Source organism: Orcinus orca, chromosome 3 (genome assembly GCF_937001465.1).
Source record: "Orcinus orca chromosome 3, mOrcOrc1.1, whole genome shotgun sequence".
NCBI lineage: Eukaryota > Metazoa > Chordata > Mammalia > Artiodactyla > Delphinidae > Orcinus > Orcinus orca.
This window is the reverse complement of record NC_064561.1, coordinates 118842688-119086480: the sequence shown is the minus strand read 5'-3', so window position 1 is coordinate 119086480 and position 243793 is coordinate 118842688. Positions and strand designations below refer to the sequence as shown.

Sequence of the window (243793 nt, the reverse complement as noted above, 5' to 3'; positions counted from 1 at the left end):
TGTAGATTGCGCAATGACGTTGGGTTCCCCATTGGGCAGCTCCCGGGGAAAGCAATGGGGAATTCTTACGCTTTCCCTCTAGGTCTCAGAAGGATCTCGTTTTCTCAGTGTCTCTTTCAGGTTGGCAGAAGCCAGGAGCCTGACACTTCCCTCAGATGGGACAGGCAGGCTCGGTGGCCGCGTAAACACCCTGTAACCAAGTTCTTTGCTGATTTTACAGAGTTTCATTTGCTCCCAAGAAGCACTGACGGTACTCAATTGTCTAGTGCTGGCCTGCCCCACAGGAGCCTCGGGGCTCCTTTCCCCTAACCCAGAACTAGCAGCACGGGGGGCGGGGAAGCGGGGGTGGGGAGGGGTGGGAAGGCAGTGGTTTCCTTGCGCACAGCGCGATGTTACTTAGTGAGTCGCTGAATGGGGAGCGCTGCTGTCCCCAAGCCGATTGGTACTTCTTGTCAGGAAGAAACGCCGAGAGGTGGGAGTGCCTGGGGAGGGAGGCAGGCGGTCCCTACCGCAAGCGCGGGGAGCTGCCTTTCCGCTCCTTTGCCTGCTTTCCAAGCCTGGGCTTTTAGGAGTGGCTGAAGCTGCGGAGCGCTCGAGGAGCCTGTGAATGAACCCTCCTCCTCTTCCTCCTCCTCCTCCTCGCTGAGTCTCCTCCTCGGTGCTGACGGTACTGTGATATAATGATGATGGGTGTCACAACCCGCATTTGAACTTGCAGGCGAGCTGCCCCGAGCCTTTCTGGGGAGGAACTCCAGGCGGGCGGGCGCAACAGCCGCGAACATTAGGTGCTGTGGACAGGCGCTGGGACCGGGCTCTGCGGTCAGCCCCGCATCCTCCCGCATCCTCCAGCACCATCCCGCACCCTTCCCCAGGCCACCGCGCTTCCTATGTGACCCGCCCCGGCAACGCCGAGCCCATTCGCGCAGCGCTGAGGTGAATTTTTCCCCTCAACTGCAGTAAAGCCGCCTTTCAAGGTAATCACGTTTCTTTTGTTCCCCCTTAAAAAAAAAAAAAAAGAAAAGAAAAGAAAAAGAAAAACTTATAGGAAAAAAAATCGAGTTTAGAAAAAAAGAAGTACGTTGTAATTGGTAGAAGGCTTTAATTAAAGCTAAGAGAACTAGCTCTGAGAAATTAAGAAAATATGTGCACTGTAAAAAATGCAGGTAACTTTCAGAAGGATGTTTGGAGAGAAGAATACAGGGGAACCTTGGTGCTGAAAAAGATCCAGACAAAAGAAGCCCGGGGTGGGGTGGGAGTAGAAGGACAAATGGAATTGGGGGAAGGGAGGGAAGGGAATGCAGAGAACCCCTAGAAACGTCGTGGGGTCTTGAGCTGGAGAGGAGGGACCCGTGGCACCTTGATCCTTTTTTTTTCTTTTTTTTTTTTTTTAACCTGCTCGAGGCAAAAGTTTGAATGGGGACCACCGAGACTTGCCCACATACAAGTCCCCGAAGCCGCCTTGGTGCAGGCCACCTGGCTCCCGGCCCCTGATGTGTGGTCAGTGCCCGGCGTTCCTGGAAAGCTGTTCCCAAGCAGCTTCTGACAGGGCGATCCGGGACCTGCGCGGACGTGACCCCCTCAGCCCGCGGGCGGTCTGGGAGGAGGTCCGGTCGGGGAGGTGCAGGGTCCCCGGTCCGCGTCTCTTCGGCGACGCGGGGGCTGTCAAGGCTCTCTCCGGTGCCCCTGGGTTCTTTTGTCCTACGCGCGGTGCGCCGGAGCCGGCCGGGAGGGAGCAGGGGATGGGGGTGGGGTGTTTGGAGCGACGCGGAGGTCTGCGAGGCGCCAGGGCGGGAAAAGCTTGCCCCGAACCAGTAGGGATGTGCAAGAATTTTATCTCACCCTGAGGAGCGAAGTGGAGGCTTTTGCTCTGGTCTCAACGAGCAAACCAGCGCTCAGATCGCTCTTCAGACAAAGGTGGCGCGGGGACCCGAATCTGGGGCCTCTAGGACCAGCCCTCTCGCCCGGACTACTGCAGTCCTCCTTTTCCTTCCATTTCCCCACCCCCTCCCAGCCCGCGGCCCTAGTTGAGCAACTTTACTGGCGGGTCTTGCGGCGGCGGAGAGCGAGTGGCGGCAGCTCCGGGGGACGCCCTCGGCTGGAGCGCCCCACCTCCCTGCGGAGGCGTGGGCGCCACCGGTCTACATCCCTGGTGCGTGAGGGCTGGGGGGCATCAGGGTTGTCCAGGCTCACTGTCTGTGTCACTGGGCGTGGAGCAGTCAGTGGGTTAGGCAGCGGAGAGCGAGGTAGAAAACTAGTGTCATAGCTTAAACTATTTGCTCTCGGATCCAGCTGCGCCGTAGCAAGTCCTGCAAGTCCCCGGGAGATGCTACGGGAGGGAGGAGAAATCTACGCGGCGCCTGGAGAGCTGTCCCGCGGTGCGCACACCCACAGGCGGAAGGACAGCCTCGCTATCTGTGTCCGTTTCTCATCTTTGTCTCACCCTCTCTGTCTCCATCTTCTCTGCCTCTCTTCCCCTCTTCCAGCCTCTGCTTGGTCTCTTTCGCTCCTGCGTCCCCTCCCCCCACGGCTGACAAATGAATGGCTAGTGTGAAATCCCTGCCTCCTCTGTCCGCGGAGGCTGGCAAGGAGGGAGGAGCGAGGGAGGCGGTGCGCTCCTTCGGATCTACCCCCACTTGCTGTGCTTCGAGCTTGCAGAACCCAGATGTCTAGGAATAGGGAGTTTCTTGGTGGGTGTGGGCGCCCCCTGATGGAGAAATGCAGCACATGTGGAGGACAACGAGCCCCCCCGCCACCCCAAACCAAATGAGCCGCTTTCACAGCCATGTATTCAAGGATGGAGCACCCTAGCTTCCCCTTTAGTTGTTAGTGTTCTACTTCGGAATCTGCGACGTAAATCTAGGGATTTGGAGGGCCCAGGAAGAAGACTTGTCTTTAAGGGCCGAAGCGCCTTCTCCCGAGTCAGCTGGGACATGCGCGGCACTCTGGGCCAAGCCTGCAGTTTGGTGGACTAACGCACGTGGCCAAGGGAGGATCCAGGTTTCGGGGGGCTTGGCGCTCAATCTTGGACGTCACTTTAAGAAAGATCATACAGAATGCCTTACTTTTGGAAATTTTATTAAGGTCCACGACCACTCGAACCCAAAGCTAGGGTCCCTCCCCAGACCATTGCCTAAGAAGGGACCCTAATCCAACATTTAAATTTCCTCAATTTCACAACACTCGCCGAACGTGGAAATTTGGGAGGAGGGCGCCGCGAGGAAAAAGGAGAAAAGGGAAGGAAAGGGACGGTGGAGAGAAAGGGAAGAAGAAAGGAACAGAGACGGGGCACATGCACGCAAACAGCCGGGAGCGGACCGGCCGGGTTCCTTTCAAGGTTTTGGACTAAATTTCGCGTCTCCTTTTAAGCCATTGTTTAAATCCCCAAAGCGATAACAAACCCTACTGAAGCGGCGTGCTGGGAGGGAAGGCGGAGGAACTAGCCCCTTAGAGAGGCTGGGGCGGGGGGCATCTCTCCACTCCTCAGCCCGCGCGAAGAGAAGAACCGCACCGGGCCCTTCCCGCAGCGCCGGGGCTCATCAGCCGCCGCCACGTGGGCTGGGGCTTCAGCTCCCGGCCCGAGACGGGTGTGACTTCTTGGGCTCGGAGACAGCTGCACTACGGGCCCGGCAGTCGCTCAGCGCAGAGGCTGGCGGGGCGCCGCCTGGGTCCCCGCCCAGAGGCCAGTGGGGGCGTGGCTTTAGTCCTTTCGCGGGACAGGGGCGGGGCGGGGAGAGCGGAGCGGCGGCGCACCCAGCGCTTAGGCTCCGGGAGGCTGCTGGAGCCGACCAGACTTCTATCCTGACGGCGCTAAACACTCTTATTAAATAAAAAACCATTTGAATTTTTTTTTGCCTTGCTTCTTGGGAGTGGTAGGAGGAGTTTTCCCCTTGCGACAGAAAAGAAGTAAAGATTTACTCCAAGCAAACATTTTTGGCAGAAATATGAGACGAGTTTATCCTGTGATCCATATATTGACTTTAAAGATCACTTTTAGTCAATTACAGGATAATCACCTTCCATACGTCCTAAAGAGTTCGTCTAGCGTGGCAAACAATTGCCATTGAAAGGACTGATAGATTCCATGAGCGCAAACCTTAGGGGCTGTGAGTGTAAATCTGGTCCCTTTGCATGAGGAGCTTTAGCTCGGGCCCGACCCATAGTGGGAGCTCAGCTCATATTTATGAAATGACTGAGCTAGTGACTTGGGGGAATGCGGCCCAGAGTTGATGCCGCCACTTAGTGCTACATTTTAGACTCTCCTACTTTTTCGCTTTATCTTGGAAGAACAGAGTTTTAATGATCTATTCCATCTCCAATTCTGACATCTAATTGATCCCCTTTCCCTTCCTTTTTGACTCCTAAAAGCTGTGACCTAAATTCTTTTAAACACTGCTTGGCATTTGTGCCAACCCTACAGTGAAAATATTCCTCTAAAGACCTAAAATGGGATGTTTTGAGTCTAATATAAAAATAGGAAGGCGTCAATGGAAGCAACAACTAGTTTTCTGAGATAAAGTCTGTGCCAGTTTGGGGAGTATGTAACCTGGGATGTGAGGGCATATCAAGCAGAAGGTCTCGGAGGCTGACTTCAGGTTCTGAGTTCTATGTGAAAAAAGGAAGATTTTACAATTGTATGTGCCTGTCCCAACTAAACTGCAAAGGGTTCCACGGATTCCAAAGTGGCTGAGCAATTACTTGCTCCAGCAGGAAGTCCACGGTCCTTCGTCTTGTGGGTGGTGGGAAGAGGGAGGAGAGTCAAGACATTTGCTAAAGATTTGTGTAAGAATTCAAAGTTTCGCTTTGTTTTCCTTAGTAGATAAAAAAATATATATATAAAGTTAGCCCTAAATTGTATCTCCTGCTTTTAATTTCAAGTTTAAAAAGAATTTAAATTTAATTTTAACTTTAATTCAAATTTAAAGTTTGAAAAGAATCCCCCTAGATTTATATATGTTTACAAACATAGGTTTCTTCTTTTTCCCTGTGCCTACAAACTGGAAGGAAATACCTGTGCTATCCTAAGATACCTATATCTGCACCCTTGTAAATTGTTTGGAAAGGACCTAAAAAGTTAATTTAAGGCTGAATATGATTAATGTTAAAGATACAGTCATTGTTCTTTCTTTCCTCACATTATTACTCTTAAATACTTTGTGGTTAATGATTGGTCAGTAATTGAACATCAGAGCCTTTGAGAGCACAAAGATCAACCAGCACTGTCACCCAACAGCCATATAACTAAGCTCTTTTTGCCTAGTGGGATTCAAACATTTTTATTGACTTTATTCATGGACAAACATCACTAGATACTGTATTTAAAATGGGATATTGCCCTGTGACTGAACAGAACTTCTCCAGACCCATGGTTCTTTTGAGGAAGAGAATGAATGACTGTAGTAGGCTATTATTCCACCACCCACCTAGAGAAACCAGTTAGGACTCACAAATACTCATTGTTGGGGGTTACTGGCTCTGGTATGAGAAAACATGCTGATTGTTGCATGGGTCTGTACTTTACCAGAAAACACAAGGCCCGTACTCTCTCTGATTTGGAATCAGAACAAGGAGAAGTAGAGATAAATGTCTTGGCCAAGCTCCACTTCAGTTAGCGAACGTTTGCCAGTTTCCTCTGTTAGCCTAAATGTGGTTAATTACTTATATATACATTTATACATTTATATTATGTATATGTTCTCCAGGGTATTTGACTGCCGTGTTCTTATCACTGAATGTGCCAGGGGTGGTTCTATTTCAGTGGTCAGTGCAAAGCATCTTTATCTAATGTTGTTTGTTTGTTGTGTTTCCCTGAAATGCCTCTGGATAGATCTATCATCTTTAAAAGTGTGTAAATGCAGATCTACACTTAAGTTTACCTTTTTCTCTGTATACCTCCTTCCTTTTTCTGTGTACATCCTACCTCATTCTTCTTAAGAATTTTAAGAGGTGTTTATGTCTATAAACATGAGATTACGTAGTTTATGATAAACACATATATAATATATGTTGTAATGTTTTTATTATTAAATTACTGAGCTGGTATTACCTGTGGTGTAGTGGAAGGAGCACTAGAATCAGAAAGGGCTTAGAATCAGAAAGCTTGAGTTGCATTTCCTAGTTGAGAAAACCAGGTTAGACACAACTTTTAGACATTTGGTATCAAAAATCTATTAAATGGATATGCAGTTATAAACATCAAAAGGGTGAATACCTGTGAAAGGGCTTTGATAAATGAGAACTCCACAAATAAATGGTGTTAAGATATATCCCTGGGGCTCATATTGATCTAATTCTATGATCTTAATAATAACAGCATTACCCAAATCATGTATTTCCTACTAAACCTACAAAATGTGTTAGAGAGGGACATACTGTTTTAAGAATTGTCTAATTTCACACTTGTATGTGGAATCTAAAAAAAACAATACAAATGAACTTATTTACAAAACAGAAGTAGACTCACAGACATAGAAAACAAATTTAGAGTCACCAAAGGGGAAAAGGGGGAAGGGATAAATTAGGAATTTGAGATTAACAGATACACACAACAATATATAAAATAGATGAACAGCAAGGACCTACTGTATAGCACAAGGAACTATATTCAATATCTTGTAATAACCTGTAATGGAAAAGAATCTGAAAGAAGAATATATATATGTGTATATCTATTTCTATATATCTGAATCACTGCTGTGCACCTGAAACTGACACAACATTTTAAATCCACTATACTTCAATTTAAATAGAAAAAGAATTGTCTAGTTTAATTGAACAGAAGACAGAGTCCAGAAACAGGCTCAAACGAACATGGATATTCAGTGGAAATGAAGAATTATTCAATAAATGGATTGGGCACCATGGATTGGTTCACTCAAAATACAAGTCAATCGTTACCTCATCTCTTATCCCAAAATAAAGTTAAGATGGATCTAATATGAAATGTAGGGAATGACATTTAAAAAAATAACTAGAGGAAATTATAAGATTTTTAAAATAATAAGCTAAGAGTAAGGAAACCCGTGCTAAGAAAAGGTGAAACCCATGCTAAGGAAAATGTAAAACCCAGAAGCCATACTAGAAAAGATTAATAAATCTGACCAATAACAATTAAATTATTTACACAAAAACAAATAACACATCTGGAAAATATTAGCAACATATGAGAGACAAAAAACTAACAACTATTTTGATATGCCAGGACCTTTTACAAAAACTAAACCACAATCTATCAAAAAGAAAAAGTGGCAAATGTTTTATGCAGGCTGCTGGCAGAAAGAGAAAAATAAATGTTTTAACATCATCTTAAAAATTGCTCCGTTTCATTCATAGTTAAAGAAATAGTAATTAAAACAACAATGATATTCTGCACCATTTTTTCATCAATCAGAGCCGTAAAGATAAAAATAGTTTAATGAAAGTTTGTGTTGGGTCAAGTTGTGGGGAAACTGGATCTCTCATATATGTAAATAGGTTCATCTTTTTTAGAAAGTGATTTGGTAATAGCTATCAAAAATTTTTTTAACTGTATATACCTTTTGACCCAGCAATTCCTCTTCTAGATATTGTCATATAGACATTGGTATGAATGCCACCCAAAACAAATGGCCAAGGATGCCCTTTGCAGCATTATTTCATAGGAAAAATTTGGAAACACCTTAAAGGCTCATCACAGGAACTGGTAAAATAAACGATGCTACATTTATCTAGGGGAAAACTATGCAGCTGTTAAAAATGACACAGACACACTGTATTAGCTGATTCAGAATATTCTCCGAGATAAACTGTGTTTTAAGTGAAGAAAGTAAGGTACCAAATAGTGTAAAATATGCACCCAATTATGTACAAAATGGGCATATTCATTCATTCAGCAAATATTTACTGGGTGTCCTGGGCATTGTGGATACAGCAGTGAATGAAACATCAAAGGCTACATTCCTGGAGCTTATATTATGGAGGGCAGAGAAAGGCAATTCCCAAATATACATATACAATGGGGAGATGTGCTATGATGTAAATAGAGCATGAGAATGGGAGTGGAGAGTGCAGTGTGTTGTAGATCAAGGAGGAACAGGTTCACCAGGCAGAGAACAGGGCAGTGCTAAGGAGCAATGACATGAAAAAGCTTAGCCAAGTCCAGGTGCAGGAATCCAGTCACATGTTAGCGGTATATCCACATGGTGCCATTATTCCTGTGAAGCAAATTCATGACACTTCATGTTTAAACCATGATATCTCTCTCTGCATTACAGCGTTTCCTCCTTTGAGAAAGCACTCCGTAGCAACATGATAGACAATGCTCTTTACATCTACTTTGTGGCTGAGGTATCCTGGACAATTGGTTGTCTAGGGTAACTAATTCAAAAACTAGAAGACAAACCACTGTGTCTGCATCCTTAAGTCACCCTTTGCTCAGTGGAGCTTCCCCAAGATCAAGGGAGAATGCTAAATATCTGTTTACTAGAACCTTGGCTCTCTCTTTCTCTGAGGCAGCCCATCACCGGCCTGACCGTTATCCCCTCTGCAGACATCTCTTATGGATAGGATTCCTGTTGACCTTGTCTCTTGTGTCTCCCAGGCAATTAAACAGCTTCAGTCAGCTGTGACTTGATTGTTCAATGACTTTTTCCTCTTCTCATTGACTTCACTGGAATAGAAGACTAAATATAGGCACTGGCTGTCATATCTCCCAGGTCTTTCTGTGCAGACAGACTCGTTATCACTAACAAACAATGCTTACAAGACCCACACACATAAGAGCAGAAGAATAGAGATGGGGGTCGGAGTGGTGCTCAAAACAAAGAAGCTCCAGAAAGTTTCTCATTTAGTAAAATCAAAGAAGGCAAATGGTGTGTTTAACAACCATGACCATGAACACAGTCTTATAAAAACTAGAGAAACGGAATGACATCCCTGGACTCTAAGGAAGAGGCAATGGAAATATAGTTCTGAGGTCAGAACTTTGGGCATTTGAGTTATATGGAGTGGAAATGGATGAGAGGCCAAGCGGCGCCAGTGCTAAGCTTGAGTGCACGGAGCCAAGGCCAGAGGCTGCTGCCTGCTTAGTGCTAATGACTGGCCAGCTAGAATATGGACCTTGAGCTGCCAGGTCTGATTTTCCAAAAGAAGTCAGAGATCTGGGACTTAGTGTGAACTCTCCAATTTTTAAATGTTGGCAACTTATTTAAACATATTTTTGCAAATATATTTAAACATGACTGATCTCTCCCTTGCACTTTTAATGCACTGGCTCCTTCCCTAGCCTTGTCTTAGGGACAGTCTTACTTGGGCAAGTGATGAGTATACTTGTTATATAGATGAAGAACTGTTTCCTCCCCTCCCTCAAAAAAAAGCCACTTTTATGAGGATGAAGTATGGCACAAAGTGTTAGACTTTTGAGTATCTGCCTTAGACAGGAGATCAGGATGCAGAAGACCCATTCCTGGTCAGGATTACATCTTCCCCTCTGGTTTTGTTATAAGATCCAACACTCTAGATATTGACAAACATCAGATATTACTGAGTCACAGTACATATTAAATGTATTTCAGGTGTTAATTGGCCCACTCACCCATGTTTAAAGAGATTGTTGACACTTCTCTTCAAAATGTATTTCTGAATAGGAAATGGGGGCTGGTCACACATTTGGTCAACAAACCTACCTCAAGGGTCTACTCTGAAGCTGGCACTCTGGGTGAAATATTGTGGGAATTAGTAAGCTGAATGTGATACTGCCTCTGCCTTCTGGAAGCCTACTGTTCTACACAGGAGATAAAACATGTTTCTAAATAATGATTCAGAGCACATAGAAATAAGTTATAGGACAATTTACTGTGAGCATGAAGTTGTACACAGCTATAGTAGTAACCCAGGTTATAATTTTCAAATCTAAATTTTACTACTAGTGATATGAAACGAGGAAGAGAACACTGGTAGAAAACTTGAATTAGAAATTTTAATAATAAATATTGAGTACTGAATATGCTGTGTATCACTGAGCTATATTTTATATACATTCTTTTATCAATTCTCATTGTACTGCTTTTCACTATTAAATAGCTACTGGAAATGAGAGAGTTAGTAACTTACCCAAAATCACAGAGTATAAGCAGAAGATTTGGAACTTGAATTCAGGGCTATTTGACAATGGAAATAGACTTTTTATTATTATTATTATTTTTAATTTTATTTTGGAAATAGACTTTTAACATTAAGCTTATAAAAGTTTCCTGAAAAAAAGAAAAAAAATTAAGAAAAATTTTTCTTGAAGGACAATGGGAAATTATTGTTTGTAAGCACAATTACAGAAAAGTTTCTTATTTGGATTCAGTTAGTACTCATGGAATACACTGTCTTTAATAGCATTGTATGATACAATCTTAAATTTCATTTTGTTGAAAACTTTAGGGTATGTGAAATTGATATCTTAATTTTTCCCTGAAATATTGTTACAGTATTGAGATATGGGTATATATTTCCTGCTTGCTGTGGTATCTTATTAATAAAAAAGAAATGTAGAAACATAATTTCCCAGTTAGTGTGTAACAACATCTGTTAGCATATCTCAGTAATTATATGATAAATAAACTTAATTATCAAGGTTACTTTAGGATTATCAACTGTATACTTTTCATTGTGAGTTGTCAAATGGCCTATTGATGGAAAATATAAGACATATAATGTATTAGGTTAAAAAAAAATGGTCTTCAGGACATATCTAGAATTTTATAATTTTTTTAAGAAAGGTTCAAACACTTGTTTCAATATATATAAAATAAAGCAATCAGGTAGGGAAGAATATCAAGAGTAAAGGTATAGCTGTCATAAATTATGAAATTGAATTTGAGCCCAAATTGGACTTGGATTCATTCTTACAGCATTTACTTCTTTTTAATCTAGGTTTTCTAAATCATACACAATTTAGATCTTTTCTAAGGCAGTTATGCAGGGCACCAACTCAAATATGTGTCAGTTAGGATGCCTTCAGTGACAAGCAACAAAAATCCTTGATTTTATTGGTTTAAATAATAAAGGAATTTATTATCTACTATAAAGAAAGTTCAAGGTTATGGTTGGCTGTAGGTCTAATGCCTGAGCACTTCAGCCCTGCCTCTTCTGATTCTTTCTCAGCTTCATCCCAGAGGGTATCTTATATACTCATGGGTGCAAGATAGATACAACAGTTTCACGAGGTATATCCTATCTTGATAATGTCCAGTGAAGAAAAGCAACCATCACTTCCTTTTTTCTCTTCTTAAAATGAATATACCTTTCCCAGAAGCAACCCCTTCACGCAAGATCCTCTCACATCTCATTGGCCAAAATTGCATCATATACTCACTCCAAAACCAGTCATTGGCAAAAGAAATGGGAACAATGTAATTGACATAGAATAATCAGGATCATCCCCTTGGGCTGGGGTTTGACCCAGGTTCCACTAAAGTATATGGCTGTGTGAAGGAGGGTAGATACTAGAATGGAATTAGAGTTTTGTTAGAAAAGAGAAGGAGGAATGGCTACAGGATAGCCAATCAACAATGGCTGTTATAGAACAGTCCTAAAGGTAACTGAGAAGGGAATAACTGTGGAGATCAAATAGCCTTCTGCAGTTCTTCTGAGCTTAGCTCTTTGATTTCTAGATGGTCCCCAACAATGGTAGTTATCCTCCTCATAATGATAGCTTCATAGATATTTGAGCTGGAAGGGACCATGCTGAGACCCAGATTTGCTAAATGTCTTCACACAATAAATTAATGGCAAAGCCAGGGCAGGGTTTCTTGACTCTCAGTACAGGGTGTTTTCTTTCATTCTTTACCCTTCAGACAGTTGGAACTGCTTTAAAACTCATGGCAAGCACTGGCCTTTTCTGTAATTAACAGCTTCTTATAATATATGTATTTTGTTTGTTCAGCCTCCTAGAAACTAAATTGAGTTTGTGCTTTAAAAAGCCTACTGAGATCCTTGTTCTCTGTTCTGATACCGTGTGCATGAACCACCAACAGGTTTCCTCCTACCTCACATTTGATGTGAATCCCTTTCTTGCAACATCTCTCTCAATAGCTTCCCCATCTTCTCTTGCTCCATCTATGACCAACTTCCTGTTTCTAAATAGATTTTGTGGTCGCCCCTCCCTCCTTGTGCCAGCTCCTAGCCACTAGTTACTTAGGCTGTGGTCTATATTGTTCTTCCAACAGCCTACCCTGTTGTGGTTGCCCCACACATCCACATTGTTATATGTCCCCAGTTTGGGTTCTGGGATTATTTTGGTAACTACCACATTGGGTGAGAGTCAAACTAATAATTTAAAGTGTTGGGACAACTTCTCCTATTGCAAGTCTCCTCCTGTTTTTACAATCCAAGAGGAGCTGCTTCTTGTACTCTTATTACCTATAATGCACAAATAGAATGTGATGTATGGCCTCCCACAAACCTGAATGCTTATGATTTACTTTGTGTTTTTCTTCTTTTCTTTCTAGGACAAGATGTTGATAAATATAAAGAGCATCTTATGGATGTGCTCTACCTTAATAGCAACCCATGCACTACAGAAAGGTGAGTGTGGTAACAATTTTTTTAGGACTAATTGAAATAAAAATTGAAGTACTGGGGCATGGAATGGGATTATGGAATCATTAAAATAAAGGATGGGGCCTCCCTGGTGGCGCAGTGGTTGAGAGTCCGCCTGCTGATGCAGGGGACACGGGTTCGTGCCCTGGTCCAGGAGGATCCCACATGCCGCGGAGCAGCTGGGCCCGTAAGCCATGGCCGTTGAGCCTGCGAGTCCGGAGCCTGTGCTCTGCAACGGGAGAGGCCACAACAGTGAGAGGCCTGCATACCCAAAAAAAAAAAAAAGATGAATTTTTGATCTATTCATTGCTGAACACTTTTAGCTAAAATCTTATTAGGTTGAAAACAGTGGTTTAAAAGAAATCAATCATAACAAAATAATGAACCAGGTGCTAAAGAAGCAAGTGGGCTTTCAGTAACTTCCCAGATTACTTTCAGACTGTGCAAAAAGGCTCACATGTGGGGCTGGGCATATTTTTAACTTCTGCTTTCTTCAACACTGCTCAAAAATTTTCTATATTAAAAAAAGAAGACTATTAAACATTCAGGAGGACAGAGTTTGAAAAAAGTAAAGAAGATAGAGAGAGGGCTGATAGCCAAGTTTTTCCCCCACCTCTATTTCTTTTTTCCTTCCCTCCCCTCCCCTCCCCTCCCCTCCGCTTCCCTTCCCTTCCCTTCCCTTTCCTCCCCTTCCCTTTCCTCTCCTTCTCTTCCCTTCCCTTCCCTTTCCTCCCCTTCCCTTCCCTTCTCTTCTCCCCACCCCCTTTCTAGTAACTGGATAAGTACACATCCACTGTTTTTGTTAGCTGTAAATTATATATCCATCTAATGAGTGTTCTGTGATTCCAAATTTGTGGACTCTGGTCTATGAAAAAAGATACTGTGCTGAGTTTCAGTGATCTGCTCCCATCAAGGGTCTCTCCAGACTCAGCTTCCACTTCTTTCTCATACTCACTCTATGCTTCTAGTCTCTGCAAGAATTTACAATTGCATTCATAGACCTTCTTATTCCCTTTTATTTACATGCAGTTCCTTCTGCTTGACAGTCCCTTCGCTTGTTCTCTACAGTTCCACTTCAGTTCATTCTTAAGACTCAAAATTTAAGTATCATTCCGTCTATTCATCCATCCATCCTTCCACCTATCCACTCATTTATCCATCCGTTGACAGTATTGTTTGAATACATTCTATGTGCTACATGTTAGTCTCCAGGGATATATCAGTGGATGAGTCATACATTGTCTTGGATTTCATTAAACCTAATCTCCTTAGTTACATGAGGTAAGCGATAAACAAGTAAACAAACAATCCAAGTACTTCCGAATAGATGAATATAAAGCAGAATGACATCATAGGAAATGGCATAGGGTGGGGGGCAGGGGGGGTGATAAAGCGTCTTTGAGAAAGTCATACTTAAACTGATGTGGGAATGATGAGGAAGAGCCAGCCAGCTAAGATTTGGCCCAAGTTAGGTAGTGTGTTTGAACAACAGAAAGTTCACTGTAGTTGGAGAGCAGTGATCAAGAAGAAAGTAGGAGATACAGACAGAGAGATAGTCAGAGGTCAGTTCATATAAATAGTAACAATATCTAATACTTAGAAAAGAGCTTCCTATGAGCCAAGAACAGCTTAACATTAGCTTATTGAAGCATTCATTATCCATAGAGGAAACTGAGAACCTAAGAGACTTGCTCAAAGCCACACAACCAGTAAGTAGCAGAACTGGGAGATAAACCAAGGCTGTCCCAGGTGTGTGTGAGCTTTACCTCTGTTACGTTTCTTATCTATATAGGGCATTGTAGCTTTAGAAATGACTAGATTTTATTTCCAGGAAGCACTGAAGGAAGCGCTGAAGGGTTTCAGCAGGTGAAAGACATGAGTTGATGAATGTTTTCAAAGTTCCATGTTTGCTATTCTATGTAGATTTGATTGTAGGAGAGCAAGAGTGGCAGCCGGGAGATCATTTAGGAGGTTATTGTGGTCACCTGTGTGTGAAATGGGGTGTGGCAGAAGAGCTGGAGAGAAGTGAATTCTCATCTCTCCAACACGGAGATGGAGGATTCAGACCAACAAATGGATTGGATGTGGTATGGTGAGGGCAAAAAAAGGAATCAAGGACGAGCTGACTTCGGACATGGCTCTCATTCCCCTTTCCAGCCAATTTAAAAGCCCTTTCTCTATGTTCCCATTGTCCCCTGTGCTGTGACATCTGTTATAGCCCATACCACTCGCTATGATAAGTTATGCTTCATTTTTCTTCCCAAGGGGAGTGTAGCTTCAAGAGAGCTGTTTTTTATTTTCTAGCAGAGTTCCTGACACACTGCTAGCACTTAATCAATTTATGTGTCGAGTGAATAAGTGAATGAATAAATAAACAATGTGTGAATACCACAGTGAATGACCTGGATGGCCGTCAGAGTCTAGGCTCCACCAATCCAAGAGCCCAGGAGCTGTCCTTTTCAGCATTTTCAGGAAGTAAAGGTTGAAGGTCACAGAGAGGAAAGGACAACGGCATCCAGTGAAGAGGGAAGACATAGAAAGGAGATAGAGAAAAGGAGTTGGTTTGGGTGGGAAGTAATAGGAGGGAATTATAGAGAAAGTAGTGGGAGAACCTTGAGGAACAGGGACACTCACCCTCCACTTAAAACAAAGAAAGAACTCATACAAACAGTAGGGAAACAAACAAACACTTACGGTATAGCTCCTTGATGGTATTTTAAAATAGTAATAATAGCTAACAGTATTGAGTGATTTCTACGTTACGCCTTGTTCTAAGTATTTTACTTTGTTATCCCTTTTTAATCTTAGCTCTCTGATGAGACACATGCTCTTATTTTCCCCATTTGGCAAATGAGGAAACTGCAATATACCAAAAGATTTAGAGACATAGCTAATGTAGAAGATTATACATCAGTTTAGTGATTGAGCCTGTAGGTGAACCCAGGCAGTCTGGCTCCACAGTCCATGCTCTCAACCACTGTATTGTACTTTATCCCAAGCATCAAGTTCTTTGCAAATCTGTAATCACTGTTAAGAGATGTCATTAGTTTGGGGCTAATTTCAGAAGAATTTTTACTTTTTCATGTGAGGGGTAAAAATTGAAAATGTAAGATCCATATGAAACAGACTTGCCAAGTTCATAGTGAATCACAGAGCAGTAACTAGTTGAATCAACACAAGTACTCTTATCTTAAGGTTTTGTCTGTTTATGTCTACGCACGCAAAAGGTCAATAACTAATGAACACTGTCTATTGGTTTCTGGATTTATTTTAATGCCTGAAGAACTCTTTGCTTTAAAAATACCCTTTATATTGATTATCTAGCATTGACCCAGTTATTTGGATATTCCTCTAATATTAATAAATGCAGCCATGCACAGTTATTAGTAAATGAATGAACAAGAGGGTGACATTAATACTTGAGAGGGTGATAAATTCCCCTATACTCACTCTGACAATTATTTGGCCAAGGTCTGTGTGTGTGTTTGTTCAAATTGTGTAGATAGATTTTGCATCATCCTTGCTCTGCAGAATTTATTGGCAGAGAATGAAACATAACTGATCATTCATTGTTCAGAGATTTCTCCCTTACTGTATTCATTTAGACCACAAACTATCTGGTGGGAATAGTGAATTTTTTTTAAAGCAATTTTTTTGAGTTTTATTTTATTTATTTTTTTATACAGCAGGTTCTTATTAGTCATCAATTTTATACACATCAGTGTATACATGTCAATCCCAATCTCCCAATTAATCACACCCCCACCCCCACCCAACATTGCTTTCCCCCCTTAGTGTCCATATGTTTGTTCTCTACATCTGTGTCTCTATTTCTGCCCTGAAAACTGGTTCAACTGTACCATTTTTCTAGATTCCAACATATATGCGTTAATATACGGTATTTGTTTTTCTCTTTCTGACTTACTTCACTCTGTATGACAGTCTCTAGATTCATCCATGTCTCTACAAATGACCCAGTTTCATTCCTTTTTATGGTTGAGTAATATTCCATTGCATATATGTACCACATTTTCTTTATCCATCCATCCATTGACGGGCATTAAGGTTGCTTCCATGACCTGGCTATTGTAAATAGCGCAGCAATGAACATTGGAGTGCATGTGTCTTTTTGAATTATGGTTTTCTCTGGGTATATGCCCAGTAGTGGAATTGTTGGGTCATATAGTAATTCTATTTTTAGTTTTTTAAGGAACCTCCATACTGTTCTCCATAGTGGCTGTGTCAATTTACATTCCCACCAACAGTGCAAGAGGGTTCCCTTTTCTCCACACCCTCTCCAGCATTTGTTGTTTGTAGATTTTCTGATGATGCCCGTTCTAACTGGTGTGAAGTGATACCTCAGTGTAGTTTTGATTTGCATTTCTCTAATAATTAGTGATGTTGAGCAGCTTTTCATGTGTCTCTTGGCCATCTGTATGTCCTCTTTGGAAAAATGTCTATTTAGGTCTTCTGCCCATTTTTTGTCTTTTAAATATTGAGCTGCATGAGCTGTTTATATATTTTGGAGATTAATCCTTTGTCCGTTGATTCGTTGGCAAATATTTTCTCCCATTCTGAGGGTTGTCTTTTCGTCTTGTTTATAGTTTCCTTTGCTTTGCAAAACCTTTGAAGTTTCATTAGGTCCCATTTATTTATTTTTGTTTTTATTTCCATTACTCTAGGAGGGGGGATCAAAAAAGATCTTGCTGAGATTATGTCAAAGAGTGTTCTTCCTATGTTTTCCTCTAAGAGTTTTATAGTGTCCGGTCTTACATTTACATCTCTAATCCATTTTGAGTTTATTTTTGTGTATGGTGTTAGGGAGTGTTCTAATTTCATTCTTTTACATGTTGCTGACCAGTTTTCCCAGCACCACTTATTGAAGAGGCTGTCTTTTCTCCATTGTATATCCCTGTCTCCTTTGTCATAGATTAGTTGACCATAGGTGTGTGGGTTTATCTCTGGGATTTATATTCTGCTCCATTGATCTATATTTCTGTTGTTGTGCCAGTACCATATTGTCTTGATTACTGTAGCTTTGTGGTATAGTCTGAGGTCAGAGAGTCTGAGTCCTCCAGCTCCGTTTTTTTCCATCAAGATTGCTTTGGCTATTTCGGGTCTTTTGTGTCTCCATACAAATTTTAAGATTTTCTGTTCTAGTTCTGTAAAAAATGCCACTGATAATTTAATAGGGATTGCATTGAATCTGTAGTTTGCTTTGGGTAGTATAGTCATTTTCACAATATTGATTCTTCCAATCCAAGAACATGGAATATCTCTCCATCTGTTGGTATCATCTTTAATTTCTTTCAGCAGTGTCTTATAGTTTTCTTCATACAGGTCTTTTCTCTCCCTAGGTAGGTTTATTCCTAGGTATTTTATTCTTTTTGTTGCAATGGTAAATGGGAGTGTTTCCTTAATTTCTCTTTCAGATTTTTCATCATTCGTGTATAGGAATGCAAGAGATTTCTGTGCATTAATTTTATATCCTGCAACTTTACCAAATTCATTGATTAGCTCTAGTAGTTTTCTGGTGGCATCCTTAGGATTCTCTACGTATAATATCATGTCATCTGCAAACAATGACAGTTTTACTTCTTCTTTTCCAATTTGTATTCCATTTATTTCTACTTCTTCTCTGATTGCCATGGCTAGGACTTCCAAAACTATGTTGAATAATAGTGGAGAGAGTGGACATCCTTGTCTTGTTCCTGATCTTAGAGGAAATGCTTTCAGTTTTTCACCATTGAGAATGATGTTTGCTGTGGGTTTGTTGTATATGGCCTTTATTATGTTGAGGTAATTCCCTCTATGCCCACTTTCTGGAGAGTTTTTATCATAAATGGGTGTTAAATTTTGTCAAAAGCTTTTTCTGCATCTATTGAGATGATCATATGGTTTTTCTTCTTCAATTTGTTAACGTGGTGTATCACATTGATTGATTTGCATATACTGAAGAATCCTTGCATCCCTGGGATAAATCCCACTTGATCATGGTGTATGATCCTTTTAATGTGTTGTTGGATTTTGTTTGCTAGTATTTTGTTGAGGATTTTTACATCTATATTCATCAATGATATTGGTCTGTAATTTTCTTTTTTTGTGTTATCTTTGTCTGGTTTTGGTATCAGGGTGATGGTGGCCTCATAGAATGAGTTTGGGAGTGTTCCTTCCTCTGCAATTTTTTGGAAGAGTTTGAGAAGGATGGGTGTTAGCTTTTCTCTAAATGTTTGATAGAATTCACCTGTGAAGCCATCTGGTCCTGGACTTTTGTTTGTTGGAAGATTTTTAACCACAGTTTCAATTTCATTACTTGTGATTGGTCTGTTCATATTTTCTATTTCTTCCTGTTTCAGTCGTGGAAGGTTATACCTTTCTAAGAATTTGTCCATTTCTTCCAGGTTGTCCATTTTATTGGCATAGAGTTGCTTGTAGTAGTCTCTTAGGATGCTTTGAATTTCTGTGGTGTCTGTTGTAACTTCTCCTTTTTCATTTCTAATTTTATTGATTTGAGTCCTCTCCCTCTTTTTCTTGATGAGTCTGGGTAAAGGTTTATCAATTTTGTTTATCTTCTCAAAGAACCAGCTTTTAGTTTTATTGATCTTTGCTATTGTTTTCTTTGTTTCTATTTCATTTATTTCTGCTCTGATCTTTATTATTTCTTTCCTTCTGCTAACTTCAGGTTTTGTTTGTTCTTCTTTCTCTACTTCTTTTAGGTGTAAGGTTAGATTGTTTATTTGGGATTTTTCTTCTTTCTTGAGGTAGGCTTGTATAGCTATAAACTTCCCTCTTAGAACTGCTTTTGCTGCATCCCATAGGTTTTAGGTTGTCGTGTTTTCATTGTCATTTTTCTCTAGGTATTTTCTGATTTCCTCTTTGATATCTTAAGTGATCTCTTGGTTATTTAGTAACGTCCTCCATGTGTTTGTGTTTTTTTATGGTTTTTTCCCTGTAATTCATTTCTCTTCTCATAGTGTTGTGGTCAGAAAAGATGCTTGATAGGATTTTAATTTTCTTAAATTTACTGAGGCTTGATTTGTGACCCAAGATGTGATCTATCCTGGAGAATGTTCCGTGTGCCCTTGAGAAGAAAGTGTAAACTGCTTTTTTTGGATGGAATGTCATATAAATATCAATTAAATCTATCTGGCCTATTGTGTCATTCAAAGCTTGTGTTTCTGATTAATTTTCTGTTTGGATGATCTGTCCATTGGTGTAAGTGAGGTGTTAAAGTCCCCCACTATTATTGTGTTACTGTCAATTTCCTCTTTTAGAGCTCTTAGCAGTTGCCTTATGTATTGAGGTGCTCCTATGTTGTGTGCATGTATATTTATAATTGTTGTATCTTCTTCTTGGATTGATCCCTTGATCATTATGTAGTGTCCTTCCTTGTCTCTTGTAACATTCTTTATTTTAAAGTCTATTTTATTGGATATGAGTATTGCTACTCCAGGTTTCCTTTGGTTTCCATTTGCATGGAATATCTTTTTCCATCCCCTCACTTTCAGTCTGTATGTGTCCCTAGGTCTGAAATGGATCTCTTGTAGACAGCATATGTATGGGTCTTGTTTTTGTATCCATTCAGCAAGCCTGTGTCTTTTGGTTGGAGCATTTAATCCATTCACGTTTAAGGTAATTATCGATATGTATGTTCTTATTACCATTTTCTTAATTGTTTTGGGTTTGTTTTTGTAGGTTCTTTTCTTCTCTTGTGTTTCCCACTTAGAAAAGTTCCTTTAACATTTTTTGTAGAGCTGGTTTGGTGGTGCTGAATTCTCTTAGCTTTTGCTTGTCTGTAAAGCTTTTGATTTCTCCATCGAATCTGAATGAGATCCTTGCCGGCCAGAGTAATCTTGGTTGTAAGTGCTTCCCTTTCATTACTCTAGGTTTATCATGCCACTCCCTTCCTGCTTGTAGAGCTTCTGCTGAGAAATCAGCTGTTAACCTTATGGGAGTTCCCTTGTATGTTATTTGTCATTTTTCCCTTGCTGCTTTCAATAATTTTTGTTTGTCTTTAATTTTTGCCAATTTGATTACTATGTGTCTTGGCATGTTTCTCCTTGGGTTTATCCTGTATGGGACTGTCTGCACTTCCTGGACTTGGATGGCTATTTCCTTTCCCATGTTAGGGAAGTTTTCGACTATAATCTCTTCAAATATTTTCTCGGGCCCTTTCTCTCTCTCTACTCCTTCTGGGACCCCTATAATGAGAATGTTGTTGTGTTTAATGTTGTCCCAGAGGTCTCTTAGGCTGTCTCCATTTCTTTTCATTTTTTTTTTTCTTTAATCTGTTCCACAGCAGTGGATTCCACCATTCTGTCTTCCAGGTCACTTATCCATTCTTCTGCCTTAGTTATTCTGCTATTGATTCCTTGTAGTGTATTTTTCATCTCAGTTGTGTTGTTCATCTCTGTTCGTTTCTTCTTTAATTCTTCAGATCTTTTTTAAACATTTCTTGCATCTTCTCGATCTTTGCCTACATTCTTTTCCCGAGGTCCTGGATCATCTCCACTATCATTATTCTGAATTCTTTTTCTGGAAGGTTGCCCATCTCCACTTCATTTAGTTGTTTTTCCTGGGTTTTATCTTTTTCCTTCATCCAGTACATAGCCCTCTGCCTTTTCATCTTGTCTGTCTTTCTGTGAATGTGGTTTTTGTTCCACAGGCTGCAGGATTGTAGTTCTTCTTGCTTCTGCTGTCTGCCCTCTGGTGGATGAAGCCATCTAAGAGGCTTGTGCAAGTTTTCCTGATGGGAGGGACTGGTGGTGGCTAGAGCTGGCTGTTGCTTTGGTGGGCAGAGCTCAGTAAAACTTTAATCCACTCGTCTGCTGATGGGTAAGGCCTGGCTCCCTCCCTGTTGGTTGTTTGGCCTGAGGCGACCTAACACTGGATCCTACCCAGGCTCTTTGGTGGGGCTAATGGTGGACTCTGGGAGGGCTCACGCCAAGGAGTACTTCCCAGAACTTCTGCTGCCAGTGTCCTTGTCCCCACAGTGAGCCACAGCCACCCCCCCACCTCTGCAGGAGACCCTCCAACACTAGCAGGTATGTCTGGTTCAGACTCCTATGGGGTCACTGCTCCTTCCCCTGGGTCCCAGTGAGCACACTACTTTGTGTGTGCCCTCCAAGAGTGGAGTCTCTGTTTCCCCCTGTCCTGTCACAGTCCTGCAAACAAATCCCACTAGCCTTCAAAGTCTGATTCTCTAAGAATTCCTCCTCCCGTTGCTGGCTCCCCAGATTGGGAAGCCTGACTTGGAGCTCAGAACCTTCACTCCAGTGGGTGGACTTCTGTGGTATAAGTGTTCTCCAGTTTGTGAGTCACCCACCCAGCAGTTATGGGATTTGATTTTATTGTGATTGCTCTCCTCCTACCGTCTCATTGTGTCTTCTCCTTTGTGTTTGGAGTGGGGTATATTTTTTGGTGAGTTCCAGTATCTTCCTGTCGATAATTGTTCAGCAGTTAGTTGTGATTCTGGTGTTCTTGTAAGAGGGAGTGAGAGCACGTCCTTCTACTCCGCCATCTTGAACCAATCTCTCCAGGAATAGTGAATTTTTGTTAGCATTCATTTTTATTTCTTGCATTATCAGAGTTTCAGACAAGTTCTTGCAGGTAGCAGGTTTTTTTTGTTTTGTTTTGGTTTTTAGCATGCATAGTCAGTAAACATTATCCTCTGAACTACTAAATTTCTCTCTTAAAATATTTAGATTTGGTAAACTTAGTTCTTGTTACCCCCCAGTGCCTTACGACCCAAGGTTTCATACACAAAAGACTTGGCCACACAGCTTCTTGTTCATCCTGTTGTTAAGACTGGATTCTACATGAATATTTATTTACATCCAACCGAAGCTTTTAATTTTCTTGTATCTGTAAACACCCAGAACAATAAATAACCCCTGGGAAATTGCCTGTTGGTGTAAGTTTGTTCTAATATATTTTTTCATTACAGCACAGTTATTGAGTAATGCTCTAAGTGTCAGAAACCTCCCAATCAGATAGATAGAGGTGAATCTCATATCTGCCCCTATACCTCTAAAATTGTGAAAAGAACTGTAATTTAGTGATAAATATTAAGGAATTGAAAGTCATTTATCTTAAACTCATTTTAAAGGAAATCATAAAGGGTCTTATAATTTGTTGTTGTTGTTGTTGTTGTTGTTTTACCGGTACGCGGGCCTCTCACTGTTGTGACCTCTCCCATTGCGGAGCACAGGCTCCGGACGCGCAGGCTCATCGGCCATGGCTCACGGGCCCAGCCGCTCTGCGGCATGTGGGATCTTCCCGGACCGGGGCACGAACCCGTTTCCCCTGCATCAGCAGGTGGACTCTCAACCACCGTGCCACGTGGGAAGCCCAAGGGTCTTATAATTCATATCATAATTGATGCTGATGGTAAAGATGTTTATTCTCCATTTAAAAAGCAATCTTTTATTTGTGAAGTTAATGATCTATAATTCTTCAGGAAGGAAGATGGGATTTCCTAGAACATATGATGAATATAAATTAGGAGATTTTTAGTTCATAAAATTTTCACCCCTTCCCTTCTCAGGACCCCTTTTCTTGGCAAAAAAGTACAAAATATCTTTTTGTTGTCTTCATCTCCCTAATGGGATCTAATCTTTTTGAAGTTAAGTTTCATTCCTTAGCATCTGTATCATTTCTAATGCATGTCCATTTTGAGATGTGTGTTACTAATGCCTTTAAGCCCTAATACACCAAGTGTTAGATACATATCATTTTGTTGATTAACATTATTTCACTCCACCTAGAGGCTACTATTACTATTCATCATATTTGCATGAACTGGGAGTTCCTTGTGCACTAATGATAATTTCTATTCTTATTACCAACACATTGTCTACCCAACTAGTAGAGACTGGAAGATGGGGGAAAAAGGGAGAGGAGAGGTATAGATTCCTATAAGCGTGAAAGAATGTGGGTTTTTTGCATGTAATAGTATTAAATTGTGGTCAATGTATTCTTTCTCATTAAAAGTTTAAGGGCTTAAACAGAAAGGCATTCTGTAGATTAATACTTTAGAAGGTTAGGTGAACAGATGCTAACTCCCCCTCCCCACCCCCCACCCGCCCCCAGGATATAATCTAGAGGTAATGTTTCACTGCAAAGTGATTGCAGCTGGATTTCTCATTACAATGAAAGTCTTTGGTTCAAACACTGAACCAAAGAGCATTCTTCAAGTGCTGGGCTTCCCCCTGTTCCAGTCTACTGAAGTATGTTTTAAAGTTTTCACTTCGCCTTTGAGTTGTTTTCATTTCCTCTAAGGTAATGTGGCAGTTATCTTAATCATTTTTCTTCTTCTGACCTGTAGACTTAAATTTGTTTTTTAACTATTCTTCCTAACATTGGTCCAGTCTTTTAAACCTGCATTGCTTAAGTCTAGTCTTCTCTTGCCCTTGATTGCTTGTCTTCCTACACTTGCCTTATTTTATCACTTATTTTGTTCATGTTAAACACTAAGTTACAAATACTTTAAAATGAATGCCATATTTTTAGCACATAAAAAAATAAGCATTATTAATCCCTGTCTTTGTTATAAAACATTACTGAAATTGTGTACTATTCTCTGTATATAAAATCATTCTAATTATTTCACATATTGAGGATATAAGCAACCCCCTGTAATGGTTCTTATCCATTCACATATTTAATAGACTCAGTTTGTTAATTTAGTATTTTCTCTTTCCTCTAGTCAAAGTGGAAAAAAGCCCACCTGTTAAGGGCTCCCTCTCTGGAAAAGTCAACCTACCTTGTCATTTTTCAACCATGCCTACCTTACCACCCACTTACAACACCACCAGCGAATTTCTCCGAATCAAATGGTCTAAGATTGAATTGGACAAGAATGGAAAAGATTTAAAGGAGACTACTGTTCTCGTGGCCCAAAATGGGAATATCAAGATTGGTCAGGGCTACAAAGGGAGAGTGTCGGTGCCTACACATCCCGAGGACGTGGGCGATGCCTCACTCACCATGGTCAAACTGCTGGCCAGTGATGCAGGCCTCTACCGCTGCGACGTCATGTATGGGATTGAAGACACACAGGACACAGTGTCTTTGGCTGTGGAGGGTAAGGCTTTGGGAATCTAGAAGAAGGTAGTATAACATGATACCTGGTTCAGAAATGTGGTGAAACAATATTCAAAAGTAGCCATTGCTCAGGGTTTGGACAAGGGGAAAAACATTAATCAACACAACAGTCTATGTCTTTCACCAAAAATGAACTGTTATTTGTTCAGGAATCAAGGAAGGTGACTTTATATTAGGTATAATGAATACTTCAAGACATGGTTTATAGCTCAAGAATCATTACTTCATTATTGAGACCTATCAGTGGTTATTTTTTAATACTGTAAAGGCTGTTCTACATTTTGTTTTAATTTTAACATATGTGCATATACATGCATACATATACACACATATAGATATATACATACACACACAGAGGAAAAAAAACCCTTTCCTTCTTTTTCTCACTCTCCTAGAATGATTATTAAAATCTTTGAATTTGCTTTTAAGAAATATAAATTATATCTTAACTTACATTGAAGAAATAAGGCACCTAATAAGTACCATGGTATATATCACAGTGCTTTGAAAAAGCTAGGACTCAATCAACATTTGAATTGGATCAAAACAAGAACTCAGTGAATTTTTTTTAAGGTCAATGCACTGGTTGTTGTCCACTGTCTTGCAATGAGACATTTTAGTTTTAGCCCACGTTGAGCGGTGGTTTGTATGTCATTTGAATTTAAGTTAGGAGACAAAGCAAAGAAAAATTGCTTTAATTGGGTACACACATAATGCCATAGCTCTTGGAAGAAAAATATTTTGGCAAGTTATTAAGCAAAATTCTAATACCCAGACATGATGGAACAGATTTTTCTTCCAACCCTCCACTTCCCTATAAAATATTTACCTTTTAGAAATATATACAAAGGGTTTTATTAAAACTCTTTCTTGTGTAGCCAAAAGGAAATATTTTGAATTTCAGATGTGACAGATTAATTTTCTGAACATCCTTTTCCATTCAGATTCTATTGCTCCCTTCTATAAATCTATTTTTATGTTTTCCAGGCATCCACTAAACACCCTGGGCTCTTTGCTCTTTTAACCTTTTTATCATTTACTTTGGTTTGTCTAGTATTGTTTTTTCTACTGATCTCTCTCTTCCTCTTTTTGTATAATGTAACATACACTATATATATATATATATATATATATATATATATATATGGTGTTAGATACACATTGCATATAAATTTATATATACATATATGTTTTTAAAATCCCACAAGAAGCTTACAACTTCTTACAATTTTCATCATTAAAGAATTAGCAGTGGATTTGCCCCTTGCGCCCTTTGAAACAATGAAAATCCTCCACTTAATCTCCTTAGCCCCATGAGGTCTTCAAATTATCCCAGCAATTGCAGATCCTTATACAGCCTGGTATTCCCAAGGAGGCCCCTTTGTGCCCCCTTACTGCCAATCTTCAGGGCACATGGAAGATTTTTAATTACCAAGAAGGCTATTTGAAGCTTTGATCAACATAAGACTAATTTAAAACCATTCAAAGTCTGGCTTAAGCCTTAGAGATCATTATAAACTATCTTTCATACTTACTAGATAGCACCATATATACTTCCTGGTACTTTTAGAGTCATTCTACAAAGCTACAGATTTTATGAAACGCATTTGATCAGTTTTTTCTTTGCAATATCAGAAATGGGAAAATGAATGTTAGTTGTCAATGCATCTACTTGGTGCCTCTGCAGATCTTTCTGTATTGACACTGATCAGAGGTGCTTATTTATGACATGGCTAGTCTGTTCCCTGTAGATACTTTATTGGCACATACCTATTTTGGAAGAGAGAGACAATCTAAGGATAGGCATGTGGGAGACAGTCTTATAGCTAGAAGTCAGGCTGTAAGAGAGAGAGAGAAAGAGAGAGAGAGAGAGAGAGAGAGAGACTTGTTGTCAACTCCAGGAAATTACTAGGAATAAAAGGAGAGTGGAAGATATCTTGGAAACCAAAATTAATTCCGCCTAACAAAACAGTGGTCTTAAATGATATGACTCAATAAAATCTCATCCGTAAGACCCAATTACCCCAATTTCTATTTTCCAGTGACTTCCTAGGCACATTTGCTTGACTCACTTTGCTCTTTTATGAAAATGAGTCATCATATTTACTCCAGTTATAAATGGAGATGCTCTTGCTAAAGTAGGAGAAGAGGACCAAAGCTCCACCCCCTCAGCTGCTCTTTCTTCAGGCCTTTGACAATTCTTTGAGCCCTGAAACACAGTTCAAAAACCACAAGTTTATGTAACTCCTAAAATACAATGAAGTGGAATTTGAGGCACATATCAGGATGCCTGGCTTCTGCCCATGGGAGTCTGGAGAATTTTATTTCAGGCCTCCTTTGGGATAAAAATCATACATCTTACCTGTCAAAGTGGAGACCCTAAATTATGAATATGATAAACTTTTATCACAGCAGTCTATCCGACATTTTAAAATTCTTTATCTAATTTGACCTTCCTATCAATCAAATAACCTAAGCAATATTAGTTATACTTTATGAAGGGGAAAATTAAGACTTATATATGATTAAGGAGCAAATTAGGGATTGGAACAGGCCTTCTCACTCATACCTACTCCAGCATCTTTTCCATTTTAGTATATTGTCTCTGGAAGTAAATATTACAATGTTTCATGTTTGTAGGAAGTGGTACTGGTGAAGGCTCCATGTGCTTCTATTGAGTTGGCCCTGAGTAAAAACATGAAGTAGGAGAAGTTGATCTTGTGGCCCCCTTAACTCTTTGTATCTCTTGCAGCACCTACTCCATTTAATTGTCCACGGTTCCCATAATAGCCTGAATACTACCTGCAATTAGGACAACTAGTCACCATTTGGGATTTAGTGGCTTAAATCTTTTTTTTTAGATTGTTTACATGGGAACAGAAAATTCTTGAAACTCTCTAATGGAGCAGAATAGGACACCTAAGTGAACAACATTTCTGGGGCTCCTCAGATCACCATAATTTTGTATAATGCTACATAAAATAAAGTAAACATAAAGAAGTATCATGATGTTATTACCGAGTTAGCAAGTAATTTGACAAATTACTCCAATGAGAAACTGCACAGTATGGTGGGAGACTTGAACTTGCCCATAATTGTTTGCTGCTATCTTTGCAGGGGTTGTGTTTCACTACAGGGCAGCGACCAGCAGGTACACTCTGAATTTTGAGATGGCACGGAAGGCTTGTTTGGATGTTGGGGCTGTCATAGCAACCCCAGAGCAGCTATATGCCGCCTATGAAGATGGATTTGAGCAATGTGACGCAGGCTGGCTCTCTGATCAGAGTGTTAGGTGAGCGGTCTGGGGGCCACCAGGTTTAATTCATCTATTTGGAGCGAGAATAAAGTGCTACCTACTAGTCCTTTATTTCCCCAGGTATCCCATCCGGACTCCCCGAGAAGGCTGTTATGGAGATAAGATGGGGAAGGAAGGAGTCAGGACCTATGGGCTCCGTGCTACTCATGAAACTTATGATGTGTATTGTTACGTGGACCATCTGGACGGTAAGATGTTCAAATTTCTATAGCTTCATTTGACCTAAGAAAATTGAGGAAAGACTGGGAGCACGTGGGGATAGAGCAAGTCTTCATGCTTGTTTGGATTCCAAACAGCAACATTTAGTTTAAATAACCGTATGATTCTGTGGTGAAATAAGCTTAAATTAAAGTGGAAAGAGAACGAGGGCTGTGTAAATGGTTATGTAGGTTTGAAATGTCTTTAGTTAATGGCAGGTTTGCTTTCAGTCATGCTGCCATTGGACTGTTTCCAATACACTTTTAGAGCATTAAGAATAGAAACCTGTAAGGGTGGTACCTATTCTTGTAAGAACTTCAGGTAAAATCCTGTGATGACAAACCACTGTGAATCCAAGTGCTGATAAACACCCCGAAGTGCAGCTGAGTCAGGCAAACTAGCCCGGGAAGGATTTTCATGGTTTGCTTCTCCTTGTGTTCACTTTGCTACACTAATATTTAGAGCAATCATTCATTCATTCAACCAATGAACACATTAAAAGAAAACACCTACTGTGTGATAGGTACTCTGCTCGTAGTTAGGACTATGAAGCCAAGTAAGATATAAGCCTCGCTTTAGAGATGCTTAGAGTCTGATTGATTCTGGCACTATCATTTCTCACTTAGCATGAGTTAGATTCTTAGAGACAAGTTTGAGTTCTCTTGTGGCGATATTATCTAAGGACACAATGCAGTTTTACTATAAGAATAGAAATTTCAGTGACTTTTGAAGTGGAATTTCATTTGTAGCAACAGGTATCTTAGAAGCCTAAATATATAAATAGAAGTATTGCATTGAGTTATACTTTTAATTTTGGCTGGCTCCCCAAGAAAAGAATGATCTCAATTTTCTTATGTGTAAAATAAGGAAGTAGGACTAGATAACTTCCATAGTCCCTTCCAACATTAAAATTCTATGATTCTATGAATTGAAAAAATAACCTCAGAGACTGAAAGCTAGAAAATAAGCAGCTTATATTTGCCTAATGCCCTAAATTTGAATAGGATGGCCTGCTTCCAAGAAAGCTGCTAAGTGTGGTTCTCTAGCATCTTAACATTCTTATTATAACTATTATTTAAGACTGATAAATGTGTTTTCTAAACCATAACTTTGATACTAACAATTTCCATTTTTTACAAAGACAAAGGGAAAAGATATGTAAAATCCATGCTATGAGATATAAATAGATAGATATAGCTTAGCTCCTTCCTTTAAATTTAATTTTATTTTAAATTTAGTTAACTTTTTTCATAGAATAGGAGATGGTCGGTAGGGGATTCTGGTTCTAGGAAATAAATTTGGTTATTGCTATCTCAGTAAGATGGAAATTTGTATTCAAATTCACTAAGGTGGAATTTGTTTTATCACTGTGGTTCTCCTTTGGAATAATATCTATTAGAGTGATAGTTATAAAAATTTCTGGAACACTGATAATGCTGGAACTAAACCAGAGATAGTTTTTGAAAAAGTATACATAACTTCTAATTACCTAAAAGATCTTTACTAAATATAATTGAAATGTGGTTTTCAAGTATAAATCCGTGGCCAATTTGATCCCAATGTGAATAAGCATCATAAGCCAGACTCCTTGATGGAAAGACAGGCTTAAGTATTTACAATGCTCCTGGAAGGAGCACCTAGGGGCCCCTCTGCATGTCTCTTCTTCAGTCTTATCCTGATGGAGCTACTGAAACCCCAGTCTCTAAGGCTGCAGAATCCCTAACTTCTTTGAAGGCCAGAGGACTTTCTGCTTCTGCAGAAGTTCCAGAAATTCCATGTCCTGTACAAATTCTGTGTGAGATACTTTTGACAGGTCTTGGTGGTAAAAACCCTACCAAGGATTCCTAGCCACATTGTACCCATTGAGAGCTGGCTTCCCAAAATCTGTTCAGAGGATCAAAACTAGTGTTCAGGGAAAATTGAACTCTGTCAGAAGAGTCATTCTGAGGATGTATGCGTACACCACAATGAGAAGGATTTATTAGTCATACAGGAATTCTCCACCTCCATAAATAACGCCACTTCTAGGGCAACTGGTATTGGTCAAACCAGTCTCTCCTCCAGTGTAACCCAACTGTATTTCATACAGTTGTATATTTACTTGGGATAATTGTTCTACATATTTGATAATTGAAAACTTGTAATGTATAATATAGCATAACTTTAGTTGGAGTATTTATACCAAAACAACAGAATTTGAACTTTTTTGTCCTATCACATAACAGCTGGAAGAAAAAGATAAAAGAATAAATATAAATAGGAATTCAAGCACTGGCTTGAATAGGAATTCAATAGGAAATAGGAATTCAAGTTACTGTCAGCAGGGTAACAAGATGCCCTGACATGGGCAACCTTGGGAACCTATCGCCTCTCCTTCTCTGGCTTATATTTTCCATGTTAGCCCTACCCTTTGGCTTTTCTTTCACCTGGAACAACTACCACCCTACTATTCCAATTCCCTGACCTTCACACAAGCTTCCCAACACTTGGATGTGTCTGTACTATGGGCTGTCACACTGATCCCATATCCCCTTCTTAAGTCCTAGTTGGTCTCTCTCACCTTTACCATTCTCAATCTTTGAATGTGTGACTATAATCACCCTCCTGCAAATGTTTGCTTATTCCTCCATCTCTCCTACTAGACCATGGATTCTGGGAGGGGAGGAATCATGTGTATCCCCACTATGTCCTTGGCACATAGTAGGTTCTCCATAGATGGAGTTGAATAAAATGAGTGAATTAATAAATTAACCTCCAAACTAAGTGCCCACTATACTCACATCGCTTTACACTTGCCCTTTGGATAACTTCACACATCTCCGGGCTTCGTCACAATTCTACTTCCCAGTTTTTCATTGCTCCAATGTCCTTACTGGTTCATTTAATTTCACTTTTGCTCTTTTGTGTGTAAATAAGTCAAATGCCTTGTGGGATGAACAGGACACAAAGAGACACCAAACAAACAAAAAAAATGAAAAATGATAAGTTTTAGTTTTGCATGTCTAGCCCTGAACTCTCTTCTGAATTCCATACCCACAGTTCTAGTTTGCGAATCATTTTTTTAAAAATTATTTATTTATTATTATTATTATTATTATTTTTGGCTGCACTGGGTCTTCGTTGCCACACAAGGGCTTTTCTCTAGTTGGGGCAAGCGGGGCTACTCTTCGTTGCAGTGCGTGGGCTTCTCATCGCAGTGGCCTCTCTTGTTGCGGAGCATGGGCTCTAGGCTCATGGGCTTCAGTAGTTGTGGCACGTGGGCTCAGTAGTTGTGGCTCTGGGGCTCTAGAGCACAGGCTCAGTAGTTGTGGCACATGGGCTTAGTTGCTCCGCGGCATGTGGGATCTTCCCGGACCGGGGCTCGAGCCTGTGTCCCCTGCATTGGCATGCAGATTCTTAACCACTGTGCCACCAGGGACGTCCCTGTGAATCATGTGTGTGTCTCATCTCTGGTTTTCTGTTTTATCTCACAAATAATCCCCAAGCCTTTAACAGTTCTTCAGGGGACCTGTTTTATGACCATCAAAGCATGTAAACACCATGGCCATTATCATTCCCCTACTCAGCATTGTGTAGTGTGAATTTCCTGTTGCCTTCCTTCCTCCTTGAGGACCTGCAAAGCCCCTCAATCCTGGCTTGGGAGTAACCTATTCAACTGTGTTTCCCTCTCTCCAATATGATGCCACATATGTGCACCAGTCATCCACAGATCCTCTGCTACCTCCTGCCAGCAGCTCTGCTTTGATCCTCTCTGAAAACACTAGCCTCTCCCCTTTCCAGCATTCTACTCTTCCCTCTGCCTATGAACAGACTGCCTCCAAGAGCCCATCTTTGCCTCTTCCAGCTCACACTGACATTTCCTGATTCTGAACTCCCACTTTTCTTAGAGTTAGTTCCACATATCTGGTGTTTAATTCTTCTCTGGTTGCTTTATGTTCATCAGACACAAACTATTACCTGTTATTTTTATTTCTGAAAAACTTCTGTAAGCTCCTGATAGAGATAAGGCCATAGTTATCTTCTGTAACTTTCCCAACCACAATGAAGAACCTATTCCAGTAATAGACACATCATAGTTACTCAAGAACTACTTGGTGGTAATTGTAGTATTTCTCCAGACTTTGTCTCTTTCAGAGGCTATCTCCACCACGCTACCATTTCTACAGTACTTGAAAAAAATGCCAAGCTTTGTCCACCAAACTTACTAAACATCTTTTTTTTTTTTAAATTAGATCACCATGATACTAGTTTTTTCTCTTTGAATTTCTCCTCTCACTCTTTTCTGTGGTGTCTCTTAGAAATAATTCCTTCCTAGAGACACTCTTTTCTCCTTTCCAGCCTCTCACAGTCATGGCCCTTTCTTGCATTCCCAGCCAACTGTCCTCTCTGGCATCGGTTCCTTTGTCCCTATTCACAAATTACAGGTTTATTTTTCTACTGCTGCCTCATGTCAAAATCCAGGATAGCTCTATCACCTCTATGACTTGTCTAATGCCTCCACGTCATGCTTGTGTCTGACCTAGAACCAAAAACAACCTTTCGTTTTTCTCTTAATGAGCTCCTTTAGATATGAAAAGCTAAACATTTAGGTAAAAGCCTGAATGTCATTAAACAGGTCTTAGAGCAAGGCTTAGTTCCAGCTTCTTTAGCGTCTTTGATAGGATCAAAATCAGATATATCAAATCTGGAAACTGTGTGAGTTCCTGCCTGTGGATGCTCAGATTGACTTAATTCTGATGGAATTTACAGCATGTAATCTACAGAGTACTTCACCAATGGGAGTTATTTAAGAATTAGTGATAACTGGGTTTATTCAGTTAAAAAGCCCCATGTCAGCTAGAATAGCTTCCTGCACACCCTGGTTCAGCAGATGGGTTCAAATATTGATTTTGGATTATAGAACCTCTCCACATTGGTTGAGGTTGGTGCTAGAAGATGCTGAAATTTTTAGTTATTCTCTGTAGAACTCACAGAATCATAGATCACAGCTATAGCTGTGGGTTCCCAAATAGACTTTAGATATTAACACACTTCGCTAAGGATTCGAAACTCAACTTGGAGTTGTTTTTGTTTAAGTGTTTGAATGGTCTAGCTAAGAGCCACTGAGGAAGGTGACCAGGCATGGCACCCTGCAGCACCTATGGAAAACGCGTCCTCATTCAGTATGGTGACTTGAATAGATTAACTGTGAGGTGGCTCCATAGGGTAAGGAAAGAAACTATTTATTGTATGTGGTTGCATTGCCATTTAACTTAATTCTCACAAAAACCTTGACAGGCATTTATTTAAAACCTTTATTTTTACACATAAGGAAACTAAGGCACAGAGGTTAAGTGACTGGATATACACCCTTTTTCCTGTTCTACCGTAGTAACTTTTCAGGACCACCAAAGATTCCCCAGTAGAGCAATAGGTAGTCTTACAAACCAAGAGGATCAAAGTGCTCTTAAACTCCCCCAAATCTCTGATTTCTCACATAAAAAATATCCTAATTCTTATTTGAGTAATGATTGCATTCCTGTTTGGATAGCAGTGATTGGAATTGCTGGGTTAAATGATAACTCTATTTTTAACTTTTTGAGGAACTGTTTTAAAATTCTTACCAGCAGTACATTAGGGTCCTGATTCTTTCATTCTTGCCAACATTTGTTTTCACCTGACTTTTTGATTATAACCATCCTAATGTGTGTATAATGCTATCTCATTGTGGTTTTGATTTGTATTTCCCTGATAGCTAATTATGTTGAGCAACTTTTCCTTTATGACTATTGGCCGTTTACATATTTTCTTGGAGAAATACCTATTCAGAACCTTTGCCCATTTTAAACTGGGTATTTGTCTTTTTGTTATTGAATTGTAAGAGTTCTTTGTATACTCTAGATTCAAGGGAGCCTATTCAGATACATGATTTGTAAATATTTTCTCCCATTTGCCGATCTGTATTTTTACTTTTTCAATGGGATCCTTTGACACACAAAGATTTTAATTTTGATGAAGTCCAATATCTACTTTTTCTTTGATAGTTTGTGCCTTTGGCGACATATCTAAGAACACATTACCAAATCCCGAGTCATGAAGACTTACTTCTGTGTTTGCTTCTAAGAATTGTAGTTTTAAGTTTTACTTTTATCTGTTTTGAGTTATTTTTTGTATATGGCGTAAGGTAAGAGTCCAAATCCATTCTTTGGTATGTGGATTTTCAGTTATTCCAGAACTATTTGTTAAAAAGACTATTCTTTCCTCATTTAAGGGCCTTGGCACCCTGTTGAAAGTCAGCTGATCGTAGATATATGGTTTTATTTCTGGACTCTCATTGATCTATATGTCTATACTTATGTCAGTACCACATTGTGTTGAATACTATTGCTTTGTAGTAAATTTTGAAATTGGAAAATATGAGACCTCCAACTGTGTTCTTCTTTTTCAAAATTTTTTTACCTCTTCTGGGCACCTTGAGTTCCCATATGATTTTTAAGATCAGCTTGTCAGTTTCTACAAAGAAGCCAGGTGAGCGTGAACTGAATCTCCAGATCATTTGAGGTGTATTGTCATCTTAACAATATTAAGTCTTCTGATCCATAAACATGTGATTTTTTTTCCATCTTTTTTTAGATTCTTTACTTTCAACGATGTTTTATAGCTTTTATAGCTTTCAGAGTATAAGTTTTGCTGTACTTTTGTTAAATTTAATCCTAAATATTTTATTCTTTTTGATGCAAGTGCAAATGGAATTTTCTTTATTTCTTTTTCTGATTGTTCATTGGAAGTGTATAGAAATATAATTGATTTTTTTATATTGGTCTTATATATTGTATCCTACAACCTTGCTGAAATTGTTTATTAGTTCTAATAGTTTTTTTAATGGAATCCTTAGGATTTTCTATATACAGTCCCTTTTATTTTATAATGTTACCTTAAATAAGTAGAAAGTAGAAATGTCTTGACATAAAACCCTTGAAACATGTGACAGTCATTTGCTTTAAGGTTTTGATATCAATTTCTGGAATTCTAAATCGGAAGAGCTTCTTTGGAAATACAGTGGCCATTTAACTCTCAGCTGTGAAAAGTAAAAAAAAAACTAGGCTGATTCTCCTGTGTTGACCTGCAGCCATACTGAACCTGTCAAACCAAATAACACATTCAATCTCATATATTTTGAAGACTCAGACATCCAGAAATGTTTTAGAACCTCTTTCTCACTCTAATTAAAATCTTACTGCTCTGTCATTGGGAAAGAATGAGATCCGACATCCTGCAAACCATAAAAATATGTTTAAATTTTAGTGGGATTTCCTGTGTCTTTAAACCTTTCAAATGACATATATAAGATCTTGTGTAATAACACATTGACAAATATGTGGATTCCCTTTCCCATGAATATGATCTGATTTAGAGAATGTTAACTGACTATCACAGCTGACTGATGACAATTCTCTAAAATTAATTAGAGGTTAAAATTTTCAAAACCCAGTGTCTATGCTTTAAGCCACATTATGCGTCTACTTCAGCCTAAAACAAGTGAGAAATTTGAAAGGTGCTGACCTGGCTTTCCAGTCTCATTACCCCTCAAATGAGAAACATTGCCAGCCTAACACTAGAATTGGATGAAGTTACCTTGGCAGCCCCAGAAGTTTTCTTGTCACTGTTAACAGAAGGTTTGTTTCTGTACAGGTTAAAGGATCAGATCTTAGGGGGAATTGACATGCTTTTGAATTACCTACAAATATTGGCTGTCAAGAGATTATATAGTAGTGTAGGTTAGCTGTTAACCAACCACGTACAGCTGATGGATTTCGTGATCCAGGATAATGAGTATTAGTCTTTATTGCTTTGATCTTGTATATATAGACATGGGCAAAAAAGAAAGAGAAAGACAGAGAGAAAAGAGAAGAAGCTTCCTTTGAAAAAAAAAAAAGTCAAAAACTTTAAACCTAGTAATAATTATGTTGAATTGTCTTTATCACCATAATACTTGCCATATACTGTAAGTGGTTTTATCCTATGGGCATTTCATGTGACTCTTTCCAGTTCACACACCGTATCTACTTTTGCACACATTTATTACTCATATACCATCTTGGCCCACATTGCAATGAAATGTAGTAACAATCACAAATCTTGAACTTCCTTACAGTGAACAAAAAATCAGGAAGTTCTGTTCTCAGATGGGCAAAGGGACTCATGATTAGTTTATAAGAATTGATTTTCAGACCAGACAGTTCAGGATAGAAAGGTTATGAGCACAAATAAACAGAATAAATATAAACATTGATCACACAACCCAGAAAATAGACGCATCTAGATAATTGTGGTGATATATCAGCTTTGACTACCACAGACAGCGGCCCATCAGCTGCAGTCCAGGAAAGAATTGAATAATTATCTGTGATCTGCTGATGCCAATTCCCCGTTTCACCTGGGTGATCTCAGGGAATTTTCAGTAGAAGAAACATATCCTCCCTTAGCTTTACTCTGGACCCAGGCTCTTTCATAATTTTTCTGAGCTACTCCTGAGTGTAAAGTCTAGCTTTTGAACAGTGTAGGTCATCTTAATGTTTTGATTTGTTTTCATCATTGCTTGCCATTTTAGTATCTGTCATTTTAAAGTCTGCTAAGAAATAGCTTTTCCATTTAGCAATCAGAAGTGTGGAAAAATAACATGCATGGTCCACTTTCCAGGGAGTCTTTTAGCAGTTACTTGTCAAATTTAAGTATTTTTTTCTTAATATTTCTGATGATGTTAACTCCTATGATTAAGACGAATTTAGTTTATAGAATGTCACCACATATTAAAGTCTCACCAGCAATGTCTTCCAGTTTCTTCTAGGACATCCCTGGAAAGTTGGAATAACAGGAATAATTCAAAGCCAGATCGTTTAACTTGAAATTTTGGAAAATTAGAGGTTATATATGTTTTCCATATGAACGTGCAAATTATCCTGAGTGTGAAATCCTCTGTTCTGCATTATAGTTTATGTGTGTACTAATGCAAATATATGTGTATACATGTCAGTAAATTCTTACTTACAACTTAAGTCAGCTTGTCATTTTACCTTAAGTCATGCATCATTTTGTGTATAAAGGATATGTTGCACATTTCTTTCCTGACACTTTATTTGCTCTCCTTAATCAGCAAAAAATTGATAGATAATTTTTATTATTTAATTATATTATATCATAGATAATTATTTATTATCTATAATAATCTATGAGAGATACAATTATCTCATAGATAGATAACATTTAGAAACATGTTTCAAATCTCTATTCTTGTTACAAATTTGTTAATAAATGTCCTATAGATGTAACTGCTTTGATGAGGCAACTTCTGGAACTAAATAGTAGACTCCTTGTTAACTTATAAAAGTGATGCTTGTCTTCCAGGAAGGCATATATCCAGTAAAGCTAAAATACATTCAATTGTTCAGTCACAGTATTCAAGGGTAGAGCTAGAACACGGCCTTGTCTGATGCTAATAATAGGCGTTTTCTCTCTCAAGGAAGGCTTTGCTCTCTCCTCTCACTCTTAAGGTGATACTGTGATAAAATTCAGAAGGAACTTTTATTACTTACATCAGAGGCCAAAAGGTGCCTTTAAGATACCCTCAGGGTAGGAACTTATACAACCTGACCAATGAAGTCCTGTTGGAGAGAGAGAAGCTAAGCAAATGCACTGAGTTGCTTTGCTTGATTTCCCATGTTCGCTCTCTCTTTCTCTGTTCCTTTGGTTCCTGGTTTGGCTTTGCCTCTGGACTTTAGATTTTATCTCTTGGTATATCCTCATATGATCATTCATTTTTGGACCAAGCTTAGGTTTACATTCCTGTTACTGGCCCAGACTTAATTTCTGTCTAATGTCGTTAATGCTATGAATGACTGATGTTAGAGTTTAGAACATATAATTTGACGTATAAATAATTCCTGACTATAGATTTTAAAACTGAGAGTAGATCAATAAAATCTTTGAAAATCTTAACATCTTGACTGCTTTTCTCAGTGTAAAAGTGGACAGTGTTTAGCCTAAAACCTGCATTTTTCTATGGGATATGGGATTGAAAGACTTGCGCCTACAGTTAGTGACTAAGGAGAAAGACTGCTACTTTTGTCTGCTCTACCTTGCTTGACTTTTTGCAAAAGCTTCTTTTTAAGAAATGAGACACTTCTGTGTTCAGCTTACATATGGTCTTGGACACTTTATCAGGGTCCCTGCTCTGCGCCAGATTCCTTTGCTCCCTTGCAGTCTCTGGTACACCCCTGGGAGGCAATGGACTTCATATGCCCTTTGCTTTGTTTTTTGGTTCCTGCTTTGATTCTGTCTGATTACCTGGTCTACGCAGTCTGCTTCTATCTCGAGCAGGTTAACACATAGGCTACCAGAAACTTAATACTAAGTTATCTTTGTTATGGCTCAATTGAGATTCCTTTTCCTGATTGAAACATACATGTCTCTAGAGCAGTGTTTTCCAAACTATTCCATGAAACAGATCCATGGACTGTTAATTAGTCTTCTATGAGAAAAGGAGATTACTCTGGTCAAATGGCTTAAAAATCCTAAGTTCTTTGTGGGCACTCCCAAATAAATACTATAATATTAACTACTCTCAGAAGTCTCACAGAAACGAAGACTTGTCAGATGACTTGTATTTGTTTCCTAAATGCCAATGTCCACGAAACCTCTTTTCTTTGGAATACCTACTCATGTCTCAAGGATCACCAGTTTTCTGTAGAAGACATTTTTGGAAATTATATTCTTAGAACTTGAACCATAAGTTAATAACCTTCTCCATCCACATCTTCAACAATAAGCTTTTAACAGGTTAATTCTGATTTAAACAGCAGATCTCCTTACATTTGTATTATGTTAGATAAAAAATATATAATGTCAAAGGATTATCTATTTAAAACCAGGCAACTAATGAATCAAAAAGTACTTGACAGGAGGTTATTTTAGTTTTGTCAATAAAATGTAAAAATAGATGTCTTAGAAATCAAGGACACAGTAATATGAATTAGTTCAGTTATTGCTATCTGTGTATTACCTATTAATTCACTTTTTTTTTTCTTTCTGGTTTTGGTATGAAACTGATGCCAGGATATTCTGGCATATTTGAGAAAAGTAGAAGATGTCTGGCCTTAATAATTTGAGGTTGAAACATAGGAAGGGCAAAGTTTAGACATTCAACTTATTGCTTTCGGTAGAGATTGAGTGTCAATTCTAAAAGCTTTAAGACTCAGTAAGAGAATTCCATAGTGTGGATGCGTCACTATATCATTAGATTTTTGAAGTGGACAAGGTAATGTTTATGTTAAACAGTTATGATTTAGGAAGGCTTAGACTTTTTTTTTTTGGAACAGAGTTAAAGTAAATGTTTTTCTTTTCCTTTTCTCATTATTTTGAAATGAAACAACAATTATGACATATATGATGACAGGCCACACATTATCTTTAGAGATGAATTGGTTTCATTCTCACCTTAGGGTAAACTCAATTAATGCCAGTTAAATCTTCCTTTTTTCATCTGAGTTACATGAAACCCAATGGTGATATCTCTTTCAATAAGCTTTTAAAATTTTATTTGCAATGTTTGATAAAATTTTACATATAAATGAAAAGGAAAATAGGTGGCCTTGGGGATAACAGAATTTAGTTAAATAAGTAAAATCATTATTTTTTGGAGATTGGATAGATGGAAATTGTATCCTCCAAACAAGTGAATTAAATCACTGTTTTGATATAAAGTCAGATTTAACAAGAGTTTTTATATGAAAAGTTCTATAAGTAGTTCTTTATTGATTTAATAATAATAAGGTACTCTCTTTTTAACCTGCCAGCACCTACTGAAGCCTTTCTTTCCTTTAATACCCCAAACATGTTTGCTATTTAAGATAGGGAAACCAGTTACCCAGAAAATCATGCCGTCATTTTTCTTCATTGGCCCTTTGGTATGGCGTTTGGAGAAGTTGATTTCTTCCATCATATGGACTAAAATTGCTGTTTGGAGAAGCAGAGTTTTCCTCAGTTAATTATATTTCTCTGCCTTGCTCTGGTTGGCTGATCACTCTTGTTACTGAAAAGGAACAGTACTCTTGCCTCATTGTAGAAGTACCTCACAATGCAGAAAACGGAGGCAACAAAACTGATATTCCAGCTGTAATAACAAATCCAAGTGTTCCACCTTGGAAGGAAGCGTGCTGGCCTGCTGCCCTCTTCCACACCTACATTCCTTTCAGGCCAAATGCAAGTGTAATGCTGAGGTGAACGGGGCTGCTGAGGCTGCTTGGGGTGACGCAGTCTCTCTTGTCTGCCTGTCCCCAGGTTGCTTTGAGCCAAATCCATAGGTGAGTGAATCGCCTGTCCCAGACAGCAGCTACTCAAAGCTCTGCAGCAGAGTTAGTGCTCTTTAATGTGCTGCTTGGGAAGGATGGAAGAAAAAGGGCCCCTTGTTTCTGAACAAGAACTTGAAATGCCATTCATTTAACAAATTATTAAGTACATACTATGCAATTGGTCCTGTGACCCTTAAGCTTTTAAAACTTAGCGGGAAGGGAGACATGCTAGGAATGGGGAGGGGGAATCTTTGTTCTTATAGTATATTTTTGGATGTGAGATTACTGTCCTTTGCCAGCCTAGGTAATTAAGGACAAAAACCCATTCTCACCTCTACCTTGCTTTTTTCAGTCAGGTAAAAGTCATTTTTCTTTCTCTTCTTCAAATAACTCTTATTGGGATTTGGCCTAGTTTCGTTGGTAGCATTTTTAGATTTGCAGTGAGAAGAGCTGATATGGGTGATTTGGCCTTTTTCCCCCAACTGATTTTTCTTGTGTTATAAAGCTAGGACACACGCACAGAGAGTAATGGCTCTACACATTTTAAACAATCCCTTGTTACATATGGATTTACTTAGGTGAAGATCCAAATCATGAGAGCTCTGCATCCCAGCTGTCTAATGTCTCATAGAATCAGAGAGTGGCCTCAGTGAGATAGAAACAGGACCCACAGCTGCTGTAATAATGGGCTATCAATGTGTTAGCTTCCTCTCTACCTCATTTTATACTCCTCCCGATGCCTGCTATATCTGCTTAGGTATTCTCTAATTATGTCTCCTTTAGCCACTTATGTGCTCATGTGTGAAAAGCATCATTTAATTCACATTGCATTTATTTCAGCAAGTTGTTATGTTAGTTACCCAAGTAAAATTCCAATTTAACAAACTCTCTGGCATTTCCAGAATACTTTATTGTGACATGTTAAGTGATAATGAACATACTACTTGGGTCTAATTGAGCCTGGCGATGAACAAAGTAAATGTCCTGCCTTTCTTTGTTCATCAATAAGCAAATGTAAGAGTCTCTCCAACCTAGTTAGAGCCCCTGCTAGCACATACAATAACTTTGTGAGAACCGCAAAGCGTGCTCCTTCTGGGCAGACAGATTGCAAAAGGTATCCACCCTGGGCAGAGCAAGCAGAAAAAGGGTGCCCCTTCCTCCAGGGAGGCTTTGGTACCTTTGGCTGGTTGAATGGGATACTGGCCCCCGTACACTCTCAGCCCTGCCCAAGTGTAGACCATGACCTGCATAACTATCAAGGCAGCCCTGTGTCTAGGACAGGAAGGCAGGAAACAGCATTCCATTCTGCCTCTTTCCCGTCCCCCTCTTCAAACCCTGGAGGTCTTCTTGTTTTGTTGTTTGCTTTGATGGGAGTTAATCCATTTTGATGGTAGAGATAGATGAGAGAGTCAGAGAATTACTATTTGATTTTAGGGTAGACAAAGAAAAATAACCTCAGTGACATTTCAATGCAACTTTCTCTTTCCAACATGCAATGTTAATAAGTACCTCATAGCCTTTTACATTCAAGAGAAAACCCGTTTCCTGTCTGGTAAACCAAAGAATCATTTGGAAAATTTGTTCATTTTAAAGAACTGATTGTAACTTTATTATCAAATGACTGCTTCTACGGCCTATGGGGATATATGTGTATAAAATGAAACTTTTCTGGCGTGTGTTCTCTTTTTTTATTGTGTTATTTCTTATCACTAGTAATAACAAAATGAGGTAACATTGAGTTTTCTGCTTTAAAGTATAGAAGCTGCTACCTTGCCATGAAAAAAAGAATTACGTGCTTTTCCCCATCTCCCGTAAACAGAAAGGGACTGAATAGTAGAATTTAGACCCTTTTTCCTCTTCTGATTGCAGGTGATGTGTTCCACATCACTGCTCCCAATAAATTCACCTTTGAGGAAGCTGGAGAAGGGTGTGAAAACCGAGATGCCCGCCTGGCGACAGTGGGGGAGCTCCAAGCGGCATGGAGGAGCGGCTTCGACCAGTGTGATTACGGGTGGCTGTCGGACGCCAGCGTTCGCCACCCTGTGACTGTGGCCAGGGCCCAGTGTGGAGGTGGTTTACTTGGGGTGAGAACCCTGTATCGTTTTGAGAACCAGACAGGCTTCCCTCTCCCTGATAGCAGATTTGATGCCTACTGCTTTAAACGTAAGTGTTTGGTACCTTTTTAAACATTACAGATTTTTAAAAAAATACTTCGAAGCCGTGCAATTGATGTTCAACTAGCCATCGGAATGATTCCATGTCTTGCAGTGTGTGCACGGAATGGAAACAGTTCAGTGACTTTCAAAACCAAGGAAATGCAACAGCAGTGATACGGTTAAAACAAGAAATTTGACAAATGGTGTTTTTAGAGAGGATGAGGAAATGTCAGGTGAAGGCCTTAACTGTGATGCATTGCACTTAGAACCATAGAACATGTTTCTGCGTACTTATTTTACATTAATTGCAGTCCTTGAATGCAATTAGATTGTTGACGCTATAATGCTGGGACCAACTGTGGCTGAGTTGAATCCTTGAATTCTGTTTATTTCGTCTTTGTTTGCTGTCACCCTTTCTTTTAAATGGCGGAGGATTTAAATTTCAGTAATTGCAGGTGAGTACTTGGAGCTGACGTGGATAATACCTAAAAATGAACCATGCTATAAATAAAAATCTTATTTTATCTCATTTTATTTCAAATAATGGAAATATGTGCCTTCTAATGCTTAATTCTCTAGTATCACATTGAAGTACAGTATATGTTTTTTGCAAGCCTTAACATAAATAGGCTATCTTCAGTCAGGTTTACTACTTAAAATGGATTTTAAGTAACATTTCTCAATATTCATGATATAATTATTTTAATTCTTCAGAAGTCCTTAAATTATTTTAGCACTAGTAGTCACATGCTATAGTGCTTGTAGAATGCTTAATTAAACAAGTGAGTAATCCAGAGTCTCACTGTGATATTTAGTAGGATCTATATTGTGCCAGCAAAACAAATATCTCCTAGAATTTTTGGTGACCTTGAGTATGTTCAAGATAGAGCCACGTTATATTGAAATACAGTGAGAACTTTTTACTAAGTTTCCAATATATATTGTTATAGCGATACGTACAGTCATCCCTTGGTATCCATGAGAGATTTGTTCCAGGACCTTGGGAATACCAAAATCCGCAGGTGCTCAAGTCCCTTATATAAAGTAATAATTGCATATAACCTACACACACCCTCCTGTATACTTTAAATCGTCTCTAGATTACTTATAATACCTATAGTATATAATACCAACTATGTAAATAGTTGCTGGCACACAACAATTTCAAGTCTTGCTTTTTGGAACTTTCTGGAGTTTTTGGAACTTTTTACTTTTTTTAATCAGAAGTTGGTTGAATCCTCGGATGTGGAACCCATGGATATGGAGGGTCAACTGTAAATGAAATGAGTAGAAAATACACTAGCTTATTTTGTAATTGGTTTCTGAAGTGAAATATACAGACATTCTTCATCAACCAGAAAGACATAGAACTGGGATGTCTTGAGTAGTCAGGAGAATAGATGTTAGTGCAACAGAAAGGTATGGTTTCACATACTGCTATTTCCCAGCTAAGATACTTCTGTTTGGATCTCTTCCTGTAAACTCAACTTTCTGAGTGTTAAAGCCACGTGTTGTGTATCAGTGTGATACAAGCTGGCCATGAAAAGCCATTGAAAATATTAGTTTTTTTTCCTAGGCTCCAAAACTACAGAAAAGGTCTTAATCATTTTTAGGAAAACAAACAAACATCAACAATAGTAACAAAACCTTATCCCTAGAAGTAGAAAGATATCATTCCTTTAAGCCATATACCCATAATGGGTTATGGGTATATTTTCAAGTAGTTTAAGCTTTAAAATCAGTTTTACACTAAGTGACTGATGTGATTAAGGAAGAAAATCAAATCTGTGTGTGTGTGTTGGAGAGGGGATGCGGACAGGTGGGTTAGAGAGGTTAAAGTAAGGAAGGAGTTGAATTATCCAGCATGACTACCTTGTTTGATTTTATTTTCTTGTGCATTGTAAACGTGGCACTAGAAAACTTTGAAACATTTTTGTTCTCCTTGAGAATAAATTTAAACCAAAGCCTGTCTGTAGCCGCAAAGAATTCATCCTGATGTGTTTTAAATTATTTATTTAAATAAGGAATTCACATGAATGTACAAAATAACAATGTAGTTAGATTCAAATAAAATAACCACCTAGTAAAAATCTATATAAAATATGAATAAAATTTGAAAGTTTAGGTCCATTTTTTTTCTTCCTAATTCGTTTGAATCTATATAACTTAGAAATATATAACTGGCAAATATAATGGATTCAAATTTTCATTTTTCTCCCCATCTAAGCTAAAGGCTAGATTCTTATTTAGTTCTTCTGTAAGACTCTACCATACTCAAAATTTATTCAGCATATAAAAGTTTAAGACAGTTTAGTCATACATAAAAGCCTTCCTTAAACCACACACAATGCCAACAGCCTCCCCAAATTTCTAATTTGTTTTTCAGAGATTCCTTTAAAATATACATTTTTTTACTTTGAAAAATATTCTCAAAATGACTTGCCTGCTGTCCAGTTTCCCACATAGTTGAGTAGTGACTAAATTTATGGAGTTAAAGTTGGTAAGAGTTATGGCCTTAAGGACAATTCCAAAAGTGATTTCAGAGATGTACAGCTGGCTGGTTAAGTAGAAGAATTTAGAAATATAAGGATATTTTTCTTGTTTGCTTTTACCAAAAGTAGACAGTGTTTTTAAGGCCACTTCATGGTGAATAAACAATACCAAATCTCACTTTGCTCTAATTCCCTTTTCCTTTTAAAATCACTGAATAGAACATTAACAATGGCTGCTGATAAATATAATTAGAATCTGAAAAACAAGTAAATTAATGTCCTTATGAAATAAAGTTTTCCTGTACATTTCCCCTTGAAGGTTAAATTGTGCACTTTTCATTTTTCTTTGACCTCAGAGTTAAGCAAGTTCTATGAAATAGAGTTATGCAGGGCTTTGAAGGATCATCCATACTCCCCAATTTAAGTGAATCAAAACTATTGATGACTCATAATAACCTCTCATTTAATGTTATTAAAGATCTCCAGGAGAGGGAGATAGGGAATGTTTCCTAGAAAACCCATTCCAATATCCTATTACTATCACTCTCAGTTTTTCCAATTATCTAAATCCTTTGCATTAGAATTTGAGTTCATCTTTCCTTCTTAAGTTGGAGACCAAAATCTAAATTACAGCATTTCTACTATTGAAAACAACTGTTCGGTTGTCCCTCAGTGTCTCCCTCAGTTGAAACAATTTCCTTGTTCTGAAATTTTAATTTCGAGGCCTCTAATCACCTATGCCATCTTGCTTTGAACCCTCATTGTTTTTCACATCCTTCTGTTGGATTAAACTTGGAGCTAGAGATAGTGGTCTAGAGAAGGCTAAGTAAGTACCCACCACATCCTATGCCATCTTTCTTATATATTTGTCCACTTTTACAATTGACCTGCCCTTCTAACCTATGGTCAGTATATTATATTTTTTGTGCTCTAGATCATAATCTGACCATAGTGTCAAAACTTATCCTTCCCGAACTGGTATTTTTTTAAATGTCTCTGTTTATTGAATTGAATTGGTTAGCATTCAATCACTCGTAAAACTTGAAAAGTTAATTTGAATTCTAATCTCATTGTTCCAAACTTTACTCTTTCCTCAACCATGAACCCGGAATCAACTTATTGAATATCCAGTGATTTCCCTATAATGTAGGCAGTATGGGTATAAGTTAAATCAACCATCATGCTGCTAATAGGGTTTTTATCTTTTATTAGGAAAGTCTGCCTCATGTCTCACAACAGAAGCACTGGAGAAGATAGTCCATAGGATATACAATACCATAAAGTACAGTGATGTGAAACATCTGTGTGGCAGACAGCTGCAAATGTTGGAAGGGAGCTTTTGTGGGAAAAGAATCCTGCTGCTTTCTGTTGGCTTCCTCGATAATAGAGTTGAAGGGACACTGGTAGTTTTCCAGGGCAAAAATTTCTCCATGTGAATCCTCCTTCTGGAGGGACACTTTTAGAATAATCTGGAGTTGTGCTTTCACCTTTGTAATAGTCATCATTAATACACTGGCATTTATTCTTAAGATATTTCTTTGTAGATATTTGTGTTTTTTAAAATTAGTTCCTTTGTTTTGGAATGGTTGAAGCAAATGGTGCAGATGCTCAGATATACTGAGTTGTGATGGAAATCAGCTGTTAAGTTGATGAAAAAGCAACCCAACCCCAAAAGGAAGTCTGAGGTTTTCCATTCCAAATAGTAGAATTAATCAACTTAATTATAAGCAGACTTCTAAACAGGGCTCTCAAATTATTGAAAACCCTTGGTTTTGAAAACAAAGTCACATAGATCCTAGCTTTGTAAAGGAGATTCTCTGAGACATACTACTGTCATATTACTGTGTTCCGGGCCTAGAGGAAGGCAACACCAAACAGTTCGGTAATAATTGATAATGACAGGCAGTTATGTAGTTTTTGAAATCTGAGTCGTTCATTTTTAAAATGCTATAAAAGTATTTTCATAGCACTGTGGAAAGTTGTTAACGTAGAACTTGGGTTGGAGCATAGGAAGACCTGATTCACAGGCCCTCTTTTGGCCCTATTGCAGTTATCACCTCCTTTTAAGTGAATTTCATCAGCTATGGAACTACTCAGAGGGAAAAAGCAAAATTAGCTTTTTTGTTGTTGTTAATAATAATATGATTAAATTTTCTCTAATGTGCAGTGTGCTAAGTGTTTATATTATGTTTCCATGGGAACTTTCTCTATATGTACATTTTACTGTTTCCCCAAAGAATGCAGTTATAAAACAAACATGATATTTGGCAGTTAAATGAGGTAACAGTTATGGAATTTCAGAGGATAGAGAATTGAATGAAAAGAAAAATAGTCAACCTCACTTAGGTTCCTTAAGTTGTTCATGTCAATCAAAATAACAAAAGCTTCTTCCAGGAAATGAATGCAGAGAAAGCTTTCTTAAAAAAAAGGAAAAAAAAAGTTATTTAACATGTTATTGAAGAGTGCGATTCTTTTTTGTTCTGTTGTTTAGTTTTGTTTTAATACAAAGGGATAAAAAGTGGCAGACTAAAGAATTTTTAACTACATCATAATGAAATGGCCCCCAAGTTTTTGTTATAAAACTGATGAATCTGGGCTTTAAAATGGTCTGGGAAATGACAACAGCTAATAACAGCTCATACCAGACAAAAAATGAGGAATCTGTTACAGCTCAAGTCTGATTTACAACAAAATCACATCATTTTATCATTAAATTTTTAAAATAGACTTTATTTATTGGAGCAGTTTTAGGTTCACAGTAAAGTTGAGTGGAAGATGCAGAGATTTCCCATATATTCCCTGCCCCCATTCATGCACAGCCACCCCCATTATCAACATCCCCCATCAGAGTGGTATGTTTGTTACAACTGAGGAACCCACATGGACACAACATAATCACTCGAAGTCCATAGTTTACACTAGGGTTCACTCTTTGTGTTGTACGTTCTGAGTTTGGACAAATATATAATGACATGTATTTGCCATTCTAGTATCATACAGAGCAGTTTCAGTGCCCTAATATCATTAAGTTTTGATGGAGTAGCTGGAGCTCAAAAGTATCCAGTTTTGTTTTCCAAGGACTCTGGTTTGGGGATTATTAAGAGTAAGCCACAAGATATTACAGATACTACAGATATTACAACTTTTATCAGGGGAACAGACATTACCCATACAACTAGTTTTAAATCATACAGGATGTAGCAAAACAATGACTACAGATTTCCTCAGATCAGTTCCTTCTGAGTCTAGTGGCAATCAGTTTTTGATTTTTGAAAATCTGAATTTGAAAAAAAGAATAACAAAATCTTTATGTGCTAAGCTGCTGCATTTTCTTTATGTTGAGATGGAATCTTATCTACAACACTGTCACTTTTATACACAACTTAAATTTCTTTAAACAGGCCAGGCCATTCTCTGTAAATCTGGAGGCATTATAATGTAGCATTTTATGATGACATGTTACTTTATATTGCCTGAGCCCATTCTTTCTGATGCTCAGGGTTGTTTCCAGTGATTTGTAATTACAGAGCTAAAATATATCATGTGGGTACTTTACTTCCTGTTCTATGTTTGCATTTCCTGCTAAAAGTAAGGCTGGAACCAAGACCCTTAAGAGTTACAAACATAATGTGTAGAACATAGAGCAAGATGTAGAACTACAACAAATGCCAAGCAGCCTCAGCCAGAGGCATTTTATTATTTATTATAAACAAGGCTACTCTGCAGATTTGAAAGGAATATGAAGACAAATGTCCAACACCGGGGATCAAGTGAATAGTGGTGTTAATATCCTGTTTTTATGAAAGCCTCCGCATTATGGACAATGTAATCATTGATATGTAACTCGGGTACATTTGATGTGGCTTTTTTGTTGTTTCGCAATCTGAGGCACTCCCTCTCCCCAGAGACATTATGTAGCTAGAGACAGAAGCCTCCAGAATAGTAGCACTAAGTTCTCCTACTAGACTTCAAGTTGGTGCTGTAGTTTCTGATAAATAACATACCTACTGTTTCCAAACTCTGCATTTATTTATTTATTTATGTTTAACTTCTCCTTATCTTAAAACTACATAGTATTCACTTCCCTTAGCCAAGAACAGTCATTCATACCTATGGGTAAAACCAGTGTTAACCCTTCAATATAAAACAAGTGATCAATTTGTGATGATTAAATATTCAATTGTCTGTCTTCGGATTAATTTAAGTATAGTTTTTAGACTTCTCTCCATCAGAAAACACTTTGGGGTTGCCCCAAAGTACACAACAGCACTTAACAAACACACTGGACGTACAACTTTTTATTAGTGACTTGTCTAATCAACTCTTTGAAATTATTTTTCTAGCTAAACAGAATATATCAGAGGCTACAACCACCGAACTGAATATGCTTGCAGAAACTGCCTCACCCACTTTATCGGAAGAACTACAAATGGGACCCGACAGAACTACACCAATCGTCCCTTTAATCACTGAATTACCTGTCATTACAACAAAGTTCCCTCCTGTGGGACATATAGCCAATTTTGAACAGAAAGCCACAGTTCAACCTCTAACTATCACACACAGAATAGCCACAGAATCACCCGCGCCTGATGAGAGTACTAAGAAGACTTGGGATATGGACTATTACTCACCTTCTGCTTCAGGACCTCTTGGAAAGCTAGACATATCTGAAATTAAGGAGGAAGTGCCCCAAAGTACAACTGTCATCTTCCATCATGCTACTGATTCATGGGATGGTGTCAAGGAAGATATACAAATGCGAGAATCAGTTACACAAATTGAACAAATAGAAGTGGGTCCCTTGGTAACATCAATGGAAATCTCAAAGCACATTCCTTCCAAGGAATTCACTGTACCTGAAACGCCATTTGTATCTACAACAATGACCCCGGAATCCAAAACTAAAAAGAAAGCAGTAAGCACAGTCTCTGAATCAGTGACCACAAGCCACTATGGGTTCACCTTGGGAGAAGATGATGGTGAAGACAGAACATCTACAGTTAGATCTGGTCAGAGTACCTCGGTCTTTAGCCAAATACCTGAGGTCATTACAGTGTCAAAGACTTCAGAAGACACCACCCGCACTCAGCTAGAGGAGGTGGAGTCAGTCTCAGCATCGACGATTTTTTCACCTGTAACTATGCCCAACAGTGATGGGTCATCCATGGACCACTGGGAAGAGAAACAAACTAATGGTAGGATAGCTGAAGATTTTCTTGACCAGTATATGTCCACCACACCTTTCCCATCACAGCATCATACTGAAGTAGAATTGTTTCCTTATTCTGGTGATAAAAGACTAGTTGAGGGAACATCCACAGTTATTTATCCATCTCCACAAACAGGAAGAGAAAGAACAGAAACACTAAGACCAGAGATGAGAACAGTTACTTATACAGATGATGAAATACAGGAAAAGATCACCGAAGATTCATTTATAGAAAAAATAGAGGAAGAAAGCTTCTCTGGAATGAAGTTCCCTACAGCTTCTTCAGAGCAAATTCATCATACAGTGTATTCAGTGGGAATGACCAAATCTTTTGATTCCCCAGCCCTGACAACAACAAAGCTAAGTGTGGCACCGGCGGAGGCAACAGGTGTGGAGAAAGACTTTACGACAACTCCAAATGGATTAGAAACAGATGGCTATCAAGAAACCACAAAGTATGATGAGGGTATTACAACAGTGCATTTGACTCAAAGCACTTTAAATGTGGAGGTGGTTACTGTATCAAAATGGTCATTGGATGAAGATAATACAGCATCAAAGCCTTTAGGGTCCACAGAACATGCAGGCTCTCCAAAATTGCCCCCTGCCTTACTCACCACTATGGGAGTGAGTGGAAAGGATAAAGAAATCCCAGGTTTTACTGAAGATGGAAGAGATGAGTTCGCTCGTATCCCAGATAGTACTCAAAAGCCGTTAGAGTTTACTGAGGAAGACACAAAAGACCATAAAAAATTCACAGTCAGATTTTGGCCAACTACATCAATTGGCATCACAGAAAAGTCAACTTTGAGAGATTCTACGACTGAAGAAAGAGTTTCTCCTATCACAAGCATGGAAGGCCAAGTTGTTCATGCAACCATAGAGGGAAGTGCTTTGGATGAAGGAGAAGATATGGATGTCTCTAAGCCTGTATCTACTGTCCCCCAATTTACACACACTTCAGATGTGGAAGGATCGGCATTTTTTAATTATAGTAGCACCCAGGAGCCTACGACTTATGTAGACACTTCCCATACCATTCCTCTTTCTGTAATTCCCAAGACAGAATGGGGAGTGTTGGTACCTTCCATTCCATCAGAAGGTGAAGTTCTAGGTGAACCCTCTCAAGACATACATGTCACTGATCAGACTCACTTTGAGGCTACTATTTATCCTGAAACTATAAGAACAACAACAGAAATTGCACAGGAAACAACTCAGGAAGAATTTCCATGGAAAGAAGAGACTCCAGAGAAACCAGTTCCTCCTCCCAGTTCTACAGCTGACACAGCCAAGGAGACAACACCACCCTTGGATGAACAAGAGAGCGATGGGTCAGCATATACAGGCTTTGAAGACAGATTGGTGATAGGTTCTGAGGGAGTCCCAGTTTTAGAAACAACTCCAACTGGAAAAATTGAGCAGAGTATGTCTTATCCACCTGGTGCTGTCACTGAGTCCAAAGCAAAAACAGATGGTGTGGTAACACTAATACCAAGCATGGGGCCAAAGGTATCTTTAAGCCCAGGGCCTGAACAAAAATATGAAACAGAAGGTACCAGTCCAAGGGGATTTGTATCACCTTTTAGCACCAGTGTTACCCAGCTTATAGAAGAAACCACTACTGAGAAAATAGAGAAAACATCCCTAGATTATACAGATTTAGGCTCAGGATTATTTGAAAAGCCCAAGGCCACAGAACTCCCAGAATTTTCAACAGTTAAAGCCACGGTTCCAAGTGATATCACTACTGCTTTCAGTTCAGTAGACAGACTTCACACATCTTCAGCATCCACTGAGAAGCCGCCTCTCATTGACAGAGAACCTGATGAAGAAACAACCAGTGACATGGTAATCATTGGAGAATCAACATCTCGTGTTCCTCCCACTACCCTTGAGGATATTGTAGCCAAGGAAACAGAAACAGATATTGATAGAGAATATTTCACAACTTCAAGTACTCCTTCTGCCACACAGCCAACAAGACCACCCACTGTGGAAGGCAAAGAAGCCTTCAGACCACAGGCACTTTCCACTCCAGAACCCTCAGCAGGGACAAAATTCCACCCTGACATAAATGTTTATATTATAGAGGTCAGAGAAAACAAGACAGGTAAGTCTTTGCTTTCTAGACATACCAGTCAAGGCAACCAGCATTTTATCTTGAAAATTACTTTTGGAAAAAAAATATCAACATGCCAAATGCTGCCAGTAGAAGATAACTGGAGTGTGAAAAAATTCTGTTTTAGCTTCATGTATTTGTACAAGAATTGGAAGAATATGTTAAACAATTGGAAGAATGTTAGATATTATTTTATTTTAAAAGTCATAAGAAGCCCTGCTTTGTCATCTAATATAACCAAATCATCACTGTTACATCACTTCAGAACATGCAGAACAAAATGTTTTAATTTCAGTGTCTTTCCATGTGTTACTACTCAAGTGTAGTACTAGACTGTGTTAACATTCCATTGGTCTTTAACTATTAACCTTCAGTACTTACACTGTGGACAGCTAAAACCGTATTGCATATGCCTAGGGCTGATAAAAAGACATCTAAAGGTTTGTTTTGGGTTTTCTCTTCCATGATTTGCAGGTTTATTATACAACTTTTAGGGTGGGTAATGTGGGTCTGTAGTTTAAATGTTATTTTAAAGAAAGTTCAACATATTTTCAAGCTGTAGTCTTTGGGTATTTTAATGAGGCTTTACATATTTAGAACAAATACAATCTAGCTCAGTTCTAGGAAATGCTGTCATCTATTGTGTCAAATATAATTTCAGAAAGTGGATATGTCAGCATTACCTCTGTTCCCTAAAAACCAGGCTGTAATTTTATTTATTTTATGATTTAGTTATTTTATCTCTAGGAATATTCACAGTGCCTTCTATTCTGTTCAAATATTTTATATATCTCTCTGGCAAATTTCTTAAAAGCTGTTTCTTTACATTGATTAATACTTGCAATTTTTATCATCAAACATAACTTATTCCTTCCTAAAGGTCAGTCAACGGTATCTTCTAAATTCAGTAAGCTGAATTGCGAATACATAGTGTATGCAATACAATAGATCTATTCAGGTTTGTTTGTCTTTTTTTAATTTAGAAGATCATTGATTTTAGTTAAGTTGCTGTGTTTTAGTTTTAATATGTGGATTAAAGGAATAAATACTCATTTTTCCTTGACCTGGCTCTGAGAAGTCAGGCTAGAAGAATGATCTTGAGCAGGTTTTCTCTCTTAATGTTGGGCTATACCCCTCAAGGTGTCATTTTTCTTAAGAGGGATCCTACCCTCATTAGCCTGCTCAGGGGTGCACCTGTTGGGAACACAGGTGGCTCTAATGTCAAGTCAGCTGGCTTCCAGTGCTGTTAGATGGTAACTTGGCTTCTATCACCCAGAACTTTCTCAGTGTAAAAGTTCATGTGGGGCAGTGAACAGTAGAGGAGAGAATACACTCCCAGAATATTGACGTTAATCTCCACTTCCCAATACCGTTGAACCAGGCCAGGATTGGAGCATTATTTTCCTGCTAATAATGCTGTTTCTTGGAAACCATAACATATTTCTTCCCTCTTACATTCCTCTTCCGCCTCTTGGAGCTGGAGTTGGAGAGAGGAGGCGAGCTGCCAAGTAGTGGGAATGAGGATTCCTGTTAGTAGGGTTGGAAAAGTGACAAGAAGATATTACTGTGAAAAAGAAAGAATTGAAGAGAAGCATAGGGATTACTATGAACGCTTAATTTGAGAATTAAAAAAATAATACTTGAATGACTAACTATACAGAAGTTTTTCCCAATTTAGATTACTCTCTTGTTAGTGTAGATACTACATTGAATCAAATGATATAGAAAATAGTAAAAAAATGTTCTGCATTTAAAAACTCTTCTAAATGGGAAACTGCGTTCAGGTGAGGGTGATCAAATTACAAAATGGAAAAAGTGAAAGTCAATCTCCGTGGAAGAATTGGCAGTCATCAGGGAAAAACAAAATCTAAGTTTATAAATGCTTACTTGAAATGGAGGGTCTGAGTAACCTAACTCAGAAACCATTTATACAAAGCGTGTATTTTTATCTGAATTGTCAGCTTAATTCAGCTGGGTCTGGGAAACACAACTAGGTGTTTCCTCCTCTTTCTTCCACTTTTAAAACATGTGACCATGATTTCCCTTCAAACTAATTTTCGTTCAGCGTTTATAACAATGGGTCAGAAAACTGTGGAAAGGGAATACTTGGTTATCTCCTTCGGCACGGGGTTCCAGTGAGTGGCGCGGGGTCTGGGGTGAGGATAGGACATGTCTCTATCTAGTTCCCTCCCTCCATCTCTCTCTCTTTCCCACCACCCCAGCCCCCTCATCTACCTGGCTTTTCCGTGTGCTTTATACATGCCATTCTCCTTAAGAATAAAAACACTGTTTATTGTCTTGATAAGACGATGAGGTTGATTCAGATCCAACTGCTTTACTTATACTCATTTGTTTCCTATGAAGAATTTGATTTTTCAAGGATTTTTCATTTTGACAAGGGCAAACCCTAAAGCAGATGTTAAATTAATGAGTTTTAGGGCAGGTGTACATTAATAAGGAAAAACACATATGTGCCTGGAAAACCAACCTTTTTATGTATTAAGGCACATTTTTCCAAACTGGAAAATCCTTGGTACATGTACAAATTTATATAAATCTATTCATAAACATAAAATTGAACTCTACACATACTGTATATTCAAGTAAGCAAAAATACCATGCATGCTACACTAAACAAAGGCATTCATAATTTTTTTGCTGCACTCAGCCGCTCATATAAATCTTGATTTTTTAGAAAAAATTTTACTATTATGAAACAAAACATGCTATGCAGGACATGTTTATGTTATAATTGTTCCAGTGGATCTTAATAGCAACTTAGGGTGCTATTGCTAGAGAGCAACTGTAGTTAGCAGTTAAACAAAATCTGAAGGAACTTTTCAGCTCATAAAAGTTTTATGAGCTGAAAAATGCTATAGGGTGGGTTTAACAGTGGTTCAGGGGATACTGGAAATATGACTCCTGTCTATTTCAGGAGTAATTTGCACACCTGCATTTGAAAAATTATTGAAAGGTTTTCTTTGTGAACATATATGAAGTCTATAGAGTTTAAAGGCATAGGAAGAGTTTTATCAGTTCTGGACTTTTTTTCCTTTTTTTTAAAGAATGCTCCTCGAAATCATCTGAAATGTCACAGGTTAGTGTAACAGGATTCTGAATGTTTTTAAAAACTGATATACTGTACCTTTAACTCAGAGAATAATGTGGAAGTGTACAGATATTAAATTTAACATTATTATGCAAATGTTCATGGTTATAACCTTAAAATAGGTGGCTTATTAGTTTTTTTAAACAAGTTTTAAACAAGTGTATACTACATACTATTTCTCAGGCCTGCTTGTTATTATTTTCTTGCCAGGTGTTCCTTTCTGCTAGTTTTATAATGTATATCTATCCAAATCTAAGTGTAAGACAGGTATTAAGCCAATATTAAACTAAAATGGTATATATATATTAAATATTGATAAAATTATTAATGAAATGGCATTAAAGATTAATGAGATTTTGAGAAGAATAATTTTGGCCTCTAAATTAGAGTCATTTTACTCTGTTTCCTTATTGAGAATTATGGTACTTTATTGCTGACATCATTCAGAAATAATTCCCATATGATTAATCCCATTTGCATTTTTGTTTGTACACTTGAGAAATGCATATAGAGATAAAGATTTATTTTCTGAATATGATGCTGTTGAGGAGAGGGTAAAGAATAAGGGACGTTAGTTCTGAGAACAGGGGATATCTGGGTAAACGCCAATATTTATACCATTGATTGTACGGTCATCATTTTTTAAAAGGTAATATTAGCCCAAGATAGCCTCATATAATTTTTTAAAATCACATTTTTCATTTTTATAGAATTTATTATGTAGGAAAATTATTTTCAGAGTTTTAATTACAGGATCAGATTCCTTTCTTCAAATAAAATGTTATTCAGGGTCTCTATATTTTGAGTAGATAAAAAGAGTGGCTGTTCCGGTTAGTGTTTGAGGGATGTATCTGGAGGTCCACTTTCTTGGGACCTCTCCCTCACCCCCAGTGACAGTTTCTAAAGTAACATGTACCTCAGAACACAGCTAGAAAGAGAATGATAACATGTAGGTAATTCAAAATAAGCAGCAACATTTAATTCCTGAATGAATTGATTTTTTTAAGTAAAAACATTTTCTAAATTGGCCTAATTATCCATCTATCACTATAATGATACACATTTATTAACTTTTACCTTTGAATAACTCTGTATGATCCCGTATAAAATAAATTAAGCAAATCTAGCTTCAATCTTATTGACAACTATGTGTAATCAAAATCATAGATAATTACATGTCAGAGTATGTGCAGAGCAAAGTCATCAAGCACACACTTAGAGCTTGATACTTCCAGACCACTTTTTACATATTTTATCATGTTTAAACCTCAGAGATAATTTGTGAGGCAAGTAGGGAAAGTATCGCAGATGGGCAAACGGAGGCACGCTGGGTCTGACACTTTGGCACTGGTCTATGTCTTGGCGCTCCTTGGAGCATTTTTGCAGTGAGGCAATTCTCTCCCCTGATGAACTCACAGGAATAATGACTCTATTGGCTCAGGTGCCAGCCTGTCCGTCAATTTCTGAAAGAACATAGACTCTGGAAAGACTGGCTTCTCGCTGGCATTCTATTGGTTTTAAAGCAGATGGCTTATATTTAGTTTGCTGCTAATATGGGACACTGTGTATGCTATTCAGATACCTGCTATGGCAAGAGAACAGCATGCTGAAATCAGTAGCTCTGACTCTGGGCTGTTTCTCTCCTGCAGAATTTTGGAGCACTTCCCTGAAAGTGGATGGATGGGGCGGGTGCCTGCACATTTGAGTGGTTCCCTTTGCTGGGCTCCAGCTGTGGCTCCCTTCCAGAGAAGCACATTTTTTTCTGCAGGGAATTAGGATGGCTTCCCCCATTTCTTCTTGGCTGTCTAGAAAAGGATTGAGTTCTTCTATTAGTCAAATAGTGAAAAAAGAAGAGACTGTCTATCTTCCTTTCGCTTCTATAGTAGGAAAAACAGAATTGACCTTAATGTTTCTAAATTATTAATGAGCTTAACACTGCACTACAGACCAAAAGTTACCTTTTTACAAAGTCCTTCTAAGTGAAATATTTTGTATGTATAACACTTACGGTCCCATAGAGACACACATACAAACATATATAGAGTCTGAATTTTTTAAAGCTTTTTTAAAAAAAAATTTATTTTATTTAATTTATTTTTGGCTGTGTTGGGTCTTCGTTGCTGCACCCGAGCTTTCTCTAGTTGCTGCGAGCAGGGGCTACTCTTTGTTGCGGTGCGCAGGCTTCTCATTGCGGTGGCTTCTCTTGTTGCGGAGCACGGGCTCTAGGTGCGCAGGCTTCAGTAGTTGTGGCTCGCAGGCTCAGTAGTTGTGGCTCTCGAGCTCTAGAGTGCAGGCTCAGTAGTTGTGGCGCACGGGCTTAGTTGCTCCGCAGCATGTGGGATCTTCCCAGATCAGGGCTCGAACCCGTGTCCCCTGCATTGGCAGGCGGATTCTTAACCACTGAACCACCAGGGAAGCCCGACTCTCAAATTTTTAAGTGCTCTATAAATATTTTATTAACCCACTAATCTCAAGGAAAAATTTAAGAAATTGAAATTGTATTTCTCACAGGTTGAGTTTTACTAATAAAAGAGATGTTCCGTAGATAGCTAAAAGGAACTTGTTGTCTTCTTCCTAACGTGAACCAATGTCTATTCTTTCTGAAAATGGCATTTGCAATTATAAGTTGCTATTATCAAAACTACTACTGAGGTAGGGCGTTAACCAAAGGCAGATACCACTTAGTTCTTATTGGCAGTGACCTCTAGAGAAAGGCATACACTGTCTTCCAGCAGAGTGCAGTCAATCAAGGGTTCTCTTCAGGTAAAGCTACAACATGCCTTGTTCTTTAACAGAATTAAAAGGGGCACAAAATAAACATAAACCATAGGCCCTGCTCCCAGGGATTTTAAGTGCATTTTGGGGAGCCAGTATTAGCACAATCAAATATAATTGCAGTACAGAAACACATAATTACACACTTGGTATGAGGTACTAATTGTGAATGGCAGATGAGGTCAGCAAAGAAGGAATCAATGAAGGCAGGGGATTCAGAGAATAGTTCATGAGGAGGAAGATATATAAGTTAGTCCTTGTTGGAGGGGTAGATCAAAAATAAATTACCAGAAACTGGTTATTAGCCAATTGCTTCCCAACAGAGGCTCACCAGTGGGGCTAAGGAGCCCCAAGTACAATCAGGCATTTTTCCAGATAGGGCTGGGATGACAGAGTGGGCGTCCCTCCTTCAGAAGATGAATGCCTTCTTAGGATTCACCTAGAAACCTATACAGATTCATGGATACCAGAGATATTCAGGCAACTTCCTCAGGAGGGATTGTTCTCATATTTTTCTGTTTTTTAATGATTGATACTGTTTGATAAAGATAGTGTCTTCTGTAAGTTAAATACGTTGAACTTTTCAAAATACATCCCTATGAAGTATCACGGTTCAGAGTTACACACTTGTAAAGTTAAATGACAGAAAACTACTTTTTAAAGAGTGGGCTGCATGTTCTAAACGGTGATCTATAGGTTTATGATATCTTAATTCAAGTGAAATTTGAATCGCTAATATTACAGAAGCAGGTGCTGTAAGTTGGGGAATCTAGAGTCAGTCTCTCCTTTGATTCTCGGCAATGCGGACCCAGGAATTTCTCAAATTTTCTGTCAGAATTTTTTGCCAGTAAAATGGATGTAGTGGCGATTATTGTATAAAAAGAATAATATTTCCTAAATTCTGACCCATACTCTTTTTTCCAAACCACAGGGATTATGAAATAAAAAGATGATTATATATATATAAACACATATATGTATCCAAACATATATATAATATACACGTATTCAACAAATAGTCAGATAATTGCCGTACACTAAGTACTACGCTAGAACTGGATTTCTGAAGCACACTCTGTCTGTGATATTCTGAACGACCATGGATAAGTAGTTGGTTTGCTCCATGGGATACATGGAAGACTCAGTTGATGTAGTGGAAAGAACCTTTGGAAACAGACCTGGGTTCATGGTCAACATTGTTATTTGTGACCTGTTTGGTCTTGAGTAAATTGCTTGATCTCCATAGACCTCAGTTGTTATATCATTAAAAATACATGCTAATACTACAAACTCACCAGATTGCTTAAAGGAGAAAGGATCTCTTCCAGGGCTTGCCAGTCACGGTGGCAGACGCATTGCACATTTAACGCTCCTTAAGTGACTTGAAAACACCAAGCACAGTGCCTGGCACGTGGCAATGACTTAGTACAAATTAATTCCCTCTCAGCTTCAGCACTTATTTCATTCTGAACTTCTAAATGTAGGAAGATTTAGACGGTTTTGTACTAAATAGGTTAAAAATAGAATTATCTTAAAATTCAAGATGGTTTATACCAGGGAGCCAAATATAATTATACTATAGTATCTGCTTAACTGCAAGAGCTTGTTAAAATTTTAATCTTCTATGGATTGTGTTTGTCTAGGATGATGCCATTTTGGGTGCAAATCAGAAGCAGCTGCAGCCCTTATTTAAAATTTAAATATAGTTATAGTATTGATTCTATAGTATCTACACGTAGAATTCATTAGCTTTCTGCTCTTTTTCATGTGTGAAAATTGGGCTTGTGATTTTTGATAACTACCAATTTAATTTTGTTTCAAAGAAAAGATCTTTTTACGAATTCTTTACAAATTTTTCCAGGTGCTGGGCCAGGCCTCTTCTTGCATATTCATAGAAAACATGGGCATTCCCTGCTGTCTTTTTGTTGTTGTCAAGGAAACTCCCCAGTTCTCTACACAGGGATTACATTCTTCTTTCTTAATAGCTCTTAGATCATTCATTTGTGCAATGAATAAAAAATGTATTCACGGGCCCAGACAGTGTTCAGAACTTGGGGGGGGGGAGGGGGAGGGGCGTAGCCAAGGGGAGAGATGTGTGGTGAGAGGAGCAATAGGGATAAAAGAAATAGAAAAAGAAATGCTTTGTGAGGTTCCATTTTAATGAGTTAAAGTGAACATTTTATATTGAAAAAGGCATTACCTATTTTTGTCAGTTTACAAAATTTATAACATTGTACCTCAGTGAGGCCAGTTTGTCACGTACAAATGGAAAAGCTGGTGAATAAGTGGCTTTATTGATAGAAGGATTCCAAGAATGGGGCCCTGGTTGAGGGCGTGGGGATGTGTTTTAGTGAAGACTGTTGTATATTTTTTTTCATTTGTATGGAAGTACTTTGATTTTTTTTTAATAACATAATTGAGGCATTAGAAAAGGTAGAATATTCTTTCAACCTAGGGCATCATGTGGACAATTGAGAACCTATTTTATTGCATTAGAAAGTGTGCTCCTTAGAGAGATATGCCAGTGTTTAGACTTTGAGTATGGATCAGGAGGGAGACATTGATCTGTTGGCATGAAGGCTGTAATTATTCTTAAAAAGAGTGGTTTGATTTGGGGGAGGAAAATAAATTATGGTGAACCTTCTAAATACTTGCTAGAATTATTGTGATAATATATAAAGCATTTTTCCGTAAATAATTTGAAGTCTAAGTAGGAGATCTGAAACTGGAAAGAAAGGATCTGTGGAGTGAGAGGAAAAGTTTAACTGTATTTCAGCATCCGTGTCTATGAAAATTTGACGTATTGTGTCACAGTACTATACCCGGACTTGCTTGCCCCCAGTATATAATCAGCACACACTACCTTGACTGGCTTCTAGTGACTTTATCTTTTCATTTTAATACCACAGTATTCCTGGCGTCTCACAGGGTGAGTTAGTTTCTTTGGCCGTATGCTGCGCATAGTTGGTTTTGGTTTTTCTAAGTTGAGAAAGGGAAAAGAAAATATACTAATATATGCTTTTGTAGAGTACAATGGAATATACTAAAATTATCATTTTTTATTATGTTGTGATCTTATCTTGCTCTGCTCTGTAGGGGAACCATTTTACTCTCCGCAGATAAAACATTCTCTGCCCATCTCTTCACACTCACCTCCAGGAAATATTTTAAAGGCTTGTTGAAATAAAGTCATTCAATCAAGCTACTCTGTGGCTGGGGGAAAGAAAATAATGTCATCCATAGCTTAGTTGGGAAGGCAACTTGAAATAATTAGTAAGCAACAAGAGTATGCAATAAAGGCTAGTTGGTTGCTTTAATAGAAGGAAAAATAGAGGTAATATGAAGTAAGTTAATATAAGCGGCACCTTTTAGCAGGCAAAGTCTCAGAATTGACCTCACAGGAAACTCTGGGCATTTATCCCCTCACTGAGCAGCCATCCATTTTACTCAGGAGGACCCAGAGTAGCACCAACCAGGCACCAGCCAGCTGACCAACAATGATGCCATTCTGTACAGGGGTTTGAGGAGCACCAAGAAATCTCCCAGGGCATAAATATTGCTCACACTGCTTCTCAGCCTTGGCTCTATATCAGAATCACCAGGGAGCCTCCAGATAAAAATATCCACTACCCCATCCTCCACCAGATAATTTGAATCTGAATTTCTAGTGATAAAGCTTAGGCCTTTGTACTTTTTTTTTGTTTCTTTTCTTAAATTTGCTTTATTTAATTTTTTTTAATATTAGGTATCTGTATTGTTAAATGCATGTGATTTTGATGCCTAGAGAATGTTGAACTCTACTGGTAAAGTAAAGGCTTTCTGACCTCAGACAGAGGCTGAAATATAGACATTCCTGGGGAAGGGGCTGCTTTAAGCCTCTGAAGTTTAAATTGTATTTTAACATTTTTAAGGAGGAAAAAAAATATGCTTAATTTAGTCTCCCCTGAGTGAAACTGTGGTCTTTGATCATGTTTTGAGAAGTGTAGCTTTTCTCACAAATGTTAGATGAACCTTGGCATCTGTAAGTAAGGAAGAAAGTAGAATTAACTATCATTGAAATATATGTTTTTTTAAGTCTCAGAATAATTGTAATTGAATCAAAAGTGATAGGAAAGAGTGGAGACTACATCTGGAATTACCTGGAACTGCATACCTCACTTTGCTGTACCCATATTACCTTCTCTCTATCAACATGGAAATTAAAAGGAAAGAAATATGCTTATAGCTTAAGGACCCTTTTGGCTATACTGCCAAAGTGAATTTGTTCATTATATATTTACATTCGAGAAAAACAGTGTGATAACCCTATACAGCTTCTAGATTTGGAAAGAAAAAGAATGATAAAAAGAATATTGAGACTGTGCCTGCATATTTACATTATCTGATTTTTATAACCATAAAAGTCTTTAGTATTTGAGTTATCTGTATGCTCTTTTAGTTGTATCTCAGAATGTGAGTTATTATTGCAGCCAAAAAACAACAATTTTTCAGTCCAAAAAAAAAGGCAAGTCTTTCAAAGGAAGTATCAAAGTAGTAAATGTAAACTTTTCCATTCTTTTTTTATAATTAATTAATTTATTTTTGGCTGCGTTGGGTCTTCGTTACTGCACACAGGCTTTCTCTAGTTGCGGCGAGCAGGGGCTACTCCTTCATGTGGTGCACAGACTTCTCATTGCAGAGCACGGGCTCTAGGCATGCAGGCTTCAGCAGTTGTGGCTCATGGGCTTCAGTAGTTGTGGTGTGCAGGCTTCAGTAGTTGTGACACGAGGGCTTCAGTAGTTGTGGCTCATGGGCTCTAGAGCCCAGGCTCAGTAGTTGTGGCGCACAGGCTTAGTTGCCCCACAGCATGTGGGATCTTCCCGGACCCGGGCTCGAACTTGTGTCCCCTGCATTGGCAGGCGGATTCTTAACCACTGCACTACCAGGGAAGCCCCAACTTTTCCATTCTTGGTGATAAATAAATGTGTAGACATTCATCCAACTAAATTCCCAAAAGAAGGGCTAAGTGGCTAGTGTAAGGAGAGCATTACATATTAAAGGATCCCTTCACTTTAATTATGGAATATAGAAGTTAGTAAGGAAGGTGAAACAAGTATATAGTAACAACTGAGAAGTTATAAATAAGAATAATATGACATACAAATTAAAGATACAGCCAATTTGGGCTGATGAGTTTTAGTGAAGAGATATCTAGGGGCTTCTGCTGGATCATTCATAAATGCAGGGATGAAGTTCAAAGGAGGGTTTATGAAGATTCCAAGTTGGGGGCAGGAGTGTTCTTGTTGAACAGAAACGTGAGTTGGGAATGAGGAGGATCTTGAGATGGGGGCGTGGATTCTCTGCATCCAACTTGGAGGTGCAGAGAATGAGAACAGAGAAAAAAGGCAGAGGATAAATGTGTGTACAGTGATGGAGCTGGTTGAACACCCTATTGAAGAGGTCAGGTGACAGAGATGACTTTTGAAGAAGGGGTGGTGTAATTAAAATAAAATGGTGTTTGGTAAGTTTCGTAGCTATAATATGGGGGCTTAAAAGGAAGTGTATATATATATATATATACACACACACACACACACACATATAAATGTATATATGTATGTATGTATGTATTTATAAGAGGCATTTGTTTTACTTTAGTCAAAGTTTTTTTACTTAAATTTTAAATCCTTGATTTTGACCAAAGTACTTTTCTGGTGTTAGGACATCTGGTAATTATTTGTCTATTATCTATCTCTCTAGCATCTATTTATCTATGAAAAGCTTTGACAACCTTAGAGAACTAACATGAAAAAGATAAGAAAAGTACTGCGGTATGGTTGGTTTTTGTTTATTTGTTCTGCTTTCAAAGAAACACTTAGAAACCAAAATAACCTGGATTTTCTTTCATATAGCTCTTTATCTTATTGTTCAAAAATGCTTGAAGGGCCCAAAATTACTTGATTAAGCTCTCCAGGAAAACCCTTACTCTTTAAAAATTGGAAGTTAGGAAGTCCCTTGGGCCTCTTCTATAAGCAAGAAAAGCCCACACTCAGTGATAACTCCTTAAGCGCACTTAGACCAGATGACTGTATCTAAACACATTCTTTCCACTTGAAACAACAGCATTATTAGAGGATTATCTGAATTTGGGAAAAGAGTTGATTCCCATTTATCATCCCCATATCATGTCTGCCTCAAAAGTGAGGCCATCAGAAACACTTATATTGTTTATTACCCTTTCTGGGTGTAAAATTCATGAATTGAAAAATATGGAGCTCCTCGCTCAGCAAGAGGGAGCTGTCAGTGTAAGATAGCGTGCTTGGGTGGTGCACCAAATGAACCTCAGCTAGCAGAGCTAATAGGGAGATGCAGGACACAGCATTCAATCTTTTTTTTTTTTTTTTTTTTTTTTTTGCGGTATGTGGGCCTCTCACTGTTGTGGCCTCTCCCGCTGCGGAGCACAGGCTCCGGATGCGCAGGCTCAGCGGCCATGGCTCACGGGCCCAGCCGCTCTGTGGCATGTGGGATCTTCCCGTACCGGGGCACGAACCCGTGTCCCCTGCATCGGCAGGCGGACTCTCAACCACTGCGCCACCAGGGAAGCCCGACAGAATCCAATCTTGATCTCCCAGCCTCTAGCGTAATCTCTCACTTCTGGAGGAATTGGGCATTGATATAAATATCACGTGATTTTTCAATTATTAATGTAATTAAGTACGCAAAAACAACTGACAAGATTTGGGGAGGATGTTTATATCTTGATCACTAATGTCAATTCTTTTTTCAACATGCTGAGTTGGCACCATTTTTAGTGCCTCAAATTTTGAAAATGATGGGGAATTTAGGATGTCTGACACAATCTAGTTGAAATGCACATTAGGTGGTTTTCTTTGCTTTATAAGGTGCCAGTTAGCATTTTATTTTAATTAAGAACATATCAAAAGGTGAATGAAATTGAAGCATTTGCTTATGTCTGGTTATTAGATTCATAGGTATGTGTCAGAAAGCTTAAACATCTTAGAGAACTTCCAGTTTTCTCTATTTTAGTTCTATAAGTGTTTCTTAAATACTTCAGTATGGCTGTCTATTGTATTTTTTTAATAAAGAACCAAAATATTTTTTGATGCACATTAAGATGAAAACTATTTTAATAAAGAAATGTGATCCTAATATCTCTCTGCTGAGTAGATTTGTATATAATTACATTTAATTAAAAGCTCTTAAATTGTAAAATTCCCTATAGAGAACATGAACTTTAGCCAGCTGCCTCTGCATCTTAGCAACTATGTTTTGTGTCTGCTAACAGTAAGACTGGAAGACTTGTGCTATGTCTACAAAACTCTGCCATGAAGTACTTAAAAACACTTGGTGAATAATTTGAGGTCTGCTAGCAGTAAAGCTTTGTGTGAAATGCCATTTAAAAAAATCTATTAACCGTGGTACCGGTATATTCAAGTCAAGCTGTTAAAATACATTCATGTAAACATAGAAAAGATTATACATACACCTTGTGGAGTTTTGTGGTTTGACTCTTGCAATCCAAATAAAAGTTATATCACCCTTAGAATAAAATTCTAAAATAGAGCCATCTTTTTTAAGGACTTGTTCATCTAAGAGCTGGGAATATTAATTACTCCCTGAGGTTGCACTGTTGGTACAAAGTAGAGCAGATCACAACTTTGTAATGAAATACCTGCTTTCACAATAGCACAGGTGTCCCCCTGCCACACCCTACAAAGAAACTTTTCTGGTTTGCAATAATTATAGCTCTTGCAACTCTCTCATAGCATGCGTGGTGGGTGATGGTGGTGACAAGAAAGGGGGATGAAGAAGTAATTTCAGAAACTAAATAAACAAATAGGAATATGGGTGAGATGTAGGTGGCAGTGGTAGGAAAGAATTCACCTATCTATACTAGGTAGGTTAAATGAAATTTAAAAAATATGGAAACAAACTAGCCACGCTGAGAATGAAATGTAGATTTATCTGTAGAGAATCTGTTGGCAGAAAAAATTATCTTCAAAGCCCTGGGCAATGAATATTTTTGTCACCCTCAAACCAATACTAAGAAAACGGAAGAAACCATTTGGAACACAACTTATTTTAATAATAAATACTAGTAACTTAACTGTGAGAAGATTCCTTGGGAATCTTCCTTCAGAAAAAGGAAACTAATTCCAACTCACATTTCATATCTTCGTTTTATTTAAGAATTCTCATTTAGTGAAATATTTTTACAGTACATATCCAATGAGCACTTTTAAAATCACTGTTTATTACGATGTGCTGATAGTTCTTTGGTCAGTGCCAGCTTCAAGGTTCCATGAGAAGCATAAGATGAAACAGCTTAAAGTATTTCTGTGTTTTCTACCATTCTGAGGCAAGTCAGATCAGATGCTTGTAAGGCAAGTGGAAAAAGGAATCCTAATTTTAATTTAATGATTGGTACATTCTCAATATGTACACTGAAAAAGTGTCCTTTTTAAAAAAAAAATAGGGAGAAAAGAGTTATAGTAAGGTCATTTCTCTAACCTATTGGCAAGAGTATTTGTTTCAGAGAGAAAAGAGTGAGATTTAGAAGATACCCTTGGAGGTCTTAGGTCTCTGTAAAGTTGGTAAACATGTGTCTGCCATATAGTCTCATAGATAATAGGTACTCAGTAAATTTTGTGCAATCAGTTGGTCCTGCGGAGATAACATGTTTGGGTGCCATGCATGTTTGTGGTGATACGTTTAATTTTGCGTGCAAAAGCCAGTATGATGCCGAGCTGTGTTGTGAAGTATATGCAAAGACCACTCTCTGCTGTGTTTGTATGGCTGTGATTGAAATATTGTGATATTTATTTAGGTTAGAAAATGTATTCCATCTAACATTTGAGTCTTTCGGTGAAATTTTCTAATACAATGGTCTAAAATACTAAGAAGTCCTCATAGATTTATGAGCAATAAGAAATGTCAGAGTTCCTTACCCAAGTGGAAAATGGACTAAAAGAATATTATCCTTTGTTCATTGAACTAAAACTAGAGAATATATAGTGAATGTCAGGGACATTAATTAATTGAATTAAGTAGACAATAAGAGTTGATAGTCAATGAAATTACTATATAAATTGTTGATTTACAATGACTTCTTTGTTTTCTTTGCTAGAAAAACATTTTATTTTAAATTATTCATTCCTTTGTAAAACATGTAAGTGAGCGTCAGGGTGTCAGTTCCTTTGACATGCTGACATTTGACACACTGACATGCCTCTGTGTCTTTTCTCTTTCTGCTTTATTCCACCCCACTTATTTTTAGAGCTACCAACATACTTAATGAAACCTCTATCTATAATTATTCACTAAGAAGATCATGGGATATGTTTATATCAGTTTTGTTTTCTAAAAAAGTAAGGAATTTATTTAGAAATCCATATAAATCTATAGTAACATTGAGTATTTTTACCCTATTCCTAGCCTACGAGTTTATAACTAAAGAACACCAAGCAGTTATTTCCTTATTCATCCTTGTGTTTGGCTGGAGAAGCTTGGCTGAATGGTTAGTTTAATCTCCACTATTTGTAAAAAGGTACAAAATGTGGTGGGGATTTTTTATATTTTTGACACAGACCCATGCTTCTTATTGAAAGTCTTTCTGTATTTAAATATAAGATGCTGTGGGAATTTAGCAACTGTATGTGTGATAATTCTTTTTTTTTTTTTTTCAAATATTTATTTATTTATTTATTTATTTTTGGCTGTGTTGGGTCTTCGTTTCTGTGCGAGGGCTTTCTCTAGTTGCGGCAAGCGGGGGCCACTCTTCATCGCGGTGCGCGGGCCTCTCACTATCGCGGCCTCTCTTGTTGTGGAGCACAGGCTCCAGACGCGCAGGCTCAGTAGTTGTGGCTCATGGGCCCAGTTGCTCCACGGCATGTGGGATCCTCCCAGACCAGGGCCCAAACCTGCGTCCCCTGCATCGGCAGGCAGACTCTCAACCACTGCGCCACCAGGGAAGCCCTGTGATAATTCTTAATAGTGAATTCTCATTTACACCTAGTGAAACCTAATGAAAAGGGTTGTATGTAAAACGACACTATAAGCAATTTAAGATAAGCGTATTTTTGAAGTTCCTGTTAAACCCTACAGAGTTGAACAGAATAGTTTAACTGAGTGTGGCTTAATTCTACTATGTTCAAGTAGTATTAACAATGAGAGACTACTCGATTTGGTGATTAAATAAGACTCTCAATGTGATATTTCAAGAGATTCATTTGTACAGAAAGCATTTAAAGATGTATTCTCTCATATACCTATATATGCACATGCATATATAGTCTCTCACATTCTTTTTTCTTAGTGAAAGGTAGCCTTCAACACAAGCCATATTAAAAGGTGTTTATCATCTGAAGATGTTTTCTTTTAAAATATATACACCATGAGGCAATATAAGATTACAGTAACAACTTCAGTGATCTAATATTGAACGAACTTACTCTTTTTGGGGAAAGAAAGGTGAGGCATTTAGCCATTTCCTTAAGTTTGGCAGTTAGGAGTAGTTGTAACATCAGTGGCAGAAATCATCTGTATTCATTTTATATTTTTATAATATACTGGAGTTATGTATTGACCTCATTTCTCTTTATGGTAGAAATATTTTTCATTCATTTGAATACCTATACTCCTTTTTTTACATAGTTGAAAGGCTGAATGTAAGGGGTGGAGATATAAGGAATGATTTGTAGTGTGTAAAAGTTAAATAGGATGCATATAGATAGATGTATATATATATATATAGGGAAGAGTATCCCACTCCAACACAAATAGCGTTTTATGGAGACAACACAGTGAAAATGGGATACAGAAAAAAAAAAGAGTTTTCTTTTTTGTTTTTATTAGAGTGAAAGGGATAAATGTAAATATGGTATATTTTCCAGTTACATAAAAGTCTTGTGGTCTTTGGGGTTTTCTTTTAGCAAACCATGGTTAAAAAGAGAAGGAGCTCAGTAAAGTTTCTGTTTTTTTGTTTTTTTTTTTTTTTTAGTTACCTTGTTTTTTGGCTGTGTTGCGTCTTCGTTGCTGTGCGCGGGCTTTCTCTAGTTGTGGCGAGCGGGGGCTACTCTTCCTTGTGGTGCTCGGGCTTCTTATTGCAGTGGCTTCTCTTGTTGTGGAGCATGGGTTCTAGGCAAGTGGGCTCAGTAGTTGTGGCACACAGGCTCTAGATCTCAGGATCAGTAGCTGTGGTGCCCGGGCTTAGTTGCTCCGTGGCATGTGGGATCTTCCCAGACCAGGGATTGAACCTGTGTCCCCTGCATTGGCAGGTGGATTCTTAACCACTGCACCACCAGGGAAGCCCCGTAAAGTTTTTATTGATAGTTCATATACTTCTTATATATTTATGTTGACATAAAGAATATAAACAATATTGCTACCTTCTCAATAGAGTATTTTTCTTTTTTGACATCGGTAAATGCTAGATACTGATCCTTTCACGCGTGGAAGGGTGCGGCTTTTTTATTTATTTATTTATTTGTCTGCGCCCAGCCTTTGTTGTGGCGGCATGCCCCAACTTTCGTTGTGGCATGTGGGCTCTAGTTCCCTGACCAGGGATGGAACCCAGGCCCCTGCCTTGGGAGCGTTGTGTCTTGACTGCTGTCCCACTAGGGGCATCCCGGGAGCAGCTTCTTACAACAGGAACCATCTCCCTACCGATGGGGGGCAGGGGTGACTCTGTCGTAATTATTCCCCCTCTAAGTTCTCAGGTTCAGCCTAAGTGTGTGTGGCATGGATCAGGGCTAGGCTGAAAGTTAACTCTGTGACAGTGTTCCTGGGGCCATCCCCCGTGCTTCTCTTTGTCTTCTTCCTGGGTTAGCACACCCACAGGTACCTTTTTGCACTGCCGTGACACTGAGACTAGGACAGCTGCAGTGACAGGACCCTCTCTTAGGATGACTGAATTCCTCCGTGATGAAAGTGAGGGTGCAGAATGGCCTCCCTCCTGGCATTTGGACAAGGAGCTTTGCTGGTGGATATCTGGAGACAGAAAAGGCAATTGGGCTTAGTGGTTGGTACCCTGTGGCAATCTACAATCTAGGAAACGTTCTGAGGATAAGTGTTATTTAAAGTATGCTAGTTCTAATGATTAGCTGTGACTTCTGAACTTCCTTTGGAGAAAAGGTTAATAAAAAGAATGATAACTGACCGAATCCAGGTCACCTCTCATGAAGGATAAAGGTGTAAAGGTGTGGAGGGCTCTTCTTTCCTGGTGCTTTCAGTGAGCCATCCCTGCATGGAGACGCCCCTCTCCCTCCAGGGCTTCCTGCCCTTGTGTATGGGATGTGCCTGCAACCTATGCGGCTAAGTCTTGTCTCACTGTTGCACTGGGGTGGGGTTGTCATCACACTGTGAAAGGGCTATAAAGAAATCTCTCTTTTGCTTTTCTAAAAACAGTCTTCTAGGACAAATTATGACAAGAGGCCAGAAGGAATCGCTTCTCATTTCCTTATTGAATAGAGCGCGTCTAAGCGTCCTCCTACATTAAGGACAGCAATCAGTTACTTTTTCTGTATGATCTGGTGAAGTGGTCTTAACTTTTAACTTTTTTTCAGGTCACACAAAGATGAATTCCTATATTTCATGATTACAACGTGTGTATGTGATTCCTTGTTCCATTTTAAGGACATTGCTGTGTTAAACATGTTGAAGAGTTTTCATAACCCGTTGCTACAATCTTAAATTAGATTTATTTTTCCCATTGCTAATATCAAACAGCAAATTCGAAGACTGAGAACCATGTATAGAAGGGTGATTGCTCTTAATGTGAAAAGATTTGAATCCTTCTTTTTGTGTGAGACTGTGATCAGCCAGCCTAGCTATCGATTTCTTCTGTCGTACACTGCCAAATCTTCTATTTAAGTATTGTGAAAACTCTTTGTTTTTTTCAGGTCGAATGAGTGATTTGAGGGTATTTGGTCATCCAATAGATTCAGAATCTAAAGAAGATGAGCCTTGTAGTGAAGAAACAGATCCAGAGCATGATCTAATTGCTGAAATTTTACCTGAGCTAATTGAAATTGATCTATACCACAGTGAAGAGGATGAAGGGGAAGACGAGGAGTGTGCCAATGCTACTGACGTCACGACCACCCCATCTGTGCAGTACATAAATGGAAAGCATCTAGTTACCACTGTGCCCAAGGACCCAGAAGCGGCAGAAGCTAGGCGTGGCCAGTTCGAAAGTGTTGCACCTTCTCAAAATTTTTCAGACAGCAGTGAAAGTGATAGTCATCAGTTTGTAATCACCAAAACTGGAATGCCTACTGCCATGCAACCTAATGAGTCTAAAGAAACAACTGAATCCCTTGAAATTACATGGAGACCTGAGATTTACCCTGAAACACCAGAGCATTTTTCAAGTGGTGAGCTTGATATTTTCCCCACAGCCCCAGGCCGTGAGGGAGAAGCCACAGAGGGGCCAGAATCAATCACAGAGAAAAGTCCCGACCTTGATAATCTGGTACATGAACGTACTGAATCGGTACCTCTGTTTCCTGAAGAGTCTTCAGGAGATGCTGCCATTGACCAAGAATCTCAAAAAATGGTCTTTTCAAGGGCTACAGAAGGAACAATTGGTGAAGAGGCAGAAAAAAGTACTTCTACCACATATACTCCAAGTATAGTTGCAAGTTCTGTATCAGCGCATGTTTCAGAGGATGTATCATTTACCTTAACAGGGACTCCACGGCCTGATGAGCCGCTGTCCACAGTAGAAAGCTGGGTGGAAATAACCCCTAGACAAATTGTAGAGTTCTCAGGAAGTCCTTCAATTCCGATTCCAGAAGGCTCTGGGGAAGCAGAAGAAGATAAAATGTTTGCCATGGTAACTGATTTATCACAGAACAATACTACAGATTCTCTCGTTACTTTAGACACTAGCAAGATAATGATCACAGAGAGCCTTTTGGATGTTCCTGCAACCACCGTATATTCGGTTTCTGAACAATCTTCTGCAGTAGTGCCTACCAAATCTGCAAGGGAGACAGACACTTCTGAGTGGGCTTTCAGTACATCTCTTGAGGGAAAGACAAGGAAAGATGAGGAAAAGGGAACTACAGGTACGGCTTCTACAGCTGAGGTACATGAGCCCACGCAGAGATCAGATCAATTAACTTTACCCTCTGAATTAGAAAACTCAAATGAAACTACATCTAGTGATTCAGTATCTGGTACCAGGAAGAGTTTTATGTCCTGGATGACACCCACACAGTCTGAAACGGAAACAGCAAATTCTACTCTTGTCTTTACAGAAACAAACATTTTAGACCATCTGGGGGCACAGACTGCTGAGCCCAGCCTTAGCAGTCAACCTGGGGTTCGGGAAGTGCTGCCCACCGTCCCAGGTAGCCCCGTCTCTGTCTTTATGGAGCAGGGCTCTGGAGAAGCTGCTGCTGACCCAGAAACCACCACCGTTTCTTCATTAAATTTAGAGCCTGAAATTCAAGCCAGAAAGGAAGCAGCTGGCACTTTGTCTCCACATGTGGAAATTGTATTCCCTTTTGAGCCAACTGGACTAGTTTTGAGTACTGTAATGGACAGAGAGGTTGCTGAAATTAAAAGCCAAACATCCAAGGGAAATATGATTTCAGAGATCTCAGGAGAGCCAACTCATGGGGCAGAAATAAAAGGCTTTTCTACAGATTTTCCTTTGGAGGAAGATTTCAGTGGTGACTTCAAAGAATACTCGACAGTATCTCATCCCATAACAAAAGAAGAAACGCTAATGACGGAAGGCTCTGGGGATGCAGCATTTAAGGATACCCAGATGTCACCATCTGTAATACCTACCTCAGACCACAGTAATCACACAGCTGACTCAGAAGAGCCTAGTAGCACCTTGGTCAGCACTTCAGCCTTCCCTTGGGAAGAGTTCACAGCCTCAGCTGAGGGCTCAGGTGAGCAATTGGTCTCAGTAAGCAGCTCTGTTGACCAAGTGTTTCCCAGGGCTGTGGGAAAAGTCTCTGGGACCGATTCCCCATTTATTGACCAAAAATTGGGTGAAGAAGGTGATATCAGTGAAACTGATAAAAGATCCACCCTCCTGCCAACAGAAGAAGCTGAAAGTACTAAAGCTTCAAAGGAAGAGGAGGAAGTGAAGGTCAATGGGACAGTTTCAATGGACTTTCCTCCAACTATGGAGCCAGACAAATTATGGCCCAGGAAAGAAGTCAACCCTGTAAGGCAAGGAATTGAAAGTGAAATAGTGTCAGAGGAAAAGATTCAAGAACAAAAGTCTTCTGAACCCCCTCAAAGTTCTGTTGCACCAGAACAAACAACTTTCGGTTCACAAACATTTCCTGAAACTGGACTCCGAACCACAAATTATTCTACACTAACAACAAAGAAAACTTACAGTAACAATAAGAAAATGGAGGGGGAAGGCATTTCCTCAGTTGACGTGTCTACTCCAAACCTGGATTCAGAGGGCTTAGAGTCGTATACTACTCTCCCTGAAGTTACTGAAAAATCCCATATTTTCTTAGCTACTGCCTCAGTGACTGAATCAATACCAACTGAAAGTGTAATTACAGGTTCAACAATCAAAGAGAAAGAAAGTATAAAACCCTTTCCCAAAGTTATGAGACCAATAATTGAAGAGTCAGATACGGATCTTTTATTCTCTGGACTGGGATCAGGAGAAGAAGTTCTGCCTACTACAGTATCAGTGAATTTTACTGAAATAGAACAGGTCATTAGCACATTATATCCCCAGACTTCTCAAGTGCAAAGTTTAGAAACCAGCATCTTAAATGACACAACTGGAGACTATGAGGGAATGGGAAATGTGGCAAATGAAATCAGACCACTCATTTCCAAAATAGACAGCATGTTCGAAGCCAATGAGACAGCATCCAGCACAACCTTACTAGAAATTTTAAGTGACACCACAACAGAAGGACCCTTCACAGCAACTCTCACTTTCTCTGCAGACATGGAACATCCTCAAAATCAGACACACAGTTGGGCAGAAGAAATCCAGACTAGGAGACCACAGCCTACGACTGATCAAGTCTCTAACGAGAATACTTCAACAGCAGAAACTAAAGAAACAGCAACCTCTTCCACTGATTTTCTGGCTAGAACTTATGGTCCTGAAATGGCAAAAGGATTTGTTACATCAACACCAAAACCATCTGACTGGTTTGATGAACATTCTGGAGAAGGATCTGGGGAATTGGATGTGGTTGATTTAGTCCACACTTCTGGAACTACTCAGGCAACTAGGCAAGGCAGCACCACATTTGTTTCTGATAGATCCCTGGAAAAACATTCTGAGGTTCCAAGTGCTGAAGCTGTTACTGTTGATGGATTCCCAACAGCTTCAATGGTGCTGCCTCTTCATTCAGAGCAGAATGAAAGCTCCCCTGGTCCAACTAGCACACTGTCAAGTACAATGTCCTATGAAATGTCCACAGAAGGTGCTGCAGACAGTTTCCAAGACCATTTTGGGGGATTTGAGGATTCCACATTAAAACCTGACAGAAGAAAAGCCACTGAAAATATTATTATAGATCTGGACAAAGAGGACAAGGATTTAATATTGACAATTACAGAGAGTACCATCCTTGAAATTCTACCTGAGCTGACATCAGATAAAAATACTATCATAGATATTGATCACACTAAACCTATATATGAAGACATCCTTGGAATGCAAACGGACTTAGATGCAGAGGTACCCTCAGGGCCACCTGGCAGTAATGAAGACAGCACTCAAGTTCTAGAGAAGTCTGAGGCAGCTGTTAACCTCTCTTCAACTGAGGAAAACTTTGAGGCCTCTGGTGATACTCTTCTGGCTAATTACACTCAGGCAACACATAACGAATCGATGCCTCCTGAAAACAGAAGTCAGTTAGATCACATGGGCTTTATCTTCACACCTGGGATACCCATCCCTAGCCCAGAAACAGAATTAGATGTTTTGCTTCCCACAGCAACATCCCTGCCCATTCCTAGTAAGTCTGCCACAGTTAATCCAGAGATTGAAGAACCAAAAATTGAAGCAAAAACCCTGGATGACATCTTTGAATCAAGCACTTTGTCTGACGGTCAAGCTATTGCGGACCAAAGTGAAATAATATCAACATTGAGCCATTTGGAAAGGACACAGAATGAGGATGAAGAAAAGAAACACGTGGGTCCCTCTCTTCAACCAGAATTCTCTTCCGGGGCTGAGGAGGCACTGATAGATCCTACCCGCTACGTAAGTATTGGTACTGCCTACCTTACGGCTCAGAGTTTAACAGAGGCACCTGATGTGATGGAAGGATCCAATCCCCCAGCATCCACGGATACATCAGCAGTTTTAGCTGTTGCAAAGCTGTTCTCTCGGACACCATCATCTCCTCCACTCAGTGTCCACTTAGGCAGAGGAGCCTCTGAGCACACAGAGGACCCCCGGCCAAGAGCTCTGCCAAGTACAGACGCCAGCACATCCCCAGTACCCCCAGGAAAACTTGCAAATATCGAAGTGACTTTCAAACCCGCAAGTGAAGAGGACTTTCACATAACTGAGCCTCCATCCATATCTCCTGACACAGAGCCTTCAGAAGATGAAAGTAAACCTAAATTATTAGAACAAATGGAGGCTTCTGCCACAGAATTCATTGCTCAAGAAGAAACTGAGATTTCCCAAGACTCTCAAAACAAAACCAGTGTTCAACTTTCTGGAGACACAGTCAAGGTATTTCCCAGTATTGAAACACCTGAGGCTGGGACTGTTGTCACAGCTGCAAGTGAAATGGTGTTAGAAGGTGCTACACTGTGGCCACATTCTACTTCTGCTTCTGTGATTTATGGGGTCGAGGCAGGTGTGGTGCCTCAGGCCAGCCCACAGACTTCTGAGAGGCCCACCGTCCCTTCTCCTCTGGAAATAAACCCTGAAACACAAGCAACTTTGATCAGAGGGGAGGATTCCACAGTAGCAGCACCAGAACAGCAAGTATCGGCGAGGATTCTTGATTCTAATAATCAGGCGACACTAAGCACCGCAGAGTTAAATACTGAGCTTGCAACACCATCATTTTCCCTTCTGGAAACTTCTAATGAAACCAGTTTCCTGATTGGCATTAATGAAGAGTCAGTGGAAGGCACAGCAATCTATTTACCAGGTAAGGGCACAACACTGATAAATCTGTTTCCCAGCTTGGAAACAGTCCCTTGGTCCTAACAGAGATGTGTATATAATTTTTGTTGTGATGTTAAAATCAGTGAAGGTTTTTGTATTGTTCATGTAACAGCAGGACAGGCCATAGTATTGATTCCATAATGAGATGCAAAGAAAGTAAGTATAGACTATTTGGGGGCTTTAAAGATATGCTTTGTATTTTTCTGGGTGTAAGAAACAACATACAATTGCAACATGGAAAAATTGAAATTGTTAATGGTATAAAAATTCAATTTGGTTTTACCCACAACTAAAGTATTGCTTTGTCTTATATCCCGTAGTTATACATCTTAGTTTTAAAAACAGGAAAAGCATCTTATTTTTTAAAAATCTCTCATGAATGGGTGCAATTATGGCAATATCAAAATCTGTCAGGTCTTTAAAAATGAGACTAGTAAATAACTTTAATAAACACTTCACATAGTTCATTCAATATTGGTTATCAGTTCATACTTTTGTGTAATTCCCATGCTCCAGATTGTCTAGATAATGCTTCTAACACAGTGCCTAGCCATAGGGAGTATTCATCCAGCATATATTCAAGCTCTGCCTGTTGAGAGAAATTTCTGTTTTTTTTACTGAATGGACAGGAAGCATGAATTTGATGCTGGTTCATATAGACTATATCATTTAAGCTTCACAAAAAGGCTACAATGTACACGTTATTATCCCCATTTAAAAGGGTAGGACGTGGAGGTTCAGAGAAGTTCTGTAATTTGCCCGGGGTTGTAGCCACACACGTCATGGCAAAAGTGGGATTTGAACCCAAATCAGCCCCACTCCAAAGCAGGTGGTTTTTTCTACTGGTCTTTGGTGGTATAAAAATGGGTAATTGATATTTAATGATATGTAAGTCAGAAATCTTGGAATGTTTACTGTGTAGAATTTATTTTCCTTTTAATCTAGCTTGATAATGTTGAAAAGTTCACTTTAATGGTGTTTTCCAAGAACAATGGAAATAACAATGTCAGTGGAATCCACAAGTAGCTATCACCACCTAGTTCCTACCTAGAAAAAAAAAAATCAGTACTTCTAGGACTGTGTTGGTTGAAAATATGATTTTTTTTTTTTTTTTTTTTTTGCGGTACGTGGGCCTCTCACTATTGTGGCGTCTCCTGTTGCGGAGCACAGGCTCCGGACGCACAGGCTCAGCGGCCATGGCTCATGGGCCTAGCTGCTCCGTGGCATGTGGGATCCTCCCAGACTGGGGCACGAACCCGCGTCCCCTGCATCGGCAGGCAGACTCTCAACCACTGCGCCACCAGGGAAACCCAAAAAATATGATATTTTGATATCATATTTATATATCAAATATATGAAAATATTTTAATGAATATGTTTTACAGCATGGCTGTACTTAGAATTATTCTTCTGATCGTTTCAAACTTATCTTTTGTGCTACTAATGCTTCAGTTTGTTGTGCTTCAGTTAGAGTGAAATAGTCATAAAGTGTAACTTTCATAAATGACTTGAAGTATTTCGTGAATAAAATTGATCAAAGGTGGCTGATGGATTTTTTTGTTGTCACTCTTTATTTAATCTGTAAATGATAACCTAGTAATCTGGCCAATATTTATTCTTTTGTAATTTAGTTGAAATATACTTCAGGTTAGATAAAATATGATATAGAAATCACTGGTAATAACTATATATAGAGACAGAGTTAGATTTGACAAATGAATGAGAAATGTATACCAGTTATCCAGTCCACAATGTTTACCTAGAATCAGAGCTTGCGTCTTCACTGCAAAACACATGGTCACTTTAGGCTCGTTCAGTAAACAGTAGCTCCTGTTGGATTGCCTGGTCTATCTGTTGCAGTTTCAGCTTTCAGAGATGACTACAGAGTGTTTAGGGGAGAATAAAATGCACAAAAACAAAACTATTCTAATCTAAACTACTTTAACTTCACAGCCCCCTTCCTTGTCAAGCCCTTGTCCCATACTCTCGCATGGTGTCTCATGTCTGTGGTGGGAATAATGCACTTTACCAAAAGCCCTTTCACTTAAATGTCATTTGGATTTTGCACTAAGAGCAGCATGTAGATATGCTGTTGACCATAGCCTTGCCATCTAGGCAGTGTGCTTTCAAAAGCAGAAGGCTAAAATGGCTAGGGCGATTTTAAATATCTTTAGAACTATAGGAGAGTCTTAGCAAAATTGGGGTCGCTTTTGAAGAAATAGTTGCAACCATCTGAATTAACCTAATTATCATGTTGAACCCACACATGCGAATGTGTGTCTATCAAGTCTTTCTAGTAGTCCAGAATTTTCTTAACACTCAGAAAGTGTGAGTTTGACTTTCCTGGGTGGGAAAGGCTCAGTTATCTTCTATAGCAGTACCTATTTACCCAAATATTCATGTTTCATAAGTAGACATCTTTTCTTCGTGTACATTATTTCAGACTTTCAGGACTTCAATTTTTGACAATATGGTTTTTATTCCATATATGACCTATTTATTTCAATTCTTTTGTAAAACATTTAACTCTCATTTGGATTCTTAAACATCTGAAACAAGCAATTATGGAAAAGTATTCAAATAATATATATAAGCTATTAATGTAAATAAAGTTATCCATGCAATATTGCAGAATAATATATATATTACACAATAACATATGTAATAATACATATATTACAGAATAATAATAATATATTACAGAATAATATATAGTGTAAAAGTACTTGCATTTAGAAAATACGTATTAAACCGTTTTCACCTCATAAATTTGTATCTCTGGCCTTTATATTGATCTGCTAGGAGTGTCAATTTTGTGTTTTAATAAGAAAATTGTAATAAAAATTTGGGGTTTCATTTAAGGTGAGGTTTTTGTATTTGGGTTTGTTTTTATACAGTAGAGTTTAATCCATGTGTTGCTTTTCTTCAAGTATAGTTTAAAGGAGTACATTTGGAACGTGTTTTTGGAAAAAGCATATTAATGTAGCAGAAGAGACTTCAGTGCACACTTTCGAAGAAAAAGTTTCTGAGCATTAAGTGGTAAAAGGCAATAATAATTCAAATGATGGTAACAAGCCAATGCTAAAAAGAATGCATGTTCTGTGTATCCAGCCATTTCACATGAACTAACCTCGTTTAAAAGAATACATTTTCCATTCACTGTGCACATACGTGTAATCATTTTGACTAAAATCAATTGCCATTATCATGCCAACTAAATCTGCAGTAGAATGTATTAGTTGCCAGATACCATACAAAATATTGTTTAAAATAATGATGGTTGAATCCCGGAAATGAATAGATGCAATTTGTAATAATTAGTTATAATGCCAAGAAACACTCCAGAGAGAAAAGTTAATGTTAATTTTGAATGTGTAGTATCTCTAAATTGCTATGGTAAAGCTTATGTTATGGTAGCGAGAAGTGGCATTTTATGCTAAAATATGTTGAAACTTAGAGATGAGCCTAATTGCTTTTCTTTCTTTCCTGAACATGGTAGGACCTGATCGTTGCAAAATGAACCCGTGCCTTAATGGGGGCACCTGTTATCCTACTGAAACGTCCTATGTGTGCACCTGTGTGCCAGGATACAGTGGAGACCAGTGTGAACTTGGTAAGATGTTCTCGCCTGAAAGACTAGCGCTTTTCCAGAAGATGTACTGGGGGAGAATTTATATTGCTTGAATCAATCAGAGGATTTCGGAGAAACCTATGTGTAGATGAATTACATGTTAAGTGAAATTAAAATCTTAGAGTAAGTTAAGTAGGGTGTGGGAAGGAGGGATAGATATTTACTGAATTTTGTTGATATACCCAAGACTCAGTGAAGCTTACTGGGGTCAGCTGTGTCTTTGTGTGTTTTTTACACATAGACTTTACAAATGTAAAGTAGTGTTAAGTATTGACAAATATGTTGATCTGTCCCCACATCTGCATATCAATAAATTATCAATTTAAATACAAATTTTGTAAGAAAGCTCTATTTAAAAAATAGGAAGTTTTTCTGTTTTGAGATCACTTGTTGCTCTCATGTGGAAAAGGAAAGCTTCTTCTCTGGCTGTCCCCAGAGACCAGCCTCACCCACCTCTTCCTCAAGACCTTGTGACATTGTTGTCTTCCTCCTCTCTTTTGGGTTCCAAAGAATATCAGTGTCTCTTTACTAAATCAGCTCCTTTTACTCCCATTCTTATTTAGGTTTCCTTTTCCTTAAAAAATGTTTTTAAAAAGGACCCCAGTTTTGATTTGGCTGAATATAGATGTTGACTCTAGAAAAGAAATGATGGGATCTACTGACTAGGTGCTCCTTCCGGCAGCACCATAATGGTTTACTCATAATGATCAAATAAGGAAGGCCCATGGATTACACTTTAGATTACACAGCAGTATTGAGATAAAACCCCCAGCATTCATGTTAAAAGAATACTTATCTTTAAAAAAAAAAAAAGTCAACAGAGCTAGTAAGCTCAATTTGTGTACTAATCAGTGAGGATATAGAGATCGCAATAGATAACATTTAAGAAGTAATTATATTTTAAATATCAAATTTACATATATATGTATAAAAACATTTCTGTTGCCCCCATTCTTTTTCACATTACAATCAGTTAAAAATAATTTAATGAGTTATTTTATGTGAAGCTGTTAGATCAGTGTGGGCACTTAGCGAACACTATAAAAGTATTTGCCAGCATTATTATATAATATTTTTCCTAAGGCCATTTCTTTAGGAAAGAATACAGTATATACCTCTTAGAAATTTAATTTACTTTGTATATTCATTTTTAATACTTAATATAAAGATTGATTAAATTTTTGGTGGAATTACAAAATGCTATGGAATAAAGGCATTCATTTCATCACAAGAGATCATAGAGGTCTATGTTAGAAAGGTTGCATTTGATACAGATTGAAGTTGGGGAAGATTTTGATAAGTGGGAGAGGGGGACTCAACACAGCAAACAAAAGCACAGAGACCACAAACTGCAGAATGCATCCGAGGGGCTACGAGTATTCAGGATGCCTACTTAGGGGTTTGTGAGAGAGAAACATTGGGAAAGAGTATTGGAAAGCAGGTTGGATCTAGATAGGTCTAGGAAGGTCCTGGATCCAATGTACTGAAGGGGTTTACTTCATACTCTAGTCAAGTGATTCTGAGACTTTAGCATGCGTGAGAATCCCTTATAGGGCTTAGTAAACTACAGTGTGTTGTTCCCATCCTCCACAGTATCAGATTCAGTAGGTCTGGGGTGGGCCTGGGGACATGCATTTCTAATCTCAGGTGATGCTGATACTGCTGGTCCAGGGGCCACACTTTGAGGACCACTGCCCTGGATAATTGGGGCCCTTGGAATGTTTAGAAGCCAATGAGTAAAATTATCTTGACTGTGTCTAAAGAAGATGACAAGCAGCAGAGTGAAGGATATATTGGAGAGGGAAGAGCCCAGAGGCTATGCTCAGTTAAGCATTTTCAGTGTTCCACATGTGAGGTTATCAGAGTGTGAGCTGGGATAGGGAGTGGGAAGGCTAGGGGGATTCTTTATTGGTTTTAGGACTAATGTGACTCATCTAAAAGCAATGGAGATAATGACCCTACTCTGAATATATTTGAAATTTTCTTCCGGTTGACAGATTTAGCAAATAAAAATATTAGAAGATCAGTTAAATTTGAATTTTGGATAAAAAAAGATATTTTTTTTAGTATAAGTATGCCCTAAATAAAGCATGTGACATACTAAAGTTTCTCCTTTTTTTAATCAGAAATTAAAATTTAACTGGCTATCCTGTATTTCACCTGGCAGTCTTATACTAAATAAGATCCTTTGACCTGTTTTGAAAGTACTTTTGTGGCCTTTTACGATTTTGTTTCAGATTTTGATGAATGTCACTCTAATCCTTGTCGCAATGGAGCCACGTGTGTCGATGGGTTTAATACCTTCAGGTGTCTCTGCCTTCCAAGCTACGTTGGTGCACTTTGCGAGCAAGGTAAGAGCTCTTGCAACATTTGTATGATGAACAGGTTGATACTTCAACTGTTAATTCTAGACAGCCCTTTTTTTTTTTTTGAGCAATTTTGGCCATGTTGCAAATTCTTTTTTGCAGAGGAAATTCATAGGTTGCCTAAATACATTAGGTTTCCTGATGTGTTCGTAGCTCACAACATCTGAACAACAGTGTTGATTTGATCATTGTTGCTTTACTGATAGAATGGAATTGCAGACAGGCACACTGAACTGAATTTAAGGACATCTGTCCACCTAAAGGAATGTTGTTGTATGTATTCCTCCTGGGGACAAATTAGGCATTGATTTTAATCCATGTATGTGGCTTGTACCAAGGAGTATTGAATTCAATGTTAGTTGCCTTTATTTTCTCCCCCTAAGCATGTGAGACTCAATGGGCTTATTGTTCATAGTCAATCATCTCTGGAGAATGAGTTAATACAGTTGTGTGAATACGTTCGTCTTGGCTTGGCAAATAATACAGAAAAGATATTGTGAACCAGGTTTCTTTCCTACTGAAGAAACATCTACTTTTTCTGAACGAAAGAAAGGCTTAAATTCATGATGGCTTGAATCGTGTGATCCCTGTAATTTGCATTTTATGGCCAACATAAGATGTATTTTGGGTGGTTTTTTTTTTTTTTTTTTTTTTTGCGGTACGTGGGGCTCTCACTGTTGCGGCCTCTCCCGTTGCGGAGCACAGGCTCCGGACACGCAGGCGCAGCGGCCATGGCTCACGGACCCAGCCGCTCCGCGGCATGTGGGGTCTTCCCGGACCCGGGCACGAACCTGTGTCCCCTGCATCGGCAGGCGGACTCTCAACCACTGCGCCACCAGGGAAGCCCTTGGGTGGTTAATGGTAACATATCTGAGCCCATCAATCAGAAACAGATTGCATACTCAGCACACTCAGTTTTGGACCATCGATTTCCTCTACTTAAAGTCATACGGTGGTTTGGCTTTGACAAAAGTGCTTAATGCCAAACTTCTATTCCACCAGACAAAACGAAAATGAGTGTCTAATAACTCAGGCACATTGGGTCTGGCCTCACCTTCAGCTTTGCAGCATTAATCTGGATGGCACCACAATTAAAGCAAAAGTAAAAGGAGCATGCATTGAATTGCCAGTGGAAGGGGATGGGCGATGCTTGGGTTTTTTAGGGTTGTTTTTTTTTTCTTTTTCTTTATTGCATAGGATGGGTCTGTTTCAGAATTTTAAAAGGTAAATATGATAATTGACCAGACAAGATCCTCTTCTTTAAGAAAAACAGTGAGAAAGATGCTATTTGTTGAAGAAAACAAAAGGGTGAGATACTTGAGACATTCATATATCTTATTGATAAAAACGATTCTGGCTTCGCTTAGTTCCAAGTATAAGGAGTGATTCAAAAACTCATTTGTTCAACAAGTGTTTATTGAGAACCTGCTGTCGGCCAGGCACTGTTCTGGGAACTGGCGATAGAGCTCTGAATAAAACAATGTCTCTGATCTTCCTAACCCAGCATAATTCTTGGCAGGGAATAAAAAGAGATAGTATTTGTTGGATACTTTGTAATTTACCATATGCCTCCAGGGTACACCATTTCCTTTGGTTAATAGCAGTATTTCTGTGGGTTAAGTGGGCCAGAAATTGAGGCTCAGGAAGGAAAAGTGATGTGTTCAAAGTCACACAGCTAGTAAATTAGACAGTGGGCAAAATGAACCTAAGTAGCCTTGGAAAGCCCAGTTTTTTCTCAGTATCTTCACTCTTCTAAAGTAACTTTTAAATATAAGCATTTTATTTAGATGTGAATCTGATAGATTCAGCAGCAACATCCTTGGAAGGGAGTTTGGGACCAATTACCTTTTTCTTCTCTTTAAAAGAATATTAAAGAGGAAAATTTTAATTTTTTTTTCCATTTCTGGTACCACCTGTCAGGTATATTCTATTTTATCTTAAAGCAAGTTTAACTTTCATCCACATTATTTGCTGAGAAACAGCTATCCCAGTCTGTTTACCAGATGCAGCTGTGCTCCTGTGATTTATTGCCAGGACACTGATTTTTTTTTCCTCTTTCCAGGTTGCCTAAGAACAAATGTTTTCTTCATTAACAGCAGTATTGTTGTCTAAACAGTTTTCTATCCAAATTTCGGTGATGACTGTGTTGTTTCTTCAGCTGACCTATTCTGTTCTCTGCTTTAGAAACTTCACAACTCCCAATAACTCTGAAATAGGGGACACATTTGGTGGAATGATAACAGATCTTAAAATCTAGAAGAAGGTCTTAGAACATTGGAGAGACAGTTCTGTACAGTTTGCCCCCAAAGTCAAGATACAGCTTGCCAGCCAGAAGTGCTGAAGTGTTGACAGTTTCTTAAGGCTTGAGGGCTACATGTCAGAAGTGTTGAAAACGTTACCTATATAGCATAAAGAGAATAGATTTTTAGTGAGATTGTTTAAGAGTGACAGTTTCAGCTTCTGTGGTCACGAACAAGTGTTGTCGTACCCTTCACCTCCCCCGAAACACACAGGCAAAACTAAATCTGGGACTTTGTAATGTAACCTATGCGCTATGTGAGTTTTAAAGTATAAGAAATATTTCCCAATGTAGGATAACACTTAAGAAAACATCAATCCAAAAGAGTTGCCTTTTAATAGATGATATGTATGTCACATTATTTTTAGGTAAGTTGGAAAAAACAGACTGCTTCTGAAATTCTCCTTTCAGAATAGCCTCCTAGAAGCTGCTGCTTGATACATAGTCCTTAATTACATATGTGATGAATTCATGAATAGCAAAAATTAGGTGAATCAGTGTGGATATTTGGCTTTTTTAAAAAATAAAAACTCGTCTGTTGTGTGATTTGCACATTATTTACAATCATTGGGAAGTTATGAGAGTACAGATAAATAATCTGTCCCTATTTGGTTTTAGCAGAACCACTGCCTCTATGTTTTGGACCCATGTCCTGATAGGAATATACACACCTGCTAATTGAGGAAGGCATTATAACAATGTCGTTGTCATGCATCTAAATTTTAGGATCCTTTGGTGTTTTGTGTGTAAGAGGAAAAATACTTAATCTATCTCAGTGATAAAAGACAAAGAAAGAAAACCAGACTAAAACCATTTGGGTTAATAGAGGATAAGAGTGTATAGAATAATTTTTTTCTGATATATTATTCAGTAAGTTACGGCTCCTCTAGAATCTTAAACTGCATGTCTTCAAACAAATGATCATTTCCAAGGTTAAGGGAAGCTATGCTATTACAATATCATATCATTGACTTTGTCAGTAAGGGTAGTCTAAAAAATTTTCCAACTCTCCTCCCCTATAAACTAACCCCTTCATATGTGAAGATCTGTTTCCTCCCCACTCTTCCCACCTCACTTCTGAAATCTTCCATGGGAACTCCCCCCCTCAGAAAAAATCACTACATCCAAGTAGCCAAAATAGGCTTCACTCTTGGGTGCCAAGTGCTACTGTGATACCACCTAACTGTGTCTTGAGTCCTTTCCTGTGAAATTTGGTGGTGTCCAAACAACTCTGTAATATAACTCAAAACTTCCGGTGCACATTGTTTAAATCAATTAGTCAGCTGGCTCTAACTAAGCAACAGGCCTGATAGACTAAACTGAAATAAAGACTGCTCTCAGAGATAAGCTGCATCTGTTGTATGATTATGGTCTAAATCACTGAAGCCAGGAAAAAATTAACTCTCTCACCATGCAAGCTTTCCCAGAATTACAGGACGAGGAGGAAACGCAGTGAGAATCAGGAGACAATCTGACTTTCAACTTGACCACCAAGTCAGACATATAAAACGAGCATTCATTTCATCTAGTAGAGTTTTATCTTCATCAATCAGTAAAATTAGGGGAGGGGAGGATGATCATGAGAGAACCTGGAGTTTTCACAGTGTCTCCAATTTCATAAACTTCGCAGTTTTGTTAGTTTTTACACGTAACTAGTTCAGTATCTTTGTGAGATGTTTCGTGAAAGTTAAAATTATTTCTATTGATTACTAACATACAGTTTAATCTCACCTGTGAGTGGGCATGTCCAAGGGAAGATTGCCAATGAGAATGCAGTTCTAGGGACTTCCCTGGCGGTCCAGTGGTTAAGACTCTGCGATTCCACTGCCAGGGGCACGGGTTTGATCCCTGGTCAGGGAACTAAGATCCTGCATGCCGTGTGGCACGGCAAAAAAAAAAAAAAAGAGAGAATGCAGTTTTATGAGCAAGACAGCTTTCCTATGAAATACTTAAAAACTGGCAATCTAGAAATTATAGCTGAAGCTTACTGCCAGTGCAAAATTTAGACATATTTGAAAAGTGTTTTCATCTCACCAGGATACTGGTTACAGTGTGCTTGTTGCAAAAGAGAAAAATATATATTTATATATACATACACATATGCATATGTGTATATGGTGTGATGGAATGAGGGGTACTAAATTAAAGTCATTCTTGATAAACTTCAAATCCCGATGCTTTTGCACTGGGAGTTACCTATATTCCCTCTCATTTTGGGAAAAAGGCTCACAGTCCTTAGCTATATCCCAGAAGCTGCCGACTGATGAAGAATTTTTTTCTTCTCTTAGTAAATCTTACAAGAGGCTGTGGCCATCCAGCTCTCTCTTCGGGAAGTGGGAAAGGACTATTTCCAGAGGCTTTGAAGTCCTTAAGCAAATAGAGCATTCATAATCCTTTTAACCAGAATTCTTATCTTATCACTTGAATGATGCTCTTTAGAAAAGTTGTGTTGGCAAGGAATTAGCCCCAATTGCTTCACAAGTGAGTCAGTAGACACTGCAGTCTAAGGAGGTTTTGAATGGCCCCTTTTCCAGTTTTTCTCCTGCTGAAACTGGCTTTCATCAGGGAAAGAGCAGTTCGATAGTGCCTTTCCAGTCCTAAGATGTATTGCCACCACTTGGCAGGAATAATTTGGGCTCCCTTTATCATAATTTCTTTGTCATCATGACCAAAATTTGTGAATCCCTTGCTTCGAGGACATTGCATTGATATTGGCTTGGGTCTTCTATGAACTTTTGGATGGGTGAATCAAGTCTGAATGACATAGATGAGTTTAATAATCCCCTGCCTTGTTTCTTCCCAGACACGGAGACATGTGACTATGGCTGGCACAAATTTCAAGGGCAGTGCTACAAGTACTTTGCCCATCGACGTACGTGGGATGCAGCTGAACGGGAATGCCGTCTGCAGGGCGCCCATCTCACAAGCATTCTGTCTCATGAAGAACAAATGTTTGTGAATCGTATGTACCAAATATACATGGGTTTTCTGAAGCTTCATTCATTCTTACCACCTTCTTACTTTTTCCTATATCTAACTGAAAACAAACAGCTTTCTCAGTTGTGACTCGACTTATTAAATCCTTCATCTGTGAACTAAAATCATCTCTACTACATAAGCCCCCTACTTTGAAAAACATTCAACTGTAACATAGAAAGGCATTTCATGGTTTGCCAGCAGTAATAGTTGAAACAGCATGCTATAGGTCAAATCATATGAAATTACTATTTGATCATATTTTGACTTAAAGAAATGACCACCTCTTATGTTTCCAGTCTAATTCTTCCCAGGCTTTTGGTCTCTGTTTTGAATATGTACATATGCTGTCTAAAGTAAAAGAGAAAATTGCGTTCAGTTATTTTTATCCCAGTAATTAAAATTGAATTATAAATAGCACCCTAATCTTATCCTCTGTGCATAATTGGTTCTCATCCAAGTTTCTAATTATTTTAGACCATAGAAAGTGGGCCTCATATTAAGAACATGAATTGAGGGAGACTGAAAGCTAATGAAACTTATTAACAGAGCTGTTTAGTAACTCCTTAGACTATAGCAAAGAGAGGAGGGCAGCTAGCTTTTATGTAGAAAATACGTAGAAATTTTTTGCTCATGAAGCATTATTTGATGCTCTATTAAATATGTTCTCGTGATGCCTGCTATCTCTTAGAAGTTTGTTAATTTGCAATCTGAGTAGAGGTTCATTTAACTTTTTTTCATGGTGTCTTTGCCTGTGACTCATTTCACGGTGAAAGTAATTATTTTTGAGGAAGTTTTGCAGATCTGTCCAGTCTAGGTGTTCACCATTAAAAATGCTTTGAGAAGAAACATGTGGCTTCCAAAATGAGGCTAGCATGGGTGAGATCTGTCACATTTTATTGGTTCACTGAATTTTTGCCAATTGCACAGTTTAATAAAAAAGTAAGTGGAAAGTTTGTATCATGAGTAAAGACGGAAAAAAATGCTTAATTGTCGTGCACTGCTAGGGAAATACTTGTCCATGTCTGATATTTTAATGTTTCACGGTATTTGCAAACTAGCTTTTTGGTTTAAAACACATTGGGCAGAAGAACAAAAGATAGTTAGACCATGAAAGATTTTTATGAGCAACTAAACAGAAATCCAGCCAGAAAAGAGGATGCATGATTCATGCCAAAAATAGTTTGCTTTGATACATTTCGTCCATATGTGGGAAAGATAATAAAATGTCTGTGTTGTTCCCCTTCTCAGGTGTGGGCCATGATTATCAGTGGATAGGCCTCAATGACAAGATGTTTGAACATGACTTCCGTTGGACCGATGGCAGCACACTGGTAAGTTACTGATGAAAATGACACTGATTCTAGAACTTGGTACTGTGTGTTGATTGCAGAGGCACGTTAGACTGGAGACCAGTTAAATATCTTGCTCAGGGTCATTCGGTGAACTAGATGGGGGTTAAAAATAGAGGTAGTTCCCTGACAACTGATCCATCTACCAGTACTCCAATCAAGGTGGCGCTCTTAAAAGAATAGTGTATCTGATTTCCATTGAACCTGTAAACCACAGGCTCAGCAGAATTGCCTCAGGTCTGTATTTCAGATGGTTATCTTTGTTTTGTATAGCTTCAAAGCGAAAAGGAAAATAATACACATAAGAGAAAAGGTCCTTTAAAAAATACCTTTTCTTCTTACATAATTGCCCTGGAAGTCTGCTATAAGGCGTGGCTCATTTTTATCCAAGCAAACATGATCATTTTTTACATCTTAAAAAAGATTGTTGAATTATGACCTTGTAAATTTCTTTCCATTCACTCTGCTGACTAATTATGTGGTTTTTTAGCTTTTTCTACTTCTTGAAGAAAGGAGTGATTTGATACCCACATCCTTGAGTAAGCTGCCATAAGGTTCTTAAGTCAGGATGGGTGAAGCTGTTTTGAGTCACTACTAGTAAATACACAAGTCTAATTCTTTAGAACTAGTTCAAGTGTGGTTAGCTATAGTGGTGGTTCTGGGCTCGGGCTGTTCGTTAGAATCACCTGGGGAGCATAATTAAAAAACTGGTGTCTAGGCCTCAGCTCAAATTCATTAAAGCAAAACCTCTGACAGCTTATATTTTCTAAGTGTTCCCTGTGTGATTCTAAAATGCAGACAGAGTTGGGATCCACTGGGCTAGACAGTTAGGTGTAAATTCAATTCTAACTTAGATAAACAAGAGGAAGACTTGAAAATAAGCACACACAAAGAGTTTAAAAATTAAGTTTCATTCATTACTGCCATTCATCTGGATTTAATGAGTTTGGCAAAACGTAAAGTTCATTCTAGAACAAAGGCCAAACGAATAATTGTTTTCAGAAGTTCTGCTCTGCCTGTTCAGGAAAGCTTCTCTGTGCTCTCCTGGACGTGCCCCTCAGTTTATGTCTGTGTCACTCCTTGTACTCAGTGCTTTGCACTCATTTATTCTCCACAGTAACTTTAAGAGAGGCATTAAGCATTTTATAGGTAAGGCAAGGGATGGTCAGTTAGGCTAAGCTATTTGCCCACAGTCACAACGCTATTAAGTGGTGAAGCCGTAGGCTTTCTCCTAGCGGGTACCTCCTTGACTTTAAAAAGGGTATCCCTTATCACATTTTGCCTTTAGGAACCCTAAAATAAAGCCTGGCTTGCCCTTTCTCTGTCATCACTCCTTATGTTCAATCAGCACTGTTTGTCATTTGTGTGCATAAGTAGATTATTTGGCAAGATGCAGAAGAAGTAGGGAAAGTAGATTGTTCATAAAATATATTCCCCGTAAGGTATAGGATTACATCTCCTACATCAATAGTCTCATTTTCTTCTAATTGTCCTGGGTGGATGGTATATCTGCAATTGTTGTATCTGTATGTTTTCATTTTGCTGAAATGAATAATAATTTCAGGGAGATAACTTTGGTCAGATTAGTAGTGGTTGGTATAGCATGACTTCTTATGTATTCATTTTCATTGAAGATAGACAATTTTGTTTTTACTAATTTAATTTATAAGTGAACATAAAAATTAAAAGGGTTTTTTCCTTTATATTACAGATAGTTAAGACTTTTTATAATTTTATTAATGTATATTATAAAGTATAGGCATTTAGTCAGTTTTCCCTTGTTGAATGGAGGCTTCATTCCTGTGGGAGAAATTAGGTCTAGGATACCCGCTATTAAGTCTTCCTCCCAAAGACTTTCCCTTATAAGTGGTCCAGTAAAAGTACAGGCTCTTGTGAGCTGTAGTGCAGAAGCTAGAATGCCAAGGACTCAGGTGGCCAGTTGCAGTTGCTACTTCCTTGTGCCTTGCAGACCTGGACCACGACTTATCTCAAAGTGTAACTGTTGGCTGGGTGCCTGTATGGTCCTGCCATGAGCCTAAAATAGTTGCATTTGCCACAGTGAAATGAATGTAAAGTCTGTCATTTGCAACATACTGACCTGATAGGCCAAGTCCCTGACTGATTCCAGTCTGTCCTTGGTTGTATAGAATTGATTTGTATATTTTGATTCTCAGCATTTTTCTGTTTTACTGGATGTCTATTCTGGTCTCTCCAGTAGCAATTCAGCTCTTCAGAGAAGTGGTTCTCTTGCCTGCTTTTTATTTCGGAAGGTGTGTAGGATAAGGCCCTATGCCCCCTGTGAGCTTGGTTAATGGGACTGAATATTGGCTTATAGCTGGCAGATGAGTGAGGTCTGTAAATTATCTTCGGGAATTTATCTTGCCTGGCAGGTGCCATCCAGGTGTGCTTGATTTCATCACATGTCATTATTCCACTATGCTGAAGCAAGCCAACTCAACTCATTTTTTTGTCTGTGTCCATTAATTTTTAATGGACTGTGCTGTGAAATATACTGTGAAAAAAATAACTTAATTACAATTTCCATAGTCTAGACTGGTCCTAAATTTGGTAAATAAGTGGGCATTGCACTTTGTCGAAGGAGAAATATTGATCTTCCTATGAGATTTTCAGAGGAAGATAACATAACCTAAGATAGATAACTATACAACATAAATAAGAAACTTACCCTTAATTAATTCACATTTTCTAATTGGAACCTAAGGGTTATGGAGAGAGCACCAAGGAAGGGCCTCAATGTGAAGAGGGCAGCAAATGAATTACATACACAAGGCAAAGTTTATCAAAGAAAGGACACAAGTAAATCCAGGAAAAACTCTGACGGACCCTTGGTTTCTTCTTAATTCACTCTTTGTGTAAAATAAAAGTGTGCTAAGGAGTGTCCTTAACTTTGAATATTTTGGAACAGAAGAGACCATCTGCCCAACAGCCTGTCTCCCTCCCATTTGACTGATCTCTGGCCCACTTTCTGCTTTTCTAACCACGCTTGCCTCCATCCCTTGCTTTCAGAGACAGCCTAGGTGTCTCTTAAACTTGTTTGTAGTTCTCTCTGCAGCCACCATCCCCTTAACAGGTTCCATATGTGCTCAGGCCTTTGAATAAAATAGTTCTCCTTTGTTTCGCTGTTTACTCCAAGTGTCTTGCTTTTGAAAATATCCCTAATAGTAAACTCTTCATCGGGAAAAGCAGTATCTGCTTACAATTGGGAATGGTGTTAACTTGACTGCGTGCAATTTCAAGAACTTTGTTTATGTTTTAGAGTGATTTCTCCCCTCTCCCCTCCACCCCCATTTTTTGTTTGAAAGGTTTATTAGAGCTTATCCTTCTTGGGAGGTAGAGCAGTATTAATACAAAAAGAACCTTTGATATTTACTGTATGTTATCTTTTGTTATTCAGTCTTAGAGTAAAAATAAATAAGTTAATATTAGGTCTCAATTTCAATCAGTTCTTTTCTTGAAATAATTAAACTTTGCTTCCAATAAATTTGTAGTGTATCGTATTTAATACGATTATCCTTTCTAGCTAGACTAATTCAATTTATATGCTTATACTAAATTAATAATTTTATTTGGCCAAGTTATCTACTTTGCCCTTATTCTTCAGATTCTGATGGATTCATCCCACATTATTGGTTTCTATAATAGGATGTTGATATCACTAATAAAATGCCAAATTCTTGCTTTTATTGGATCTTTAAAATCTTTTTTATTCTTTATTTGGGGTGTTTACCCAGTAAATTTCACAAAAGTATACTCATGAACAAAATTGGTTCTAGCCTTACCCTTGTGATTTCTATTAAGGTTATTTTCTCTTAACACATTTCAGTTTTCACTTTGTCACTTGATTTCCTACTAAGCAGGCACATTTCAGTTTGTCCTTTGGTTTTCTACTCACCGGTCATTCTTTAACTTGACTATAGATTTCTAACAGCAAAATGCCCCAAGTGCTTATTAGAAAGCCTGACAAATAACTTCAATAATGAATTACTTTACTTGTCACCCAAGTAATGTCTTCAAAGACACTAAGTTAAACCATCCAAGTTAAATACACATTAAACCTGGCGAACTTGAACAAACATTTCTTATCTAGCTTCTGTACTATTAGCTGACTTTTAAGTTCTTTCTTTAACCTATTGTTAAATGAATGACTAGTCTGAAGTGTTTTCCCCTAGATCTGTTTTTCAGTGCCTGTGACCTTCCTCTCCCCTTGCTCTGAACTCTTGTTACGCCCTTTTTAATTCGGCAAATGTCTTCCTCTTGCCTTCAGTATAAAATTCTGTAATTATTATCAAGGCATACCAAGCCCACTTACTCCATCTGCTACTTCCTAAGCTGTCTCATCTCAAAATACCCACAGTTCCAGGAATAAGCCATGACATCTCACTTCTGCTGGTCTTTGCATCCACTTGCCCTCGTGCTTAGAATGTTCTCACCTCTTGTCCTAATTTCATTTGATAAATGTTTGAATACCTTGCTTAGCCAAGAGTCACCTTCTTCCAGGAAGCCTTCCTAGCTGGGTGTGACTAAGAGCTCCTTCTCTGTGTTCTAGAAGCCCTTTGTACCCTCTTCCCATCCTACCACTGGCCTCTATAGTGTTAATTTACTGACACTGAGCTTTCTGAGGCAGAGATTAACTTTCATCTCTATTTTTTCTGCACCTAGCAGAGTGGTTGACAAAAATAGATATTTGAATGATAATCAATATCCATACATTGCTCAACCAATTCACTTTGTTATCTTTTCAATCCTGAAAGGACCAATTAAGTCTTTTGGCTGAATCTCTATATGACAATTCTTGTTTATCTAAATTAAATATTTTATTTAAAGTTGTATCAGTATGAAAAACATTAAAACATAATAGGTGGTACTTCAAATATGACGAAAAGAAAACAAATGTTTCTCAGAAACAGAAGTATGTAGCTGAGCATAATGTGTCTTACAAAAGTTATTAACCCAAAGGAAAACAGACGTTCCTACTGGAAATGATGACAGTTTTGTCCATGGTTGTCCCGAGAATACATAAGCTTTGGGAAGAGGAGATGGAAAGCAAACTTTTCAAAGGTTTAAGTTATATCAGGGCAGATTTTCCATGAAGTTTTAGGAAACTGACAATTACTCAAAACTTTGACTTTAAAAAACCTTATTATCCAAATCCAAAATGTAGCGAAACAAGCAGAAGGAAATCTCACTCCTAAGTGTTCTCAGCTCATTTCATTTTTTATAGGTTGCTTGACCAAGGATGACTTGGTTGCCTAAGGTTGGACAGGTCTTCCTTTATTTATCCACTATCTGAGTCCATTCTTTCAAGCACAGAGGGAGCCAGACATCAGGGAACACTATGGAATCATTTATGTTTCTCCACCTATATACACCCTGGCAAAATCTTTTTTTTTTTGCGGTACGCGGGCCTCTCACTGTTGTGGCCTCTCCCGTTGCGGAGCACAGGCTCCGGACCCGCAGGCTCAGCGGCCATGGCTCACGGGCCTAGCTGCTCTGCAGCCTGTGGGATCTTCCCGGACCGGGGCACAAACCCGCGTCCCCTGCATTGGCAGGCGGACTCTCAACCACTGCACCACCAGGAAAGCCCTGGCAAGGTCATTTTTACAACTTGCTTTTCAACTACAGACTGTGGTGTGTCCATGGACAGCACAGTTAGGGAGATAGTGGAAACCGGTAGGTGCCTTAATCACACTACTTTTTATAACATGACTCCCTAACCAATGGTTTAAAATCAAGCTGTGGACCTCAGAGATTTAAAGCTGTTACCGTCTTGCCCCCTCCTCTCCCTGAGCCCCAGGAATAAGATTCTCGCAGTGGCAATTCTCCCGAGGTCTGTATTGCTCCCTTCTGTGTGCTCTTTAGTGAGCTCCCGCAGCACCTCAAAGCTCAACCCTCACCACTGGGGATCGGACGCTTCAGTGGATCAGATGAAGTTACTTCAAAGGAAAATGTCACCTTAGGTTGCATTGTCCAGAGGTTGAGGATTGAGTAGAACTGACAATCCAGTTCTCTTTTTAAAATGTTGAGGAGCTTTAGGAAAGTTTGATTTGTAAGGAAAAAAACAACCAAAAAACCCTCTGACTCTATCCTTATACATTAAAAAGAACATTTTCTACATCTCTTTTACATTTTCCATCTGTCAACTCTATTTTGTCAGCACTCAGTGTCAACCCATGCAAGGCTGCTGGCTTGTCAGCTTCCTGGGAAGTAGTCACGGCCTTCTCACTCTCCAGTGTCCTGTTTGGAGAAAACAGAGACTTCCTTTCCTCTGCACTTTCTGGATCTAGTCAGAAAGTTCCCAAACAAGTTACTAATTCACAGATCCTTAAATGTCTTATTTTCTAGCTCTAACCAACTTATCTTGCCCCTTGTTAGTTAGGATATAGATTCCAAAAGGCTAACTGATAGCCTTTTGTGCTTAAAAAATGCTACTTGAAAAAAATATTTCTGGAAGATAACTGAATTTGGCTTTTTTTTTTTTTTCACTTTGATAAACATGGTTGAGCATTGGCAAACTGCCACACCTAGAATTTGGGACACCCACTTGCCCTCCTGGTTATGCTGCAGAGTTAATGAAGGAAAATAGCCAGATTGGATGTGGAATTGACTTTAAATCCAGAGACCCATTTTCTCCTTTCATAAATAAACATGTTAGTCTGTCAAGCAAAGTATGGTGAGAAAAAAACCAGCTTTTAAAAAGGTAGAAACAATAAAGAAATAGCCTTTAACCCAGGAAGAGACACCTAAAAAGGAGTAACTCGCAGGCCATAAACCATTATTCTTTTTTCTGCAGGAATGTATTATTATTATTACCCTTTTATAGACACAGAGGTTCATATCCTCCTCCCTCTCCCAGATGTCTTGGACATTGAAAAGAGAATCAAGAGTATTAACTAATTCCCTGTGTTTTCTAAGCTGGTTTGTAGGTTTGAAGGATCGTGAATGATTTGGCAGAAAACAATGATGCAAAACAAAACCCCCGGGGCTTCCCTGGTGGCGCAGTGGTTGAGAGTCCGCCTGCTGATGCAGGGGACATGGGTTCGTGCCCCTGTCCGGGAAGATCCCACATGCCGCGGAGCGGCTGGGCCCGTGAGCCATGGCCGCTGAGCCTGTGCGTCCGGAGCCTGTGCTCCGCAACAGGAGAGGCCACAACGGTGAGAGGCCCGCATACCGCAAAAAAAAAACAAAAAACAAAACAAAAACCTTAAGTTTTACTTTTTCTACATGAAAATCTTAGAAGACTTCCTGTAAAGTGTTTGCAGATGGGTGTGTGTTGGCTATGCTGTGGTTTTAGCTCCAAGTCAAATGCCACTTCTCTGTGAGCAAGTCACACTGCATATCAACATTAATTTAATTATGTTAAATCTCACAGGCTTCATTAGATTAATCTAAAAGCCAAGGAAAACATGTGCTGTTTCTTCATTCTTTAACACATTACTCACCAGTAGAAGAATTTTCAGTTTCTTTTCTGAAAGACCATTGAGCTCTTAGTGAACATTTTTACTTGTGTTGCAGTTCAGTTTGATTTGAAACCAAGAACTGGTTCTTCTGATTGTTCACATAAAATATATCGAGCCACAGTGTAGTTCTAGAACACAAAACCCTCCTCTCCGCCTTTCCCTTCCTTGAGTGCAGATGGCTATTGACGGGCAAACAGCTGGAAGAACAATATTTACCCACCACTGGAAAATCATTTCATATTTGACAAGATTCTCCTTGAAAAAAAGCAGCATTTATCAACGTGGTAGTTCCTTTTCACAGATGCTTTTCCAACAGTGCTCTGTGAAACCTTAAAAATCACACATGGTTATTTAAATTTAATTGCTAATTAGTTTAAGGCAATGCATAGCCATGGAAAAGGCCAAGAAAATGTTGAATGGGTTTGGCAGTTTCAAGTTGCATTTGGATGGTGAACACTTCCTGACTGAAGACCTGTACAAACAAACTTGGGGCGAAGGAACCCACTGGCACCATTCATGGTGGGGATTAAATGCAAGTGGCTTAGTGGGGCTGTGCCTGGGACCCCGTCTCCAAGTGCTCTCAGAGTGGGAGGAACTCACATCCTTTGGAAACTGCTGTGGATAATTACTACTTTGTAGGGCAGTGAGCTCATGCTATTACACAAGATTAGTGCTGTGCTCCAGAGCTGGCAGATCCTCTCTCCCGCACAGAGATTTGCCAGCTAGGAAAATAGTGGGCATATTGCCACTTTCACAGCTATCAGGAGACCCCGAGTTAGTTTTTTTCCCTTCGACATATTCATGTTTGTAGGATCCCACTCCAGGCTGCCAGCCTTGGGCAGTGACACCAAAACAAACGTCTCTTTCTCCTTTAAAACAAAGCTGCTCTTTTCCTTTTGGTTGTTCAACTAAAAGACAACAGCCAAACCATAACCTCCTTTAAAACATAAATAAACAAGGACCCAGACCAGAGTAACCCGCAGCAAGTACGCAGATCAGAGGAGGGTATATTTCTACCTTGCAGTGAGGTCATTTGCCCCAACAATTTAAAGAAAACAAAATTAAATATAATCCCCCACAGACTGCAAACAAATGCCTCTCGTGACCACAGCCATCGAGGGAAAAAAGGCATTTTAAAGTTAACACATGTTTTGATTTCTCTAATAAGCAGTCCTTCTAAGCTCCCGGCAGATAACTGTTTGACCTGTGTTCTGAAAGGTGAGGGCCGGGGGATAAACCCAGAGTGGTTATCCTGAGTTCTTTATTTAGTGCAAAGGTGGTTTCTTATCAGCATATGTTTCAAAAGGGTAAGCCGTCGTCTAGGGACTGTGTTTTCTATTTGGAGTTTGCCTTTATCCTTTGGTGGTTATCTGCTTACCCCTGGCATCGACTGCATTTGGATGTTATTTGTGGCCATGTGAGTACAGCAGTGGCACTACCGGTTCCAGGTGATAAAAGGAGTTTGAACACAGAGAAGTCAGCTTTTAGTACAGGTGTCATGTTTTTATAGCTAATCTACATAAGTTTTTACCTACAAACAGACTAAATCACATGCAGACATTAACTGTGTGCATTGGTGTTTATTTACGATCTGCCCTGTCCTAAGGATTTTAGGTGGCTATTATAGGCTTTGCTTCTGATGCAGCTTCACTGTTGATGCAAATCATCTGATAATTTTAAAAGGACAAATAGAAAAAAATAAATATTGTAGTCGAACGTTTTCGTCAACTGGAAAATTCAGATTATAGCTACATTGGCCTGTAGCTAAATAGAATGGAATTGGTAAATACTGTTTAGCTGAGGTCTATCTTTTAACGAAGTGTTCTCTTCTTACTTTTCCTCACAAAACTGAGGGAACCTATCACAGATAATCCTTTAATCTTTTTTTCCATATGGAGGAAATAATCATGGTTTGGGGTGGGGCGGGGGTGGGGGGGACGTCTACATTGCTTTGTTAACGGTGACTTAGTTGGTAATTCAAAATCTAATGATGGATGGATATCACCACCTAGTGGCCGTATAGTATTTTGCATTTCAAAACTTCACATTCCCAGAACTCCACTTAGGTCTCTGCAGGAATAATATTCTCTGTGAATTAAGTCCCTATAGCTTTGGGTTTTAAAATTCTAGTATGAATTGCATTATATCATGAACCAGAAAGTTAAATGTGAAATGAGATGATTTTTCAAATGCAGCGTAAAGCTAATGCATGGAGTCACATGCTTAGTAAAATCCTAGCAACTGAGGTAAGCATTGGGACCAATCTTTCCCGTATCTTCACTTTATACACAGTAATAGCAGTGGAAAGTTTTCCTTGGCTGGCTCCCTTGGCATGTGAACCTAGAGGACATTTTTGGTTTTCTTATGAAAATTTTTTTACAGTGAATTAAATCAGCAGTGTTTGGGGGAATAGAGAGTAGGTAGAAAGCAGAGACTGGACTGTTCGTGGAAAAAAACTCCAAATTATAGCTTGACGCCTTAAATTCTCCCAACAATTACCATAATATATTATGTCAGAGCATGGCTTTACTGGACAAATGTCAAGAGCGGTTTTTATCAATGGAATGTGTGCGGTTAATTGTTTAAACATACTTGGCAACACTCATAATAGTTCTAAAACATAAAGCCTTTAATTGGCCATTCAAGATAATCTAAATTACAGTGAATTTTAAAGAATAAAAGGTGACTCAATCTAAGCTGAAAAACTATAGGTAAATACTTGGGTAGGTACAAGGTGGATGATAGAGTAGGCCCCTGGCAGATGCAGATTCAAGATTTGTCATTTCAGATATACACGAGAGACCCTGAAGATCCACAAATATGAACTATTTCGTACTTTTTGCTCAGGCACAAATTTGGACTGTACCCAATGGCTGGCTAGTATGTAAAAATCGTTCAATTAGCTGGCAAGTTTGTCCAATAGACAGCTCAGTTTTCCCATCTCTAGGGGTCTGTTGATGTTTATTCTACTAACTATTTAACCATTTTGGACCTTCTGTATCGTATTTATGGTGGGGACCGCTCTGCTACACAGGTCTGTGTGAACAAGGGCATTCCCAAAGGTCTATCCTAGATATATCCTTCCCTGTTGCCAAGAAATACTGTATTGGTAGGGGTGTGTGTATGTGTGTGTGATGGTAGTAAATCTCAAATTTGTGTCCCACAAAAAGATGAACTTAAATTTTATCTAGTGTGTGAAAATTCCATTTTCTTTTTATTAGAGAGGAAAAGAAACCAAGAGATTCTAAACAGAGTGTCTAACTGTTTAGAACTAGTTAGTGCCCATCGATTATCCTTTATAGCTATTTGACCAAATTAAATCGTAAAATCTCAATGAAAAGAATTTGAAATGGGCCAAATATTATGGAGAAGGGCTAGTTATCAACTAAGTTTTGATAAGTCCAGTTGCTTTGAAAACTTCTTAGTTTTAAATTCTGATAAAAGGGATTTAAAAACAAAACTTTTTCATGTTCCGGGAATTCTTTCTCTACTAGAGGTGGAAGCATGACCTTATTATCTTCAGGGTTTTGAATTTTGAATTGACATTATCTTCTAAAGACAAAAAAAATCTTGATGTGGAAAAGCAAATACTATTTTGGAATGTTGCATGAAGGGTAAGTCATTCTACGGTTCAAGAACCTTCCATGATCCAGCCTTTTCTTTTCAACATCCAGCTGCTTGCATATTTCCTCATAAATCGATTTGCTTATATATGTATCATATAAAGGACCAGCTGGGACGTGACTGTCACAGCAGTTAACTGACTAATACTGGATGGTCTCGTTTCCTTTCTTGAACTGAAAGCAGTGCTCAGAGCTGAACCAAGCAAACTCCTTTTGTAAAGCAAAGCAAAGTACCTGATTTATTTTTAAATCTTGTGTATTTCCGAAATAATGCTTTTTTAAAAACCAAAGTATAGTTGATTTACAATGTTGTGTTACTTTCAAGCGTACAGCAAAATAACTCAGTTATATGTGTGTGTGTGTGTATTCTTTTTCAGATTCTTTTCCATTATAGGTTATTACAATGTAGTGAACATAGTACCCTGTGCTATACAGTAGGTCCTTGCTCTTTATTTTATATACAGTAGTGTATATCTCTTAATCCCAAACTCCTAATTTATCCCTCCCCGCCCTTTCCCCTTTGGTAACCATAAGTTTCTTTTCTATGTCTGCGAGTCTGTGAAATAACACTTCTTTCACCTTAGAAAAAAGACAGTGATCCACCTCTAGTTCAATTACATTAGAGTTTTCTCTTCCATTTGTTTTGTACATGCTTGTGATATTAGTTATCTGCTGAGATTCAGGGCCATTGATCATGGTGGTGTGTATTTTAAAGATAAAAGATCATCCGGTATCTCTGAATGACAGTTGGGACTCCTAGATACTATATAATCAGAGTCACCTTGAAAGGATGTAAACCCTGTCTGACTTTAGTAGATTGCTGGTAACTTTCAAAAGCAGAGACCCTACCCCCATCCCCAAACACAACACACACCTTTTCCCTCCCCTTATGTTGATTGAATTAAGTTGGAGACTTTGCAAAGAGCTGGGAAGGAGAGAATAACTCTTCAGCCATTCTGCTTGAGACACCTAAGTCAAGTTTGTCTTAGATCTGTGGAACTGAGGTCACTCTCCGAGAGTGGGGAATATTGGCAGGCAGGGGAGTCCCGTGTGCTCCAGAAGACCTGCAGGATAATTCTCCGCTTTTATGTTAATATAAGACAGAAGTAAATTTTTGACAATAAAATACAGATTATTTGGAATAAAATAATCTAAGTATTTGTAAAGTTTGATAGATTGTAATGAATAACTTCAGTCTGCTCCGACTTTGTCCTCTCAATATCAGGATTGGTTCAAAATGAATTCTCTGGTTTGTGGAGACAATTTTCATTCAGGAGAATGGTACTTAGCTGTTAGATTTTGGCCAGGATTTTAAAAATCATTTTATGCTTTTGGCAGCTAACTTGCTTGAATCTGATTGGGGGGAAAGGAAAGAGAAAACAATAATTGAAAAGTTAATAAATCCAGTTTAGTTGAAATGGTTGTCTTTGGGGCACTTTTTTTTTTTTTACACATACAGAGAGGTAATCATTTAATTGGAACACTACAAGTAACTTTTTCATATAGTGTACAGCATTAAGCAGTTCATACTAGGTATAAAAAATTACCTCTTAATAAAATGCATGTTTGTTATAGAACATGTAGATGAGTTTACATCTGAGCTGGCTTTCCTTTACATCAACTATGTGACTTTTATGTCATAATTTTCTCTGCCATCAAAAGAGAACAAAAATGCACAGTAATCTAGGGGTTTCTTTTCAGACATGGGATTGATCTAATTCTGGTCTCTGGGGGAAACAATGAGAGTTCAAGGTCTGGAATGGAGAACATGAGTCTCTGAGACAAAAACAGGCTAAATCAGCATTTATTTTTGTCAACAGTGTTAAAATGAATTCTCCCCAAGCCATGCTGGCTTTTTGGAATAATTTTAGTTTGCCCATCCAGCCCTAGAAGAGGGTCGACCTGGGCTAGATCACCCAGGATGTTTGCTTATAATTCCAGCGAGGAGAAAAAAATCCAGATGGGAGCAAGAGAATTTTTCTCTGCTCATTCCAAGAGTCTACATTTCTGTATGTATGAGACACCGTCTATGTGAGAGAGGCTCGATTACATTCTTATAGCTCAGAATTGATTTCCTGAGGAGAGCTCTCTTCCTAACATTTAGCTTTAGTGAAAAAAATACATTATTGAACCTAAAATCAATGATTTATTTTTTCTACTCTTTTTCTCTGCAAGTGATATTAAATAAGGCTATAAGAATTCAGGAGGAAACAAAGAAAGTTGTTCAGAAAACTGGAGTTTCCTTTGCTAAGTCAGTTTGGCAGTAACATGGAGCAAAATCAAAGCATCCTAGCCAAAATAAATCTGCACAATGGAGCAATCAGATATGAGGTAATAGTGTGACATGCCTGTGGGTATCAAACATTCTTGCAAAAACCACAGACTTAAAATTTGGTCCTGCACCATTAAGCCACAGTTCTGCCAAGCAACAACACAGATCACTGCTGCGAGCCAAATGCAATTCCCACCCAAAACAATTAAATCTTTTACCAGAGGTCTGAGCCTGGGAAGCTTAAGGCCTGAGAATTACTTTGGTGGCATGGAATCAGAATCTCATTTCAGTGTGAAAATGAGATGGTTATTGTTCAGATCAGGAGGAAATGTCAGCTGCAAAATACATGGCAGTCGAGGGACTTGGATGACTTGAAGTGATGTTTGTTGAGGTTAGATTTAAAAAGTGTTAGCTAAGAAATCGGTAAGTTCTTTCTGATTGCTGCATAGCTCATGTTATAATGTTCATTTTTACTGATTAGAAAAATAATTTATGCTCATTCAAGGGAAGTTGGAAAATCTGTAAGAATATATAGAATAAAATATTACCTTAGTCTCATATCACTAGATATAAACTTTATAACATTTTACTGCATTTTCTTTGGGTCTTTTGCATACACACACACACACATAACTGCATCGAGAGTATGCATAAAATTCGGATTATTGTACACTTTTAGGACTTTGCTTTTTATTTAACTTAACGCTTCTTTTAGTATCTTCCATCTCCTTGTATAGTTCTCAAAGCCAAGATATTTGATGGTTATATAATGTCCCATTTGTCTGGCTATACCATGATTTATTGAATATATATTTGCTCTATAGATTTTTCCCACTTACTGCTAGTGTAATATTTTAGATAAAATGTTGTTCATATCTCTGATTATTTTTTAGGATAGCATTTTAGAAGTAGAATTATGAAGTCCAACGGTAGGAACTTTTTTTTTTTTGTTTTTTGGCGGTACGCGGGCCTCTCACTATTGTGGCCTCTCCCGTTGCGGAGCACAGGCTCCGGACGCGCAGGCTCAGCGGCCATAGCTCACGGGCCCAGCCGCTCCGCGGCATGTGGGATCCTCCCGGACCGGGGCACAAACCCGTGTCCCCTGCATCGGCAGGTGGACTCTCAACCACTGCGCCAGCAGGGAAGCCCAAGGGTAGGAACTTTTTAAGGCTCTTGGTATGTATTGCCAACTGTTTTCCAGACCGGTTATTTACTTCCGCTGACTTTGTGATTGTCTTGCTTGCTGTTTGCCAGCAGCAAACAACATCTTCGATCAGGGGCAAGTATGGATAGGGAGGAGCGCAGCACACTCGGGGGTTCATTATTTCTAAATATGAAATTATTTATTGAACAACACCACTATGTGCCAGGCATAGCTCCTGGCACTGGGGATACAGGAGTAAACAAAAGAAGCCAAAATCCCTGTCCTCAATGAGCGTACACTCTACTAAGGAGAAAAAATATAATAAGTAAGTAAAATGCATAGGATATTAGAAGGTAATAAGTGTTATGAAGAAAAATAAGGGAGATGAATAGTGTGGTAAGGCCAAGGAAAGGGGAGCACTGCACAGTTTACACATGGTATTGGGATGCTGGAAAATTTTCCACCTTTGAGGACATTCACTGGTTTCCTGAAAGAGGTTAGTTAGAAAGTAAACTAGAAAGTATTGAGCTCCAAAATCCAAATTAAGTATATGAGGAACTCTGGGATCCTTCACCATGAAAAGTATTCAATTTAGATCTTTGTTAGTTTTAAGGAATTCTTATTCTTTATTAATTTAATTTTTCATTTTATCCTGCTTTAATTCATCTGTTAAAGACAGCTTAGTCATACAGCAGCAGCAGGCTGAATGTGACGTTTATATCTGCATTGTTACTCCATTTCCTTTTATGTTATCTATTAAAGGAGGGTAGCCGGCAAAAAAAAAAAAAGGCAAAAAATAAGACTTGGTGGGTGGAGGGTAAGAGATGGTAAGGAAAGGGAAATAAGCAAAGAAAAGGAAAATAAAGAAATAATTAGAAACCCAGGTCAGATCAAATGTCAGTTCCCAGTCCTAGGAAGACCTGCCAGACAGAGTGCTTTGGTGAGTACGGTCCTCTGAGCATCTTTCCCAGGGCCACCTAGGGGGTAGCTCAGTGGTACCATTCAGGCTACTAGAGTTGAATTTAAATCCATATAATTTCTGGATTTCCACCAGAGAAATAAAAACACCCTTAATTCTGTGTTTTGGAAAAAAGTCTTTATTAAGCTTCCCTTGGTTCTTTGAAGTTTTATCACTTTTCAGAGACTCTTCTTTACATAGCAGAGGTCTCTTGTCTCCTATCTTAATTTTGGCACGATTGAGGTGTATTTCAAAGCAAAGCTAAGCAAAGAGATTGAAGGAAAAGTAGAAGGTCTCTTAATCCTGAGGTTTTCAAACTTAAGGTCTTCTTCTCACAAATTATTTTATCAAAGATCTAGGTTTTTACCATATTTTAAAGCTTTAAAAACCGCATTATTTTCTGAGAAGAAAGAAACATTAGAGCCATTCTCTAGTATATTTATTATACATTTTTAAAAGACATAAAGATAACCATGGTGCTTTTGGGAGTAACTAGCAGGACTGTTTTTTGGCGTGCTCTGAATTGGAAACAATTGCCTTAACTCATATACAGTTCTTTCTTCTCTGACTCTGTCTTTTTCAAATAAAATCTCTTAACTCACTGTTTCAACCACAGACTCATTTTTCCCCCCCTTGGTTCTTTTTTTTTTTTTTTTAATTTTTATTGGAGTATAGTTGATTTACAATGTTGTGTTAGTTTCAGGTATACAGCAAAGTGAATAAGTTATACATACACATGTATCCACTCTTTTAGTTTCTTTTCCTATATAGGTCATTACAGAGTATTGAGTAGGGTTCCCTGTGCTATACAGTAGGTCCTTATTAGTTATCTATTTTACATATAGTAGTGTATATATGTCAATCCCAACCTCCCAATTTATCCCTCCTCCCCCTTTCCCCCTTGGTGACCATAAGTTTGTTTTCTACACACAGACTTATTTTAAATTTAATTCAAGGAAAGACTAATAGATCTGTAGGCCCAGAAGAAACAGTCACATTTGCCATTGTCACATAAATCTGAATACGTATTTCTTTCATATGAAGGAAATTTGTCTCCACCAGTCTGGTCAGCATTAGATGTGATTTAAACTTGACAGTAGGCAAAGCATATTGGGAAAGCGATACCCAAGTTGAGCCAGAGAGACAATGAACAAACACGTCCCATATCACATTCTAATTAAGAGACCGGAGGCTAGAAAGCTTCTCTCTTATTTATGGTCCAATATTATTTTCATCTCACTAAAGTTTGTTATTTTTGAATAGGCATAAGGACTATGTTTTTCATATAATTATTGGTTGATATGGAGGTCACATTTTAAGGCAACAAAAATTTGAATGTAAACCTAAAGTCCTGGGTGTTTAACATTGCTAAGTTTCAAGTTATTCCCAGTCTTGCTGGATTACTGTAAGAGATAATGCATACCAAGTACCAGAAGAGGGCTTCATTCATTACTGGTGCTGAATAAAAGACATGTATTACTGTGATGGAAGGCAAAAGATATTTCTGGTTAAATCTCATTGCTCAAACTAGGGAATCAAAAGGTATCATCTAAAGATGTAGATATAAAGGTAACCAGTAGGAAAACATCAGGTCAATAAAATTCCTTTTAATTATCTGAACACACATTAAAGAAAAGCAAACATATATTTATAGTAAGACATTTTTAAAGCATTATCTTGTATATTAATATGCATAAATGTGATAAATGTTCCTATTAAAACAACTTCCAGATTAGATCATAAAGCAAAACACAACTGAATGGTGCACATAAGAATCATATCTAAAATAGAATTACTCAGAAAGGTTGAATATAAAATGATGGGCATAGGTATATCGGGTAAACAGAAAAATAAATATAGCAAATATATCAATTTATATATATATCAACATAGCAAAGAATTTGGATGAAAACAATTACATTCAATAAGACAAAGGTACTTTATAGTGGTAAAAATATAAAAGAAGGAAGGACCATTTTATTGCACTATAATCACCTCTACATAAAATTATATGTGCACATAAGGTTTGGAAGAAAACATGACAGATAGAGTGACGAGATTATGAATTTTTTTCTCTAGTTGTTCCACTTCCATTAATGCTGTTACAATTAATAATAATGACATGGTGAAAATTCTTAAATTGAGCATTGATTCCTTAGATATATATCTCATCGCCAAAGGAAAAAATATATATATTTGTTGAAGAGAGACTTTGAGATATATACATTTTCCACTCAGAGTGTAAAAATCTTTTTCTTTACCACCAGAATTATTTCAGCTAGATGGTTCAACAGAAATTGTTGAGTCCCTTCTAATTTAATCGTGCAGTAATGACACTGTCGCTTTTATAATATGCTTCTCTTTGACTGTCAATAGTTATCTTCTCCCTCCATTTTTACAGCAATATGAGAACTGGAGGCCCAATCAGCCAGATAGTTTCTTTTCTGCTGGAGAAGATTGTGTTGTAATTATATGGCATGAGAATGGCCAGTGGAATGATGTTCCCTGCAATTACCATCTCACCTATACCTGCAAGAAAGGAACAGGTAATGATTACTCCATTAATAATGTATACTTAATCTGCATTTCAATTATCAAGTAAATTCAGGAAGAATAAATGTCATTCTTTGTGGTCTTTTTTTTTTTTTTTTTTTTTGCGCGGTACGCGGGCCTCTCACTGTTGTGGCCTCTCCCGTTGCGGAGCACAGGCTCCGGACGCGCAGGCTCAGCGGCCATGGCTCACGGGCCCAGCCGCTCCGCGGCATGTGGGATCCTCCCGGACCAGGGCACGAACCCGTGTCCCCTGCATCGGCAGGCGGACTCTCAACCACTGCGCCAACAGGGAAGCCCAAATGTCATTAAGACATAAGCTGGATGTCACATATGGCATCTCTTATTGCTCTGGAATGGTTTACTTTTTCAATATAATTGAAAAGTTTGTTTTCAGTAATGTGTTCACCTTAGATTTCAAGTGCTTAAGATAACAATGTAGCATTTATGTAGAAAAACTACCTGGCAGTATTTTTAAGAAAAACAATTGCCAGCCCAAGGGCCTATAAACCTGTTTATTTTGATGAGGAGAGCATTAAAAAAAAAAAAAAAAAAAAAAAAATTAGTTGTAGAATAAATAAATAAAAAATTTAAAGAAACAAAAAAATTTTTAATTAGTTGTCGACAATAAAAAACTGGTATGTATCATAAAATAATGTGAAGTTTTTACTTAAAAAAAAAAGAACACCTGGTGCCCTCTGGCCCATGTTCACATTTATCAATGGTTTAAATACTGCAGCTGAAAACTACCACCCTCCCTTGGTAGGACTGTTGTCTCCAATTCATTGCAGTCCTCATTCAGACCTTTCCTCCTTTTTGGTTAAGTTCCTGGTCTTTATAGACATTTGAGTTTTTCACTCATTCCCTTAGAAGCTCCATCTGTACACATATACCATAGAACAAAAATGCCATCCCTATATCTATTGTTGAAAACCTTCAAAATATGATACAATAAAAACATTTATAATATGTTTATAAGTTAATAATATAATGAGAATTGCTTAGTTGATATTAAACAGATAAAATTAAGAAAGCTGATTTTTGAAAGTGTTTATCATTGACCAATATGTTTGAATTCTAAGGCACACTGTATAGACTTCTTCCTTTAAAAAATAGGAATTCCATAAAAATTTATAAACCTATTTGCAATTGATAATGGTGTTAGAACATGAGTATTTAATCTCTATACCCAGATTTTACCCACCTCAATTAAACATACAAAGTACAAATGCAAGATCCATTTGACTTATTTTTGAATATAAAAATAATAAAACTAAAAATACACTCTACAGATATTTTAGGAAAGACAAACACCACTAGAGAAATTCTATCAAAAGAAAGAGAACAGTAAGATACACAAAGCTGAGATGAAACTTAGCAGTTATCCATGACTACTATACTCTGCCATTCTCTTGTCTAAAACAGAATTTATTCTGAATATCTTTCATGTGTGAGCAGCTTTCCTGACTATGTACGTTACTTCCGCACTTACGCGATGGAACTTGTGAAAACAGCAAATCAAGTTATTTGCTCTTTTCCCTGTTTCTAGTGTAAGAAGTCTTTAAAGAACTGTTTGTCTTTATCCAAATGTCGTGTTTGCCCTCTTAGATCTCCAAATGTTCCCTGGAGTCATGCTTTCATTTTGTGATCCAAACATTCTTTTATTTCCCGTGTTGCTTTTTCCTATGCCAGGGTTTATTAGCAGCAGCACTATTAACGTTTTAGGCCAGACGGTTCTTACTTGTTGGGGCTGTCCTGTGCATTGCAGAATGTTTAGCATCATCTCTGCCCTCTATGCACTGAATGCCAGTAACATTCTCCTCCACTCCACGTCCTCCTTTGCTTTGTGACAGCCATCCATGTCTCTAGCCATCACCAACTATCCCTGGGAAAGGAGGGAGAGGAGGAAAACTGCCCCAGATTGAGAACCACTGCCTTATCTAAAAAGGTCTCACAACAGTAACATCATGGTAGACATTTACCAATGGGGAAAGATTTACAAAACATTAGGAAAGATTTACAAAACATTTCTCCTCATTAAAGGAGAAAAATAAAACAAAACAAAATGATTCATATATTTTATCTCCCTACTGTCTGATTTTTATTTGTGTAGACTTAATTCTTTGTTAATCAGTACTCTGGGGAATGTTACGAATTTTATAAATGTCTGAAGACTTTTATAAATGACACTTATTTTTCCTTTCAGATATTTTAGACATCTTTAAACATACAGACCTAGGTCGTTTTAATTAAATACTTGCAAAGGAGGATTATATTATATATAAAAGACTTTTTTTAAAAAAAAAAACACCACCTCATTGCATACTATCTACACATCTTTGGGGCATCCTGCAGGTTCCTTCCAATCCCATCCATTTAATTCCCCAATCCAGCCATAGATAATGACTTAATTCCCTTTCTTTTCTCTTTAGAATTATCACATATGCTTGTATCTGTAAACAAATTGTTTAGTTTTGTACACTTTTGAACTTTAAGTAGAATCATACTGTTTGTATTTTGTGCATTGCTTTTTTTGTTCAGCATTATGTTTGTGAGATTTATCCATGTTGATGCATGTAGCTGTATTTCTTCATTTTGGCTGCTGTGTAGTATTACGGTATATGACTATATAACATCTTATTTATCAGTTCTCCTGCCAGTGGACATTTGGGTTACATTCAGTGTTTTCATTATTATAAACAATGTTTCTACGAATATTCTTGAACTTGTTTGTGGTAGATCTCTGCAAGTTTCCATAGGGTGTTTTTCCAGGAGTGAAGTGCAGAGTCATAGGATACAGGTACTATCAAATTCACTAGAAAATGCCAAATTATTTTCCAAAGTGGTTGTACTAATTGTCACTCCCACCAGCAATGTGTGAAAGGTTCCATTACTCCACATCTTCTCCAACATTTGATATTAACGGACTTTGAAATTTTTGCCAATCTGGTGGGTATAAAATGTTACCTCTTGTGATTTAATTTGCGTTGTCTTGGATACTTCTCCCTGGATATCTTTTCATATACTTTTATTTATAGCTCTTCTTTTGTAAGGTTTCTGTTCATGTCTATTGTGTATTTTTAAAACTTGATTGCTTCTCTTTTATATATTGATTTGTGAGAGTTTTTTTAAATGTCCTGGTTATTAATCCCTTGACAATTATATGTTGCAAATATCTACTCCCAGTTTGTAGCTTGTCTTTCCCCATGGCATTTTTTAATGAACAGAGTTCTTCATTTTGTTGAATTTTCCTTTATGGTTTAAACCTTTTTGTGTCTTAAGAAATCTTTACCTATCCTAAAGTCAGAAAGCCATCCTATGTTGTTTTTAAATGTTTTATAGTTTGTCTTTTACATTTATATATTTAAACCATCTAGAATTGATCTCCCATGGATTCTCTGAGGTAGGGAACCAAATACATATTTTTTTCCATATGAATACCCAATTGTCCAAGTGAAAAAACTACCTTCTCCCCACTGCTCTGCCATGTTGCTTCCGTCAAATATCAAGCATATATATGTGGATCTATTTCTGGTCTGTTTGCCTGTCCTTGCCAGTACCACACTCCCTGAATTATTTTAACTTTATAATAAGTCTTCATTTATAGTTTTGGAAGAAATCTGTATATTGCTTTCTTCTCAAATTTAAAGACAACTTTTAATTAGTCAGAATCAAGTATAATGATTTATCTAATTGATAATTTTTAACCTTCCGTATCACTTCCATCTCATTCTATCTGATACTTGCTAGTATCTGGACCCTAGTATAGACTTTCCATATTACAATAAAAGAAGTGTAGATATCCAGATGCGGGTTTTCATTGAACTATATACATAGTGTAGATTATTAATTGAAAATGACATATTATTATAGAAATCTCAGTTTATCTTCTAGGAATTTGTAAAAATCAAATACATACACAAACGTTTCTGATTTCTTAGTTATAGATAGTAGGACTTTATAATCTATTTTTAGGTTATGTCTATCTGAATGACAATTTCTTATGTGAACAAAAATATATGCTTGGATTGTGTTTCATTAAAGACAGTTTTGTTTGCTATGGGTCAATACATTCTAAGCTGTTCTGTCAGGCAGAAGTAAATTAAAGGAACTAAATATTTAAGTTAAACCTACATTTGTCATTTCAAAAGAATATGGTTATAAACAGCCTTTTGAATATGTAAATAAATTTAATATTCGTGAACTTTTGACATCCAAACATCTTGGTACCAAGGTTTCTGGTAATCATCCTCCCACTGAAGATTTGCATTATTTCATGAGAGAATATGACATGCTTATCAGGTGGGCCTCATGATGGCATTCTTAAAGTAAACTATTGATAGGAAATGTCATTTAGGGAAATTATATTGAAGTTAAGTTATATTTTTATTAGAGATATATAGCAAAACACAATCACTTAATAAAAGTTAATTTTTAAAATATATCATTTAAAACAAGTACACTAATATTGAATAAAATTACAAATTAATACAAATTCAGTTGAACCAATTTTCCCAGCTTCTTGAATTTCAAAATTGTGAGGTTTCTTTTACTACTATTTCCTTTTTACTATTTCTACCATCACTAAGTTTGTTGATATACAGAATTTTTTATTGTGGGTTAAAAATGATGGTTATATATTCCACGATTTACCTTTACTTACCCTGCTTAAGAGTTGAAATTTATATTTATAAGGTAATTACGAAATTGAAGCATGAATACTATGTCCTGACTTGCTTCCTGTCTCTGTACAGAAGACAGAAAAGAGCAAATAAACATAATTGAACCTGGAGATATTTTATTTATACTGAAGGGTCCATATTTTATCCATATTTTGGACATATTTTGTCCACATTTTGAAGCTATGATGTTATTATAGATTGTAAGTTTTTTTCGGGGAAGTGACAATAATAGTTAATTATTACAAATCTTATTTGAAGTGAAGGTGGGTAATAAATAAAAACATCGGGATGGTGGTGAAGACAACATCAACAGGCCACATGGTGGCATGAGACAGGAAATTCCAAATTCCTTTTAATTTAGAATTTTTTTCGGAAAAGTAGCACCTCCAAATGGACAGGTGAATGTATGACCATATGCCCTATGGTTCTTTTTAAAAAAAAAAAAAAAAAGCACAATTCAAGGTACAGAATCTGAGATTCAAACTAGGCCCAGAAGCTTACTGTTTAGTTTTGTCTTGAAAATTTTCAATTTCTTAATCTAAATGACTGCTGAAGGTGCTTGATTGGGTATAATAAAGAAGAAAAGAGAAAAAAAAAGGAGAAACTCATGCCAATAGAAATACTTAGATTATTTGGAAATAACCCAATTTACTTTTCTTTAGTTGCTTGCGGCCAGCCCCCTGTTGTAGAAAATGCCAAGACCTTTGGAAAGATGAAACCTCGTTATGAAATCAACTCCCTGATTAGATATCACTGCAAAGATGGTTTCATTCAACGCCACCTTCCAACCATCCGTTGCCTAGGAAATGGAAGATGGGCTATGCCTAAAATTACCTGCCTGAACCGTAAGTGGTCCTTTAGAAAGAATGGACAACCATGCTATAACAACTACTAGACACCCTCATTTTACGGCTACGGTATTGGTAGTTTAGGGTATGGAGCAAGTAATATTGTTGTGTTTTCTTTTCTTTCCTTCTTTCCTTCCATGTAGCATCTGCATACCAAAGGACTTATTCTAAGAAATACTTTAAAAATTCCTCATCAGCAAAGGACAATTCAATAAATACATCAAAACATGATCACCGTTGGAGCAGGAGGTGGCAAGAATCAAGGCGCTGATCCCTAAAATGGCGAACATGTGTTTTCATCATTTCAGCCAAAGTCCTAACTTCCTGTGCCTTTCCTATCACCTCGAGAAGTATTATCAGTTGGTTTGGATTTTTGGACCACCGTCCAGTCATTTTGGGTTGCTGTGCTCGAAAACATTTTAAATGAAAGTATTGGCATTCAAAAAGAAAGCAAACAAAAGGAAAGAAAATAAGGGCAGAATGTAACCATTTCCAGACTATCTAATTTCTTTAGTTTTCTATTTGCCTCCAGTGCAGACCATTTTATAATGTATACCAGCCTACTGTACTATTTAAAAAGCTCCATTTCAGCACCAATGGCAATGTAAATAAGATGATTTAATGTTGATTTTAATCCTGTATATAAAATAAAAAGTCACACTGAGTTCGGGCATATTTAATGATGATTATGGAGCCTTACAGGTCTTTAATCATTTGTTCGGCTGCTTTTGGTAGTTTGTTTAGGCTGGAAATGGTTTCCCTTGCCCTTTGTCAGCAAGATGGAGGATGGCTTTTCCTGGACAATTAACAAACACAAAGTTTTGTAGGTCACTGCACCATTTCCGCCCTAGGTACAACCGGCTTCCATGTGATGCTGAAACCTGGCTGGCTAATGGGATCCCAACGGAACTAGAGACTGCAATGTGGAACTCTTTTTTTGCTGCATTCCTTTTTCTTCACTTACAAGAAAGGCCTGAACGGAGGACTTTTCTATGACTAGGAGCATTTTTTAGGGGTCAAAGTGCTAATTATTAACTCAACTGGGTCTCCTTTTTAATGGCTTTTTATAACACTAACTTGCAAGATTACAGATCAACAACATTTCAAATGGATATAGACCTAGGGCTCTGGAGGGAGGGGGTTTGTTAAAACAACACACATTCAAAGAAAGAAATTTTGTATATATAACCATTTTAATCTTTTATAAAGTTTTGAATGTTCATGTATGAATGCTGCAGCTGTGAAGCATACATAAATAAATGAAGTAAGCCATACTGATTTAATTTATTGGATGTTATTTTACCCCAAACCTGAACATTGACATAGTATGTTAGTTATTTTTCAGTGTTAGCCTTTATACTTCCCTCACACAGTTTGGAACAATATAATCTAGGTACTCTGTCCCTGATGAAATAATGTGATGGATAGAATGCATCAAGTGTTTATTATAAAAAGAGTGGAAAAGTGTATAGCTTTCAGCAAATGATGTTTGCCCATTCTAAGCAAGGAGCATATATATAGACATAGTGTGGGCGTTGCTTCCTGTTAGGTGGAGTGTATGTGTTAAAATTTCTCCCTATCTCTTCCCACTCTGTTTTCTCCCCTTAATTTGAATAAAATGACTGCTGAAGATGACTCTGAATCATTATCCACTTAATTTAATGTTTAAAGAAAACCCTGTAATGGGAAGAAAGCATTTAGGAGTCTTTCCCTAATTTTAGTTAGAATGATCTGGAGAAGACAACAAATAAAATGCAAATAGAAGAACAGCAGACCCAACATGGATTCTTTTTCACAGAACCTCTTTTGACTTAGAAGGAACCACAGTAGCCACAATCATACAGTCTTTAGGCAAGTTCCCTTGGTTGCCACGTTAAATGTGATCCACCTTTGGGTGTTCTAGAGCACAGAACAACTCTGTGTCTACCTATTAGGTTTTAATTTTTCCTCTTTCATTACAATGCACATAATACGTTCCTGTATTTATATTATACCGTGTATAGTGTAAAATGTGAATGACTGTTTTTTTTTTTTTTTTTTGTGAATGAAAATCTAAAATCTTTGTAACTTTTTATACCTGCTTTTGTTTCGCCAAAGAAACCTAAAATCCTTCTTTTACTATACTGTGACTGGTCTGGTTATTTACAACTTTAAACCCTAATGTGCACGAACATTTTTACATTCTAGATCTATCATGAAGTACAAGCTGCTGGCTTGGATGAAATGATTTTATGGCTAGCAGAGAGGTGATTATAAATGTCCCTGCAAAAATTGAGATAGTAATTCTGATAATGTTTACATATACATTCTTAGGCATTACTCTCAAACATGAAGGAAACATGCAATAGGAAAAGTGATAGGCCACACTTACAGAATTCTTCCTATTAACCAGGCCAAGTGTTTTCTGTATATCATCTTCCAACAAGCCTGAGAGGCTGTTAATGTCTGATTGATGAGGGATCAAGCATAGAGAATTCAAGTCATTTGTCCCAAGTTACATAGTTTGTTTGTAGTAGATGCAGGTAATCTCCAGAACCTGCATAATACTTTCAATAAAAACATAAAATGTTATGTTCTCAATTGTTATACATTTAGGAGGTTAATTTACTGGCTAGAAGATCATATCTAAAAAAAAGATCAGAAGATGTCAAAAACACCAAGTTCCTATCCATCCAGATATTCATCCATCACTTTATTTTCATTCATTCACTATTACTAAGTACTTACTATGTATTAGGCACTGTACTAGGCCCTGGAGATTCAGCAGTAAATGAGCTAGACAGGTCTCTGCCAATGTAAGATTTTTATACTGGATGCATCCCATGGGAGTTATTTTACAGCCCATTCTATTCAATATCTTTATTGATAATTTGGAAGAACAAATCCATTATATATTCTGCAGTTGTATAGAAGATCATAAAGGACAAAGGTGAGTGGAAAATTATTTTGAGGTTTCTTTCTTGGAATGTCAAAAATATATGGGAAGTTAGGCATGAATAGATACAGAAGAGATTCTTTTCCTTGCTTAGCTTGTCCTTTTAATGTGCAATCTGTCATATCTTTATACAGAACTTTAAATAGAAATTACCCAAGGGTAATTTATAAGAATTTGTATTACTTGTGCATATACACCCTTATTAGATGTTTATAAATCCATCAGATAAATTTTTACTGATCTAGGTGCAAATAATAGAGTCTATGGGATGTTCCATTACCCACAATGCTGGAACAGAGTGAGAAGTTTAAGGAGACTCAGCACTACTCAAAGTCAGCCAGAGGTGGTTTTCTATTCATTTCTAAAAGCTAGGTTGCATATCAGGGGAAGAAGAGGTGGTTTTATGGGGTAGCTGAAATGGAAAAGAGGTATGAGAGATTGTATCGGGAGGAATACATCATTTTAATGTGATAGCAAGTAGGACTTTGCTGATCTTAAGTGAATTTTCAATTACGGTACAGGAAGTAGGAACTGGATTAGCCTTGAGCTAATTGTGCAGGAGTCATATATCATGCAAAATAAAGTTGTGGAGTTTGAAAATGGACAGAAAAAATAAAATAGTTTTCAAAAAAGTTCAGAGTTGATTTTGTGCATGCCTGTGCAAGACTGTCTCCCAAGAAAAGAATCTCCAAGAGAAAATATATCTTAGTTAAAAGCAAAAGATGTTATTATCAAGAAGCTAAAGACTCAGTGATGACTTCAACATTTTTTAATGTGTTTCTTTTTATGTTTCCCAGTATTACAAATGCAGGGAAGTGGTTTTTGAAGGAAAAGGCCTGCAGTGATGGTTTTGTACCATTTGTACATCCTTTCTTTTTTCTTTTAACTGTGCTGCAGTTCCCATTTGCTAAACAAACCAGAACTCACCCAAATGATTCTTTTCTAAAACAAGTCTATATACAAAGTTTATAAAGGTCTTTGAATGAGTCATTCAAGAGTGTATAATCTTTTCCCGTTATTACTCATTTCTGAGTGTTTGGATCCCAGCTGGACAAGAAAGAGAAAATGCCAAACAAGAACAAGAATGGTTTTTGTTGAGATGTTTACAGAATAGGCAAAGCCTGGGTTTTCATTGGAATTTAAATTCACAGTTCTGTCTGAGTCCATCAAATGATCCCTGCTGAAGATTAAAAGTTGATTACCTTAAGGCAGTAAGTCGTAAGTAATTTTTTGATAGTGTGTACTCTAAAATAAAATGTTAAACTATGAATCCATCACATTTTAAGTTGTCAACCAAAATGTTTTTCATCATAAAGCAAAACAATTGTAAAGGATTTTAGTTTTGGCATATTCTAAATATTGCTGTTCTAAAATAAACACGTAACATCAGTCTCTTAAATATATTCAGTGGATTCTAAATACTGTAATAGTTTGATTCCCACTATCATCCATCTAAAAAATACTTGAAGAAAAATACTCTTTTAATAGTCAGATATTTTATGTTTTTATTTTTGGACTTGCTTTTTTATTTCAGTTCCCTCATGGAATTGTATCTAAATATTATACGTTTATGTGCTTGAAAGTCTTCTATTGATTAAGCTATCACCATATATACATCAAAATTTGTACTTTCAAGTGGAAAATTAATTTTTTCTTATGAACATAAACATAAAGGTGTAAAAGTTAAAAATCCTCTCCTGGATTAAGTTATCATTGTAATTTACAGATATACAATTGTTCAAAGCAATATTACACTCTTACAAAATTTGAAAGCTAATTACACAAATTGTAACATTTTATTAGAAATGTATCTCAATGAGATGATTAGGGCTGTTTTTCCCAAATCACATTTCCATGAGTAAACATTACCTAAAACTAGAATGTGTCATGGCTTAGCATCAATTCTATTCCTATTTTATTCTTACAGATTTAAACATTGAGAAAACTTTCTCACTTAAATAAGTAAATGGAAATGATAGTTTTATTATGCAGAGCTACTCAATATTTTTAAACTTCTTTCTGAATTATATGTCAAAAATCATATAGTGGTCTGTGAAAAATTACTTTCAATTACCTTTCAGTTGACATCTCAATGAAGTCCTTCTTAAATTTTTTTGGTAAACACCTGACTTAAAAAAGGTTTTGATTTGTACACTGTCACCAGAGTCATTCATTTTGATTCGTCCTTTTCTCTGTTCATAATTTTTACATCCCATGTCAATGTCCTAAGACTCAGGATGGATGAAAGGTGTGTTCGATATGGTGGTTGTTTTTTATGAAGTCGGAGTCTAAAGCCTTCGGTTTTCAAAGCTTGTTTCCTGAAACAACAGCATTAACATCACCTAGGAACTTGTAAGAAATGCAAATCCTCAGGCCCTGCCGTATTGAAATAGAAATGTTGGGGAATGAGGAGAGCAACCTGGGTTTTCACAAGCACTCAGGATGATTCTAAAGTTTATGAGAACTGGTATAAAGAAGATGATATCAAAAACGTTGAAGTTATGGAAATTTCTTCCTCTTGTGTGCCCATGTACACCCCCCCCCCAGAGTCTTTATTTTGCATGATACATGACTTATGGACAATTAGCTCAAGGCTAATCCGGTTCCTACTTCTTGTCCTGTATTGAAAATTCACTTAAGATCAGCAAAGTTCTGTTCAAGCAACCCTGATTTGGAGACCACTGCTTTAAGATACACAGTCCTTAAAGTATTTTTAGTACATTGTCTATCTGTACTTGTGAACATGTTTGGTGATTGCTTTCCCAATATTGAATGGGCCTCTGGTTATACAAGAAAAAAGTGAGAAAAGCTTTCACTACAGGGAAAGCTGAATAAAGAGGCATGGTTAAAAATAATCATTTCTTAAAAGACAGACCTGAAACAAAGCTTGAAATGAAAGAATTGAGACAAATTTAAAAACTGAGAAATAATAGAAGCAAAAAAGATAAAACTTCCTAACAGTAGCTAGCCAAGAAAAGGAACTTCAAATTCAGTGGGGAGCCCTAAAAGACATCTAGATGGGAGAATCCTTCAGAGTGAATTGATCTATAAATAACTCCAGTTCCTAAATCAGATGACCCTCTCCAATGCCCATTAGCCAGATTGAACTCATCATTCATTCAATAATGTATATTGAGACTTACCATGTGTCAAGCACTCTGCTAGATATCGGGGCTACTGTTATAAACAAGATAGGCCAAGTCCCTCTCCTCACTGGAATTTACTATCTGATGGGAAAGATTATCAATGGCACTAAAGATGGAAGAGATCTGAATTCTCAAAATGTTGTTGCTAAAGTCTCCATTTTTGGTCATCTCTTTGCTCTGCTCTCCGTCTTCACCTGATTCCAACCATAACCATAGGCCTTAACTCACTCCTACATTATAATTTCCATATCTCTTTCTTCTGTGGGAAAGGTATGTATCCAGCTGGTTGGGTTTCAGCAGTACATTAAGTTCTATATGTCCCAAATTGAAATATTATCCACCCATCCTACTAATTGTCTACACTTTTTTTTTTAAACTAGGAATCTAAGAGTCATCCTGGACTCCTAAGTTATGCCCATATTCAATCAAGAACCAAATTCTATTAATTCCACCTCCAAAAGTTTCTCATATTACCATCTTCTCTCTATCCCAGCTGTCCACAAATCTCATATAGTATTACTGTCTCTAGATGCATCACTTGCAAAATGATCTTTTAAACTACTACAGAGTACTTTTTCAAATGTGCAATCAGAGCTTGGTGTTCTACAGCTCAAAATTCTCCAGAAGCTATTGTTTACAAAATGAAATTAATTTTACATGCATAGCAAAATGCTTTGGGGGGAAAAAACTGTCTAGGTATTATGTGCTTGAGAATGGAGGAACTGATTTAGAAATCTTAAGTAAATCAACAATTAAATTTAAATAATTTAAGTTTTAATCAATTAAATTTAAGTTTTAGTTTTTTTCTTCTAATTAGATCAGTCTGGCTTCCTGTTCAGTCTCTGATGAAAAGTCAGGTTCCCCTTGTAGGGATTGTGTACAAGGTAAAAATGGAAGACCAGAAATATTCTCTAACTTAATGGGACAGAGGGTTTACCCCTCCAGATACACTCTCTACCCTTCTCCTCCTGCTTTGTGCCCTGGGAGATTGACACCCATCTCAACATAGCCCTCTCTACCTCTTATTCTCTACTGCTCTCTCACCTTGACCCTTCAGGACTGAGGGAGTAAGAGCTCTCCACTATTACTGGTCCATGGGTACTGCACTATAAATTGTGATTTCCTTAAGCTACCCATCTGTATATTAAATAGTCCTTTTGTTAAACTCTCTTCATCTTACCCAGTTTGATTGTGTCATCTGTTTCCTACTGGATTCCTGACTGACAAAGTGTTTTTAGATGCAGTGCTTCAGGGAAATTATGGAAGTAACACAGTTCCTATCAATCACAGGACGGGCATGCTACATTACAGTCTGGAAGCGACCACGTTGGTTCTCTTGGTTTCTTTCATGGCATCTTATTGTGAGGTTATATCTTTAGTCCTTCCTTACAGCCACTAAAAGCTAAACATGTGCTTGTTGCAACTGCCAGCCATTTTTCTGCCTCAGCTATGCATAAACATAGCCACGCTGCAGACTGCTTGGTCCTAAGGCTGTGTTCTCTGGCTTGATTTCCAAAGTTAAATGTGATACTTCTCAGCTTGAAATCACAGTCAAGTTCAGTAATCAATACTTGTCTTATAATAAGGAGCAAAGAAAAGAGTAGGTGTCAAGGTTTACATGTGCATAGCTTTCTCTGAGATTAAAGCCCCAATATTTTAGGGGAAAGTGGGAAGTGGGAAGAGAAGTGGAAGAGAAAGGAAGGGAGACTGGTATTTTAAAGTTGCCAGACCATTTTGTTTCTCTGGATAGAGGTCTGCTTCTGTCTTTCAGAGAAGTTTTTTCCTCCCTTTGTTTTTGGAGGAGCCATTCCAGGCGGGGGGGGGGGGGGTCTGTAAGTTACACAAGTTTAAGACCAAGCTCCTACTTTGGAATGAATTGGTAAAAGGAGCAGCTGAGTTGCTCTGCATTATAAAGTGGATGTTATCTTCTCATGCAAAGTGGTGTATTTTTAGAGTAAATTTTTACTTGGAGAAATATTCTGTTTACCTTCTCTAGGGTCTTGATTCCAAGGAGTGGAAAATTATTGGCAGAAGGGCCTTCCTGTGTCGAGGAGGGAAGTTAGTTTCAACAACCTGGTAGTAGATGTGCTGAAATTAAGAGAAACAGGTCTCCACCTGTGGAGGGGCCTGTAAACTCTGGAAGTAGTTGATAAACTGCACAGTTCTGAGTTATTTATCTGTGTTAGAATTCTTTACATTTCCTCACGTCCTCAGCATAGTTTTCTTAAGTTAGGGCTTAACTGAGCTTTTCAGAGTTAAGGGATAGGCCAGCCCTCCTATGGGAAGAGTGGAGAGGTAAAGAGATCAGCAGCAGCCTTAGAAAGCCAAGTACAGATGGCGTGATGGGATCTAGAGTCATGTGCCTGGTACCAGAAGGCTGGCTGGGGTCAGAATGACATGCCAGGTGGATTTATGGGACTGGGCAGTGTGCCGGGAACATCTGTTGGAAGGAATCTGCTAAAATGTTTAAATTTTTTGTCAAGTAACAAGTGGTCTTGGAAATATTGTTTGAGCACTAAAGGGAAGTACAATTTCTTAAAACTAAAGGTGGGAACATCTGTTTACATAGGCTTTTTTATAAGTAATATCATTGTGTAATACGTGGCAATACTTATACTTTTACCGTGGAGTCTCTTCTACCTTAAGATGTGAGCTGAATTAACAGATTCTTTTATTTTGTATAAGGATATGTAGGGCAAAATGAGTAATTTGGGAATTTAAAAATGAACACATAAGCAAGAAAAAAAAGTAACCCAGTAAAATGAATAGAAGAAAATTAGCTAAGTAATTCCAGAAGAATGAGAGTAATAAAACAATACTATGCTTTTGGATAAGGATTTAGGAAAGGAAGAAGACTTGCTGGGACTTCGGAGGTTGTACTAATCTAGGCAGAGAAAAAACATGTCATTAAAAAGCAGGCATTGGGATTTGGTGATGCTCTGATTATGAAAGAGGATAAAAGAAAAATATTAATTATAGCATTTTGAGTACAGCATTAGGGAAAGTAGAAATGCTACAAAGCATTCATGCTAAAGAGAGAAGACAGTTTATATTTGAATCTCACTAACAATGGGCAAATATCAGTTGCTTGGGTGTTTCTGGTTGTATAAGAATGAAAAATGAAATCATTTAGAAGGATTTTTAATTAGCTGAGGCCTTGAACACAAAGATACCAGTCCTGTCCATCCAAAGGAGGAGGCCCAGGATGGAGACTAGACCAAAGGATGAGAGTTGCTGAAGTTGCCCAGCATAAAAGGACCGCTGTGCAAAAGCTGCAAGATATGCATCCCGGCTGAAAACCGTGTGGGCAAGTAATGTTTGTTGAATCATTTCCTGAATCATAATTCTCATTTTTAGATGCCATGAAAACACTTTTTAGGTATTTGTTAAATTATGTCATTGCTCTTTTATTGTTCTTAATTTATTACCTAAGTAATCCCTGCTCATTGTAAATGCATTGGTAAATTCAGAAAAGCACAAATAGGAAAATAAATGTTCAAGAGAATATTTGCTTGAGGTCACTATTTTTTACCCATACCGCCCCAAAGAGTGCTCAATAGCTATGTGGTGAAGGTACTATTTACTGGGTGTCAGTCACTCTCATAAGCGAATTGCCATCTGTCTTCTTTCATGAGAATGTAAGCTCCGTAAGTACAGGGACTCCTCTGTCTCGATCATCACCATGTTCCTAACACCTGCAATAGTACCTGGCATGCAGCAGGTACTCAATAAATATTTGCTAAATGAATATGACTAAATCACCTCTCTTAATATTCATATCGATTTTACTGTCATTCCTATTTCCTGGTGGAGATACGGAGGCCCAGGGAGATTACACTGACAGCCCCAAGTCTCCTAGCGCATACTCTCGGATGTGCACCCAGAAAGCCTGACTCAGGAGCTCATTAACACATTTAGCAGATACTCCTCAGATAGAGGGGGAGCCTGTTGAAACTAAGGTCAGTGGGATGAGTTAACAACGCCCTACTGAAACCAAGACAGAAATCCCTTGTCTCCTTGCCTCAGGTACCACCAAGAGCCTGTTATGTTATATTCATTGAGCAGTTCTATTAACCAGCAGCATCAGAAGCTGAGGACAGAAAAAGAAAAATGTGAAGCCGTTTCTTTCTGTCTCTCACCACTCTTTGCTCCAGAAATATGCCATCCACTGTTGTCTGTTACCTAAGTTAGTGGCTGACTGAATGGTTTAGCAGATGAGAAGCTGTTGGGATTTCTAGAAAATCACGTGAATGTTTGGAAAAGCGCAGCTGCAATTTGTATCTATCTAAGTCTGCAGAGTCATGCAGAGTCAGAGTGAATGTCAGTGTCATTTCATGCTAGATGTCAGTCCATTGTGACCTTCACTGTTGCCTATTTAACCAAAGTAAATATTTGCCGTTAGAAGAGAACCAGAAGTTGCTTTCCAGCAATATGTGAACAAATCTCCATGCAGCCATTTAACTTGATCCTGGAGATCAAGAAATTATTGTAGGAAATTTGCAGATACAGCCATGTTACAGCATTCAGAGTAGTCACTGATATGTTTTATCATGTGTCCTGAGAATGTTTATGTATGTGAATATGTAGATTTTTGAAGTGAATGTCGAGATTAAATAAAATACCCAACTTACTGCTTCAAAGAGGATGTAGCAGAAAAAACATGAAAATAATGTGCTCCAAATTTTCATAACCCTTAAAAATTTAATTAGATTTAGGGTACAGATTTAAAAGTACACATTTATTCATTTGTGCACTCACTTTTATATTCATTCAACAGATATTTTTTTGAGCAGGAACTACACTCCAGGAACTATTCTATTTAATTTCTTAGATTCATTTCAGACTTTATTATGTTGCTCTGACAATAGCACAGGGCTCTTCTGGTTTTTAGAAGTTACTCCCGGCAAATGAAAATTTTCAGCTTTCCAGAAATAAATTGAGAACATCCTACACCTATACTGACACACTGAAAATATATATGATCAGCCTCAGGATTAAAGACGTTTCAGAGTAAAGCAAGCTGTGTTGGCAGCTAGAAATAGCCTGTGAGTTCAGAATGGAAATAAATGTTTGGGGGTAGGGAGGAAGATTTGTATCTAAGCAACAGTTGTTTGTAATAATTCTGTGATAAATAAGGACCTTTGTCTTGAATACATTGCTTCAGATATTTCTTTTAAAGTCATGTTTTCCGCCATATTGTAAGGAGATTTACAGTGTACTGACATGGTGCCAAACAATGTTTGGGCTGAACTTTCTGTTCTTATGTCTCCCAGTTCATTGTTTGGGAGTTGGGAACTGAATACTTATGCTCCAAGTGGATGGCGGAGCCCCCTGCACATCCTGAAAGCCACTGAAAGATCCTGAGTTGACCCTGCAGAGGGTGACTTCAGCGGGAGGAGTCATTATCGGACCACAGGCACTAGAGGCAGATTAGGTGTGGCAGAAAGTAGATCTGCCTGAAATCAGAAGGCGTAGGATCAGGCCCCAGCACCTCCATCTACCATCTACGAGGCTTCTTGAGACTTGGTCCCTATGGTACTCAGTTTGCTCACACAGTGTTGCTGGCTCCTAACTGTACCTAACTGGTGTTTAGGATTTGGTGATGTCTGATACACCATGAAGAGATTATTCTTAGGAATCAAGTTTTATGAATACATTTCTACGGGGAATTTTGGTTTTGCTGAAAACTAAGGCAAAGAGTTTTTCTTTGTTTTTTCCAGGTGAGGAAGTGAGAGGACAGGTACCTACCCCATCCATGTCTACCCCATGAGACATAGAGGAAGGCTCTATTTTTATTAGAGACTCTGACATCAAGGCTTATGCAGTGCTGTGCTTTAGGGACAAAACAAGCCCATAGTTAGGGGGAGAAAAGCAGAGAAAGTTGAGTGGCTGCAGGCCAGGCAGCAGTGGGAATGTTGAGACACGCCAAAAGAACCAGAGGCCACTTTGGGAGCTAGGGACGTTGCGAGGCCCTCTGAGCATAGACAGAGGCAGGAGTCAGACAATTTTAGCGATTTCAGCCAATGTGATTCCCTCTGAAGCTGTTCTGGTGAAAAGGGCAGGAGAGGAGGCCACTGGTAGCAGAAGAGCCCTTCTTACTGTGAAAGCTTATTCCAAACCATGAAAGAAGAGCTCTCTGTGTCAAAAGGGGGAAAACCAGGAACTGCCTGCTCAGCACACCAGGTATCTATATATTTGTTTTACAGCTCCACCAAGCTTCCGGTTTGTAGCCAAGGCTGGAACCAGTGTCTTAGAGTCGTGCTTCTCAAACTTGAATGTGCCTGCAAATCACCTGGGGACTTTGTTAAAATGCAGATTCTGCTTCGGAAGGTCCAAGATGGGTCTGGGGTTCTAACAAGCTCCTAAGTGATGTTGATTTTGCTGGAAGATAAAACACACTTCTAATAGTAAGAGCTTGGAGCACCGGTTCTCATACTTTAGCGGGCATCAAAGTCTGCCAGAGTCCTTATTAAAACACAGATAGTTGTGCCCAGCTCCCAGTTTCCAATTCAGTTGATCCAGGGTAGGGCCTGATAATTTGCATTTCTAATAAGTTCACAGGCAATGTAGCTCTGGACATGATCATGTACGGCAGTGGTTCTCAAACCTGTCATAGCTGGGAAACTTACAAAGCATAGTCAGGCAAGGCCCTCCTCCCTTCCCAAGCCTCTCCACCTCCCCAAACCCTGCTCTCACAGAATCTGTTCTAAAGCCCCCTGGGTGATCCTAATGCGCCCTCAGGTTGGAGAACCGTTGATAGAAGGCTTCATGGGTCACATAAAGGCTTCAGATTTTATTCTAAATATAATACCATGTACTAGTTGGCTCTGCTTTTAGAAATAATTTGTGACTGGATATAAAGGTGTTTGAAGGCAGATCACTGATGAAATCCTGACGACTGAACTACATGCCTTTATCTCGAAAGGTGAATGAGTAATCTCTAGGAGGCAGACACTATCTTCACTATCTCTTTTATTACAAATAAGGGAGACTCAGAAAGGTTAATCAGACGACTCTTTAATTCCTGCGGAGATATATATTAAAAGGTACACAAATTGGTTAATTTTGAAATCTACTCATGCCAAACTGGCTCAGTAGATTTGCTCCCACTTTCTATAAACTTTGGTCTGTTCCATTATGTGTTATGTGGCAGAAACTAATTACTGGGAGCCTGTAATTTGAAGTGACAGGTAATTGAAACTTGGGTTCTGTAGGAATATCTGTGTAATGCATAATACATTATTAAACACGAATTATTTAAAGCACAAGTGAAGCCAGTTGAAGTCATCTCCAGCAGTTGTTGGTTCATAATAAAACTGAAACTACAGATAATTAGCATGGGTCCAAAAAAGCTCATTTCAAGTTGGCCTGCAAAAATTATTTTTCATCATTTGATATTAATTATGACATGCTAATATGTCTAATTTTATTTGGCCCATCTACATTCACCTCATGTACTCAGAATGAAAAGCAGAACAAAGCTCTAAATCCAAGAAAGAAAGAAAATGATCTATCCCACACTTCTATTAATATTTAACCTTCTTTACTGGATTACTACTCCGAGGTTGCCAACACACACCTCAGTGGAAATGGTGACTCTTTTTGAAAGAATGTGAAAGCAGATTTTAGTTTCAAATGGAATATTATTATCTTATAAAATTTGATCACTTGATTTTTTTTTTTTAATGTAGAAAAGCCCCATTAGAACAATGGGATGTGTATCACCAGTAGTTTATATATTACACACTACAGTGACTATAATACATACGTAACATATAAATAATACAGAACATAATATATAATAATACATATAAAATACCTAGCTCTATATGTATCTATCTAATTTCCTTCCTGGTCTTTGCTTCTGAAATTGTCCATCTGACACTTTGGATCCTGCAGGAGCATCACTTATAATGATGCTTGTAAAAGAGTAGACGAAATGGGCAGATTTCAAAAAGTACAGTCAAAGTAATAGCTATTGATGAACGTACCACTGTGAATTGCAGAAAAGCCTCCAGAATCATGCAGCGTGCATTTCTCCAGTACAAATTACGCCATACTGCTATGAAAATAACAGCTCTGACTTCCTCGGCCACCTACCTGCAACTTGGGGCACTGGCAGTAAAATCCACTTCTAGCCCATTGTACCATCTTTGTGGGACCTTTAAAACCCTAACCATCAGTATTTAGTTTTCTACAAGAGCAGCAATCTCTAAGGCTACTTATCTTTGTTATGAAAACAAACTTACCATAGGTGTAAATATGTATAGTTATAAATATAGCTAGAAACTACAGACCTTTCTGACCCCAGGTCTTTCTTGTTGGCAATCCATAAATAAATAAATAAACAAATAAATAAATAACAAAATCTCTTCCTAGTCCAATCCTTACAAAAAAAAAAAAGCAAGATTTTCCTAAGGTCCTCTGGCCACAGAAGACACAACGGCTGTGTTTTATGCCAGGTACATTTGATCCAGTTGATCAGTCATTTAAACTCCTCCTGTAAACACTTCATTCACTTGACTTCCAGGAATCACATAAACTTGGTTTTCTTCTACTCCTTGGGCATCTCCCTCGCTGGTCCCTCCACATCTTTTCTATTTATACTCTTTCTCTTGTTGATCTCATCCAGTCTTCTGACTGTAAAGGCCATATATGTTTATGACTCAGCCTGGATATTTCCCTTGAATTCCGGACTTACATGGCCAATTGCCTACCCTACATCTCCACTTGAATGTTAACAGATATCTCACATTTAACATGTCCAAATACAAATCCTTGTTCTTCCCTCCTACTTCATCCAAGGAAGAAACAGAGCACTGTGAGGAAGAATAACAGAGGGGGGAGGGTGTTTACTTTTAATGGAATGGGAAGGCCACCCTGAGGAGGTGACATTTAAGCTGAGGGGAGGCCTGAAGGATGAGAAAAAAACCAGGAAAGCAAAATATAAATCTGGGGTGGGAGGGCATTTCAGGGAAAGAAAATCTTATGTGAAGACCCTGAAGGAGTAAAGCACATGGCATATTTGAGAAACCAAAAGCAAGCCCACGTGACTGAAGTGAGAGATTGGCAGTTATCTCCTGTAGGTGCTACAGTATCTGTGATGGTTAAGAGAGGAGTCCTAGAGCTGGATTCCTGAGGTCAAAACCAGGTTTCGCCTCTTAACAGCCTGTAATATTTGACAAGTTACTTTACTCTGTGCCTTAGTTTCCTCATCTCCTAAAATGGGGCTATTTATAGTGCCTACCCTATACGGTAGTTGTGTTATCAATGAGCCATTGCGTGAAAGTACTTAGAACAGCATCTGCAATGTAGCATATATTGTAGTATAAATGGGAACATCTATTTTGAATTCAATTACTTCTCCCCACATCTAGAACTGCCACTTTGGTGCACCATCATTTCTGGCCCTCCTCCTAAAACTGCCTTCCATTTGGTCTCTAGGTATTTACTCTTAACCCAATACAATCCATTCTCCAACAGAAGTCAGGGTGATTTTTTTTTTAAGGGGACTCTGTCTTTATTGGCCCACAGGCTGCGTGAGGGGGATGAAGCGGGAGGAGTGGGGTCCCTGATGCCAGGCAGCCGAGCTTCACGGGCTTGTAGGTGATGGAGAACTCGCCTAGGTAGAAGCTGATCATCTCAGGGTTGATTTCCACCCGGCTGAAGGTCTGGCCGTTGTTAACACCCGCCATGCTGCCCCGCATCTCGGGCGAGATAATCACCTCCGAGCAGGGGAGTCTTCTCCACCTGGGGCTTCTCCGTGGGCGGTGCCTCCTCCCTGGCCTGCGCAGGCGCTGCAGCAGCAAGTACGGCTTCCTCCGCAGGCCGGGTCTCAGTGGCGGGCGCTGCGTAGCTGCATCCGCTGCTCCTGGGACGGATGTCCGGCAACTAACTGGTCGAGGTCCACGCCGAGGCAGGTGAACTTGCGGAAGGTCCGCTTATTCTTCGCTTCCACTTCGGTCATTTTGTTGGTGTTGCGATAAGCCAGGGTGAGTTATTTTTTTATAGAAATGTAATCATGTCGCTTACCTGCTCAAAACTTTCCTAGATTTAAAGCAGATTCATTGAGAATAAAATACGAAGGTTTTCATGGCCCCCAAGGCTTTCCATGCTCTGACTCTAACCTGCCATTCTAGACTCATTTTCTGCCAGGTTCCCTTCACTCACTATATTTTCTGTCTCGTTCGCTTTCTCATCTCCCGGCCTTTATATGTCATGTTTTCTGTATCTAGAATGTTCTTTCTCTAGCTCTCCATGCCTTATTTTTCAGGTCTCTGCTCAAATGTCCTCTTAAGAATGACTTTCCTGATTATCACATCTATTCAGGCACATGCTTTGTCCTCGGTCCCTATGAAGCATTTACTATTTTATGTTTTACTTTATACTCTTCATCAGCTGAAATTTTATTACTTATTTCGTTGTTACTTGTTTCTTGCTTGTCTCCCTTACTAGCTCTCGGTGTTTGTAACTGTAACATACTGGAGACTCAATACCTATTTGTTGTATGAGGGGATGCTTTTCCATATTCTGGAAAATGAAAGAAAAATGATTGAGGATATTTGCTTGGAGCTTGTGAATTATTTCCACTTGTCAGAGATTCAGATGAAAAGGCATTTTTTTTTTTTTTTTTTTAGTTGCCTCACCTGTTTCTCCTCTGTCAAGGATTGTGGTCTGGTGCTACCTATTGTTCAGTATCTGAAAACCGTTGTTTTTCTATAGCTTATCTGTTTGTTTGTTGTTGTTTAAAACAAAAAAAGTAAATCTGGTCCCCATTTCTCTATCTTGGCGGGAACTAAACAATTGCACGTATATGATTTTTATGACTCCTAGTGGTTGTACTTTGTATGGACTTTTACAAATGGAGAGCATCTTACATAAAGGCAATTCATGCAGATCATTGTGTCCTTTCTCCATGTGTCTCCAGTTTCTTAATACCCAAGTCACTGTGCTGCCATCTTGGGACACCATGCATGATAATGGAAGTTCTATGAATACAAATTTAGAAGGGTCTGATAGCATTTCCTTAGTTTTTTTTCCCTAGAGCTCATCTCTGTATGTCATATCTAGTTGGTTGAAGAGCCAGGGCAGATCCCAGAGGAGATGTTTCTGGGAGACCCATAATCCGAGATGTGACGGAACCCTACATGGTGCTTTGAACAATTCTTGCTTATTTTTCACTAAACCAGATAGGTTGTTTCAAATCTGAATGCTAGAAAAGGGAACACGCTAAGTTAATATCTGCAAGAATTTAGTTGTTCTAAGAGTCAACCCAAGATTTTTATTGTAAGAAGAGTCCCCGCCTCCCCATCTTGGAGATATATTTAAATAATAAAATTGAATGGATGTGGAAATTTATTCAATAGGTCTATACTTGGAAATTTGGATTACAATTCAAAACAATAAATATTTTCTATAGAAAAATCAGGCTTCTATTACATGGATTTCTGGTCAGAATATTTCAACTTAAACATCCTGGGATTGCCTTTCTACAAACTGAGAAGTGGATAATTAGATATGAATTAATCTACTCGCACTTACAATTTCTATTTTCATTTCGAACAAAACATTTTCTCCATCAGTTAAAAGGCTGAAAATGGGTGATTTTATTACAGCATAGAAAATTCTGTGTTGTGTAATCTTCTGTGTAGTGAGAGGGAAACACGTAAAGAACTTTGAAAATGACTTTGCTGTTGGTAATTGTTCTGATGTGTGGTGCCGGTTTCTGCCTTCAGACCTGGTGTGACGCCAAGAAGTTGTGTATGGTTACTCTTAATGTATTTTTATTATAATAGAAATAAGGCATGAAGAACATTATGATACCCTGGAAGGAGGGAAAAAAACTAATTTAGAATGAACAACCAGTTCTGACACAAATGAGGGATATCAAGTAGTGAATTTTTTATAATGTAACTTGAGTTTAGATGTAAGTATAGCATTGAAAGTTAGTGTTCCACACTACTAGGTTAACCCTAAGGGCTTGACATCAATGTCTAGCTTTTAGGGGCTAACTTTGAACTTGGATTAAAAGCTTTGTTGAAGTATTGATATTTTGGTTACTGAGTTGTTTAGAAGACTTTACTTATGAAAATCTCATTCACCAGAAATCTCTGGGAGACACTTGCTACTTGTTGGGTAGGAAAGAGAGGGACAATTATGACAAGGAAGGAAAGGAAAAATGATTTTCTCAGTCAAACTTACATGAACCAGTCCCCAAATGATAGGTCCAAATTGCCCTGAAAATATTTCCATGACACTGCAACAAAATGTGAATTACGTGCATTTATTCAAGAAGTGTATAAATATATGATATGCAGGAACTATGCTTCAGTCTTTCTTCTAGATATTTTGGAAACATCAGTGAACAACAAAAAAATCTTCATAATTCCTGCCCTCTTAGAGCTTAGGCCCTATTAGGGGATAGACACACAATAAAAATAAACATAACTGAATATATTACAAAGTAGAGAAAGTGAAAACAACTTTGGGAAAAATAATAGTAAGTGGAGTGGGGGCAGGCAGACTGAATGCGTTGTCAACGATATCTGAGTAGGTCTCATGCAAAACGTAATATTTGATCAAAAACTTGGAGGAGATGAGGTCCTTGGCTAAAATGATATCAGAAGAAATAGTGGTTCCAAGGGAGTGGTCAGTACAAAGGCTCTAAGATGGGAGATTCCTTGAAGTCAGTAGGAAACAGCAAGAATGGTGTGCACAGAGCAGAATGAGCAAGGGGGAGGAAAAGATATTACCTCAGAGAGATAACAGGGAGCTAGACCTTTGGGTTTTACTCTGAGGAACAAGATCCACTATGTGAGTCTGCTCACCTACCTGTTCTTAAAAGATTCTATCCCAGGAGACCCATTTTGTTCTACAGGTCTAAAATTAATTATGTACATCGGTCACTATGACTGAAGCTGTACTGCTTCTGATTCCAAGCCAACCACTGTCTTCCCTCCCAGAGCACCAGCACCGTCACTTTATATTAAGGAGTGATAAGTCAACGGTTCTTAACCAGTTGATGAAGAAGTCAGTAGCAAAGAGAGCTTCATAAATTGCCACAGTCAAATTTCTTTTTGCAATGAGCTAGGATGTGGGTCAGCAAACTTTTTTCTGTAAAGGGGCAAAGAGGAAATACTGTTGGCTCTGCTGGCTGTATGGTGTCTGTTGCACATACTCAGCTCTGCCCCGGTGGTGCAAAAGCAGCAATAGATAATGTGTAAACAGATATTCACGGCCGGGTTCCATAAAACATTTATTTACAAAACCAAGTGGTGGGCTAGATTTGGGCCGCAGGCTCTAGTTTGCTTTCCCTTATGATAGAGCACAGGGAATATATTAGCTCTGGAGGGAAGGGCATTAGCTGAGGGGGGATGCAGCATGGTGCAGGAGAGAGAGCAGTCATTAAACTCTGGACTCCTAGAGACCTGTCCTTCAAGCTCAACTCTTCTACTTACCCAGTGCACATAGCAGGTGTTATGGGGTGAATGTTTGTGTCCCACCCCATGCAGGGATCCTTTTCTGAATTTCTCTCTCAGAAATCTGTTTCTGGAGTGTCCTGCCCTTGCAAGACGGCCACTGTCTACTTAGACCCTATTTCCCCATGCTTGAATGTGGAAAACTACCTCAGAGGAAAATCCAGGGGGGACGTGGAGCTCACCTTCTATGCTTCCTTCTCTCAAGGATTACAGCACCTGTATTGCTGGTTCTTCAGCGTAAAGCAGTTGTTTGGTATATTTTATCCAGTTCTCATAATGGCCTCAGCCGTAGCGTTAATCCAGTGCAAGATACTCTGCCATGGCCAGAACTGGCTCCCCTTTATGCGTCAACTTACTGTAATATAATTTCCATCTCACTACCCCATTGAAACTGCTCTGGCTAGAGTCACCGATGATTTCCATGGTCCAACTCCAGTGGATTCTTTTTAGGCCTTATCCTGTTCCATCTCTTAGTAGCATTTGACACAGTTGACCACTTTCTGTCTTTGGCTTTCATACCACACTCTTGGTATTCCTTCTACCTCTATGGCCATTTTTTCTCAGTCTTCTTCATTGACTCAATTCTCCTTTACTCAGCCTTTAATGGAGTTCCCCAGGCCCTCTGATAGGACGAGTCTTAAGGGCTTTTTTCTCCTCACTGTACGCCCCCTGTGTAGGTGATCTCATTCAAATCTGATGATTGCCATAGTATGCTGGAAACTTTAAAATTCATCTTTCCAGCCCAGGCCCCATGTCTAAGCTTCACAACTTAGATCTAATGGCCAACTCGAGAGCTCCACTTGGATGCCTTACAAGGTTTCCAGATTTAGTATGTCTACAATGGAACTACTTTTGTGCTGTATGCCGACCTCCCTCTTCCGAGTTCACCATCTTAGCGCAGGGCATCCTTCACCCCTCTCCACCCTGTAACTCTTGCCAGGCACTTGGGAATAACCCTTGATTCTTCCCTTTCACTTTAATCCACCAGGTTTCAGTAGCTCATCTTTCGATCAAACTTTCAACGTTATGAGAATCCATCTCTTTGCTGGCTGATGACCTTAGTTTGCTTTGTCCTGGGCCAAGTGCATTGTTCTGGAGCCATCGGAGTCATTTTTATTAGGGTGTGTGAGGGTATAGGGGCGCAAACCCTGAAATCTCACTGTATGGCAGCATAGGGTACATACAGATGTTCATAGGCAAGACCAAAGTCATCAAATAAAGACTAATATATGTTCTCTATGCTTTAAGACATTTAGCACATTTATGGTTAGTTTTTAAATAATTTCTAGGAAATTTTAGAAATTTGGAGGCTAATTTTCTGTAGATTCTGTAAGGCTCGCCTTATGGAAAATAGTCTCCATCTAACAGAACTGTATTTACAATTTGTGGAACTGCTGCTAGCTACATTGGCTTTCAGTTTATATTACACAGGCTGAAAGTTTAGGGTCTTTTTAGTTGTGGATAACTGGGGGTTTTAGATGTATGCATGCCATGTAGTCTATTAAATGTCTTGAAAATTAAAATGCTTATTAGAAAGGACAGTATGTTTTAACTAATGAGAAATGGTCTAAGTAAAATGGTACTCATATTTTATATATTTTCTTCAGAACCCCTAGTCACAGCGCAGCACCCACTGACCGTGAGTGACCTTGGGTATGTCACTTACCTCACGTATAAAATGGTGATGGTAATAGTGTCTGCCCCATCGGTTGCTATGAAGCTTAAGGGACTTAGTATTTATAAAGTGCCCAGAACAGTGCCTGGCCTAGGACAAACATGATAACCATTTGTTAAGTAAATTAAATAAAGTATTCCTAGCTTCTCCTTTTTAGTTTCTCTATTGTTTTGTGAAAGAACTAAGGAGTCAGGAACCCTGGATTCTTACCTCAGAGGTGCTATTGCTTAGCTGTGTGGCCTGTGTGCTGCGTAGTGTCCCTTAGCTTTGATTCTGCATCTGTAACATGATAAGTAACACTTACTGGCTACTTTTCTTGTGCCAAGTACTCCATGAAGCACTTGACCTACATCATCTCATTTAATTCTCACAACTACCTCAAGATAGGTGGGAAAATAATAACTTTCATTTCATCTGAGACTTAGAAAAGATAGTAAGTTGCCTGAAGTCGCACAGCTGGTAAATGTGGCATCGGGCAGCTTGTCCATTTCCAGAGCACAGAGCTCTGACCTCTTCTCTGAGATCCTCAGCCTCACTCCTCATTCTTCCCCAGTGGCTGCTTGTTTCTTACAGAGCTTTTAGGCATTGAAAAGCAGCCCGGGTTTCAGCCAGGCCTCTGCCTCTGCAAACTGTCTGCAGTTTTGTCCGTGGGAGGAGTCCTGGAGTTCGTCTCCGTGTCAGAGCGAGCCTTACCCCCTGTCTCCTGGAGCAGGCTGGGGTCCAGACCACTTCAGCAGCTCACTAGTCCTCTCCGGAGATGAATAGTGGGGGCCTGGGTGGGCCTTTGTCCCCTGGCTTTCGGTTCTTCTCTGTCATTGCTTTCTTTCTAGGATGCATTTGCAGTTATAACAGAGAAATCATGCAGACCCGAAGCCCTGTGCTGCTTCTCTGGCATTTTTCTTCTCTGAACCGGGTCCTGGTTTCCATTGGCAACCCTGTAACTTGATCCCCCACAAAGCAGTTCTCCCTGTAGTGTTAGCATTTCAAAACTGAATCCCTTGTCAATATAACCGTTTGTTGTCCAGAATGCAGATTGTCCTTACAGTGGCCTTCAGGAGACAACATGTATGTCTGTTTGTTAATACTTTTGTGACCCTAATGGTCAGAGGAGCAGGCCAGGAAGGAAGGAGGCGTCACAAGGGTAGAGTGTCCTCAGACCAGCAGAATCTGCTGATTCTCCTTAAGCCACACTGTGTGTAGGGGGATGGGGGAAGGCTTCATCTCTTCCTCCACTCAGGACCAGTAGAATCATTCAATGTCACCTCTAGAAAGGATCATAGACCGTATCCCAGCCACCATGAAGATGAAGAAATCAAGACCATTATTAGTGGCTGCGTCACCTTAACATTGGACTGGGACCCGCCTTCCTGGCACCAGCACTCTTAACCCTGTGTGGTGTCACCTCCTCCACGCCAAACTCGTGTGTAGCAGGTACGCATCCCAGACCACAGATTCAGGTGTGCAGTGGGTTGAATTGTGTCTCCTCGAAGAGAAGGGCCCCTGGTATCTGTGAATATAAATGTATTTGGAAATAGGGTCTTTTCAGATGTAATCAAGATAAGATAAGGTCCTATTGATTAGTGTGGGTCCTGAATCCAGTGGCTGATATCCTTAGAAGAAGAAGAGAGGACACCCAGGAACGTGCACCAAGGTGAAGACGGAGGCGGAGACTGGAGTGAGGCAGGACTGCCAAGGCCTGGCAGCAGGCACTAGAAGCTGGGAAGAGGCAAGGGCAGGCATCTCCCCTAGAGTCTTGGTGGGGAGGACGGGCCTGCGGCCACCTTCATTTTGTGCTTCTAGCCTCCAGAACGGAGAGATTAAATTTCTGTTTCTGCAAGCCACCCATTTTGTGGTAACTCGTTGTGGCAGTCCTAGGAAACTACTACAAGGTGGCTATTAAATATAATTTTATTTTTCTGTAATTCAACATGATGTTTATTTTGTCCTTCAGTTCTGCCAGGGGGTAAACACTTAAACCCAGGCAATTGAGGTTCCTCCCACCTCCCAGGGTTGTGCCTAAACTACAAGTTGGGCCCATCTGCCCAACCCAGTTGTCAGGGAACATGCCTTGTTTCCGTGCCCATGGCCTCTACAGCTCTGATGGCTCCTGGAGCTTCCAGAACACCGCAAGGCACAACAGTCTCAGACAGGCAGTTTGCACTCATGTAAGCCTGATTGAGGTGGTCTGGACATTTCTGCGGGAGTGCTTCTTTGTCATTGACTCAGGCAGGGAAAAAAGCTTTAGGGCCCCTCCTCCCAAGACCCACCTGTGTCTGTTCTCTCATCTGTACCCCAGCTCTGCAGTTATGGAAAAATAATTATACCCACTTCGCTCTACCTCATTTCTTGGCACTCTTGCTACGCTCGTTATCGATGCCTCGATCCTCTAACTTCCTTACCTAGACTTTTGGGGTACAAAAGCCCAGATATTTGCCAGGTCTTTCAGCTTTCCGTCTGGCCACATCCCTCCCCTGAGGCAGTGAACCCAAAATATCTACTATAGGGGAGGGGGGAGCAAGGAAAGTGGAAAATAGCAGTGGAAAAACAAAGAACATTAGTTGGTTTATCAAAACTATTATCTAGATGAATGTGATATGGAAGAAAAATGTGCTCCTAAAGCCAAAGAGACATGAAATCAGATGCCAACAATGCTACTTTCTAGCTGTAAATAGAGCAAGTTATATTTAGTCTCTCTGAGCCCTTGTACTCTCACTTACCAAAATAGGGAATTAAAGACCTACCTTCTGGAGTTGTGAGGATTAAATTTAGTGAGATAATATATGCAAAGTCGTAGTACTTCCATTTAGCAAAAACACAAAGAGGATTCCAACTAGCCAAGCCAACATAGTCACAGAAATGACGTAAGCGTGGGTCAATGTCCCAGTTCTTTCCTAAGCAACCAGCATCCGTGAAGATGCCAGCTATTTAGCCTGAAGATTCGTTCTCTTGTGGCCTCCCACTACTAAACAAGATGCCGCTATGGAGGCAGGCCAGCCGCTTAATTGTCTTTCTTGTGCTGAGGAATAGCCTGAGGCTAGGAACTAGATTTTCCATTCTTCCCTATCATCGTTTTCAGGCTTTGGTGCACTTTGTGTTTTGTGCTTTCCTGAATCCCGATAAATACTCTGCAGACAGACAAATGCCTTATATTTTAATCCGCTCGGCTCTTAAACTGGAACACTGCTGAACTCTTGTGGGGAATGAGGAGCACTCTGGTGTTTTTTCAGGAGTTGGAGAAATCCAGCAGGGCCCTGTTGATGGTGCCAGTTTTCCTTTTCTGGCTACGAAGTTGTCATGAAGATGCGGAGCCACTAGATGTCACCAGTGGGGAACCGTTCTGCCCCGCTCTCTGTGGTTTCTCCTGCAAGAAGAGATGGTGATGTACTATAATCCTTCTTTTGAAAAAATTGTTCTAAAAGACTTAATTTTTTTAGGGCAGTTTTAGGTTTATAACAAAATTGAGAGGAAGGTCAGGAGTTTCCCATATACCCACTGTCCCCAAACATACCTGGCCTCCCCTGTTATCAACATCACTCACCAGAATGGTACTTTTGTTTTTTAATCAAGGATGAACCCACACTGACACATCATTATCACCAAAAGTCCATAGTTTACCTTAGGGTTTACTCTTGTTGTATATTCTATAGGTTTAGACAAATGTATAATAACATATATCCATCATTATACTATCGTTGCTATGGTCTGAATGTTTGTGTTATCCTCTCAAATTCATATGTTGAACTCCTAACCTTCAAAGGTGATGGTTTTAGTAGGTGGGGCCCTTGAGAGGTGGTTAGGCCGTGAAGATGGAGCCCTCATGAATGGGATGAGTACTCTTATAAAGAGCTCCCTAGCCCCTTTTGCTATGTAAGGATATAAGGAGAAGTCAGCCACTCAGAAGGGGGCCCTCGCCCTACCATACTGGCACCCTGATCTCAGTCTTCTAGCCCGCAGAACTGTGAGAAATAAATTTCTTCTGTTTATAAGCTACCCAGTCTGTAATATTTTCTTTTAGCAGCCTGAATGGACTAAGACAAGCATACAGAGTATTTTCACTGCCCTAGAAATCCTTTGTGCTCTATCTACTTATCTCTTCTCTGTTTCCCTCGCCCCTGGCAACCACTTATCTTTTTTTTTTTTTTTTTTTTTTGCAGTACGAGGGCCTCTCACTGTTGTGGCCTCTCACTGCCGTGGCCTCTCCCATTGCGGAGCACAGGCTCCGGAGGCGCAGGCCCAGCGGCCATGGCTCACGGGCCCAGCCGCTCCGCGGCAGCATGTGGGTTCTTCCCGGACCGGGGCACGAACCCGTGTCCCCTGCATCGGCAGGCGGACTCTCAACCACTGCGCCACCAGGGAAGCCCACCACTTATCTTTTTACTGTGTCTATAGTTCTGCCTTTTCCAGAGTGTCGTATAGTTGGATTTATACAATATTGTAGCCTTTTCAGATTGGCTTCTTTCACTTATTAATAAGGTTACTGCATGTCTTTTCATGGCTCAAAAGCTCATTTCATCACTGAATAATAGTTCATTGTCTGGATGTGTCATAGTTTATCCATTGACCTACTAAAGGACATCTTGATTATTTCCAAGTTTTGGCAATTATGAATGAAGCTGCTATAAGCATCCCTGTGTAGGTTTTTGTATGGGCAGGCGTATTCAATTCCTTTGGGTAAATACGAAAGTGCATGACTGCTAGACCATTGGTAAGAGTATGTTTAGTTGTAAGGAGCTGCCAAACTGTCTTCCCAAGTGGCTGTGCCATTTTCCATTCCCACCAGCAGTGAATGAGAGTTTCTGTTGCTCTACTTCTTTGATAGCATTTGGTGTTGTGAGCGTTCTGGGTTTTGGCCATTCTAACAGATGTATAGTGGTAACTCCCGATTGTTTTAATTTGCATTTCCCTGATGACGTATGATGCTGAGCATTTTTTCATATGCTATTTGCTATCTGTATATTTCTTCGGTGAGGAGTCTGTTAAGATCTCTGGCCCATTTTAAAAATCAGGGTTTTTTTTTATTATTGAGTTTTACGAGTTCTTTGTATATTTTGAATTAAAGCCTTTTATCAGATGTGTCTTTTGTAAATATTCTCTTTAGTCTGTGGCTTGTCTTCTCATTCTTTTAATATTGTCTTTCACAGAGCAGAACTTTTAAATTATAATGAAGTCCAGCTTAGCAATTATTTCTTTCATGGATCATGTGTTTTGTGTTGTATCTAAAAAAGCATCACCATACCCAATGTCATCTGGGTTTTCTCCTATATTATCTATTAGGAGTTTCATAGTTTTGCGTTTTACATTTAGGTCTGTGATCCATTTTTGAGTTAATTTTTGTGAAGATGTGTGGTCTGTGTCTAGATTCAGTTATTGCATGTGTATGTCCAGTTGTTCCAGCACCATTTGTTGAAGAGACTACCTTGCTCCATTGTATCACCTGTGCTCCTTTGTCAAAGATCAGTTACCTCTATTTATGGGTGTCTATTTCTGGACTCTGTTCTGTTCCATTGACCTATTTTCTTATTCTTTCACAGGTACCACACTGTCTTGATTACTGTAGCTTTATAGAATATCTTGAAGTTGGATAGAATCAGCCTTCCTTAAATATTGTATTGGCTATTTGGGTCTTTTGCCCCTCCATGTAAATGTTAGAAGTTTGCTGATATCCATAAAATAACCTGTTGGAGTTTTGTTTTGTTTTTTTAATAAATTTAGTTATTTAGTTTTGGCTGCATTGGGTCTTTGTTGCTGCCTGCGGGCTTTCTCTAGTTGCGGCGAGCGGGGGCTACTCTTCGTTGCTGTGCATGGGCTTCTCATTGCGGTGGCTTCTCTTGTTGCGGAGCATGGGCTCTATGCACGGGGGCTTCAGCAGTTGTGGCGCACGGGCTTAGTTGCTCCGCGGCATGTGGGATCTTCCCGGACCAGGGCTCAAACCCGTGTCCCCTGAGTTGGCAGGCAGATTCTTAACCACTGCGCCACCAGGGAAGTCCCCGTGTTGGAGTTTTGATTGGGATTGCATTGAACCTATACATCAACTTGGGAAGAATTGACATCCTGTGTATTATGCAAGTCTCAACCTTTAGATAACCCGTGTGGTAGCTGGACCCGCCCTTGTCGTTCTTACTATGATTGCAGAACACCATCAGTAATAAACATCAAAGAACTTGAAAAAAATGTTTATTATTTACAAGTCCTGGAAATTACATGGCACATCTGGAGGCACACAGTGAAGTCACAGGTAGAGAGAGAGAGAAAGCACAGACCTGGGGTTCCACTTTTATTGGGGTCAAGGGTGCAGGCCTAGGGAGGGGGCCTAGGGTTTTCAAGGCTCACTCTGTATTGGTGAATTTAAATCATAAAAGTGGTAGTTTAAGGCTCAGGAAGAGAAGAAATACAAGCAGTGCAAATGGTTAGTTATTGAAATCAACCAAGATGTCTAAAACAAAGGAGTCTGGGGGAAAGGTGAGGGAGGTGGCAGCCTGCCGCTTTACCTAGCCGTGTGGTTCTCACTAAGGACAAATGCTGAAGAAGTCAAGAATATGGTTAAAGGAAGGCACACGGCTCTTTTCTCTAGAATGGTGATGGGGCAGAAGGTGGGAATGGACCGAGCATTTCAGGACTGGGGCTGGCTGTGGCTCAGTGTTCCGCCTTGCCCTGGGACACACCTTCCTGGGGCGCCCACAGCCAATGACTGACTGGTGTATAAAGGCTCCATCATCTCAGCGCAATGTGGGACAACTCTGCAGGGCCATCTTAACTCCAGAACTCCCCACAGGGTCAGCTGAAGCTGTTTATGAGGCCTGCATCATAGCTTGGCTTCTCCCTCAGCTAATCCTCCTTCCTTCTCCTCCCGTCCACGGGCACTCCCTAATAAACATTCTACTCCGAGCCAGCTTCTTGCAGAACCTCTCCCACATCTGTGTGCGTGGAGAGACAGCTCATGCTCCACAGTCAGGGTTCCCTTCCCCGCTGGGAGCAAAACTGGGTATTCCCAAGTGCGAAAAGGCAGAGAGAGCAAAATAATTGACTAACATTGAAGACTAGCTGTGGTACCTCTTAGCTGGTTATGGATGGAGGTGATGTCGAACACAAGCGTATATGAAGAGTGGTGCCCCACACAGAACAATGGGCGTTAGCTCCCTAATTCCAGTAGGAATTCACATTTTATTATTTTCTAAGTCAGGATAATTAGGCGAACTCCTAGTACTTTTCAAAGTTCAGTTTAAATGTCGCTGGTCCTGTTATTCTTTCTGTAGCTTCCTCAGAAAAGGTCTATCTCTTCTTTCACTTTGCTTATACAGCACTTGACCTCCCTGTCATATCAAGGGGATGGGAGATAGTGGATGGGGGAGAGCAGTGTGCCCTGGAGGCAGGCACAAAGGGGGAACATTGTCTGTGGAGAATTTAAGAACAATAAGAAAACAGCCTAAGGGTCAGCCTGCTTTCCATTATCACCGGGCATTGGCAATTCTAAACAATGTCAGTAACAAAATACTGCTTCCTCCAGCTAGGAGTGACCCCCCTCCCACCCCCGTAATTCATTCAACTACGACTCAGTATATACCTTAATCGTGGCACTTGGTATTATACTGTTTACCCCAGACTGTGAGTTCTTTATGTCTAATTTAAGTATGGCTGATCTTTGCCCCCTCTTTGTCGTCTCTGTATTATCCCTATCATAATTCCTGGCCCAAAGTAGTCACCAATAATATTTAATTGAATGAGTAAAGGGTAGTAATTCAGTTCTTCTACATGTGGGAGCAGCAAGTTATTACAGAGATGATAAAGTCTTCTAGCTGTAAAGCTCAATCAGTGTCCTAAATCAATGTCATTATGATCCCCTCAAACTTGATTTCTTTTAATTTTCCACAGTTATTAAATCAAAATTCCTCTTTTCCTGGTACCACCAGCATATTGGAATCGATGAACTTATGTAACAATAATAACTTAAATGTCACTAGCCCTTGTCCCTATCTGCCTGCTCAGGACCAGACCCTATTTATTCATGTATTCAATTGTGCAATGGACAAGAATCCATATAGTAAATAAATATTGACTCCCATGTGCCAGGCACTGGGCTAGCACCTCTGACATCTCATCCAGTTATGTGTGAGAGTTCCAAGTAGATGTCTTAGCCATGATCACAGACAGAGTGAAACTTAAACACTCTTACATTTCTCTTGCTAATAGTGACCTCCTCCCATAATGAAACTTCAATGCATTATTTAATAGTAAAGTCTCTGACTATGAATGAGTCTTTGCAAAGACTCCTTCCAAGGGTGAGGAGAAGAGGGCAAAAAAAGAAAGAAAATTCTCTCTAGCCACTCATCACCCTTCATTTCTCCAATCAGTCCTTTACCTTATGGCCAGACTATCTTCCAATGTCTATATATAAGTTTAAGTCATCTTTCTTCATCAAATTTCATCAGTGGTTTCCCATTACTACAAAATACACCCCAAACCCCATGACATTTAAGGCTAGTTGAAGGATAAAAACATACAAATAAATGTCACAGAACCAAAATGACAAACATATGGGAACTCTCAGGCTTTTTTTCTCCCTGCCAACTGAAGAGTGGTCTGGCTTTCCCCGGCTCAGTTTTTTCTTTCCTTTTTTTCTTTTGGGGAGAGTTCTCGCAATGTCCTATGCACAGCTGCTTGTTGTTAGGTATAGTTCAGGGGCAAGAGAGAGAATGGGCCCCGGTCCATCCATAGGTGGCAGGTTTATCTTCTTTGCACAGAACTCCTGCAGAGTTGGCTTTTGTGAATCAAAATTGGGAGAAACGATGAGAAGGCTGAACAAGAAAAGAGAAGGAAAGGTGCCAGCGAGAGGATGGCTAGGACTGAAAATGGAGTTTTTAGGGTGGTTACTGTGGGAAAGGACCAGAGCAGCTGTGGGTTGGGAGGGAACTGGATGGGGGGGAGAAATGGGATTTTAAGAAGTATTGCTCAAATAAAGAATCTGAGTTACTTTGAAATTTCTTTTGGTTGCTGGATGGTGTTTTCTTTGTCTGCCATAGTGTTAGAAAGATCATTTTACATTCCAGACTTCACGTCTCAGTTTAACTAGCTAGCCAGTTAACTAAGGTCTGCAGCTGCCTTCCGGGTGAATGAATGTTGGGAGAAGAAATACTCTCATCTTCGCATTTATCAGCTGTTTGACCTTTTGGAAGCTAACACTTTTCTTAATTTCCATGTTTTCATCTGCAAACTACGGTGGTAATAGCACCTGCCTCATGGAATGGTTGTGAGGATTAAGTGAAATCGTGCACATCTACAGTGCTCTCCTCAGTGTTTCACGTAACGTGAGAGCTCAGTGAATGATAACATCCTGTTATTGTTCATGTTGTTAGCTGGAGAAACTCAAGCAGAATCCTTGGAAGTCTCCACAAGGAAATTATGTGTCCTGGCAAGCTAGATGGGACCAAGAATAACCCTGGGGCTTGCTGAATTACAGTGACTAGCATCAAAGCATTTTACGCCTTGCAGTGGTTCCCGTAGTCTGTAGGCACAGCATATTTTCCTATCTAACTTCTAACATGTCAGATTTCCTCTAAGTAGTAGTTTCTTATGCTAAGCCTTTCATATAATTTTAACATTTTTCTCATCTCATTTGCTTAAGTTTGTTTTTCTTTTTCCTTCCATATGCCATCTTGTTTGCTTTCTCCTACTCAATCCCACTTCTAATAGAAGGACTGAAGGATTGCAGAGCTCCTCCAAATTTGAGTTTGAGGTAAAAATATGCCTATCATCTCAGCTGTCTTCTCTATACGCCATTGCCTTCTTCCCTTTCCTGCTCCCTATTTCTCCTAAGGACAACTGACTCCGCAAGACCTCAGCTCTCTCACCTTCAGAGGTGAAAAGGATGGAGGCCTTTAATCAGCTGTATCAGCTGTTTTTGTTTCATAAGGAAGCAACAACAATGAAAACAAAACCCACACTGCCTCGACACCTACTTGTAATTATAAGCCAGATACAAATTAAAATAAAAGTCAAGCAAACACTGGGGCAAAATCTCCTTGAGCTAGAGTGTTCCAAAGGGACTGTCTTTCCCTTGGTTTTATTTCACTTTCTCCTAAAGCTTGTTCTTTGATTATTGAATTACAGGGTTCTGTCCTCTCATACCATTTTCAAAGGCTCAGTGTTCGTAATCTATGGCCTGAGAATACCAGCACGAAAGCTCTCTACTGGAATCATCCGTGGAAGTGTTTCAAGGGGATAAGACCCTTTATAACTATCTTAAAGACGTGTGTGTGTGTGTGTGTGTGTGTGTGTGTGTGTGTGTGTGTTCATATGTATAAACAGACCATTTTCTGGGAAAAGGGTCATATCTATTAGTAAAATCCCAAAGATCCCTCCAAAATTAATCACAATTGGTAGGACTTTAATCCTTCATCCAAATACTTAATTCCATTTATTTCAGTTTTGTTCCTGCTTCTCTCATTGCAGTTATATTTTCTTTTTACCCTAGTAGTTCTATACAGGCATTTTTGATCTCGAAGCAGAAATATTTCTTCCTTATTCACTATCATTTGAGAGGATTAACTCCCAGTTTAGGGCCTATGTAATAGACATTTCAATTAAAGTAAACTTTTCAAAGAGTGTGGATGTGTGGTGATACAAAAGGTCATGAAGCTTGGCTCCTGCTGTCTAGGGGTCTATAAGTAAAACAGGAAGGCATATATATTTTTTAAAAATTGACCATCAACGACAACAATCACAGAAATGCAGAGTCATATGGGGAGTAATGGGAAGGATAGATGAGGAATTTCTAAACCTGTCTGGGAGAGTTAGGATGGACCTGTTGAAATAGGTGATATTCAGATGTATCTTGAAAGGCCTTGAGGAATTTTTATAGGGAGAACAGGTGGGAATGAGCATTCTTGGCAGGAAGGGGGACAACAGTTAGTTTCAGTGTATCTGGGGCCTGAGGTAAATGGGTCAGTGTGGTGGGACCTGTGACTGGTAGGGGACATTGGAGTCAGGTGAATGATCCCAGGTGGAGGACTTGGGATTTCAGGTGAAATCATCTATGCATATATATGGGGTGTGTGTGTGTGTGTGTCCTTACATATATGCCTATCTAGAGAAAATGTACTTTGGGAGAAGTCTGCTCAGTTGTTGAGAACTTCCAGGGCGTGGGAAACGGGAAAACAGAGGGTGAGCAGACAGAGACCATATGGGAATTCAGGAGTCCAGGATCTAGAAAGGCATGTCCAGGTCTGAGGTAGAGACGTGGGGACAGTTCCCTGAGACGTGAAAGAGGACCCGAAGCTGCCAGAGGGGAAAGAAGCCAACACTGCTATATACACTGTTTGATTCTATGAGCACTTTAAAACACAACAATGAATATAGACCCTTAAACACTTCAGTTTGATTGTTTAAATTGGGAGCTTTCAGCTTATTTTATCAAGAAATATCTTGGGTTTTGTGAAGAGTATTGTGCAGAGTGCAGTGGTTTAGGTCATGCAGTTATGTTCCAAATGAAACCCTATTATTCGCTGGTAAAGGTCAAATACAAAATGACTATTTTTGAAAAGGTGACTCACACATAATTCCTTTGCATTTTAATAAATAGCATGTTCATAGATACTTTATCCTGAGCATGTCTTTGGTGACTTGGCAAACAGGGCCACATAATATTTTCACCGATAAACACATGTACCGATGGCAGAGCCTATAGACCACAGAAAGCAAGACTAAACATTGTAAAGTTGTTTGTACGTTATGGCTCTCTGCGAAAGAACCAGACGTTTGTATCCTTTGCCTAGGGCTGCTTAGAGACAGTTTAGCTGTCACATAGTTACTAAATGGCCTTTTAATTTACTATATATATCTGAACCTGAGGATAATGTTGTGAGTATTTGAGAATTGGCTTGTGGAAGAAGCTAAATTTGGCTGTTATCACTGCTAAAGGGGCCAGTTTGCAGAAAAATATTTTTAAGGTGTGCTGAAATAATATATTTGAATTAAATTTAGTGGGCAGAGTATGGAAAGAATTTGTTCTGAAAATAGCTTTTATCTAAGCCCTTTTCCATGATAAAGATAGAAAATTTTATAAGCTGTTGTTTTATTTGTTTTTTTTTTCTCCATCAAATAATATTTACTAGTTATCTTTTTTGATGACACAGGTCTTGTTTCTTCCATTGTTACCCTTGATGATTTTGTCTAAGCACGTTGCCAGTGTATACCCTTAAATCAAGAAACCCCAGGGGCTTCCCTGGTGGCGCAGTGGTTGAGAGTCCGCCTGCCGATGCAGGGGACATGGGTTCATGCCCCGGTCCGGGAAGATCCCACATGCCGCGGAGCAGCTGGGCCTGTGAGCCATGGCCGCTGGGCCTGCGCGTCCGGAGCCTGTGCTCCACCACGGGAGAGGCCACAACAGTGAGAGGCCCGCGTACCAAAAAAAAAAAAAAGAAACCCCAGGGTCTTGCTGGCACAAGGAAGTGTGATAATGTTTTACAGGCTATATAGTCACAGATTATAGGATTTGTTAGAAGTGGTGGGGATGGAAGAAACAGCCACCTGGAAGTTGCTTTCCTCCTCTCAGAGCTACAGCAGTCTGTGGAAATGGTGACCAGTACAGTCAGAGAGAAGACCCCCTTCCTGAGTCCTCCCAGGCATCCCCAAGAGGACACATTTGCAGATGGGAAGTAGCAGACAGTGCACCTCTTAGAGTCTGGCCCTGCAGGGCTCTGGACATTTCTGTATGCAGATGTTTTCCAGAAAAACTGAACTGTGTTAATAATGACTAAAAGGTGTTTCTCCATAGTTGGTTGTTAATAATGACTGAAAGGTATTTGAAAAGCAGTTTATTAGTCTGATTTGACATCTTGTCATTATCACTTAACTTAGATGCTGATCCGCTACATTGATTTTTAAAGCTTTACGTATCCTTTGCATTTACATTGTTAGCTAAAAGCATTTTGTCGAAAAATTTCACCATCTGGCAATTTAATTCTTTCCAAAAGTGTCTCTTGTTTAAATATGAAACCACAGCTTACACTTTTATCTAGCAACCACTCAACTTGAACACAGTTATTTAAAATTTTTAAACTGTGGATAAACCTAGTCACATAAAATTGTAAATACTGTGTACTTCAAAATATTACCACCTTCTCCTAACAAAATTTAGTATCAGCAATGCTATTGCCCTCTGTCTTAAAAAAAACAAACAAAAAACCAAAAACGAACCCAGTATCTTGTTTAGAAAGGTTTTTCTCCTAAAGACAAAGATGCCATCAATGCCAGCTCAGAAGGATCCGTTTAACAGCTGGTGTGTGGCATGTAATGCCTAAACACTTTTTACATAAAGATGGCATGAATCTAATAAATAAAAATTATTCAAATGGTCATAATTTTAAATGCAGTTAAATCAATACATCTGGGTACATATCATTTTAAAAACTTCTCTCTTCATCCGTAGCCTCATCTGGAGTTACTTAGCATGTTTGTTTTGAATCTCTGACTGCTAACCTTAATCCCATTTCTCCAGCGTTCTGCTCAGCAGTTGTCCTTACATTATCATGAGGTTGTTGCCAATACCGAAAGTTTAGAATTTGCTTTGAAATTTCGGGATGTTTCCCTGCTCTCAGCATTATAAAAAACTGTATATATGTGAAAAAAAATGATTTTTAAGTTTCTCTTCAGTGCTTATAGGGAAACTGTTTACCTGAGCACTTGGGGGGAGAGAGGAAGCCCGCAGGGTGTGTGTGAACAAATTCAGTATTTGGGAAGAAAGATGCCAGCTGATACTTCAAAATATTGCACTGCATCACGAACGTCTGTATTGTTTGTTATATGTGAGGTGGCATAGCTTGAGAACTGTGAAATCTATAACATTGTATGACTCGAGCAATTAAGAAACATTTCAGTCAAACCTGGAAGTTGGTCTGCTTTTAAAACTGGTAGGATTTCACAAGTTCCAGTGGGACAAGTTACATGCATTTCCACTCCTCTATTTAGCAAGAAGAGGAGCACCTGCAGGCTTGGAAACTTGTCTCATGACCCTGATTTCTTCCCATATTTACCAAGACCAACTCATATTAAATTGCCCAACAAAACCTGAACCGGCATCAATAATATTTTCCTGTTACACAATTTGCTTTTCATTAAAGGCTACATGAAGAGGAGAAACTCAATTATTTTCAGATAAGAAGTTAGATTAGGTGGAACTCTGCAGATTTGCCAGCCATCTGGTTCTGTCACAGACTCCCTAGGGATCCTGAACATGCTTGCAACTGAAAAGAATTTGAACCTGAATGACTTTTAAATTGGGACATAAAATGTGGCAGCCCAGACTATGCACAGATACTTAGCAAGAACTAAGGACTGCCAATATTGAGGTTTATGCTCCATGATGTTTTCTTTAGAGAGAACTAAAAGGCATGCAGACACTTGTTAATAATTGAATAAAAACTCTTTCCCTAAAATTAAACCATACCTCTAAGATATACATATAGATAGATAGATAGATAAAGATATATTTTAATTTTTATTGGAGTATAGTTGATTTACAATGTTGTATTAGTTTCAGGTGTACAACAAAGTGAATCAGTTATACATGTACATTTATGTACTCTTTTTTTAGATTCTTTTCCCATATAGGCCATTACAGAGTATGAGTAGAGTTCCCTGTGCTGTACAGTAGGTTCTTATTAGTTATCTATTTAATGTATAGTAGTGTGTATATGTCAATCCCAATCTCCCAGTTTATCCCTCCCCCTGCCCCTTATCCCCTGGTAACTGTAAGTTTGTTTTCTACATCTGTGACTCTACTTCTGTTTTGTGAATAAGTTTATTTGTACCCTTTTTTTAGATTCCACATATAGGCAATATCATATGATATTTGTCTTTCTGTGTCTGACTTACTTCACTCAGTATGACAATCTCTAGATCCATACATGTTGCTGGAAATGACATTATTTTGTTCTTTTTATGGCTGGGTAATATTCCATTGTATATATGTACCACATCTATATGATATATTTTAAATTATTACAAAAAGTCTTTTGCTCTGAGTGACCTTTCTCATTTGCCAGTTTGCAGGGAAACACATTATCAGTAATTAAATTCTTATGTAAGGAAACTTCTGTAAAGAAAATCCAAAGTGTTATACAGATTAGTCTAAAGACTATAAAGTAAGAAATCTCATTTTCGTTGTAGAATTTTCTTTTTATTTTTTTAATTGAAATGTATTTGACATATAACATGGTAAAAATTTAAGGTGTACAACATGTTGATTTATTTATATATTGTAATATGATTGTCATTGTAGTGGTAATACCACTATCATATTACATAATTATCATTTCTTTTTTTGTGGTGAGAATAAAATAAGATCTAGGAAAGGATTATTTTCATTTTCACATCAGACACTTCTTCACCTGTCTCTCCCTCAGTCAAGCTGCACGGTTTTTTTTTTGTGTGTGTGTGGTATGCGGGCCTCTTACTGTAGTGGCCTCTCCCATTGCGGGGCACAGGCTCCGGATGCGCAGGCTTAGCGGCCATGGCTCATGGGCCCAGCCGCTCCGCGGCACGTGGGATCCTCCCAGACCGGGGCACGAACCCGTGTCCCCTGAATCGGCAGGTGGACTCTCAACCACTGCGCCACCAGGGAAGCCCAAGCTTCACCGGTTTTGAGATCTGCAGTGAGCAGTATATGAGAGCATAGGCTGCTGGACCATGTAGGAAGTGGAGAAGTGTGCAGGGTGTTTGATCTCAACAAACTTGCAGTTTTTCTTTATCAAAAATGTCACATGTCAGAACACAGGTGACCAAGTCCTATGTCAGAACACAGCTGACTTTGTAGTTTGTCTGGCAAACACCAATTTTAGATCTTTTAAAAATCATTAATAAGGACATTGCCTCCACAGCCTGCTGCAATCCCCCATTAACTACCAAAATTGCATTTACCTCCACTAAGGGACTGCAGTCTGTGCCAACACAGGCCTAGACAACGGATGTTCCAGGATGATCATTTAAAGATGTCTCAGACTTTTCATGCATGTAATTGACAGTGATTTTGAGACAGTTGACTCTGATTTTGAATCCTAGAGGGATGAGCTCTGATCAATGGAAAAAAAGCTTCACTTGCTACAGGAAGATATGCCAAGCCAGGAAAAATTTTTTTTGTTCAAATATCACTAGAATTATATATTAAGAAAATTATATATTCAAGTAGTTCAGCCCATGCAGAAAACTTCCAAAGGAACATGTATGGCATAAATCTTACATTGTATTTGATTTTACAATTCAGTAGGTGTTTGTAAACACAAAAGATCACGAATAGCCAAAGCAATCTTGAGAAAGAAAAACGGAGCTGGAGTAATAGGCTCCCTGACTTCAGACTATACTGCAAAGCTATAGTCATCAAAACAGTATGGTACTGACACGACAACAGAAATATAGATCAATGGAACAGGATAGACAGTCCAGAGGTAAACCCACACACTTATGGTTACCTAATCTATGACAAAGGAGGCAAGAATGTACAATGGAGAAAAAACAGTCTCTTCAGTAAGTGGTGCTGGGAAAACTGGACAGCCACATGTAAAAGAATGAAATTAGAACACACCCTAACCCCATACAGAAAAATAAACTCAAAATGGATTAAAGACCTAAATGTAAGGCCAATACTATAAAACTCTTAGAAGAAAACAGGTAGAACACTCTCTGACATAAATTGCAGCAAGATCTTTTTTGATCCACTTCCTAGAATAATGAAAATAAAAACAAAAATAAACAAATGGGACCTAATTAAACTTAAAAGTTTTTGCACAACAAAGGAAACCATAAAAAAAAAAAAAAAGAAAAGACAGCCCACAGAATGGGAGAAAATATTTACAAACGCAGCAACCAACAAGGGATTAATCTCCAAAATATACAAACAGCTCATGCAGCTCAGTATCAAAAGAAACAAACAACCCAATCAGAAAAGGCGCGGAAGATCTAAATAGACATTTCTCCAAAGAAGACATACTGATGGTTAAAAAGCACATGAAAAGATGCTCAACATCACTAATTATTAGAGAAATGCAAATCAAAACTACAATGAGCTATCACCTCACACTGGTCAGAATGGCCATCATCAAAAAATCTACAAACAAATGCTGGAGAGGGTGTGGTAAAAAGGGAATCCTCCTCCACTGTTGGTGGGAATGCAAACTGGTGCAGCCACTATGAAGAACAGTATGGAGGTTCCTTAAAAAACTAAAAACAGAGCTACTGTATGATCCAGTAATCCCACTCCTGGGCATATATCCAGAGAAAACCATAGTTCAAAAAGATACATGCACCCAGTGTTCATTGCAGCGCTATTTACAATAGCCAAGACATGGAAGCAACCTAAATGTCCATCAACAGAGGAATGGATAAAGAAGATGTGGTACATATATACAATGGAATATTACTCATCCATAAAAACGAACAAAATAATGCCATTTGCAGCAACATGGTTGAGTGAAGTAAGTCAGACAGAGAAAGACAAATATCATATGATACTGCTTATATGTGGAATCTAAAAAAAAAGCTGCAAATGAACTTATCTACAAAACAGAAATAGAGTTACAGATGTTGAAAATAAACTTATGGTTACTGGGGGTAAGTGGGGGAGGGATAAATTGGAAGACTGGGATTGACACATACATACTACTATATATAAAATAGAAAACTAATAAGAACCTACTGTATAGCACAGGGAACTCTGCTCAATACTTTGTAATGGCCTACATAGGAAAAGAATCTAAAAAAGAGTGAATATATGTATATATATAACAGATTCACTTTGTTGTACACCTGAAACTAACACAACATTGTAAATCAACTATACCCCAATAAAAATTTTAAAAGTAAATAAATGGGGCTTCCTGGTGACGCAGTGGTTGAGAGTCCGCCTGCCGATGCATGGGACACCGGTTCGTGCCCCGGTCCGGGAAGATCCCACATGCCGCAGAGCGGCTGGTCCCGTGAGCCATGGCCACTGAGCCTGCGCGTCTGGAGCCTGTGCTCCGCAACAGGAGAGGCCACAGCAGTGAGAGGCCCTCGTACCACAGACACACAAAAAATAAATAAATAAATAAATGTATGTTCGTAAAAACATACATTTGTGAAGAATTTTGTTAATTCTTTTGAAAACTACATTGTCAAGGACAGAATCATTGTGTCTATTAGAAATATGGGTACAATTTATGAGGCCCAAATTTTGACTGTGGGGCAGGAACTGTTTAGGTCTTAAATTGATCATCACCAGATTGAAGAAGAAATAACTTGCTTTGTGCAGAGCATGGTATATAGTAGACTAGAGGGCAGTCATTATAAAGTTGCTATTTGATTTACTGTGCTTGAAAAGGAAATCACAAATAATGATTGTGATCCTGATGGTCATGACGACTAATGATGAATATAGCTTTCTTTGAGCACCTACTAGTGCCAGGCATCCTTAGAAGCACTTAACGCATTTAATCAGCAAATAACCTTAACCAATGGGATAAATGCTGAGATGAGTTTATTTCCCTCCTAATCTCAGGCATTCATAAATGGGCCACTGCCGATAAGATATTAGAGTTGGGTAAAATATTCCAGGGCTTTTTGGAGAAGGTCAACCTTGACTGAACACCTGAGAGGTGGCTGGTTTTTCGGGAAAAGCACACTCATCTAGCTCGGGTGGATATTAAGGCAGGAGCTTGGTTGTGGCCACGTTATAGCAGATGTAGCAAAGCTCCACTTTGGCTTGAGTTCCACTGGTTTCTTTAGTTCTCCTTTTACTCTGATCATCCACTTTATAATAGAAACCTCAGGCTGTTCCCCAAAAAGACAGTATGGCCTATCTTGAGTATGTATGGAAACTTGTGTGGTGTGTTTTGAGTTATTAGATTGATCGGAAGGGAGTAGTCACTGGCAGTGAGTGGCTGGAAGAGTGAGGGATGTTAAGTGCCCTGAAAGGTGAGATAATCCCACACAGTAAAGAATCATTTTATCCAAAATGCGCATGACTCTTCTTGAAATGCAGTGCAGGTGATTCAGGTCCGCACCAAGAGATAGCCAGGGTGGCTTTATAGTGGCAGACCTGGAATCGAGGATGGTACAGTGGGCAGGAATTCTTAGAATCAAATCTGGAATACTTTTTTCCAAGTTTTTTGGAAATTGTTAGACTCCAGTGAGAATATGCTAATATTATGGCACGTGAGTTTGTTCAACAATTTTTGCATAATGCACCTTTGCTGTGGAAACTTCAGAAGTAGAAAGAAAAAGGATAACCCCTTTATGTTATGAGTTTGTTAGTATATATCTTTTATGTTATGTTAGTGTACATCCTTCCAGGCTTTACTATGCGTACTAATAAATTGCACAAAGATGAGATCATAAAGACAACACACAACTTTTTAAATCGCCATTTTTGAGTATTTGCATGGAAGGGAATAAGTTTCATAGCCTCAGATAAATACTATATGCTTGTAAATTTTTGATGTTTTTAAAAAATTGTGTATGGGAAGAGACATAAATATTTAGATTTCAAGTAGCAGTAAGCTTTAGTGATATTTTAAGTTTTATTTATCTTTGCTTTATTCCAAACAATATTGGAAGTGGTTCATTTACATTACATGTCAACATTGACTTGTGAAGTAGTGCTTTGGTCAGTAAGATAAGGGCATTTCTGCAGACCACTGTCACAGGGATAGCTTTCTTCCACAGACTCTCTAAGGCATTAGGCAGCAGTCTGTAGATACTGTTATTCTGTCTATTGCTTTGAGAATTTCTAAGTTTCCAAAGTTCATCCTGAGCAGTGCTCTCCTATCAAACCCTCCAGGCCCTGATGCCTGAACTTTCCTCCAATGACCCTTTAATAGGGAGCCAGTTCTCAAGGGGTTTGTCATCCGTCAACAATTTCTTCTATCTTTTTGGTGGCAGGTAACTGTTATATTGTTAGTGCACCTTAGTGCAGTTAATTTGTTATTAACTGTTAGTTAATTTGTTTTTTTCTTTAGAATTTAGAATTTTTCTTCTGGGTGGGGAGGATACGAAACAGAGCTTCATGCTTTCTTTTGCACAGGCAGTATTCTGACAGAAAGCCTCCATGCCTTGAGGCACTAGTCTTTCTTTTGTTAGTCTAAAGCCAGGGAAGGAAGGGCCGGGTCCCACTCGCTCTGTGAATGCTAGACCATTGGCCTCCGTGCTCTCTGGAGGGGCCAGGAAACTAAGGAAGCTGAAGAATGGCTAAAGGACATTTCAAGCTAATTTATTATTGAATTGTGTTGTTCAAGTCTTTCACTTGCCTCAAGGTGAGTTGCAGCTGACTCATATAGCTCTGTCAGATTCATAGGCCAGTTAGGAAGTCACTTATAGCTTTATTAATGACATAGTTCATACATCTTATATTTACTAGAATTGATGAATCAATTAATTAATTGATTTAGCAAGTGTTTAATTAAAATCTGTAATGATGACTTAATTTTTATCAAAAACCATGACCTTTTCACATACATAATGGAAAATATGATATAAAATTTAACAGTATTTTTTCCCTGAATGTTTGGATTATGAGTAATTTTCATTATCTTTCTTCCCTATTTTACCAGCATTGTGTTAGCTTGTTTTTTGTTTTGTTTTGTTTTGTTTTGTTTTGGGTCTGAGGGCCCATGTTGTAATGTAAAGCTCACAGTGAGCATAGGTCTTTTTTCCTGAGATAACTAAATCTCAGAAGCCACTGGCTTCAATGTGCAGTTTGAATTCTTGTCCCCAAAACGTTTTACACAATTATTGTTATAGCCCTTGGATTTTGGTACTTTAGATGGGAAAGAGTTTGATATTAGGATACATGTGGTTTAAAGTAATTTTTACAGAAGTGACAATAATAAGGCAGGCAGGCAGATAAATAGCTTATTACAACACATTTGCTAATATAATGGGAACTATTACTGGAAGAAAAAGAGCAAATCAAATGAATTAAATGTTTACATTGGAAGAATTTCTAAGTTTGATCAAATTCAAACCAATTATACTATTTTTAAAAATTATTTTTAATTGTGAACTATAAATATCAACCCAATCATGTATCAGTGGAATGGCTTTGATTTTTTCCTCCTAAGTCTGTTAAGACCGGTGTTTCTCAACCCTGGCTACTTATTAGGATTAACCAGGGGTCTGTGGGGGAAGGTTTAACCGATCCTGATGTCCAGGTTATACCCTTGAGCATGATCTATGGAGAAGACCTCAAAGTTTTTCTGAAACTCCCTAGCTGATTCTAATATGCTTACAACTGCTTTGATAGATTATTGAATTTTTATGTATATTGAATTGAAAGATTGGCTTTTAAAAAACATTTTTTTCAATTAGAAAAGCAGAATTTGCTTCTCAGCCACTTGAAATTTGGCTCCTATCATAGGAATAAGTATCTTCCCATGGAGCAAGGATGTTCAATTTGGCAGACCTCAAGTACAGGGAGAGCCACAAAGGACTGTATTTATCTTTCCCCTGGGCTCACAGCAGTCATTACACGCAAATATGTTTATTTATCAGAATAATAAATGAGTGGTTCTGCAGTTCTGTTTCAGATTCACATGCAAGATTCTCAGTATCTTCAAAGAAGGGCCTTTCAAAGACTAAAACCTCAAACTCCCTTGCTTTTTATCTTTTTCTGCTCTCTACATATATATGAGTTTTGGCAGGCAAGATTTTCATTGACTAAAATCAAAGGGAGAAACATTAAAAAAAATTTAAAACAACAACAGAAGAATCCCAGATATTTCAAGCAGGATGAAGAGCTAGCAATCAGGCTCCTTCCTTAGAAAGAAAAATATGGGAATACAGTATTCTTAGAATTCTATCCCCATCCAAGAATCTTACATTTGTTGATCAAACCAATAGTTTCTTTGTTAGAAAACGAAGAATCTAAGCTTTCTCTCCACCTTGGGAATACTCTCCTGAATAAACGGACTTCAGGCTGTAGTCAGATACCAACTGAATGAAAGAGCCATCTTTTAGTAGCTGAGGCATGTGAAACTGGACAACCCCAGTGAACAGAGATAAGCTGAGAAGGAAAATTGTTTGATTTCAGAAAAGACATGGAGTTACCCTCTGGGCTGACCCAAGTTGTCTCAGATGATGAGTGGCTATGGAGGTGACAAAACTTTATTGGCCTGAAAGAAATATAGAGAAAATAAATAAGCTTCGTTTGCTCTTAGTGAAAAAAACAATGTGTGTGCAGTGAATTTCCTCCTTAAGATTGGAGCGAGTAGCCTGCTGTCAGTTTCCTAAATATATCACCTATAGAGAGGCAAAGACTTCAGAGCCATCTTAAGCTCTGCCCCTAAATAATCCTAAATGAAGGGCCCAAGAAATCATACTACCTAATAATGCTTTAATGTAACGCTTGAGTTTTTTTGGGGTTTTTTTTGCGGTACGCGGGCCTCTCACTGTTGTGGCCTCTCCCGTTGTGGAGCACAGGCTCCGGACACGTAGGTTCAGCGGCCATGGCTCACGGGCCCAGCTGCTCCGCGGCATGTGGGATCTTCCTGGACCAGGGCACAAACCCGCGCCCCGCGCATCGGCAGGTGGACCCCCAACCATTGCGCTACCCGGGAAGCCCGAGTTTTTTTTTTTTTAAACTATCCTTGCATATCTGACCATCCTGGACAGGGTCGCTTCTACTCAAGAATAGTCTTAGTATTAAGCCTTGTCACTTGGTAGGGAACCAAGGCCATCACATCTGAACAGTGAACTTTTTAATTAAGCACTATGAAAACCCATAGGACCCTTCAATATTAGTACCAAGCAGGTTTGTATATGACCTAGCCTTAATAATACAACAGATTTTCTGGAAAAGTGAAGGTGATATCTTTCATCTGTGTGAGAACTTAAACACTAAAAGAAGATGATTTAATTTCATGTTATCCTTGGACTTTCTTCTCCAAGGTTGTTCAGTGTATTCCAAATAAGTATGGGCGATATTTTAAAGTACATTTTTCTGTTTGAATGTCAGTGACCCAAATTGTTTTAGGTGTGCTTGCATTCAAGTCATTGCATCAGCAAGAGATTCCTGCACCCAAGAAACCATTTTTTAAATACCAGGAATATCCAGAAACTGTGTTCCACGTTGAAAATTCAGGAAGGAATGGAAATACTGAAAAATATGTTCCTTGTTATTGGATTGTAAAGTGCTAGAGAGAAAGACTTTAGTAAGAAAATTAAAACCTTTCTTTTTTAATTCACTACTACTAATTAAAGTCATACAGTATCTCAAGTATGTAAATCTAATCAATGACACCACAGATTCCTGGGATTGCTGACCTGATGAACAAAATAAATTGTACTTTGACTCATGTAAAAAGCCGGTAGATTTGGGGATAGTACTGTTACTGATTTAACAACAACACAGGTGTCCTCCTTTCTGTTGTTGTTGTTAACTTTACAAAATATAGGAAATGGGAATTCAGTTGTGTTTACAATTTGAACTCACATGTATCAGAACAAGGATGGGTTGAATGTCTTTTCTTGAAATAATGTATTTATAGAGTTTGACACAAAGAAAAGTAGCTAAGATTCTATAACTCAGAAGAATCAAGAGATACTGCAGTAACACAAAGTTGACTTTTAATGTTTGTTTACCAGTTCATTTTATCTTACAGAAAATGAAAACATTTTTTTTTTTTGTAATACAGATTGGTTCTTCTCAGATTTGTACTCGGCAGGTATTAAATGCCTTGAAATACTGACTCCCTTTTAATCAGGTGGCGTAATGACTTTTGTATTTTTCATTTCTCTCGTTGTACATCATTGCTGTGCTGGCAGTAGTGAGCTATGATACAGTTAACTCCTCAACACAACTGTGTCAGTTATCCATTGATCATTCTTGATGCATTCTATGCTGAGAATGGATGGGTAATTCCCTTTTCATCCTTCCCTCTTTAGTAGTCAGCTACTCCTTGAGACCACCATATTCTTTGGAGCATTGAAATCAAGAAACCCAGTATGGCTGCCTGCAACCAAATTGGAATCTCCTTTGAGACTACTTCTAATTGCCAAAATAATAAGTGACTATATTATTGCATAAAATAAAACTTTAACAGGTACCGGCCCCCTTTCTATGAGAGAAAGTTTAAATTTACAAATACCATATTTGACTAGAAATTACTGTGATAAAATATGGCAGCAGTCATTAAAAGATGGCTTCCAGTGTTAACATGACTAACTTGTTTTTATTCTTATACTGTCTTTTATATGAATCATTTCTTTTTGTTTAGGTTTTCCAATGTAGGTGAGTCAGCGAAATGTGCAGATATACTTTGTTCCTTAAATGGGCCAAGTGTTAATTATGGACAAAATGATCAAAAGCTTTCCTAACTCAGACTCCCATCTCATCCCTCTGATACTCTTGGTACCCAAGTCTGAGGAGCAATTTTCTGAATTAACCAGTGTTGTACCGACTTTCTGTTAGGAATTGTGTTAGGATAACCTTTCTTTTTCGGACATTCTCAGTGAGATACCTTGAGGAATGAAGTAGGAAAATAGACATTTGGTGGAAAATGGCAAAATAAGAACATTAAAAAGAAACTCTTATTCAAGGAGGAGTCCAAAAAGGTATGGGAACTCTGATCCTTTGGGGGAAGTCAGAAGAAGATAAAAATTCTGCCCAGCAGTATTCATTCTTTTAAGACATATATATATATATTTTTACAAGCATGGAAAAATGGTGTGCAGTCAGTATAGATTTTAATCAACTAACAGTCACTCCAGAGATTTTGATCAGCACCAATTCCTGTACTAGTAAGTATTCAAAAGTTAAGAAATGCTACTATGCTTAATATTATAAAGGTAGAGTTCTGCAGCAATAACTGAAAATTATATATCTGCTTCAATAGAAATTTGTGTCCACTTGCAATTCCAATAAGATTTTTGTAACGTGGGTAATAATCACTCAAGTATGGGTTTCCTCCAATGAGCTAACCCCCATATTTGAGGTACTAGAGTCACTATTTTGGAGATAGTCCCTCTTTGAATAACATATTCATCTTATCCTAGACCATTCAGGTATTTTTAATTTAGAAGTTTGAGTTCTATTTGTATTAGCAGTGTTTGAGTTAAACCTCACAATCTCTTTGGATTTATATTTTTTGTACAATTTGCATATCCAACCTAATGTAAAAATGTGCATGCATACATTCTCATCTTTTAATATGAAAGCATCTGAAAATTTCCAGATATGCTTTTGGTGGAAGAAATGATCTACTTTTATTTATAATATTCAGCCTAGATAATGTATGCATATAGTTATGATTTCATGGAATTCCAATTGTTCTATACCTTCCACACACATAATTCTACATTTATAGAGTAAATTTATTAGAATTATTACAGAGCTTTGAATGCAACCACAATCAATTCAGGAAACAGATTTATTTACTCATGTTCATGGGAGGAAAATCTACATAAAAACATTCATGAAAGCATACGAGCTATGTCATACTTGGATTATTATACTAAATCCCATTTATTAGAACTCATTGTGAAACAATGGGAAACCATGAAATGTAATTTGAATACAAATATTGGTCCCTGTGGGGTCTCAACAGTCATAAAAATATAGGAAAACCGAGCTTTATTTAAGATTGGAGCTGCTAACAGGGAAAATTGTTTTCCTGAAGCTGTTCTTACCCTTTCGTTTAAAGCCCTGAAGATTTTAGTGTAAACTCTTTGATGACAGCTTCAGCATTTCATTTAAGCCTAATGATGATCAGCAAGAAAAGTGACATCACTGACCACATTTTCTATATGGAGAAAGGTTTAAAACTACTTTGTTGACTTTTTTCCCCAAACACAGGCACCATTTGGGCTTTCTAGTATATATACAAATAGGAATAATAAGAATTTTTAAAGTTGGGTTCTTATTTCTTGGTTAGACAAGTATAGTAATTCCTTCCTTTTATGATTTAAATTTTTGTCATGTCATGTAAATAAAGAAATATTAAATATTTTAAAGTTATTTTTATAGGACAATAACATTTCGTAGGCTAACATAAAATCAAGCTGCTAAATTTTACAATTTTTCTGTCCAGCAGTTTATCTATATAACTGCCCTGAGTAGATGCTAAATGCTGCTTAGCAAACGGCCCTTAGAATTTAAATATAACTCAGTAAAGCTACTCAAAAGATAAAACAATTCTTCTCAGGCATGTGTAATTTTAACTAGAAGAAGGTAGGAGTCTCATTGGTTAAATATTACTTGCTTATTTTAGTTTCATACTTCATATAAATGGGATTATTAAGGGGTTTTAACTGTGCTTGTTATTATACATTGGAGTCCATATGAATTTTTTTTTTTTGGTCAAAAAGGCAGGATTTTAAAGAGTAAAATAATTCTGTCTATTGGAGCTTTGAAATATTTTAGAAAAGTGTAGCTTGTTCCCTTGTGAAACTGAGTTTTGTGCAGCCTCTCAGAATCTCAGTTTATGTAAAGAAGCCTGTATTTCACATCTGTTGCTCTAATCTGTTTATTGTAGTGCATTTCAAAATTGTACAAATGTGTAAAATTTGTGCTTGTGGCAGCTGCTACTCTGAGTAGCTTTACTTTCCTTAATTTAATCCTAGCAATCCTTAAGCTATTGCATGCCCCGATCATGAAAGGATACTCCGTTGAGATGATGTAGCCTAAACGGTTTGGCTCTAAAGCCTCCTTATGTAGTGCTTCCCTTAAAATTATATTAATTTATAATATATATTGAATGATAGCTTTACAAAAACAAATTAATGAATTGGTCTTTATGAAAATGACTTTACAGTAAGTAAAAAAGGGTTATCACAGTTTTGGTAACTTGCATGAGTTCATACTGAAAAAAAAAAACCTTTCACATGTTCTTAATGACTTTAAAACTGACGTGCTCTAGGGGCACGCTCAGTTGTATGCTCTGAAGCAGTAGACACCATACAGCTTATGCTTTTTATCTGGGAAACCCACGAAGCGCACTGCAGCCTCAATAGGACTGCAGCGCCTTCTTGGCCTAGAGATGGGGTAGCGGACACTGCCGTCCGCCATCCAGCCTGCATCGCAACGGTCATATCCCAGAAGTTTCCAGGCAGCGAATATCTGGCCCACTTTAGCAATCTGAGCACCATCATTGAGACAGGCCTGCACTGCTTCGTCGTAGGTCAGCTTGGTGGGGTGGATCAGGTAGTAAAATCGGCCTGTGGAGAAAAGGAGAGAGGGTCAGTGGGCCTGTCTGTGGCTCAGCCCCACAGAGGTGGAAGGAGCCCTAAATAGAAGTGTTTCTCAATGAAGGGGGATATAGAGCAGCGTCTGTAAAGGTTCTGAAACACAGGCTTGTCAGTTAAATGTAGTGCCCCTAGGTTGCTCTCCATTAAATTAGTTTTTTCCTTGCCCCTTAATGTCAGACATGCCCTTTTAGAGCTGTAAAAAAGAAAAGGGAAATGACAGGTCTCTTTTAGCTAATTAGTGGCAAAAAGGGCCCTTCTGTGGCACTAGAGAAGACAGAATTCCATGTTAAAAGCAAGAGCTATTTAAATTCTAGCTGTAGCAAGACTGAAGCCCAGCACAAGTTTCTAGAGAGGCAAAATTTGAATGTGAAAGGATCAAAAAACATTCCTGACAGAAAAGTCCATTTAAAAATAATCAAAAGCCCTCAAGTCCTTTTCATTACAGGTATCAATAAGACATTATTCTTATTCAAAGACTACAGTATGAAAATGCAAAACATACAGGAAGTCACTTGCCATAAATAATATGGACTCAGAATGTGAACTCAGTCTGTTCACTCACTAGCAAAGAGGATGAAGTTAGTTATTTTTTTCAATTTCCTTCTGTGGGAGCTCTGACACCTAACCATTTCTTGATTTTACAAGAAAGAGCAAGTTAGTCTCAACCACTAATTCAATTGTGTTAATTACTGAGATGCCTTCAATTTGTATCAAATATGCATGAAATGTATAAAATATGACATCAGCTGACTAAAGTGATACCCATCAGTGCAAGATTTTCTCAGACTTTTAGTTTCCGGCAGAATAGAATCAGACTGTCTAACCTGATTACACATTGTAATGTGATACCCTCCTGCCTCTCTTTAAATACAGATGATTGAAGTCTAAATTAATGCTTGCCTGTTCTTTCTAGACTAAGAGGATATGATTTGGAGAAAGGGCAGCCGTCACGGGAACATTAATAAGAGGGTTAGTTCTATCATCTGTAGCTGAGGCCGGCAAACTACAGTGCACGGGTCCAGTGAGGTTTTATTAGAACACAGTCACACCCATCTGTTTAATATTGTTCACGGCGGCTTTTGTGTTATAACATACAAAGCTACATGGAGTGGTTGCAACAGAGACCATATGGCCCACAAAGCCAAAAATATTTACTCTCTGACGCTTTACAGAAAGTTTGTTGATCCCTGATCCCTTGCTGTTTTCGCCAAAGCATGTCACCAGGCACCTGAAATATAAAATAATGGGGCCAGGGCCGCACGCGTGATTTAATGCTTTACTGTGTCATCTTAAAATTCTTAATAATTGTTTAACAAGAAGCCCACGTTTTCATTGTGCACTGGGCCCTACATGTTACGTCACTGGTTCTGGAAGGAGCAAGATAGGGTTGGGAGCTGTGTCACATTCAATGAGTCAGTCATCAACACTGATACAACCTGGATCTCTCACTTCTGCTTTCACCTCCAATGTTATTTCTACTTAATTTTCTTGCAAAGGTCTCTTTATCCTGAGCCCTCTCTTTATCAGAGAGATAATGCTCTCTCTGTATCCTAAGCTTTGCTGATCATCTATGAATAAATTGACATTGTAATTTAGAGAAGAAGACCGTGACACAGATGCCATCCTTACTTCAGTGGAGAGGTCTCTATCCGATGGAAGGCACACAGTGGCAGCATCATCTTTGGCAGTAAGAAAAAGACTCCATACAACATGACAGTTAAACTGTTTCATAATAACAGTTGGATGCAATAAAACCAAAGAATCATGGAAATATGTACTTTTGCTTGATGTCTTTGGATTTTAAAAAATTATGACATTTAAGAATTTCTTGTATCTGGAGCAACACTTCAAAGCTTCTTTTCTTTTTTTTTAAGTAGATAAGATTAAAAGTTTAAGTCACATCATAGTATGTATTGGTCTCTGGGATAGGAAACAAGGCAGTATGGTTAATATCTTACCATTGAAGTTGGATGTAAAACAGAAGACGTCATATCTGCTTTTATCTTTGTCCCAAAACCCATAGTTCCTGACTCCGGGCACTGTGTTCTGGCCTCCGCAGGGTTCTCTGGGTTTTGTGATGGGATACTGTACAGACCCATCACTGAGCCAGCCAGCATTGCACCAGTCCAGCCCACCCCTCCAGGCATCGTACAGCTGGTCAAAGGAGGCGATCACAGCATCCTGGTCCAGACAAGCCTGCTGTGCCTCGTGAAAATTGAGATTGTAGCGCCCCAGTCGTGGAAAATAAGGAAATACCACACCTGTCCAAAGGAGAAGGCAAGGAATCGTTAGTGGCACAAATCCCACTTGAGTGGGGAAAAACATAATGGAATCTCCATCAGATGAAGAAGCAGTTTTTGTTCAACTTGCAGTGTTTTCTCATAGTCCCATTTCCCTTCAAACAACCTCTCAGCTCTGAGCATCTCACAGTTAGCTCTTTGGTCTGGTAACTTCAGTGATTTACCTCTTTTGCTAAGAGTTCAGCTCAGTCCTCACAATTCTCCTTTCCGAAACGATTCGTCTGCAGATTACAGTTTCCAAATAGCGCTCCCTGAGAACTTACCTATTGCATATCTGACAACAACATAATTAAGCGGTCTTATTTCATATTAATAAGGTAACTTTTTACAGTGAGGCACTTCCGTAAAAAACATCGTGGCTCTCTTATCTGTTTCAACTTTTAGTGTAGTTCTTAATCTTATTTAATTCTGTCCTTGAACAATGTGACTAAAATAAGAGCTTTCGTTTTTAAAATGTTTCCATTACTATTTTTCAGTTTCTGTATTCATGTGTTGCAAACTGAAACTAAGCTTTTAAAAACATTTTTATTGCAAATAGGAAAAAAAAAAAAGCTTCCAGAAGCTTGTCCTGTACAAAGTAGGTACAAAATAGACATCTGTCAAAGTTATTGCCAAAGAATTAAATATTTTAGAGGACAAAAACCCTCAGTATATGTAAACACTGTGACTTGGCACTTGACTTTGGGAAGATGCGACAGCTTTCCAAAAGCATTTCTTTCCGTCAGATAATCATGGGAGATGTCTGAGCTGTTTCACAACTTTCTGCACAGTTTCTTTAAAGGGTAAGGATTGCATCATAAGAAAGCAAAGTTATATCATTTGTTGGACTCTATGAAGGACCACTATCAAAATGTCTCCCCCATGGTTGCTAAAAGACAATTAATTTCAAGTGATTATTCAAGGCTTTGCCTTGAATTTTTAAATATAATTAAAAATAATTCATATTTGAGTGTGTGGAATGTAAAAAACTGTCTGCTGACGCAGTAATTTGGTGGATTATACCAAATTATTGTATGAGACTCATATATTGTATGAGACTGCAGACCCTATACAAGATGGCTGCACAGTCCACGAACAGTGTAACCAGTACACAGGAAATGTATTCTTTTAGAAATTGTCCTGGAAGACTCTACAAGAAGAAATTTCAGTAGCCTAAATCAAGTCACATCCACTGAAAGTCTCTGCTGGACATGTTTGTCCCTGTAGGGCAGTCCAGCTGGCACCATCCACTAGAGGCAGAGATCCAGGAAGGCTTCCTGATCTCATCCTGCCTTCTCAGGTTCTTGGCTGAAGGATCTGTAAGCTGAATCGGAGCCAAAAGTAAGGAGGAAAAGACTCCCTTCGTTGCCTTTGCCCCCTGCAGCAATGGGCGGAATGGAGGTGGGGAAGGCCTGAAGATGACTCCTTCTAAGAAGGGCTGTGACCAGGCAGCCAGCTAAGACTCAGTCAGCACTGGGAAGGAGCTGCTCTGGTGCTCTCCGTCCCCTCATGCCTTCCATCCTCTTTCTCAGTAACCCCAGGAATGCCAGTGAAAAGGAAAATACTTAATTTATCCAGTAGAGGTTTCCTTGGCAGCTAGACCTTAAGTGAGAGAAAATCTCAAAGTATTTAAACCAAAATTCAACCATTTAGGCTGAATTCCATTTCTCAAATAGCTCAAGATGGTAACAGTGGAGAATGTAGACTCTTTTAATTTATAATAATTTTAAAGACCTAGACAACCTCTCAGTTTAAATTCACCAGACTGTGTTTGGTGGACTCCCATAGGCGTTGTGAAAATTTTTTCTTTAGTAATTTGTCCTTGATTAACCACTGAGTTATGTTTGATTCAGTTCCAAATCCAGTGTAATATATTTCTGAGTTCCTTTCACATTTAACATAATTTCATGCAATCATTACTCAAAGTCAAAGTGAAACCCTATATTAAAATTTTACTATTTTTCAATTGTAAGAATAAATGATCAACTTACAGTAACTCAAAAGATTTACTTAGCAGATTTTAATTAATGGTTGATGATGCTGGAAAGAACACATTCCAAGTAAATCAAGGTCAATTTCTGTGTCGCCACCAACATTTTAAAAGTTTCACTGTATTGTACACATTTGGTGCATACATTTCAACAATCAAATGTTTCGTGCAAGTGTGGGCATTTCTGGAACTGCATGTTTCTTAGTATTTTATTTATTTGCTCCTTTTACTTTCAGCTAGTTAAGATGTCAACATCTAAGACTATAATTACAGAAACCTTCTTGGCTCTGTGGAAAAAAGTGCAATTCCTACAGCTGAATTATGGAGCAAATGGTGATTGCTTTCATCCGGCATTACAAAAATAAGAAAAGTTAAACTTTCATGGGTGAGAAAGAAGGGTATATGATTATTTTCCAAATATGATTATTTTATACTTATATGTCAAAATATAATCAGAAGCTCTTTTCCGTGAAGGGCTGGTATGCATCTCTAAAAAGGGGATTAATAAGGAAGATACCTCACATGGAAAAGAATAATATCAAATGATGTGGGTAGTTTAGTCAACTGAAATGTTTTAAAAACACATTCTTTAAGACTTACAATTGCACAGACCAGTTCATCCTAGTGGTTGGCAAATATCAATTTTTTGGATATATGAAAGGTTTTCATGCCATGGTACATATAAAAGCTTAAGGAAATTTCAGTAACTCCACAAAGTAAATATTTTTAGTAATAAAAAGGTAGAGACCATGCAGAACAATTTTACCTTCTTCAGTGCCTCTCAGAGTACCTTTCAGTGCTATGTACATATCTGAAATTAGCTTTCTATTTCTAAAAGTTCTCAGACTCTATTTTTGTGTATTTGGCCCCATTTTCATCAATGGAAGACCAATACAGTGGAAGATTGGAAGCACAAATATGTTTTTCATATTATCTATATGTTTGTTGATTGTGCAAATGAATTCTGTATTGGGCTACTCATGAATGTCTAGTGACACTCTCCTTGTTATATTCATACAAGGCTTGTCTCTTGCTGGGTGTTGTTTCTAGCAGTGTAGGTAATTTGGTAGTAATCAGAGGGCTTTACCCTATCCAAGATGCTATATGAAAAAAAATTGTGTTTCCACAGCTAATTCCAACTCATCCTAGGTCAGTGTTTCAAAGGGTTTACTTTTTTTTAAATCAGTGTGATTTGAAAAACAGATCTTAAAACACAACTAAGAGCAAGGCATTGCACTCAGTACTCTAGGGTCCCTTGAGTTTGGAGTGTGGCCTATTTCTGCAAAGAGGCTATGATTTGATACATATACTATGGATATATAAATTTGAATCCAAGACAGAATAAAATCTTATAAATACAAACCATACAATTTGGGCATCTTGAAGAACGATATTTTTCTAATTGGGAAAATTCTTTGAAGCACATAGCATTTAATCTGGTATTAAAGGGCCAGTATGATTAAAGGCATTGTACAATTACAGTTGGAAAGGCAGCTTAATTATGACATTCAAAATGATACGCTTCCCTGGTCTTATATATGCATGTTAGAAGATTGACAAGGAGCTTGAGTGAAACTTGCTGATTGGTAGATGGTCCACTATAAGGATGTAATTGGTAATGGAAAAAGGACCTGGAATAAGAGCTAGTAAATGATAACCACAAGGTATCTCTTGTGCTACATGTGGTTTATCACAGCCTTCAAACCCTTATGTATATAATTGCTGCACCTTGAGCATCTACCCCAGACTAGGTGGAAATTGTCAAGTCCCTACCATCCTCAGGTAGCAATCAAGGTTCCTCAGATCTTATTCTATAATTAAAATGTTGTAATTTTATTTTAAAATGAGTTCTTATCTCATGTTGAAGTATATATAGATAAAATAATGTCTTGAGATTTTCTTGAAAATTATTCATTGGGGGTGGGAGTAAATAAAGCAAGATAAAATAAGATTGGCTATATCATGACATTTTTTGAAGCTGGTGATATATAGAGATTCATTATACTAGTCTTTCTACTTTTCCGAGTGTTCGAAATTGGCTATAATAAAAAGTTAAAAATTTTTATCCCACCCTGTTGCCATGCTGAGCCTTAAACCACTCAAGGCAGATGCTGTCTGTGGCATCTGTTATTCACATTTTGGCCTTTGAAGAGTGTCTCCCTCACACCTGTGATGCCCTCTTTCCCACTTTGTCATGCTCTCTACCCCTTGAAAGAACCAGGTGCACCTTTCATGGTCCAAATCAAATGTCTCTTCCTTTCCACCGCCTTCCATTGCATGCAGGCTTTTTTGTATTTGAAAGTATAAACCCATTGTATCAAACATTAACTCACCTATAAACTATTTACTGAGCACTTACTTTGTTTTGGCACTTGACTGCCTCAAGTAGATCCTATTTAGCAGGTGAAGACGGACAATTTGCAAATTTTACAAAACAAAATGAGATTAGAATTACAATGGAAATCTGTAGACAGTGCTCTGAGAACATCATAGCTGGGGGTGGAAGGGGAGGGCTCAGGGTAGAGTTGATCTTTTCTTTTTTAAAAAATAAATTTATTTATTTATTTATTTTTGGCTGAGTTGGGTCTTTTTTCTTGCGTGCGGGCTTTCTCTAGTTGTGGCGAGCGGGGGCTACTCTTCGTTGAGGTGCGCGGGCTTCTCATTGCAGTGGCTTCTCTTTTTGCGGAGCAGGGGCTCTGAGCACACAGGCTTCAGTAGTTGCAGTGTATGGGCTCAGTAGTTGTGGCTCGTGGGCTCTTGAGCGCAGGCTCAGTAGTTGTGGCGCACGGGCTTAGTTGCTCCGCGGCATGTGGGATCTTCCCGGACCACGGCTCGAATCTGTGTCCCCTGCATTGGCAGGCGGATTCTTAACCACTGCGCCACCAGGGAAGTCCCTTTGATCTTATTCTTTTTTTTCCGTACGTGGGCCTCTCACTGTTATGGCCTCTCCCGTTGCGGAGCACAGGCTCCAGACGCACAGGCTCAGCGGCCATGGCTCACGGGCCCAGCCGCTCCACGGCATGTGGGATCCTCCCGGACCGGGGCACAAACCCGTGTCCCCTGCATCGGCAGGCGGACTCTCAACCACCATGCCACCAGGGAAGCCCCTGATCTTATTCTTGAAGGAATATATTTTCTCCAGTTCAGAAATGAATTCACGTATATAATGTTAAATATGGAAATGTCAGTTATTTCAAGGCAGAGCCTCTGGGTAATGACTGCTTCTGCCCTTTTTATAGTACACAAGAAAGATGGAAAAACATTCTCTGCAGTGAGAATGGGCACACCAATTAATGAAGTATGACCAAAGGACAGTCCCTAAGTCATCTCCCAAATAACTTTGGGGCCTTTGAGAATCTTGAGAAAACTTCAGAAGAACTGAGACTGTCAAACACCACTGTCTCTCTGAAACCTGCATTTTTTCCCGCCCCAACAGAAACTTTCTCCTTCCTGCAAACTCCCAGATCATAGTAGATAAAAGCATGGACTTCATTCAGTGCCCTTGGTATCAAATTCTAGCCCTAGCTCTTACTCCTAGCCATGTTATCTTAGAAAAGGAGCTTTCCCTAAGTTTGAGCTGTCAAGGGACATTACTGAAAGTGAGCAAAATAAATACGCATATGATTAGAGCAATTTGTTTTACCTACTTACTTTACCAAATTCTACCTTATTTTAAAGTACTTACTTTTGAAAGTATCTTAGAATCTTTAATGGACTGTAAGATTGTTGAATGAAAGGAACCATGATTTGGAATTTTTTGTTTCTCATGGTACGAAAACAGCACTTGTAAAAATATTTATCATTTCAATTGGTTTCTTGGACACATTTACTTAGCTCTTATATACGTATGTGCTACATGGTAGAGAAGTGTTATGAAAGCATGGAAAACATGGAGATTTGGGAGAGTGCAGGGCCTATGCAGGAAAAATTACTCTTCTTACAATTCCCCTTCAACACCTCTAATTGTGTCTTAAAGGAAGTCTCAGTTTGACCGTAGAGTGTATTATCTTCTAACACGTGTTAAATCTGCTTTTCAAGAAAAGGGAGAGCTGGCTTCATGCTCAAAGCCACCAGCAAGCATGTATCCATTTATAATTAGAAATATCTTATGTTCGCTGTACTTATTTTTATGGTTTCCTTCTATTTCTGGCAAGTTATACTGGTTTCTATTTATTTAAAATATATTTTTAAGTAAGTGTAGGGAGATAATAAATATGGCATGTGAATTACTTAAGTTTAAGAAAAAGTAACTTAACATAATACAGTTCAACCTATTATTCATAGATTGGAAGCCAAGGTACAATAAGGATAAGTAACTTGCTCTGGTTACAAAACATATACTGACAAAGCTGGGACTAACATAAGCATCTTGATACTACTAGCGTCCAGTGCCTGATGCCCCTTTGATAAAAGAAAGTGACCCTCAATTAATATTTGATGATTGACTGTCTTCTCTAAGCCAATTACTTCTTTCATCCTGAATAATGCCAATGTTCATTGATATGAAAGTGAATCAATAAAAACTCAAAGTATAAGGTGGCATGCAATCAGGAGCCAAGAACTACAACTAAGAGAGACAAGAGAAGGTCACAAAAATGAACTTTACAACATCAAGCAATGTATCAGATACATAAAGCTAAAAAATCTGCATGCATGTGGTGGCACTCTGGGGTATTCAGAAGGTCACATCTTCAGTGAAGTGCTAGTGTGCCAAACATATTTTTCCAAAAGCCACAAATCTGGCCTAGAATGTGGAAGGAGCTTCTAGCAAACACATACCTATAGTTTATATAAGGAAGGAAAGTCTTCTATTAATGCAGCCAAAATTCATCCTTCCATGTAAAGAGACACTGAAATTCATGAATAAAGGGTGTCTTGAGATACATGAGAAACTAAGGAGACGCCTAAAGGGCTTTGGGCAGAGGGGAAACAGGATGGCATGGATACATTTTATTGTTTAGCTTTGTATACATTTTGATCTTTGACCCTACTGAATGTATTACATATTTAAGAAATAAAACTCCCCCCACAAAATGCCTTGACCATTTGGTATTCAGTGTCTAAGAGACTCTGGACCATTAAAAAAAATTACTTCTTTACAAGAATATTTAAATAAATCGAGAGTCTACTTTTTTGTTAAATTAAGTTTTCACAGTTATTTTACAAAATACAACTAAATGTATTTTAGTTAGCAGATGTCCTTCACAAAACTTGCCATTATTTTGAAACTGAGATAATTTTAGAAGCATAATAAAAAAGCTTCCACTCTGAATTTCTTCATAAGTATGTAATGAGTTTTAAATTTTGAATGGCATAAGGCAGTTTCTGAATGTTGTTAATTCAGTTCCACTGCATGTTTCTCCTACTTGCAAATAGCTTCACATTTGCATATAACCATTGTGTGTACATTTCAAATATGAAAGCTGGAATCATAGACAGATTGCAGATTACAAAAGAACAGAAAAACATTCTTTACATGGACTTTTGATTTCTCACATCAGCACCATGGTAACCATTAGACATTACTTGTCAGGAAAAAAAAAGCAATGATTAATTATCATTCCTAAGTTTTACATGATTTATAGATACTTACCTTGTAAATCTAATGCTACCACAGCAGTATCATCTTCTAATCCTTCAATCACCTCGCACTTGTATCTCCCATAATCCTCCAGGGTCAGGCCTGTGATCACCAGAGAAGCATCATTATCACTGCCTCCTTTCAGAAACACTCTACCCTGGTAGCCTCCATAGGTTTTCTTGTGGTATCCCATGGAAACAAAAACATCCACTTCCTTGAGGTAATCTGAAGTTAGCTTGGTCCACTTAATTCGGATTTTGTGGGTTCCTGAGCCAAGTGCTGTAGGGTCTCGGTAAAATTTACATGGCAGTGTAATATTGCCACCTCTGTGTGAGAACACCTTGGCTTGTTCTGCTTCCACGAGTAGACTGGGGCCATTTTCTGCTATAATTGAAAAGAGAGAAAAAAAGGAAAGAACCATTAATATGCTTTTAGACTTTTTTATAATATGAAATATACTACCTACACAGGGTATCTGACAAAGAGTAGCATTGGCGATAAGCTTCTCTGCATTGTTGAGCAGTGATCTCCTTTGAACCACATAGAAGGGTACCTTTAGTAACTAGAGGGCATCTACAAGGTAGTCATGTCTTTTAAGCTACTGAAAAAAGGAAGGATGTACATTATAATCAATGAGAAATATTGCCTATAATACTCTATAGTCATCTGAAGCTTGAAGATGTCATCGTAAATTCTATTTATTTTTCTTCTACAGTTAAATATCAAAAACGTAGAAACAAGACCAAGAGAAGTGACAGGGAACCATAACTATTTCATCAATATAAACCCAAAATGTACAAGCTAGGTAAATTGATCTCTCCCCAGCTGAGCTTTCTAATACGGTAAGTCTGTATTGTATTTCTAGGAAAAGTATACAGCAACATGATTAACTTTCATTGTACTGTTCTGGCCAAAGAATTAGAATGTCCTCCCATCTCTGGCTTCAATTCAAATGTACACCTGCGATATGCCGTTCTGGAGCATTTCAAGCAACATGTATGTATTATTTTCACACAGAGGCCAGACATCAGAAAGGTATTTTTTAGTGAGTGCTTTTTAAAAAACTCCAGATTTTGAAATATATTCCTCAAACCTTGGGTGTTAAAAGTGCATCCAAAGGTATATTTATTTTCTAATTAAGCAGATAATTACGTTTCTTTATTCCCTTAAATCTCCTTCTACACCCCCCACCCCCCACCCCCCGCTACCCCTGCTTTCTGCTGTATCTTGGTTTACAGAATCCTCTCGCTTTGCTTCTGCCTTGCCACGCCTCGCCCTTTCGCTTCCCTCCTCCCTCCTCCAAGGACTTTACTGCCTTCCTGGGAGCACCATGATATTCCTAGCCTGCCAAGTCAGCACGGCCGCAGGCCTCTGGAGAGCCAGCTGTTATTTTCAGATCTTGGCTTTCTCTGGGGTTTCCCCTGGTTCGCTCGTTGCGCTTTTGACCTTGACAAGGTCTCTTGAGGATGTGCAAGCTTTGAAAATGAGAAAGCGATATAAGAATTCCTGGACACACATACCTCATCCACACACAGCTCTCAAAGGCTGCCAAAGCTGTCTTTCAAGCAGCCCTTCCTGCTTTAGGCTGGAGGTTCTGAATAAACCTTGGTCACAAATCGTTAACGATAGTACACAGGTCGTCAGGAGGAGTAGCAAGTCATCTCCAGACAAACCTCAAAACTTAGTTATTTAATGGCGCACGTAGGATTCAGATTTTAAAATAAAGGGTCCAAGAATAGACAGTGGTTATATTTTTATCATAGAGCAATCAAAATTCATATTTAAAAAATGAACATATTTATGTCAGCCCCAGTCCTCCGAAACTGAACAGTTGAACCACTTTTAAAGCCATCAGTGCCCCTACTTTGAATAGATCATAAACTGAGAGGATAATGGCTTAAGTAAAATGAATCACAAATCCAGCTCATTAAGCATTTCCTTTAGATTCTCTTCTTTATCTTCTTATTTAGGCCCATAGAATCATAAGACATAAAAGGTAAATGTATCCAACTCTACCCTATGTAGAATATTCCCCCTGCAATATCCCCAGGGACTGCATCCATGTTCTACCTAAATATTTGTAGTATCTTCTTTCTGGGAGGAGGAAAAGGTGCTGTTTAATAAGTCTGTTCAGCAATGCCTGAGGCCCTAGGGAACATGGATCTACCCACTACCTTGGGAGGACGCCTGAAGCTGGGCCTTCCCATGCTGGGACTTGAGTTTAGACAAGACATGAGGCCTTCAGAAAGTTGCAGTTTCATGATTCTCTCAAGCTTTTTACTTTAAAGTCAAAACTAATGTCCAAATGCGCTGGGCTAAAGGGGAGTTACAGTAGTTAGGAACATGGGCTTTGATGTGTCAGAGACCTTGTTCTAACCTCACCTCTTCAATTTGCTAGCTCTGAATCCTTGAGCAAGGTGTGCAAGCCCTAAGCCCCAATTTCCTTACGTGTGAACTAGGGAAAGTAATGTCTACTATGCATAGTTGACCTAATAGGCACATAAAGCACCTGAAATAATGGCTGACCCAAACTGTTCCTACTGCATAGTTTTCCCCCTGTATTTCTCCTATATGATACTGCCTAATATTGAGCATAATTTTGACCTATATTAACCTTCCATGGTTCCACTTACTTATAAAGTTTTTAACCACGTGGAGTAAAATAATACATACAATGCCACCTGTGTTATATAGGAAACCTGGAAATTATTGTGTGGTTTAGCATAATCATAAGGTATTCCAGAGTGAACACAAGGCCTGAGTGTTTTATAAATTAAAGAGTTAAAGCACAGATCAAAAGTCTTGTACAAGAGACTGAAATTTCTAATTTTTTTCTGAGGTTAACTGTAAATCATCTTGTAGTATTTTAGAAGTATAAGCTTATGATTTTTTTTAGGTACTATTTACTTATACTCTAGCATTCTGCGTAGATGATGACTTATGTGGTATAATGTTGAGACCTAAGCAGACACCAAAAACCCATTGGCTTCCCACAAAATAATTTTTCTAACAAGTCTGCTAGAATGTATAAATTTCCACCATTCTTATTTTTGGGGCAACTGGGGTGTTGAGGTAGTAGATGCCACGAGGCCCTGGCTGAAATTCAAAGAACCCTAAGAAAGTTGGGTAATGTGTAACTTTGAGTGACTGAGGGCCATTAACATTCATTAACCTAAATCCCCAACATGGCCTTTAGAACAATGTGTTTTATTAGCTTGTTTGCTTCTAGAAGCTCAACACTGCAGATTATACAGCATTGAGCATTGCTGGCGGGAGTGGCCTGTTGCAGAGCAGGTAAGATGTAGGAAAGAGCACTGGCCAGTGAGTCAGGAGCCCTGGGCTCTGTTGCAGGCTCTAGCAGGGCTTAGCTGTTTGAGTGACAGGTCTACATCATGAGAACATTGAGCTTAAGGTTCGTATCTGGCTCCCTATGGCAGGTTGTCATGATAGGGATCAGCCAGGAAACACACTAAGAGGGAGAGGGTAGAGGGCTGGAACAAAGGGAGCCTATAATGCTGATGGCAAACTTTGCACAGTCTTGTCTAGAGTAATCTGATCATTGGGTTAAAAATGTGGATTGGTTTGAAATTAATGTTTAAGTCAAAACTGTTCAATCAACAGGGCACTTGTAAAGCAAATCAAAAGATAAAAATAAACCTTGATCATCAGAATGAGTATTGGTTATCCTTTTTTTTTTTTTTTTTTTTAAATATTAACTAGAGAAAACCAAGCAGCATACATGTGCTCATTTTAGGGGGACTGAATTTTTTAAAAGTTCAGTCTGTAAGTTACAGGAATTTCATATTTTTATTAGTGAGTGTCAGTGACAGTGATGAAAGATTTGATGGCCTTCAAAGACCACAGTTGTCTCCAGGGGAAACAGCAGGGCTTCATTATTATTTTACAGTCTGCTGTGAAATCCAGAGGACATCATTCAGTTTCACCAAATGATGAAAGCAATGGCATGACCGAAAAGCTGATCTTTGTATCACTCTGTAATTTAGATGAAATCTTTTAAACAATAGGACAAAAACAATTTAGAAATATGGTATTGGACTATTACCTATTGTTCTTAGTTCTATTAAAAGTTTAAACATTTGGGGGGGCAATTCATTGCCAAAGAAATAGAGGTGACAGAAAGTAAAAAAAAAAAGGTGTTATGGGTCAAAGTTTGTCTTTTAAAAATAAATAACTTTTTGGATTGTACAAAATAACCAGTCTTGGTGTTGGTTACTTTCTCACTGGTGTATAATGAAGAAGCCTCCAGACTTTTGGATTTCCTAGACCAATAAAATGTAAAAAGAACCCAAACAAACAAAACTGAGGAATATATTTAAGATGGTTAAACAAAGACAAAAAATACTCCCCTTCCAAGAAAAAATTCTACCACCATCATTTGATTTTTTTATTGTGGTAAAATACACATAACATAAAATTTGCCATTTTAACCATTTTTAAGTGTGTGATTCAGTGGCATTAATTACTTTCACATTGTTGTGCAACTGAGGCAGGAGATAGATGGGCCACAGGCTGAGCAGCTGGAGTTTGTCCCCTCTGGAGAGATACTTCAAGATGAAGATAACAGCGGGAGCAAGGAGAAGCTGAGCCTGCCCAGGTAAGAGGTACAGAGACCACATATTTTTCATTCTTGAGGTCAGGGAGACCTTCCCAACTACACCTGTGCAGAAAGGCTCCTCGGGTCAAAAAGGGAGGGAGTGCCACCCCATAGTAGGTGATGTCAACCTACCCATAGGCCTCTTCGCTAGAATCCATCTTGGCTAAGAGATGCGCACGCATACAGGGGAGGACCCTGAGACAAACCAAAGATGGACTCAGAGCCAGGCAAAGCAAGATGATTGGCCAGAGGAAACCCAGAAGAAATGCCCCATGTAAGTGATTCAAACTACTACGAGGGCGCAAGTCTCTCTCTGAGTCCTTCAAGTGTGTGTGTGTGTCTATTCACACATATTCTTTTTCCTCCTAATAAACACTTTACTTGTTTCACTACTTTACGCCTCTTTGTGGAAGTTCATTTCTACAAAGCCGACGGGCCAGGGGCCTTGTCACTGGCCACTGGCCTTGGTGGTCTAGTGGCGAGGATTCAGCGTCCTCACTGCCTTGGCCTGACTTCAGTCTCTGGCCGGGGACCTGAGATCCTGCTTCAAGCTGCTGCAGGCCGAGGCCATCTGCAATCACAACCACCATCACCATCTATTTCCCAAACTTTTTCATCACTCCAAACGAAAAACGAATTCCTCCCTGACATTCCAAACTAGTAGGCAGACACTCAAGTACCAGCTCCACGATGAGTCATTTGAAAATGCTGCACAAGGTTTTAAAGATAGTTCCTTATTTTTGTGGCATCTATTATCACTTTGGTGGGTTGAGATGTGTAAGACTAACACTCTGGAAGCTGTTACTTCCTTTAGGGTAGCCAACCTGCCCAATGATGAGCAACCAGGCTGGAATTGTGTCCTTCTCGTTGTGCTCACCACAGTCTACTGAAAACAGTCACTCTGTCTCCCTAGTCCACGTCTTGTTATATTGTTCCTCCAGCATCAAAATAGTGCCTGGCATGTGATAAGTGTCTGTGACTGAAATAGACGAATGCCTCCCAGAGGCTGTGCTCAGCTATGGCAGTAGACATAGACCCCTGCCCTTGCTTTATACCATATTGCTCTAAAATGAAAACACTTTATAAAAACAGGTAAAGATACATATTAAAGACACAATATTTAGAAAGAACATAATTTAGACATTGGTCTCTCATCTTACACATTACATTTGAGTAGGATACATAATTTAGGAAAAAATTATCTTACTCATTAATCTTTAACTGTTTATAATTACAGTCAGCCCTCTGTATCTGTGTGTGCCTCATTTGGGATTCAACCAATCAGAGATGGAAAATGTTTGAAAACGACATTCCAGAAAGCTCTGAAAGCAAAACTTCAATTTGCTTCTTGCCTAAGTATTTACATAGCATTTACATCGTATTTACAGCTATTTACATAGCAACATTTACATTGTTTTAGGTATTATAAGGGATGATGCCTGTAGGCTAGGTGCAAATACTGCAACATTTTATACAGGGGACTTGAGCATCTGAGGATTCTGGTATTGGAGTTGAGTCTTGTAACGAATCTCCAGTGGACACTGAGGGGCGACTGTGTTTTGTTTCCTTCAGACTGGAGTAAATCCCATTGTTCCCGGTGTTGCTCGCTGGGAGCCAGAAGCTCCCGTCAGTGGTCTTGACTCTGCTGTGTCTTGTCAGCTTTGCATCAGAGATGTTTACAAGGCCCCTCCCCTCTGCCCCTCTCTCTCTCCATCTAGTCTTTACTGTCCTTTCAGAGGGCTTTTCATTTATCAGAGACAGAGCTTTAGTTTCTTGCCCAGCTGTTCCTCAATGTAAAGACTCTGAGTCTCTCCTCTATGACTCAGCAGTTCAGGAAGGGTGACCTGAAGAGGGCAGGAAAGAAGCTTTAAGGAGGATCCATGGCTGCCCTCAGCCCTCTACTACTTGACTTGGGTTTGAAATCCTGTTGTATTTATCCCTGGCCCATCTTTGCTTTTACCTGGAGTTCAAATGCTGACCTGAAGACATATAAGAATACGTGTGCTTCTTACCATGTGTGTAACTTGGAAAGAAATATGTATACTTACATAAACTATATCTGAAGGAATCACTAGAAACCCATGAAACTAATAACCATGGTAGCCTGTGGAAAGGAAAGGTAGATGTCTGGGTCGAGAGCTCCTGGGATATCTTCACTGTGTATACTCCCATATTTAAAAATTTTTGAACCGTGTGCACGTATCACCTGTGCACGCCCTAAGTAGAAATGGAATAAAAATATTAAAAATGGTTGACAAAAATGAACAGAAAACTTAATTGACAAAGATAAACAAAAAACTTTCCCTAAAGTGTCTCTAGAAATACACACAAGAAGCTGGTAGCTTGTAGCCAGAATTGCAGTATATTGTTATAATTGCGAGATTATATTTCTGGAGAAGACCTATGGCTCTGTTAATAATAATAATGTTATATTTAAACAGGTCTTCAAAACGTGAAAATTTTACCTCGTTTTTTCAATTCCTTTAAGATACCACCGACAAAGGTATTGACTGTCTTCTAGTTTTGACTATAAAGGAAGAGTCCAAAGCTGAAAATAAGGTAAGTGAAGATTGCTCTTTGCTGTAAAGTGATTACTGCTGTTTCTCACCCTCTGTGACCCTGTCTTTTGGCCTCACAGGCTACAGGAACATACTCCTCCCAACACCCCTCCACCCTCTGCCTCTAAACACTGTATAGTCATTGTGCCCTGCTTGTTCCTATCAATCTACAGCTGAACCAGATTACCTAGAATTGTATTTCCAGTTTCCTTAAATGGTATGTGACCTGCATTACCTGATGTGATGTGCTGTGGAGCATTCCCTTTGGTATTGACCACATCCGGCTTCCTTCCTGTATGGTCAGACCACTCAAGATGGCTGTTCTCTTGCTTTCTGTACATCCCCTGCTCGACCAGTGCCTGCTTCACCTACTCCCTACTCTCATGACTCACCTTCCTACACAGTTGCCCCAGGTCCCAGCTAATGATTATTCTAGCTTTGGATCAGAACGGCTCCACCATGATAGCTTATCAAAGGGGAGGTGAGGGGTGTATTCCTCTTCTGGTTTCCCTGGTAACTGATGAACCAACCTGACATCAATTCCCCCTATAAATGGTAACCTCCCCTCTCCCTGGGGAGCTAAGACTGCAGCCAGGTCCTGCCTGCCCTCTGCCACACACAGTGGGGTGTCGCTCCAGGACCTTGCTTCAGACGTGTAAGCTCCCCAATCCATTAAACTGTTGATGTCTCTGTTGTTGACTCTGGGCTCTTTCTTCAGTCTTGAAGCTGGGCAGGTACAGGGCTTGTAGGCCTGTGGGGTGCAGCCCAACACTTGCCTTAGAGGTAAATTGATTCTGTGATGGGAGACAGCCCAACACCAACATATAGTGTTGTTTCGGGTGATGTTGGTCATGAATGTGTACCATGTTATTATATCCAAGTTTCATAGTAAAAAGTAAGGATAAGTGCTATCACTATTTTAGAGCCTGAAGGTTTTTTCAGGGACAGTGGAAACTTTTCTCTCCAGAGGATACTTTAGACAGATCTTTGCCATATAAAAGGTGAGCTTCTTTGCTGGAAATGGGCATCAAGAGCCTCCAAGTAGTTCTAGGGCGTCCATTGAACGTAGTTCAAAAATCTGTGTTCTGAGACGTAAACCTGAAACTGGGTTACTATCTTGAAAAATATTGTCTCTTTTTAATTCCTTTTTCTTCATCTTTTTCAACCAGGAAGAAGTAAAGTGTGAAGAGGGTGTTTAGCTCTGTTCTACTAAATTCTTTGTGGCTTTTGTCTTTCCACATTCATTATTGTTTCATCTATTTTCGCAGCAGCTATAGTTTATTGGTTAAGCATGTGGACTGTGCCTCTTACCTGGTGTCACCTAACCTTTATGTGCTCAGTTTTTTCATCAGTAAAATGGAGTTAAGCCACCTTCTTTGCAGGGTTCTTGTGAGGGTTAAAGGACGTGATACGCTGAGAGCTTAGCCTAGTGCCTGGTACCCTGAGTGCCCAGTAAATGTTGGCTGTTACTAGCAAACATTTACTGAGTTTCCAAACTGTGCCAGGTATGCAAACCAGCTTCTGTCATCGACATTTTCTTCTTTCCTATGCTCTTTCAGAAGACAGTTCCTAGAAAGTACTGATTCCTGAAAACTCGCATCTCATCAACTGATGATGATTTTCCTAATCTAGTGGTTCTTAATAGAATAGGAGCTCATTTCAGTACCACCACCTTAAAGCCTTTTCAAAAAACACCCTGTGTCTAATCCAGCTTCTTCCTGCTTCCTCCTCCCTTTCCTTGGGGGTTCCAGAAAGTCTTTGGGGGCTTCCCTGGTGGTGCAGTGGTTGAGAGTCCGCCTGCCGATGCAGGGGACACGGGTTCGTGCCCCGGTCCGGGAAGATCCCACATGCCGCGGAGTGGCTGGGCCCGTGAGCCATGGCCACTGAGCCTGTGCATCCAGAGCCTGTGCTCGGCAATGGGAGAGGCCACAACAGTGAGAGGCCCGTGTACCGCAAAAAAAAAAAAAAAAAAAAAAAGAAAGTCTTTGTTTGGTTGTAGAGGTGGAATGTGTGTATTGGTAGCTGTCACCCCACCTTGCTCCTTGAACTGCTCTTCAGAGTCACTATGGTGGCCTGAGGAAAAGTTTCTCAAAGGCTTGAGACCAAATCTTTTTTTCATAGTGATTTGATTTCTTCTGGAACATAATTATATCAGTTGAATGGAATAAAATGGGAGCCGTTTTTACCCACTGCTTCACTCAGAAGTTTTTCAGAGAAGGCTTAGATGGAGGCTGTATGGTTCCTGGTGGGTCAGGAGCAGAGGAATCAGCCTGCCTGAGTTTGAATCTCAGCTTTACCACTTAACAGCCATACGACCTGGGGCAAGCTACAGACCCTCTCTCAGCCTCAGTGAGGATAACCACCTTTATATAGTGTGGTGGTGAGAGCTAAATGAGATGACCTAGGTAATGAAGTTTCTATTGTGTATCACACATAGTAAGTGGTTTTAAATGCTAATATTAATTTATCAGTATTATTGCCATTGGTTAAGTCCAATATAACTGGTCCCCAAACTTGAGACAGTCATACTAGCTTTGTCAACTCGGAGTTGTCTGCTCTTGCTAATAATTTTCAGAATTTAAACTTGTGCATGTTATCAAAGATTTATGAGTAAAGAAATAGCATTTGATTTCTATTATTTTAGTCTTAGAAAAAAAATATCACAGATATAGAGAAATTAAGGAATACATTATAAGAAAATAAAATTTGAATGTTTTACTAATATAGTAAATGACAATCTTTGAAGAATCATACTTTCCAGGACTGTAATACAGACTTCTTTCAAAGGGTGTGGAGAAACTGAAGCATTAGCATGCGTCATTCTTCTTCATTAGGCTGTAATTAACCACACAGTCCCTAATTATTAGAAATGTGTTTTTATGTGGTAGAGGGCTCAGATCTACTTGTCTCTGCTCAGAGTATTTCCACTTTGTGGTAAAACATAAGGTCAAGTTATCCATAATTTGCAGAAAGGACACTGTTGGTTTTATACATTGGTATGCTTAGTGTCTTCACTTAGTGTGAAAGATATCAAGATAGTACTATGCAGAGTCAGTTCTGGAGGCAAAAGGGAACTTTTGATTCTGAATCAACAATCATGAATTGATAGCCTTTAATGTGTCAGGTATTAAGTTTAGTGCTGAAACAAAACGAAAGGTAAGTCGAACACAAAAGCCCAGGTGGGCAAGGCTGAGGGAAAATGAAGGGAGCACCATGGTCTTGAGAACACAAGGAGTGAAAGGGACCGTACCATTGCTGGGTGCGCGCACTCCATGCTCACGGGGAGCAAGTACTCGTTCCCACTGATGTTGTCAAATGGGAATGCAGGCTGAAAAGCAGCAGGTCTTTGGATTTTTCAACAGATGCTAGAAATACACTTTTTTTTTTTTTTTGGCTGCGCCTCGTGGCCTGTGGGATTCCACTTCCCCGACCGGGGATCAAACCCCCGCCCTTACGCTCTTGGCAGTGAAAGCGCAGAGTCCTAACCACTGGACCACCAGGGAATTCCCTAGAAATGCACATTTTAATGTGAATATCTCCTATTTTTAAAAACTTGGAATTAATTTAGATTTTAAAAAAATGTTACCTGGGAAAAAAAATTACCACATATCAGAGATCAGGATTTAGACTCTGGGAAGTGAATATGTGACCTTTGAATCCTCCTTTATCCCACATGTTGATTCTGAGGGTTTCTGAATTTCAGACCCGGGCGATCTCCTTGTCTCTGCTTGCATTTCCTCCTTCTCCTGTGATCTCATCTAGTCCCATGGCTATAAATGTTGATGTGCTGGTGATTCCAAAACTTTCTAGCAGTGTACTTTTTCCTGAGCTCCGAACTAGTAAATCCAGTGACCTGCTGCTCATATATTGGATGCCAAACAAATAACTTGAGTCCTCCTGTCCTGCCCAGACTTGTTCTTCTCCCAATCTTCCTCAGTTCATTTTATGCCTCCGTCATCTGTCCATTTGTTCAAGCCAAAATCTAGCAGGTGTGTTTGATATGCCCCTTTCCCTTAATCCCTACGTCTAGTCTGTCAGCAAGTGCTGCCATCTCTACCTCATTTTTTTTTTTTTTCCCCAAATTGGTTCATCTCCATCCATCTCCACTGCTACCATCGTGGGCCACACCACCATGATTTCTCACCTAAACTACCTCAAGACCCTCCAAAAGTCTCCTCACTTTTACTCTTGACCCACCATAATCCAGTAGTCACCTGGTCTTTTGTACATGTAAATCATATTACATCATCCCTTTGCTCAAAACCTTTTAGCCATTTTCAAGCACTTTTAGAATAAAATCTGAATTCTATACTCTGAACCAAATAAAAAGTACAATGGTCTCACTCATGCCTCCTCTTCCAGTCTCATCTTAAACCACACCCTCTCCACTGCCAGGCTGTAGTCCCTTTAGCTTCTCTCTGGTTTGAAAATACCATGTTTATTCCCATCTCAGAGAATTTGCACTTCCCATTCTTTCTACCTGGAATGCTCTGTCCCTGGCTTTTGATGTGACAGGCTTCTGCTCACTATTCAGAGCTCAGCCTACAGAGCCCTTCCTAATTCCCCTCTATGGGGTTCATCCTACAGCCCCCTAGGGGCTCTCTCACAAGATTTTCCCCCTTAAAAACACTTTTATGTTTATTGTTTATATGTTCATTTGTTTTTATTTATTTAATTACATATGCAAGCCAAATAAATACTTATAAGAAAAGAGGCCAAAGCTTGGTTTTGGAGCACACTTTGATTTAATATATTATGGGCAGCCTATAAATAACTGTTATATCATACATCTTTTAAAATAAGATATTCCATTTACATGGAAACATCTCTATGAAGTATTAACGTCCAATCAGCTTTTCAGTATTTTAAGCTAATTAAGACCCTTCGTTAATGATTGTGTGATAAAAAACAAGGCAAAGTGAGAACATAAAATAATCATATGTAAATTCTGGAGATTTAAAACCTTTCAGTATAATTTATGACAGTTTTCAAGAGAAAATAAGAATTGTTCATAACCCACATTATTCTAGGGAAGAAAACTTTAGAATTTTCCTCTCTATTCTTGAAAAAAGCAAAAAACAGAAAAGGAAAAAACCCTTGTGTGAGTGTTCATTATTTTTTACTAGCAATATTATTGGTCACAGATAATCATAAATCCATTGTGAAAAAATGTAGCCATATAACTAAGAAAATAAAAACTGTATGTAATACATACTGTAGTTTATAAGGAAACCTGTCTTTAACTTACATGCCTTTCACCTGTTTCATCTGTGCCTTTCCCTACCATTCAGTAACTCTGAGCCAATCGGACAAACGTCATTTCCAATGCTTTCCAGGAACAAGGCAAAGCAAGGAAGCAAACAAACACCACTTCAAATAGAATCCTCTAGAAGCGGAAATCTCCTCACTTCAAGGATATGTTTTCAGTGGTGTTTCTATTTTAAATTTACGATCTCTCTTTAGAAACAAGAGACGACTCGCCCTTCTTTCCACCCCCTTCACCTAATCTGAGCCCTTGACTGTAGTAAATGTTCCCTGTTCTAACTTGCTTTGTTAATTTTGTACTTGATGGACTATGGTCTTTCTGTGTTTTTATCCTTAATGTCCTTGTCTTGTTTGACTGGACAGTGTGTGGGAAAGGTAGGTAGAATTCTTGTTTAACTTAATATTCTTTAGTACATTTCACAGCATAATCCTTGAGTATGTAAAAACATACTACTCAGAGTTTATACATGTGGTAATTAGTTACCGAGGAAGTACTCAAGTCAAGCAACCAACGTGTTTAATTAAAACAAGATTAAAATGGCTCCAATTTGCACTGACTACTTGATAATCATTTTTGAGAACATATGTAGTGCTGCTACTACATTGTGGCAATACAAAATACACAAAATGTTTTTGAAGTGATTTGTATAGAACTTTTAGATTTCTTATGCTTTCAGTGCCTTCATTTTGAAATAAAAATATTTCTGTAACAAAGATCCCCTCCCACCCCCTGGATATTTTCACTTTGATACCTCTTAATTAAATATTTTAACTTAGCACTTTGGTAGATTTTTGTACTCCAAAATACATTCCTAAAAGAGTAGTTTCCATTTTCCATTTAAAATAAAGAGCCAAAGCAATAAAGAAATCTAACTATTCTTTCTTGGTAGCTGGGAAAGTCAGAGAAATATAACATGTTGAAATTACTTTAACATTAATCCATTCAGCTATAGGTCAGTGCTTTAGCTGAGTCAACACTGGTTCCAGCAAAGCTGCAACCAAAGAAAAAGGCTTCTCTATTTAATGGATTTTTCTGGGGGGGGAAAAAAAAAGCTTTGGGAAAGTTTCCAGTCATTGGCTTCCTGCATAATTTGCCAATTTCAGCACTCAGGATGGAACAGAGAACGCAATGGCTGTTAGTGTGAATTTGTTGCTACCTGAAAATATTATTAAATATAGGTTTTTATACCTGGAAATATTCTAAAATTCATTGTTTTAATAGATGCATTATAGAGTAACACAGAATTCAGCATTTTAGGCTACTCTACAACAAGTTTAGAAATATTTTTAAGGTGTATCTTATGGGTTTAAAAAGTGAGTATGAATACAAAATTCTAAATAGTAGGATATTTTTGTTTGGTAACTAATTATTCTTTTCTTCCTATTTCAACCTCTATATAACACTCATTTTATTGTTTTTTGTCATCTTTGTCGCCCTGATAATATTGTCATTAAGCTCACTGAGGAGATGGTTTGTTCTTCCGTAGAGAATAACTCAGTATTTTGCACAAAGAAGGCCAATGTTTAGCAAATGCCCGAATGAGTAGATTATTTCAAAAGGACACACAAATGCACAGAAGACTGGGCAATGGGCTAGCAAATGCAAAGTTGCATTTCATTCCTTGCTTTTTCTATTTATAACCGTTGTGTATGTGTGTATAAATGTATAAACTATATGTGTGTGTGTGTGTACCTAGTGTACCAACTATATAGTTGAGGAAAATTATTGCCATGCTTGACTTATACCTATAATTTAAAGAAACTGCTTTATTGAATGGCAGTTATCACAGTTAGTAGTTCTGTATTCATAGTAATGTCTGCCTTTCACTAGACCATAAGCTTGATGAAGACAAAGACTGTGAGTTTTGGTCATCATTCTATTCCCAATGCCTATTAAGGTGTTTACTGTAGATGACACATTTGTGCCCCCCCTCCCAAATTCATATGTTGAAACCTGATTCCCAATGTGATGATATTTGGAGGTGTGGCCTTTGGAGGTGATTAGGTTATGAGGGTGGAGCCCTCATGAATGGAATTAGTGCCCTTATATAAGGGACCCAGGAGCGGTCCCTTGTCCCCTTCTGCCATGTGAGGACACAGAGAAAAGACAGCCATCTCTGAACTAGGAAGCCAGCTCTCACCAGACACCAAATGTGCCAGCACCATGATCTGGGACTTCCCAGCCTCCAGAACTGTGAGAAATCAACTTCTATTGTTGATGAGCCACCCAGTCTATGGTATTCTGTTACAGCAGGCCGAATAAGTGTATATATGTATGCGTGCAGTATTTTTACATATGTATGTATATGCCTATATACATTTTCCTTCATCTCTTTTGGTTTTATTTATTGTATTTATATGGTGATATTCTTATTCCGATCAAATGATAAGGCTGTGTTTAAAGCAGTAGGTTCTTATTAGCATATTTGGTTTCACATCCTATAGTAAGTTAAGAGATTTTAGAATTAGGATGTTGCTAATTTTTATAATTTCATGATGAAATTCTCTAATATTTTATAGCTCATAATTTCTAGATAGTAGTATTAACAGTGTATGCATTTAGCCAAATGCAATTTGGAAAATATAGTTGATATTCATGGATTTTGCATTTGTAGCTGTAGATAGTGTACTCTGCCTCGAAAAGAAAAAAATAAATTACAATTTAACTTTTAGTAAACAGACTCATGGAGTCTGAGTCCAGACAAGTTTTAAGTGGAAGAGAGAATGCTTATCTAGCTCTCCCATTAAACTTTTGTTCTGTAGATGGTTTATGATCATCCATTATTAAAATCACTTCACTCCTTTTGATCCTCTCTGCACCACCAGATCCCAACTCTGCAGATATTACATAAGGAACACGATAGCATTGCAGTGACCAAATGTAAATCAAATACTCTTCAAAGCTTCGTGCACACATTAGGAGGATTGCTGCATCCTGCCTCTGGTGGATTCTCCTGGATTGTAAGACGCTATGTGCAGTGTGGGAGCAATAAAAAATGACCAAACAAAAATTGCTATCGAAACTCAGAATCCTCTTCCTTATCTGCTGCCTCTCATCATACAAACTGTAAAGTTTCCTGAGATTTGGAAAGACTGACTAGGACTTGATTAGGAAAAGTTCCTAGATTTTGGCCCTGAATTTATTTAACAAATGTATTGATTACCTATACTATGTGCCCAGTATTAGTTTAGGTGACTGGGATACATCAGACAAAGATCCCTGCCCTTGTGGAGCTGATATATGTTCTTGTGGCAGAGATGGACACAAACAATTGCATAAAAATAAGTAAAGTAGATATCCAGGACTACAGAGAAAAGGAAAAGAAGATCAGAGGTAGATAGGGATGCCAGAGGAGGGGAAGAGCACAGTAGTCAGGGTGCATTCATTAAGAAGGTGAGGGCTTCCCTGGTGGCGCAGTGGTTGAGAGTCCGCCTGCCAATGCAGGGGTTGCGGGTTCGTGCCCCAGTCCAGGAAGATCCCACATGCCGCGGAGCGGCTGGGCCCATGAGCCATGGCCGCTGAGCCTGCGCGTCCGGAGCCTGTGCTCCACAACAGAAGAGGCCACAACAGTGAGAGGCCCGCATACCGCACAAAAAAAAAAAAAAAAAAAAGGTGAAAAATGATCCCAGATTTGAAGAAGGGGGTTAGCCAAGAGAAACTTCTCATCAGCCATGCAGCCTGGGCCAAGCAACATTTAAGTGCTGGGTCTTGATTTCCTCATTTATACAATGGCGTATTGATCTCAATGATCTATATTAAAGTCCTTTTAAGTTCTTAAATTCTGTAAACTATGATTTACTTTATGCCAACATTACACAATGAAAGCAGTGATCTATTAACGTATATTAGGCCCACACAATGTGTCATGTGTTGCTAAATGCCATGGATGCCACAGGACTTGAGAAGTGCTCATTACAAGAGTGGTAATTTAGAAGTGTCTCATTGCACTCATTCATGTATTCAGCACATATATTAAGCTCCTAGTATGTGCCAGGCACTACTGTATAGCTGGAGTGTTACAAAGCTGACAGTCTGATGCTAAGCTAGGATGGAAGAGTGGTTTGGGGCACAAGAAGGGGGAACCAACCACATTGAGTGGAGAGTGTCTGCTTCTGCGAGGGATTCTAGATCTCCATTATTTTTGCCACCCACAGAGATGAACTTCTGACAACTCTTTCTTTAAAAAAATCTAATTGCTTTATCTTTTGAGAAAAGTGACCGTAAGTTTTACTTCTTATAAAGAAGGGAACTGTTTTCATCTCTTAAGATTTCCTCTTATTATTCTTTTAAAAAATTTAATGTAGCTTATTTGTGTTTACCTACTAAGTATATTAAGGGGAATATTACTTAAGTTTGGAAAGCTTCATTTTCTACACGGAAAGTAAAAGTGATCAGATAATGTTTAATACCATTGGAGAAATTTAAAACTGGAATTAAGGAGGGCAAAGAAGGCAATTTATAAAATGTTTACTTCATTAGAACTAAGGTAATGATATGGTTCTGCTAGCAAATGAATTTGAAAAGCACGACCTTTTCCCACCAGTATTTGTGCTCCCTTTTCTATTTAAAAATCAGTTTTCTGTGACAGTGAAGAAATAATCAACATGGCGATAACAACTATCATCTACTGGTGCTTATTGTGTTCTGGGTACTAAGCACTTTTCCATATATTATCTAATTTAATTCTCACAAAGCTTTATAGAATAACAGTGATTATACCCAATTCTATACATGAGATAACTGAGACTTGAAGAGATTAAGTAAACTGCCCAAGGTCTAAAGCCAGTAACTGGGATTAGGGGAAAAACTCCTGAACTTGTCATCAGAAGACCTGCACTTGGAATGCCAGAGGCAGGAAACACTGGATCGCTGACATGGATAAGATCAGGTGGTTACGTATTCAGTATAACTATAATTGTTTTGCAGCTATTTTGGTTAATAGGCAAATGGTCATAAAATTTCTCTGCTGTCCATATAAATGTCTTCGTAAAAGTTGTATTTTACAAAGTATATTCATCATCTGTGAACTTCTACTGGTAATTGAAAGTCTACAAAGAGTTTTTTTAGAACAGATCCAAATATTTTAAAAATTGTGCTTTTGTGTGATTTAGTACTCCATATAAAAATCTTCCTAATGAACTCAAGTTTCAAAGGCTTGAGAAGTTGTTTGACTAGGCACATCATGAAATGAGGAGTATAATCTGTTAGTTGAGATTGTTATAGAGACAATGTCAACAGCAGTTATCTCTTCCTGTAGAAGTATTTGAGGAAATTACTATCCCCCACACTGCGAACAGTATATGATACAGAAGCTGATATCTTGATTGCAAATTTTTAGCAGACTCCATGGACAAGTGTAGTTTACTTTCTTAATCAAGTTGATTCAATAAAAAAATTAAAGGAAGTGAATTAGTACAAGTGCAATTTTATCTAAAGCTTTTCAGTAGAAACACTTTGCCCAGGAATCTATACTTGCCATTTTTTCCCCTGGTATTCTGACTTTTTTTTTTTAAGCCAGATTAAAAAAATTTTTTGCCTATATCTCTATAGAATCTCCCACAACTAGATAAGGAGGAAGCCTTCAGAAAAAATAATTAGGTAACTCTTATGCATAAGAGTTAAGAACGTGCTAACAAAGTGTTCAGCATCTTTATCAAGGCGGCCAAGGAGAATTTGAGGATTATGTGCATTATTCCCCTGGTATTATTTAAGCCTGGGAAACTTGAGGTACAAAAATAAAAAATTAATTACAAATGAGAGGTAGAAAAGGTGTTTTTGTAGTAACACGAATTTTGAATAATTTTCTGTCACTGAGAGAAGCTCATACTGCTTATCAGTACAATTTGGGAATTTGAGATTCAGATTACTAATTTAATCATTTGATTGCAAAATTCTTATAAAATTTTATGAAGCCTTCAGCTCCCTTAAATTCCTTCTGGGCCATGTTTTTGTTTTGTTTTTGGAGGGCTGTGTTTGATAAATAAAAGTTTTAAATATGAGAAAATAATCCAGTATGTAAGTAATGAAGGTTATCTGCTTTAATGATTATCTGCTGTGCTATGGGTTTATTTTTGTGTTATAAAAGGCAACTGAAATTATGGCAGGCCATTTGGAAGTGTTTCTCTGAAGGGCTGAGAACATGAAAGTTCAATCTGAATGCTATAATAAAGTAAAAAGAAAACTTTTTGTTGGATAAAAACTAATGAGAACAGGTATTTGGAGCAATTTTTTAAAAAATTTCAACTATGGACATAGCATCATAATATTGACCCAAATCACATTTCAGTGTTAATTTCCATAAGCAAAATGTAGGCCTTGTAGTTGTTGTTTTTTTTTTTTTTTTGTAGTATTATTACTTGAAACCTCAGAGCAACTTTCTAAGAACATGAATTTACAATTAAAATGAAGTGGACTAGCAAGTCATTTTTTAAAAAATTGGATAGTGTAGGCAAATAATCTGGATAATTCTGATACCTTGTGTCAGCAATTCCTTTGCACTAAATTTCAACAGAGTATATGGGAATGGAAAGACTGGAGCAACAGAAGTTTTCCTTGCTGAGAAAACTTGAGTCTGACTTACAGGCTTCCTTCAGGAGTAACTTTTAAAATGTTAATATAGTTTTAAAATAATATTTTTATACTCTGCATGAAATTAGACTAAATGATTTATACATCAATAACAGGTATCTAGTCTAGTAATGGCTTGAAACCATTGCTAAAGTTTAATCCTCCATTGGATTTAAAACTTCTGTGACTTGATGTTAAAAGGATGTGCTCCCTCCTCAGAAATCTCTATGTGTAAATATCTTAAGTCTCTGGGAAACAGCTTTGATTCTACTATATATAGTAAAGGAAACAGCTGAGTCAGCAGCTTGCATAGTAAAACTTATGATTATGTAATTCCTTTTTATGGTCCAACAGTGAAAATCGTAAAGCTGTTAGAAACAAAGAGAACTGAAAGAGAAATGCCTGAAATAGCTAGACATTGTCAAATTCAGAATTCTATCTGGGTAGTTGTAATACATGCAGGAAAATACTTCCAGCCAGACGTACACTATCATTTGACCTTCACAAGTCATACTTTTCAACAGTGGATGCGATTTTCTGAGACTAAACTTTTGACCTTGAAGCTACAACTTGATGTTTTATGTCTCTTAGCAAACTTATAATGCCTCTGGTCCCCAAACTGAGTTCATCTAAAATTCATACCATCATATGTTTAAATTGTTAAATCCTGTAATTCTTATTTTAATTATTCAGCATACAAGGGCAAAGAGAGAAGCTCCAGCTCCTTTAGAATTATATTTTTCTTATTGCATTGAAATGCAACATTGAAAGCTAAGTCTCATTGAAAGCTAAGTCTCTTAGCTTTCTTAATGCAGGATGTCCCTCATCTGAAGCTGGGGCTGAGGAAATAGCTGCATTGTACTGCAGCCTCAAATCCTGCTACAGCTCCCAGGCTTAGGATTCAGCTGAGCTGAAAAGAAATATGCAGGGCAATACATTGGTCTATGGGAACTAAAGCTTTACCAAAGGAGATTTTAATAGGGTAAGTTACTTCTTCCTGAACCTTAGCTTGTCTGACTTTCATTTTCATGTTTTTCTTAATGATGATTCTAACAAAATGACCTTACATCTTAAGTTTTACTTCCTATTTCTCCCCCCGCCCACCCCGCTTTTGCCTTGCCTCTAAATAAACTTTCTACCCTCCATTCTACTTAGAAGATAGCAACTGAAAAGCCTTGAACAATTGCATCAACTCCCTGCAGCTGGACATTCTTAAGCCAATGCACTTTAATTGTCCCCCGATTCTTAACTCTACTGTAATGCAATAGCATTCAAAAGCCAGGGAGCATGTTCACCAATTCGCTGAAAGGAAAAGTCAATGCAGCAGAACTAAAATTAAGAAACACTAACCAAGCATCTCAACTCTAAGTAACTTGAAATGATTTGACTTTCATAAGAGAAGCTGTGTTTTCTTACCTTGGATGTGAATAACTCTGTCATGATCTACAGTATAGTTGTCTGAATGATGATCGGCCCAGCAGATTGAAATCAGCACCAGAAGAAGTAGACTATTCATCTTTGTAGCCCAAAGAATCTTCTTCACTGTGAAAGCATCACATACAAAGAGGCTTGTGAGATTTGCAACCTTTTGGAGTGTTGCACTGCACAACTTATTACTGCCTTATCATCATAGAATGGGTCTGTAAAAATATTTAACCCGATGTGCTCAGAAAGTTACTGTAGCTGTCTTTGGGAGCTGAAGACTGCAGCTTTGAACAATTCCAATTTCTCTTATGTAGCCAGAGTCCAAACAGTGTTTAACTCTATCTTTGCAGAATTGTAAATCTAGAAATTTATTTAGAACAGTATAGTTTCGATGTAGAGAGTTATAGCAAGTTACAAAAAGACGTGGCAAGGATATAAACAGACTTTTCAAAAACATTTAAACCTCTGAATTTGAAGTATAAGTTAATAACACAGTTTGATACAGCTACATATGAATATTTGTCATCAGGTTTAATTCGGAACTGAATCCATTCATTTTACATATGGCTTCCTAAGCAGGTTAGATTTGCTTGTTCTAAATAGAAGAGAGGACACACAAAAAAATGCCTGATTAAACAGAAGCAGCACATTTGTTACAGACTCACCATCTTAAACACTGCTTGGGTCTATGGTGAATAGTTGAAAATTATAGACAAACTAGGTTAGAGTTGTGCATGCTACCAGTGCAGTCATCCTGATTGATTTTTCATTCATTTCTACCTAAAATGCTGACGCATCAACTTGGAGTGCCAGGTAGGGTCTCTGCAGTCAGCAGAGCCACGGCTGCAGGGACCGTTCCTGCCAGCCTCCCAGGGCAATTAAGCAAATAAAGAGCTGAAATAGACAGCCAGGCGCAGCTCTAGTCCTGAGTGAAAGAGGCTGAGCCATCGCCTGGCTGTCCTTTATTGCAAGACCGATTTGACAAAAAGGGACACAATCCCCCCAAAACTACGTCATTCTAAGGACCAAAAAGTGATTCCAAATAATACAAACCAGACGACCTTTGCAGTATTTGCCAGGCAAGATTTTCAGTGTAGCTCCTCTTTTAATGTGGAAGCTGAGGCAGATATTAACAAGAGCTTTCTTTTTCTCTCATGCACACAGCAGCCTTAACAATACTTGGCTATTTTTGAGACTGAAATTGCACAGTAATGACTTCTCACACTAGTTTGTTTTTTCCAGGAAAGCCTGACTCCCTGGAATACTTATTAAAGAGCTCTGAGTCTGTTCCTGGAGGCCCTTGCAGGCCAGCCTCTTCTCCAGAGCCTAATGCACTACTCACAGACGTCCCCCAAGTCTCTTGGGACAGCAGTACCTCTCTGCCTTCTCCCCTCTAAAAATCGGCATCGTTGTGATGCTTAAGGATTCAGTCTCTCATGTTTGCTTTAACCCTTTTCTTTTTCTTCATTATGTCACAGAAAGAAGATGGTGGATGAGCAAATTGAGAAACTTACTTTCCCAGGAAACTAAAACTGTCACCTGCAAAATTCTGTCCGATTTACTGATCTTGTTTTCAGGAGTTCACTTGCTTGCTCCTCTCAGGTTTTTTGGGAAATGATTATTTTTTTGAAGCAACTGACTTTTTTCCATAGGAATACTGTTAACAAATATTACCTGTTTTCAGCCCCGAACTACACTTTGGGTGAACAGATATAATAGAGGTGACCTTTTGGAATTTGGAATATGATTGACACAGTTATAGACAGACACATAAGACAATGGGCCAACGGGTATACGAGGTGTCCTGTTCTCTTTGCTCACTACGGGAATCAGAGGAGAGGGGGAAATGTGGAAGAGAGGGTGTGAGAAAAACATACAATTTTGACTGGTAAAGGAGACATTCTAAGAAGGGTCAAGATGAGCAGAGGCAGAGAATTTGCTAGATTATCTTTCACATTAGGGTGGACATCTACAGTATAATTTATAGGGAGTTGTGTACTCCCCCCTAAACACACACACACACAGACACACACACACACACACACACAGTTATGCATCCTACCACAGAAGTCACCCTGATTTTTACTCATTTGTACCTAAAATATATCACACACAAATTTATCTACTTTAATTCCATATCATAGTATTAAAAATTATATCACTAAGGATTCATTCCATTGTGTCACAATATTAAGTATCCAACGACCCAATTTTAAAATGCAAACCTCCTGGGGTGGGAGCAGCGCTGGAGGTAAATAATAATAACAGCAGTTCCTTTTAATTGAATGTCTACTATGTGCCAAGTGCTCTGCTAAGCACTGTGCGTGTAATGGCTCATGCAGTCCTTATAATAATCCTGTGAGACAAATCTTTCCATTTTTTCTGACACAGTTACCTTGTTGGAGGTCACACATCTAAGAAAGCGACAATGTTTGTATTTGCCTTAGGCAAAAGCAACACCTGCTTTGAGTTGTGCTTATTTTTCTGAAAAAGAAAGTTATTTTGTTGCCTTTCTTATTTAGGCTCTTTTACTTGAACGTAGGTGATATGAAAACTTTGACTTATATGTGAGTATGAACTTTTTTCCCAAGGCTTGCATATGAGAGTCAGATGGCACTTTTCGTGGCAAGGTCGTGCCCTGTCTTGTTTACAGCACCACTCTGGTGCCATGAGCACCACCACGGTGGTTCACGTGTGGGCACACACACGTGCGTTCACACGTGCACCATCTTTAATTAAAATAGCTGAGGACATTACACATCCTCAGTGCAAATACCCCTACACGGGCATCAATGCAGTCCAGGTAGGAGAAAGTGGAAATGGTCTCTGTTACCCTGGCGGTATAACAACTGTGTCACCAAAAGACATGAAACTAGGAAAGCAAACCTCAGGGACACAATTTTCAGGTGTTTAAGCAAACTGCAAGTACACACGAGGTGCTGCACACTAGGTTGAGGTTCCTGAGGATGAGGGCTGTGCCAGCCGTCTGTGTGCTGGTCCTCAAAGGAGAAGGACACTGAACCCTGTTTATTTGCATTTGTAATGATGTCTGCTCTGAATATCCAGGTATTTTTGGTTAAAATTTTTCAGTTTTTGATAAGAGCAGAATTTAGGAAATTTGGGGGCTTCTATAGAACCAGTTATTGCCAGCCTTGAATTAACAGTCTTAGTTCCCCTGCAGCTCACACACTGCTGGTCTCTTTCTACAGCCTATCAAACCTTGCCACCGTGATGCTGTAGCCAGCTTCAAGATGAGTTCAAATCAAGATGTCTGTGTTCACAGTCACAGGCATGATAGTACTGTGATTTTACAGTTCTGCTTTGGTGACAACTGAACCATATTTGGAAGCAAGATATCGGCCCAACCTGGAAGTCTAATAGTTTGATAGACACAAAGACATACAATACCAATAGTCTAATACCAAAGTGGCCGACTGCTATTTCTTAAACACCTACTGTGTTAAAATTATTGTATTGGGCAATGGGGAAATAAAACAAAGTGGAAGGCCTGTATGCTATTTTCTGTGTCTTGAGAGCTAATGCCACATATTTCCTGAACTACTGTTACAGTGGGCCGTCTGTATCCATGGGTTCTGCATCCTCGGAGTCAACCGATCTCAGAACAAAAATATTTGGGAAAAATATTGCAGAAAGTACCAAAAAAGCAAAACTTTAATTTCAAATATTTTCATAGCATTTACATCATATTAGTTATTATAAGTAATCTAGAGATGATTTAAAGTATACAAGAGGATGTGCCTAGGTTATATGCAAATATATTAGGGACTTGAGCATTTTATTTTATTTTTTTTAATAAATTTATTTATTTTTTGGCTGCATTGGGTATTCGTTGCTGTGCGCAGGCTTTCTCTAGTTGCAGCGAGCGGGGGCTACTCTTTGTTGAGGTGTGCGGGCTTCTCATTGCGGTGGCTTCTCTTGCTGTGGAGCACGGGCTCTAGGTGCATGGGCTTCAGTAGTTGTGGTGCATGGGCTTAGTTGCTCCACAGCAGGTAGGGTCTTCCCAGACCAGGGCTCGAACCCGTGTCCCCTGCATTGGCAGGCAGATTCTTAACCGCTGCGCCACCAGGGAAGCCCTTGAGCGTTTTGTATAAGGGACTTGAGCATCTGTGGGGTTTGGTATCCACAGGGCGTCCTGGAAGCAATCCCCACAAGGACTCTGGGGACAACTGTACATGCTTGGTACTGTCCTTGAAGCTTCACCCATTTAATTGTTATTTCTCAAAACAGCTCAATTGAAGTATGTTAGTATACACATTTTACAGAGTGGTGAAGTCCGCATCATGTGAAGTGAGAAGCTGGGGATCTGGGCAGTCTGATGTGACCCCAGAGCCTGCACAATCCACCGCCATCACTGGTGTCCGGTGTACCCTGAGGAATGCCATCAGCTCTCACAACTCTTCCAAGGCTTCACACAAGCTGGAGTGCTTCTCCTCCTTCTCTCACTGGGTTGTAGGCATAGCACTGATCACAGCACTGTTGGCACGAGACGTCTGTACATCCAAAGTTGGAATGCTTTCCTCACTGCACGCGCATCCTGTGTGCCAAGAGGAAGGGCGAATGGAAAACTGGACCTGGGAGAAACCAGGACTAAAGGAGCCAAGACTGAGGCGAGTTTTTACACTGTTTAAAGATCACGTGTGTAGTTACATAGAGGACAGGTGAAGAGTTGTTTTTCTTCTCCATTGAGGGCATAATTACATACACCAGGTTTCAATTCAGCACTTGAAATTTAGTTTACAGTTTATGAGAATCCATACAGAGGTTGCTAGAAGCTGAATGAGCAAACCATAGAATCTGATTGGACAGAATTATTTTACAATAGACTGAACCTTCTCCTTCTTGATATCTTTCAAGTCTGATCTAGTTACAGGCAGAAGCTGGTCCATGATCAGTGGTGCAGTGAAATGAAAAAAAAAACAAGGGACTGCAAAGTATACTTTTTCATTAGGTTAAATTAATTCAACTTTTAAAAACTGTTTTTTTTTTCTGACCATTCTTCTGTTAGAATGGCCTTTATTTCATGGAATTATAACTTTTAGACTTTTTAAAATTGTAGATTATTTTATACTTACTAAGCAATATATTTTTAATGACAATCTTATGCTGACTCATCACTTGTTTTGTTTTTATTGGTTGGCTTTGTTTTCTGTTTTGACTCTGCAGGTGTGTAAAATCCAGGAGTCAGACCACTGACCCAAATGATGGCTAAAGAACTCAGACTACTGATGCATTTGAATTGTTCAGTGTGCGGAGGGACCCCTGGTGTTTACCTAAGCCCCAGGATTTACTGCACACAATGGGGCAGAATGCAGAACTGCTTGGAATATACCCAGTGATCAAAAGAGAAGCCATGAATGAAAAAAATCTGTGTTCAGTTATACAACAATAACTACCCTCAGGGAGTGAGTCTGTATAAACTCCAAGTGAACAAAACATCTGCCCTGTCATCTTGCATTGTTCTATGAAAGTGCAAACTACTGAAGAAGTAGAAGAGAATTTATGATGCCCTGAATTAGATGTCTAGCCACAGACATTGTGGTAACCTCCTTCTCAGGCCATGGTCAGTCTGCTGCTTCCTTGGCGTGATCCTTTGGCAACCTAAGAAGCTGGAAAAAGTCCTAGGTCAGGAGGAAGAAAACATGAGTTCTATACCAGGTCTCATAATCGACACATCAGGTCTCAAGTTTTTCACCTACAAAATACTAATAATTTTTTTCCCCAAGGTGAAAAGTGTTTTTGAAAAGTATAAAAACTATGCAGACTAAGGTATTGTTATCAAGCTGGCATGGCTCACCTCAAACCTGATCAGTTTTCATGGATAAATGTAAGAAAATAGCAAACTTAAGATATCTCCTTCTCAGAGGCAGGCGAGTTCTAAAAAGTTCACTATCTCTTGTATGTGGAACCTAAAAATGATACAAATGAACTTATATACCAAACAGACCCACAGACAGAAAACAAACTTATGGTTACCAAAGGGGAAAGGTGCGGGGGAGGGATAAATTAGGAGTTTGGGATTAATATATTAACATAACACACTACTATATATAAAATAGATAACCATCAAGGGCCTACTATGTAGCACAGAGAACTCTACTCAATATTTTGTAATAAACTATTGGGGAAAATAATCTGAAAAAATATATGTGTGTATGTATATATATATATATATATATATATATATATATATATATATCTGAGTCACTTTGCTGTACACCTGAAACTAACACAACATTGTAAATCAACTATACTTCAATTAAAAAAAAAGTTAACTATTTGAAATGAGTGCAGGAATCAAAACACAGAGGAGGGCCTGAAGCAGCAGTAGTAACACCAGGCAACTCATTAAAATAGCGAATTCCCTGGGCCTACGACAGATCTCCTGAATCAGAAACTGAGGGTAGGGCCCAGCTGGCAGTGTTTCACAAGCCCTGCCCCCTCCTCCAGGTGAGTCTGACGCAGGCTCAGATTGGAGAACCACGTGTCTAAGCCCTTAAGAATACCAGGCGTTCTTCATCTCGTGCTTGAGCTTCAGGGAGTCAAAGCTGAGTTACGAAAGGAAAGGATCACGCCAAGGACAAGGAAGCAACAGACTGACCGTTTCTAGACTACGAGGTCACCAGGGTGTCCGGTAATGTTAAAGCCTTAGAATAATTGAACATAGGGTCCTCACGACTCTCAAAATAAGCTGCATTTTAAATTTTATGACTTTTTTCCTTCCTCCTCCATACTCTGAAATCAGCCTATTTAATTTCCATTTTGCCCCTAAATTTTTCATTTCAAAGATGTTTTTTATCTTTTGCTTTTCTGCTTCTATTTCTCCATTTGTTACCTACAAATCTTACCCATCCACTGTAACTTCATTTTTTTCTCTTCTCTTTTCCCTGTATTTATTATATTTATTACATTATTTGATATTTGATGTGATCATATGATTTATCATCCAAACCAGGGCAGAGAGTGAACAGAACTATTTATAACTGTATGGGAAACCAGTACCATGTAAATGGGGGCTATCCTAGGGAGATGGGCAATATGTTATGAGTGTGATGGAGGAAAGGCAGAATTTAGTTTCATTCTTTGCTTTGTCACTCCAGTTGTGTGACTCTTAAGAGAAGTAATTCAACTGCTTCAGGGTCAGATTTTTTTTATCCATCAGTTAGAATAGTTGATGACAAATGTCAACGTCTTCCACACATTCTTTGTTGTTGTTATTATTCAACTTTTTCTTAACGGAGATATCAGGCCCTCCATTCTACTTACATTGCATTTTAGGACTGTTCACCTCAAAAAACAAATTAATGGATTTTTAAAGGGATGACATCAATAATGCTTGTTTAAGTAGCATTTTGATTCACTTATTGCTTTTTGGCTGGTTATTCTTTGCCAGCTGTCTCTTGGAGGAATATTGATAGCGTTTGGGACAAACTCAGCAGCTCTTCACTTAATCAAAGCACATTTGCTCCAGCCTCTCATTGACCCATCTGACCCTGCTTTAGATAATTCCTGAGACAGGGGTTAGACTTCTCCAAAACCAGCTTTATGAAAGGGTTCCACAGTGGTTTTGTTTGTTGATTGCTTTTGTAAAACAAACATAAAAAGCATATAGAAATAAAAGCACAAATTATATTTGGTGTTTATAGTGTTCAGTCCTGCAAGTTTTTATTGAATCCCTAGGGAGTATGGGGGAAAGCAGTGCATATACATACTAATAAGCACGGTGACTTATTTGGACTTTTCTTGTTTCTGAGTATCTAATAGCCTGGCATTGCTGAACGAATAAATGAATGAGGTATATACAGCAGGATTCTGACACTCCCAGGTTATAGACGATGTGAAACCCTAACCTTATAGTGATGCTTAAGAGCTGGGAACATTTCATTCAACGTTTATTTACATGCAATACCTTTGGTTGGAATTATATTGGAGAGTAGGCAGCATAAACTGTGCCTCTCCAATCTTGTGAGTTAATACCAGTGGACAGGTAGATGTCAAAGTCCACTCATAAAACAAGACGGAAAAAATATAGGTTGTAACTATAGTAATGCCTGCCCATTTACACGGGCAGTCAGTAAGACTGTCTTCCCAGGTCATGCCAAGGAAATTCCAGACTTCCTCTCATTATATTCCAATATTCTAGTTCTAATGCTAGTGGATAATTCACAATCTGTTGGAGAAAAAACTAGTATAAGATATGGGCAGGACTTAAGGTCTCAAAGCCCTGGAGTGTAGTGGACGTTGGTACAGTAGCTTGGGCATGTGCCTGTGAGCTGTCTGTCTGCCACCTGCAGGGTTCTCACATCTACTCAAAAGCCTTTCAGTTACATGAGATTTGTAGGTTTTTAGGGTTGGGGCATGTCTTCCATAATTAATAGTTTGTTTCTTAATCAGAGAGTTATTAGTAGAGGAGGTCAATAAATACATGTGAAGAAATACGTTTTGATGATAATGGTGAGATTAAAAGAAAATGAATCTTTTACCTTCCCTTCTGTTTACCTGTGGGGAACTTATCCTACATTTATTGCCCTAAAAAAAAGATCATGATTTTACCATAGAACATTAAAAATTAGACTATAACTGATATGAATATTATATTGCTATGCAATTAAAAATGCATCCTTCATAGAATGCAGAAAACATTCATTTTCTGTCATTACACATAAAATTTTCAAAAATCAAATCGCCTCACGAGCAATTCTTACAAGATGATTAAACCTGTTGGTATATAAATTAGCAATGCTGTCACTTCCCAAGCTCACTCACAATTTCTTTTATAGTTTGATTGCTAAATGCTGCCATGCTAAATGGTGTCTTGGCATTATAATCATGATCAAATTATGGGAATAATAAGTCCACATGCTAGAGGTAATTTTGACTAAAATTTCGTTTCTGGACTAGAATAATCTCAAAAACCAAACAAGAAAAACTTGTACATATGTTAGCATTGTTCTGAAAAAAGTTTTTTTACTCTAAAGCATATACTTGCTAGGCATACTTGTATAGGAAACACATCATTTTATAGATTCATTCTTCCTTGAGTCCATGATCAAAATTCTCAGTAGCATCAATACAAAGCATTATACTGAATAATATAAAATTAAATGTTAAAAATATTTTTCTTAATGTATAAAATCAAATGACTTACTGCCATTCTCAGTAGTACTAAGTGATTTTTGAATGCTGACAAGAAATTTGGCACTAAATTAAAAACTCTACAAAGGTAAACATTCCCTAGTGAATTGCAATGCAAATAGAACTTAAACACAGGCATTTTAAAGAGATTGGAAGGCCCCTTTTAACCAATGATGTATAGTAAACACTTTTTCCTGAAGCACTGTAAAAGAATGAATATATATATATATATATATATACACCTATATGAATATTAAGAGCTTAGATTGCTATCTCGTTTCCTAACATAAATCTAAAAACACAAAAGTGAATAAAATAAAACAACTTCCATTTTTATTAATCTTTTACATCATTTTAACACCATGGAAAATAACTCTCCTCTTTGTATTTTAATGTGCAAATATGAATAAGATGGTGTTAGGACTGCTTTTAAATGTAGGTTACATAAAAACAAGTTACTCTAGCTCATATTCACACAACTAAATGAATCCAAACCTCTTAGCTATAGACTTTACAATTTGAAACAATTTTTTAAAACTAGAAGTAGAGTTTATACATATAGAAAACTGATCATAACATGAATTTCAACTAAATTGCTTTTTAAAGTTTCTAATTAAGCTAGCAAAACAGTATTTTAAGGCTCCATTTTGTTTAAAATGTTAGCATTTCTTATAAAGTTAAAAATTTCAACAGCTGTCAGTTAAACATTATATTAACACTAGATCTAAAAATACAACTGCAAATTATCTACAACACAGCTTTGGCGCATCACAGATGTGACAGTAACAAGTTTTCAACATAATGCAAAATCCAACTCTAAGCTCCCCACTGAATCCTACATGGAATTCTAAACTAGCTGACAAACAACAAGAATCAGGCAACTCACAGATATTTTAAACGATGATCAGACTCTGAGAAGGTGTAGAAAGATTTTAAATATATGTCAGTTCTGATTTTTTACTGAATACAGTGAAGGGTTTTATGATCAATGTTTTCCTGAGGTATCTGATCATACTAAGTCATGATAAAAACAAAAATAAATCCATTAATGATCTTTAGAGCATAAACTTCTCTCCTCTTTGCTTGATGCAGTCCCCCACCTCTTTTGGCTGTCGCTTTTAAGATATCTTCCAAGACCCTGAAGAAGCAGGTTTACTATTGGTCCACATTCTACGTCAAAGCATGATCTCATCAGAATTCAGTTCGTTGGCTTATGAATAACAAAGCCTGTTCCAGTCTGAAAGGCTGTGTCTACACAGCACAAAAAGGGAGAATCCAGTATTCTCCAATTAACTTGGCAAATATTGACTGCTAAGCTCATTAAATCAAGTTTCCATATTGGTTTTGCGATACAAGATACAACCCAAGAATATGTCTTAATAGATTAAGTTACAGTGATCTTTCAGTGTTTAAGCTTTTAAAACTAAATAATCCTCATTTACATCTTCTTTAGCTGAGGAATTTTTTCATTCTGAAAACATTTAATCAACCTTCTTTATAGGCACTGAAGCTTAGACAGAGCTCTAGACTCTAAAAATAGCTACATAATTTATAACTTTCGTAAAGAAGAATGTCATTTAAAACTTTTATGTAATATAGGTATTAGTCTTGCCATTGACTTAGAAGTAAATAATCATCTGTGAGTATAATGCATAAAAATATGGGCAGTATTGTCAGAAGTATGGAAAGTAGGTATACATAAATCTCGAAGGTTTTTCAATGTCCTAAATACCATAAAATTACCAACCCGAACCCTCCCGCAGACTTTCAATCTCCCTCCATATTCCCACCATTAGAATTACCAACACAAAGTTGCCCAAGGTCTTTTCTATTTCAAACTTGACCATGGCTTTGTAAGATATTATGGAGAGACACAAGTCCATGCTAGTGAGAGCAGTGTAAAGGTGACAGAGTTCCTGGGTGGGTGCTGTTAGAGTTAAGAGGAAAGGAGTAACCATAAAAGCTAAGTTTCATAGAAAGAAATGGCTGTTCATGAACAGTTACCTAAAGATCAGAATTCTCATCAATGCCGGGTAAATGACAGTTGAGGATTATTTGTGTACTAATGACCTTTGAATAATCTCTTTCATCTTGCTAACTTCAGCAGTACGCAGATCTATCTGTATCTAGGCGATAAAATGTAATCCTGAGAATAAAGTACCTAGAAAGCAAGGGAAATGGTAACACTGTACAACTCCTCCAAAAATGAGCTGCTATTAAAAAGTTGTAGAAAAACCTCACCAACTCAGCTGTCAGTCATCACCCTCAGGTGTTGGTAATAACTGCAACCTGAAAATCATTTTTAGTTTACACAATACTGCAAATACTGAGAGAACCACGAAAGGTATAAATGTCATGGGAAATAAAATGTCAATGGCTGATTCAGAGTGTGCATTTGCAGACAAGCGTTGAAAAGGCAAAAGCTCCTACCACTGAGAAGGAAGCAGAAAAGAACAAGAGGAGGGGAGGGAGAAGAAAACAGCAGCAGCTGGGCGGTGGTGAAGGAGCAGTGTCCTTAGAGCTAGTGGACTCCTGAAAAAGGCAGCCAGCAGCACAGCCACTGGCAGTGGGAGGAATGACTTGAAGGACAGATATCCCCATAGAGAAAAAATGGCCAGATAGGCTAAGTGAACAATCTGAACAGATCCAGGGAGGGAAAAAACAGCCTGACATATCTTGAGGGCTCCTAATATGTACCGTGCCATGTGAAGCCATAATTCAAGTAATTATCCATTGAGCGCCACTTCATGCCAGGCAAGTAGAAATAAGGTGCAGCTTCAGATGGCAAAGCAGTTACCCTTTGGGAGGCTGTGAAGCAGTAGACAGAGCAGGATGCTAAGCATCTAGAGGCATCTCCGTAGGATACTACGGAAGAAGGAGGAGCTCTCTGGTATGCAGAGGGAATGGCACCCCCTGGAGCTGTGAAATGCAGCAGCCTCGGCAGGCACCTAATCCCGTGCCCGGGAGGGGCTCGGAATGATTTCACAAAGAAGGTGACTGCTCAGCTGGATCTGAAAGAGAAGGAGACAGAGAAGAGGGAAAGGGATATCGCTGTCTATTAGAAGAGCACATGCAAAGGAAATGAGCTGTGAGAGGCTTGGGCTGCTTGTATGACTACATGTAGCTCCCTGTGACGGGAGAGTAGGATAATCAGAATGGACTGGTTGGAGACGAGGCTGGACAGGTGGGCAAGGGCAGGGACAAGAAGGCCTTGCATGTCACACTTGTTTGCATTTTTCCTGATGCTCTCAGCTCTTCTAAACAAAGTGCCACAACCACCGAGAGTTATTTATCTTTACACATCTCACAATAATATTCTCAAAATACAACCCTGTTAGAGCATATTACTAAGAGGGATTTTCTTTTTCTTTAAGTATAGTTGATTTACAGTGTTTCAGGTGTACAGCAAAGTGATTCAGTTATACATATGTATATATATCCTTCTTCATTTTTTTCCATTATAGGTTATTACAAGATAATGAATATAGTTCCCTGTGTTATACAGTGGGTCCTTGTAGTTTATTTTATGTATAGTAGTTTATGTCTGTTAATCCCAAATTCCTAATTTATTCCCCCCCTCCCCTTTCCCCTTTGATAACCATAAGTTTGTTTTCTAGGTCTGTGAGTTTATTTCTGTTTTGTAAGTAAGTTCATTTGTATCATTTTTTTTTAGATTCCCCATGTGATATCATATATAGATAGTATTTGTCTTTCTGTGTCTGACTCACTTCACTTAGTATGATAATCTCTAGGTCCATCCATGTTGCTGCAAATGTCATTATTTCATTCTTTTTATGGCTAAGAAGTATTCCATTGTGTATGTATATGTGTGTATATATATATATACCACATCTTCTTTATCCATTCATCTGTCGATGGGCATTTAGGTTGCTTCCGTGTCTTAGCTATTGTAAATATTACTACAGTGAACATTGGGGTGCATGTATCTTTTCGAATTAGAGTTTTCCTCTTTTCTGGATATATGCCCAGGAGTGGATTGCTGAATCATATGGTAGTTATATTTTTAGTTTTTTAAGGAACCTCCATACTGTTCTCCACAGTGGCTGTACCAATTTACATTCCCACAAACGGTGTAGGAGGATTCCCTTTTCTCCACACCCCAAGAGGGATTTTCTTAACCATGTCATATATTCTCTGTTTACTAAGGAAGATGCAAACATAACATGCTTTAAAAAGATTTCCAATTTTTTATGAAAGTAAAAATTTTTGAACGTAATGGGTTAACTTTTAGTATTGGATTCTCACGCTTCAGGAACGCCAGATTAACATAATATTGCTATAAATTCAATGATCAGTGTAATTATGGAACACACTCGAATTGTAATACATTTTCATATTGGGTTATAGCAAAAGACTTTCAAGCCATGTACTTTAAAGTGCTTCTAGGAATATGTTTTATAGGATTTGAGAGCAGAATCCAGCCCATTGCATGGATGCATAACAGCTGGAATGCAAGCTCCAAGAAGGTAGAAACTGTGTTCACCACAATATCCTCTGCACACTGTAGGAGCTCAGGGACGCTTGTTTTGCTTTGTGCACTGTAGGATGAATGGCAGCCTCCAGTGCTATATAGTACACAATCTGCACAACCATATGCTATAGCTCTCTAGATATTAGATATGCCACACACACACACACACACACACACAATCTTACTTATTGGACAAATCATCACATTTCATACAAACTTAGAAAAAATTCATTTAATTTTCAAATGATAAATGAAGCACCTAAAAGTGTTCGATTCCATGCTAATGTTACAAGTTTAACCCCCCTGAGTCTTTGTACTCCTGGCACGTAGTGAGTTTTCAGTGAGTGTTCAGTGAATGAATTAAAAAGATTGGCATTTCTGTGGTTCTAAATGCAGCTGATGGAGGGTTACTAGAGTTAACTAAGTAATTACTAGAGTCACTACTAGTTACTCCATTTTTTTTGTTGATTTCTGTGACCCTTTCTGGCCTGCCTCAACCTCAACCTGTCATCTTTCAAGTTTGCTGCTCATTTGAAAAGATAATCTACATAATCTGACTTAAAAGGACCACTTTTGGCCAAGAGCATATGACTGCCTGTACCTTCCTGCAAGTGTTTCCACCCAGGTTCTTGAAGTTCATTTGTAGAACAACATAAGGCATAAAATCTTTAAAGGCATTTATGTGGACTCTCATTGCTGTCTGCCTCCTCTACCCCCACTGCTAATCCCCAGCCCATCTTATTGATAGAATATTCTCACACTGATAGAAAATAAACACCATACAAGCCATTGAAGGCTTCGTATGAGTAGAATTGAGTTTTCATCAGCACTTCCTATTTGATTTCTTCACCCGGTACTACAGAGATTGTTTGAAATTGTACTACCACCAACAGCAGGCTCAAAGCAAAAACTATAGATGTAAAATGTAGTCAAATAGGGGCAAAAAAGGGAAAGAGCAAGACCTGAGGACAAGTTATCTCATTTCCTCCTACTTGCTAATTTAAAATTTGCTTAAGGATCACGACTTTTGAGGCACTCCTTACACAATGATCTGACCTCTGTCATGAAAAGAGAAAGGTATGACACGTAAAACAAAGAAGCAGCCATTGCTAGTGGTGAAAAAAAAGAAAAGGGAGCAAGACCAGTCTGTCAAACATAATCACCTTAGTGAGGCTCTCTGAACTCTGCTGTCCTTTTCTGCCAGGCTAATGGAAGCCTCCCTGGGCTTAGAGGAGAGACAAAGAGAGTGAATAGTAAGAGCAGCCATGACGTAAGAAGTTTCAATGTCATTAGACTTCAGATGGTCATTTCTAGCAATGAATGAGTTCAGGGGCAACCACGTCACCTCTTCATTCTGCTAATGCCAAAATGCGTCAGATCCAATGCCAGCAGGGGCATATGCCGCAGTCCCCATTCCACCCCGCCATGTTAGAAACAGTCTACAAGTGAGCTTAGAAACGCTCAGTGAATCTATGATGCTGGGCCAAAGGGGTGGTGGAAGAGAGTAAGCGGGTGGGGTGCAAAGTACCACAAAACTGAAGGTCATTTAAATTTCAGGAAGTTCAAGGGCAGGATAATGTTTATTTTCTTCACATCTGGAAGGGTGTGTCATTTTTTTCATTCATTCCTGAATTTCAAGGGAAGAATTTCATTCTGTCAAAATGCCATTGCTTAAAAAAAAAAAAGGTTAATAGATTACGTTGGCTGTTCGACAGTTAAGGTAGTTAAGGTGACAGGTATTTTGGAATAAGATTAAGATTTCCTCTTCCAAGAGGGGGAATGTGCTTAAAGTATTTAATAAAATGTATACAATAAAACTGGTATGAAAAAGGGCAACTTGTCATTGAAAAGCAAACAAACAAACAAAAACCCACAGGAAAAGAGGAAGAGACAAGGATCTCATTGAATTATTAACTTCTATGATCTGGTTTAGGCAAAATCAATTTTTAAGAACTGCAGTTGGCAGATATTCTCTCAGTATGTAGTGAATGGCCAAAGGATACATCTGCTGTTTCTCCAATTGAGAAGAAGAGCATAGCCTGCTGTTAGGAACCTCTTGACTATGATTTGCATTTTTAGTGGTAGTTTAGGAAGGTCTTTGCAAAATAACCCTTTCAGCAAAAGCATAAATTTCTATTTAATCATATGCAAAGGCAGAATAAATACTGGCATTGTGTGAAAAACATTTATTCAATAATATTTTAGAGGCAAGTATATAAAATGAAGTCTATATCACCATTATGGAGACCAAACCAGGAAGGACCTCTTTAAATCCCACAGGATTGCATTTGGTGTCATCCTGATGTGATTAGACACTAAACTTCTCCAACTAGGATGCAGCTGCCTTGATCAGAGCAATGCCTACATTGTAGTATCTATCTGTCCTTGAATCTTCGGCACACAGGCTGGAAGAATACCCTCATGACTATCTTTCAATTTATATCTGTCAATCTTAATATTTTGGAACACCCTATTCTTTAATCTACATAATGGAAAGAGAAAAAGAGAAAACATCAGGAGGATTGATAAACTTTTGTGCTCTTTGGTGTTGGGATATCTAACTTCTGGAAATGCATTTATACAGAACATTCCTAGTTAGTGCTCTTCAACTGAAACATCAGAAGAATATTTCTATCCCCTTGGTTTTCTTAAAGTACAAATATTAGCTAGACAAGAATTTCTAAGTCACGAAACAGGCCAAGTGGACAAGGTAAATTTGCTCCTGCATCCCTCCATGTCTTCCTTTGTTTCCATCTTCTTTCTCTTTTTAGAACATGCTTGTGTCTGGGGTATTTTAGTTACTCATGGATCTATACTTGCAGGCTCCCACCTCAGACCTGCTGTCCTGACCCTCTCCTCCCTTGAAACCAACACTTCCTTTGTCTTGAGTCTTCTGATGACTCTTGCTTCTCTACTAATGCTTTTGATTCAAAGGTTTATCTTTCACAGTGAGCATATTAGGCAGTGGGAGAAATATTTTGTCCAAGAAGTCATCCCATTGACCACTGAATCACACCACTGAATCAAGCCATCCACCTTGGCTGCCTGTTCTGGGGCACAGGCTCCATTTATCTCCGTGCAGTAGCATAGCTCCTGCCATTCTTTTTTTGGTTCTCTTCACAAATTAAACTTTTTGGTGCCCACAGTGGATCTGGCATAAGCTCACTGGCACAGTCCCACTTTAAGAAGTTCACATTCTCAACAGCAAAATCAAGCTGCTTCAGAATACTAGCATAATTGGCAAATCAAATTCCCTCCCATAATTAAACACACATGAAAAGCAAATGGTTGTTGACCTCTTTTGTTGGCATCCATGATTTTGGATAATTTCCTGGGATGGTATTTGCCAGATGCAGATTTGAGTCTTTTTGTGTGTGCGTGATAATGGGTACTTTAGGAAAGCTTATTTAAATGGGAGACATTAATATAGACTGGGGAGACAACAGCCCTAGAAAACGATGCATTCTGGGCAATGGTGGACAGAAGCAGGAAACCTTCTGCTTATGGACAGTGAGAAATAGCTGCTAATAATTCCACTAATAAAACAATGAGGCAAGAAAACTAAGCTGAAGGCCATGACAATATTCATCCGCCAACCAAAGCTCATTTGGTCAATCACTGATAAAGGTCAGTAGCACCATGGAGAACTTAAATTCAGTGTTCTGTATTTAGAACAATTCTTAGTACAGACATTCTATTTACACAACCAAAAATGCCATTTAGAATGAATTTGCCTGAAGGATTTGCAAAGTCTACAATAGGCAAATAGTCTACCTTATTTAAAATTGCTCAGTCCACTAGCCAACCACCCCAATTGTTAGGTCCCTGTTTGTGGAAGATTTTCTTTTTTCATGACAGAATTCATTTGACTATCCTTCCTATTTGGGGTGGGTGGATTTAGCCACCCACCATTTAGCCACCTCTCCATTTAGGAGAGGGTTTGGGGTTGCTGGATTTAGCCAAGACCAATATTGAGTGCTCTGAGTGCTAAGTGGTGACGATTTTCACTGTCAAACTGTTAGACTGACATATCCAGTGTAGTACTGAAAATCAGAGTTACAGGCATTTGAGTAGTGAACATGACTAATATTGTCAGCCTGTCCTGTGTTTCTCTGGAGGGAATAGCTACCTAAATGGCTATTTTTCAGGGAAATAAAAGGCCTCACAACTGAAATACAATTTTTTTTTTTTTTCCCACTGGCCAGCCAAGAAGAGTAACAAGGAAAAAGGAGTCTCTGGAAGAGAATGGAGTGCCCATAAAAGCAACTTCAACTACTTTAGTATTTTGCCTAGGGCAAGCTGTAATGGGGGATAATATTGAAAGAACACATAGGGGTGATTTCAGACCCAAAAGTGGAAATGAAATGTGCAGGCTAAGTAATAGCCAATTTTCTCAGAATTGCACAGAGTTCTTTATTTACTACATGTCCCAGATATTTTAAATTTATTATACACTGATTTTAATATAGACTGCAGAATGTGTGTATGCATCTATTTACATATAAAAATAAGCAAACCAAGTAGTTTACACACACACACACACACTCTTAATTAATTAAACTTGGCTAATTCTAAGCCCAAATATATATACACATCTTTTTAAAAAAATTTTCTTCCATTGGATTTGTATAGAATTTTTCGCTCAAGTCAGAGATAGAAAATTCTTTATGAATAAACAAAAAACATTGAATTTCTCTTCATTCTTTCTTAGATTCAAAGTTAAAGGACTAAAGTTTTTTTTTTTTACATTGATAGTATTATTAGTTCACTATTTTCTTCAAAGAACTATTTTTAAAAAGACCACCCAGAAGTTTCAACTAATTGAGGAAGCAGTCTTCAGCTTACTTAAAAAGAAAGGCTGCATGGGACACATTCCTGGCACCAGTACTCTGTCATATCTGTTTGGGTTGGATATAATGCAAAGGACAATCTTAAATTTTGAAAGGAACTTGGTATTTTCTTTTTGCCCCTAAAACACCCAAAGCAAGAAAATAGTTAGGAATTTCTGATACCTTTTTCAGGGAGATTATTTTATAATTTGAGGTTTAGTAATGTCAGGGAAAAAATGAGCCACCCAAGGAGATCATAAAAACCAAAATCACAGATGTAGAAACAGGTTTTAGTAGTGTGATGAGTTTCCGAGTTTGGGGAAAGTATAAGATGTTATTCAAAGTGGATCATTTAGGCCATGGAGTTCTCATTAGCTGTTTGGTCATGAGAGAAACATCTGTAAATGGGAACTAAAAGGCTTTATGAAAAATATTTGATGAATACGTTGGGACCTAGAATAAGAAAAATGTTGGGTAATGGTAGAATTAAGTTGGAAATCAATAACAAAAAGATATGTGGAATATATCCATGTATTTAGAAACTAAACTACCAACCTCTAAATAACCCAAGGGTCATAGAAAAAAATCAAAAGGAACATTAACAATTATTTCCAACTGAATGAAAGTGAAGATTCAACATATCAAAATTTCTGGGATGCAGCTGAAGCATTATGTAGCGAAAAGTTTATAGCTTTACATACCTACAGTAGAAAAGAGGAAAAGTCCCAAGTCAATGACTTCAGATTCCACCTTAAGAAACTAGAAAAAGAAGAGTATATGAAACCTGATATAAGCAGAAGAAAGAATTATAAAGATCAGCACAGAAATCAGTGAAGTAGAAAACAGAACCAATGAGAAGATCAATGAAAACAAAAGACGGTTCTGTGAAAAGATCAATAAAATTGATAAACGTCTATCCAGGCTAATCTGATGAAAGATAAATAGGACTAACCATACCAAGTGTTGGAAAAGATGTGAGCAACTGGAACACTGTCACACACTGCTGGAGAGAACGTAAAATGATGTGATCACTTTGGAAGTTGTTTGGCTGTTTATTAAATAAATAAACATAGTTGGATAGTTGAAAACTTTCTGGGTGATGAACGCTTTTATTATCTTAATTGTAGTATTAGTTTTACAGGCATATATACATGAAAAATTATCACTTGTGCACTTTGAACATGTCCTATTTATTGCATGTTGATTGTACCTTAATAAATGTTATAAGTTAATACAATATCTGTAATTCCAATGGAGATTAATTTTGTTTGCATTTTATTTCATACTTATCCAAACATTTTAGTCAAATATAAATGCTTTTTATTTCTGCTGAGATGGAACAAAATTATATGGCCTTTTTAAAAGCGATTTTTAAAACAATATATAATGGGCATCTTTTCATTTCATTAAATCCTCTTTTACATAGTTTTTAATACCTGCATGTTACACTATTGTATGTGTATGTCAAAAATATTTTAAATAATTACCCGTTTTTGGATATTTAAGTATATTTGTATTGTTTTACTAATAAAAAACATTATTACATAGCTTTAGGTAAATATTTTCTTCAGCTAGATTCTACAACGTGAGGTTACTAAATTAAGATGTGTATCCACAAAGTTGTGTAGCCATTACCGCTATCTAATTCTGGAACATTTCATCACCCCTAAAAGAAACCCTGTACTCAGGAGTAGTCACTCTCCATCCCCCCTCTCCCCATTCTCTGGCAAGTATTAATCTACTTTCTGTCTATGTGGATTTATCTATTCCAGACATTTCATGTAAATGGAATCATACAGTATGTGGTCCTTTAATGACTGGCTACTTTCACTGAGCATAATTTCAAGGTTCACCCATTCTGTAGCATGTATCAGTACTTCATTCTTTTTATGGCTGAAAAATAATCCATTGTATAGATACACCACATGTTGTTTATCCATTCAGCAGTTGATGGATATTTGGGTTATTTTTTCACTTTTTGGCTCTAGCGAATAATGCTGCTATAAATGTCCATGTACAAGTTTTTACGTGAACATATTATACACCTAGCAATGGAATTGCAGTTCACCAGTTTATATTTCTACCAGTGATGAATGAAGGTTCCAACTTCTCCATGTCCTCACTAGCACCTGTTATTTTATTTTTAATTATATCCTCCCTAAGTGGGAGTGAAGTGGTATCTCATTTTGTTTTTTATTTGCCTTTCCCTAATGACTAATGATGTTGAGCATCCTTTCATGTGCTTATTGGTCATTTACATATATTCTTGGAAAAAATGTCTCTTCAAATCCTTCGCCCATTTTTAATTTTTTTAAGTGTTGTAAGAGTTATTCATATACTCTAGATACCATATCCTTACTAGATATATGATTTGCAAAATTTCTCCCAATCTGTGTGTTGTCTTTACATTTTCTTGATATTGTCCTTTGAAGAAAGGTTTTAATTTTGATGAAGTCCAAGTTATCTATTTTTTTATCGGTTGCTTGTGCCTTTGGTGTCATGTCTAAGAAAACATTGCATATTCTAAGTTCATGAATATTAATTTCTATGTTTTCTTCTAAGAGTTCTATAATTTTAGCTTTTATGTTTAGACCTTTGCTCTATATTGAATTAATATTTGTGTGTGATATGAGGTAGAGGTCCAACTTAATTCTTCTGTATGTGGCTACCTAGTTGTCCCAGCATCAATTTTTAAAACAAGTATACCTTCTCCATTGAATTGTTTTGGCACTCTTGTTGAAAAGATGGTACTAATTTTTAAGAACTCTTTGTATATTAAGGATACTGTTCCTTTGGTGTATGTTGAAGACATTTTCCCTCTATTTTGATTAATAGTGTTTTCTGTGTATAGAAATTGTGAACATTTATGAAACTAAATGTATTCGTATTTTCCTCAATGATTTCTTCTGCCATTATTAGATAAATATTTACCTATATTTCCCCTTAGTAGTAGTTTATGAAAATAATAGAAATAGTTTTATATGGTGCTTTACATTTATTATCATGGTAGATTCTCAGAACTACAAACACTATGAGGCAAATACTATCAATCATTCTATTTTTAAATGGATAATGAAACTCAAGGAGCAATTTGCACAATGTACATAGGTGGTCACAGTAAAATCTGAATTGGAATTTAAGCTCAGGTCTACCGAACTCCATAGTGCAAGCTCCAAAATAACTGAAATAACTTAAATTTGAACTTCATTAGCATGGATATAAAAAGTTGCCCCAATACTTTTCTAATGCAGCAACCTTATACATGATGCTCAATTCTATTTAAGGATTAGCCTCTCTTGATTAAGGGAAATATAACATTTTTAGTGTAGAATATGCTATTTCAAAAAATTTTAAACATGTTTAGTAAATTTTTAATCCCCATGTAATATATTAGTTATGAAAAATCAAATTCACTGTTGTGTGTAAATTATTAATGATTTTAAAAAAGAGAGAATGCTAAGTCAGTAAAAAGTAAACTATCAGTATATAAAATAAAGTTGAGGTTTTAAAAACCATAAAGTAGCCAAACAAATATTTAATACAATGTATCTTACCATCAATAAACTATTGAAGGTAATTATTTTTTAAGTATTTATTTATTTACTTGTTTTGGCTGCGCCGGGTCTTAGTTGTGGCACACGGGATCTTCGTTGAGCATGAGGGATTTTTTTTTTTTTTTAGTTGCAGCATGCGACTTCTTAGTTGTGGCATGGGAACTTCTTAGTTAGAGTATGCATGCGGGATCTAGTTCCCCGACCAGGGATCGAACCCGGGTCCCCTGCTTTGGGAGCTCGGAGTCTTACCTACTGGATCACCAGGGAAGTCCCTTGAAGGTGATTTTTGTTTTTCATAGAATTGATTCTTTCTGTCTTCCATCTCCTTCCATACTCCCCCTTGAAGTAAGTTTCTAATCCCTGTTACGCTTTGTGTCTCAGCCCACAGGCAAAGGTTTTACAGAACCCAAATGTAAAGATCTGGCTTTATAAATAAAGGTCCAGTTTGTCTGCATCTTCCTTCACCACTTTTCACTTGGCTGTTTAACCAGTTAGTAAACCACCAAGGGCAGATAATCTTGACGGAGATTATTTTTTATCAAGTGTGTGTGTCCAAAAACTGTTTTGGTGACCTTATATGGTGACGACTATTATTAGGGCATCTTACATAGAGCCTGTTCATGCTGAATGACAAGCACTTTTCTGGTTGTCCTTAAGGAGCATATATACAGTTCAGATTGTAAAATTTATTTATTGACTGATTGATTGGCTGCATTGGGTCTTCATTGCTGCATGCGGGCTTTTCTCTAGTTGTGGCCAGAGGAGGCTACTCTTTTGTTGCGGTGCGCAGGCTTCTCATTGTGGTGGCTTCTCTTGTTGTGGAGCACGGGCTCTAGGCACACGGGCTTCAGTAGTTGTGGCTCATGGGCTTAGTTGCTCCACAGCATGTGGGATCTTCCCAGACCAGGGATTGATCCTGTGTCCCTTGCATTGGCAGGTGGATTCTTAACTACTGAGCAACCAGGGAAGTCCGAAATTGTAAATTATCAAGGCCCAGGATGCCTTCGTTTTACTTCAAGGAGAAATCCTAAGGGCTGTGTAGAGAGTTGCTCTGCTCCTGAGCAATCTTCCTTAGTCAAAGGCTCATAGGCATTACACAGAGCACGAGTGCAATTACATCAGAATCTCAACTTCACAGGAAGTCAATACACTGTAAGGCATTTTTGTGTATGCTTAGGTAATTTTCAAGTGTATGTCAGGGCACAGATGAAGGGAAATGTTTTTGAATTCATTCAAAATTAAGTTTCCTATACTGTTCACGCATGCACCAAAAATTCAGATTTGTGATTCGTGGGAACATTCTGTTACATAAATGAAAAGTGTAAACAAAGAAAGAACTGATTCCCAATATATTTAATATTAAATCAATCCTGTTCCATAGTTTAGGATAATAGGTTTAATTAACAACCGATTAAAATGTTGGTAAGAATAGGAGCATAATTCAGGCTACACTTCTACTTTAACATCAAGAGCAGAACACTGGAATTCTCCTGTTGGTAGGTTGAAACAAATGCTTTATTTAAAATCTACTGCTGTACCATGTAGAAACCAAGAGGTTTTTAAAAGTGGGAGGCCTGGCATTCGAGGTATTGCAGATGTCTCATCTCTGAATGACCCTCTTGCCTTCTATCAGTCTGAGGTGACAGCTGCTGTCCTATGGCAAATCCATTACCTTTCAGAATTTACAATTATTATTATTATTATTCAGGAGTCACAGATTTTTCACTTCTCATCCTTAGCATAGATATTGCAGTACTGGTGCAGGCAAGGAGGACTGGGGTGGAGGGAAGCATTCTTTTCAAAGAATGTACAGTAATACAAATTAATGTCACATGTTGCTTTATACCAATTACAGTAAATTGGTATTTTCTTTTAATGTTTAGATCTCATATTCTTCAAAATATATTATTTTATCTTTGGGAAATCAGTGCATTACCACTAATCATAACTATAAGACAAGCTTGGTTTCAGTTTTTGATATCCTAACAGTTTAAGGATATAGATATTCAATGACGGTACAATGCTGTTTTCATTCTGTTATCTGAAGATTAATTTGAAATAGTAACAATACGTAATGAAGTGAAGTTAATAAAAGAGTGCAGATGATCAATGCCTTCTGTTTTCAAAAGAAAGGTTTTCAAGTCTGCATTGATGTTTTTTCCGTTTCTCTGGTGCACTGGTTATTTGTTTAATAAAAGGAGACCTTTCCGGTGACAAGGACATTATCTTACTCATTTCAATAATTCTGTGAACACTATCAATCAAGAGGTTTGCTTTCAAGTCACGTTAATATAAATGAAGTTTTTCCTTTCAGAGTTTCAAGACTCAAAGCCCGCAAGGGCCATAAAGCCTAGTACTAAGAGTAGTTGAAATGTGGCTTAGAAGCTACAAGAAATAAAATGATCTGCAGAGTTTGGAATGATGTGCCCAAAATTTCACAGAACATAACAGTGTTTTGCATTTAGAATTAGATTGCTCAGATATAAACTGGGGAAGGTATTAAACTTATTCAATGTAACTTCACAGGGCCAAACGGGAACATGTGGATGGAAGTTAAGGGAGCCAGTTTTGCACAATGTCAGGAAGAACTTTCTGGTAAGTCCTCTAAAAGTGAAATGAATTGCCCTGTGAAATACTAGTGCTTTCTGCCGCTGCAGGTGTTGAAGCAGATCAGCAAACATCTGTCAATTATACTACACAAGGGATTCCTAGAGTGGGTGGAACATTGGAACAGATTTGGTTCTTTGAACTCCAATTCCCAATCTAACCTTTCAGGTCAGAACTCTTTAGGACATCAGATGGATAAACAATCTGCTAACAAGAAAGCCATTTCAACAATTAAATACAGTATAACACATAGAAAGTGTGCTAAGTAATGGTGATACAGATAAAATATTAAGAAAGGATTGAGAGAAAAGTGCATTCCAGCTAGCAGTACAATGTAAAATTGCTTGGAGGAAGTGTTATGTGAAGGATCCTAGCAGGAGTCGTATTTCAGGTGGGAGGGATAACGTGGTAAGGGATGCCTGCCTGAAAGGAGGGCATGAGCAAAGAATTAGAAGAGTGGAACTCCATGAATGTCTGGTAAGAGAAGAGAAATATTCTGGAACTTTTAATTATCAGAATCTTTGTGATAAATTTGTATTTACTTTGGCTGCCAAGACCTGTCTTTCAATGCCTTAAACAAATAGTTATAACACTGTAAAATATCTGGCATACATAAAAATAATGAAATAATGCCATTTGCAGCAACATAGATGGACCTAGAGATGATCATACTAAGTGAGTCAGAAAGAGAAAGACAAATACCATATGATATCACTTATATGTGGAATCTAAAATATGACACAAATGAACTTATCTACAAACCAGACTCCCAGACATAGAAAACAGACTTGTTGTTGCCAAGGGGGAGGGAGGGGGGTGGGAGAGGGAAGGACTGGGAGTTTGAGATTAGCAGATGCAAACTATTATATACAGGATGGATAAACAACAAGGTCCTACAGTGTAGCACAGGGAGCTATATTCAATATACTGGGATAAACCATAATGGAAAAGAATATGAAAAAGCATATATATATGTATAACTGAATCAGTTTGCTGTAATATACAGTAAGTCCCCTACATACGAACCTTCAAGTTGTGAACTTTCAAATATGAGAACGTACGTTTGCATGTCCAATCATGTAAGTTCGTTCACGTGTCTGGCATACATTGTCACATGTGGGCATCCTCTACAAGTGGTTGTGCTTTTGTGTACTTTACTGTACAGTACTGTATAGAGTACAGTAGTACAGTGTCTTTATTTTAAGCCCAGGATGTCCGGAAGCAAGCGTAAAAGAGCGGTGATGTAGCTAGTACTACTGTACTTTTCAAGGTAATGTACTCTAAGATTAAAAATGTTTTCTTTATTTTTAGTGTTTGTTAAGTATTATTTGTGTGAAAAGTATCATAAACCTATTACAGTACGGTACTATATAGCCGATTGTGTTAGTTGGGTACCTAGGCTAACTTTGTTGGACTTACGAACAAATTGGACTTATGAACGTGCTCTCGGAATGGAACTTGTTTGTATGTAGGGGACTTACTGTGTGTATATATATATATATATATATATATATATATATATATATCACCGGCATAAATCATCAACTTCTCAATCATATTTATTTCTTCTTTGTAATCTAAAATAATCTTAGTGATAAAGATAGATAGGAGACTCCCAAATTGCTTCCAGAATTTTCCTAGATAGCAATAGGACTGTACAGCGTCTGAGGACAGATTGCAGGAACTGAGTCACCACTAAGATTTATCTCAGTGCAGCTCCTTTGGGGAACCAGCCACACTGCTGTCCCTCTAGGCTTGAAGACTTTGCTCTCAGAGAAAGTAGGCTGCCTCGATAAGATCCACCCAGAAGACGACCAAGCCAACCGACTGATTTTTGGCATTTTCCTAAAGTGAAAAGAAAAGCAAAATTTCCAACTAGCTAATTTGGCTACTTGTTAGTCTATCTGAAGTCTTTTGTTTCTGGAAGTTTTTAACATTCTCTCTCTGTTTTTGTCAGCAGTTTTTCTATATCATGCCTGGCTGTGAGCGTTTCATTTTTTTATTTTCTGGTTTTTATCCTGTTGGGCTTTGTAGTGCTTCTTGAATCCCTGACATGGACAGTCACAAGCTATTATTTCTAAGAGATTGTTTCTGCCCCACTTGCTGATTCTCCTGCCAGGGCACCAGTGTCTATACTCCACATGCCTTTTACTTTTTTTCCCTTCCAGTATCTTTCACCCTTTTTCTATCAGGTTTCAGTCTGGTTATTTTTTCAGAACTATTTCCCAGTTTACTAATCATCTCCTCAATGTATCTAAACTTTTCATAAACTCATGTATTGAGTTCTTAATTTTGGTTATTCCATTTTCTCAGTTCTAGAGTTTCCATTTGAATCATATTTTTGTAGTTTCCAGTTCTTTGCTAAATTTCTTAGGACCCAGTTTCTTAAAATAAACATAAAACCTGCATCTGATAACTCTAATATGTAGAGCTATTGATCTGTTTCTACTGTTTTAATTTTTCTGGTCATTTGATCCTGTCAGCTGGGATGCCGGGTCACTTTAGATGAGAGATGAGGCTGGAAAGGTAAGCTAGGGCTGGTCACTGAGAACCCTGCCAATCATATGAAAGAACTTGGACTTAATTTTCACAGCAATAGAAAGGCATTGAAGGGATTTAAGCAGGCAAGTCTTTTCCGTTTACACTTCAGAAGGTGTGAGGGAATGTGGGAGAATGCATTAGAAAGCAGTAAGACTTTCTAATCTAAGCAGTAAGACACAGGGACCAGTGGGTAAGGTTTACAGGAATCTGAGAAGAGAGGGTGGCAATTAGGGGTAAGGTTTATGCTAATGGAGATAAAAAGGGTGTATATATCTAAGAGGTATTTATGGGCTAGAGTCTACATGATGATTCCCATGTTTCTGGTTTTTGGAAACTGAGTGAAGAGAAGGTGCCATTTACTAAACTAGATAAAATTGGGGGAAGTTCAAATTCAGGAGAAAGAAAAGGAGTTGATTTGGGACCTGTGGAGTTTGAGATGTTAGGGTGACTTCCTAGTTGTGAGATGTTTGTGGTCCGGACACTTGGGAGAAAATTCTGGGCCAGATATAAAGCTCTGGGAGTCATCTGCACACAAGTGAGAGTGGTGTAATGCAGAGGAGTAGATGGAAGAGTACAGGTAGGGTGAGGTGTCCTGGGTGGAAGCTGTTAGAGTACAGAGCTGCTAAGGGGCAGGCGGGCTCTAGGAAGCCTGAAACAGACTGTGGCAACTAGGGGAGTGGCTGTCACAGAAGCAAAGGGTAGAGATTGTTGTGAAGGGAACGTGGTCACCAGCATGAAATACCACTCAGCAAACATACTGTAAACAACTCATTGGTGTGACCCTGGTGAGGAGTGTTCTACTGGAGTCCAAGGAGAAAGCATGTTGCCAGTGGGCTAAGGAGTGGATGGGTGAAGGGGTGGAGAGCGAGCACGGGGTGCTTCTTGCCCTCAGAGTGAAGTCTGGCTGTGAGGGAAAGAGAAAGCTGAGTAGATAGGATGTATGTGAGGTTAGGGAATGTCTGATAATTTTAGGACAAAAAGATTTGACCATGATCAAATGCCAAAAGGAGGAAATTACCAGAGTGGGACAGGGTGAAGAATACAAGAGAGAAAAAGCATAATTAATAGCGAATATCTTTGAAAAGACTGGAGGATTCAGGATCTAGAACTCAGGGGACAATGTCTGCCTGAGATGCTTAGAGGCAAAGGAGAGAGATCCTTTTCTGTTGTTTTTCCTAACAGAAGGGAAAAGAAGGTTGTGTTAGGGATTAATTTTGGTGGCAGGACAAAAGAGGGCTCTTTACAGATGGTTTCTCTTTTTAGCAGGATTCGGGAGGCTTGGATATCTGCTGCAGGAAGTTGGAGAAGCAAAAACTTTCAAGCAGTATGGTAGAATGGCCACATAGCATTAAAGATCCAGCTGAAATCAGATACCATGAAGTTGTGCACTGGCCCCATGCTGCAGGGTGATGGGTTCTCCCAGCAGTTGCCAGCAGTTTGGAGCAGCTGTGGAGGAAAGGGACTGTTAGATGTACCCTGAAAAAGGATTTGGGCCTGCTGGGTGCCTCTGCAGACAACAGGACAAGGCTAATGAGAATGTTGACAAGTGTGATGGACAGTGGAGATGAAAGGAAGCAAGTAGGTAGAAGGAAGTCTGAGATGGAGGTTCCAGGTCTGTTTGATGAAACAGACTCTACATTTTCTAGTTTGGGTGACTGGGATTATGATGATTTTTAACTTATATATAAGAAGACCGGTTTGCTTGAGACAGTCTTGGTTTATACCTGTTTTGCTGGAGTAATTAGTAAGGCATCCCATTTCATTTCACTTTCTAAAGTGTCCTGGTTTGGATAATAAATGAAATGTCTTGGTATCTATATAGAGATGACATGGACCAGGCTTGGTAGAAGGGAGATAATGAGTTTAATTTTGGACATGTTGGGTTCAAGGAGTTTATAGGAAATTCAGGTTAAAAGGTTAAGTAGACCAAACATACAGGCAGATACAACCTATACTCACCCATAAAACATAAATTAATACAGTACTAAATGACTTATAATTTAGTGATTATCTCGAGGGATTTAATACATTAAACTCCTAGAAAATATTTACATTAAATACTTGAGGGCCCTTTCTTGGTATTAAAATTTGTGGCGTTTCTGAGTGAAATGGAAAATATTAATCATGTGAGGAATCATTGTAATATTGACCAAATTGTCAATCTCGTACAACACATTAATGGACTGAGTTAAATTGGGTCATGTCTCAAAACAGCACAAGGTGGCAGCACAACTACAATAGGACATATAATTAAGCAAAAAGATCCTTTTCAGATATTCTGCAGTTAGAATAGTTAAGAGTTTATAGCCATTGTACATTATATAAATTTTTCTAAATGTATTCTCTTTCATATAAAAGCAATTAATTCGTTTTATCATTATTGCCAACTTGAAGATGTGAAAATTAAAAAGTTTTTTTTTGAAACGTACATTATTTTTAAATATTTAAAATAGACTAAAACACATCACTGATAGACACTCATGGCATTCTTAAGATAGCTATTAGTATCCAGGGTATATCATACAGTAGTTATAAATGTTTTATAAATTTGCATCTTGATTGGTATATTGTAGTTAGATAATTTTATTTACAGTATCTTTTTAATGCATTTATCTCACTCGTGAACATTCACTCAGTAACTTCATTTGTTGGCCTTTACAAGGGGAGTGTTCAGAAGTCTCAAGAAGAAATTCTTGTTTCATATTTTGGCTTTAGTAACACAAATGTGGGAGGTGGGTAGGGTTATCTGATTTAGCCAATGGAAAATACAGGATACCAGTTAAATTTGAACTTCAGATAAACAGCAAAAAATCTCTTTAGTATAAGAATGTACCATGCAATATTTGGGACATACTTATACTGAAAATTACTCAATTCTTCAATATAGTTTACATGGTAACCCAAGTAGGGGGCAACAGGAGGGAGAAGAACTAGGGGGGAAAAAAAAGCAAGTTGCAGAGAAATCCGGGATTCTAGACTCCAAATCTGACCTAAGATTTAGAGGTCTTCAGGACCAAGGAACCAGAAAAAGAATTATAAATGGACTTGAACTAGGCTACATTCTGTGGAGAACTCATTTATATGTTAAAGTAAACAACATGGGCTAAGATTAATCAAGTACTATGGTGAATTACTATCTACACCACACATTGGTTACTGATTTTCAAACAACAAAATGCAACAACATATATTTAAAGCTAGCTCAGTTTTGGACACAATTGAATAAATAACTGCAATTCAGACATTTTGGGGGCTTACCCATGCTCAGGGTTATCATTATGAAAATCTGTCATTAGAGCCTGAAGGCTCGGAAATGCCATTTTAATTTCATTTAATTCAACAAACATGTCTGGCACCTTCTATGTGCAGAGGACTGACTAAGACTGTGAGATATAAGAATTAATAAAACATTGATGTTATTCAGCTCGGTGGACATTTATTGTTGACAAAATGAAAGTTAAAATCATATATAAATAATGGCAAACTCATTCTTATCAATTTTTTCCTGGGTTTTAGTCCTTGGTCAACTGTTTCTCCCTTTGTTCTTCCTTGGAATGAACTCCTTTCTCTTACGTATGATTTGCAACTATCATTTTAATACTAAAGACTTCCAAATATCTATTCCAGCCATGACTTCTCCCCTGTACCTAAGTATGTACGTTTAACTAATATGAGTTCTCGGCTGTCCCATGGGCACTTCCTATATTAGACTCACCATTTTCTCCAGAAACTTTTATTCTTCCTTTATTCCGATCTTAGTCAATTGCACCCCTCTTCATGTTATCATCTGCCCTTGAAACATTCACACGATCCTCAAATTCTCTCTCCCATCCAGTGTATCCTTACTAGATCGCGCCTATACTGTTCCATGTCCTTTCTAAACTCATTTCCTTCCTCTAGTCTCGATTTCCTTAAATTTGGAGATATATTAAAATTGTCAATTAATTTTATTTACATTATTAATTTTTACAATAATTTACAATAATTATTTACAATAATTATTTTTTAATCTGAGAAGAGTTTATGAATTTAATGACATTGAAAGATAAGAAGACTGATAAGGAAACAAAGGCAGAGTCAGGGAGTGGCCTGGGGTTGGGAGGTGTTCAGACATCTGAAATATAGGCACTTGGAAGAGAAGGTGGGGAGACCCCTCCAGCCTCAAGTTTGGCATGGTACTAGGCACTGATGGAGACAACAGGAAGCATTTATAGGACACTTACTGAATGTCAGGCACTCATATCCCCCAGCTAGGTGACTGATGCAGGTCAAAGATCACTATACTCTAAGCTGCAGGGAAGTAGGGGAAGGAAACCAAGTCTCTCAATCTGGGTCATTAGTCTTAGCAATTTAAAAAGTGATGAACACATCTTTATATCACAGGAGCATCTTACAGGAGCATCAGTGGTGGCATATCAAAGGAGTATAATCAAAGAAAACGTAAATAAATCTGAAACAACTAATAACGTGATTATCCGTATGCCCTATGTCAAATATAAAATAGGAAAATATTTAAACAAATGACTCTGATCATTTGTTTAAAAAGCCAAGGCAAATTTTCACTGTTTTTTTTTTTTCCTCCAGTTAGTTTTCCAGAATCTGTAGTTAGCATTGATGTTGAAATTTCTCTGAAACCAATTGGAAAGTACCTGAGCACACATTTAAAAAAGATGCTGGCTTTGACCCATATTTTCAACATGATGGCTAATACCTGTGCTTGTCCTATGCATATCCCTGTCTTCCTCCTTCAAAACCTTGACTTAGAGGAGTTCTGGACTGAATATGTGGATTCTCACTGCTCCGTCCATCTATTTGGGGTGACATAAGGGCTCAAACCATAGAACATAAGAAGCTATAGGTGTTCTACCTGTCCAGGGGCAGCCACCCAAGCATGGTAATGAAGGGCTGAGAGGACCCAAGCAAAGAGAACAGGAGGGTTCAAAGGGATGGGCTGGGATGCCCCTTGCGATGCGGGAGGGAGATTGTGTCTGCGCAAAGCACTGGGGGGAGGGTGGAAGGACAGGTTGATCAGGCCGTGGGTTAGCAGGACCCAAGGTCCTGCACATTTCTAGAAACAGGCCTTGAGGGAATCTCTGTGGCCTCACATATGGAATGGGGATAACAGATTGAAGACCATGGAGGACTAAATCGGCTTAATTATACACTGTGGTGTGAGGGTGGGAAGGCCCCCAGATGCTTGAAATTCTTTTCACAGAAAACAAAACATTTACTTTACAGAGATAAAAGGCTTGAAATGTAAATGCATGAGTGGAACTCATTCACACTTGGGTGTAATCAGTCAGTCAAGAAATCAATAAACAGAGAAGTATCAGATTCTTGGGGTAGGGAGCGGAGGGCAGGAGTCTCAGTTTAAGAGGTGGGGCGGGGGTTGCTGGAGAGTTTGGCTAAGTGCCACGGAAAGAGACCCAGGATACTAGGAAGGCCAGCTTCACCTACTTGGCACATTTTACTAGTGATTCATGAGGTGCGTCCATCTGTCTTCTCCACTGGCTTGTGAACTCCTTGAGCCAGTGACTCCGTAACACCTAGCATGGAGCCTGGTGCAAATGGTAAGCACGAAATCATTCTGTGCTCAGGCTGAATTTTAGTTCCCAACTGGTGGACAGCAACTGTGTGCAAATGAATTTTTGCTTTTCCTGCCCAGCCAAATAGACAGATTATTGGAACCCTTGCCCTCCTGGGGTTTTGGAGTGTCAGAGCTGCCCTCTCAGGCCCATCTGTGCCCACACAACCAAGAAACAAAGCTCTTACTCACTCAGCTAGGAGACGGCAAACAACGGAAGATGATTTTAAAGATGCATGCTCAAAATTCTCCTAATACAGAAACTATGAGGCGAGAACATTTTGGTTGTTTCTGTCGCTTAAAATGTACCTCAGCATCTTGCAACATTTTCCATGCATTATCATCAATGTGGGCTTTTTGATTTCTTTAGTATCAATTTTCATGGTATAAAGTGAAGGGCCCAGCACTCAGAGCTAGCACAGTGCCTGGCAAATAGCAAATGTTCAATAAATTTTTGTTGAATGAACAAATGAACGCATGAATGATCGATTGAGGTGATCTCCAAATTCCAAATAAGAGAGTCAAAGTGAGGAAAATTCACACCATATAGGTGGAGACTAAGCTGAAACATTATCCATAAAACTTTGTGAAAAGTTGAGGAAAATCCTGATTTATCATAAAAATAATTGAATGTTATTAACTTAATTGGATTTTATTTAATACAGTAAATGGAATTGGAATATAGTAATCAGAATTTTGGAACCAATCAAGTAAATTGTGTACTCTTTGGGTTAAGCAAGTTTGGCCAAAAGGGGAAATTTCTGTTGCCCTTATAAGACTGAGGACCTATCCCTGAATTTCCGTAATTTTTCTAGGTTATTTAGAAAACTCTGTGAGTTTGTTTGTTTTGTTTTGCAAATAGCCCCCTGGCTTTCTTGCAATACGCCCATCTCAGATATCACTCCCCTATCCCCTATTGAGCTATAAAACAATTAATAGAAGCTCAAAATAGTCCAGCAACATTTGCTATTTTAAACAAACCTGGTTTTGTCTGAACATAGCTAAGAACTCTTCAGCCCCAACAAAGCCCCCTCCAGGTCTCCACCACTGAAAAAGCCATTATGCAGAGCTCCTACAATACAGCCAAGAACCCAGTAGCATCAGACCATTTCAGAAAGCTTGGCTGGTTCTCTCTTGTAGAGTTTGTTCTTCTCTAGTATCAAGTCGCCTGAAACCGTTAAAACTTCCTGTAACGGTTTTCCAATTCATGACTAAATTTCTACTTTGAGGACCTCTGACTTTTAGGCAATTTCTCACTAAAATGAATCTATGATTCATGCTAAATCACAAGGATGATCAGATGAAATCGTTAACAGAATGCTGTGTTTCTGGTGGATAATAACTCATTGGAAATAAGAATTAAGATAATATGCTTTACTTTACATGATTGTTGATGTTGATTCCAGCCATTACCTCCGATCAAGTCAGGCTATAATTTTGTGGCATTAATGAAGAAAGACTTAATGAGCAGCTCTCCTTTCACAGCGTAGGTCTCGTTGTTGTACACAAAACCAAAGTCCCCTAAGCAGGAAGGTTGCATTCCACACGAGCAGGCCTAACTTGATTTGTGGATTACACCTTCAGAGCTCAGCAAGCAACAAATTAATCATTTTTTTTCCCCAACTGAGGCATTTTTCCTTCCAATCTGAATTTCAGAGCTTGTCTTGATTAAGGCTGATGTGCTGAACGCTGTTGCCATTAAGTCATGTATCTTACAAAGAGCCAACTGGAGTAATAATTCATATATATCTCCCAGAGAAAAGTTTTTCAAAAGTCTCTGTGCAATATTCCGATGGCTTAATCTCCTATGATATCCTGATGATTTTAATTAATTAATTTATTTATTTTTGGCTGTGTTGGGTCTTCGTTGCTGTGCGGGCTTTCTCTAGTTGCCGCGAGCGGGGGCTACTCTTCGTTGCGGTGCGCGGGCTTCTCATTGTTGTGGCGCACAGGCTTCAGTAGTTGTGACACATGGGCTCAGTAGTTGTGGCTCTCGGGCTCTAGAGCACAGGCTCAGTAGTTGTGGCGCATGGGCTTAGTTGCTCTGCAGCATGTGGAATTTTCCAGGACCAGGGCTCGAGCCTGTATCCCCTGAATTGGCAGGTGGATTCTTAACCACTGCACCACCAGGGAAGCCCCTGATGCTTTTTTCCAACAGTGGCTTTCCTTGTAATTCTTCTTGCTTAAGATTTTTTTCTAGCATGTCGACTTAGAAGCAATGTTCCTGCTTCAAAACTACATATGAACAACAGGTATAGATGAAGTTGTTCTACATGCTGATCATTAGTGTCTGAGAGCAACATTCTGTAAAACATACCTCACTACCCAAAAGTAATTTTTACTCTTATCCTTTTGCATTTAGTGAAAAAAATCTAAAGAATATGTAATAATATGTGCTAGTATCAGTGTGCTAACCTTTTAAGCTAATCATTAGTTACCCACTTAAAGTCAGTAACAGTAAACTTTATAGAAATTTATTTCTATTTGAGAAAGTGATTCAAGATTCAAACTCTCCCCATCCTTTTTTAAGCTAGGTCATGACATCTCTGCCAAAAACCAATCCTGTATTAGAAGTGAGTTATGGTTATTAGACTGTATCCTCATGGAGGCAGAAAGTTGATGGTAAATTACCCAGTAAAGAGTAAACTGATTTTAAATGCAGCTACCGGGAGTCTAATCAACCATTAAGTGGTGCCTTGATTTTTAAATTATACGAAAGTCAGCTGCTGTATTTTCTACTCTGAGTACCTACCCCAACGTCTGGCCTGCAGTTAGTGTTCAATGACAACAAAATAGAAATCTCAGAATTTTTTACTAAGAGGCTGGTGAGAAAGCTTTCTTTGACTTGTCCACTAGGTGGCACATAGGGACCGTGCTTCACACGTGGAGCCTTCACAGACCCTCCCATTCATAGTGTAAATAAAGAGCTGCATTATTAATTTATACCATCGCGTCCACTCTACACCTAATATTTGTTTAACCAGCTGTTTCCTCCAATCCTCCTTAAACACTACTGATTAAAATCCTAAGAATATTCAGGTTTCCATTCCAGTTTTTCCCCAACAATATATCGTTACCTTTAAATAACAGACTAAATACATTTAAATACCATAGGCTAAGAACTAGGGTTACTAATAAGGAATACAGGAGGTCGGAAAATTAACTAAAGGTAACAGAAGACTATAATGTAAAGGTTATTTTCAAATTTGCTCTGCATTTTGCTGGAATTTTAACTGGTGGAATACCATTATTTAAAAAATGTAACCTGGAAAATAAAACATGCATGGGGCAAAAGGAAGTGAAAAGAAAACCATTTCTGAGAAAGGGAGTTATTTTCTGAATATGCCTCTTGTTCATCTTTACAAAGATGAAGTGCTGTGCTACCTTAAGATTCAAAGACTTCTTCAACTACTCAGAAAATACCGACATTCCACATCCAAGATGCTAAAAGGCAGGACTGTTTAGTAGACCATCTATTCATAAAGCATCTTTCTGAGTTCGCCGAATGTATTTATCCTGGATGTGTTACCAGCTCCCAAAGGAAGGAAAAGGAAGTGAAACCACTAGGGATATAATGAATCGATTCTTCTCTGTGAAAGTATCTTCAGTTCTTCTAAATTACAGTGTCAGTCATTCCTCTGAGAGACAGGGCCTAGCTGACAACAAATGGCTCACTTTATAAGAGCCTGATGTTCCCCTCTTGCTTGTTTGTCACAGAAAGCCCGAGCCCACTGAGCACTCCTCGTTGGAATACTGGCCTCTAGGTTCATTCTCTTTGGAGACCAGTGGTCTGGAGGTTGTTGGGTTTCTCTTGATCATTAAGTTACACTTAAACAAAATTACTTCTTACCTAGTTTTCCCATTTTTAAGCTGCTTTCAATTTTCTGAAGAGATTACCAAAACATGTAGTCATTCTCTTAGCTTAAAAGTTAAATTATTAAGAACATATAGTCCCAAAGTGTCTAAAGGCTAAAGCTTAAATGCTCAACCAGCATTTGGCATACAATTCTATTTTACTGAATGAAAGAAAAACTTCTTTATTCATAAAAATATATGGAACTGAAGTTAAAAACTGATGTAAGGAGTAAGAAATATCACACTAAAAGTTATCCAAAGAGAACTACTATGATGTATTTTTGGTGGAACGATATTCCCATTTTATGAGTCCATTAAAATATCTAAGTCACTAAAGTGTATAAAACGACTGCAAATTTAGTACACTGAAATAATCAAATGGAAATGGTTACCAGAAACTACATTTGTAATGAATAAATATTACATTGCGTTCAGAAATTAATTCACAGGCTTTATTTCTTAAGAACCATTAACTTCCAAGAGGTATGTTTGATTTTATGACATCACGCTGGAACGTGTACAGGAACACTTTCCACCCTAAAAACTCCCAAATGTATTGGCTACTTTGTGTATTTTTCCAGGGGTAAATGAAAATAAAATAACTTATTTTCAAAATAATAAACCATCTTATTTGGAACACAACAGTCATAGTCAATGGAAGAGAACAACTTCATTTCAACCCAAAAGAGTTCAGATTTGCTTAAGATGGTAAATAAACAGTCTCAACACAAATAATCCCTTTAAGCACCTTTTAAAAGTAATCTTACCAACCATGACTTAAAAAATCTTCTTTTCAGTGCATTAATATTATCTACCAACATCATTCTATATATGAACAGCATCATAATTCTATGATCTTAATTTCACAGTTAAGTTGAGAAGAGCAGACCAAAACTGGTAACATCTCAAAGATTATCAATCTAACAGGTATTACCTATGATTACAGTAACTTTCTTTTTCACGTAAACTTACATATTCTCTAAAAGAAAACTCATACATGTGGAATGGACCTTCCCATTCCTCAGCATTTTCTTCAGTCTATACTACCCTTTTTTTCAGGTGTTATAAAAATGTTTGTTGAAATACAGATGGAAACGCTGCCACTTGGAAACCATGCATCTACCAGATTTATATAGTAGCACTAGCAAAAGCTGGGATACTGGACTTAATTCTTGCCCCAGTTGAGACTGAGCTTGTTTACTGCAGTACAGTATTTTATCTGACAATACGCATCTTAAAAAAAGTTGAGATGTCAGGTTAAACTCAAAAGAAAATTAAAGAAAAGTTGTTTTAATGTATACATATATCATGATATGCATTGCTCTCTGAAATCTTAAAGGTATCAAGGTTTGACAGAAAGAGTTAAAAAATTATGGAAGTTTTACCTTGTCCTAAAATCCAGAAGTTCAGATGCTCTCAAGTCCTGCTGAAGTTGGAGCCTGGAGATCAAGTGAAGCTAGGGCTCTTTCCCCTCACCTTAAGTTTGTTTCTGGGTAAGTGTGTGTGCTTGTGTGAGTGTGTGTGTGTGTGTGCCTGCGCCGCGCAGAATGTCTCTTTGTGGCGCTGGATGGCAGAGGTCCTGGTCCTGGGAAGAAGGAGGCACTTTCTCACCAAGAGCAGAAGAAAAGCAAAGCAGCGTCACCAGGAAAGTTCTCCTCCCAGATCCCCTAATTACAGCCTAACGTGCACTTCATGCAAACTTCAGGGAGGAAAGGAGGGGCAGCTCAGTGCCCAGACCTTGTGAAACAGCAGCCTGTTAGATGACTTTGCCCTCTGCTCCGATCCCCGAGTAACCCGCTCCTCGGGGGTTCAGGCAAAGCGGTAGCTAAAACCACAAGCCCCCCACTCACAGCACACCTCCTGGATCTGTCCAGAGGGGATGGGGCAAGGGGCTTGTGGAATGATCGTGGGGCAGCGGGGTGAGGCAGACAAGCGAGGACAGTGAATTTTCATTTTGCTTTTTAGCCTCTGCTTAAAAGGAAAATCCAAAGGTAGGAGAGGTCCTCGCTTTCCCGCCTCCCTCTCCCCAAAGTAGATCCAGCCTAACCAAGTAGAAAGGTAATTATGACAACAGCGGATAAAGCTTCCTAAACTTGAGGTACCCTTTCACCCAAATTGCCAGAAGTATGCTTTCTTGTTTACTGGACTCAGTATTGATATTGAGTTTGAATCTCCGTTAACAAACAACTGCTGTCGTATCCCTGGGTGACAGAGCTCAAAGAACCTAGATTTATTTATAGAGTGAAGAATGCGAGGGGCAGACAGGATGGGTGGGGTTGGCTTATGGATCCATACCCAGGATTAGAACCAGATGGGTACAGGGCGCGCGCACGCACACATTCGCGCGCGCGCCCGCCCTTAAAATAACCACTGGGGAAGATGCTGGGACGCGCGGGAAAACGCCTCCTGAACAAATAGACATTTATTTATAACTTCTGGGAGAGTATATAGGTCCATTGATTCCCGCTTTGAGTAACCAAGGGTTTTGGAGAGGAAATGGCTTCATATTTCAATAACAGAGCCACCTTTGATGGAGCCTAGGAGAGGAAAAAAAGAAACATACCGCAGGAAGCAAACGGCTGTTGCAGCCGCCGGGAGGAGGGAGCAGGGCTGGCCCGGGGATGAGGACAAGCAAACAAGCCCAGAGGCCCCTGGCCAGGGAGGAGGCGACACGCAGGCCGGTCCGCCTGGGGGCCTCGGGTGCAGGCACCCTGGGCGCAGGGCGCTCAGGGGCGTCCAGGGAATCGGGGCTGCGCTCCCGGCTCTCGCCCTCCGGCTTGGGAGGCTCAGGCCGGGCTGCGGGCTCGTCACGTCGGCCGCCGCTCAACTGGTGCACTGGAAGGGCAGGGGAACCGGTGGGGCAGAGGTTCTGGAGAGCCAGAGGACTGATGGAGCAGAGGGATTGGTGGGGCAGGGAGACTCGTGGGGAGATGATGTAGTGGGGTGGGAGGCACGGGGACCAGTGAGGCAGGGACGCCGGTGGAGCGGGTGACTCGTGGGGCTGATGAGCTAGTGCGGCAGGGGGACAGGTGAGGCAGGGGCGCGATTAGGGCGTTGCGCGCGGCCTGAGCTGCGCTGGAGGCGGCGAGCGGCGCTATTGTCTTGGAGATAAAACCTAAGCAGTGTTGGCGGCTTCCTCTTAGAAGAGAGGCGGGAAAGAGGTATTTTTAAAAAAAAAAAGTCTTTCCCGCTTTTCCCTGATGTATTTCACCGGTTCCTGCCCCCAGGCTCACCCTTGCCATTCGGGTCTTTGGTAAATTAACAAGTGCCTGTTGAAAATATTTTATTCCAAAGACAAACCGAACACCCACCAAGTCTGACTGGATGAATACAGTTATATTGGAAATGAAATAATTAAAAACGAATCCTCCAGCAGGCAATTCTACAATTTTCTTGTAATTTCAAAACCAGGGCAAGGCGCTTTTTTCATTTTTTCTGTTTGTCCTCACAGGGAACAGGCCGCTCTAGGCTTTGCAATTTTATGTCGTTAATTTCGTAGCTATTGAGACAGCTGTTACACTGTAGGCCTCACATTAACTGCCAATAAAAATAAGATACATCTCTGCCTTTCAACTGTGAAAGAGTTTTTATGCTATTTCTTGTAAATGTTCAGGATGGTATGTATTTTAAGGAACATAAAGGAATTGGACTTAAGAACAAATATCCTACATTTTTTACATTAAAGCTCCACAAAGGTGGTGAAGCTGGTGGTACGTGGCTATGAAATGATATAAATATAGTTAGAATACTGATCTTGTTCCCTCAGCTTAAACACCTAATCTCTGGGAGTTGCCTGGGCAGTAAATCAGATCAGCTGGTCCATCCATCATGGCACGTGTTTCTTATTCTGCCGTCTTCTCCGTCCATATACTTATTCCAGCAGAGCATTAAGAGAATGTAATGTGTTCTCTTCAGAAATTGTTTATTAGCCACATAAGACCATCCGTTTTGCATTTTAGATCACAGTGAGTTGTACCAGAATTTTTTTTTTTTTTTCAGTTAAACCCATACCAATTGAGATAGGCTTCCAGACTCATCTCGTCAATCCTTCCTCACCCCTATTTCCTATCTTCCCAGATAGGCCAGTTGCTAGTTGTGTAGTCAGGCCTCCTGAGATGGCTATTCTCTTGCTCTCTCTACATCCCCTGCTGGACCAGTCCCTGCTTTACTTAAATCCTACTCACCTGAGAGATCCTCCTACAAACTTGCCTCTAGCCCCAGCTAGTGATTGTTCTAATCTTTAGATCCGAACACCTCCACCTGGATAGTTTACTAAAGGGGAGGTGAGGGGCGTGCCCCTCTGCTGGTTTCCCTGGTAACTAATGAGCCAACCTGACTTCAATTCCCCCTATAATTGGTAACCTCCCCTTCCCCCGGGAGCCAAGACTGCTGCCGTGCTCTGCGCGATGCGTGCTGCACTCGATGGGGTGCTGCTCCAGGACCTTGCTTCCGACATGTAAGATCCTCTCCTCTCCATTAAACCAGGGGCCCCCAAACCCTGGGCCGCGGACCGGTAGGAACTGGGCCATGCAGCCGGAGGTGAGCGAGCAAAGCTTCATCTGCGGCCCCCCATTGCTCCGCCCCGGTCTGTGGAAAAACTGTCTTCCCCGAAACTGGTCCCTGGTGCCAGAAAGGCTGGGGACCGCTGCATTAAACCGCTGACATCTCTGGCACTGACTCCAGGCTCTCACTTAGGTCGAGGCTCAGCATGTACAAGGCTTGTAGGCCTGTGGGGTGCAGCCCAACACTAGCCTTTGTTAAAAGATCCCCAGTACAGTGTTTTTAATCACAAGTACTTGATTAAACCTGTCAGTAGTGTAGATTTGATTTTACTGATATTAACGTATGTATTGATATTATATACATTTCGATTCACTTGGGGGTTCACATGGTGTATTAATTATTTAAAATTTACACTGGAATTAGCTCTAAGTCTTTTAAAAAAGATTTTTGTGTTTAGTTAATGTTCAGTTTTGTAACTATTTATAGAGGTATACGTTACTTTGATCAGTCATTATAATTATGCGTCAGGGCAAAGTCATTATAATAAGCTTTGGTTTAAAAAATCACATCAAGTAAGTAAATTAGTACAAATCTATTTTCATGACTAAATAATTTTACAAAGGTATAAGTTGTAGAAAAATATTAGAAGACACAAATGTCTTTTCAAGGAAAAGCATATCAAAAGAGTATTCTGGGTATGAAGATTCCTTCTAATTATTAACATTAATAATGCATGTGGAAATGTTCCCGAATGCAAGTTTGTGTGCCCCATGCATGGTGAGGCCAAACAAACCTTGGAGTTTGGAGCAGAGAAAGGTTTATTGCAGGGCCAAGCCAGGAGAACAGGTGGCTCGTGCTCACAACCCCAATCTCCCCCATGGTTTTCTCGGAGAAGGTTTTATAGGCAAAATGTGGAGTAGGGGCTGCCAGGTGTATGACTTTTTTCTGATGGGTTGGTGGTGAGGTGACAGGGTGTTGCTTCCCGGAACCTGGTCCTCAGCCTGAAGTTCCCATCCTCCACCAGGGTAGGGGTCTTAGTTCCTGCAGAAGAACTCAAAGATATTGTTATGTATATCCCTTCAGCGGGGGTGGGGGGGGGGACTGGGGAGGGGGAAACCGGGACCCTGACCCATTGCTGCACTATTGCTTCTTGACTGTTCCTCCCCTGTTTCTGCATTCCCTCACATCCCTGATTAGCTATTGCTTGAATCTGCCCTTTGGAACTCAGGTAAGATCTAGGAAGCTGAATGAAACCTACTTCCTACAAACAAGAAACTGGGGGACACGGAAAGGATTTGTACCTGGGAGGGCCCCAGAGGGTCCTGCTGAATTTCAGAAACATGTCTTTCATGGGCTAATGAAGTACTTTGTTTTTGTTTTGGAGAAGGCAGGGAGAGCAGCTTTCTTAAATTACAAGGGAAAAAAAACCCAAATATTTTCTTCAAAATTAATTTTCAAAATGACTTATATGCTTAAAATTCATGTGAAGTTTTACCTTAAATTACCTGGCTAAGTGCTAGAGATACAGAGCCTAGAAATTAAATGGCAAATCAAGGTTCTGGAAAAGCCAATACCAATTTAGAGCTAATGGATATTGAAAAGACCTTGTTTTGCATAATGCAAAAGTATTTTTTAAGAATGAAAAATAGGTCAGAATGGTGTTATAAGATGTAACTTCACCTTCTTTTGCTAATGGTAAGACAATTTGAGTAATGGGGTTGAACCAGATAAAATGGGATATTCAACCTTTTTTTTTTTTAAATTTTTATTGGAGTCTAGTTGCTTTACAATGTTGTGTTAGTTTCTGCTGCACGACAAAGTGAATCAGTTATACATATACATATATCCACTCTTTTTTAGATTTCTTTCCCATTTAGGTCACCACAGAGCACTGAGTTCCCTGTGCTATACAGTAGGTTCTCATTAGTTATCTATTTTATATATAGTCATGTATATATGTCAATCCCAATCTCCCAATTCATCCCACCCTTCCCCTTCCCACCTTGGTATCCATAAGTTTGTTTTCTACATCTGCGACTGTATTTCTGCTTTGCAAATAAGTTCATCTGCACCATTTTTCTAGATTCCACATACAGTATAAGCGATATTATACGATATTTGTCTTTCTCTTTCTGACTGACTTCACCCTGTAGGACAATCTCTAGGTCCATCCATGTCTCTGCAAATGGCATTATTTTATTCCTTTCATGGCTGAGTAATATTCCATTGTATATATATGTACCACATCTTCTTTATCCATTCCTCTGTCAATGGACATTTAGGTTGCTTCCATGTCCTGGCTATTGTAAATAGTGCTGCAATGAACATCGGGGTGCATGCATCCTTTCAAATTATGATTTTCTCCGGATATATGCCCAGGAGTGGGATTGCTGGGTCATATGGTAGCTCTACTTTTAGTTTTTTAAGGAACCTCCATAGTGGCTGCACCAATTTACATTCCCACCAACAGTGTAGGAGGGTTCCCTTTTCTCCACACCCTCTCCAGCCTTTACTGTTTGTAGATTTTTTGATGATGGCCATTCTGACTGGTGTGAGGTGATACCTCATTGTAGTTTTGATTTGCATTTCTCTAATAATTAGTCATGTTGAGCATCTTTTCATATGTTTTTTGACCATCTGTATGTATTCTTTGGAGAAATGTCTATTTAGGTCTTCTGCCCACTTTATGATTGGGTTGTTTGTTTTTGGATATTGAGCTGCATGTGTTGTTTGTATATTTTGGAGATTAATCCCTTGTCAGTTGTTTTGTTTGCAAATATTTTCTCCCATTCTAAGGGTTGTTTTTTCATTTTGTTTATCGTTTCCTTTGCTATGCAAAAGCTTTTAAGTTTAATTAGGTCCTATTTGTTTATTGTTCTTTTTATTTTCATTACTCTAGGCAGTGGATTGAGAAAGATCTTGCTGTGATTTATGTCAAAGAGTGTTCTGCCTACGTTTTCCTCTAAGAGTTTTATAGTATCCGGCCCACTCCATCTTAATGATTTATTCAGTTCTCATTTCTCACTCAGTTTTGAACGTTTCCTGCTGTTTGTTCTCCCCGCCTCTAGTCTTGTACCCTTATGGTTCTACCCTCTGGTCAGAACAATAAAACTCAAATCTGAACACAACACATCTAAATCATTCAATGACTCTCCACTAATGCCTTTCACCCCCTCCTCTGTTTTCATTATGTTGTTACAATCCTATCCGTCTCCTTGGTTAACCTCCCCAGGTCCTTCAAGATACAGTTCAGGTGTCACCTCCCCAAGGGAGGAAAAAGGATACAACAAATGTCCCTCCTGAGTACTCCTGTAGCACCTTGAATGTATATCCATCACAGTTCCCGTCACCTTATTCTAAAATGGTTTACATCCTTATCCCCTATCCCAAAGTTTACTTTGAGGGAAGACTTTTGTTTTCTGGCATCCCCGGCACCAAACACTGGGCGTAACATATATAAGTTATTTGTAGGTAAATGGGGAAGGAAATAGAAGGTGTTATCCAAAGTTTAAGTACTTATGATAGTAACAGAAATGTCCAAGTTCTAAATGCAGTTTTAGCTTTATTTATCTTGGGGATTAATGCTTTGCTGCATGGCGTTTTCTTTAATTCAAATGTTATATCAACACTGCTCACTCCTATTAGATGGGTTAAGCTATCCCAGTCTCTTTTGTTTCTTTCTTCCCATCTCTCCTGCTTTCACACTTATTTCTACTTTAAAATAACTGTTTGAAAAGATGATGTAATGATGATATAAAAATATTCAAGAAGAAAAAAATCTTATTCTTATCATCAAAATACATTTTTTTTGCATCTTTATTGGAGTATACTTGCTTTACAATGGTGTGTTAGTTTCTGCTTTATAACAAAGTGAATCAGTTATACATATACATATGTTTCCATATCTCTTCCCTCTTGCGTCTCCCACCCTCCCTATCCCACCCCTCTAGCTGGTCACAAAGCACCAAGCTGATCTCCCTGTGCTATGCACTGCTTCCCACTAGCTATCTATTTTACGTTTGTTAGTGTATATATGTCCATGCCACTGTCTCGCTTTGTCACAGCTTACCCTTCCCCCTCCCCATATCCTCAAGTCCATTCTCTAGTGGGTCTGTGTCTTTATTCCTGTCTTACCCCTAGGTTCTTCATGACATTTTTTCTTATTAAATTCCATATATATGTGTTAGCATACGGTATTTGTCTTCTTCTTTCTGACTTACTACACTCTGTATGACAGACTCTAGGTCCATCCACCTCACTACAAATAGCTCAATTTCATTTCTTTTTATGACTGAGTAATATTCCATTGTATATATGTGCCACATCTTCTTTATCCATTCATCCGATGATGGGCACTTAGGTTGTTTCCATCTCTGGGCTATTGTAAATAGAGCTGCAATGAACATTTTGGTACATGACTCTTTTTGAATTATGGTTTTCTCAGGGTATATGCCCAGTAGTGGGATTGCTGGGTCATATGGTAGTACTATTTGTAGTCTTTTAAGGAACCTCCATACTGTTCTCCAAAGTGACTGTACCAATTCACATTCCCACCAGCAGTGCAAGAGTGTTCCCTTTTCTCTACACCCTCTCCAACATTTAATGTTTCTAGATTTTTTGGTGATGGCCATTCTGACTGGTGTGAGATGATATCTCATTGTAGTTTTGATTTGCATTTCTCTAATGATTAATGATGTTGAGCATTCTTTCATGTGTTTGTTGGCAGTCTGTATATCTTCTTTGGAGGAATGTCTGTTTAGGTCTTCTGCTCATTTATGGATTTGGTTGTTTGTTTTTTTGTTATTGAGCTGCATGAGCTGCTTATAAATTTTGGAGATGAATCCTTTGTCAGTTGCTTCATTTGCAAATATTTTCTCCCATTCTGAGGGTTGTCTTTTGGTCTTGTTTATGGTTTCCTTTGCTATTCAACCATTTTTGACCTACCAAAAAAGGCAATTCATCTGGCTTAACCTAGCACAGACTTAAATATGTGCATAGTATAAACATAGCAGGAACATTTAAAAATATCGGTATAAAATATCATGAATCTTTAATGTGTGATAAATTTGCAAACAGAGTGGTATTCCTCCTGGCATATTACACTTCTAATGAAATATACATTTATATTCAAATGGAGATTATCTAAATTCATCTCCTTTTCAAACTCTGAAAGTGGCTGCTCTATTATCTACTGAATTTCAGAGAACTCCCTCCCAGTGAATTTGTGTTTCCTGGAATTTTTGCCTCAGACTAATATCATACCTGGTGGAACATCTGCTAGGAAAAAGGTGCAGCTATGTGCACTCTGAGGTACTGGGATGGGGGTGGGGAGGAAAGCCATTTGACCTTTCCTGTCTGAGGGCTCGTAACTTCATTAAAGCATCCCTTGGGCTTATGGGCATAACCGTGAGAAAGACATCATTTGTAATTAAGTCGTTCCCACTGGCTATATTCCTGTTGAACTCCATGATTAAGATACAAATTCAATATTTTAAATGGTCACAAAGCATTTGATAAAAGGTTATTTTGCTTTTAATGCAATGGGTGGGATGACTTTTCAAGGGCCCACTTTTTGTACTCTCACTCTCAAAAAGTGTCCTGCAGAGAGACTCTTCAAAGGGCAAATGAAGTAATTAGGCAATAAATTGTTGAAATGTTAAGAGCAGAGATGTTCCAGAAGCTACTGAGGCCGCGTGAACATCATACCAAGTGATAAATATTCTCAACTCTGAGAAGTTAAGTGCCTGCATGTTCTCTGGCTTGCCTGTTGGATTGGTTTTGGTTTCACAGCATCTTGTAATCTATTGTTCCCTCAGTGTGTTTCTTTTGTCCAGAATGCCCAAACTCTTTCTTTAATTTTTCAGTACATTGATGTCTATTTGATTATTAACTAGGTTACTAGGTTATACTCATTTTGCAGTAGGGCCCAGATTTAGTCCCATCTCCTTTGTTGTGCTGTTAATTGTTAAGAAACTTCTTCCCCCACTCACAATCCCATATTACTCTTAAGAGCACTCATTGGCCAATTTTAAACTACCTTGCATTTTATTTATATTTTCATGTATTTAGTTTTTTTTAAATCAGGTGTACTGTAAACTCTCTGAGGGGCAACATAATATCTTTGCATCTTCAGTTTCTAGCACACAGCCTTGCTGGTAGAAGCTGATCAAAAAATATTTATTGCTGTTGTTGAAGATGACAGTGTCATCTTTTATATTCAGGAGAGACAATAAGAACAAATGAGGAAAGCTAGTTATTGAACAAGCTAGTTCAGGGTATTTTGCATCTAATAGCCAGTGGCATAAATAGTAAATCATCAGAGGTTGATTAATAATTTGTATCATTGTTATTGATCTCATAGAATTAAAGGAAACATAATACATATTTTTCTTCCATGCTTGGCTGATGAGTGATTGTATAAATGATAATCAACAAAAGTAAGATATTTTACTCTTAAGAAACTAGGTTGACGTTAGTCATAAAATAAGGTTATTGTCTTAGAATTACAATATCAGCCACTTGAATATTGATTTTTTTTGCTTGTATTTATAGTTATTTTAAATTTAGGCCAATTATAACTATCAATAAATGTAGTCCTTATTGTATTTTCCTTTTGCTCCCTGTAACCTTCAGAGTAAAGGATGTCAAGTCTAATTGAGCTGAAGTGATTTATATACAGTTCTTCTTAGGGTAAAACGGGTGAATTAGCTAATGCATCAAGGTTGGCATAGGGCAAGACTACTCAGGAGAGACTAAAGTGTAGGGCTTTGCTTATTGGGAAGTGAAGGAAAAGCCCAGCCTTGTCAGAAAAATGGAGAGAAAGACAGGAGTATATTGTATCAGAAACCTATGGAGAAGAATTTCAAAAGGGAGAGACTGGTAAAGTGCCAAGCTTAGAGACAGTTCTACTAGAGACTAGAAGAGAATATTAACCTAAATACTTAGAATAGCATGCCTCTTAGTAAATTTTGACTTAAGTGGTTTGGAATAAACATCTGGATGTTTTTAAAATTGTCTGTATCGGTCTATGCTAAACTTGATAGGTAAAATCTATTTTTTTTCTTAATATCACCAGAAATACAGAATTAATCCTTTCTTTACATCCAGGTTTTAGGCAGGCACTAGGCAGTATTTAAAATAGCTAATATACCTATCAATATCTTTATATTCATGTATCTATCATATGTATATCCCCCTCCCTTTTTTTTTTTTTTTTTGCATTAAGTTCATTAGAAAGCTCACATGTGGTCTATTTTAAGCATTGAGGAAGTAAAAGGATTTTGGAGGGAGCCTTTGAACAGTACATGCGGAAATAGTCTTACATGCATTTACCTTAAACTTCCTTTCACAGACTAGTTCAGCCAATTGATTCTACTCTAAATAGGAAATCTGCACTTCTTCCTTAACCACAATCTAGTTGTTCCAACATATGGCTAAATTAAGGCACGAAAGGTTAAATTGGAAGGAAGAAGACTCTTATGAATAAACAAAGAAAGGAAAAAGAGGAAGTATTTCTCCATTTTGTGTCTAATTGCTACTGGCCTTGTTGCTGAATGCACCGCAGTTCTTCAGTAATCCTGCCCTAATGGCAACTAGAGAATATTCGCTTGCTGGTGCAAATGCCTGGTGTTGGATCTCTTTTGAGCTTAAAGGCCGGTAATTTGGGAACATGAAAAATTTGCAAAGTTGAGGTGCCTATTATCTATCTCATCTTGTATATGGAAAGAAATGTCAGTAACTTTAGAATCTGGTGATCTCTAGGAATTTTTTCCCTATTAATGTTCTCTATTCTAAACTCTGTTGACCCCCTTCCAGTAACACTTAAATAGAAATAGAAAGTGTTTAGAATGAAAAGTAAGCTGAAACGATTTAATTCAATCCTTCACTTTCTGGATAAGTAAACTGAGTCTGTTCAGATTAAGTAATTGTCCCCAAAGTTACGCACATATCCTGATGTAAGTCTGTGAATTGTCAGAGCCACCCATTTCTGTGAATCAGAGTAGTACTTAGGATGCAATTGTGACCAATGTACTTCTTTTAGAACATAGCTAAGAATTAATTATTTCTTCCTCTCCATTTATTACCTTATATCTCTGTTATGGAACTTTGCACAGCTCAACTCATCAGCTGGGTATATATCTATCTCTCATTATACTGTGAGCACATTACTTGTTCATGTCTAATTCATTCTTAAATCTTCCAGTGTTGCCTCCACCCCATCCCAAGTACAGTGCCTTGCCCACGTAGGGGTAGAGAAAAGTTTGCTGAATTGAATCACGTCAAAACCATAGAGAAAGCATGTTAGCAGGGAGAAATTGGAAAGTGATTTCTAGTCGAACTTTTCAGGTTTATCTTTCATTAAAAAATAGCCATACGTTTTGATTTAAAACCCAGCTTGACTCATTGTTGTGCCCTTTATTTCTTCCCTCTTAGTTTCTCTCTTCAGCATCTTAATGCCTCACCACACAAATGCTTGATCTTTCCTGCTAGTTGGAAATTACCATGTCAGTAGTCTGTTGACTCTGGAGGGAGGTCTGAAATGTTTCTCACACCTGTCACCTCTTTTGCATTTTGAATATGCCTTTCTTATTTGATCCCTACTCTTTTGTAGTAGCATCCTGGTGCCTTCCCCGACTTAGTTCTCCTTTGCAGGGGTCCATTTCTACATGCCTGTAATGCTATTTTCCCCTGCCATAGCTCTGAACATAGTACTTCCTTCATCAAAAACTTTGATAAGGCTTGCTGGATAGCTGAGTTCTAAAAACTTAAGATGTGTATTTAGTTTTGTGACCTATACATTAAAATCTACACTGCTTTACTGTAGTTGGCCTGAGAGTGGCATTCTTTACTCTTGTGTGTAAAGCAGTTTCAACTTGATCCAGAGGTAGTTTCTATAGCCTCCAAACAAAGCAGTTCAGAATGCCACTTAACTGCTTTGTTTGGAGGCTATAGAAACTACCTCTGGATCAAGTTGAGTGAATATACCAATAGTGGTTCATCAAACTCTGGCAACTCCTAAAATATATATTTTTCATTACTAAATTACTGTGCATGAATGTTTCTTAAATAGGTCTTTGCTGAATGGAATTTTGTACTCCAATTTCATAGATAGTCACTATGCTCCATTTCTGTATATCTAGGCTCATAAAATGATAGACAAATATTTGTAGAGCAAAAAATATGCTTGATAATTTTGTATTATGGTTTGATCACTTTGTGGATTTTCTTGTGGATAAAAGGCTTTGTGTTATTTGAGTGTTACTTATTATTTGAGTACTACTATTAGAATTGTGTGCAGAGAGTTCAGAAGCCCCCTCCCTCAACTGGAATATTTGTAAAAAACTAACAAGCAAACAAACTGTGTGCATGGCCTTCTTGAGATTCTATTTCTTTTAAAAAGACAATTTTTTAGAGCAGTTTTATGTTCATAGCAAAATTGAGAGGAAGGTATAGAGATTTCCCAAATACCCCCTGCCCCGACACACGCAGAGCCTCCCCCATTGTCCACAGCCCCCATCAGAGTGGTATATTTGTTACAAATGATGAAACTATATGGACACATTCTTATCATCCAAAGTCCATAGCTTACATTAGTGTTCACGCTAGGTGTTGTATATTCTGTGGATCTGGACAAATATATAATGACATGTACCTGCCATTTCAGTATCATAGAATATTTTCAGTGCCCTAAAAATCCTCCGTGTTCCACTTATGCATCCCTCCTTCCACCTAACCCCTGGCAACCGCTGACTGAGTTTCCATTTTTAATGCCTCTAGATAATTTAAGAAGCTAACAGGGAGCTTCTGTGAGATCCCATACTGAATGAAAATTTATAGTCCTAGTAGCCACTTAAAAAACACAAATTAGGGAGCTTTAAATACACGTTATTTATTTCAAAATATGTCTAATATTGTCCAGTTCTATATAGAAGGGAAAATAAAAGTTTTGAGGTAAAATAATTCAGTATGTCAGGAGTATATTCCTGTCTCTTAAATGAGAGTAAAGCTTCATTACTGCCTAGTACACTGTCATGCAGCCTGCTTCACTACTACTGATATTCACTAACTTTCTTTCAATCTTTATTAATGGTATTATTTTCTATTTTGTAATTTTGCTATTAAAAATCATGAATTGTTTTAATCAACTACATAACTTAAAGTGAAATTAAGGTTCACAGCATTATTTTCATTTCAACGTAAAATATGTATGTCATTTGTGACTACCCTTTTATAAGCTAACTATGAAAATGACTTCTTTCTACCACCTTTTTTTTCTTTTAATAATTAAACTTGAAGCATATTTTGTCTCACTGATGCTTCAAAGTTCTGGCTGTCAAAAGATATCTTTTTCCTTAGAGGAAAAAAGCACTCAAATAATAAAACACTTAATTTTAATGCCTGTATTCTTTCTGTATGCTGATATTATCAAAGAGGAAGAAAAATAACAGGCCCATGACTGTAATTTCCATTCTTGACCTCTAGGAATGAAGTAATTTGATGCAATACATGTTTGTTGTTTTGATGGGATGACTATTTTAGTTAAGGTTAATTGACCAATAAGATAACAATCTGTTCTTAATGCTTTAAATTCTTTAGTTTGTGTTCTTGTAACAAAATATTCATCAACAATTGTTCAGTCTATTTTCATTTGTTCAATCATCATGAGACAATGAAATAATAATAGAGTAAGGGCTTCCCTGGTACCGCAGTGGTTGAGAGTCCTCCTGCCGATGCAGGGGCCACGGGTTCGTGCCCCGGTCCGGGAAGATCCCACGTGCCGCGAGGCGGCTGGTCCCGTGAGCCATGGCCGCTGAGCCTGCGCGTCCGGAGCCTGTGCTCCGCAACGGGAGAGGCCACAGCATACCGCAAACAAAACAAAACAAACAAACAAAACCCAAACAAACAAACAAAAGTAATAGAATAAAAGCATACATGTATATATATGCTTTTATTATGTGGCGGGAACTGGAAAAGGGTGCATTACAGTAACTGAATGGTTTTGAGGTCACATGCTTAGTTGAACTTGTACTTTATATATTGGTAAAATGATTCTCCATAAAAGCCTTTGCATCCTCCTGTCCAACTGAACACATGTTCTGTCAGGGAAAGATTTATAATTATGAATCTTTGATGTTTGGAAAAATTCCAATTGCACAGTAATTTTGGAACCCTAATTGTCTTGCTAGGTAAATTTTTGTTGATTTTTCTCAGAGACATCTTATGATTCTCACTTCCTAAAAAGTGTTTATCAGCACATTGATAA

At 38.6% G+C, this 243793-nt stretch overlaps 2 protein-coding genes and 1 pseudogene across 4 annotated transcripts; 1 reads left to right on the top strand and 2 right to left on the bottom strand.

The window, feature by feature from the left end:
* Nucleotides 1–433: 433 nt before the first annotated feature.
* VCAN (versican) lies at nt 434–114335 on the top strand. Of its 3 annotated transcripts, XM_004281633.4 has the most exons (15): nt 434–974; nt 12474–12549; nt 24272–24649; nt 27787–27961; nt 28046–28173; nt 42379–42672; nt 49501–52482; nt 71275–76497; nt 80014–80127; nt 82383–82496; nt 87614–87772; nt 89038–89120; nt 107015–107159; nt 112508–112690; nt 112837–114335. In XM_004281633.4, exons 2-15 carry the CDS (start codon nt 12480–12482, stop codon nt 112962–112964), a joined length of 10176 nt encoding a protein of 3391 aa, XP_004281681.1. In that variant the 5' UTR covers nt 434–974; nt 12474–12479; the 3' UTR covers nt 112965–114335. The 3 variants fall into 3 exon arrangements, with proteins under 3 accessions (XP_004281681.1, XP_049564256.1, XP_004281682.1); XM_049708299.1 differs by lacking the exon at nt 71275–76497 and having other exon boundaries at nt 438–974; XM_004281634.4 differs by lacking the exon at nt 49501–52482 and having other exon boundaries at nt 445–974.
* Nucleotides 114336–128294: 13959 nt separating this feature from the next.
* LOC117197368 (40S ribosomal protein S15-like) lies at nt 128295–128741 on the bottom strand (annotated as a pseudogene).
* Nucleotides 128742–160663: 31922 nt separating this feature from the next.
* HAPLN1 (hyaluronan and proteoglycan link protein 1) lies at nt 160664–191674 on the bottom strand. The gene is made up of 4 exons (XM_004281632.4): nt 191404–191674; nt 170994–171365; nt 163090–163392; nt 160664–161101 (listed from the first exon to the last, which is right to left on the bottom strand). Exons 1-4 carry the CDS (start codon nt 191501–191503, stop codon nt 160812–160814), a joined length of 1065 nt encoding a protein of 354 aa, XP_004281680.1. The 5' UTR covers nt 191504–191674; the 3' UTR covers nt 160664–160811.
* Between the last annotated feature and the right edge of the window lie 52119 nt (nt 191675–243793).

Coding starts and splice junctions, on each gene's coding strand:
- VCAN (XM_004281633.4), top strand. CDS start 12,480: ATGTTGATAAATATAAAGAGCATCTTATGGATGTGCTCTACCTTAATA. Junction 24,650..27,786: donor AGTGTCTTTGGCTGTGGAGG/GTAAGGCTTTGG, acceptor CTATCTTTGCAG/GGGTTGTGTTTCACTACAGG. Junction 28,174..42,378: donor TTACGTGGACCATCTGGACG/GTAAGATGTTCA, acceptor TTCTGATTGCAG/GTGATGTGTTCCACATCACT.
- HAPLN1 (XM_004281632.4), bottom strand. CDS start 191,503: ATGAATAGTCTACTTCTTCTGGTGCTGATTTCAATCTGCTGGGCCGAT. Junction 171,366..191,403: donor CAGAGTTATTCACATCCAAG/GTAAGAAAACAC, acceptor TTTCAATTATAG/CAGAAAATGGCCCCAGTCTA. Junction 163,393..170,993: donor GGTAGCATTAGATTTACAAG/GTAAGTATCTAT, acceptor TCCTTTGGACAG/GTGTGGTATTTCCTTATTTT.